The following is a 288,358-nucleotide window of genomic DNA, read 5'->3' on the forward strand; positions in this document are numbered from 1 at the left end:
CCAAGGGATAACGCTGCTGCTTGATTGAAGACCACACTTTGGGCATCAATGGTCTATCGGTTGTTCTCATATTTAGCATTCATTAGAATCACCTGGAGGGCTTCTTAAAGCCTTCTGGTTCAGTATGTCTGGGGCCCACCTGAAATTCTGCATTTCTAGCAGCTTTCCAGGTAATGCCATGTGCTTGCTTGTCCGGGGACCATATGTTGAGAACCACAGCAGTATACCCAATGTGTCTGCTTTCTTCACTCCTGAGTGAAATTGGAGAATATCACACAGCCCTACAGTGGAAACACCACTCGTGGGAGCCCGTGTCAGCTCTCTTTCATCATGGCATGCCATGGCCCTCACCTGTGTCTCTTCCTTCTCCCATTCGGCTCAGCGGCCTGTGCTGATTTCCTCTGCTCTCCTTCAGCCACCACCATACCCTCTGATATTTCTCAGATAAAATAGAAGCCCTTGGGTTCGAACTAACTCAAGTTTCTGTCCGGCCCCCTACTCACAAAAATATCCATATCTACATACATTCCGGAGGCCCCATCTCCTGTAGGGACAAATAAATGTCCCTCTGCATATACAAAGCCACTCCATTTGAGCTCTGGGTCATTATGCCTACTCCCCTGGGAGGTCTTTCTTCTTCACTTATCCCTCTTAGTTCCTATTTCTTCTCTCTTTTATTTAAATAATATCCAAGTCTTTCCATCTTCAAAAATCCCTTCTCTGTCCTACTTCCTTTACTCCTCCCTTTAATAGTCAAATTTCTAGGGAAAAAAAACAAAAATCTGAAATGTACATTCATAACTTCCTTGATTCCCAGACATGTGAAAAATCCAGTGTGTTCCGGTTTTCATCCTCTTGCTAACATCACCAACTTGTTACCAAAATTCTGTGGCAATTTTCAGTCCCCATCCACAATCTCAAGGCACATTCCAGTTACTTTAGCAAACATCCCTGTATGCTAATGATTTCCTATTTCAGGCAGGATCCAAGCAGGAAAACAAAAAAGTCTAAAAATATAAGGAATTTAATCCCTATTGGTGATGGAAGAGCTGAGGAAGCAAGCAGAGGGTGTTGAGACAACCCAGAAATTAGTAAGGACATCAGAAGCTGCTGCCTTTTTAGGGGGGAGGGACAGAAGGAGGGGGGGGGAGTTACCACAGCCAAGCTCCGCTGACCTGTGGAAACTGGAGCCACTGGTCTTTGTGGGAGAACTGGAGTCTTGGAGGAAAGCCCAGTGGGAAGACACCCCTAGAGCAGAGACAGGGAGAAATTTTTTGGCTTCTGCTTAACTCTCCAATCTCCTACCAGTCAGTGCCCCCAGAAGGGAGCCTGGGAGAAACATCTGGCAGAGGTTGGCTGCCTGTGAGAAAGCACAGAGCCGGGTGAGAGATGGATCTGATGACAAATAGGTCAAGGAGCAACACAGCTCCTTCATGACACTCCCTTCCTTCCAGATCTCTCTCTCTTTTTTCAGGGATAGGTTCTTGCTCTGTCACCCAGGCTGGAGTACAGTGGTACAATCATGGCTTGCTGCAACCTTGAACTTCTGGGCTGCTCAAACAATGCTCATGCCTCAACCTTCAGAGTACCTGAAACCACAGGTGTGAGCCTCCATGCCTGGCTAATTTTTCTAATTTTTTTCATAGAGAAGGGGTCTTGCTATGTTGCCCAGGCTGGTCTCAAACTCCTGGGCTCAAGAAATCCTCCTGCCCTGGCATCCCAAAGTGCTGAGATTACAGGTGTGAGCCAATGTAGATCTATCTCTTACATGTGGAAAAACTACCACACAACTCAACCTGGATGTCCATGGGCCTCTGAAATTCAACTTTTCCTAAATGGTGCTATGTCCCCAAGAAGCCTGCTTCCCCTCCCTCAGTGACTATCACCAAGATCAATAGCTAGTCCCATGAGTCCAAACCAGACAGTTGTCCCTGGTTCCTTCTTTTCTCGTACTGCCCACATCCTGTGGTCACCAGGTTTTGTTGATGTCTGCTTTGTAGCTTTTTTTTTCAAATCTGTCCTTGTCTCACTTTACCCTCTGGGGCAGCTTTAGTTCAGACCCTCTTTATTTCTACCTGAACGAAGGCAGATCTCCCTGAAGCTGCCACCATTCCCTTCTGGTCTGTCCCATGCTGCCAGAGTTACCATCCCAACATGCACACTGAAACACATGCCTCACCTGCTCAAAATCCTTCAGAGCTTCCCCAATAAGATCCCAAAGTCCTCCTAGGACAGGCACAAAATAACACTCAACCCCTGACATTGGATTCTCCTTCTAGGAAGGAAAAGACTCTGAAGAAAAGGAAATGGAAGAGACCCAAAGGCACATAGCTTTGCTTCAAGAATATTGTCCCTGACATGCCCAGTGTCCTACAGTGAACCTGGAGTCAAGACCCCCTTTGAGAAAGGCATTTTAAACCGACAGGGACATAGTATCACTAATAGCAGAGTAATATAGAAGTAATGCAGGAAAAAAACCCTGTGAAACAATATGGGTAATGAACTGAAAACCTATTGGAAAAGATTTAGAAAAAAATATTAAAGATCATTATTTTTATATGCAAGATCATCACTAGCTATTTCTTCTCTTTGCTGAGAACCGAGTAAGGGAAAATAGCCACTTAGGATAAACAGAAGAAAACCTTTTGTTTGTATATGGATTATTAGATATTGTTATATGTTAGTGAAGACCCAAGACTATTCTTATGTTTTTCTTTTTGCTCATCTTTCTTAACCCTTTCTCTTTCTTTTCATTCCTTTCCTCCCGTCCTTCTTCATTTTTCGTCTCTTCCCTCCTCTTCAGTTCTGGAAAGGAGCAAAACCCAACAATATTCATAACAGGTTTTGTTTGATAATCCAGCTTAGCCTGGGGGTCTTGGAAGTCGGCTTTGCCTGCCATGTGGCGAGAGGAAGCAAGGCATCAGGTGACAGTGTGGCCGTGACAGGTGAATAGACAGAGCCACCTGCAGCATGGGGATAGCGGTGTTTGTATGTAGGAAGGGGTGGGACATGCAGTTCTACCATAGTTTTATAGGAACAAGAGAAAAAATTGCAAGTAATCTCTGCATCCACCAGGAAAGAAATGGAAGATGATCAAGCCTGCTATGCCCACCCTAGTCCTCCTTTATCCAAGCTTGTTGGGGGCCAGGACAGTCTTCACATCTACAATGGTTTAAGGAAAATTCTATACCTAATAAGTATGGTGAGTACTATGGAACTTTTGCACTCTTTACAAAATTGTACCTCACTCTCATTTTTTTTTTCATATTAACAGCCATAACAACAACAAAAAACTTACAACTAGCTTTTAAGAAACCCCAGGGGCATTTATATCAGCATGTGCTGATGTCTCATTATATTTTATGGCTTTCAAGACTCTCATAATAGGTTGCTGGGGTTAATTCAGGTACTTTTCCCCCTGGAATAGCTTGAGAATAAAATAACAAACACAGAAACTAAAATGGTGTAGATAAAAATAGTATTGGAGGCAAAGGGGATAGATTGGCAGCTTTAGAAGTCTGACTACCCTCAAACCTGAAAACAGCCTAATTGGAAGCCTGATGAAGTAATGAATGAGAATTGTTAATAATAAGTTAAAAATTCAAAACATTCAGTTTTTAAAATTAGGTAGGTATACACATAGTTATGGTAGTTTGGATTTGGATATACAGTAAAGTATCCCAGGTGTGATTTCTGTTTCCTTAATTAGCTCAGTCAGATTCAACTAAAAATGGATCTGGAAAGTAGAAAATGACCCTTGGAAGGTCTGAGCCTGCACGTCCAATATGGTAGACACTAGCCTCAAGTGGCTACTTAAATTTAACTAAAATTAAATACAATTTAAAATTCAGTTCCTCATTTGTAGTCACCACATTTTAAGTGCTCCATAGCTACATGTGGCTGATGGCTACTGCATTGAACAGCATAGATATAGACCATATCCATGACTGCAGAATGTTCTAGAAGATAAGCCATTTGTGTGCTTGTGTTTGTATTCATGTTAAATATATTAAAGGAACTAGGTTTAGTATTTTGGAAAACATTGCTTACTAGAGATATTATTATTGTGCTGATTATTATTATTTAGCCTAGAAATACTTCTATTAGGATAAGAAGATTAACTCATGGTTATTAACTAAAATACAAGATAGAAAGGCATTTGATCAACAACTAAGTAAATGAGAATCAAATCTGAAAACTAAATTTTAATAATTCTCTCCAGCAATAGTGGATCCTTCTAGTATAAGGAAAGTATTACGTGAGATAAGCATGTAAACAAAATAATAGTGGTTGAAATGAAGTCTTGCTGCAAGAAAATTTTAAAAAGGAAAGAGGAATTGAAGGAAAACAATAATGAAGTCTAGCAGAGGTCATTAGTACAAACATTGGGGGAAAACAGTGATAAGAATTTATAAATAAAATCAGTAAAAAAAAGGAAAAGAAAAACTCACAGGTAAATCTAAAGATTTGGTGGGGGGTGGAGAGGGAAGAAACTTAGAAACAAACAACAAAGCTAGGAAAGTATTTACAGAAAATATAGCAATAGGGTTTTTAATGTCAAGAGCTCATACAAGTGGATAAGAAAAACCCTGATTCTATTAGGCTTATGGGCAAAGGATAAGAAAAGAATTTGCAGAAGGGAAAATAAAGCTTGAGCACACGGGGAAATGCTTTTTCTTCATTAACGATCAAAGAAATAAATTAAAATGAGATTTGGTGGAACACTTGTCAAAGCAGCAAAGGGAGAGAATGCTGGAAAGAGTGAGATACAATCAAAGCTACTTCCCACCTTTGTCAGGGTGCAGGTTGGGGCACGGCTCTTTCCTAAAGCCACCTACTGAAATGTATCAAGAAAATGCGCTCACCATTTGACCATGGACTCCACTTCCGGTGCTCATCCTAAGGAAAGAACCCAAAAGGTGTAGAACATTTTCTGCACAAAGGTGGGCAGCACCGTATTCAAATAGCAAGACATGGTGAAATCATGGCACAGCTCGACACAATATTCCGTAGGAAAAATTATGCTATGATGAGTTTTTGCTCTTTATTTTTAAGTTAACAATGTAATAATATTTGAATACATTCTTTCTTTCTAAAAAGCCAAAACATAGAGAAAGGGGAAGACCTCCTTGGCCCACCCTCTCAGGCCCATTCACCTCCTTGGAGGATAGAGGTACCCTACAGACACTTTGTCACCTGTCCAACCGGCCACCTGAGATCACACTATGTAGATGTACGTAGCATATTTTTTAGAGTGTTGTTTTAAACACAAGTGAGATCTTGTTGTAAAAAGTATTTTATGACTTCTTCTTTTCACTTAAAAACGGGGGTCCTTTCCCTTTCAGTACACAGCAACTTTCCTCACTCTTTTGAGTAGGTGCATAGTGGTTCACACGTGGCCAAAGTGTTCTTTTTAAACCATTCTTCTTTGGATGAATATTTATGCTGTTTTCAATATTTTGCTTATAAAATCAGTGCTGCAACAAGCACCTTCTCTGTGCTCCAGGATGGATAGGTAGAAGTAGAATTGCTGACTTCAAATGGCAAGTGCATTTTAGAATTATGATAGCTACTGCAGCAATATATAGACATATGATGGATTCATACAACAGTGTATGCATACTCTTTGTAACACTGAATATTATCAAAGCTTTAAAATTTTTACCAATCTGGTAAATAAATAATATATCTAATTGTTTAAATAATACTGAATTATTTGTATTTTGCTGCATGTTAATCCTTGGTTCCATGTTAAAAATATTCTATAACTATCTTTTCATTTATTTTAAAACCTTTAAATGGTGCCTTTTGTGGTAAAGTTTAAAGGTTTTTTTGTGATCAAATTTATCACACTTTTGCTATGGCTCTGACTTGGTATCAAGTTTAAAATGGCTATCATTCCCTAGGGATTATAAAAATACTCATGCACATTGCTGCTAATATTTTTATGATTTATTTTTGCCCTATTAGCTCCATAACATCTACAGGTTATTATAAAATTAGGTGGAAAAACAATAAGAAACAAAAAAAAATGATGCATAGAAGAGAAATGAAAATAAACATACCAAAACAATTATATATGAAAACAGTTATCTTTGGGAAGAGAGATTGGATGTGGTTTTATTTTTCCTTCTACTTGTTTGTATGTTTCAGATTTTTGATAGCATTGGTTATATTTATAATACATGGTTACCTTTTATGTTGTTTTTCTGCCCAGTACAGTAACCATCCTTTTCCTCTTTAACTACATGGTTTGGTGAAGGCCACCAATCACAGAATTCCACCTGTGGCCTCCGGTGTGTGCTCATGATCCTAACTGGGCCATCTAGAAGTCCTTCTCTGGGATTTCTCTAACTGATAATAGGTGGCAAAGGGTTCCCCTGCCCCTGGCCACAAGGCTGATGAGGGTGTGGCCAGAGCTGCCTGTGGACTTGTTTCCAGTTGACCAGATAATGAAACAAGTGATACGCACCTACACTCAGAGAGAGAGAGAGAGAGAGAGAGAGAGAGAGAGAGAGAGAGAGAGAGAGAGAGAGACAAAAACAGAAAGACAGAGGACCACACATCACTTAAAGCCCCATGTCTAATTTTGCCAACCCCAGGTTCATTTGTGATTGAGTTACATGAGCTGATAAATCTCTCTCCTCCCCTCTTTTTTTCTTTAGTGTGAGTAAAATTTCAGTTACTGGTACCATAAGGGCCCCGTGTAAAAAAAGCTGTAGGAAAAGTAAGAGAGAAAACCTTCAGAGTTATGAAAATATCATTAGTAGGGAATAATGATGCATCTTGGACTGAAAAATCCTCACGTAGTGGAAAGGGAGGTTAATACAAATAATATAACATAGCAACTATTTGGTTTTTAGCCATTAAGCATTTTATTACTACAAAGAACTGGCAAAGTAAGATGGTAGCAAGAAAATGCATAATATTTTTAAATGTCCGATTCCCAACAAAGCAGGGAGGGTGCTGTTTTGGTGACGTTGCTAGGGACAGAGATGGCAGTCCTAAGACACAGACAGCACTTAGAATTGGCTTAGAAGAGATGTCTATAAATAAACATATCAACATACATTTGTTGACATATATATTAGACTCCATTTGTAGATTTTAATAACGGGAATTTGACTTAAAACATACTTCAGGTTGATATATCATGGAACTCAAGAGTTAAAAAAGCATGGATGCAAAGAGAGAGGAACACTCCTACACTGCTGGTGGGACTGCAAACTAGTTCAACCTCTGTGGAAAGCAATATGGAGATACCTCAAAGCGATACAAGTGGGTCTACCATTTGATCCAGCAATTCCACTACTGGGCATCTACCCAAAAGATCAAAAGTCACTTTATGAAAAAGACACCTGCACTTGGATGTTTATAGCAGCACAATTCACAATTGTAAAGCTGTGGAAACAACCCAGTGCCCATCAATTCACGAGTGGATTAATAAAATGTGGTATATGTATACCATGGAATACTACTCAGCTTTAAGAAACAGTGGTGATATAGCACCTCTTGTATACTCCTGGATAGAGCTGCAACCCATTCTACTAAGTGAAGTATCTCAAGAATGGACAAACAAGCACCACATGTACTCACTAGCAAATTGGTATTAACGGATCAACACCTAAGTGGACATATAGGAGTAACATTTATCGTGTGTCGGGCAGGTGGGAGGGGGGAGGAGGGGATGGGTGTATACAAACACAATGAGTGAGATGTGCAACGTTTGGGGGATGGACATGCCTGAAGCTCTTACTTGAGGGGAGTGGGGGGGCATGGACAATAAATGTGACCTTAACACTTGTACCCCCATAATATGCTAAAATAATAAATAAATATATTTTTTAAAAAAGACCTTAAAAAGTGCAACTCATTCATATTATAACTGTGAACTCTGCCAAGATCAGGACACTTAAGTAGTGTAACATGGCTAGTAATCCCAATAATAGGGTTCAATTCAAATCCCTGGGATTCTAGTCCAGTGTTCTTTCTATTGCCTCTCAAATGCCAATAGCAGATGACTAAACTGATCAGGAAAGATCAAAGACAAAAATCACACACACACACACACACACACACAGAGAGAGAAATAGTAAAATATGTGTTGCATTAAAAAATGCTATCATTTTTATACTCAATAAAAAACCCAAGTCTTTGGGAGGTATTATAGAGAACTACTATATTGAAAGTACATTGTGTTATTAAAGAGAGTTCAAGTTAATTGCTCATAGAAGAAACATTTATCTGGGTGGAAGTTTATGCTTGACTTAGCTTTCAGCCTGAAGGTTGTAATAGATGAGCGACTCTCTTCACCTTAAATCTATTTTTCATACGGTGGGATGACAGTCATCATCTGAAGTCATTTTTAAGTTTCCCAGAAGTGTGGAAAAACTAACCTAATCTTACTTTCATAACCTTTTTAAAGGGCAAAATTTTACTTGTGGTTTTGAAAATCATTTTTAAAAGGAGCTGCCACTCTCGACAAATCCAACTATTTAGGTTTCACAAGGACATGAAAGATCTGCCACTGGGGGATAAGAGTTTGTTGTATTTCTGCCCTGGATAGGGTTATGCCTCATGATTTGGGGAGCATAATTATGATTTTTCTGAAATATCTTATTTCAGAAATACTATTTTTCAGAAATATTTTTCTCAAAATTTTAAGAAACTGAATATAATGTCAAATTGGGCCTGGTTTTCTTTTTTTTTTTTTTTTTTTTTTTTTTTTGAGACAGAGTCTTGCTTTGTTGCACAGGCTAGAGTGAGTGCCGTGGCGTCAGCCTAGCTCACAGCAACCTCAAACTCCTGGGCTCAAGCAATCCTTCTGCCTCAGCCTCCCGAGTAGCTGGGACTACAGGCATGCGCCACCACGCCCGGCTAATTTTATATATATATATATTAGTTGGCCAATTAATTTCTTTCTATTTATAGTAGAGACGGGGTCTCGCTCTTGCTCAGGCTGGTTTCGAACTCCTGACCTTGAGCAATCCGCCCGCCTCGGCCTCCCAGAGAGCTAGGATTACAGGCTTGAGCCACCGCGCCCGGCCTGGTTTTCTTTATATAATTTTGCTGATACATGCAAAATAAAAAATGCTCTGGGTAGCTTTGGGGCTCAGGACTCAAGGGCTTAAGAGTTGTTGAGGCTCAGAAGAAACCAGACGCAAGGCAGCCGCTGGGTGGTTATGGAAAGATGCTCACTCCAAAGTCCACTCCTGCTCTTCCTCATCAGGGCTTCTCAAAGCGTCCAGCCAAAGCACGTGGCAGCAGGGCAGAAGGGAGTCTATCCACGGGAAGTAGACGGACTCCACCGACGCAAGTTTTTATTGCAAATTTCACATCATACTCAGTACTATTCTTAAGTTTATTTTAATATAAAGGAATGTGCATTTATTTAGTTTTAATATAAGGAAATGAGCATTCCTTTATATTAAACCTCCAGCACTCTCTAACCCCTCTTCTACTTTTTTTTCCTCTATAGCACTTCTTGACTCAGTTCACTTATTTTCTTTGATGGTTGTCTACTCCCTTCCCCAGTGAGGGTTATTTAGTTCACTGCTGCACACCAGCAGCAAGAACAAGGCCTGGCACTTAGCAGGACTCAATAAATAACACACAGAGTGAATGATGGAGTATTTGAGACGAGGATCTGTTGAATCGGACTGTCCTAGAAGGGGCGCCCCCTTTAGCCCGTGGCTCAGAGGCACACATTCTCATCCTCGGCAGCAAGCACACTCCTAGTTTTGGAAGAAAAAGAAATGCGTGACATTTAGGGAATGTGGGGGAGAGACGCAGCAAGTGACTCCTCCCCGCTTGCTTGGCATCATGAGATATTAATATTTCTTGACTTCTGAGCCCATGCCATGAGTGTAGTGTGTCATGAGCCCACATCATGAGATATTTTGTTGATTCCTGATGAATTAGGGCTTTTGATTTTATTCCCACTAAATGTCCTCTGATTGCACGAGGGTGGTCTTCAGTGGCCTGCTCTTGCTTGGACAACGCGTCCCTCAAAGCCCAGCTTAGGTCAAACTTCGGGGAAATTAGCCTTCATTTAATGATGTGAATACCAAGGCCACACAGAGGGCAGTCTCTCCAGCTCCATGGGGCCAGGCAATGGATGTATGTGGGATCTGCTGAAATGGCCTGAAAGAACAAGCAGATTTCAATGTGCAATATAGCAATTTTGAGAGAAAGTACAATAGTGGACCATCTTCCACTAAGCCACAAATACCAATCACTGATTCGCTTAACTCTGCCTTTCCTCTCAGTTCTCAGGAAAACATGTACTTTCTTTCATCTATAGCAATTTCAGACCCAAAAAGCTTTATCCTTGGTCTGACCATGGCCCCTTGACAAGATGCAGTTGGGCTTTAAAAGCACGTTTTCCTTGTTACTGACATTTCTGAGCTTACTTAAAAGAGAGCTACCTTGTTATTCTCCAAGAGTATCCTAAACTACCTTGTTGATATACCACCACCAACATATTTAGTATAACAAGCCCTTATATAGACCTTACTTTGTACAGGAACCCTTCCAAGCAGATAACATTTATTAACTCATTAACCTACAGAACAACTTAATTGTTAGATGGATACTACTATGATTTCCATTTTACAGATGAAGAAACTCAATCACAGAGAGAGGATGAGTAAGGCCATGTAGTCAGTAAGTTCCATTGCTGGAATTTGGGCCCAGGTGCTCCGGCTCCTGAGACTATGTACCTAACTACTAGCCCACCTGCCTCACACCTCTGTCCTCCTCTACCACCTTCCTGCTACCAGTCTGCCCATCTCTTACTCCTGATCTTGACTCTTCCTGGCCAGAGAAAGACCTGCTGCCTCTCTCTAAAATCATCTCTCAAACCAACCAAGCTAAGTTTCTTTCAATGGGGATGAAATCACCTTAAGGACCCTTCCCCATGCTTTGCAAACACCCACTGCTACTGATTCATTCACTTCTCAGCTGGCCCTAGCTATTCTGTGCTTTAATTAGACACACCCATCTCTTAAAATGCTCAAACTGTTTTCTCTCTCTGAATTCCTGAATGCAATGTTTACAAATAAAAATTCCAACCAGAAAAATGTCATGATCTAAATGGGGTTTTGGGAATGTAAATTAGGCGGTGGTGTCTGAAGGGAAGCAGGGGAGGGTGTGTGGGTGAGAAACTGGCTGTAGAATTGGGTGAGAAGCTGGATGTTTGTAAGTTGAAAGTTTGAAAGTTTCTCTGTTGGAAACTTTCACTTTTGAAGGCATATAATGCTGTAAGAGCTTTGGGAATGAAAAGGAAGGGGTGGATTCAAAAGACATTTCAGAGAGAACAATGGATTGGACTTGTGGGCAACTGCCTCCAGGGATAAGGTAGAGAAGGGAATTAAGATGATGCGGCTGTTTGGGGCCCGAATGGTTATAATGAGAGTGTCATTATCTGAAATAGGTATATCAGGAAGCTAACCTGATTCAGGGAGAACAGAGTACATGTTAGCATCTTCATCGGCATTCCTGTTCAACAGTTGGAAGACACCATAAGTGAGCATTTAATGAGTCCCTTTCAAGAGTCTAACAGGGCACATGATGTTAAATCTCCAACAATAATTAGCTGAGGGTGAGAACGCCTTTTACACTGGCCTCAAGGAGGTGCCTGCCAGAGTATTTGAGGAGTAAGATCCTCCTCAGCCCCTCCCCTACAGGGGTGGAATCTGGGGCATGATTTTGAATGTAAAGAGTGTGGCTTACTACATAGTCCAACCCCAAACAACCTCAAACAACTTTCTTCCTTCACACCTAAAAATCCTCAAAAAGTGGCAAAATCATTAGTTGTACGGCAAACCGGTTATGCGCTTGATTTCCAGGCTTGCTGTTACTTCATATTAATTTTTCAAATAACAAACTCCATCCTGAACCCCCATCCCTATTTGCTTCTTCAAAGGCCTGGGCAATGCCAGTAGATGGGCTACAGATTGGGCGGTGGGAGCAGAAAGCTTCTCGGAATTTAGCCATTGTCACCTGGCACTCGAGGTAGAAATGTGGAAGCAGACGCTGAGAGTTACAGACACAGTGCCAAGGCGGCTCAAGAGGCAGGGAGGGCCTAGGTCGGTGTGTGCGAAGAGGTTGGCAGACAATGTCCTGAAACGGTATTTTGAAAATCCAAAGGACTCTGTTGATTCGAATTAGGAATGGACCCCAAACCCCGGATAGGCGCACCTTCCCCCATGTCACACAAGCTCGGGAGTAGTCTCCGTGCACGTCGGCACGACCTGCAGCAAAGCTCTGCGTTCAAAGTCTAACTTTGGCCGACAACCTTACTTCTAGTAAAGTCTACACCCCTCCTGCAGAGGGAATAAGCCGCTGCGGGCGAGGCGTTTGCCCCGCGTCAGCGCCCAGCGCTCGGAAGCGCCAGGTTTTGGGAGGCCGTGGGTAGGGGAAACAAATCCAGTCCGGGTTTTGACTGAGCGGGGGGCCCGGAGGGCTGGAGGAATGGCTCGCGAAGAGGGGGGCGGCGGCGGAAAACACACAACACAAACAGCTCGCGCCGGAGGACGGCGGCGGTAGGCCCGGAGCGCGCGGGCGCAGCCGGCCGGGAGAGGCGCGCGCGGGCCCGGCGGCCGGCCGCATGGAGCGCAGCGCGGCCCGCGGCTCCCGGGCGGCGGCGGCGGCGGAGGCGGCAGCGCGCCGCTCGCTCACACCCACCCCCGCCCGCGGCCGCCGCGCCGCCCCGCCGTAGCCGCCGGCCGCCGGCGTCCCCGCGGGCCGGTCCAGCGAAGGCGGCGCCCGCGCCTCGGCAGCTGCAAGTCCGGGCGGGCGGCTCCTGCAGCCCCCGGCAGCCCCGCGCCCCGGGCGCCTGCGGCCACAGCGGCCGCCGCGGGAGGAGGAGGAGGAGGAGGAGGAGGAGGTGACAAACTCTCGGCTCCGCGGCCCGCGGCCCCGCGCTCAGGCATGCAGGCGCGGCGTCTAGCCAAGCGCTCCAGCCTGGGCAGCCGCCGGGGGGGCGCCGCGCTGCAGCCGGCCGGGCCCGCGTCCGCGCCCGCCAAGGAAGCCTGCCTGCCCGGGCTCCCGCCCCATGCCCCGGGCCCGGCCCCCGCCCCCGCCCGGGAGAGCTGGAGGCCGCCGCTGCCGCCGCCGCGCGGCGCTGGGACCGGCCCCCCTCGGGCCGCCGGGGCCGCCGCCGCCTCGTCGCCGGTGCTGCTGCTGCTCGGGGAGGAGGACGAGGACGAGGAGGGCGGGAGCAGGCGGCGGCGGGGGCTCGGGCGGGTGGAAGAGAAGCCCCGAGGGGGCGCGGAGGAGGAGGATGACGACGAGGAAGACGAGGACGAGGAGGTGGTCGTCGAGGTGGTGGACGGCGACGACGACGACGAGGATGGCGAGGAACGTTTCGTGCCCCTCGGACCCGGCCGTGCGGTCCCCAAGGGCCCGGCCCGCGGCGCGTTGAAGGTGCGTGCTGGGCGCGGCGGAGCGCGCGGATCCCGCCAGCCCGGGGAGGGAAGTGCCCGGGCCCGGGGCGAGGCGCCTGGCTGAGGCCGGGACTGGCGACCCGGAGAGACCCGGCCGGGAGGGGTGTGTCAGGCGGCGCCGGCGGCCGGGCGCGCGGGGCAAGGCGAGGGAACTGTTGATTGCTTGCGCCTCGGCCCCTGCACCTCTCCGAGCCGGCCGCTCCCCCTTTCCTCCGAGGCCGGGCCGGGTTCGATGCCCGCGGTGGGTGTCGGCAAAGGACGCTTCTCCCCGGCGGGGTGGGGAACTTGGAGATGGGACGAGGTAGGCGCCGGTTTGTGCCTGGTGGGGACTGACGAGGTAGGGGGGAGTGGGATTTTATTCCTCCCTAGGGAAGCAGGACTGTCCTCTTATCCCTATGTTGAGGGCTATGCAAGCTTATTGAAACTAGAAAGCAGCTTTTCTCGTCAATCTCTCGGCCCCTTCTTCCACCCCCAAGAACAATTGTTGATGAGCTTCCGTCACAGGCGCTGGAGAGGGAACCGGTAAAGCCAGCACAGCAGTAGCCTAGCCCTTGGTTTCTACGTGCATTGCACCAGCAGCCTTTGGCATTGCCCCTCGCCCTCCCGCGTTTAAACTCTACGTCGTTCAGCGTGTGAGGTTTTCCTTCCTCAAAAATTGCAATTAAGAAAAAAAAAGGAAATCGGAAAAATAAAGGGAGGGGGAATTTGGCACTTAAAATGGATGTGAGTTTCTGCTGAGAATTCTAGCGAAGTCCCCCTGTGCACTGAAGCACCGAGGAGAGATCTTTCCGTTTGTGTATCTTCAGGAGATAAGGGGTTTATTATTACACAACTGACTGGTTGGGCTTTCAGGCATGCGATTGGACAAAGCAAACCACGTTGAGGTTCATGCACGGTGTATGTTGCTAAGAAGTTTTGAGGGCAGCAAGTGGTAAGCGATGGAGTGAGTGATTTTTGTCCAGTGGTTCTTAAAATCAACCGAATAACTATTTACTGAGTTTTCAGAAGGCATTGGTATTTCAGGAAGAAAAAAAATACATAGACGAGTTTAATAAATAGAAACAAATCTTTAGGGGCTCACACAAAAAAGGTTAGCTCCTCAAAACTTGAAATTGCATTTCCAAGTAAGTGTTAAATCATCAGCAATTAGAATAGCCCAGAGTAGATATGGGTACAAATTTCCTTCCTAGACCACCCTGGAAGTACCAGCTCTGGGAGTGAGAAATTTTCAGCAAATAGACATTTGGGGTGATAGTTTTTGACAGCTGCTTGTTGAAATCCAAACCGTGACCACACTCATTACCATGATCTGCTGAAAAGCCTGCTTTGTATGGCTACAGGACAGAGCTGGGTTTGAAATTAAGTCACATGGTGTTAGTGACATGGAATAACAAAAGTAGTGACTCCTTGGCATTTTTGTCCAGAAATACTGAAAACGTGTCTTGTGGTTTGAATAGTGATTTTGCACAGTTTGTGATAGAAATATTAATAAATAATCTATGCTCTGTGATCGAAGCAAACCCAATGTAGGAAAAAAATCAGATCTATAAAAACCTCAGAATAACTGGGGTGTGATAATTCACATTGTCAAAAAATATTTTTCACATCTCCAAACAAATTTACATTCTTTCAAAATGGGCTTCATTTTATAACACTTTGGTTTGCTCACAACTTTTCTGAAACTTACGCAGTATATTGCGTAGTTTGAGGTATTATTTTAGTATTTTTTTTTTTACTGTTTTAAAGACATTGCATCTGAAGAGATTTTCTAATGGAATATAACAGGATAATTTAAATATAATGCATATAAGACTGTTAACATCTTACATCTATTCATGTATTCATTTATTCAATAAACACTTATTGAGCACCTGTTATGTGCCAGTGCTATAACACAGCAGTGGACACACCTTCCTGGTGCTCACATCTAGTGAGAGGTATCGGAGCAACAAACAAACAAATAAGCAAGCATGACACTTCGGGTTGTGATGCATCCTGTGAACAAAACAATGATGTTTGAAGTCTCAGAGGAAGAAGAGAAAGTTACTATGGGGTAAGACCTCTCTGACAAGGGGACGGTTTGATCTGAGATCTGAAACACGTAGCTTTGGAAGATCTTTCCAGGCAGAGGAAGTAGCAGTTGCAGGTCTTGAGGTGGGAAGGAGAAAAAGGCGAGTGTGGCTGGAACTTGGTAGGTATGAGATTTGTCAAAAAGGCAGACAGGCACCAGCAATATAGAGCCTGGTAGGCCTTTTGCAAGTATAGTGTGAAGTCTTTGGAACATGTTAAGCAGCAAAGGCATGCGTCTTTGTTTTCTTCAAAAGATTGTGCTGTGCGGAGCCCAGAGGACAGCAGTGTGAGCAGGGAGGCCAGCTGGGTGCTGTCCCTGCTGCAGTCCAAGGGAGAGGGGAAGGCAAGTTGGAGTTAGAGGTTGGCAGGAGTGGAGTTAGGAATGAGCATATTCAGAATCTATTGTGAGGATCAGTGTGTAAGAACTGCATGAGGGATTGATTGGGTGACGAGGGATGCAGGAAAGGGAGGAACCCAGGATGAGGCCCTGGGGTCCAGGTTGGTTAGATGTGCCATTCACTGAGACTGGGAAAACCTGGCAAGCAAAAATCAAGTGTTCTGTTTTGTACTTGGGAAGTCTGAGGTGGTGATCAGACATCCAGGTGGAGGTTGCAATTAGACAGGTGGATGTAGCAGCTAAGGAGAGAGGTCAAGCCTGGAGAGAGGAACTTGGGAGCCATCAGCATGTTGACGTCATATGAAGCTCGGGGACTGCAAAGAGAGTGCCCTGGGCCAAGAGACAAGAGCCTTGGGCCACACTTTGGGCTACTTAGGTTTGGGTGTAGGAGGAGAAGCCAGCAAAGAGGGTTGAGAAGTAGCAGCCAGGTAAGCAGAAGGAAGGAAAACTAGAATACATTTTCTAGTTCAGTAAGCCAAGAGAAGAAATACTTCTAAAAAGTAGGGAGTAATGAACTGTGTTGAATGCTACTGGAATATTGGATAAGGAAAGGAGAGAGACTTGTTCATTTGGATTAGATAATATGGAATTTCCTGCTGTCTTTGACACAAGAAGTTTCAATGATGTGCCCAGAGTGGGCTGAGCATCCAGTGGGAGGTGAGGACATAGGGGACACATATGAAACATTCTTTTTGACAAGTGTTTTTGGAAAGGAGAACAGAGGAGGGGGAGTAGCTAGAAGGCATATGGTCCAGGTTTTTCTTTTTAAGATGGGATACAGTAGACTAGTATAGTGACTAGAGCATGATGGGAATTATCTGGAAGAGGACAAGTGTATTAGTTTTCTATTGCCATGTAACAGATTACTACAAACTTTTTGCCTTCTAACAGTTCTCACAGTTTCTGTGGGTTAGGAGTCTAGGCTTCACTTAATTAGGCTTGCTGCTGAGTCTCACAGGCTGCAGTCAAGGTGTTAGGTGGGTTGAGTTCTCATCTGGGGGCTTGACGATGGAGGAATTCACTTCAGGCTTACTCAGTTGTTGGCAGAATTCATTCCTTGCATCTGCAGGACTGTGAGCCCCAGCTTCTTGCTGGCTCTTGCCTGGAGGCTGCCGTTAGCTCATAGAGCCCCTGTCCCCCCACCCCCACTTCCCTCAGTTCTTTGTCATGTGGGGTTCCTCAACGTGGCCTCTTCCTTCATTAAGCCGGCAGGGAGACTCAGGGCCTGCCCACCAGCAAGGCGTGGAGTCTTGCAACATTCAGTAATCACAGAAGGAATCCTCCAGCATCTTCGCCATATTCTGTTGGTTAGAGGTGAGTCACAGGTTCCATCCACACTTAAGGGGAGGGAATTATTCCAGGGCATGTATACCAGGAGGTGAGGATCACTGGGGGTCATGTTAGGGAGGAACCTCCATGCAGAGAGAAGAGGGAAACTGCAGGAGGAAAGTGCTTGAAAGCTAAAGGGAGGGGACTCGGAACTGAAGTAGAGGGTTGGCCTTTTGGACGTGTCTTTCACTGAACTGGAGAGAAGGTGGAGAAAACAAGGCCAGATGTGGGTATGGTTTCTATATTGGATGATGGTCAGCTGATGGTGCTTGTCTGATGGCTTCTGTTTTCCCTATGCAGCAGGAGGGAAGGACATCAGCTGAGGGTGCGGGAGATTTGAAGTGAGAGCCGAAGGCATGAAATAGTGTCGTGAAGAGTAGGAGAGCATGTGTGCTAGGCAATGACAAAGTTGCCAGCAATATCAAGTTCCCACCTAGGTTTGTGGTTTTACATTTACAGTGCAAGCCGTGTGTGTGTGTGTGTGTGTGTGTGTGTGCGCGCGCGCGTGGTATTTTCCCAACTTTATTCCATTGACTCTTTTTTTTTTTTGAGACACAGTCTCACTCTATTGTCTGGGCTAGAGTGCTGCAGCATCAGCCTAGCTCACAGCAACCTCAAACCTCCTGGGCTCAAGCAATCCTTCTGCCTCAGCCTCCCAAGTAGCTGGGACTACAGGCATGCGCCACCATGCCCGGCTAATTTTTTCTATATGTTTTTTAGTTGGCCAATTAATTTCTTTCTATTTTTAGTAGAGACGGGGGTCTCACTCTTGCTCAGGCCGGTCTCTTAACTCCTGACCTTGAGCGATCCTCCCGTCTTGGCCTCTCAGAGTGTTAGGATTACAAGCGCAAGTCCATTGACTTTAAGGTAGAGTGATAATAAAAATAATCCTAGCTAAATTTATTGAGTGCTTTCCATGGCCAGCACAAGTCCAAGTGTGTATTCTCATTTAAACGTCGTTACATATCCATGAGTCAGGCATTATTGTTATCACCCTTATTTTACAGAAAGGATAGCAGCTTACTTAAAGACACAGCTGTTCGGTGGCAGAGCAGGGGTTTGAACGCTGGGCAGTCTAACTCCAGAGCTGTCAGCCTTATGCATTATACTGCATTGCCTCTTGTAGAGAAAGAGGAGAGCTGGATTCAGCAGGGGTGGGGTTCAGCCAGGTGGGTGAGCAGTGCAAAGAGAGAGAGGGGCTTATTGTCGAGGGAGTTGGCAAGCTGTGACTATGATGATAGACCATGGGATGTACGAAAATTGAGGACAGGAGTAGGGCAAGGAATGGTGAAAAAGTCATGGGTCAGTGGGTTAGAGAAAAACAAATTAAATAATAAAATCTACAAAAGAATGGGAATGAAATCCATGACATTTGGGCTCCCGAATAATATTCATACAAATGAATGTTTGTTGAACCCTTAAGAGTCAGGAATCTATATGAAAAGGATCTGATGAGGATTTATTACTTGGGAGTCAGTATGGCTCCCACTCTCCAACTGAGGATACTGACTTAGAGAAGAAATGTCATACTTCAGGATGAATAGTCACAAGTGGGGAGCGTGGGTTTGCGTCCATAGCCTGTGTTTTAATCACTGACCTGGAATCTCCCTATATTTATTTGAAATTTACATGCCCCTTTATTTCCAACTGGATTTGGATTGGCTGAGGAAATAGAGAAGCTACTAAGTATATGAGATTGCTTTGTTATTATAGTGGACAACTGATTTAGGCTTTAAATGCGACAAGAGAAACTTTGTATTACATGGCTTTCAATTTCTGATGAGAGAAACTTTGTATTACATGGTTTTCAATTTCTGATGAAAGAAAGCTTTCCTATTTATTTGCAGTGGTAAGATTCTTGCACGCGGGCATGTGCACACAGAGACTATCTCAACCCCTCTTACCCCCCAACTAATCTCCTGGGCCCTTGTATAAGGTACACTAAGTAACTCAGTAAACAGTATCTTCAACTAGAGTTTAATTAAACAAACAAACAACAACAACAAAAAGGGCACTGTTTCAAACATAAGGAGGATTCAGTAATAAGTTGTAATTCAGTGAAGAGGAAACAGCAGTGGGCTGAGATATCAGGGCCCAGGCTGTGCTCTGCAATCCTAACAGTTCAGGGATATGAACACAAGAACCTGGAGAGGTTGGTAATGTGCTGGTAAAATAAGTATAGGAAAAACCTGGACACAAAAGACTGCTAGAAGTTCTACCAAGATTTCATCTCTTGAAAAACTTGGGAAGAAGGGCTTTTAAATGAGATAATGTATGTCAAAGTTCCCACTTCCAATGCTCAATAAATATTAATTGAATGGAATCTGCTTCTTGTGTGCCAGCTCTTCAGGGGTGGTTAACACATCTATTAGACTATCTTTTGAATATCGGATGACTTTAAGAAGCCTTTGGCAGGGACTGTGCAGCAAACACTGAATTCCAATTTCTAACAAGTATGTGTCTTGCAAATGGTCTGTGTTGGCTCGAGCAAAAGGCATATGCTTAAGATACCAGACAAAGTTGTCATTCATTGAATTGGAGACTGCCAGAGCTGGAAGGGAAACAGAGATTATCTAGTAATCTAATACCCTCATTTGACCACTGAGAGCACTGACACTATGCAAGGTGGAATGCCGTGTCCGGCTCGGGCAGCTAGCAAGTTAGGTGGGGCCAGGATTGGTTTTCTGGTCTGCCAACTGTTGCCCCCCTTTCTGCATTAGTTTCTTATGCTCAGGAATGATCTACAGCTCACACGGTCAGAGTTGTGGATAGAAAAATCGCAATTTTCTGAAATGATCTATCTCTCACTCACTGCTTACTACTATTTTTGGAATGCTTGTTCTTTGTAAAATACATCAGGTAGAGGTGGCCTTACAGGTGGCTGTGGTGTGTGATGGATCTGTGAATCCTGCTTGGGTCAGTCCCCATCCCTGTGAGGTTCCCAGGGTACATGTGGACTCAGAGGATGACAACAAATGGGGAAAGAGCCCCATTTCATTGTAAAGCAAGCTCCCATAATCCCTGGTATGGTGCACATAGTAAACTTGCCTAGGAGGTGTAATTAAAAGTCAACCCTTAACTAGGGCCTCTTTTTCTTCACCAAAATTTTACCACTTGTTGATCATGGAGTGCCCCATAACGCAAGCATTAGAGAAAAGAAAAGAGAGATTGAGAAGTCAGGCCCTGCCCTGAACCTGCTACCCCCTGCCACTTAGTAAGAAGCAGCCAGAGTGAGCCATGGTCCTGTGTGTGTTTGAGCCTTTAAAATTCTGGAGCCCTATTCATTAGGAGATTTGTTCTAATCAGGGTAATATGTCCTCCCACACCAAGGGGTCTTGGAGGGGAAAGGAATGGGTACCGTTTCCTCCTCACTTCAGTGTGTGACACATGAGGCAACCAGTCTTGTCACAATGACTTCACATAATGTTTGCTAAAGTCAAGCAAACCTGACCTTCTAGTTGCCCTGTGCAGTCTCATCTTAAGGTAACTCATGATTTCCATCAGGCTTTCTGAAATATCTGAGAATACTTGGAGACCCTTATAAGCAACCTTCTGGCCTAGCTGAATCTATGCTGTTGAAATATGGATGATTTTCTTTGTGTTTGTTGTTTATGCTTCTCATTTTCTCAGTGAGGAAATGTTTATTGAGGGCCACTGTTTACCAGGTTGCTGGTATGCAGGTGGGAAACAGCAGTAAATATCACTGCTTCCACTTCCAGGTGGCCTACAGGCTCACACATTCCTACCAAGTTGTCTATAGAGAGGTATGGAGTCTCTTTCCCCCTTTATACTTAAAAAGATCAAGATCTGCCCAGAGACCTTACTTGGTTACCACAATTTGGGATGTAATTTTGAAATGTATCTTTAAAACAATTATAGCCAAACAGTCCATAGGTAGAAGATTCTGTGGTTTGGCCAGGAGGTGATTCCTGAATACCTGGTCAAAAGATGAGTTTAGATCACTAAATTTGGGAAATAACCCTAGTTGCTCTTATTTACTGTATGAGATGGAATAGAATATAACCCTGAAATATGCGGTAGTGGAATTAAAGTGATTACATTCTTATACTTCATTGAAGACTCCGTTTTGGAAAATTCAGTGTTATAATTTATGTGTAGGAAACAGGCTTAACTCTAGAGTTTTAAAGGAGGGTCTGTAATTTGGGGGTCAGAACTTTGCAGTAACATACAAGAGGGGTTTGTTCATGTTGTAGAACACCTTGGAGCCTTGAGGAGCACAGAAGTAGCAGGATGCTGCCTGTGCGTTGCTCCAGGAGGGATAAAAACGTAAAGTGCCTTGTCTCTATGCTACACACAATGGTTACCAGTGACACGCTTGCTTTCTTTATGGTCTTGTCATAATAGAAGGTTGAATGAAAGTCAGAGCTCCCTGATGCACACTTACTGAGGATGGCTAGTTGAAATAAGTGAATGTCAAAAATGCTTCTGCATTTTAAATTAAGTTCAATTTTTAACACATAGACTGCCACACTATAAAAAGAAATTTTTTTCCCTGGGGCCATGGTGTTTTATTATAAAAACAGAATAAAAACTTTGAAAACAAAAGGATCCTTTCTAATTTAATGAAAATTTTGGGTTTTTTAAATTGTTCTCTGTACATGAGTTATATGCAATTCACACAGCAGTAGAATCAATTTTTACACTGCATGCTAATTGAGTTGTATATGACTCACAACATACTTATTGAATTTGTTTTGGAGAATTGAGTCTTCATATGTTTCATGAGGCTTTGGACTCAAAACTAGCGTGAGTTAAATACAACTCACATGGCAGTTAATGTGTTAAAAAAATAACTTTGTATCCTGATAAAACCTGCAGATAGGATAATTTGAGTCCATTAATATAACCTCTATTGTGACTGTGTTAGTAAGATCGGAGAGAACAGGCTTGGGTCAAAGCAGGTGATCCTTCTTGCCATACCCTACCCCACAGATGAAATATAGCACAATTCTGGATTCAAATTCTGGCTTTTCCACTTGCTAGCGGTGTGGCCTTATCAAGTTCCTTACTGTCTCTATGCTTCTGTGTTATCATCTATAAAACCAGGATAATATTATTCCATCCTTGTTATTGAATATGGCCCAGGGACCTCCTGAAATTAGACATGGTTGGTAGTTTATTTTGGTTTCAGAAAGGAATCATTCGTAAAATTTTGTGCAAGGATCCCACATCCTACAGTTATTTTGATTGCTGCAACCTCTTCCTTGTTCATGCTACCAAGGTATTTCAGAGAGCTGCTTCCTGAAATGACTTCATTCATCTGAACTCTGTGGTGTTCCATCATAATATGTGGTAAGCTTTAATCTTCCCTTTCAGCTCAGGAAGCTGTGAGTCATTTATCTACCTGTGCAAAAAGGACAGAGACATTTTATCTCTTATGTTCATCAGTCTGTTCAGATCTCTAGCTCTTGTATTGGAGAAAACCTGGCTACTATCCAAAACGGTAGGTAAGAAAGGCTTACCCCACACACTGAATCCGTTTTTCTGTAAGCTGCTGTGGAAATAAAATGATGTCACCCTCCAACTTTAACTTACATGTGGCTGAGAACCTCTGAGGTGGGGGTTTTCCCTTCCCACTCCTGTATGTTGGTATCTTGAACTTCTGTTTGGTGAAGGAGTCACTCTTTGTTCTTTGGGTAGGTGAGAATGGGTAGCCCAAAGTGCGTCTCCAAACTCTTATCTCTACAAGCTTCTGCTGTTAGGGAGATGTCCGGAGGAGGGGAAAAGGACTCAGTGGTTAATCAACTTTGGGAAATTCCACTTATTAATAAAAGTAGAAATATAGATTTTTTGTTATAAAATATTTTAAACACAGAGGAAATTGGAAGAGTAACATAGCACCCATATACCTATAAAGAAGTTACAAACTATATATGCCAAGGGCCATTTTGAGTTTCTAAGAGGGTGAAAATAGGGTGTGACATTTACATGTTTGTTGGATTATAGAGACTTTTTTTTTTCTTCCTAGAGCATCTTTCCTTTGGGAAATACTGGTTTATAATTCCTTTTCTCATTGGGAAAGCCATGGATAAGTGTCTTATAGCTTAAGATAAATTATCTAAAACTACATTATTATTTTTTTTTTTGAGACAGAGTCTCGCTTTGTTGTCAAGGCTAGAGTGAGTGCCATGGCATCAGCCTAGCTCACAGCAACCTCAAACTCCTGAGCTCAAGCAATCCTACTGCCTTGGCCTCCCAAGTAGTTGGGACTACAGGCATGCACCACCATGCCTGGCTAATTTTTTCTATATATATTAGTTGGCCAATTAATTTCTTTCTATTTATAGTAGAGACGGGGTCTTGCTCTTGCTCAGGCTGGTTTCGAACTCCTGACCTGGAGCAATCTGCCCGCCTCGGCCTCCCAGAGTGCTAGGATTACAGGCGTGAGCCACCGTGCCCGGCCTTAAAACTACATTATTAAAGCAATAAATTGTCAGGCACATTTCACAAGTACAGAGAAGGGTTAAAGTGTTGTTAGTGGGTCATATAAGCTTTGAAATATTTTTTCCTCATAAAGTTGATAACTTCTTCAGTATTGACTTTCTAAAAAAAAAAAAAAGAGTACTTCATGTGGTAAATTTTCACTTGAATAGCTGTGAATACCATTCTTGTGTGTGAAGTCTGAAAATTGGTAGAGAACACTACCGTTCTTGATAAATCCGTTGATAAATCCTTGATAAATCTTGATAAATACCGTTCTTGATAGACCCACGATGGGGTCTAGTGGGGAAAATAGGAGGGTGTGAAAAGTGTTAGCATAACAGAATTAAAAAGTGCCAAGAGAGCAGAAAATCACAAGGTGTTTATACCCAGGAAAGTGTATTTAATAATGTTTTCCACATTCTAAAAGAAAAAAGGATTGAAAACATCAGGATAGGCTAAATGAAAAGAACATATAAATTTACCAGGGTACTAGGACTGACACACATTTTATCAACAACATTATCATTATTATAAGTAAAAGGGTTAAGCACTTGTGAACACTGAATACCTCATATAAGGACTCTTAATCAGGCATTCAGTATTTATTTCCATATTCCCAACATATGATGCATTGTAATTTGTTGAGGGCCCTCATAGCTAACCTCATTTGACACTCGATAACCTTGGGAGGTGGATGTTATTATCCCCATTATATAGATATGGAAGATAAACCTCAGAGAACAGGACAGTTTCTGTGGAAAAAAATATATATGAGTAATTTTATACTAAATGACATAGATATTTGTCAAACATTTCAGAAACAGTTGGGACCAACAGATTTTTAAAATAATTGGAATTGGTACCTAAGCAACAATGGAAATTCAAGGAGAGAGGAGACTTTATTTTGGAGTAAATTATAAATTAAAACAATGTAAGATACAATTTTTGTAGTTGTCATAAACACTTTCATTTAGCTTATACATGCTTTGCAAGTCAGCTGCAAGCACTTACTGAAGACTCAACTTCACTTATTTCTATTAATTTGGGTTAGGATGCAAAGTTTGATTTAAAAACAGTTTTTTTTTAAATTCAAGTTTTTGAAAATGCTTTCAATTAGCAGGTTCATATACTTCCAACTGAAAGCGAGTCTAACAAAATATTAGAAAATAGTCGAAATATTAGAAAAAGGATATTAGAATTTTAGAAATGTTTATGTGAAGAGTGTCTATTTGAGCCGGGCACGGTGGCTCACGCCTGTAATCCTAGCTCTCTGGGAGGCCGAGGCGGGTGGATCGTTTGAGCTCAGAAGTTCAAGACCAGCCTGAGCAAGAGCGAGACCCCGTCTCTACTAAAAATAATTTTAAAAAAAAGTTAATTGGCCAACTGAAAATGGAAAAAAAAATAAATAAAGGAATAAAAAAAATTTTAAAAAAAAGAGTGTCTATTTGAAAGAAAAAGAGTTTTGTTTCATCATATATCAGCTGCAGTGAAAATTCTCAGAAAAGGGGAGGTGGGACCACCAAACCTATATAAACACTGGACACTCTGGCATCTTAGGGTGGGGATGGGGGTTGGCAGTTGTGGGGGAGCCACTGGAGGTTTGAAAGGACCTGATGAGGTAGGGTTATGGAGAGAGAGCAGGACTGCTGTTTGCATTTCTTGTTACATGAGTGCTTGGTGGGTGTTTAAGAGGTTCTGAAAAATGCGCTGTTAGCCATCTGTTGGCTGACAGCAATTCTTTTAATTCTTTATTCTCATTCTAAAAGAGATCTGTTAAACAGGTCTTTCTCTCAACTCCTTGTATTGATTTTTTTGCCATTTGAATTTTTCTTGTCATCTAGCACAGAGGTTATTTGGGAAAATTATTTTTGCTTTAAAAATTATAAATGATGTAGTTGTCATTGTAAACTGTGCCTATCTTTATGTGTTAAAATTAAGATACCTCAAAGATCTTGGTTAGGCTCATTTACTAGTCGATGGTTTGATTGTTTAAATTTTTTTTTTTTTGCTATTCAATCTCATGATTTATTGGATATTAGTAAACTTTGTGGATGGTGGTGTGTTACTGAGATGGGAAGGTATGGAGGAAGAAAAGATTCAGGTTGCAAAGGGGACTTGAGTTCTGTCTTAACTTCGTTAAGTTGGAGATGCCCGTTAGACCTCCAAATGGAGATGTTGAGTAGCCTGGAGCTCAGTGGAGAAGATGGAGCTGGAGATGGAAATTCAGAAGTCTTGGACTTGTAGATGATATTTTAACAATGGAATTGAGGGATAATACCTAGGGAGTTAACAGGTGGAGAAGGGAAGGTGACTATTACTGAGCTCTGGGTCATTTCAAATGCAGTGTTCCATCTGTCTTTCTCTCTCTCAACAGCTTTATTGTGTTTAATTCATATACCATATAACTAACTGTCCTTTTAAAAGTGCACAATTCAGTGTTATTTAGTATATTCACAGAGTTGTGTAGCCATCACCACAACCTAGATTTGGAACACTGGTCTCATCTCTAAAAGAAACCCTCTACCCATCAGCAGTCACTGCTGCATACTCATACACGTGCAACCATACTAGTTTTTTACTTTGGTTTTCAGTGTCAGTAAGACTTTATTCACTCATTATATTTTCCCAGGAAAAAAAGAAGGTAGTGGAGAGTTAACATGTGTAGAAACATTAGGGGAAGTGAGGAAAAGGAAGAATCTAGCACAGCAAAATCAACCATCCAATAAAGACACTCCAACGATGGGATCGCCACAGCCTAAGAGGGTTCAGTCTGCTGCAATTCGGGAATAATGGGGAAGAAATCAGAAAAAAAGACACAAACAGGTCCTCATTTTTCTTTCCCACCCTTCCTTCTTGCAAATTCAAGATAAAGCTTTGATTTCTAGCAGTAAATATAGAGTTGAATAACACCCAATCTGCATCCTATTAGATACTGTTGTGGCCACTTTGACATTGGTTTCTTGCATCAGCCGAAGTGTTCCTGGGTGAATTGGATAGATACTCTTCTTTCCTTTCTCAGTCTCCACCTCCAGGTTTCTAAATGGAATACCCTCCCCCTACCACACAGCCCTCATTTCTCTCTACCCTAGGTTTTGAGAGTAGTAACCAGACTTGGTCCATATAAATCTAGCAGTGTAAGCGTTTAATATGAACACAATAAGGAAGGGACTTCAACCAAATGGGTATGGATTGGAAATGAGGGCTACAGAGTTCCTAATTTATTTAGATTTTTATACAAGTCCTTTAGAATTTAGAGTCACCCCCAGAATTCAGTATGTACACGTGTCTTGTTGTTTTTGTTAAGGATAAGGAAGGAGTCAAGTTTTCAGGACAGAAGATCTTGTCTGAAATAGCAGATAAAGAAAGGAGCATAATGAGAAAATGGGTAAAGGCCCTTACGTTGTGAAAAGGGGGCACCCAAGCTTATATTTCAGATCCTTTGCATGGCGCAGAATCTTTTGACAAAAATGCTTTGGTTATTTTTCTTTCAATACAGAAAGTTTGTAAGCAATACCCTAAAACAACATAAGAAAGGCCAATACATTATATTTATGCAAACTAGACCCCATAGCAGTCACCAAACCAGCAACTTGTGAAGTTCTACACAGCTCAGATCCAAAAACTAGAGGGGGCATGATTTTGAGATACCAGACCCACAGTCAGACCCACATCACCCAGTGTGTTCTATTACACTTGCCCTATTTCAACACAGATAGTGGTCAATGAGGTGGATTTGCCCTGATCTTGCACGTTGTCCATAAAATCCTCCTTTCTCCACTAGCTACCCTGACACTGTCATCACCACCACAGCAGAGGACACTGGCCCCGGCACTCACAAAGAGCCTCTTGTCTGGAGTTCCATCTGAGAGCCACACAGAGAAGTAAGAGTTTGGAAAGGTTAAGGATTCTAGTTTTTGCTTCAAACATACATCTCTAGCAGCATGGATGAGTACAGAGGTTTCATTCTTAACATCTTGCTTACCCAACACTATTTTGAGATCTTTCACAAATAAGTATGTGCATATGGAGTGTAGGCTTAGTCTGGTCCAATGAAAGATGGCTCTTGTGTGAAAAGTAACCCAGTGTCCCAGGTTTATAGGTTTGGACTAGGAATCTTTAACTCTATACATATGTATAAAGCCTGACTCTTGTTTCATTCCGATCCTTTCACCAACCCTGACCTCTTTTAACCTCTCTGTGTCACTTTCCTGTTCAGGCTCGTTCCTAATCATCCAGTAGAAGGAGGTAAAGTCACAGTTGTCCTGTGGGGTATTCCTGTTGTGCAAACCTGGAGCAGACCTATTAATTTGCCCGAGACTGCTTATATACCTGAGTACACAGTGTAGGAATGAGGGTCTCTCAGGTTAATGTATTGAAAAATACAAGAGCAAAATATTTATATTAAGAAAAGTAAAGAAAAAATTTAAAGGGCACGACAAACGTCATTCATACATAACTAGTGCTGTTAGCATGCTGGAGGGGGAAGCATCATTAAAGTTAGAGCTATCCTAGGGAGCACATAAAATCATAATAGGCCAGAATGGCATGGAAGTGACCCTAGGGGCAGCAGGTCTGCAGCTGTTACCCCAACACCCTCTTTTCTGCTATCACAACCCATTGCTTAGGATAGTCCCTAGCACCCTGTGCCAATAGTTGGGTCATAGTAGAGACAAGATGGGGAAAAACTCTGTCCTATCCCTGAATTCCATTCACACAAATGGTGACTTTTTGGGTTTATCAATATGGGCTTATGTTTCACCTTTTTACTTTAGGATAGGAAATATATCCCTCTTCAAAAGGGAAACAACTTCCCTTTCCAGGCTACTATTTTGCCCTAGAACCTAAAAGCTATGATCACAGATAAAGAGAAATATCTCACAATCTTAAAAGAGTCAATTTATCAAGAAGACATAAAAATCCTGATTATTTATGCACCTAATAACAGAACTTCAAAACATGAAATAAAAGCCCACAGAACCAACAAGAGAAACAGACAAAGCCACAATTATAGTTGGATATCTTAATTACTCTATTTTTGAAGGAATTGGTAACAAAAAAAGTAAGATTACAGAATATTTGAACAACTTCATCAGCAAACTTACTCTAATTAGCATTTATTGAACACTACACTAACCAATTTCAAAATAAGCATTTTTTTCAGTTGTAGAATGAATATTTACAAAGGTGTACTATGTACTATAATTTAACAAGTCTCAGTAAATTTCAAAGGATTGAAATGATACAGAGCATATCTTTTGACCATATGATGGAATTAAATTAGAAGTCAGTAATAAAAATTTGACTGGAAAATCCCCAAATATTTGAAAATCTATTAATATTCTTCTAAATACGTTGGTTAAAGCAGAAATCACGAGTAATTAGAAAATAGCTTTAACTGATTAAAAATGAAAGTGCATCATGTCAAAGTTTGTGAAAATTAAATCAGTGATTAGAGAGAAATATATAGCTTTAAATCAGTGATCTAATGTTCCATCCAAAGAAGCTAGAAAATGAAGAGAAAGGAAATAAAAAAGATTCTATGGGAAATCAATGAAATAAAAAGCAAATGATGCAGAAATATTTTTTTTAGAAGATTGATAAAATTCATAAACCCCTAACTATAGTTATTTTAAAAAGAGAGAGAAAGCACAAATTGCCAGTATCAGTAATGAAAGAAAGTTCATCACTACAGATCCTATAAGCTTTAAAAGGATAATTAGGACCCATTACTTTATGTCAGTAAAGGACTTTATGCCAATTAATTTGACAATTTGGATGAAATGGGCATTGAAATTCCTTGAAAACATAAGTTAACGTAACTGACCACAAGAAGTAACAGGATATCTGAATAACCCACCATCTATTTAAAAAATGTAATTTATAATTAAGAATCTTTGCACATAGAAAACTCTGTGCCTTGATGACTTCACCAGTGAAACCTATCAAATAGATACCAATCTTACAAAAAGCTTTATCAAAAAAGAGTAAGATGATCTCCTTCCAATAAGTTTTATGAGGCCTATGTAGGCTTGACACTAAAACCATACCATGACATTACAAATAAAGAACATTGTAGACTTCCATGCACATAGACAAAAAATGCTTAAAATAATAGCAGATCAAATTTAGCTAAATAAAATGTATAATACATTATGACCAAAGTTTCTTTTTTCTTTTTCCAGGAATGTAAGATTGATTAAATACTTAAAAATAATCAACTGGTGTAATACACTATATTATGAGATTGAAAGAGAAAGGCCATATGATTATATAAATAGATGCACACAAAAACATTTGACAAAGTTCAACATTCATTCATAATTTAAAAAGAACACTCTCAGAAGAATTCAAATAGGATGAAAATCACTCAAACTGATAAAGTGTGTTTAAGAATCCTATAACTAACATCATACTTAATAGCAAAAGATCATTTCCACCAATATTAGAGCAAGGCACGGATGTCTGCTCTGTCTTATTCAGCATAATGCTAAAGGTTTTAGCCAGTGTGATTAGACAAGAAAAATAAGTGAAAGGCATAAAGATCAGGAAAAAAAAATAAAACTGTTTCTGTTTTCAGATGGCATGATCATATACAGAGAAAAGTCCTAAATAAGGGATCAACAGAACTACTAAAGTGAGATTAAAAATACTATTTATAATAGCATCGAAAACTAAACATTGGGGATAAAATTAATGAAAAGTATACAGAAATGATGTGTGAAATCTGGAAAACATTGATGAGAATAATGAAAGAAGACCTAATGAAAAGAACTGATACACCATGTTCAATTGGAAAATGCAACGTGGTTAAGATGTCAGTTCTCCACGAATTAATGAAGAGTCAGAACAATCCAAATTAAAATCTCAGCAGGATTTTTTTGTAGGAATTGGCAAGCCAATCTAATATATGTATATGAAAATGCAAAATAACTGTAATAATTGAAACAATTTTGAAAAATAAGAACAAAAGGGGAGGACTTAATTTGATTTGGGGACTTATTATACATAAAGTGAGAGTGTTCTAAACACCTTGTGGCTGAGGCTGCAACGCAGACATGCAGATTCCTGCAGTAGAATAGAGAGCCCAAAATAGACCCACACAGAAATGGTTTGACAAAGGTATCAAAGAAATTCCGGTGGAAAAGTCTTTTCCACTTACGATCCTGGAAAGACTATCTGGAGGGGAAAAAAAGAACCTCAGTTACCTCCACCATACACCCTACACGACAATTATTTCAAAATGAGTTATGGACATTAATGTAAAAACTAAAACTTACAAAAAGCTTCTTGAAGAAAACGGAGGAGAATATTTTTTGCAACCTCAGGATAGGCAGAGATTTTTTAGACAGGAACCAGATAACACTAACTACAAAAGAAAAGAAATTGACAAATTAGACTTTATAAAAATTAAAAACATTTGCTCATCAAAAGACACAATTAAGAACATATATTAATAATTAAATAGATTTTCTCTGCTGGCACTTGTATGTGGGCATATCAGAACATTGCATCCGTTTAGTGCTTCCTCTGTACCAGCCACTTTGCTGGGTGCAGAGAATATTCTATTAAATAAGAAAGATGTGGTCCTTCTGAAACATTCGATTTAGTGGGAGAAATAGTCTAACAAATGAGTAATTACAATTTGAAATGACAACTGCAAGGATAGTGAAAGTACAAGATGCATATGATAGTTTTCATTTTGCAAATGTAGAAAGCTGGCAGTGGTTAATCATTTGCTAACTTGCAAAGCCAGTCTAAGCTCCAGTTTGCTGACTCCTGCCTCTATCATTCTTTTTTGTTTCTGTTGTTCTAAGCAAAGGGAGTGGAATTTTAAACTTAAGCTCGGTGGCTAGGTTCAGGTAGTAACTTATATTCTGATTTAGTTTACTATGAAGAGAAATGGTATCGTAGCTATTTAAAGAAATTCCATTTCAATGTTGCTGTCTTACAAGCTTTGTTTGAAAATTAGTTCTTCAGACTATGATACCAATGTCAAGGTTAAGCAAGTGTCTCTAATTATATTCTCTTGCAGTGCAATGCCCAGTGAGTTAGAAAGGAGATCTGGCTCAGACAGTCCCTCTAATCTTTGCTTTGCTGGGCGTTTTTGGTGCTTCCTTTTTAAAAAGTTGGTAAAGTTGACAGGAAGGCACTGGGGAGTAGAAGTAGAGAAAAGTATAGAACTTGGAGCATATTGCTAGGGGGAGAGAAGCTTTACTTTTAAAGGTAAACATAAGAAATGAATGCTTTTGTCCTTTTCTACCCTTGCATTTGTGACAGGACAACATTGATTATGTCTTATGTTCTTACAGTGCTTCACACTCTTTAGTGTCATTTTATATATAGTATCTCATGTATTTCTTACAGTCATTGACATTTCTGATATTCACATTATTGTTATTTCAGTTCAATCATGAGGCCACCATGGCCATAGAGGCTAAATAACTATTAATAATAATTCAAGCTGACTTAAGTGACTTTACATCCTTGCTTTTTCTAATTTTTCCCGTCTTTGTCTCATCTTCCATGTATTTATAGATTTTTCATGTTGATCACTTCCATGATGGCTTGCTCCCATGCTTCTGTCTTCCGTTTACACTGTTAAACAACTGACAGTCCTCTTGTTTCCGAGTGACTTCCAGGCCATCACTGTTGTCTCCCTTTCCCCAGAAGACAACCATTGATTCTCATTTTCTCCATCATTAGTGGCACCAGTACCCAATAAAAATACCTGTTTAGGAGTGGACACTCGATCAATGTTTCGATGGATAAAAAAATGAAAGAACAAGCATGTCATTATATACACAGTCTCTGATGACTTTCCTCTGTCACCTGTCTTCCCTGTATTTCCCTCTGTTACCAAGACCTATTTATTTTTTTCCACCATGTGTTTTTCTTTCCTAATAATTACTCTCTTGATCCCTGTAGTTTCTTCACTGGTTCCTTTTTTGTCTCCGTTGCCTCCTCATTTAAGCCTGTTTTCCACAGAACTGCTAAAATAATCTTGGGTTTTATGTAACTTTTTCTTATTATAGAAGCAATACTTGTAGAACATGTTAGAGTCCTGGTAAGAAAAAAGAAGGAACTAATAATCATTTGGAATTTCACACATTTTTCAGATTCTTGCTGTTTCTATCCTGCCACAAGAGTGATGTCACTTATAGGGAGATCACTCATCTGGTGTACACTATTCTTGGTGATCTGCCTTAAAACAAAGAAAGCAAGCTAGCAATGCTTGAGAAGCCAAAACGAACACAGCCCATATACTTAATTCAAATCAGAAAACATTTATTTAGTGCTATGGTATACAAAACACCATGCTAGGCACCTTGGGACTCAATGATAGGATTATTTTTTAATTTTTAGAAGTTCTCAATCCAGTGGGAAACACAATCTATTTCTTTATTCACTCTTATTTAAGACTCAGTCCCAACAAACGTGGTCATATTTTTTTTTTGACACAGAACAGATTAAAAGTTGGGAATTAGTGTGAAGCAGGTATATCTTTTACTAAGAGTCATTGTGCTAAGAGCAGCAAGCTTGTAACTGATGTTGATGGAGGAAATGGAATATATATTTCAAACACTGCACAAGTGGGCATACAAAATAAGAACTTATAACACTCTGGGTTTATGTAATGTGGTAGCAAGTAGCTTCTGAGGCCATATGACTCTGCTACCGTTTAATAACATTTCCACAATGATGAGTTTGTACCATCAAGAAAAGTTCATTATGCTCAATAGAGAGGCAAGAAATCAACGAGTACATTTTAGAGAAATTCACAACAGAAATTATTAAAATTTATCAGTCAAAATGATATAAACTTCTTTTATTAAAAATTGATGTGGCATGTATGTACTAATATTGATGGAATTACTATGCTATTATTTTTACCATAAATATGACAATATAGGAGCACATCCTTAAATAACTTCATTCATTCCCAATAGTTGTCTTAGGGTTGTTGTCAGGAAAGCCTAATATTGTGTTCCTGCCCCTCCTTTTCAGGTGCAGATCGTAAAGGTCCAGGAAATGGTATTCTGGCCTTAGTGTCCAAAGTAAGTTGATCATTTAACATAGAGTGTGTTTTTCAAGGGGTCTCTACTGGCTGAGGGCACTGGATTCCTTTCTTAGCTATTGCCCCCTGAGCAGTAAGTCCCACCCTTTGTACGGCTACTAACATACAGGATCCTGAATGAGCACAGATTTTCTCTCTCGGGCCTTGTTCTCTCAATGGGAGTCCTGAGAGGCCCATGCCTGGGTGAGCTGGAAAATAAATGAGGTCCCAGCCTTTCTTGTTGGCTCATGCCTTTTTCCCAGTCCAAGAGAATAGATGTGCCCCTGTTTTCCAAAAGCAAAATAGAGTCATGCACCACATAATGACGTTTTGGTCAATGACAGACTGCATGTGTGATGGTGGTCGGATAAGATGATAATACTGTATTTTTACTGTACTTTCTCTATGTTTAGACATGTTTAGAGATGCAAATACCATTGTGTTACAGTTGCCTACGGTATTCAGTACAATAACATGCTGTATAGGTTTGTAGTCTAGGAGCTGTAGGCTATTGCACACAGCCTAGCCATGTAGTAGGCTAGACCATTTAGGTATGTGTGAGCACACCTTATGATGTTCATACGATAACAAAATTGCCTAACGACACATTTTGCAGAACACATCCCGGTTGTTTAGTGACTGTCATAGCCCAGCTGATGGCTGCAACAGTCAGGCATTGAGCCTGCTCAGGTTGTGACCTGCTTCATGCCAGGCACTTTCCCCTGGTCCCCACCTGAAGTGTCTCTGTGAAGTAGGGGAAACAAGCACACACACAGACATTTGCAGTGCAGCCTTGTGAGTCCTGTAGTAATGAGCTCAAAAGGGTTCTGAGAACACAGAAGAGGGAAAGTTAGCTACTTAGGGAAGTCCACAAAGGCTTTAGAGTAAATGATGTTAGGGCTCAGTTTAAAAGCTGAGAGTGATGGCAAAGTGAAGGATGAGGTGATGGCACTCTAGGCAAAAAGCAAAACGAAACAACAAAAAGCATCTGGTGAATGAAGAGACGAAGGAACGGGAAGGAGCCTGGTGGAAGGACAAGACGATGGCTGGGGAGGAGCCAGGTGTTCATGCTAGAACTGCATTAGCCTTTCTGTTTTTGCTACAGATACACCATGCCAGTGTCATGCTGTCATATAAGATGCATTTCAGTTTTATAAAGGAGTTCGTTCTTGGGATAATGAAGTACTTTTTATCTCATGCATGTATTATGAATGATTTTAGAGCGGAAGTTTCTGGTAAATTTAATCCCATACCAAGCATGTGTTATAAAACAAATACTGGGGCTGTAATTTAAAAAAACAAGCCATAATATAAAATGATATAGGAATGAATTTCTATCTAGTACATATAGGAAAAACAAATATAAAGGTACAGACCCAGCAACATTACAATAAATTTGTGTGAAATCCTAAAAAAAGTTATCATTGCATATGAATGCAATAAAATATTTCAGAAACAAACTGATATGAAACATAAAACAAATTTAATGGAATCCCAATGTTATGCACATAGTGCAGTAAAAGCAAGTATTTTATTGGGAGAAACAGAAAAGTTGAATTCAAATAAAAACATATTTCAGTGAACATTTAAGCCATATAAATGTAAAAAACTATCCCCAAGTATAAAAAAACTATCATAAAAGTTTCAGTCTTTATCCTCAGACCTTAAAAATCCATCATCTTCAGAGCCAGGTAAACAGAGCCTGAAAATCCACCATCCTTGCCAGAATCCAAATGATATTCTTTACTACTGGAACTCACTGCAGTGCAAATTGAGTCAGCCCCATGTGTAGAATAGTCCTTTTACAGTGTTTGGTTGTCAGGTTTATACTATTAAGCTGGAACTGAGTGTTACAGCAGTGCCTTTGTCACCTTTGAGCCACAGGTTGTGAAGGTAATAAATTTAAATCTAGAGTCTGCAGGAAATAAATTCTACCTCTGATGGGCTGGATTTGTGGTATGTGGTTTATTTCTATGAAGAAAAGAACCAGTGTTTCCCGGGATGTTTTGTGTTGCTGTGCTTGCCACAGGGAGGGTTGGGGGAGGTAGCATAGTGGTGTCTGGTAGTCATTAGCCGTCCATCTCCTTTGGTGGTCACCTTTCTACCCATTATATAGTATCCTAAGCATAGACTGCATTTGGGGATAAGTCTGTGCAGCCAGATGAGAGGCCACCTTCTTATGGGTATTCTATGTAAATGAAGTTAGTTATTCGCCTTCGATTTGTTTAGATGTTGCGGTAGAATTGTGTGACAACCATAAGTCTATGCCTTTTTTCTCCAAGTTCTTATTATGTTTAAGGTAGAACCATAGAATACTTAAATTTTGTCCTCATTTATTCCCTTAATATTATTCCATGTATCCTCAACTAGATTTTTAGCTGCTTGAAGATATTTTTATTTTTTTTTTAATCCTTATGAGATGGAACAAAATAAGATGGACTGCTTATTGTATTATTTGTTTTATGGATTGTGGTATAGTGGGAAATTTATAGACCCAAGTCTTAGTTTTGATCTAGCTCTTAACTACTAGTGTAATCTTGAGCAAGTTCTTTTACTGCTTGTGCCTTTATTTATTGACCTGTATAGAAAAGGGGGGGGAGTAGTAGATTATATATCATTTTTTTTAATATTTTCTTTTTTTAGCTGTTAAAAAACTTTAAAAAATAATTGTAAAGTCACCTGCAGTTGTAAGAAATAATACAGTGGGATCCCATATATCCTCCACCCAATTTCCTCCAGTGGCAACATCTTGCATAACTATAATATATCATCACCACCAGGAAATTGACATTGGTAAAATCCACTGACCTTATTCAGATTTTATCAGTTTTATGTGTGCATGCACGCAATGTTACCACATGTGTAGAAGCATGTGGCCACCACCACAGTGTATATATGGAACTGTTCCATCATGAGGATTCCTCATGGTGTCTTTTACAGCTACAGCCCCCTCCGGACCACCCCTACATCCCTAACCCTCAGCATAACTAGTCTGTTCTCCATTTCTAGAATTTTGTCATTTTGAGAATATTATATAAATGGAATCATACAGCTTGTAACCTTTTGAGATTGGCTTTTTGTTCATGCAGCATAATTCCTTTGAGATCCATCCAAGTATTAATAGTTTGTTCCTTTCTATTACTGAGTAGTTGTTTAACTATTCACCCTTGAAGGACAATTTGGGTTGTTTCCTGTTTGGAGGTGTTATGAATAAAGCTGCAGTGAACATGCATGTATACATTTTTGTGTAAACTTAAGTTTTCATTTCTCTGGGATAAATGCCTAAGAGTACAATCGATGGGTCTTATGGTAAGTGCATGTTTAGTTGTATAAGAAACTGCCATAGTCTTTTCCATAGTGGCTGTGCCATTTTACATTTGTACCAGCAATATATTTTGAGCTAGTTTTTGTAGAACATGTGAGGTTTAGGTTGAAGTTCATGTTTTTTGCCTATGCATGTCCAATGTGTCGGAACCATTTGTTAAAACACAATCTTTCTTCCATTGAGTTGCCTTCCCACCTTTGACAGAAATCAACTGGACATATTCATATGAATCTATCTCTGGGTCCTCTGTTCTGTTTCATTGATGTATCTCTCCCTTGGCCAGTATCACACCATCTTGAGAACAGAAGCTATAAAATAAACCTTAAAATAGGGTAGAGTGACTTTCCCCATTTTCCTCTTTTTTTTTTTTTTTTTTTAAATCAAAATTGTTTTGGTTGTTCTAGATCCTGTGCCTTTCCACATACATTTTAGAACAGGCATGTCCATAGCTACAGAAACTTTGTTGGGATTTTGGTACAAGTTACACTAAAACTAGAGATCATTTTGGGAGAATTGACATCTTTACTATATTGAGTCTTTTGATCCATTATCACAGTATTTCTCTCCATTTATGTAGGTCTTACTTGATGTCTTTCAGCACTGTTTTGTAACTTTCAGTACACAGATCCTGAATATGTTTTTGTTAGATTTGTATCTAAGGTTTTTTTTTTTTTTTGGAGTGATTGTAAGTGGTATTGTGTTTTAAATTTCAGTTTGCACATGTTTATTGTAAGTATATAGAGATGTGATTGTTTTTTTGCATGTTGATCTTGTATCCTTCAATCTTGCTGAGCTGGGTATCTTTAACAGCTGAAATTCAGAAATGATAGTCACAAATTATTCCTCATCTCCAATGAAGTTGCAATGAGTGGAAATGAGATTAAGTTTTTCTGGAGAGGTTTAGTTCAACCTAAAGAAGAACTTATTAACCAAAAACATGACCACTTCAATAGTTCTGCCAGAATATACCTCCTCCTTTGAGAGCTCTGGCTATGTTAATATTAGCAGCTTGACTTAGATTTTATTTAGCTTTCAATGGAAGACTAATGCTTAGCTTTAGAGAATATATTTCATTCACCATTAAACCCTAAAACTCTCGTGATTCATTTTTAAATGAACTGATAATAGTATCCTCAAAAGAGAAGTAATACGTATGTGTATGTGTGTGTATTAAATCTTTGTATTTAAAAAGCTGGGCTATGTAGTATCTGGACTGTCTTTTAGTTCTTATCCTCTAAGATAAAATGTCAATTATATTTTAAAGTGTCTGCTTACGAAATGAACAGCTGATGCTGTAAACTACATGTAAGATTCGCTCAAGAACAACTGCTAAAAAAAATCAGTAAAGGGTATGCAAGTCATGAGTCAATGAATTGAGTACATCGGTGATGTCAGTCTGGCCCTGGATTCCCTAGGTGGGGATACAAACTTCTGCAAAATGAAAAGAGTGATTTAGTCATGCATGATTCATAAGCAGCATTGCCAGATAGGAATCCAAGATAGTTGTGTGGTCCATTCTTCCAAGTCTTGAATGTTATACACGACACTCAGCAGTATAGAAAATCAAAATACATTCTTTATTTTATTTATTTAGTATTATAAGAAATTAATAATGTCAGGTAGTTTTTGATATAGCAGAGGTTATGGACCTAACCATTACTTTAACAGTTTTTATTTAAATCTTTTGAAATTGAAGTACATACTTCCCTGCCCCTCGAGGGTAATAGACATGATGACCTAGGAGCATCAGATACCAAGCTGTGTTTTAATGTGGGAACTCTTACCTTGCTTCAGCCATTAACACCTGAATAAAATGGACTCAGATTGCTATAATTTTGCAGATATTTTGTGTTCTTTCTCTGTTTTGGGGATATTCAGCTATGCCTCTTTTGCTTCAAAATTCTACTTTATTAGTAAGTCTAAATTAATGGTTCTGAGGATAACTCCTTACTGTTTTATTATTATTTATTATTTTTATTATTTATTATTACTACAAGTGAAGACCACAGTCTTTAAGACTGTTGGTTCCTGTGTCATTGCTAACAGACCTTCTAGATTCTTGCAATGATTACAGAAGTTTGTATCTAGATATGTGGAATATTTCTATCCTTAAAAGAGGAATGCAGAGTACCGGAGTGTGCTAACTCTTTTTGATCTGATTCAAGACAGGCAAGTAGTGGGAGAAAGGTGAATAGCACAAGCCAAAGCAGCGCTACTTTTAATCAAATGCTGAAACTCCCTAAATGTAGCCAAGACTCTTCTAATCAGCAAGGTGAGCTTCCAATGTGAGGAAATCAGAGTGCAAGCGCAGGAAATTGTCTGCATTAGATTTGGCACTAAACAGGGCCTCGCTGACCACTTGGTGTTTTCATAGACCTCTGTGGGGTCGGAATCAGTGCAAAAGTAAGGAAGGGTATGGCCAAAGTGCTGTAAGAGCTGTATCTTGCTAAATTAAATCGTGATTCCATGTTGTCTTTGAGGGTCTTGAGAGGCTAAAAATTCATGGAAGGGAGCAGAAATATATAATAACTAAATAGAATAGAATAGATCCTCTGTAACTTCCATTCAGATTTCTTTGTGGAAAATAGCTCAAGTACCCAGACTTTCTTGAAATCAAAGTCAAGAAATCTTCTAGGTTTCCACATTCAGAAACATTTTTAACAAGTGAATCTACCATTTGATCCAGCAATCCCATTGCTGGGCATCTACCCAAATGATCCAATGACACTCTACAAAAAAGACACCTGCACTCGAATGTTTATAGCAGCACAATTCATAATTGCAAGGCTGTGGAAACAGCCCAAGTGCCCATCAATCCAAGAATGGATTAATAAAATGTGGTATATGTATACCATGGAGTACTATTCAGCTCTAAGAAACAACGGTGATATAGCACATCTTATATATTCCTGGTTAGAGCTGGAACCCATACTACTAAGTGAAGTATCCCAAGAATGGAAAAACAAGCACCAGATATATTCTCCAGCAAACTGGTATTAACTGAGCAGCACCTAAGTGGACACATAGGTACTACAGTAATAGGGTATTGGGCAGGTGGGAGGGGGGAGGAGGGGGTGAGTATATACATACATAATGAGTGAGATGTGCACCATCTGGAGGATGGTCATGATGGAGACTCAGACTTTTGGGGGAAGGGGGCGAAATGGGCATTTATTGAAACCTTAAAATCTGTACCCCCATAATATGCCGAAATTAAAAAACAAACAAACAAAAAACTTATTTTACGTTATTTTTGAAGAACAATCATGAAGACTTTGCTCTTGAGATAAGGGTTTGGATCATCAGCTATCATATATAATCCTGCCTTCAGAAAGTTTTTATCTGGATATGGGTATAAATCTAATGTAAAAAAATTTTTTTTTAAATTAAAAACAATGACAAACATAAAAAAAAAAAGAAACATTTTTAAAACTAAGACTTTTGGTTGTCCCCACGTAAATTTTTAATAGCATGTTTAGTTTGGAGGCAGATTTTGAAAATATAAAAACTCTATGATTGGCCGGGCGTGGTGGCTTGCGCCTATAATCCTAGCACTCTGGGAGGCCGAGGCAGGCGGATTGCTCAAGGTCAGGAGTTCGAAACCAGCCTGAGCGAGACCCCGTCTCTACTAAAAATAGAAAGAAACTAATTGACCAACTAAATTATATATATATACATATATATAATTTATATATATATATATACACACACAAAAAAAATTAGCCAGGCATAGTGGCACATGCCTATAGTCCCAACTACTCGGGAGGCTGAGGTAGGAGGATCTCTTGAGCCCAGGAGATTGAGGTTGCTGTGAGTTAGGCTGATGCCAGGGCACTCACTCTAGCCTGGGAAACAAAGTGAGATTCTGTCTCAAAAAAAAAAAAAACAACTCTATGATTAAGTAATATGAGAAAAATGGCTTTTGACAACTGCCTTCAAATTTTTAAATACGGCCCGGCGCGGTGGATCACACCTGTAATCCTAGCACTCTGGGAGGCCGAGGCAGGTGGATCGCTCAAGGTCAGGAGTTCGAAATCTTTAAATACCTAGTCAGATTCCTGGCTCCAAAGTGGAGTGATAAATCCAACTGCTCTGCCCATGTCGTTGCTGTGGTAGGGAAGTGCTGTAGACTGAATGTTTGTGTCCTTCCAGAGTTCATGTGTTGAAACCTAATCTCCAGCGTGATGGCACTAGGAGGTAGGACCTTTGGAAGCTGATTAGGTCATGAGGGGAGAGAACCCTCATGAATGGGATTTATGCACTTAAAAAAATAGGCCAGAGAGCTGGGTAGCTCTCTTTTCTGCCCTGTGAAGACACAGTGAAAAGATGGCTGTTGTTGAACCAGGGAGTGAACCCTCACCAGATGCCGAATCTGCTGGTGCCTGGATCTTGGACTTCCCAGCCTCCAGAACTGTGAGAAATAAATTTCTGTTGTTTGTAAGCTGCCCAGTCTATGGTATTCTGTTACAGCAGCCTGAGCTGGCAAAGACATTTCCTCAGAGGTACCTTCTCAGACCTCTCTGATTTCCCCCTCTCTTATGTGCTCATAGCCTCTCTATCAGAGCACTTGTTAAAGTGTGGTTTGTGTGATTCTTTTAATTATGCTTCTCTTTCCCACTGCGCTGCAGGCTCCATGAGTATAGAGACCTTCAGTGACACACACACACACACACACACACACACACATATGTATATATCTCTGGTATCCCTTGTGCCTACAATACCTATTAGAAATATTTGTTGAATGCATGACTACTTTTCATGCAAACACTCTTTTCAAAGGTCTACTAAAATATCTTTATTACTTATTATCTCTGGGAGAAAGGAAACTGGTGTATGTGTGGGTTGGAATAAATATTCAAGCTTTAGAATTTTCATCTTCTTTGAAGTCATTTATACAACCTCTTTTATAAGGGGTTCCATGAAAATGATCTTTAAATAAGAAAATTAAGAGGTGTTTTAGTTGAGAATTAATGTATTAACATATACTTTAAAATTGTGTGTTATACAGAGATACAGAAGGTGTTTATATAGTGTCTATCACTTGTCTGCTGTTTCCCTGGAAGAATATACATGTTTCTGGCTGTAAACAACTTATTTGCCTTTTTGAAGCTAGAAGAGTAAATTGTGTGTTCTGCATATTTTGGCTTTCTTTTGTGGAATATCCTTCAGATAGCTAGCACATGAACAAAAGACTTTACCTTTTTAGAAACCAAATGTGTGACCTTTGACATTCATGAGCACATATTAATAACTCACTCTCTGTACGGTCTTGTCATAAGTACTGTTTGGCTGCCAGCCAAGACTCATTTCTTACGCTAGAGCTGTCAAGGCCACATGGTTGTGTTTGTAAGGAGAACGTTAGTGTAAGAAGTCTGTAAAACGATTTCAAAATTTTCACCTTCTACAGATTCTAAATCTTCGAAAGTGCTGGGTGAAATGGCACCACCCTAGAATATACAAATTAATAAAGAAGCTGCTGTTACAAGTAAACTATGCATTAAGTCACTCCATAGGCCAAACGTATGAGAAATATTGGTGGAAAATAATTTTTTTCTGCATTATTTGCAGTGGTACAGAGCCATAGATGCATTTGGCAATAGCCAAGGTACAGTTGTCTTTTGGTTCATGTCTTGAGTTGAAAATGAAAGCAGGATGTTAGCAGGCGAGAAAGTAAAACATCTGCAGAGTCTGTTATCCAGCTTGTGGGCTTGTCCTCTGTCTCTGTGGAGGATACTCAAGTGTAGGATCCCATTGACGTAAGGAAGATTGCTACTGCTGTTGAGCAAGCTCTGAGACATAGTGAAGGCAAAGAATGATGTGCCATTGCCAAGTACTTCCCCTTCCTGCCTCTCGCCCGCCTTCCCCTGCGGGTCCTGTTTCCCATGCTTTCTTGAGTGTGGTTAGAGTGCAGGAAGTAGGAGGATATGCACAGTGGTCAGAGGCATTGGTGGCAGCCACTGGGCTCATTCTAGGCAGAAGCTTTTAATAGCATGAGATGAGTTTCATCCTCTTCCTGGCTTTATCACTGTTTCTATTTTCCTAAGGCCCACTTCCCACACAGGCTCCTGGAGGCCTTACCTGCCCCTCACTGCTCCTGCTGGCCCATGCTGTCCTCTCTGAGCAGAGCCCCATTCTTTCCCCTCTAGTGCCTCCGTTTTCTGTGTGTTTGTGATCCCTTTTGCACACTGAGCACATGTCAAGATTGCTACAATGTTTCACTCTTTATTAACCATCACTCTGGATATTAATCACCCACACAAACTAATTCCCAGTAAGGTATTGTCAGACAGAAGAGGCTACAGTTCATTGCCTTTTCACTGTGTGTCAGTTACTTTACTAGGTGTTTCCATTTGAGCCTTTTAGCTACCTCTCATCCCTATTTTGTAGATGAGGACCAGACCTTGAGCTGCAGAGAGGTTAGAATCTTTCCCCAGATGAACCTAGCAAGTGGCAGGGCTGGAATTTGATTTCAGCTTTCTATGATTCCATAGCAAACACAGATGCCTCTCCTTGGATATTTATAGTTTAACAAGGAATGCTGGGTTAATGATGTAAATATAATTTAATCCTAATGATCAAATTTCTGACATCATTCCTAGCCATTGGGATACATATACCCACTAGGGATCTTTCTGGTGCCTTTAATTCATGCAAAAGAGATAGCTACCTATGTAAATGATGTGTTTAAAAGCTTAATATTTATAACTGAGAACAACAGTTTATTAGCAATGATATTTTTATATGATATATGAAAGTTACAAAGTCTTTCTTATTTGATTCTCTTAATAACATTTGGACTCTTGGGAGTTAAGAGTGGAAGTGAGTAGACTAGCCAGAAGTTATTACAGTAATACAAGTAAAAAATGATGGTAGCAATAGAAATCAAAAGAAGTACATGGCTTGAAAATATGTGTTGGGGATAGCAGACAGAGGAGGCTGCCAAGGGCGGGGGGGAAGAAATCTAGAAACATGGTGCTGTGGCAGATACTATATTGGCTCATTCAATACCTCCACCATATATTATTTTCCTGTGCTGCTATGGCCAGAATTGTGGCTAAAATTCTATGTGTGACTTAGGTTCTGCCAAGGTGATGACACCCTCATGAGGCATGTGGCAAGATGCACAAGTAAGAAAGTCACCAAAGGGGTAGAACATGGGATCATCTGGCAAACAGTAGCAGAGGTTCCTGGGGCTGTGGAGTCACCTGTGGTGGAAGTTCTAGCTCTGAGTCCCTGTTGTCATGGGAATTGAGTGATGGGAGGCAGTGGTGCAGTACTTAACTTAGTGGTGCAGTACTGAGCTTAGACTCAGGATGTGGCTGGTCCTTTCTCCTGGCTATGTGCAGTTGTCTTGATAATCATCCCAGCCTGACTCTCCAGGCATGTAGGAAATTCAGGAACTACCGGTAATCCTCTTTATGCTTAACCAGCTAGGGAATTCTGTTATCTGCAAGTAAGAATTGGGGTTGGTACTGCTATCATAAAGCCAAGGAAAGGTGGTACTTCAAGGAAGTCAATTGTGTTTAGCACTGTTCACAATGGACATCGAAAATGTTTATTGAATTTAGTAATAATATAGTTCATTTGTAACCCCATCAAAAGAGTGTTTGTTGTTGGTGGTGTTTTGGTGGAAGTGGACATCAATTACAATAAGTCAAAGAATAAATTGGAGAGGTAGGGAAGTAAAGAGAGCTCGAGTAGACAACTCTATTGATAATGACAGGGAATAGAGAAAAGGGGCAGTAGTTGAGCAGGATCCAGAGATTTTGTAAGATTGGAATGAAATCATATGTATGAAGCAGATGTTACTAAAGTATCTTATACTTAGTAAGGGCTTAATAACTGGAGCTATCATTATCATTGCTACTACTATTATTATTTTATCCTCTTTATACTTCAAAGTATTGTGAATATGAGATGGCAATCACTTCTGTCTACTGATTTTATAGATCTTTTATTCAGCTCTTACAGACTGGCCCCACTGTCATATTATCTTCCTGTAATTACATTATAAAGCAAACATTTATGAGGCACCCAGTATGCCCTGGGTATAAATATATCAGGTGCCTGGGATACAAATTGAGTAAAACTTGTTCTGTGCTTCTAAATGGCTTCTGGAACATGAGGGGAGAGAGATGGGTAAAGCATAAATAAATGCTTTATCCCAAGTTTTATGTTCTATCAGTCAGGGTTCTAAAAGAGGAGCAGAACCACCAAGAGATGTGTGTGTGTGTGTGTGTGTATGTGCATATTGTATTTATTCCTTTATACACACACACGTATTCATTATGGCTGGCCTAGGAAAGATCCTAGGCCACAGGAAGGATCAAGAGCAGGCTGGAACCTCTCCAGCACACTTTTTAATCTTAAGGTCTTTTCACCATCATTTATCATGGGTTAACCCAGTTCTTCTTTTGAGCCATTTCTCTCTCTCTCTCTTTTTTTTTTTCCCCTGAGACAGACTCTTGCTCTATCATCCAGGCTGGAGTGCAGTGTCATCATCATAGCTCACTGTAACCTCAAACTCCTGGGCTCAAGCCGTCCTCCTGCCTCAGTCTCTCAAGTATCTGGGACTATAGCTGTGTGCCACCACACTCTGCTAATTTTTCTATTTTTTTTTTTTAATAGAGATGAGGTCTTACTTTGTTGCCCAGACTGGTCTCGAATTCCTGGTGTGAAGGGTCCTTCCACCTTGACCTTACAAAGTGCTGGAATACATGTGTGAGCCACCGAGCCTGGCCCATCTCCCTTGTTACAGAAGCCTCAGTGTTGAAGTAGGAGATGTTTCTTCCTCATATTCCCATCTATTGTTTCATACACAAATAAGACCTTTTCTATAAAGGATTACATTTATGATGAGCAGATATGCAAATTTATTCTAATATGTATTGCTTAATTTCTTGAATACACTCTAGCTGCATTTATTAACAGATTTTATTTAGTCATCTGTGCAGCTAGTAAAAATAATTGGCTATCTGTGAATTAAGAGCACAGTCCAATCGAAAATGTGAATTCATTAGTTTTCAACTTTAGTTTTTAATTTCACCTGCTGTTTACTGCCTAAAGGAATGATAAATTGTTTTTTAAATGAAATGTATCTTGAAGGAAGAACCTTCAGCAACCCATATTCTTTTTTACTTAAAATCTGCTTCTAATCTGTTATGAAAATTTAAAGATGTTGTGTTAGACCGTGCCAACCACTGATGAATTCGAAAGGTATAATTCTGGTTCTTAATTGCCAAAGGAATTAAAAGTGCTCGGTTAGTTAGTCCAGTTCTTTTTGTTGCAAGAAGTTGAAGCCAGCTCAGGTTTAAAAAAAAAAAAAAAAAACGTAGAACGGTAAAATGAGGTGGGTGGGGTGGGGATTTCAGTTATGAAGAGGAAGATCAAAGCATTAGAGCCAGAAACAGCCTGCAGCCAGGTGGCCCAGCTAGCTCTGTGAACTCCGACTGGAGCTCTGTGAGGCAGGAGGCAGCTCTGCCTACTGCTGGTCTGTCCCAGGACCCTCCTGCCTTGTCTCAGTTTTTCTCCACGGTGGGCTCACCCCTCCTCCTCCACGTCTTGCTCCTGCCCCATCTCTCCCTCCCCTTCCTCCTCCCACTTTCTTGATGTCCCCTACTTTTTTGTGTGCATGTTGGCCGGGCCTGCTCATCGGAGCTGCCTAGGTCTGTGTGCTTTGTCACTGCCAGCCACCACCACTGATTGACATCAGTTTCTGTGGGTTTCTCAGATCAGATTCCTGAAAAAAAAAAAAAAAAATGATTCATTTGGGCCTGATTCTGCCCAGAGAAATTGTGCGGTATTCTTTTTGATAACTGATTTGGCCTTTGATTTATACGTATCAGAAGTACATTCTCCAACTTACCCAGAAGTTCTGTTCTAATTGCTTTTTTGATATGTGTAGCTTGGTCAGAGAAACCGTGTTTTAAAGTGTGGTTTGATACCCAGATCAGCTGTAAGAAACTATTTAACCCATGAATAAAATGGACTCTAACATACTGCCTCAGTTCCCAGGAATCTCCTCTCTCTCACTGTGCGTGTTTTTGTCTAGGATTCGGCCAGGGAGGATGAAGGAGGGAGCTCAGGGACTCCGCATAGGGGATTTGAGGAGCTTTGGGGAGAGGGAGTGGGTTCCAGTAGGGGGTGTAGAAAAGTTCACAGTCTCCAGAGCAATCCTGTCTGGTTAGTGTGTTGGGGTCAGGTCGTGTTCAAGTGGGAGGAGAGTTTGGGCTCTCTGGGGAGAAACTCCAATGGGGGAAAGTCACAGATAGATATTCTGTCCTGTGCCCAACATTGGCACTGGCAGTTAGCGAGGCTCTGTGTGGCTGTCATTAGCTATCAGTATGGATGCATCTACTGTAGGCCAGCTGCTGCCTGGACTCCTTCAGAAAGAAACTTACAAGAAAAAACTTTGGGGTCTAAATTCCATCTGCATAAAATAGTTACTATACACTGAACATGAGGAAATAAAGGTGCATTTATTATGATGATGGTGATTCTTGACCATGAATGTTAGCACTCATTGGGCGAGTGAGTGGGCCAGGTTTCCTGTGAGCCTTAGACAGAGGAGGAAGTGTTGCAGAGCATACCTGGAGGGCCAGGCTGCTCGGTGGTCTGCCCCTAACATTTCACCCTGGAGGAGAGAAGCTTCACTTCCCAGGATTTTGATATTTATATAACTTTAACCATGACTTGCTTCTGAAATTCTGCTTTATTATCTCTCTATGGGTATATCCTGTATTAACCTGATAATATTTTTAGAAGGAAGGTTCAGAGTCCCAAAATTTAAAAGTGAAACAAACCTTTTCTTCTCCACAGATTTTTATTATGAAGTAGGGGTTGCATTCCTGGAAATAAAGTCCTCCATGAAATAAAGTTGAGTACTTTGATAAGGAAAGGATTAAGATTAACCATTCTGGACGTAATTCTTCACCTATTTCTTCCCCAAATTACAGCACAATTTACTTTTTCCTTCTTGGCAGCTCAGGAAATTGCTTTTAGACTGAAGGATTCTGTGACCCCACACTTTGCAGCTACAGGAACTTGGCATCCATCCTCCTTAGCCTTTTATTAGTAGGTGCTACCATGTACACAGATAATCACCTGAAATTTCATTTGTGTATTTATTAATTCCACAAGAATACCCACTCTGTTTCAGATACTCTTCTTAACTCCTAGGGATACATCAGTAACCAGAGCAAAAATTAGCTTTTATCCTCATAGAGCTAATATTCTGGTGGAGCAGCTTAAACAATAAGCATAATAAAAAATTATACAATTTGCTATAAGTGCTCTAGAACACTGGTATAGAAAAGAATATGGGCATGAATGGGAGGGAACATTGCAATTTCAATAGAGTGGCCAGGGTTGGCTTTACTAAGAAAGAGACATTTGACCAAAACTAAAAAGGGCGAGGAAGAAAGCAATGTGGATGTCTGATGGAAGAACTTTTCAGCAAGATGGGGCAGCCAGGAAAAAGGCCTGCAAGGATGGAAGAGTAGCAGTGAGAGAGGAGGGAGGAAGTAGGAGAGGGAGAAAATCGGAGCGAGGTGGGCCAGATCATAGAGGGCCTTGGAGGCCACTGCAGGGACTTTGTCTTCTATTCTGGGTGGAATGAGGAGCCATTGGAGGGTTCTCAGCCAAGGAGGGGCATGATCTGACCCTGATTTTTAAGGGATAAGACTGGCTACTGTGACTGAGAAGGAACTGGGGTGGGGGGAGATGGGGCATGGGTGAAAACAGTAGGAGGAGACGATTATACAAGTCTAGGCAAGAGACAATTCTGGCTTGACCAAGATGGTAACTGCAGAGGTTGTGAGAAGTGATTGGATACTGGATATATTCTGAAGGTAGAATCCACAGGATTTCCACATGGATTGGATGTGCTTGGTTGAGTTAAACTTTGAATTATATAAAACAAATAGAGTATCTAGTTAACTAATGTGGTAAGTTCAAAATTCTGCATCCTGAATTTAAGTCCAATAAGGTCGACCCGTATTCGTACTGATTTTCCCTCTGTCCTTACATGTGGCTGAAAAAAAATATATAAGCGAACTTAGTCGAGCTTGAATTTAATATTGGACTTTACAGAAATGGATATTCAAGGCTTTTCAAAAAGGATATTTTTTTTAAAATACCAAGTTGTATGTTCTCACTTGCATAATGTTAATAGAAGGCTTGAAGCTTCAGCCAAATTGTCTTCCACTAAAGATTTTTGCAATAACTCTCTATCCTAAATGTGCTGCTGACTAATTTTCCATTAAGCAAGCCAAGTCATGCTTTGTTGAATATTAAATTGTCAAGATATTAAAGTTAAAACTTGCTGTAGTAAAGCCAGCATTAACAACACTGATTGCTGAGATAGTGTAGTTGTGTGCTTTGAATGTATGATGCCAAAACCTAATCCAGGGTTTCAACTCTGTCATGCTGAATTTTACTTGTCCCATCACCACCACCACCAAACCAGTCTGATGTTCATCAGCCAGCTACTCTGTCTTGGTATGGAAAAATAATGTACATTCCTGCTTTAGGAAAAAGCAGTTGACAAACATGCTTGGTTTCAGAGGGCTAAAGAAATGATGTAATCAAGTGGCCAGTAATTGGAAACAATTGTTTTTAAAGTGGTTCTATTACAGCTATTCATTAGGACTGCATGGATTTGTCATTCAACTTATTTTTCTATGTACCTACCATGAAATTTGAAGAATTTGATCTGAAGTAAGGAGTAGAGTTCTGTTGACTATTTTGGGATGTAGTTTTTATCAATTTGCTCCAAGATTCCCGTCTTTCTTTGAGCATGGCTGTTAGCAGTAATATTTTAAATTGAGAGAATCAAGGGTTTCTATTTTTAATATAAACTTTGCTGCTTCTTTTGTAACATATTTTTAAATCTGTCGGTCTGATTCTGTGCTCCACACAGTGGTTGATGTGTCATCAGCCACCAAATACGTAATATGTATTATTATGTGTCATGAAAGCAAGTTATTGAAATAAATCCTAATGTGGGGAAACATAATCTGAAATAGGAAAAATTCTCTCATAAAGTTTGCCATAAAGTGTGACTTTGTGGTTTCCTGGTGAATGGAAGGGCCTTAAAGAGTTGCTTGGCCTAATGAACGACTTGCTAGCCTCCCATTGTTTTGCTGTGACCTGAATTTCACGCCCTTTTTCAGAGTGTCTGTAATACTTCTTACTATCCAGAAAGCCCCAGAAGGCAAATGGACTGTCTTTCTGCAGATTATTCCTGGAAATCCAGTTAATCTCCAGAGCCAACTCCTCAAATCTGATTGGGTTGAGATGAGTAACTGAGGACAGTTTCCAAGAGCTAAGTGTTGACATGGTTTTTGGCATTTTATTACTGTAAACTCATAGGATTAAGGTGGCCTGGAGTGCACTTGAGTGTAGACAGAAGGAAGGATCAATCAAGTAAGTGGGCTGAAGTCAGAAGCAAGCCTTTCTGATGTGCTGTTATCATCTTCCTGTGGAAACCAGATGTTTTTGTATTGAGAGAGTCTGATGAGCCCCAGTCCCTGTCTTAGGAAGTTGCATCCAATTTACAAAGGACACCATTTAGAGAAATTCAAGACTTAAATAGATACTGTTAGCTTCTTGTTAAAAAAAAATAAAAATTGCATTTTCCCCAAGTATATCATATTTATACATACACTGTTTATCTTCTTCTAGGAAAACAAAAGCTGTTCATTGGAATAAAAATTCTGAGTTTTATTTGTCAGTTAACTCAGTAATTGGTAGTATTCTCATATAATTGAGCATGGAAGCTTTGTTCCCTTGTAAGAAATTACGCTGGATAATGTGTGTGTCTGTGATATGCTATATGAAGGGCTTCTATGTTGAGTAGGAAGAAGGAATTCAATGGTAGTTATTGTATTAATAGTACAATATGACTGACAAGTGCTGATAATTAAGGAAGTAATAGTGCCAGTGGATGTATTATTTTAAGTAATTCATTTTTTCCTTTAACATATACATGTATGTATAACTGAATGCTAGTAGAAGAAAAAATACTAGGTATATTAATGTCAGATCCTTGAGAAACTGAACTTAAAAAATTATATGTACTTTTTCATAATAGGATAATTTCATGGGTTTTAAAATACCAAACCACACGTGGATATCATAAAAATTATTAATACAAATAAGATAGAAAGCAAAATTTGCTTATCAAATCTGCCCTTAAAGAAAACCATTGTTAACATTTTAGAATGGCCTTTCAGTATTTTTTCTCTCTTTATATATTCACATCCCTCCTCTCTGAGATCATATAATATATAATACTCTTTGTGATCTCCTTTTTTAAATTTATTAAATGTCTTTTCATGTCAATAAATATAAAAATATGCTATTGTTTTAACCACACATTTTATTTGTACATTTTTAATCCAGACTTTATTGTATGGATACTTAGGTAATTTTTGTTTTCCAATACTATCAGCATTTCTGTGATAAATATCCTTGTGTGCTTTTCTATTTTTTTCCTTAGTTGTAGAATTCCTATAACAAAAGGGTGCACAATTAGATTTTGCTACATTTTTTTCATGTCTGCCTTCTAAAATATGTACACTCTCTCCAGTAGTACTTGAGAGTGCCAATTACCTCATATGTTAAGCAGAGCATTATTCTTCATAATTTTTGTGAATCTCATAAACAAAAAATTATCTCATTATTTTAATTTTCCTGTTTGAAAACCTTTTTTTAAAAAAAGTAAAAATCTCTCATAATCTCACCACTCAAAATTGTGCATGTTTCTATATGTGGATATTTAACTATATATGAAAAGAAATGGAAGAGCCCTCTTGGCCCAACCAGTCTTCTGTTTCCTGAGGGGTTTAGCTTTTTGGCATACTATTTTGTTTCTTACATTCTGTGAAATCCTGCCTAACTCATCAGGCTGTAACTTATATGCATCTTTAACTAGATCATGCTAGTTAGCTAATGTGCTGCCCTTAATAGATCATGGATATAGTCTGATGACCTTCTATTTAGTGACTTCATGGTATGTCCATTATATGAGTGTTCTATAGTTAGTTCACCTATGAAAGAAAATTTAGGTGGTTTGATTCAGCTATTCCACCCTCCAGGGATTTTTTTGTACAAAAATGGTTGCACAAGCACATAAAAGTATATGCATGTGTACACAAGGATGCTTATTATTTTTAACAATGAAAAATTGAAAAATACCTTTAAAAGTATCTTCTATCAAGAAGTTGGTTAAAATATATTGTCTTATGAAATGTTATACTGTTCAAAATAAAGAAGTATAGTAGCTTTACTCATATGAAAAGATGCTCATGATATATTGTGAAGTGAAAAAAATAGCTTGCAGAATAGTATATGTAGGCTAATCACATTCATTTTTACATATTCCAAAACCATATATATGCACAGGAAGGTATTTAATGCATTGTATGTAATTTGAAGTTTTGCAGTGGTAAATGGTTACCACTGCAGTGTAGGCCTGGCTGGGCAGGTCTGGGAGGAGAATGGGAAGGAATAGAAAGCTTTCCCATATATATGTTTTTATTGAAATTTTAACAAGCACATACTTTGTAATAAATAAGCATTTTAAAAATGAAAAGTACATTTAAACTCTATAAAAACACTGAAAAATAAAATGTTTCAGTGAGACTGAGCAGTCTCTGGGATTCCTACTGCTTAATAATTTATAATTTCGTGAAAATACAGTTAAACATAAAGTAGTAAATATTTGTTATAGATACAAAATGTCTCATTCACAATGTGGTAGAGGAGTGAGAAGAGGAAAAAAAGGACGAGAGAGTAAACCAGAAGGTCAGAAGGGAGTTGGCTGGAAGCAGAAGTAGGTACCATTGATCTGGTTCTAGAGGAACGCAGAACTCAAATTCCTCTTCATTCATTGAGCCGTATACATATTTAGGAGCAGCTATGTGGTGTGGGCCATAAGCCTTCTTTTTTCTAGCCAATACATTTCCAGTTCTTTTCACTAAGATCCTTTGTCATCCAGGTGTCCAAGTGCTTGTTGCGATTTGTCAGTCTCCATCTGGAAAGGTGACAACCGAAATCAAATACAGACTGCCTTCTGCTCTCAGTCTCACCGGTGTGGGAATACAGTTGGATTAATTCTTCTTTATGCAGGAGACACCTAAAAAAAAAAAATCCAGACTAATATTGTTCCCAAATCTCTGCCTTGTATTTTCTCCTGGAAAATTATTAGTCAACAGTCTTGCTATTTTCTTCATTATTTGTCATACAGGGTTTCTAGTTTGGTAGTTTTCCTGTTTTAGATGTTTTCCTCCTTCCTCCTCAAATTTTATATTGAAACCTTATTTTCCGGTCAGCAAATTTCCTGACAGGAAAATTCTTCTTGATCTCACAAGATTCATATTGTCTTTTGCCAAGAGTCCATTATTCTGGTGTAGAGAATCAAATCATTATCTTTGATGATTTATGTAGCCAATTATTAGCTTGTAGTGTCTTCCTTTGCCTTCTAAATCTTCAAGTGCTAAAAGAAAAAACAGCAAAAAACAAACAAACAAAAACACCCTACTAAAAATTCCTAAATCTTTCACTTTTCCTGGATGAGTTCCTAAGGTTACAGAGGATAATTCCTAGGCTTTTTTTTCCCCTAGATTATTTATCTGTTCAAAGCTGATGGTGGTAGTGAATCAGGAGTTGTGGCAGTGACCTCAGGTGCCAGGAAGGCAAGCAGTAGCACACTTTTCAATATCAGCTCTACCTCAACACTCAGGTATCTCTCTTGGAGGAAGTTGTCATTTTCTTACCTATGTTGTGTTCTCTTCTTGCTGTTTACAAAGAATCCCATAGCTTCGAGAAGCTCTTTCTTTCTTTGGCAGATCCTCATTTACACCAAGAGGTGAGCAAATTTACTTGTTACTTAGTGCTGTGCATGCCCTTTCTTCTTTCTTTTGTACTTTACCAACTTTGATGCTGCTGATTTCACCCCATCCAATCAGATTGTTTTTGTTCTTTCTAGCTGTCTTCTATCATTGAACCTCCTCCCTGCTATGAGCTGCAGCATAGAGTGACTTCTCAGATTGCCTCAACTTTTCCATTAATAATAAGAATATAAATTCATATTTGTGAGTCACATAATTGATACCAGCTTCAAAGAAAGAAGTTAATTTAGACTAGACCTTGCAAAAGACAAGGAACAGTTTTGTCACCAGGGTTTTGTGCAAACTGGGAAAAAAAAATAAGTAAAAGTGCCCTCTTTGGGCAGATGAAGTACAAAAAGGTCTTGTCTAGGTGGATGAATTAGAAAAATGCTCCTCTTCCAGGGTGAGGAAACCTGGGGTCCTGGCTTGAATGGGGACTGTTCAAGATTGTAGCCCTATCTTTCCAGGGTATAAGGCACAGCCACTCACTTGCTTGCAGCAGCTTGGGTTGCCATATCACCTGTGTTTAAAAAAATAAAAATAAAAAGACCTATAGATTTTGTGGCTCTCTCTTTGCACCACAATTTCTAAATTTTTGGTCTAGGGCTTCTTAGAAATACACCCTCTATACGAGTTAATGCTGGTTTGGTTCTTTCTTTTTTTTTTCTTTTTAACAGTTCTATTGAGGTATAATTTATATACCGTACCATTTATCTCATTCTAAGAATACAATTCAATGACTTTTCATGAACTTATACCTCCTGCAGATATCACTACACTGTAGTTTAGGACATTTTACATCACCCCAAAAAGTTTTCTCATGAACATGAGCAGTCAGTTTCTGCTTCTACTCCCAGCCCTAGAGAATCACTTATCTGCTTTCTGTCTCTGTAGATTTGCCTTTTCTGGAAATCTCCTATAAATGGGATCATATATTCCTTTCTCTTCTTTCTTCTGCTAATCTAATAGGTGTTCCAATCTGTGCTCTTGTGGTAGCTGGGTGTTAGTCCTTTTCCCTTCTGCTGCTGCAAGCCCTTGCTCATCCCTCCCTTCCTACTTCAGTGTTCAGACATGCTCTTCTGCCTCCCATCTTAAAACATTCTCTCATCTGGCATTCCCTCCAGCCCCCCACCCTGGTTTTCTGGGCCATTCTGAGCCCACCTTCTGAAGATTTGACTTCATGTATTCTTTCTACTATCTTCTTTCCTGTGAACTCTCCTTTTTTGCTTTTTTGTTTTTGTCTTTTAAATATAACATTTAATATGAATATAAGAACATTAAAAAGATCGTGTAATGTGTAAATGCAAGCTTTAAAGCATAGTGGTATAATAAATATCTACATCTACCTGATACCCCTTCCACCAGCATTACAAACAGCAGAACCCAGGACTCAAAGTGTCTAATATCTCTTACTCATGTCTACAATTATTTTTGGTCCTTTCTGATCACTTTAATTCTACTTTTAAACAAGGAGTCTTAGCTAAATTGACTTTGAAATCCATTACGTTGCTGAAATTCTCTAGTTACTATTAAGAGATTAATTTTTAGTTTAGAAGGTATTATAGAAGATTTATAGCTTGCATTGTTGAATATTACTATAATTTATTTTATTATGAAACCTTGGCAAAGAGCATGACATGCAATTATAACATCATTTCTAAAGGAAATTTATTCTATTTATATTAATTTGCTTCGGATTTTTTTTTTTTGTACATTTTTGAAGCTGAAAGCTAGACTTCCTGTGATGTTGTTTCCCTCCTTTAAACTTTGGATGGAATTCATTTCACCTGTCCACTTGTCCCCAAGGGGGCCATGGATGTCAATTATTGCTTCAACTTAATGCTGTTACTACTTAAATATTTAATTAATGTAATACATGACACTTAGGGAGAAGCTATTTATAATTGTCAAAATCAGCCTTTGTTTTCTTTTTTTATGCCTGGTGTTTATAGTTTTCCTCTTATAATGCAGATTGAGAATGAGCTGGTAGGGAAGTGAGAAACACTTCCTTCTCACCCTACCTCCAAACATAAAGAGTTGTATAGAATATTAATTAGTGATGGATATTTCAAATATTTGTAGCTACATTTGTCCATTTTCTAAACTACATTTTTATCAAATATTCATTAAATTTTTGGAAGTTTGAAATATTTTCTTATTCCTTTCTCATTGTGTGCAGATGTCATTTAAAACAGTTAATACTTAAAAGCAGACACTAGTTTTTCTTGGATTTATTTTATTTCATTAATACATTCTAAGAGATAATGGGGACTTTTTTTATGAGTTCCAAGCAGACCAAGAGTGGTTGACCATTCTCCTGTGGAGCTGGGTATAAGTCTGACAGGAAAACCATGGGAAGATGATCTTCCCTTCTCCCTGGCAGGACAGGCCCAGGAGAGAATGGAGCTTCGTTGAGCGTTCTGTGTGTTTGTAGGAGAGATGAGGACAGCCAAGTGGATTCCACAGCTCAAGTCATCCCTGGGCTCTGGAAATTTTCGTATGTGTACAGGCCTGTGACTACAGCGCACATGTAACTAAAGTTTTCCTTTAGTCTGAGAATTTCTGGTCATTATAACCTTTCTTTACCAGTCTCTGTGATTATTAAACAAACATACTCTCATTTTATTCTGAAAATGAACTCTTCTTATGGCTTTAGATTCTGTACATCTAGATCTATTTGATCAAAGCTTTGTGCTTTTTCTCCTACCTAAAATTAAAAAGAAACAAGCATATTTTCTGTTTAAATGGGTGAGTGAAGATTTACTGACTCCACAAGTGGACTCCACTCGAGGGGATGGGTTGTCTTAGGAACCTGTGAAATGTCTTATAGCTGTGCATTGTTTTGAAATACACCCCGCTGATAGGTGAGGCTCCAGTTTACTAGATAGTCTGACTCATCTTTGTATGCTGAGAACTTTAACTGATTTACTCCAATCCTCATCTACAATACCAATTACCTTACAAAACCCTTTCTTTAGTCTCCTTTTCCCAATTATCACGAAGTATGAACTAACAGGATTCAATTCACTGAGGTTTATTTTGATACTTGTCTTACACCTCAATCATCATTGCATTTAGTTAAAAATGAGGAGAAAAATTAGTCTGACTTCTTTATCACAGGGCTTTAGAAGGGATTTTATTAGGATCTTAACTGCTGTAGATAAAGGATAAAAAAAACAATTCTTCATAAATGACAGAGTGTGGTTAAGATCAGTATTAATAGTCAAAGATAGAGTTTGATTTTATACATTAGCTCTCTTCTATTAAACGTGATAATCAGCCTGAAGTATTTAACAATCTGTTTAAGTTTTCTTAGTTGTGGAAGAGAAAACAATGATGTTTTTTTTTTTTTTTTTTTTTTTTGAGACAGAGTCTCGCTTTGTTGCACAGGCTAGAGTGAGTGCCGTGGCGTCAGCCTAGCTCACAGCAACCTCAAACTCCTGGGCTCAAGCGATCCTTCTGCCTCAGCCTCCCGAGTAGCTGGGACTACAGGCATGCGCCACCACGCCCGGCTAATTTTATATATATATATTAGTTGGCCAATTAATTTCTTTCTATTTATAGTAGAGACGGGGTCTCGCTCTTGCTCAGGCTGGTTTCGAACTCCTGACCTCGAGCAATCCGCCCGCCTCGGCCTCCCAGAGTGCTAGGATTACAGGCTTGAGCCACCGCGCCCGGCCAACAATGATGTTTTAAAGTTTTAAAAAATTTAGAGCTCTTGTGCTTTAAAATCTTTAGAGTTTTTGTACACCTGAAAGGCATTTCTTGTGTCTCTGATGCTTCATGTTTGCATTATGACAGATGCAGCAATTGTTTATTACTCTGTAACATTAGTTATTTTATTTCTGTGTTGCATTTTTTCCCACTCAAACTATAAAATCTTCCAGATGAACACAGAGGATGGTGTCAGTAGTCTCTCTTCACAGCCATCTGCAATGGTCGTGCAAAGCTGATGTTTTGCGTGAGTAAGAATGTCTGTGTTTCATTCCACAGGTGGGGAGCATTAAGCGGGAAATGACCTTCACGTTTCAATCAGAGGACTTAAAACGTGACTCAAGTAGAAAAATGTCTCAACAACATTTGTTCTCCTTGGCTATGGAGGAAGATGTGAAAACAGCAGACACCAAAAAAGCCAACCGAGTCCTTGACCATGAAAAAGAAAACACTCGCTCTGTCTGTCTCCTTGAACAAAAGCGAAAAGTTGTTTCTTCCAATATTGATGTTCCTCCAGCAAGGTAAGGGGACGTTAGATCTCTTATGTTTCTGCCCCAGGAAGTTGGTGGGGAGCATGCATAATCTCTGCCAGTATATAGACTCTCTTCACCATATAGACTTATGAAAGGTTTTCTGCCAAGAATTTTTTTCTGTTGCTTGTGTGAAATAGAGCAGGTGGCCCTACTCTTCAGAACTGACTTTGAGGCTGCTGTAGTTGGAACTATTGCAGCTCTAGAAAAGAATGTTTGATTAGATTTTGGTAAATGAATAATAAAGAACAAAAGAATAAATGCAACAACAACAAAAAAATGGAATGAAACATGAAATGTAGGACTGAGCATGGCCACTTAAAAGCAAGTATACTCAGGTCTTTTGGTCAGAGGTTGGCAAACTATGGCTGCAGGCCACGTTTGGTTCCTGGCCTGTTTTATGTGGCCTGTGAGATAGGAATGGTTTTACATTTTTCAAGGGTTAAAAGAAAGGAAGAACTGATAACACAGACCATAGGTGGCCTGCAAAGCCTATAATATATAAAAAAGTTTGGTCATTCTGCCAATGACCACAATGACAGTGGAACAGTAGTAGAATAAATACGTTAAACTTGTTACTTACTTTTGTGTTTAACGTCTCACCTAGAAAGTAAGCCTTACCTTGGCAGGGATTTTAGTCCGTTCCGTATGTTGCGTCCCTAGTCCTTTTCTTAATTATGTTCTCAGGACTCAATACATATTTGTAAGATCAAGGAAAGAAAGGAGATGCTTTAGCATGGAAGATTGCTTGTTTTTAATATATGTTGCCAAAAAATCATTTATAATGAAACTTTATAAGCAATTGTCTGAGAATGCCTGCATTTGTTCAAGTGGTTTCTGACTTCTAACAAGGAAAACAGTATTTTTGGTAAAGGAATAAATGTGCCTTTTCCACCTGTTCACTTTTTGTAATTAGAGTTTTATTTCTTTCTATATTAAATCAAAAGTATCTTCTCTAGAAAATTAGGTATTATTGAATCCTGCTATCACATTTGTCAGACTTCCTAAAATTATAGGCCTCTTTGTTTTCTTTAACCTTTAACTGGAAAGTTTTATATATTTATTTACTTCTATTTACTTGGAATTATTTGCTTTTCTATTTTTTTCATATTAAGTACAGATTAAATTGTTTAGGAGTAATTCCTTCTACCATGGCTTATTGTGAAATGTTTTCTAACACCCTCAACCTGGTAGGCACCCTAGTCCATATCTGTTATTTGGTTGACTCATAGGAAAAAATGGCATGTTAACAATTTGAAATGTGAAGAGCTATGCTTTTATTTTCTTCCTAAGCCTATAGGGCAAAAATTAAACTTCCAGTGTCAGTTTAGTGCCAACTTAAAATTCTATAGGACTTACTCTACATAAAATTCTCCTTAGACCATTGTATATGTTAAAACTGGAATTAATCATTTCAAATTGCTTCGATTGTTTTAGATATACCTTTATTCTTTAATTTCACCCGACTTGCAATATTCCTGGGGAAAATAATGGAAAGGGGAGGAAGAAAACTGTTTTCTGCTTTTTCTGACTCTGGTATGTGGAATATTTCCTGCCTTTTCAAATTCACTAAATGTACTTAAAAGTATATGAGTCAAGCCAGTGATATTGTGAGGTTCTTAAACAGTGTGGGGAAATTAATTAGGTTTTAGATTCATTAATGTACAGCAAAATTCCCCAATGAGAAGGTATAATTTAGATGTATTAATTTATTATGGGAAATACTACTTAAAGCTTTAGTGGTTGGGGTGTCAACTAATACACTTGTTTTCATTGCTATAGTAGGAATTTAGTCATCATAAATACAGTATGCCAATAATTGGTGAAATAAATAGCTTTTTAGAAAAATGATGAAAGAATCAGAAATTGCAAAGTATTATGATCAACTCTCAAACTTTTTGTTCTATTTCTATTTACTATTATCAAGTTATTTAATAAATGTCAATTTTCTATCATCATCTAAATAGATAAATATTTTGTTTTAAAGAAACTCCTTTACCTGATATGGTAGGGAGATACAGGATTTTCCTTTTGTTTATTAAGGAGTAATACAATTAATTATATCTATTGGCAGTGTATAAATAATGAGGTTTGAGTAAATCTACAGTATAGTGAAATTTATTGGTATAAGGAAGTCTATGTACAGTCATCTCTCCATATCCATGCGTTCTGCTCTCATGGATTCAAACAACCACAATTGAAAATATTTGGAAGAAAAATTGTATTGAATATGTAGAGACTTTTCTTGTCTTGTGATTATTCCCTAAACAATATAGTATAACAACTATTTATATAGCATTTACATTATATTGGGTATTGTAAGTAATCTAGAGCTGATTTAAAGTATACCAAAGGGTTGGGTGCAATGGCTGAAGCCTGTAATCCTGGCACTTTAGGAGACTGATTTGCGAGGGTTGCTGGAGGCCAGGAGTTCAAGGCCAGCCTGAGCAAGAGTGAGACTCTGTCTCTAAAAAAAAAAAATAAAGCGTACCGAAGGATGTGTGTAGGTTATATGCAAATACTATGCCACTTTACATAAGAGATTTGAGCATCTATGGATTTTGGTGTCCATGGGGCCTCCTGGAACCAATTCCCCATGGATACCAAAGGACAACTGTATATCTTATAAAATATATATTATATATATATTAAATGTGTGTGTATATAGATATATATATATATAACCTGTATATGTATATCTATTCACATGATTATTGCAACTTATTTTCCTATATGCAGACATTATGTTTTGGCTAATTCCTAGGGAAGCAGGATAACTATTTTAGGCCAATTGAGTGCAGAGTTCTTCGACAGGTTTAAAATCAGTTCCCTGTAATGTTTATCACTTTATCTTTTGCTTATTCCCACTATAGCTAAGATTTTTGTTGATCTTTACTTTTTTGTAGTTTGCAAAATGAAATGTGAAGTTTATTTTCTATGGTTTGTGTAATGAAAACAACAGGTATATTTTATTAAAAATATTTGTTTTTTCATGTCCCTAGAGAGGTCTGGGAACCTCTCCCCCACCTTAATCTTCATACGTCACTGTGGTATAGAAATTAGCATCACTTATTTCATCTCTTGCCTGCATTCAACAGAAATTTATTGAGTACCTGCTATGAATTCAGTATTCAGTAAAAAAAAAAAAAAAAAGAAAGAAAAGAAATGAGACAGAGTGCCTACCATCCCTCCAGGAGCTTATAGCAAAATCAGGAAGACAGATACACAAGGAGCTAATTTCAAATAACAGTTCCTAACTTGCTCCTTTCTCGTTAGGACTGGATGAATTTGTAATTTGTAAGGAGAATCTTTTAGTATTAGGAAAGTTATTAATCTGACACATCTATTTAAAAGCCTAATTTTCTCTCACTAGTATCTTTTTCAAGATAAGGATGAATGGAACAGACAAGTGGGAACTCTGAGATCTACGATACAAAATCCCTGCTTATTTGCCTGTTTTCTGAGAACCCATTTGAAAGTTGCTAGTTTCAGGAAAATATAAATTTAAGTCTTTAGTCCAGATGTCTGATTAGGCTGGGGTCATGTGAGAACCAAATGCCACGATAGGATTAAACATGCAAGTGTTTGTTAGGAGAAACCCATGTGAGAAACAGGGCGGGAGAGGCCAGGGCAGGAGGGAGATGCAAGTCAGACTGGGGTGCTAGACTGAGCCCCTGGAGAGGGAAAGGGAGGAGAAGTTGGGTGGAATTGTCCTCGCTGGCCTTGCAAGGCCATCAGGAGTGCTGCCTTTGTTTCCCCGCTGTCCTCTGTCATTGGCTAGAAGCAGCCTGTGGGAACTGTGGCCCTGGCACAAATGCAGCAGTTTCAGAGCCTAGCAGCTGGGCCCTCGGTCAGTCAGCTGCCTACTTTTGGGGAGTCTGTGGGGCACATTGTCATGGCTGCCTTCCTCCCCCCCCCCCCCCCCCAGTATTGTTCTTTACAGGTTAAAAGTACCATATGCTGTGCAGGCTTGAGGGAGGGGCCCATTTTTCTGCCCATTGACAGCCCCAGGCTATCAGTGTAGACCACCTGGAATCTTCATTTTCTAAGAGGGCTGCAGACTTCCTGCGGCAACAGATTGTTGGTTCCAGAATCCCAAGATTAATTTTTTTTTCTTTTTTTTTGAGTCATGAGAGGAAAGAACAGAAACTCTCTCTCCTGAGTTGCCTAGGGTTGCTAGGGAAAAGTCTTAATGTCAGAGAGTCTATTTATCCAGGGGATATTGCTTGATTGATTTCATGTAGAAACACTGTTCTTATTTTGGAGGGTGATTTGGGGTGAGTACATTATAGAGTTGAGGTACTCAAAATATTTCTCAATTACTGAGCATTCTTCAGTAGGAAAAACTAAACAGAAAGAGCAAGAGCGTATGAAAGAGCACATGAGTGAATAATGTTTATCTTTGGAAATAAAGATCTATCATTAGCAGAAAGGAAACATTTTCCTAAGTTTTAGGATCATTGGGGAGCAGTAATTTGGGTTGTGGGTAACAAGTATTAATACTAAAAATGTCAATGCTAGCAGCGAGGACAATAGTCAAAGACTAATCTCTCTCTCTCTCTCTCTCTCTCTCTCTGAATATTTCATCACGTTAATTTAGTAATGCCTGTTTATAAAAGGTAAAACACAGCCCCCTCCAAAAGAGACTGTGAATTAAGAATAAACAGTTACTAATTATAAATATGTAGTTTTAAGTACTTTTTTTTTTTTTTTTTTGAGACAGAGTCTCACTTTGTTGCCCAGGCTAGAGTGAGTGCCGTGGCGTCAGCCTGGCTCACAGCAACCTCAATCTCCTGGGCTCAAGCGATCCTCCTGCCTCAGCCTCCCGAGTAGCTGGGACTACAGGCATGCGCCACCATGCCCGGCTAATTTTTTGTATATATATTTTTAGTTGGTCAATTAATTTATTTCTATTTTTGGTAGAGACAGGGTCTCGCTCAGGCTGGTTTTGAACTCCTGACCTTGAGCAATCTGCCCACCTCGGCCTCCCAAAGTCCTAGGATTACAGGCGTGAGCCACCACGCCCGGCTTAAGTACTTTTGAAGTATTTCCAGAGGAAAAAAATACTAGCTTCATTGAACCCTATGGAGAGCTGAGGAAAATAGGCTTTAAGAGTATAAGGACAGGAATACAAAGAGAGCATGTTTTCAGGGTTTGTAGCATGTATCAGTACTGCATTTGCCAAATAGCATTTCATTCCATAGGTAGACCACGTTTTATTTATCCACTGGTCAGTTGGTGGACATTTCAGGTTGGAAGGAAAGGAGGGGCCAGATCATGTTGAGCTATATTGACTATGTTAAAGATTTTTAAATTATATTTTTAAGTCGACAAGAAGGATTTTTATGGAGGAGAAGGATGTGACTGTATTTGTGTTGGTGAAAGAGCACTTTGGCTGTTACGTATGTGTAGAATGGTTGGAGGAGGACAAGAATGGACACGGGGAGAACAGTCAGGAAGCCACTGTAACAGTGCAGACAAGATAGCAGGGTAGTTTGGCCTAGAGTGACAGTTGAGAGGAAGTGAAGTGGACACATTCAAGGTACAGTTTTTGAAACAGAAGTGAGTCGCCTGGGTTGTAAGCAACAGAAAATGGCTCTGGCTGATTTAACGAAGAGTGGAATTTTTTTGAAGACTCTCAGGTGGCTCGCAGAGTTGCTGAAAGGCTGGGGAAGCGGGTCAGAAAAAGGACAGGAAGGTGGGCAGCTAGAGACATAGTGTATGTTCATTCGCTCTGCAGAACCAGGGCCTGCAACTGGGCTTTTTGGCTTCTAACATGAGAAATGCATGTGCTAGGAGATTCCCCAGACTCAGGAAGCAAATACAGCCATGAAGCATCTGAAAAATTGACAAATGTCTATTTCTGTTAGGTATCTTAATTCTCATTTTACAAATGTGTAAACCGACTCAGAAAGGTTATGTGACTCACCCAGGAACACACATTTAACAGATAACAGACCTGAGACTAGGGTAGGTTTCTGACCCCATGTGAATTTTTGTTCCTTATCTTCACCATTAGTTTTTTTGAGAACATTAACCTGTTGTCAGTTACAACTATGATGCCTTAAAATTCCTTGATAATTCTAATATCACTTGCTATCCAGCCTCTAAAAAACTCAGCAGTTAGGCGAGCCTTATTAGACAACCTAGATCATCAGAGCATGGCATTTGTTATTCTGTTTTTGCCAGACATTGTGATTTTGAAGGTACTGATGCTTATATTGGTTGGATTTCATCCAAACAGCAATTACAATTTGATTATGCAAAGAAGTAACCGTCTTCTAATTATAACTCTAAAGCTAGAGAAGTCTATTAGCAAACCAGTTATAACATGGACAAAGGAAAAATTTGGACAAAAATATTCCTAGACCTAACAGCAGTTTATTAGAATACTACAGATTGTTAGTTTGCAGTTGGAAGAAAAAAACCATATGGTGCTGTTTGTTTTGCAGGGTTTTAAAATATAATGATGTCATATTTATCACTTGCTGGATAGAATGAAATCATCTTCTAATAGCATGCCAGTCTGGGAATTGTGTAGCTTAGAAGAACTTCAGAAACTCACTGACCTTTGAGTTCAAAGTTAGGAAATGACCTGAGCTACAAGCAGTATCCTATGTGTATGATGAACTGGTTTGTGTATGATGAACTGTGAACTAATTTGACTACCGTTTCAAGTGATGTCTACATTTTCCCCTGTCTTTTATATACTTTATACCATTTATTTGTAGGAGGGTCTCTTATGTCAAATGTGTAGTTAAATGAGCTAAGGCAAAATTGTTATCTTTTATTTCTGAATCTTTAGAATAGCAGTTCCTGGAACAACTGTTTAATGTATAAATGCATTAAAATTTTTTTGGGTCATAAACTCTGTAATATTTCTTTTTACAAACACAGAGCACTGAAATTTTAGAACATTTCTGTTTAAAAATATATTAGAAGGGGAATATAAATGTACCCAGCCATGTTGGAGAAATACTACTACTACATAATTTGTGGGCTCCCCTTGAAAACTGAAGCAACCCACAGAAAGTAGTGATAAAGAGCTCCTTTTCCAAGATAGCCTTTATCCACTTCCATCCCTTCCCATCATTTTAGTAATTCAGGTCAGCAAGTAGCTGTTGTTCCTGGTTTCTGGCTACAGTCTTTCTCCTTCACATTAGCCAAAATGATCTTTCTAAAACTCAAGTGTGATCATGTGGATAGAGGGATAGAGACAGAAAATGGTAGGAACTAATAAAATTGACATTAAGACTTAATGACACACATTGTGCCATCGGTACACAATCAAGTCCCATCCTGCTGGGGAAAGTCAACAAGTAAATCAAGATTAGGCAGAGAAAAAAATATTCTTTACAATATCTTCAGTTGCCTGTGAGACCAGAACCCACCATGAAAGACTTGAGATCTGAAACCGATACCCCCATAATATCCTAAAATAAAAATAAAATAAATATAAGTGATTGGGAAAAAAAGAAAAGAAAAAGACAGTTCTGTCTCCCTTCTTACTCTGGGGCAAAATTTCATTAAATGGAGTGGTGGGGGTTTTGTTTGTTGTTTTAAAAATAGCCCTCTCTTCCTGCCAAGTGCCTACAGATGGATTTCCATAATTTAAACGTACATATGCTGCCACTTGACTCTCCTAATAGTCCATAAGAATGTGAAGGAGATTAATAAGGTAAGACAGAGACCCTTTCTAAATCAGCAGTTCTCTTTCACTAAGACTAATAACATTGATTGATGTTATCTTAATTTTCCTAATTAGGACTTAGGAAAGCTTGTGTTTTATGACACAGAGTTGGCTTATTGTAGTATGTGCGTGCATATGTGTGTTTGAAAGAGAACACTCTGCTTTTACACTCTGCTTTTCTGCTGGTGTTGGGTTACAAAGAAGAGAACTTGATGCTCTTCTTCATTTGGGTTGACTTTATGACATTTACAATTCATCAGTTTCCAATAATTGTGTACTACAGCCCTATATTATACCCACATATTGATGCCTAATTAGAACATGTCACCTGTTTAGAATTGCATTATGAATTTGGAATTTTGGTCGTTAACATGAATTTTTAAAATAATTAATTATGTCACTGTGCTACTGAAGGATATGCTCTCTGGATCAACTGGATAGTTTTGAAATAAAATGCTGAGATTGTGAAGTTCAGGGAATTTGCAAGCATCACTCCTGAAGAGTTTTTGGATAATTCGTAGATGTCCTTCTGTAAATCATTGCAGGCAGCAAAATGGAGAAAATTTAACAACTGAAACTTCAGGTGTACCAGTAGCACTATTGTGCTAGGTGGACCATTGGCTTTATTGCACAGGTTGGGTATATGGTAATGTTCCAAAATGCTTACGAGTGCCATTATTCCACTTTTGTGGTACCCATGCCATAGGTTGCCTCTGCAGAATTGGTTTATCTTTAGGTGGGTTTTGTTTTGTTTTGTTTTTGAGACAGTATCTTGCTCTTGTGACCAGGAATCACAGAGTGCAGTGGCATCATCATAGCCCACTGCAACCTCAAATTCCTGGGCTCAAGAGACTCTCCTGTCTTAGCGTGCCAAGTAGCTAGGACTACAGGTGTGTGCCAGTCATTTGCTACTAATTTTTTAAAAATATTTTGTAGACATGAGGTTCTCACTGTTGCCCAAGCTGGTCTTGAAGTCCTGGCCTCAAGTGAACCTCCCACCTCAGCCTCCCAAAGTGCTAGGATTACAGGTATGAGCTACTGTCCCCAGCCCTACATTTAGATTTGATGCAACATCTTTTTTTCTCCTTATACCTGTTCGAAATGTAAACAATCAAGTAGTAGAAATAGTTGGATTTTCACTATCTTCTCCTCCTCATCTTCCTTTGCCAACGTTGGTGGCACTCTGCTTTTATTACAGAAAGACAAATAATAATTAAACAAGATGTTGGTCATTTATTTATTTAAAAAGAATTGAATTTGAGCATTGCTGTCCAGTAGAAACTTAATGTGAGCAACATCTGTAATTTAAATGCCCTGACTTGTAGAAACAAGCAAAGTGCCCATCAATACATGAGTGGATTAATAAAATGTGATATATGTATACCATGGAGTACTTATTCAGCTATAAGAAACAGCGGTGATATGGCACCTCTTGTATTTTCCTGGATAGAGCTGGAGCCCATTGTATTAAGTGAAGTATCCCAAGAATGGAAAAACAAGCACCACATGTACTCACCAGCAAATTGGTATTAACCGATCAACACCTAAAGTGGACATATAGGAATAACATTTATCGGGTGTCGCGAGGGTGGGGAGGAAGGGATGGGGGTATATATATACATAATGAGTGTGATGCGCACCAACTGGGGGATGGACACACTTGAAGCTCTGACTCGAGGGGGCGGGGCATGGACAGTATTCGTAACCTTAACATTTTTACTCCCATAATATGCTGGAAAAAATAAATAAATAAATGCCCTAACTTCACCTCTACACAATCTATGCATGTAACAAAATTCCCTTATACCCCACAAATTTATACAAATAAAAAAATAATTAAAATAAGCATTTTAATGACTACATTAAAAACAGGAAAAAGACACAGTTGAAAATAATTTTAATACAACATGTTACTTAACCCAATATATCCTAAATATTATTTAAACATATCATATAAAAAGTCAGTAATGAGATATTTTACATTCTTTTTTGCATCCTAAATCTTAAAAATTTGGTCTATATTTCCTCTTACGCCATATCTCAATTTGGACTAGGCACATTTCTTTTTTATTTCTTTATTTCAGAGTATTACAGGGGTACAGATGTTTTGGTTACATGAATTGCTTTTATACAGTTTAAGTCAAAGTTATAAGTGTGCCCATCACCCAGATAGTGTACATTGTACCTGTTAGGTATGACTTCCCCCATCCCCTCCCCTCTCTTCCCACCTGTTTGATTGCCATTGAGTTTTACTTCCATATGTGTGCATGAGTGCTGATTGATTAGTTCCAATATAATAGTGAGTACATGTGCTGTTTGTTTTTTTCATTGTTGGGATACTTTACTTAGGAGAATGGTCTCTATTTCCATCCAGGTTGTTGCAAAAGGTATTAATTCATCATTTTTTTTAATGGCTGAAGGTACTCCATGGTATATATAACACATTTTATTAATCTACGCATGCATTTATGGACACTTGGGTTGACTCCACATCTTTGTGATTGTGAATTGCACCACAGTAAACATTCGAGTGCAAGTGTCTATTTGATAAAATGTCTCTTTTTCCTTTGGGTAAATACTCAGTAGTGGGATTGCTGAATCAAATGGTAGGTCTACTTTAGTTCTTTGAGGAACCTCCACACTGTTTTCCATAGAGGTTATACTAGTTTGCTGGACTCGGTGCATTTCAAGTGATCTGTAGCCATATGTGGCTAGTGACAACTGTATTGGATAGTGCAGCTTTCCTCAGTTAATTTTGCATTTCAGTCCAACTTATTTCTAAGGCAGTAGTCTCTCTCTCTCTCTCCTCACCTCCCTCCCTCCCCCCTTCCTCTTCCTCCTCTTCCTCCTCCTCTCCCCTCCCCCCATGAGGAAAATCCCTCACTCACACTGTGAGGGGTGAACAGTGGCTTTCTGTGGCCCTGTTTTTTAAGGGTTGCAGGGGGAGGAAAGAGCATCCCCAGGAAGGAGGGAGATATTTCAGTCAACTGTGGTCCGGGGAATATTTAGTTGGAATAGTTGGAACTAAACAGATTGAGTTGGAAATCTGCAGCATGATTCCTGTATGTCCCCTAAAGGGGCAATGACTCCCAGCTGTGCATAACTGATGTTTTATACAATTATAATTGTTATGAAGATGTTTAAATTTGATATAAATCAAAGGAAGGTTAAATGAGTATCAACACAGTTCTGGTTCTTTAAAAACATAAAAGCCTCTTCATTTTCAGAGTTTGAGAGAGCCTCTTTAGTTATTACCAAATACTCTGACATTCCCTACTGTAGCTGCCATTACAGTGGTTAAAACTTGCCAAGTAAGCATACTGTAGGGTTAGACCAGGGTTACTACACTGAATGCATTTGCTTATGCTTTTTTCTTAAATTGTAAGAAAATAATTAATATGTACTACTTGTAAACTAGGAAATGCAACATATATATCAAATATTTTTTTAAAACTCCTAAGTACAAAGGATTTATTTTGTTACTGTCTTAGACTGTTACTAATACATCTCTTAAATATTCACTTATTTTTTTTACCTCCTATAAATATAGTTCTAGGTGGAGAAATGATAAGGGATAAAGCTGGAGAGTTTGGCTTAAGTTTGAATACTTTTAGCATTTGATTTTTATCTGTTAGGTCATGGAGAGTTCTTCAGGGGTTACCATTAGATTGGCATTGCAGAAAAGTCACCTGGTACCCTGTGGGTTTGAAGAGATAGGGAGGAATTACACACAAGTTTTGACATTAAAAGCAGAAAGGTTAGGAAGTAGATGAGGAAATGGGAGAGAGGCAACTGTGGAATCATTAACCAGGACAAAAGCATCAGGGAAGAAGAGGGTTATGTTCAGGAGAGTGGCAGTTGCAGACTCCACAGAACTTGGTGGGAATGAAGTGGGTGGAGACCTTAGTAAGGATGAAGGGAATGCTCAGGATGGTTGCAGAAATTCTGGCTTGGGCATCTGGATGGAGCAAATGGTTGATGATGCTAATCAAAAGAAGTAATTAAAAAACAAGTAGATCTGAGTGGAGGGAAATCAGAAGTTAAGTTTTAGTTATGTTGAATTTAAGATACCTTTAACAGTAAAGTTATAACAGTAAAGTTATAAGCCTACATACTTTGAGAAAACAAATGGACGTTAAATGTATTTATAAAGAACAGTATATATAGATCAATGTAAATAGTCAATTCATAGTCGTAATGTAAATAATGCACTAGAAGTGCTTGCTATTTTAAGGTATTTTGTTTTAAAGTAAATAATCACCTTGGCATCTTGGCTGGCTTTTTTTCTTTGTAATTTGAAGGAAAATAAGTAATTAAAAATTTTTTTTGTTTGTATAAATTTAAGGGGTACAAGTGCACTTATATTACATGGATGTATTATGTAGTGGTAAAGTCTGGGCTTTTAATGTAATCATCACCCAGATAATGTACATTGTACCCATTAAATAATTTCTTATCCCTCACCCCCCTGCCACCCTCCCACCCTTCTCAGTCTCCAATATCTATTATTCCACTACAATGACATAATAAGAAGAATTGAGACAGGGAGGTTGGAAGGGAGATGAGGGATAAAAATGTACCTAACGTGTACACTGTACACTAAAAGTCCTGACTTCAGCATTGTACAATTCATCCATGTAACAGAAACCACTTGTATTCCCTAAATCTGTTTAAATTTAATAAAAAAAGAAGAAGAATTGAGAAAATAAACCAATACAGTTAGTTAACAGTATTAATTTAAATCTATTATACAATCTTAAAATGGAAATAAGATGGCATTTATTTTCAATAAATCAACTTTAATTTGATATTTTAGTCCTCCCATGGACAGGGAGGTTAAAAATGTGATGTTTGATATTTTTGGAACTCATCTTCCCCCATTATTATATTAAAAAACCCTGGGGTCTTTGTTCCAAAGCATAAAGGAAGTACCTTTAGGAATTACGTCAACAATCATAGTTAGTTTTCCAAACTAGTTACCACTGCGGTACTGGTAACACCGTCGTATGTTCTCACTGGTAAGTTGGAGCTAAATGGTGGGCACACATAGACACAAAGAGATGTAAAGCACATTGGAAACTAAGGCAGGGGGTGGAGGGATAAAATCTTACCTATCGGGTACAACGAACACTATTCCACTGATAAGCACACCAGAAGCCCTAACTTAAGCATCAAAAAAGGTATCCATGTAACAAAGCATTTGTACCCCCTTAATATTTTGAAATTAAAAAAAAAAAATTCAGATGGGATAGTAGGATGGTGGACTAGGAAGGGAGAACATTCCACTTGGGTACTGCCAGCCTTCACCAAGATTTCTCTGCCATAGGACTGGCATATACTGGCTCTTCTTGAGGTGAGCTTTCCTTGTACAGCTTAATTCCTACATGATGAAAAGAGTTTGATTGCTCTCCCTCACTCAGGATTTGTTTTAAATGGATTTGGCAAACATTCACTTCTTCAATGAAGCTCACAAACTTAGCTTTCTTAAATCAAACCCCCAAAATAGTATTCATCCTGTAATAGATTTGCCTAGTTTTGTTGCCCCTTTCTAAGAATAACATCTTATAAGGTCATCTGCTATTTTCTACATCCACTTTGCTATCACATATTTTTTTTTTTTTAAAGTGAAGTGTGGCTTTTATCTACAGAATGTGAGATTTCGTCAAATCACCGTAGGAACATATATTTTTGGTCCTCGAGATTGATTATACCAGAATAACTCTAATCTTTAATGTTACTTGGATATGATCAGATTTTACTGAGTTCTTCAAAGTCTGCTGAATAAAACACAAAACTGAATCTAGAATACTGGTAATTGTGAGCTGTTTTTGGAGGAAATGTTCTTTCTAACCACAGTTGATAAATACATTCACTGTGTGGTTTTCAAAAATCACCTCAATTCTTTGCAGAGGCAGTGTAATTCTGCACATACTAAGCAGGTAGTGTTATTAATCATACCAGACTATCGTGTTGAAAGTGCCAGACGGCTGAGCCACATTTTTAAAGGAGGGGCCACAGGGGCATAGCATTTAGCCTCTATTGTGCCTCTGAACCAGAATAGAAAGCATCACCCCCTGTTAAAGCTATACTTAAGAATTGTGTTCTCCCACATGTTTATTTTTCACTACTAAATTTCCCTTTTGACTCATTCCTAACAGTGCAGTCGTATTTTCAACATATCCACAGACAATGTTACAACTTGAAAATTGACATTTGGAATTGAAGGGAAACATTGCCTCAGACCTGAAAAGAGATGCATTTTGTGATTTGCCATCAGTGTGTTAAGCCTCCAATCCTTCTTCACATTCAGTTAATAACTGTCCCTTTCTTTGGAGGCAATTTAAACAAAATAAAGCAAAATCTACAACTTCAAAAAAAAAAAACTTTCTTTCTACCTTCAGTTGCAGATTATTTTAGGAGGAATATAATTTCAAAAAATAAAAGAGTTGTTTTTTTTTTTTTTGAGACAGAGTCTCACTTTGTTACTCAGGCTAGAGTGAGTGCCGTGGCGTCAGCCTAGCTCACAGCAACCTCAAACTCCTTGGCTCAAGCGATTCTGCTGCCTCAGCCTCCCGAGTAGCTGGGACTACAGGCATGCACCACCATGCCCGGCTAATTTTTTCTATATATATTAGTTGGCCAATTAATTTCTTTCTGTTTATAGTAGAGATGGGGTCTCACTCTTGCTCAGGCTGGTTTCGAACTCCTGACCTTGAGCAATCCGCCCGCCTCGGCCTCCCAGAGAGCTAGGATTACAGGCGTGAGCCACGGCGCCCGGCCAATAAAAGAGTTTTTGAAGAGCACTTCTATGTACTGGAGATAAAATAGCTTAGAAAATCGAACTGGTAGTTAGGAGGGAGGAATTTGGGGTTCTCATTGATCTTAAGGCAGGGGTTCCCAACCTATGGCAAATTGTATGATTATTTCATTATATATTACAATGTAATAATGATAGAAATAAAGGGCACAATAAATGTGATGTGCTTGAATTGCACTGAAACCATCCTCCCTCCCCCATCCCGTGGAAAAATTGTCTTCCTTGAAAACGGTCCCTGGTGCCAAAAAAGTTGGGGACTGCTGTCTTAAGGAAATCCTTTGACCTCTCCCATGTGTGCACAGGGCCAGGCACCTTGTGTACCTCTGCCCCATGGGGACCATGCTGTCTGGCCGTGTGCCTCTGTGCCTCTACAGCTGGCTATAGCGTTTCCTTTCTCCCAGCACTGTTTATCTAAAGCTAGTGGAACAACCTGTTCTTTCCTTAGATAAAATCAGGCTGAATAGAGAAAACCAACAAGCTTTAGGACTTCACTGCCTCCCTCAAAATTAGAAAGACCCTAACGATCTGCTAAGGTTAAAGAGAAGTAAAAGCCAATTTTGTGATTTGTCAACTATTGAACTTATGTTTATAAAGTCAGTTTGATTATTGCATCACTCACCTATTAAATTGTCAATATTTTTTGTAAATATTGGAATAGATATAAAAGGATAGGTCATTTCCTCTCATCAATGGATCAGACAATGGTATACTATATATATATTTATATTTTTCATGCTTCAGCTATTTTTTCCTATGCAAACAAACAAAATACATTAAGCAGAGCTGATACATTCATAAGCTAAGTTAGTGCATGCATTGCCCACGTTTTCCACTCTAAATGTTGATTTGTTGTCTGTTGCCTAACTTTTTTTTTTTGGAGGGTCAATTAGAAATGTTTATTGGATGTCCACTTAGAAGTAATAGTGGTGCTATCTCAAGGCCTCTCCTATATAGAATTCAGTCAGCTTTCTTTCTCATTATTTAAAAAACATACTGGATAGGTGTTCTAAAGAATCTGATGAAAAAGATTCTTAGCTGTTGCAATTGGCTGTGAGGGCTCCTGCCTCATTCATCATATGATGGCTAACTCCACTTAGCTGAGGCCAGCAGCTGCCACTGGACCTGCTTGAACCTGGAACCCTGAGACACCTTTTAGACAAGGGACCAGCCAGTAAGGAAAGGTTTCCATATCTTTGCAATCATGTGCCTGATGTTTCAGGGCTCAGCGTTGCATATATTGAGTCACTCCTGTTTCCATCCTTGTAAAAAGAGGAAGACGTTATTATATTTGAATTATGGTGCTTGCATTTCCTGTGGAATCGTGCCCAGCTGAGGGGACTGAGTCTAACCTTGGCTTCCTTTGATCTCCACAGTGAAACGACACCAGTTTGCACGTTTGCTCCAGCATACATAGCAAAACCAGAGTTTCTGCTTCAGTCCAACATTGTGTAACTATGTGCAAAAATGAGAAGCTATTTCTTTGTCTATAGACAGTATTAGCCTGAGGACAGTATAGCCTGAATAGCAGTTGTCACATCTAGAAGTGACCCAGTGATAAAGGCCCCTGTCCATGAAGAAGAGTGCCTTGTTTGGTGTCAGCCTTACACGTTATCAGTCCCAGTTAGAATCAGGAAGGATGCCCTGTATTTTGCAAGGCTGTGTCAGTGGCATGGGACAGTTCCCTCCCTTGGTTAGGAGGGTTTCTCTCCACCATATTGAAACTACCATTTGGTCCTATTTGGCTTCAGAGGAACCACCCTTAATGGGAAAAATAAACTACTTCCAAAAATTAAAATTAAAAAATGAGTTTTTCTGAGCCTGTAACTGGAACTTTGATGTCCAAATATGTTTGTTGCTTCCTCTTTATTTCCCAGACGCTGAGAAATTATATGAACTCTAATTGTCCACATAAAGAAAAAACACACACTGTTTCATCTTCTGCCTACCTGGGCTAGAAGTGCAATGGGATATTTAGTCTGGGTGGTAGCTGTAAAATGTGTTTGGCGTCCAGTATATGTGCTGTGGGCAGTGTTGAGTGTGTTGATCATTATGTTATGCAAGGTCAGGTTTTAGCTCTCATATAGCGAAAAAAATGTTGAACTTCTTGAAAATCATTTGCTCCATTCCCCTTATTTGAAAGATGGGAAAATGGTTTTTTAAAAAAAAAAGTTAAGAGTTTGAGTAATGGACTTAAACACTTTCTGAAGGCTGATTTTTCAAATTTTACTACATTTTCATTTGCGAGGCAGCATTTAAAATTCATCGTGCACGACTTCATGTGCTGATGCGCTAATAGACTTCCTTCTTGTTGGAGAGCAAGAGACGCTACTTTCTGCCCCATCCTATGAAACACACCACCTGCTTCACCAAGCTGGAATGTGGTGTTTTTCCACTGAGGAGTACACTTGTTTTTGCAGTCAGATCACGGCAATGCTGTTTGAAGACAACACTGATGATGGCAAAGGATCAAAGGTGGGAGGGGATAGCAGGTGGCAGCTTAGGGAGTGATCAGTGCAAGCGGTGTGGCGCATTGCTGTCTGCAGATGAGCAGGGGCTGAGGGAGAATCCCGAGGTGAAGGAGAACAATGAAAAAATCAAAGTCAGGCATTTTTAATGTAAATCTGACCATGCTAGGAAAACATAGGCCACTGTTACTAGAAGCAGAATGAAGATCAATCTTTTGGAAAATGTGATGCTTAATTTGATGGGTGGAACACTAAACAACTTATCATTGTTTCTTATTCTTATACCTCTGTACACTAGAAACAAATGAACATTTTTTTTTAATTGAGAAAGAAAAAAAAGGTAATAATCCTATGGTGAAAAAGATGATATCTAGTTTTTATGTTCATTCTTTGACTCTTGGGGACCTTCTCGATTTCTCTTAGGTGAGTGAAATTGCTCCCAAGTTACATTTCCTGTTATCTAAGGAGAGATGTTAGATTAAAGCTGGGTCCCACGTAATTCCAGAAATGAGAAGGTTGTCGATGTCTGTAATGACTTGTCACCAAAGACCCTGCAATTGAGTTGGAGTGGATTCCAGGTTGTGGGCTTGGGAATGCAATGCAGTATCTTATCAGAGAATAGGAATTTCCTTGGTCCAGTTTGTTCTCCGTGCTCCCCAGAGCTACTGCATCACCAGCCAGAAGTGCTAGGGAAAAGTAACTGCGTAAAAGACAATGATAATTCTGTTAAGCGACAAGGTAGGTCATTGAGACTTTCACAGTAGGCAACTAACTAGTCTGTTGATGAAGGGTAAGGTTTTTTTGTGTTTTTTTTGTTGTTGTTGTTGTTTTGAGACAGAGTCTCACTTTGTTGCCCAGGCTAGAGTGAGTGCCATGGCGTCAGCCTAGCTCACAGCAACCTCAAACTCCTGGGCTCAAGCAATCCTCCTGCCTCAGCCTCCTGAGTAGCTGGGACTACAGGCATGTGCCACCATGCCTAGCTAATTTTTTCTACGTATATTAGTTGGCCAATTAATTTCTTTCTATTTATAGTAGAGACAGGGTCTCGCTCTTGCTCAGGCTGGTTTCGAACTCCTGACCTTGAACAATCGGCCCGCCTCGGCCTCCCAGAGAGCTAGGATTACAGGTGTGAGCCACCATGCTGGGCCATGAAGGGTAAGGTTTTATAGATATGGTTTTTGCCTACTTCTGGGGTAAGATATGTAATTTTTACAGTTTAATAATGTTACTTGTGGTTACATCCCAGTAGCATTTTAAAAGAATCGTAAACTCTAGTAGTCTCCGTGGTAGTGACTGCAGTGGTGATTACAAGTAAGGAAATAATAGAAAAATCAAGTAGTATAGTCAGTGCCCACCACGATGATGACATTTTCAGTCTGATGGACAGTTTTGTATTTTTTAGTGTTAGAATATCTTTTCTTTTATGAAATCATGATAGGTAATAGGTCATTGTTAGTATTTAAATTGTAGGTGACATAAAACCTTAGCAATCTCATGTTGGTTGCTAAGGTTTTTGTTTTGTTTTGTTTTTTGAGTATTTTGAAATCTTGAAATCCCAAAGTCTGGAAACTAGAGGAAAAGACTATACTCTAAAAGTCAAAAAACATGGATTCTTCCACTCCACTCATTGTGTATACTTGGCAAACAAAAACCTCCATTTTGTCATCTGTTTTTACAGATAAGTTTTGGGCACTTGTACCAGTCAATCTCTTAAATTCCCTTTCATATGGACAATCAAGAAACCTTAGGGTTCATCATTAAGTATTACCTTGTCTCAAGAGGAATCAGCATTTGCTTTAGGTCTAAAAATTAAAAGATAACGCTAAAAAATTTATGATTTAATTCTTCGTCATAATGCAATATTATAATTACTCCTTAAAAACTTTTTATATGTATTATTGTATGGCATCCTACAATTTGGAATGTTAACAGTAATTTCCAGGTGCTATTGTCTGAATGTTTGTCCTCTCCAAAACTCATGTTGAAACTTAATCCCCAATATGGCAGTGTTGAGGTGAAGCCTTTAAGAAGTGATTGGGTTTTAAGGGCTCTGCCCTCATGAATGGATTAATCCATTCATGGGTCAATGCATTAATGGGTTATTGGATTAATGGGTTATCATGGGAGTAGGACTGGTGGCTTTATAAGAAGAGGAAGAGAGACCTAAGCTGGCATGCTCAGCCCCATCACTGTGTGATGGCCTCAATGGCCTCAGGACTCTACAGAGAATCCTCACAGCAAGAAGTCCCTCACCAGATACAGCCCCTTGACCTTGGACTTCTTAGCCTCCATAACTATAGGAAATTAAATTCTTTTTCTTTTTAAATTGCCCCATGTGTATTCTTTTGTAAGCAACAGAAAACAGACTACGAAAATTGGTACTGAGACTGAGATGTTGCTAATAACTACTACCTGAAAATGTGGAAGCTGCTTTAGAACTTATTAATGAGCAGAGCATGGAAGAAGTTTGAGAATAGGCTAGAAAAAGCCTAGATTCTGATGAGGGCTTAGAATACAAGACTAGGGAAAGTTTGGAACTCCTTAGAGAGATTGGTTTGGTGGTTGTGACCAGAATGATGATCGAAATATGGACAATAAAGGCCATTCTGATGAGGCTTCAGATAGAACTGGGAGACAAGGTATTGGAAACTTGAGTGCAGGCCATCCTTATTATAAACTGGCAAAGAACTTGGCTGTGTTGTGTCCATGCCCTGGGGCTCTGTGAAATGCGGAACTTAAGATCAATGAATTAGGATATCTGGTGGAGGAACTATCTAAGCAGCAAAGCATTGAGGCTGCAGCAGGGCTACTTCTAATCACTTACATTAAGCTGTGAAGTGTGGGGGGAGAATAACTTAAAGATGGAGTTTATAATCAAAAGGGAAGCAAAGTGGAAAGATTTGGAAAACTCTCAGCCTGGGCATGTAAAGAGTGAAAAGGTGTGTTCAGGAGCAGAAACCAAGGGTGTGGCCCAGTGACTTTAGCTAAGGAGATTAGTACCGAGAGAAGGGAAGATCTAGAGAATGGCAGAAGGACCTGCGGCATTTCAGAGATCTTCAAGGCTGCTCCTCCGGGGCCTAGGAAGGCAGAATGATTTCTGGGGCCAGACCCAGGGTGTCCTCCACGGGCTTGCTGTCTGGGCCCCTCATGTCTCTGCTCCCTGGATTCCAGCCCAGCGCCCCTCAGCTGTCCTAGGTGTGGCTCAAGCCAGCACTCTGAAAGGCACAAGCTGTAAACCTTGTAGGCGTCCACATGGTGTTAATTCTGCAGGCCCACAGAAGTTGTAAGAGCTGTGGAGGCATGGCAGCTTCCACCTAGATTTCAAAGCATGCATGGAACAGCTTGTGGGCCCAGGCAGAGACTTGTTGCAGGGACAGAGCTACCACAGAGAGCCCCCACTAGGGCAATGCCAAGCAGATACATGGGGTTGAACTTGCCCTAGAGTTCCCTTCCCACCAGGGCAATGCGCAGTGGAGTTATAGGAGCAGGACCACCACCAAGGCCCCAGAACTGTAGAGCTACCAGTGTGCAATGCCAGCCTGGGAGAGCTGAAGCATGAGTTGAACCCAGGGAAGCTGTGGGGGCAGGACTGCGCAAGGCCTTGGGCGCCCGACCCCTGTGCCAGCGTGCACAGGATGCTGGACACAGAGTCAAGGGGATTATCCTCCAGCTTTAAAATTCAGCATCTGCCCTTTTGGGTTTCAGACTTGCTTGGGGCCTGTTACTTCTTCTTCTTCCTTTTTTTTTTTGGCCTATTTCTCCCTTTTTGAATGGGATTGTCTACCTTGTGCCTGTCCCACCGTTGTATCTTAGAAGTAGATATGTTGTTTTTGATTTCACAGATGAGACTTAGGACTTTTCGAATTGATCCTGGGATGAATTAAGACTTTAGGGCTATAGGAATGGAATGAATGTACTTATATGTAAGAAGGACATGAGATTGGGGTGGGGGAGTCATGGGCGGAATGCTATGATTTGAATGTTATGTCCCTTCCAAAACTAATCCCCAATGTGGCAGTACTGAAAGGTGGGCCTTTAAGAGGCGCTTGAGTCATGAGGCCTCTGCCCTCATGAATGGATTAATCCACTCATTGATTAATGGGTTAATGGATTGATGGGTTATGGGAGTGGGATGGGTGGCTTTGTAAGAAGAGGAAGAGAAACCTGAACTAGCACACTGAGCCCCCTCAGCATGTGATGCCCTGCACCCCCTTGGGACTCTGCAGAGAGTCCCCCCAGCAAGAAGGCCCTCACCAGATGCGGCTCCTTGACCTTGGATTTCTCAGCCTCCATAACCACAAGAAATAAATTCCTTTTCTTTAGAAATTACTCAGTTTCACATATTCTGTTATAAACAATGGGAAATGGACTAAGACATCAGGTTTTATTCAGTTTCTAGATAAGGGTCAATTTTTCGAAGAAGCAAATAGTTATGTTTCTCCATTTGAAGGACACAGATTTTGTAGTAATGAAAATCAATTATTTTCAATGAGTGACTAGTACCACCACCACCACCACCACCACCAAGCCCCATCCTACCCACACGAGGCATCTGGAAATGTCTAAGGGCCGATTTTAGTTGTACAGAATAGTCCTGCACAATGCATACTTCTCCTGCCCCAAATGCTAGTGCACCCTCATTGAGAACCATTGGTTGATTTCATATTTTCATAAACAGTTGAATATAAGTTCATTATCACATTAATTGCATAAATGCTATTTATCAGTATCAGAGAACACTGAAAATAAAGTGTAGTTTGACCTCACATGAGGCTTACTGTGAATCAGAACACTGTTCAGATGCAGTCTTTTGAGGCATTTTATTTCATTTTTTTTTGGCTTAACATAATGTAAAAGTGTATTTTCGATGTTCCAGTCAGTCCTGGATATATTTGGCTGATAGTTTGAAGAAATAAAATCTTCCTGCAGGCTTTGGTTATTAAAATAGAACCAACCACCCACTCATTTTATTACATTCTGTGGAATGTTTTTGAATGACAGTCTAAGTATTTTAATTGGTCTCCAGCTGATTTATAACCCCTTGTTTTATGTTTCACATTTTATATCTCAAAATTACAAGTTACAGTGCCGTTTTTTATTCCATGCCATTAAAACAGGGTGAACAGCATTTTTCAAAAAGGAAAAGGCAGATTCCATTCAGAAACCCAAGGGTCATTCATTTGCATTGTCTCTTCATGTTTAGGTGCTGGTTCTTCTCGGCTGTCCCGCTGAGTCTCTCTGCTGGGATTCATTTAAGCTCTAAGTGTGTATGCGGGGTGGGCTGGGCTGGGCTGGGGAGATTCCCCCACAGCTGGATCCTTACAGCATCTGAGAAATAAAATCCATCACTCATCTCCTGGGTTCAACACAGGCTTGCTCAGTTTAGTATTTACCCTGTATTCTTCTGTTTCCAAGAGAGGGAGACTTCACATACCGTACGTTTATGCTGTTGCTTTTCGCTCCGAGTTTCATAAACTTACATGAAAAATTCCTGAGAATGCCACTCATGAGCCCATAGAGACTAGACAGGACAAATAATCCTAGAGTTTCTCTCCAAACCTAAGCCCCAAGTTTAGTTGCAGTTTCATCATTGTGCACGCTTCCCATCAATGGCTCACTCATTCAGAATGGCCAATTTCACATCCACTTGTGGGTTTGTTCCCAGGCACAGCTTTGTGTGTGTCCAAACAGAAACAGAATCTGTAATTAACTGTGCATTTGTTTGCAAAGACCTTGGCAGTTTTACTGGGTTTGATCTCCTTCCTCTAGAAGCTTTAGTTTCATGTCGCATAGCTTTCTTCCTGGGAGTAAGTTAGACATGTTGGGAAATTAAAATAACTTCTTTCGTTTCTTTCAGTGTGATATCTTGCTGCTCAAAAGAGTTGATTTGTCTTCTGAAGAGTGTTTTTATGTTGGGTGGTTGTCTTTTATATGGGCTGTTTTCCTGGAAAGATTTTTGAAATGTTGAGCTACAAGATGAACAGCAGTTTCTCTGATGATTAAGTTGATCTAATTGTTCTTTTTACATAGTTTTCATTAAAATCAAACTGTGAATGATTACTATATAAGTTTATTTCTTCATAAAGCCAACAGAATTAAAGAAGTAAGGTTCTGCCCTAAAGCTACTTATATTCTTAAGAAACATATTAACCAGACAAAAAGTCAAAACTTTCCAGAACAATTTTAAGATTTCTTGAAATAATACATTTTTCTTCCTCCATAGTATATATACGTCTAGTTTATTTATAGTTTCATTGCCTAGACCCTCTCATTTTTGTAACTTTGTTACCTCTCTGATTTGTCCAATTAATGTTAATTTGTTATTATTTATGTCAAGTATACATTTTAGATGTCTGTGCAATGATTCCTTCTCATATGCAACTCTTATTATGATGTCTTTGCCACATTATTTGAAATTCTTCCATTTCCTTATTTATATTGGACACTATTCAGTGTATTCAGCAAGTGAGAAAAAAATCACTTACCCTCTTCCACTAACGAAGAGGTGACGTTGCATTGTCTTAGATAACCAGTTGCTTTCTTCCTGCCAAATCAAATCAAATAACTCTTCTCAGTTTTCATTCTGGCACATAGGAAGCAGTCAATAAAAAAAAAATGAATGAAACCTCCTTAATTTATGCATTTTGTACTGTTGATGATCCCCTTTTTTGTTTATTGTTCTGTTCTGCTTACTCATGCATTTAATTGTGTTTTTTATTATAATGCAGTACACAATCATTTTAAACAATTTGTAAATATAAATAAGCAGAAGAAAGAAAAAACATAAACCAGTCATTCAGCAATAACTACTATTAATAGCTTGTTGTTTATTATTCTTGGCCGGGCACGGTTTCTTACGCCTGTAATCCTAGCACTCTGGGAGGCCAAGGGGGGGGGAGGATTGCTTGAGGTCAGGAGTTCGAGACCAGCCTGTGCAGGAGTGAGACCCCGTCTCTACTAAAAATAGAAAAAAAATTAGTCAACTAACTTATAAAAATTTCAAAATATATATATATTTATTATTCTCCTCATTCTTTTGTATTATGCTTTATATAAAAAGCATATTTATTCCATATGATAGGCTTACATGCCACATAATGTTTTGAAATCTTTAGTATATATCATAATTATTATACTGCAAATATATTCATGAATATTTATCTGTATTCACCTGGAGCATAATTTTATTTTGTTTTAATTTTTTTTCCTGCTCAGATTTTCAACTTCATGGAGCATAATTTTAATGGATGAATGATATTACATCAAATGTGTATACCATTTTTTTATTCAACAAATACCCCAGTGGATGTGTTGGTTGTTTCTCTTTATTTATTATTACAAATACATATGGAATTAATTATCTATTGCTACATAACCACGTAGCAAATTACTCTAAAACCTATTGGATTAAAACAACACACATCATCAGTTTTTGTGGGTCAGGAATCTGGGCATGGCTTAACTGGGTCCTCTGCTTCAGGATCTCTCATAAGTCTGCAATTAAAGTGTTGGCCAGGGCTGGGATCTCATCCGAAGGTTCAACCAGACATGAATCCACTTCTGAGTTCATGTGATTGTGGCAGAGTTCGCTTCCTAAAGGGCTATTAGACTGGAGGGTCACAGGTCATAGGTGGCTGTTGGCTGGAGATGGTTCTCAGACCCTTGCCATGTGGGCCTCCCCAGCGCTCCAGCTTGCTTTAGCAAAGCCAGCAAGGAGAATCCTTCTTTATTCCTGACTGATGTGTTGAAAGGATCTCATGTATTTACTATACTAGGAAGAGAGTCCACTAGCAAGATAAAAATCACAATCTTTTGTAGCCTAATCAAAGCAGTGACATCCTATACTATCACCTGTGCCACAGTCTCTGTTACAAGCAAGTCACTTGGCCAGCCCATACTGAAGGGGAGGGAACTGCATGAGGTGTGACTATCAGGAGGTGGGGTCACTAGGGTCATCTTAGAGTCCCACATTGACCCTCTTATTGCTAAGCCTTGTGTACATCCTTACGTATTTCCAGATGCTAAACCTGAGAGGAAATATTCCCAATTAAAGGGTACGCATACTTTGGGGTATTTTGATGTCTGTTGCCAGATTACTTTCCAGAATTTGTTCAAGTTTGCATTCCCTCCAGCAGTTACACTCCCACCAGTCAGAGAACCTGATCAGTTCTTCTCTTTCCCTGTTTAAAATCTTCATCTATGTAACAGGTGAAAATCAGACCACCTTGACTCTTTCCTTTGCTTTCCATGGTGCTGAACCTCCTGGTAGTTCTACCTACTGACGCTTTCCTTTCTGTCTCTTTTCCTTACCCTTCATTCTACCCCCACATCAGATGTACTCCAGGGTTCTGCCTTTAGCCTTTTATTTATCTTTCTCTGATCGGCAACTTTCTCTGATCGGCCCATCTGTGGGCCAGTAGTGAGCTCACCTGCTCTCAAGCCTCAGGCAGCACCATTGTGAGCTGACTCCCAAGATTCAAGTCCAACCTGGCCTTTCCCTGGGCCCTACGCCCATAGTTCAAGCCACCCACATACAGGGCTGCATGGATGTCCTAGGAACACCTCCAAATGAACATGTCTGGTGGAACTCATCACTGCCTTGCTCCTTCCTCCCCCACAAGACTGACCTCCCCTTCTGGCTGTTCCTTGCTCCCTTGCTGACAATGCGGCCACCGCTGCCTTCAGCCCAAATAGCTGTAGACACAGGGAGACTAGTCAGCAGGAGCCTCAGCCGCTTCTCCCCTGCACAGTGTAAGGAAGTGTTTCAGTGTATGTAGGTAGGAGTCACTTTTGGAACAGAGGAGCTCAGTGAGTCATGTTCCTCAACAAATCAGAGTCTGCGGGTAGGACCGTGGTTCCCACAGGCTGCGTGCGATTCAGCCATCATCTGCCCACTAAGAATGCCCCTATGTGAGCCACCAAAGTTCCAGGTATCTTCTGCAACTGGGACAGCCCACTTGTAGGATAATTTGTGGCTCTGGGCTCTGCGTGTCTCACCTGCTTTGATTAGAGATGGAAATCTCTTTCCCCTTTTTCTGGGAAGATACTGCTGTTTGATTCTGCCTGCAGATCTCCAGGGGCAGGGACTGCTCCAGCCATTGGTACACCATGATTCCACCTCACCTTTGCACACACTCTTCTCTCTCAAGCACAGAGTGTGCACAGGAGGTCCTTGTTTATCCTCCTGAGAAGTGCGAATAGGTTTGCACACAGAAAATATTCTTTTGCATCCCATACTCTCATTTTTATTCCATTTTACCTGAGTATGTTAGGCAGAACAAGTCCTTTCATATTCTTGATGAGCTGTAGATATTTCATGTATTAACTTACTAGCCCAGTGCCACATCCCCTTGTCATGCTTTGCTACAGTGCTCCCTTTCCCTGTCCCCAACCAAGCACTGCATCTTAAAATACTGTGTGGGCTCTGTTCCTCTGTGCACCCTTCCTGCCCCCGAGACTTGGGCATCGTGCTGCGCATTTTCTCTTTCCCTTTTCAGAAGGGTGAAATCTCAAGCTGAATTTTTTAATAAACTCTTTCTTAGTGTCCTGCAGTGCCTTCAATATTTTCTCTTCTCATTTTGCTCCACCTATTTTCCTTTTCTTGGTGTTCCAGCACATCATTCAACAATCTTAGTTTTGTGACCTCAGGATCCCCACCCCTCAGATGGCCCACTATGCCTAGTGTGGCTCCACTCAAGTTTTTATCTCATTATTGCACCCTGGGACTTCTACCACCTTTTAGCTGGTCTTCCTGCTGCTGTCTCCCTGCACCTGGTACTCCTCCCTGGGGCTCCTGCCACGATGGCCTTCCCCTAATGTCATGGTCACCTGGTCACTTTCTTGCCTGTGGTTTCCCATTTCCTGCCATTATTTTTAAAAAGTCTGCAGACTGGTCCCATCTTATATATGGATTCATGTAGGTGATTTTTATTTCTTGCATGATTCCAACATACCGTCTCCATTCTTCATCACTGTCCTTGGCCCTCAGTCATTCCTTCCTCATCCCTTTCATATTTTCCCTTTTCAAATACTCATCTTCCTTCTCCCCAGTGATTCATGTCCTGCCCATCCCCAGGCTCTAGCTCAAGACCCACCCCCTGTCACTCCAGCCCAAGGAGTCTCAACCCTAACTGCACATTAAAAATACCTAAGGTATTTTTAAAATAGTATTGTAGCTGGCACTGACCTTCCAACAATTGACTCTGGGGTAGGACTTAAGCATCTTTGTGTTTTTCAAAGTACCCTCCAGGTGGTACCAGTGCACATGGAAGACTGAGGACAACAGCATCCTTACGCTGGAAATGCACTGGTATTGACAACCAGTTCCACACACTTCCACACCGATCTTTTCCCACCTCGTTTACCTTTGTTCCCTTACCAGATTCTGAAGTGCATGCTATCAGTAAATATCTGTCAGCATATAGGAAATATCTGTCAGATGAAATGAAGTATCTGTTTATTGACAAGTCATTTCATTTTAACATACAAGTATCCATGAAGACGTACCCTTCATCTATTTCTTCTTGACATCTTTTCTTGAGTCTAATAACCTTTATCCTCCATCAGAGACGGAAGCACAAACTTGAGATAGTGGCAGAAACTTTAAACATACTTAATTCATTTTACTGTTTGTTTTTGAAGCTGCATCAAACATTATTTTTGGTTATTATTTATGATCTTTGTGTAGCGTTCTTGGGATTTACCATCTTTAACAGTCAATTTAATGTAGCCCATTATAATACTTAATTTAAGGTATGTTTGTCTTTGCTGAAGTATAAGTTTAAAGATGGTAACTAAAATTAGACTTGATCAATGGCTAGTTCTTATCACCAGAGCTTAATAATAATGCTGTGACACTCTCAGAAGGGCATGTCAATGTCCATGCGGTGTGAATCCTCAGAATATTATGCCAGTTTTTAATCATTTCTTCACTTTAAAACTATCATCAAAAATGCCTTTTTCCTGTTTTGCAGAATTATTCCAGTTTCTTCCTAATGAATGCTTTTGGAGTATGTTTACTTACGGTTTCCCTTGGTTTTAGCATTGTCATTGTATAGGAAATCAACTAATTGAAATTAATGTTACGTGTAATATTCTTTATATTTTAACATTTTATAATTCTTTATTATGTGTTATCCCCCAAACAATGACAATTTTAAATTTAAAATATTTTTAATAAAAACAGTATATTACTTTCAGGAGCACATATTTATTTAAATGTAGTCCATAGTGTTTCAAAGTAGAGACCCTTAGGAGATCTGCTTTAAGAAATAGGTAAGAATGGGTAGTGTTTAGCATATGGTTGTTTGTAAGTAAGGAATTTGAAATTCTTAAGGGTGCTTGACACTGTTTTTATCAGAGCTGATTTGGCATTATGTAGAGGAAACCTGACTAAAGAGTGGCTTAAAGAAGTTATTCTCCCCTGCTTTAGGTAATAAGTTTTAAAGAAACAGATTCATAATTTATACAGTTGCTTGAGATTTCTGACTTCACCCTCTACCTTCCTTCATAGATGACATCCTCACTGACTTAAGATCTTTTCTATAGCTTCCAACATCTCTTCTTTCTTTCTAGGCAAAGAGTAAAAGGTGAAAAGTTAAGTTTTCTCTTTTAAACAGCTTTCCCTGAATTCACACCCTATGCCTCACAATTATGTCTCTTTGGATAGCATTGTCACTTGGCCACTTTTACAGCATGAGAAATGTAATTTTTTAGCTGGGAACGTTGCCATCCCAAATAATATAATAGAAATATATTCTATTAGTAAGAAAGAAATGGAGAGTGGTTATAGAGCCAGTAGCTGGTTGTGTCTGCCATTCTACTACACTGAGCATTTCAATTTTTCTTGCCATTCTAGTTCATTGATTACTTTTTCTTCATAATTTGTTGTTAGAAGTTATGAACTTTCTAGTCTTAAAAGAACTATTAACCCAAGACCAACAATTGCTAGATTTTTATAAATTATAAATGTGTTTGGTTCAAATGAGTGAAGTCTTACTTTATGGGTTTTGCTTTTTTTTCTGAGACAGAGTCTCACTTTGTTACCCAGGCTAGAGTGAGTGCCATGGTGTCAGCCTAGCTCACAGCAACCTCAAACTTCTGGGCTCAAGCAATCCTTCTGCCTCAGCCTCCTAAGTAGCTGGGACTACAGGCATGTGCCACCATGCCCAGCTAATTTTTTTCTCTATATATTAGTTGGCCAATTAATTTCTTTCTATTTATAGTAGAGATGGGGTCTCACTCTTGCTCAGGCTGTTTTCGAACTCCTGACCTCGAGCAATCCGCCCCCACCCGCCTCAGCCTCCCAGAGAGCTAGGATTACAGGTGTGAGCCACCACGCCCGGCCAGGGTTTTGCTTTTTTGTGTTTCTAAAAGTATTCAACTACTTTAATTGTTCCAACACTTTTTTTGAATCATATCACTGCATATTGCATAAAATTCTGATTATCATGCATGGAATTTTATTAATAAAAATAAAATGTGTCATAATTCACGCTGCCTGGTGCTTTGATTTTGAAATTTGCAAATATATTTGAAATCCTACTAATACGAGAAAATAGGAACCTCTTTTTTTTTTTGAGACAGAGTCTACCTTTGTTGCCCAGGCTAGAGTGAGTGCCATGGCGTCAGCCTAGCTCACAGCAACCTCAAACTCCTGGGCTCAAGCAATCCTGCTGCCTCAGCCTCCCAAGTAGCTGGGACTATAGGAATGTGCCACCGTGCCCAGCTAATTTTTTTCTATATATATTAGTTGGCCAATTAATTTCTACTTATAGTAGAGACGAGGTCTCGCTCTTGCTCAAGCTGGTTTCGAACTCCTGACATCCAGCAATCTGCCCACCTCAGCCTCCCAGAGTGCTAGGATTACAGGCGTGAGCCACTGCGCCTAGCCAAAATAGGAACCTCTGGAATCATTGTGACTACAATATGTCAAAGAAACTGTTTCCTTCTCTTATAATACTGGACAAATTTTTATTATTACAGTTATATAATAGTTGTATATATTTATAGTATACATATGATGTTTTGGTATAGGCATATAGTGTGTAATGATCAAATCAGGGTAATTGAAGTATGTATCTATCACTTCAAACAGTTATCACTTCTTGGTTATTCTGATTCTGCAAAGTAGGCAATTTTACATGGAAAAATTTTCATAATTAGGATTTTATACAAGATAATTTTTTTAAAGAAATCAATTCCTTTATAATTTGTTTTTTTTCTTACAATATACTGATTGTGTTTGTATGGCATTTTTAATTACAAACTCCATTGTGAACTGACAACCTAACTTAATTCTGTACTACAGATCCCAGAAATAGGAGGAAGGGAGGGTGGAACTGAGCTGTGGTCATTGTCACTAGAAAATATACAGGGAAGAGGTAAACATGAAGCAAGAAAAATTTGCCTTGCTGTTAAAAAAAAGGAAAACTTTTAATAGAAAATTACAGGAATCAGCGTTGAGTCAGTTGAAATACATTTTGTTTTTCATTTACATTCCCGATGATTTCCTTCTGCATAGTTTATAAGACTGTAGGTGCATGTTTAAAATGCAGTTACCCTCCAACTGATGCCATGGTTGTATTTATTGAAAGCTTAGCTTAGGAAGCTCTTTCATCTCCTAACTATTGTGGAGTTTTGTGCAATAGTTTTCCTGGGTAAGAACATCTGGGTTGCTAGTGACATATTGGGGACGCAATTAGACCTTTATTACTTATTTAAGGCGAGTAAGTGTGTGCACACACACGTGCCGGTACAAATGTGCATGTACCACACACGTGTGCTCTCATATGAACAGTTTTTGAGGAAAAGGAGAAGTAAAGAGAAAGAATCTGGCAGCATTTCTAAAAAAGGTGTTCTAAATTGCCTGATTTCCTTGGATGCTATCCCAGAAGCTATCCCATCAGATGAACCAGCGCGCACAGTACAGCAGATGTAAAATAGTGCTCAAAATCTTTTCTCTGCATGAGGTTATTGCAATGGTTCAAATATTTGCCATAATCTTAGCAATTAAAGTGTATACTATCCACCTCTACTTCAGTCACACTTATTCAATAAAAACAAGCCTCTTCTGTTCTTTAGTATATTTTACTACCATATTTAACAATGAATAGGGACTTACTAAAAATGTGTTCTTTTTTATAATAATAATCAGGAATCTTATTTATTCATTTCTTGATAATCCTGATATTTGGGGCTATCAGCACATGGGTTTAGTATATCAGACCATTTCTTAAAAAGCAGGTCTTATTACAAGTTAAGACTTTTTGCTTTAGGAGTCTTGGCTATCAGTGAGTTCTGTCTATGACCCAATATAGGAATTTCCATCACAACATCCAGGACAAGCTGATGGTGATCCAGTCTTTGAGCAAATTTGTTTATTATACAGAGTTTAATGACTTTTCAAGACCAGCTGATTCCTTTTGAAGATAAAATTCTGATTTTTACATATTTTTCCTCATATTAACTTCACATTATCTTCCATATAACTGGCTGATTATGGTTCTACCCGGATTATATTACTTTCTAATGAGATGGTTACTCAAATAATTGAATGCAATTATGATGTCCTTTCTGAATATCTTCTTCTTAAGACTAAACATAGTATGGGAGTGTAGCAGAAAAATTTTCAAGTAAAAACCAGTAGGCCCAGGCAGACACAGAAGCTACATCTGTTTAGGATTGACCAGATAGCTGACTGTAACTCAGCACTTAGGAAGCTCACATGAAAAGGGACTTTAACTGCAGATGCCATATTTATAGATCTGTGTATGTATACGGATTAGCATATGTACATATTCAGCCAAGATGGCCTAAAAGCAACAGCACCCCAGAAACAAGAAGAACACCTACCACCCATTTGTTTTTTGGTTTTTTCTTTTTAAATGGGGTCTTGCTACGTTGCCCAGGCTGGACCCAAACTCCTAGCTTCGAGCAGTCCTCCTCCCTCAGCCTCCCAAGTAGCTGGGACTACAGGTACATGCTACTGCACCCGGCTTAGACCTTGGTTTTTAATAAGATTCTCTAATAAAAGGAATCAGGTCATGGAAAAATGATTGACTGCTAAGACTGAGACAGGAAATACACAAGATGAGAGTAGAGAATTTTGTCATGCCAGAAAGTGAGGAAGTAAAAAACAAGCAAACTTATCGATGGCTATATCAAAGGAGCACAAGCCCTAACAGAAGGAGCACTCAGTGGCCAACACTAGGATAATTTAAGCAACAAAATGAAGTAATATTGGATTATAACCCAAACTATAAAATGAATGTTCATGAGTCCATACAGATATATAATAAATGATTTGATAAATGAATTAAAGAGGAGAAAATGGATTAATCTCCTGTGCAGAATTCCAAATAATTTATATAAATACTCCCACTTCAAGTAAGTAGAACATAATTCTCCACTCTTTCAGTATAGGCTGCTCATAGTGACCTTCCAAAGAGTACAATATGGAAAGGAGGAAAAAGGTAACACTACAGGAAAGAAACGTAACAAATACTACTTCACCTAACAAATACTACTTCACCCAGGTTATCAAGGTCAACATCAACAGTGATAATTCGTGTTACTAGTATGTACCCTTGATACAATGACACTTCTGTCATCTTCTTCCTCCAAACCTATAACTACAGTATAATCAAGGGCATAACATCAGACAAATCCCAGTTCAGGAATATTCTATAAAATACTTGACTAGTACTCCTCAAAACTGCAAGGTCATCAAAAACAAGGAAAATCTGAGAAACTGTCACAGCCAGGAGGAGCCTAAGGAGACATAAAGACTGAATATAATATGGTATCCTGGATGGGGTGCTAGAACAGAGAAAGAACATTAGGCAAACCAAGGAAATCTGAATGAATTATGGAGTTTAGTTAATATATCAGCATTGGTTCACTAATTATGACCAATGTACCATACTAATGTAAGATGTTAATAATAGAGGAAGCTGGATGAAGGGGTATATGCAAACTCTGTACTATTTTCTCAGTTTTTCTGTCAGTTAAAAATTTTTCTAAAAAATAAAGTTAAAAACCAGGTCAGAACAAAGAACAGAACTGGGGATGGTGTAACAAGGTGTTCTTTTGCCAAGCTGAGATCATGAAGTTCTCAGATAGTCCACAGCTCAACGTTGGTTAATTTTATTTTTCATCTCTTCTGGCAATAAATATTATTTCTATGAATTAAAAAATAAAATTAAAAAAATTTTTTAAAAGGTACCTAGGAGAAAGCCTAGATGACCTTGGATATGGCGATGACTTTTAAGAAACACCAAAGGCAAGATCCATGAAAGAAACAGTTAATAAGCTGTACTACATTAAAATTAAAAGCTTCTGCTCTGTGAAAGACAATATTAAGAGAATGAGAAGACACGCCACAGATTGGCAGAAAATATTTGCAAGGACTGTTATCCAAAATATACAAACAACTCTTAAAAGCTCAACAATAAGAAAACAACCTGATTGAAAAAATGGACGAATGACCTGAATCCAGATACCTCACTAAAGAAGATCCACAGGTGGCAGATAAGTGTATGAAAAGAAGTTCAACATCACATGTCATTAGGAAATTGCAAATTGAAACAATGGGATACTACTGCACACTTATTAACATGGCCAAAATGGAGAACACTGGCAATGCCAAATGCTGACAAGGATATGGAGCAACAGGAACTCTCATTCATTGCAGGTGGGAATGCAAAATGGAACAGCCACTGTGGTAGACAGTTTGGCAGTTTCTTAAAAAAACGAAACATATTCTTACTATACAATCCAGTAATCACACTCCTTGGTGTTTACTCAATTGTACTGAAAACAAACCTGTATGAAGATCTTTGTAGCCGCTTTATTAATAGCTGCCAAAACTTGGAAACAATGAAGGCGTCCTTCAGTAGCTGAATGGATAGGTAAGCAGTGGTACATCCAGAAATGGAATGTGATTCAGAGCCAAAAGGAAATGTGCTATCAAGCCACGAAAAGACATGGAGGAAACTGAAATTCACATTACTAAGTGAAAGAAGCCAATCTGAAAAGGCTGCATACTGTATGATTGCAGCTATGTGACATTCTGGAAAAGGCGAAACTGTGGAGACAGTAAAATATCAGTGGTTTCCCAGAGTTAATGGAGAGAGCATGGTGACTAGGCAGAGAGCACAGAGGATTTCTAGGGTAGTGAAACTGCTCTATATAAACTATATAGAGTAGTTTATATAGAGTATATTTATTTATACTCTATATAGAGAGTATATCTATTTATATAGAGCATATTTATATAGAGTAGTTTTATATAGAGTATAAACTACTATATATAAAACTATACTGTAATGGCAGATACGTGTCATTATACACGTCAAAATCCATAGACTATAGGACACCAGTCCTACAGGAGGGAGCCCCAAGGTAAACTACGGGACTTTGGGTGATGACGATGTCTCAGTACAGGTTCATCAGTTGTAACAGATGTACCACTCTGGTGCAAGGCGTCCACGGTGAGAGAGGTTGAACATGTCAGGGGCTGGAGACAAGTGGGAACCCTCTGTATTTTCCTCTCACTTTTGCTGTGAACTTAAAACTGTTCTAAAGAATAAAGTTTATTCATTTAAAAAATACCAATGAGAAATATTATATTACATCCTCTCCCCCAGGAGGCAAGCTGCATGGAAGTCACATTATCCAAAGGTTAGCCGGGTTGCTGGGAGAAATGGAGAAATGGAGTCAGAACAAGAACTGACGTTGTAATGATTTAAATGTGTGGTGGCTCTGAACTCCAGTAGTTGAATGTTCTTGTCTTTCTCAGACGACAGGCCTTCTCTGCTGGGCAGTGCAGGATGGGCAGGGCATGTGTTTGCTCTGTCACTCCACTTTTGTTGCTGCTCCTTTTAGACATAAACACCTCTGCTGACGTACCCATCATGTTCAATCTGGTTATCTTCAGGACTGGTTTCCAGGAGTCCAAATGTATAGACTTTGTCCATTTATAGCTTTGACCTATTATGCTTTGATTTTGTAGCCTAACTTTCAACACGTGACATTTCTCTCTTTTCCAGGTATTTCCAAGTACAGTTGACCTTTAAACAAAACAGATTTGAACTGTGTGGGTCCACCTATATGCGTGTTTTTCCCAAAAAATACAGTCATTCCTCCATATCCACGGGTTCAATATCTGCAAGCAAACACGGATTGAAAATACAGTGTTCTCGGGATACAAACCCAATACAGACAGGGTCTTTTCACATCACTGCAGGACTTAGGTATGTACAGATTCTGGTATCCACGGGGAGTCCTGGAGCCAGCCCCCTGCAGATACCATGCAGTGATGCCAGTACTTCCTCAAAACAAAGCTGACAAATCCTGCTCCCTCAAATATGCTTAATGAAACTGTTTCTCTGGGTTCTTTTTTACCCTAGTCCTCCTCCCATTCTGGTTACACTCCCATGACTAAATATCTTCCCTACTATCTTATTCTAACATTCCTTTTAAAAACTAGTGCCCAGAACTGCTGAAGTACTCTGCATGTCATCTGATTATTTCAGAGTACAGCGGACTCTTGTATTCATCTGGACATTGTAATTGCATTAATGCAGCCAAAATTATATTAAGTACTTTAGCAGCCCCATCTCCCTAGCTCTTATTGAGACTATAGTTAAAAAACATCCCTGAGGCCTTTATCTTGTGAACTGCTGCATCACGCAGCTGCTAGTAAAGCCTTCTCTCCTCCAACTTGTGCTTTTATAATTGAATCTCTTTAAATGTAAATGCAGACAATTACATTTGTCCTAGTTAAATTTCATCTTGTTATTTTGAGCCCAGAATTCCAGCTTGTTGAGATCTTATTGAATCTTGGTTCTGTCGTGGATTTCTGTTATGCGTGCTTGCTTGTGTCTACAACCCAGGTAGAGGAGGCCTGCAAATAAATATATCCCAGCTGGGCTAACGAAAAGTGAGAGGTACAGAGAGGAGACAGCAGTGATGATTGTTCAAGGATGGGGAAGGCAACTGCCCATTCCCGAAGTAGCAATTTCCTAACATCTTTGGTAGCTGTTCACAGTCTGACATTGTCAGGTATATCAAAAGTCATTTGTTACTAATTACATTTAACAAACCGAAATTCATTCTATAAATTAGAGTGAATTTGAGACTATCTCTATCATCCCTCCTACTCCCTTGCATTCTCCAGACATTCTTCAGTGGGAAAAAAAGGAGCAGAACTACACTAGTGGAAACCAGGCTTTCTCATCTAGGTTGCAGTCCCTAAGCTGGGTTTGCCATCCCTGCGCCAGCACAGTGGCCCTCAGCTTAAGTCTGTGGCATGCCTGCAGGACCACATTCTCGTGAGTGGCACCCTTCCATAAGTGTGGTGACACATTGTGGGCTGCTGTTTTAGGAGAGACTGCCGGCATGCTGGGGATTATCCTAGTGCATCAGATGTTCCTCTACTGCTTTCTCTCCTGCTGGTTCATGACATGCCACTGGCTTGAAAAAAATCTCAGCTCTAACATTTAAAGCAGCAATTTGCAAACTGCTGCATGTTAAAGCTGGGGTTGGCAAACTCTGGCCCGTGGACCAAATCTGGCTCACCACCTGTTTTTGTACATCGTTGAATGATTGGAGGGGGGGAAATAAAAAGAGGAATAATATTTCATGATATGAATATTATATGAAATTCAAATTTCATGTGCATAAATAAAATTTTATTGTACATACCCGTGTTCATTTATGTATTGTCAATGGCTGCTTTTATGCTACAGTAGCAGAGTTGAGTAGTTGTGACAGAGACTGTACACCCACAAGCCTAAAATATTTACTACCTGGCCCTGTACAGAAAAGTTTGCGGACTCCTATGTTAAAGGATTGCCTGTAGAGATCTGCATCACACTCTCCTGTGATGTTTCTGAGACTTTGGATTCCTGAGCCTCACCCCAGACCAAATGAATCAGACCAAGAATGTGCATGTTAAGCAAGCTCTTGAAGTACATACCTCCACACACACTGAAACAAAACTAATGATAATGAGCTAAGGATACAGGAAAGGAAAAGATCCTGCCTTGCTTTTTCTGCCCAACCTATTCTCTTGTAATCCTGTTTGCCATAATTTTTGTTGTGCACTATATAAATTATATTGATGGGTGTCTTTCCAATCAGTTCTCTTCCAAACGTTTCTACTTTGTGGAAAGAAGGCTGTATTCGTTCCTTAGAGCTGCTGTAACAGATTACGAAATGTTGGTTGACTTGAACCAGCAAAAATTTATTCTCTCACAGTTCTGGAGGCCAAAAGTCCAAAATCCATCAAGGCTCGCTCTGAGGGGTGTAGGGAGAGAGGAACCATTCTTCGCCTCTTTCAGCTTCTGGTGGCTGTTAGCATTCTCGACCTGTAACTGCATCACTCTGATCTCTGCCCTGCTGATCCCATTGCCTCATTCTCGTCTCTTCTGTTTGTCTCAACTCTCCCTCTGCCTTTTTCTTATAAGGACATTTGTCATTGGATTTAGGGCTCACATGGATAATCCAAAATGATCCCCTCTCAAGATCCTTAATTACATCTAGAAAACTACAAAGACCTCTTTTCCAAATAAGGTCACATTCACAAGTTTTTGGGGGTTAGAAAAGGGATATATTCAGGGAGGGGGGGCACCATTCAACTCGCTGCAGATGCCGTTGTTCTCCTTTTGCCCCAACAGCCAATCAGGTTCCAAGTCTTGAAGATTCCATCCCTTCTCCATTGTGACTTGTACCATTCTAATATCTTTCTGCGATAGGAATCCCTTCCTTTGAAATCTCTGATGGTTTCTCCCTCTTTAAAAAGTTTAGAACATGCTTCTGAGCCTGGAATTTGGGACTCTCTGCAGGGATGTTGCCCGTATATTATTCATTTCCTTCTCCCTCTTCTTCTCTCCAGCCACAATGTATTACTTGTCACTGAGCACCCTGCTCCTGCCTTGTCCCTGAAGCCACTCACACAGTTCCCTGCTCCTTGAAGGCTGATGGTTTCTCCCTCCTCATCACCGCTACCCCTGCCTTTGCACCACCCAAGGCCCAAGCATCTCTCAAAGCCCATCTGAGATCCTACCTCCCTGTGAGAGCTTTGCTGCTCCTTCCCACTGGGTATGAATCTCTGCACCTTGTATGATGTGTACCTTGTTCTTCCTCGTGTCATAATATCTGTACTCACATTGCACAGTGGTTAGGAGTAGGGGCTCTGAATCGTGCTGCCCAGGTCAACTTTAGGCACTAACCAGCCGTGTCTTAGTGGGCAGGTTATTCAGCCTCTCCTCGCTATGGCTGTCCATCAAAAAAGGGAATGATGATAAGTACTTCCTGATATTGTTGTGGGGATCAAACAAGATAATGCGTGTAAAGTACCTGGACTCTATGAAGCATGCAATCATTATTTGTTATTATTGTCTTTGTTTCCTGACAACTAACACAAAGACTTCTATAAGTAGGTGCAATTATAAATAAATACTTACAGAATTTAAATCATTAAATTCAAACCTGAGACCAGAAGCTGACGGCCTGGTGTTTTTCTGTTCAGACCCTGTGTTTATCAACTCTAGTAGGTCTGACGTGTCTCCAGTAAAAACAGGCTTAAATAAACCAAATTTCTCTTCTTTTGCTAGATGTATTATTAGAAATCCTGTTGTAACGTTCTTTTTGGTACTGTTTCTTTTCATCAAATGGGTAGTTGGTGGCTAAATATGATTTTCATTTTTTAGTGATTCCTATCCTACAGCCAGACCAGCTTGTAGCCAAATACTAAATCAGCCTGAAGTAAACATTGAGTAGAGACTTTCATTTTTGTGATGTCCATTGATAGGAGCAAGTGCCTGGGAAAAGAAAGGAGCCATGGCCTGTGACACCTGCCAGAAGCTAACAATTTATAGATTTCTTTTCAGGCTGTAGCCACACTCATAAAGAAGAGTGCCCTTGTGACAAATCCCACTAAAAATAGCCCTAGAAGTGTGCACTTGCTTCATGATTTATGATCTAACAAACTCTGCTGTGGGACTGCAGGGTTCCAGGCAGAGAACACGTGTGGCTCTCTGTGGCTCCAGGGGGTGGCCAGTGCTGGCAGATCCTGGAAACGGAGACGCTTAGAAGGTGGAAAGTCTTTAAGGCTCTAAGCTCAGTTGGTGAACATGGTTTTAAAGAGGACTTAAAATGTATATAATATTTTTCAAAACACTAGGTCCAGGTGTCATGGTAGACATAGTGAAGGAATGTGGGTGAAGCTCTGGATTAGAACCAGATTTTCAGCAAACTTCAGAGGAGCTGCTGTCATTATACAACTCAGCAATACAGTCGGATTTCAATGCCAGATTAATTTGCCCCAATGCAGAAACTATATGTAGTTTTAGAAAGTGGAGGCCTGATTAATCTGATGCTGGGTTCTGGTGTTGGGCTTTCTGGTCTCCCTCACAGGATTTTGCTTTTTTGGAAGTTCCATGAGAGTTTACCTAGCCATCTTATGTACAGACAGCTTTTAGGTGGTGTTGAACTTCCTCTAGATGTACATAAAATCCCCAGTTAACAAATGGATTTTGCTTAGGTGTCATTTATTCTGGAACTCCATTGTGCATTTTCCCCATGGAAGCAAAGTTATTAAGTTAACTTCAAAGGGCAATTTAAAAATCCCAAAGCCAATTTAATCCATAATGTAGCTAAAGTATAATACATTGTCAATAAAAATATTTTTTAAAAGATACTATTTTCCAGCCTTTTCCCCATCCCTGCTATCCACATGGAGCCTCTTGCCACCCAACAGGCAGTTTACCCTTTAAAGAACCAGGGAAGAATTGCCAAGTAGATAATTTTCATCTTTCTTGCCAAGTCTCCCCTTGTATGTGGGTTTGGAAAGTCTGTTGGTTGAAAGCTGAAGCCGTCTGGATTGTAGGGACACTGTCAGGTGTAGCTTCCTTTAGTAGGGGCCAAGTCTGTGCCCACAAGGTTTATCATTCAACTAACATAGGGCCTCTGGTGCCTGAAAGTGTAATAATTATATAATGATTTTAGAAACAAAAATAATACATATATAGCAGTTACTATACACCAAATGCTTAATATATGTTAATTTATGTAACCTTTATAACTCTGAGATTTGTTATCGCCATTTTCTGCATGACGAAACTAAACCATAGAGAGTCCAAGAGAGGTACTAAGATCAAACAGCTAACGAAAAGAGACCTGGGATTCCAACCCAGGCAGTCCAGCCCCAGCATAAGTGGGTATGACCCAGCCACACATTCTTCCCTGTGCAACATTAGATGTGCATTCCTAGTTACCCCTGTACCCTGTGTAAAGCACTGTGTTCTCACATTGAGGACGTGAGCCACATGCACTGGCATTCCCAGGGAGCGCCCCACTGCTTGCCATTGCATTCCCTGGCACTGCCACTGGCACTTGCATTGCCCTGGTTCTCGTTGGGATTTGACTGGTGGTTGTCGACCCTTCCCCAGAGCTGCTGATTTTGCCCTGGGTTTCCCAATCCTCAGCTTCTCCCATTTGTCTTCCCTTATCTGTTCTCCCTTCCTTGCCTGCTTCATAACAGGAAGGTGTACCCCAACTCTTCTAATCACTAAACCCCAAACCAGCTCAATACCACTCATTAAAACAAAGTAAAGCAAAACAAAACAAAAAAAAAAACCTAATAAGATGCAACTTTCTTATTCTTAGTGCTAATAATGAAAAAAAAAAACAAGTTTAATCAGAGAAATATGAAAGATGAGAATGTAGTTGGAGACTTGTGAGATTCTACAGGAAACAAATTCTAAAGTTGTTTTAAGGACTTCCAAAGTCCAAGGAACTGAATACTGCATCTATAGTAAGTCTCATTTTACTTCATTTCTTATATTACTAGTATAGTCTTATAGTTACCTGTCTTGCTCTTTAACTTATAGATGTAGTGCAGTAAACTAAGCTGATTTTTCCAAGATATCTAGGAAAGAGAACTTGCATGAAGACATCCGTGCCCTGAGTAACAGCAGTTTGCCTGTGGTGACTTCGAGTGAGTTGTGATCAATGAAAAGGGGAAATGCTGCTTGTACATGGTGTTTCTGAGGGAGAAAAATGATGATGTAGGGAAGAGAGGAAAGGTGACTTGTGTGGATTATGGGACAACAGGGTGACTAGAGAAGCAGGAATGGGGTGGATGAGTCCGGGCATAGAAATGGCATGTGTAGGTGGCCAACCTTCTGTTTTGTAAGTAATTCTGTAGCTTGACTATACATCAAGCGTTGTCTTCAAGTGCATATTTCTGAGTACAGACACAAAATAATTTTGAAAATTTTTATGTTTTCTTAGTGCATGTATTATTTTTGTTTAAAAAGTTTTTTAAATTGAAAATGTGCTAGATTTTAGCTGTCATATATATATTTGCATATATGAAGTGCAACGCAAATTAAACAAAAATAAAAGAATTTGTTCCATCAAATGAGAATTATAAATTAAAATCTCATGTAATTAAGTAATTATACCTGCTGATTTTCAGCAGGGAAAATTCAGAATTACTTTTGGAATTCTTTTTAGCAGCATCTTATCCCAGTGTCTTTACAATAATAGAGCAGAGTGGTCACTGTTATCTTCATATTTAATATTGTTTTATAACATTTTAGTCACATCAGTAAGATAATATGTATAAATGTTGAGAAAAAGATAAAATTATATTCAGCTACTTTGATTATATACCTAGAAAAATTAACAAAATAATAAGAAATTAATAGAAGGAATTCTAGTAAAGTGACTGTAGATAAAATCAATTTAAAAAAAGCAGTTGCCATCTACTTAGAGGATGACTCTAGTTTGTAACCAGTAAGAAAATATAATTTTAAAAATTGTCAATAGTGAAATAATATAACTAGGAATACTCTTTAGAAGTATATGGCCCATATGAAGATTTTTAAATTTTTGAGATATAAATGAAGATGACTAAAAGAAATATTTATTATTTTCCTCAAAATAATGTAAAGATGTCCATTCTTAATACATTGATTTTGAGGTTCGATGTAGGGTTTTTTTTAATATTTAAAAATTTTATTTATATCATAAGAGTACAGATCAAAATTCTGGTAGAATTTTGTAAGTTGAGGTGCATGTGACAAGAAGAGATGAGACTGGGGTATAAAGGGATTTCCAAACTTATTAATAATAATATACAAATGAGGAAACTATTAAACAGATGCAAATTTAAAAGCATTGCGTAAAACAGCTGGCGTGGACTTTTAAAAACTGTCATGCCACAAAAGACAGAGATGGAGAGGGATGGAGAGGAAGGGAGGGAGGGAGGAAGGTCAAAGAATCTATACTGAAAGATTTTAAAGAGATATAACAATTAAATGTAATGGATGATTCTTAATCAGTTATTTTTTTTTTAAGCTTTGAAGTTAATTGTGGGAGCATTGTGAAAATTTGCATCTTGATGATATGAAATATTGGATTGTGATAAAGGAGAATACCTTTGGCATGTCTGTAGTCCCAGCTACTTGGAGGCTGAGGCAGGAGGATCGCTTGAGCCCAGGAGTTTGAGGTTGCTGTGAGCTAGGCTGACGCCACGGCACTCACTCTAGCCTGGGCAACAAAGCGAGACTCTGTCTCAAAAAAAAAAATAAATAAATAAATAAATAAATAAAGGAGAATATCTTTGTTCTTAAGAGCTATCAAAATATTTACTGATGAGGTGTTATGATGCTTGTGGGTTAATTTCAAGTAGTTCAAGGAAAATAAGTGTATGTACATGTGTCATGTGTTTACAAATGTAGAGAAAAATAAAATGTAATAAAATATTAATTGGTGAATCAAGGTGAAGGGCATACAGTTGTTCATTGTATTATTCTTTAAACTTTTCTGTAGATTTAAAGTTATTCAAAAATAAAATATGGGTAACAAAAGAATAACAAGAAGAAGAGAGAATATTAAGGAAAACTCTTTAAAAAAATCGTAATAGGGCTATCAGCCCTGCCAGATCCAGTATTCATTGGACAAGCAGATATTGACTGCATACTATGTTGTATATTGCTACAATTATTTTTTTATTTTTATTTTTTATGGAGATGGGTGTCTTTCCCAGGCTGGTTGAGCTCTCGGCCTCAAGCAATCCTGCTTCAGCCTCCCAGAGTGCTGAAATTACAGGTATGAGCCACTGGGCTCAGCCTATATTTGCTACAGTTATTAAAATAGTAATGGCACAGGGATAAATAAGGATTAGTGGACTGAAATAAACAGCCAAAAGATCTGGCATAACTAACAGTTTCTCACAGGATAAATCAATAGGGAAGGGCAAGATTATTTATGAAATCATATTGGGATACATGCTTAGCAATTTTCAAAGAAAAATCAACTTAATCCTTCCTCTCAAAACAAGCACTGAACTAAATTATATTAGATAAGTTTAAAAAATAAATAAATATAAAAAGAAAAAGAAATACAGAATTATAGTAAATGAGATTCTAAGCCTAGAATGAACTGAACAAATCACAAAAGAATCATAAATTTAACTAAATAAAAATAATAACCTTATTACATTAACAGATACTAAGAGTGATCTGGAAAACAATTTGCAGGTTAATAATTTTATTATTATAAAGAATTCATTCAAATTTATTTCTAAAAATCCCCAAATCCCAGGGATGAATGGCAACAGCCAATATCAGACAATTCACCAAAGAATTAAAGCTAGTAATGAACTGATAATTAAATCATTACAAATGAAACAATGACTATTTCAACTCTAAAATCACCTTAAAACAAAAAAACAGGCCAGGCGTGGTGGCTTACACCTGTAATCCTAGCATTCTGGGAGGTTGAAGCGGGAAGATTGCTCAAGGTTAGGAGTTCGAAACCAGCCTGAGCAAGAGCGAGACCCCGTCTCTACTAAAAATAGAAACAAATTAATTAACCAACTACAAATATATAGAGAAAAAATTAGCCAGGCATGGTGGCGCATGCCTGTAGTCCCAGCTACTCGGGAGGCTGAGGCAGCAGGATTGCTTGAGCCCAGGAGTTTGAGGTTGCTGTGAGCTAAGCTGATGCCAAGGCACTCTAGCCTGGGCAACACAGTGAGACTCTGTCTCAAAAAAAAGCAACAAAAAAAGAGTGGCTTGCTGGAGAGGGTGCAGACAAGCTCCTATTCTCATACTTTGTTGGTGGCATTGCAAAGGTATACCACTCTGGAGGGAAAGAGTTTGGCAGTACTTAATGATGAGTCACAGAAATCATTATACCATTGATTTACTAATTCTACCTTAGGGGCTCTAGCTTAAGTAAATAATCTAAAGTGATAGGGTAAAAACTGTGTACAAAAAAGTTGTCACTCATTTATAAAAGTGAAACCTTGGAAGTGAGCTAAATATTAGCAATAATGGATGATTTAGAGAATTATGGTATGATGTCTAAAGGACTATTATACAGCTGTTAAAAATGATGGTTACAGAGATCACATGGGAAAGTTATTTTGAAATGTGAAGTTTAAAAAGTTGAAAAATTATGTGCATGATATAAATGGTGTCAATTTTAGTGCTAACTTTATGAGCTACTCTTAATCACTAGGAAAAATATTCCTTCATCTTACCAAAGTTATTACATTTTGCAGTGGTTTTTTTTCCTTCCAAGGAAGAAAAATAATGCAATGCAGTCTCCCATCTAGGGCGGTGTTTACGTATTAAAGCAAATGCAAATTTCACTCTAGAATTGTCCAGAAAGATAAGTATTCAAACAACTATTTATTGTTGTTCTTGCTGTATAGTTTTTTCATTTTTTCCACCTTATCATTTTTGTTATACCCTGAGTAAATCACAAAGCAAACTAAAGAAGATATTTTCAACAAATGATTTTTTTGGGACATTCAACTTAAGTGATGGTTACTGTTCTAAAATTTTTACGTACCTTAGGTTTGGACCCATCTGAGTACAGTCTGTACAGGTCTATAGGTCTACTCTATACACACTGAAAAATAACATGCTAGAAATGTCTGTCTTTCTTAGATGCATTATTAGTAAATTCTCTGCAGCTGATATAAGCTAAATTGTGTTTTTATAAGCAAGGTATTTGATATATCATAATTATAGCAAGAATATCAACTGCTTTGTTGAGATCCAGCGATTGTTTTTTTAATCCCTGAGGTGTCAAAGCAGTTAATAAAAATAGCTGAGTGGGATATTTCTACTTTCAGAAGGTTGAATAGACACACTTTTCCCTATTTCTTCTTTTAAGTAAAATTGAAAACTTTAGACATTATGTATAAACCAAACGTAACAATGAATGGTGGAGAGAAGAAGACAGGCTGGCTAGTCACCTTGGAACCTGAACAGTGACAGAATAGGGAGTTCCTTGGTTTCATTTTGTTTCATATGTCCCAGACTTGGAGTGAGGAAGCTGGCAAACTGGAAATGCCAATGGCATAGACAAAACAACCTCAAACAAAGCCTGCTCTCCCTTACCCAAAAGACCAGGAAAGGGGCATCCTAGCAAGACAAAACTTTTAGACTGTAACTGCTCTACTCCAGCTGAGCACTACAGAAAAAAATGTGGGGCCAGCTCCACCCATGCCAGCAAAGACCACGTGGGGAGCCCAGACCTTCACCCCTGTGAAACTGTAAGGAGGCACCCCAGCACTCCTACTGGGGTGGTTTCGGATAAGGACAAGGTAGGAGCTTAGATTTTCATCTCTCCCGTGCAGTAATGACTTCCTGTCCCCATGGTGTCAGTGGAGACAATGTGGGAGTAGCAGTAACCAGGAGCTCTGCTCCTCAGCTGTTGACAGACCCAGGTAGGAACCTAGACTCTACTCCCGCCTTACAGAAAGAAGGCAGTGCACCCCTCCTTCCTTTGCCAGAGGCATGTCAAAGAAAGCCAGTTAAAAAAAGAAGATTTAAATGACATTCAGAGTCTCATTACATAATACAAAAATGTCCAGGTTTCAATTCAAAATCACTCATAATATAAAAAGCCAGGAAGAGTTCAGACTGAATGAAAGAAAGGCAGTCAGTACAGACCAACACCAAAATGACAGAGATGTTAGAATTATCTGACAGAGATTTTTCAGCAGTCATGATAAAAATGCTTCAGTGAACAATTAGGGACATGCTTGAAACAAGTGAGAAAATAGAAAGGCTCAGCAAAGAAATAGTCTCTGCTGAGAAACCATGGAGGTGAAAAAAATAGCAAAATATTTTTCATGTGCTGAAAGAAAAGAACTGTCAATCCAGCATCCGTACCTGGAGAAAATATCCTTCAATAATGAATTGCAAATCAAGACATTCTCAGATGAAGGAAAACTAAGAGAGTTTGTCACCAGCAGACCTACCCTAAAATAACGGCTAAAAGAAGTGCTCTTACAAGATAAAGGGAGGAACCCTGGAATGGCAAAAAGAAAAAAAAAAAAAACATGGTAAGCAAAAACATGTAAATACAATAGTCTTTCCTTCTCCTCTTAAGTTTGCTAAATTATGTTTGATGGTTGAAGCAAAAAATATAATGTCTGTTTTAAATGTACATAGAGGAAATACTTTAAACAAGTAAATACGGGGGAGAGGAAGAGGACATAAGGAAGGTTAGATTTCTGTATTTCACGTGAACTGGTAAAGTGATGACCCCAGTAAACTACGACAAGTTATGTACATATAATGTAATATCTAGAGAAGCCACTAAAAATGCTATAGAAGAGATAATATTCAGAAACACTATAGATAAATAAAAAGAGGGTTCTCAAACTGTTTAACCCACAGGAAGACAGGAAAAAGAAAACAAAAAATAATGAAACAGACTGTACTTTGGACAGTGTTTAATAAACCTCAAACGATTTAAAAGAATTAAGATCAGGTAGGTCGAATATGGTCACCAGCAAGATGGATGACACCAGCTACCAGAGCATCCCAGTAAGGAGGAGAAGTTGTAGATTAAAGAGAAAAAACAAACAGACGGACAGACATAGATTGGATGCAGGTCTGAAGGAAGGGTGCGAGAGCCCTCAGGAGTATCCCCAGGGAGGAGTTGCCCTGCAGAACAATAAGGAGCAAGGTATTGGCAAAGATCAACCCAGAGAGGCTTGGAGTCCAGCGAGAAGGGAAGGTGGGGCAGTTTTTTTCTCTCTCCCTCGCATCTCTGAGTCAGTGAGTCCCCAAGCTGCTGGAGAGACTTTCTACCCACACGAGCCCAGAGGCTGCTGCCGCCAGTGAGCCAGGAACTTGTTGTGGCCAGGAAGGCTCCCGGCCCCCTGGGGCATTTCTTGCCCCCACAGACCTGAGCTGGGATGGTAGGCGCCATATTGCTTCTCTACATACCATGCACCTTTGTCCTCCCCAGGGGGCTTCAACCCCTCAGGTTTCAAATGTGATTTCCACACAGACATTTCCCACCTTGGGCCCAGACTGTAGGAGCCCAAGGGGCCAGTGGGTCCCAGGTGGTCTGCGTGACCCAGAGCCTGGACATTCTGGGTAGACTGCCTCCTAGAGAGAGGGTCGGAAATGACCGGAGTGCTAGCTTTCCTCCATTCAGACTCTTTTCCTCCCCCCCCCCACTCCCATGGCTGCCATGAGAGACAATCTAGCCACCTTACCGAGGCTTCCACAGAGAGTGGGGCTCAGGCCTTTCCTCTTGGGGCCTGCAGCAGACTGAGGGGTGCTCAGACTGTGAGCTCCCTGCTCGCTGGCCCTCCCTGGTGCTGCTTGCCTGTGGCAAGAGTAGGGCACACCCTGAGGCAGAAGGACTTCGATCCTGGTTGGGCACCCCATGGGTGACTCAGGACCAGCTCGCTTCTCCTTGACAAGGTCAGGGATTGATCTTCTTGGTCTCAGGAGGCAAGGGAGCCCATATGGGCAGATCTGGAGGGAGACTGCCATGTGGGTCCTAGCTGCAGCATGCTCGAGGGGAACCCCTTCACCCATGGGAAGGCTGTACTCTTGGCTCAAGCAGGAATCCTGGGTGGAAAACCTCCTGGCCTACAGCACCTTTATAGGGGAGGGAGCTCACCTGGTTTGAGTTCCTGTCGGCAGACACTGAAAAAAAATACTGTGGAGCAGAATGGGGGCGGGGAACAAGGCCCTCTGCAGACTGCCAGTTTGGGAATCTCAAATGGACCTGCCTCCACAAGCAGACTTTCTGGTTGGGATGGGCCACTTCAGCCCCTCCCTGGCAGCTCTGCCCAGAAGCTGGGAGCAGCCCTTTGACCTCTGCCAAAATAGCTACTTTGCCAGCTTTTGTGTAGCCTGAGAATAGACTCACCCAACCCAGCCACACCCCCACCCACCCACCTTTGCTGTGGCAGAGAATAAGGACTCACCTGGAAGTTCCAGGGCCCCACCCACCCCCTGGGCCATTCAAATGTATTTCCTGAGGGCCTAGAGCTGGTCATAGAACCCAGAAACAACCTTGCAGCTTGTTCCTTCTAGCATGTGCCTCCTACTGACAGGGAGGTCAGTTTGTATGCCCTTTACAGCCTTTACTGACTCAGTTTTACAGAATGTCCAAGGAGTGACCATTTAGGAGAGCACCTGCCCCTCCCCACAGAATAACTGCACTACTGGATAAGGGCAGAGAGAACCTAGCCCAGGGCCTTAGCATGCAAACATTTAGCCCCTCCCCCATGAACAGCCTTCCTGGTTTGGAGACCTTGTCCTGACCCTCCTGCCAGTGGCTGTCTTGAATGGCTAGAAAAGTAGCTTCTGAGCTCTGCTGAGGCTTTGCAAAGCCTTTCAGGCTCATACAACCTAGCCATGTACTGCCTTGCTCCTCCCCCGACTTCAGTGCTGGTAGAGATCAAGAAACCCCTGGGAGCTACAGGGTCCCTCCTAAAGCTTGGGGCATTCAAGTATTCCACTTGGGGGACCAGAGTCTACCACTGTCACAAAAGAACATCTTGGCAGCTGGCTCTGTCACACAAACGTCAGCAGGGAGAACAGTGATACAGCTCATCATAGCGTCTTCCAACTCACGCAAACAGAGCGTGGCTGATTCACACAAGTACCACCCACCATCTCCCAGAGTGAGCTGGGGGAACTAACTCACTACACTCTGTTGGGAAGAGGTGAAGACAGTGGATCAGAGGTAACCCAAGAGGTACACCCAACCTGCTAGAACACCCCATAGGCAACTCATGCAATACTCATTAAAATTCTAACGTCATTTTTTGCAGATCTAGAGAAAGTAATTCTATGATAGAACCAGAAAAGACTCCAAATAGCCCAAGCAACATTAAGCAAAAAGAACAAATTGGAGGCATCACTTGACCAGACAAGCTATATTCAAGCCTATAGTAGCCAAAACAGCATGGTACGGGCATAAGAACAGAGACCTAGATCAATGGGTCAGAACGTAGAACCTGGATATAAAATCATCTTCATACTGCCATCTGATCTTTGACAAAGCAGGCAAAAGCATACAATGGGGAAAGGAATTTCTATTCATTAAATGGTACTGGAAAAATTGGATGGTGACATGTAGAAGAATGAAATGGAAGCCACACTTCTCACCACTCACAAAAATGAATTCATGATGGATAACAGACTTAAACCTAAGGTATGAAACTATAAGAATTCTAGAAGACGCTAGAATTCTAGGCAAAGAATTTATGAAGAAGACCCCAAAGGCAATCACAGCAACAACAAAAATAAATAAATGGGATCTGTTTATATTAAAAAGCTTCTGCATACCCAAGGAAACAACCAATAGAACAAATAGCAACCTACAGAATGGGAGAAAAAGGGCTAATAACCAGAATCTACAAGAAACTCAAGCAAATCAGGAAGAAAACATTCAAAGCCCATTAAAAATTGGGCAAATGACATAGGCAAAAGCTTTTGAAAAGAAGATAAACTAATGGCCAATAAACACATGAAAAAATGCTCAACATCTCTAATCATCAGGGAAATGCAAATCAAAACCACAATGAGCTATCACCTAGATACAGTGAGAATGGGTCTTATAAAAAAGTGCCAAAACAGTAGATGTTGCCATGGATGCAGAGAGAAAGGAACACTTATATGCTGTTGGTGGGACTACAAACTAGTTCAAGCCATGTGGAAAGCAGTATGGAGATACTTCAAAGAACTAAAAGTAGACCTACCATTTTGATCCAGCAATCCCACTACTGGTTATTTACCCAAAGGAAAAAAAGACCATTTTATGAAAAAGACACTTGCCCTCGAATGTTTATAAGCAGCACAATTCACAATTACAAAGATGTGGTAACAACCCAAGTACTCATCAATACATGAGTGGATTAATAAAATGTACTATATGTGTACCATGGAGTGTTACTCAACCATTAAAAAAAAATAGTAAACTAATACCTTTTGTAACAATCTGGATGGAACCACCATCCTCCTAAATGAAGTATTGCAAGAATGGGAAAAACAAACAGCATGTGTATTCACTATTAAATTGGAACTAAATGATCAATATCCAAGTGTATATATGGCAGTAAAATTCAATGGAAATCAAGCAGGTGAGAGGGGGGAGGTGGGGGTGGGTTAATTTATACCTAATGGGTTCAATACACACTATCTGAGTGATGGACATACTTATAACTTTGACTTAAATTGTATAAAAGTAATTCATTTAACCAAAATGTTTGCATCCTTGTAATATTCTGAAATTAAACAAAAATCATATAGAGTATGTTTTTTGACCACAATAAAATTAAACTAGAAATGAATAATAGAAAGATAAAAAGAAAATGCCAAATGCTTAGAAATTAAATGACACACCTCTGTATAACCCATGAATCAAAGAGCAAGTCTCAAGGGAAATTTTAAAATGCATTATACAAAATGAAAATTAAAATATAGCACATCAAAATTTGTAGAACACAGCCTATGCAGTCCTGAGAGGGAAGTGTATTGCATTAAATGCATATATTAGAAAAGAGAAAAAGTCTCAAGTCAATAATTAAAGCTCCCACCTCAAAATCCAATAAGAAAAGAGCAAAATAAACCCAAAGCAAACGGAAAGAAAGAATAAGGAACATAAATAAATGAAATCAAAAACAGAAAAACCATGAAGAAAATTAATAAAACAGGGGGATGGACACACTTGAAGCTCTGACTCGAGGGGGGAGGGGAGCATGGGCAATATTCGTAACCTTAACACTTGTACCCCCATAATTCGCTAAAATAAAAAGAAAATTTAAAAAAAAATTAATAAAACAAAGATCTAGTTTTTTGAAGGGTCAATACAATTGACAAACCAATTCTATACATCTCTTCCAGGAAATAAATAGAGATAAGAGTTATCAGTTCACTTTATAAGGCTAGTATTATCCTAATACCAAAACCAGGCAAAGACAATACAAAAAAGGAAAAGTATACATATTCCTCACGGATATATATGCAAAATTTCTTAACAACATATTAGCAAATATAATTTAACGATATATAAAACTAATGGTACACTGTGACCAAGTGGGGTTTATTCCAGGAATAAAGGCTGATTCAGTATTTTAAAATCAATCAGTATAATCCATCACATTAACAGGCTAAAGAAGAAAAATCACATGATTATGTTAATATCAATCAGTGCAGAAAAAGAATTTGACAAAATTCAATACCCATTCACAATAAAACACTGATAAAAATAGAAATAAAGGAAACTTCCTAAATCTGATGAAGAGCCACTAACATTATACCACTGGGGACAGCTGAATTCTTTCCTTATAAGATTGGCAACAAAGCAAAGATGTCTGCTCTCAATACTCTTATTCAACATATTGCTGGAAGTTCTAGCCCGTGCAATAAGTCAAGAAAATGAGCTAAAGGCACACAGATTGGGGGGAAAAAAAACCTGTCTTGATTTGCAGATGATGTAATTGTCTATGTAGTATATTCCAAGGAATCTACCAAAAAAAAAAAAAAAAATCTCCTAGAGCTAGTAAAGTTAAACAAGGTCACAGGATATAGGATAAACATACAAAAATCAATTGTATTTATATATACTAGCAATGAACACTGGAATGTAAAATATATCATTTACAATTACTTGAAGTGAATAAAGATATACTCAGTTGTAAATCTAACAAAACATTTACGTGACTTATATGCTAAAAACTACAAAACTGATGAAAGAAATCAAAGAAGATCTAAACTAGGGGTCCTCAAACTTTTTAAACAGGGAGCCAGTTCACTGTCCCTCAGACCATTGGAGGGCTAGACTATAGTTTAAAAAAAACTATGAACAAATTCCTATGCACACTGCACATATCTTATTTTGAAGTAAAAAAACAAATGGGCAAAAACACGCACATGTGGCCCGTAGGCCGTAGTTTGAGAACGCCTGATCTAAATAAATGGATGGACATACCATGTTTATGGATTGGAAGACTCAACATAGTAATAATAGTCAATTCTCCTGAACTGATATAGAGGCTTAATGCAATTCCTATCAAAATCCCAGCAAGATATTTTGTAGATATAGACAATGTTATTCTAAAATTTATAGAAAGGCAAAGGAAGTAGAATAGTTAAAACAATTTTGAAAAAGAAGAATAAAGTGGGAGGAATAAATTTCAAGACTTATATAGCTACAGTAATCCAGACTGTGTGCTATTTGTAGAGAGATAGACACATAGATAAATGGAACAGAATAAAGAATCCAGAAACAGACATACAAATAAGTTTAGCTGGTTTTTGACAAAGGTGTAAGAGAAATTCAATGCAAGAAAGGGAACCTTTCACAACAAATGGCGGTGGAGTAATTGGACATCCATAGACAAAATTAACTTGAAATGGATCATGGACTTAAAATATAAAATGTATTATTATAAAACTAAAAGAAAAAAATAGGAGAAAATCTTTGGGCTGGGCAAAGCAGTCTTAGAATTGACACCAAAGCCACAGTTCATTAAAACAAAAATTGTAAATTGCACTTCATTAAAATTAAAAACTTTTACTTCGCAAAACACCCTGTTAAGACATAAAGACAAACTACAGAATGGGAGAAAATATTTGCAAACTATATATCCAGCAAAAAACTAGTATCTCGGATATATAAAGTTTCTCAAAACTCAATAGTAAAAAAGTAATCCATTTAAGAAATGGATAAAAGACATGAACAGACAGTTCCTGAAGGAGGATATACAGCAAATAACCACATAGAAAGCAAATATGCACACAAAAAAGGTGTTCAGCATTGCTAGCCATCAGGGAAATGCAAATTAAAACCACAATGAGATATCACTACTTATCTGTTAAAATGGCTAAAATAAAAAATTGTGACCATGCCAAATGCTGGCAAGGATGCTACTCTAGAAAACAGTTTCTTAAAAACCTAAACATGCAACTACCACATGGCCCAGAAATTGCATTCCTGGTATTTACCTTAGAGAAAGGAAGACATATGTTCACACAAATACCTGTACATGGATGTGTATTACAGTTTTATTTGTAATAGCCAAACACTGGAAACTGGCCAGATGTCCTTTAGTGGATGAATGGTTAAACAAACTGTGGTACATCCGTACCGTGTGACGCCATTCAGCAGTGAAAAAGGAAGTGCTAGTGAATTATGCCGAGTAAAAACAATACGAATCCCCAAATGTCACATACCGTATGATTCAATTTGTATAATGCTTTTGAGATGACAAAACAGTGGAGATGGAGAACAGATTAGTAGTTGCCAGGAGATAAGGAGGGGTGGAGATGGGAGGTAAGTGGCTGTGGCTGTAATAATAGGACATCACAAGGGGTCCTTGTGATAGAAATGTTCTCTCTTGACTGGAGCAATGTCCATTTCCTGGTTGTAATGTTGTACTATCATTTTTACAAGATGTTACTATGGGGAGAAACTGGGTGAATGATACATGGGATCTCCCTGTATTATTTCTTACAACTTAGTGTGAATCTACAGTTATCTCAAAATAAAAAGTTTAATTTAAAAATAGCCGAGAAAGTGGGCCTCTGCAGAAGCACCAAATCACAAGTTTCAGCAATAAGTCTTAATTCTTTCCAGCAAGAGCTAGTGCAGTTTTCCTAGGTTCTACTTCATTGTCTAATTAATAGAGTTCTTTAGAGTCATCACAGACCATCTAACTCAGCTGGGAAAGATAATCCTATACTGGGATTTTTGCCTGTCCACACGTTTTAGTAAACAAAACTATATGTTGTTCTGTGGCACAGACTGCTGTATAGTCTCAGAGCCCTAAGATCTTACTCTAGGTGTTAGCTAGCACTTGTTAGATTTCACTTAATCTTTGATACATGGTTGGATGAATGGATGAAGCCAGTAGTGTTCAGGTAAATGCTTCACAAGCTAGCTCTCCAGAAGAAAAATGAAATCTTCATTTGTAACACTGGCTGATTTCTCTGGTGTAAATGTTCCCATATGACCGATTTCAAGTTACTAATGTGACATGGAGCTGGGGAGAGATGTTAACAGTAGTCCTTCATGAGCCAGCATGAGCTGACTGCAGCATACCGCTGGATGGAGCTGGGTTAGGTAGAGTGTGGTGCTAAGTGCCTTTATTTTCTGACTCCAGACTTGTATAGTCCAGTTAAAATTGTAAAGAAAAGCTGGGCCTCAAGTTAGTGCCTCGTGCCTTCTCATTAAAGGCGTTACATTGATGTGAGAGAGCCAATGAGACTCAGTAGTTGTCTCAAAGAAAACCCATGGCCTCCACCCAGAAAAGAAAAATTTAAAGAATATGACTTATTGTTGGTCGGTACAAACCTTTTTGTGTTCATGTGGAGTGCAGAGAAACACGTCAGTTACAGTGATTCACTGGGGTCCAACTCATGGTGGAAGCAGGCTGATTTTTCCTGATTAGCCTTTTCATTTCTTCTTGAGGGTGATCTACATATAGGAGATATGTCCTTTTAAGTACATATCTTAAAGGACATACCATATAAAGCTTTATTTTTTAAGGAATCTGCAAGGAAAAATCTCCTGTTGGTTTTGTGCCGTAGTCTTGTCTCTTGGTATTAAAGCATCACTTCTAACATCTGAGTAATCACACTTACCCACTTCTTGTTTTCAATCTTGTTAAATGTTTCTGAAAACCATCTCATCGACAATATTTTCTCCTCACTTTATCCTGCAGCTGCTACATAATCTATTCTCAAAGCTTGTGTTGCAACACGCATGCCCTTGGGCCACAATCTCTACTTGCTTTGACATGGTTTATTTATTCCAAAGATACCTGTGCATTTGGGTTGCTATGGAGATTTCAAGTGAGCTAAACTGTCCAAGAAAACCTCATGGAAGCCAGTTTAGTTTCTTCTAAATCTCAAGATGATTAGAAGATCCGGGTATTCTTAAAATGTATACTGTAGAGGGGGGAGGGGGGCATGGGCAGTATATGTAACCTTAACACTTGTACCCCCATAATACGCTAAAAAAAAAAAAAATGTGTACTGTAAACAAAGGAACTCCTAGGAAAAGTAGTTTGACCCTGGTTCTAGAGGGTTTCAAGGAGAGGGCAATTTTAAAAGCAGCAAAAAACACTAAATAGAGGGAAGTGAGAGCATTTCTCTGTAATGGTGCTTATAAGAGAACAACTGGGGGTATTAACATATTAAGGACTATTTCTTTGGGGTGTTGGATTTAGTTTTAGTTAATTGTTAATGAATTGAAGTATAATGTTAATAAATATTAATATTAATTAATAATAAAAACTTACTAATAAGTTGACAAAAACTATCCAGAGAATTACATAATTCAAGGTCATTGCTTCTACCAATTTCAGACATGAAGTATGAGTGATTGTTTTCTTTCTGCTTTTCTGTATTTTCATATTCTTTAATATTCATTATTAAGTTTATGATTAAAAGTTATACATGAGTATAAAAATGAGACAGTGTTACTGATTATATAGTAAATTTTAACTATTCTTGTGTGTTTAGCAAATATTACACAGTCTAGAAGGGAAATGGTTAAACTAAACCAGAGTATAGATGAGTAAACCCAGAGTTCCTTTTATTTTAGATAATTTTAACATTGGTGCCTGTGTGTTTCTTAGTATGGTTAGAATTGGAAATGAACAATAAATACTTTTATGGGTGACATCAGATAAACTGTTCTTAATTATTATAAGTTATTTAATTAGCCAGGCTAATTATACATCTTTGAAAGATGACAGATTTGTGAGAGATCTTTAAAACAAATGCCAAATTCTTTAAAGAGAGCCTTTACAAATTCCTGGAACCTTGAAGTAATGCTATATAATAGACAGCACTCACTGGAATGGGTGTAGAAAGTCAAACTTCAGGAAATTTTGGCATGGACTTTTATCTTGGAAAGTGGCTTAACCTCTGTGTTGGGGTAGTTTCCTGGTTTGTAAATGGGAGTCACACTGGATAACCCTAATGTCCCTCTAACTTTAACATTCTGTGATACAGCAGTCAGCTGGGTGTGGTCTAATTAGTAATACAACAGTCGTTTTTAAACAGTTTTTAAAGAAATACGAAGGACTCAAATATTTCAAAATATCAGTAACGTGGATCAAGAAATTGTCGTATTAACTAAGTCTCTTTTGATTGGCGGTAATGGAAGCTAAATTTATGCTTGCTTGGATCCCAAAGGGAGTTTACAGTAAGGCTTCTGTGACCCCGAGAAAGGGCAGGGGTGTGTGCAGCCTGACTTTGGAACTACAGCGGCAGTGACTGGAAGGAATCAGACTCTCGCTGCCTGTCTCTACTGTTTTCTGAGTATCTGTATCATTGTCTCCTGAAGAATGGCTTCCTGCACACAGCAGGGAACGTAGCCATTGGAAGTTCATGCTTGACTGTCACTGCTTCAGAACTGAATTGAGTTTCCATTACTCTCTCCTGTCCCACGTTAAAATCCTGGAAAGGATGCTTGTTGGCCCAGCTCCGATGACGTGCCCAACCCTGGATCAGTCACTATGAGCAGGGGAATGGGTCATATCAGATAAAGACCCATGAGAATACTATGATTGGTATTAGGGGAAGTAGCGTATTCTAGAAGAAAAAGATACATTTTCCAAAAGAAGGAAAATAGTAGTCATTGGACAAGGAAAGAGTAAAGTCGATTAACCTATTTTTAAAAACTATTATGAAATTATTTAACATTTGTTATATATGCAATAAAATACACTACTGAATTTTCACTTGGTAAATGTGATCATAATTTTACTAATACCTGCTAGAATCTACCTGGTCCTGGGTGCTCAATAAATTGTAGCTGTTATTTTTATGATCTAACAAAGAGATAAGTGCCAGTCATAACCCCAAAAGACACAATCCCAAATGTCAAAATCTCAAAAGGTCAAAAAATCCCCCAAATCACAATCCCAGTGGATTAGAAATCCCAAATGTTGAAATCCTGAAGTCCTTTCTGAGGAAAGGACTAGTGTATTTTTGGTTGTATGCAGGATAGTTGTGTCGTGTTGGTTGCATCATGTTAGGTGGAATTAGTACCTTGTTATTGTCTTTATTAGGAAATCAATTATAGTTTAAGGAGATGCACATGGGTGCCAAGTTGACAAGGGATAGACTTGTGGACTTAATTTTACGTTTCAATTTACTGGATTAGGAAATACCTGGACTCCTGGTAAAGCATTGTCTGGAGTGTGTCTGTGAGGGTGTTTCCAGAGGAGATCAGTGAGTGAGTCTGAGTGGACTAGGTGGGGGAGGTCTTCCCTCACTGTTGGTGGGCACCCTCCGATCTGCTGGGGGCCCAGAGAGAACAAATACAGAAGGCAAACTGGTTTCTCTGTGAGAGCTAGGACAGACTTTTCTTCTGCTTTCTAAGACATCAGAACTCCAGGCTCACCAGCCTTTGGACTCTAGGACTTATACTAGCAGCCCCCTAGGTTCTGAGGCTTTTAGCTTCAGACTGAGAATTACCCTATTGGCTTTCCCAGTTCTGAGACCCTTGGACTTGGACTGAGCCGTGCTTCTAGCATCCCAGGGTCTCCAGTTTGCAGACAGCCTGTTGTGGGACTTCTCAGCCACTATAATCCTGTGACCCAATTGCCCTAATAAATCCCCTCTCATATATCCATATACTTATCCTATTGCTTCTGTCTCCTTGGAGAACCCTGACTAATACATATTTGGTATTGGAGAAGCCAAATATCATTACTTCTTACTGTATTTCTTACAACACAATGGAAGAAATCTGTTGTTCTTTTGCAAAAATTGTTCTTTTGCAAAAAGGCTGTGATAAGTGTCCAAGGCTACTTAATGGTGAAAGATAAAAGTTTAAAAGCTAATTATTATTGGTACTGGAAAAGCAGAAAACCACTTAGTTACAATGGCCAAGCAATAACCAGACTTTCAGATGGACAGCATATACTTAGAAAATTTGTAGACCACAACTACTATCCAAATACAAGTACAGTGAGTGTTTAAAAGATCATGGAAGAAGTGAAACTGCAGGTGGAAAATGCCAAAATCTCCCTTGCTAAATTGTTCAGTCATGTATGACGTCTGCCCTTTTACACTTAGCAGCAATTTTCTATACTATGTATTTCTTCTTTGCATAATTTCCAACACTGGAGGTATAAATTGCATAGAGACTTTTACAGAGTTCTTGTTTCTTTTATGCATTTTTTTTTTTTTTGCAAATTTGACTCCACAACAGTGCATCATCACAACATTGACCTGTGTAAGCATTGTGTATGTGTATAAAAACATTGAAAGTTCCTCAGCAAATGAAATGATGTCCTTTAGCACACCTGCATTTGTGAAAGATAAAATTTCTTGAGATCTCGGCTCTTTGGGCAACTGCATATGTGGTGGTGACCCATTGTGGTTTTTGATCAATCTCATCATCAAAAGATTTAGGTTGTCCATCACAGTATTTCAGATGACCACAGTTATAAAGCTGGGTGCACGCAATTACCAACTGTAGTGTTATGTGTTTATACATTTTGCTATTTGACCTATTTCTTTATGCTTTGTCTGCATTTAACTGTTATACTGCATGACTGTTGTTAGTATACCTGAGTGTTTATGCTTGCAAAAGTACATACATCATTATTGCCTATTGTGTAATGTGGCCTATGAAGTGTTCTTTCATATTTTTTATATGTTTCTCAAATCTCTTTTAAAAAGGTGAACAAATATCTTTTAAAGAATTTTTAATAATTATTTTTCCTAGAATTATATTTTTAGGATTTTGATCTTTCAGGATTGTGGTTTTCAAGATTTTAGACTTTAATGATTTTGCTCTTTTGGGATTTCAACATTTGGGATTATAGTGTTCAGGATTGTATCTTTTGGGATTATGGCCCAAACCCCCAAGAGATTAAATTCACAATTAGAATTTTTAGTATCAGTTATTTCAGAGCACCACAAAGTACATGACACAAAGAAATTTACCTTTTGACCAATTTTCCTAGTCCTTTCATGATGCTGTAACAAAATACCTGAGACTGAGAACAGAAATTTATTTCTCACAGTTCTGGAGACTAGGAAGTCCAAGATCAAGGTGCCAGCATTCGGTGTCTGGTGAGGGCTGCTCTCTGCTTCCAAGGTGGTGCCTTGTCCTCACATGGTGGAAATGTGGAAGGGTTTCAAAAGGGCCTATCTATCTAGTTCCCTCCAGTCCTTTTATAAGGTTACTAATCCCATCCAGGAGGGCTCAGCCTCATTCATCACCCCATAAAGGCCCTACCTTCTCAATACTGTTAATATTACTTTGGGTCTTAGGTTCCAACATATGAATTTGGAAGGAACCCATACATTCAAACCATAGCACCAAATGTGTTATCTACTACTGCGTAACAAATTACCACAGTGTTAGCAGCTTAAAACAACACATACTTATTATCTCACAGTTTCCGTGGGTTAGGAATCTGGGCACAGTTTAGCCAGGTCAGCTTCTCAGGGTTTTAGTCCTGAGGCTGAATTTAAAGTGTCAGCCAGGGCTGGGGTATCACCTGGAAGCTTACCTTAGGAGAGGGACCCTCTCCTAAGCTCACTGATGTGGTTGTTGGCAGGATTCACTTCCCTTTGGGTTGTTGGTTTGAGGGCCTTGATTCTTAGCTGCTGCTGGCCAGAGGCAGCCCTCAATTTCTTGCCATGTGGGCCTCCCCAACCCGGCGACTTGCTTCATCAAAGCCAGCAAGATAGTCTGCTAGCAAGATGGAACCACAGTCTTATGTAGCCTAATCATGGAAGTAGCATCCCTTCACCTTTGTCATCCTCTGTTGGCTACAGCCAAGTCACAGGTCATGCCATGCTCCTGGGAGGATGTCACACAAGAGTATGGAGAGTAGGAGGTGATGTCATTGGGGACCATCTTAGAGTCCGTCTGCCATCCCAAAATGTTGATTTGAATACTATGCACCCAGTCTAATGCCGGTGTGTAGGAGTGAGATATTTTGTATTGGAAAAAAAAAATAGCCTTTTGAGGGGAAAAAAACATGTCCTGAAAAGAAAGCTCAAGCTTAAATATGGTGTTACTCTAGGGTCCATCAAAAGACTGTGAAGCTGAACATTCTAGTTAACTGCTCAGATACCTATAGTTCCTCATTAGTCACATTAAATCTGCCTTGCCTATCTTTGTATTCCAGGCTTTCCTAGGGTGGTGACTAATGCATTAATAAATTCTAAGTGCTGAATGGATGAATGTTTTTTAAATCTATTGTTTCTATGTGGTAGGAAGCAGTATAGTGTAACAGTTTTGAGCATGAACTTTGGAATCAGAAAAACCCAGGATTGTATGCTTGCTCTGCCATCTACTTGCTGTGTGATCTTGGGCAAGTTATTCAAATTCTCTAAGCCTTAGTTTCTTCATCTGTAAAGTGAGGAAAATACTACCATATTTTATTGCATCTGTGGCAGCATGGATTTTAAGATACAGCATTATTTTTTCTGTAATTCATAAAGAAAAATGGCTACCAATTAAACTGTGATATAACTTTTTTTTTTTTTTTTTTTTTTGAGACAGAGTCTCGCTTTGTTGTCCAGGCTAGAGTGAGTGCCGTGGCGTCAGCCTAGCTCACAGCAACCTCAAACTCCTGGGCTCAAGCAATCCTTCTGCCTCAGCCTCCCGAGTAGCTGGGACTACAGGCATGCGCCACTATGCCCGGCTAATTTTTTATATATATATCAGTTGGCCAATTAATTTCTTTCTATTTATAGTAGAGACGGTGTCTCGCTCTTGCTCAGGCTGGTTTTGAACTCCTGACCTTGAGCAATCCACCCGCCTCGGCCTCCCAAGAGCTAGGATTACAGGCGTGAGCCACAGCGCCCCGCCTGTGATATAACTTTATTGATTATAAGATGGACTCTGATTTCAAAAATGTTAAAATGTGTGCTTCAGATTTGATGAAATATGGTGATGCCTACCTTATATGGTTTTTATAAAGTTTAAATGAGATAGCACTTGTAAAACACTTAGCATACATTACCTTTCATACAGTAAGAGACTAGTAAATATTAGCTATTTTATTATTAGCTATTATGGTCATCTTCTTGCAAACCCCTAAAATGAATCATTGTATTTTGCTGCCTTTTCTCCTATTTGACACTGAGTTGCAGAGCAGATCTGCAAAGCCGTTGTTGGGTTTTGCAAATAATGAGTGGGATAGCAAAATGGCTGCCTCAGACTGGATGATGTGTAATGACCTGTGGTTCTATCCCAAATGCTTAATAAGTGTGACACTTGACAAAGGCCTTTTGGTGGAAAGTATGCTTCCCACACTTCATCTATTAAATGAAGGTAGAATAAAGGCCAAAATTATGCTTAGTAATTCAACAGGTTGAGAGCCGGCTTTTAATGCAGCTCTGCTCTGCTTGCCTGTCCCTGTGATAACTGATAATTTGGTGACTAGCTGAGCAATTGCTCCACAATGAACTGAAGGAAGGCCTTTATGTGTGAGGCTGGCAATACTTCAAATGACAATGAAGATATATTTGAAACGACGTGATATTGATGCCAGTTGCTCTAAAGGCATAGCTATAATATAGCACCGTAGTAGGCCAAAGTCTGTACAAAGAGAGTATCTGTCAAATTGGCTGCAGGTATGAGAAACAAAGCCTTTGAAATCAAAAGAATTCTAAAACAAACAAACAAAAGAGACAAAGCCAAATGCATTACTTAATGACTGGGATACATTCTGAGAAATGTGTCATTAGCCGATTTTGTCGCTGGGTGAACATTAGCGTGTGCTTACACAAACTTAGTATTGCTTAATACTACATACCTAGGTTACATGGGGTAGCGTATGCCTCCTTTATGGCATGTCGCTGTACTGAATACTGTCAGCAACTGTAACAAAATGTGAGTATTTGTGTATCTAAACATATCTAAACATAGAAAAGGTACAGTAAAAATGCAGTATTAAAAAGATACAAAATGGTACACCTGTACAAGGCACTTACCATGAATGGAGCTAGCAGGACCGGAAGCTGCTCTGGGTGAGTCAGTGAGTGAGCGGTGAGTGAATGTGAAGGCCTCAGACTTTACTGTGTTCTACTGTAGACTTTATAAACACTGTGCCCTTAGGCTACACTAAATTTACAAAAACATATTCTTTCCTTCTTTAATAATAGATTAACCTTAGCTTACTATATCCTTTTACTTTATTAACTTTTAAATCTTTTTAACTTTTTGACTCTTTTGTAATAACACTTAGATTAAAACACAAACACATCATACAGCTGTACAAAAATGTTTTCTGTATATCCTTATTCTATAAGCTTTTTTTCTATTGTAAGTTTTTCTTATTTTTCACTTTTTAAACTTTTTTTTTTGTTAAAAACTAAGACACAAACACACACACATTAACCTAGACTTACAGAGGATCATGATCGTCGGTATCACTGTCTTCAACCCTCACATCTTGTCCAGCTGGAAGGTCTTCCTTCAAGGGGCAGTCACACACGTGGAGCTGTCATCTCGTATCATGACCTGGAATACCTCCTGAAGGACCTGCCTGAAGCTGTATTACAGTTAACTTTTTAAAATATAACTTGAAAGAGTATATTCTAGGCCGGGTGCGGTGGCTCATGCCTGTAATCCTAGCACTCTGGGAGGCCGAGGCGGGGCGGATTACTTGAGGTCAGGAGTTCGAAAACAGCCTGAGCAAGAGTGAGACCCCGTCTCTACTATAAATAGAAAGAAATTAATTGGCCAAGTAACATATATATAGAAAAAATTAGCCGGGCATGGTGGCCCATGCCTGTAGTCCCAGCTATTCGAGAGGCTGAGAAAGCAGGATCGCTTGAGCCCAGGAGTTTGAGGTTGCTGTGAGCTGTGCTGATGCCACGGTACTCACTCTAGCCTGGGCAACAAAGTGAGACTCTGTCTCAAAAAAAAAAAAACAAAAAAGCATATTCCAAAATAACAATAAAAAGAATAACATAGCCAATACTAGGTAGTAGGAATCCTTCAACTCCATTATAATCTTATAAGACCACTGTCATATACCTATTACTATTTCTGGTGCATAATAAGCAGTAAATGTATGATAAATAACAATATCATCGTAGTAGTGGAAACTCATATGTTTAGATATCTGGGTGCCAACAGACTTTGGTTATTTCTTTGGTTGTTCCTAGGTGAGTTACAAGCCCTTGAATATTACTCTCTTGGTATCCAAGAGACTTGGGTTTCTGATGGAGCCCTTCTTTGAGGGGCCCTGATGATAACATAGAATATATTAATAGCTCTTCAGCCACATTTTGCTACAACATGGGGTACTGATGTTTATGCCTTTCTTTTTGTCCTGAAATAGTTGATACCCTAGGACTGAGTTTTGGAAAATGGTAAATCCTAATCATGTGAAGCCATGATTCTCAAGCCTAGATCCTCATTGAAGTCAGCAGGGGAGACAGGGAAGTGGTTCAGATGCCTGGATTTGGCCTGGAACCGAGTAATCTGGATCTTTGGGATTGGGCTTGCATGGACACTCAGTGTTGAGAACCACAGGTCTAGAGACACTGGGAAAACACTGTGTTTCTCAGCAGCCAAACAGACAGCAGCCTGTCTGTTTTCCTTAGCTGGACCTCTTCTGTTCTGTTCTTTCTTAGGTGTTTTATTTGCTTGGGTTTTGGTAGAGTTGCTAGGCCATGTCCTGGAAATTGAGTGGATGCAAATCATAAACTGTGGTGGGAAAGGAACACTATAAAAGGAGCAGCTTGACTGAGTGCTTTCTTGGTACCAGAACCTGTGATGGACTTTTACATGATTATCTATAACTGATTATTGTTAATTTTTTATTAATTTACTGTATTGGTCAGATTAGGCTAGGTTTGCTGTGGTGACAAGCAGCCTCAAAATCTCAGTGGACTTAAACAACAAAGGTATATTTCTGGCTTATGTTTCATGTCCATCTAGGATTCAGGTAAATGTGAAGAGGAAGAAAAGGCAAAGAACTGAGCACCAGCAAAAGAGAAGTGACATGTCACTTCCGCTCACATTCCACCGACCCAAGCAGACCATGTGGTCATGCCTACCTTCATCCCCTAGGCCTAGAAAGAGGAGGACTTGTGAACAGTTTTCATGGCTTGAATACTAGCAATGGGTTTTTGTTGTTGTTGTTTGGCAGGAAGTCAATTTATTTTTGCATTTATTCATCTGTTTATGAAATCCCAAACTGGAATAGGTATTATATAGAGCTACTCTGGAACTTTCACAAGTGTTCATATTTCATGTCAAGTGAAACTGATTTATATACACACATATCATTTAGGTTTTTTTTTCGTTTGTTTTGGAGACAGGAGACAGGGTCTCATTGTGTTGCCCGGGTTCGAGTGCAGTGGTGTCAGCATATCTCACTGCAACCTCAAACTCCTAGGCTTAAGCAGTCCTCCTGCCTCAACCTGCTGAGTAGCTGGGACTACAGGTGTGTGCCACCACGCCTGGCTAGTTTTCCTGTTTTTTGTAGAGACAGGGTCTTGCTCTTGTTCAAGCTGGTCTCAAACTCGTGACCTCAAATGATCCTCCTGCCTCAGCCTCCCAGGGTGCTGGGATTACAGACATGAGCCACTGTACTTGGACTCATTAAATATTCCTAAGAGACTTGTAGAGGGCTTTTTAAGAAAGTTTAATACTTTTAATTTTTTGTTACAATTTTAGCTTGGGAAAATAGCAACAGGCTACAGATATTTTTGTTTTTTCCTTTTCTGTATTTGCTAAACTACTTAGAGGTGACTGCATGTACCAATGCGGAGGAAATACTTATCCAGACCGCTAAATGGCCATCCTGCTTGATGTTGCTTTTACAGAAGATACTGGCTCCTGCAGGTGTTCTCCATTGCTAAGCAGTCAGGACCATGACAGGATACTGAAATAAAAGAAATGTTAAAATTAGTTCAGAAAATACAATTGTCAGAAAAAAACACTGGAAGAAAAATGTCAGGAAAGGCCCGTTAGGTTTGGGAGGGGACAGGAGGGCCATTTGTTTTGCTCATTTCTGGTAACAGGGTGGCATTGCGCACATTTTGGAGCCAATGTGAGTGAGATGAGCAGCTGCTTGCTCAGGGTGTATGTATTAAGGTCTCTGCCCTTGTCACTTCTCCTCTTGGTAAAGAGCCTTAATGTTCCCAAATGCTAGAGAGTGTCCCTCACAGAGTCCACATCTGAGGGTTGGAGAGGCCTGGCAGTTCAGCACTGCCTGTTCTTTTTCCATCCACTCTGCAACTGGCTTCGGGCTTTAACTTTTCTCAGGGGTTACCGCATGTCTGTGGAAGTCAGCAGGCCCCAGCATGGACCATAGATATTCCTTTAAAAGTTTCAAAACATTCTGTCCTTTTCAGAGAAATTTGCTTCATTGTTTCCTTCTTCACAACATGTCCCCTTAGAGACCGGGACACGTTTTTCTCATTAAAATTGGTGGGGGGGGAGGGAAAGCATTTTTCAGAGCCACATCCAGTGTTTACTGCTTTTGAAGAGTGAGTGATGTTTGACAGCAAAGCGCATCAATGGGGAAGGCCACATTTAACTTTTGTTGTTTGGGCTCAACACTGGAACCAAACCAGTTTTTCTTGTCCTTTTTTTTTTTTTTTCTGTCTGAGTGGCAGAAAGCCCAGAAATATAAGTTTGCATTGCCAAGAGATGGCTCTAAATATAGTGCTGGGTGGGCAGGAAGATTGTTTCCTCATGAATGCAACTGGTGTGTGCTGCGTACTCCCTGCCACTCTCCCGCGGGTGGAGTTGGGCCGTGCTGCCCGCGGGCCTCAGGCACGCTTTGCCACCGCAGCCGTTTGGGAACCGGAGCCGGGGCAGGTTTGCTGTAGGCTCACATCTCCAGCCAAGATGTGCAGATCAGTCACTGCCTAGCTGGCTGTTTTTATTCTTTAGGATTTCGGAGTGTAATTAAACGCGTAACAATGCCCGGCTTTTTAGAAGACTGGATAGAAAGCATTGTGTATGGCTTGTTTAAACACACATTGTTTATAAAAGGTGTTAAAAAAAAGTTTCTCTGCCTTGTGTTTGCTTGGAAATAACAGGAGGATTTTGCTGACTACTGTCTACCAGCCAGCTTTGAAACTTGAATACTTTTCACCTGACCAGGGCAGCTTTTTGTTCTTTCCTACCTGTTTACTCTTGATGCAATTGAAAGGAATTAGAGCTGGTGGGGTTATTAGACTAGCTACAAAACACTAACTTTAAAAGATTGTCTGTTCTGTTTTCCCCAAAAGCAGAGCAGCCCAGCACCATAAAGAGCTTAGCTCGAAAACTCCTACTGTTCTGTTGCCCTCAAATTAAATAAAATATACTTTGAAACCTCAGCTTACTAATCAGATTGCCCCAAAGGGATGGAGAGAGCTGGTTTGATCATTGTTTTGGTCCAGTTCCTTGATAAAGGTTTACTTTATCTCATTTTGATTTTTTTTTCCTTTTTATCTTTTTTTCCTTGGCAGTGGATATAAAATGACAGCTTTGCAGATTAACATTGATTTGGTTTTTAGGGTAAAAGCCTATTATGCCTAAGGAAATACTGCAAAGTAGCCAGTGCATTTATATAATGAAATCATCTGTGTTGAATGTATTAACATTTAGCAATTAAACTCAGCATGTAGTTGGTTCTAAAACCCAGTGCTTCTTAACAAGAGACCATTAACTCAATAACAAGCACTGGGAGGCCCTGGTCTTAGGAGAATCCTGGCTGACAGCAAGCCATACTGCTCACACCACTCGAGGGAGAGCAAAACAGTGATCTCATGGTGACCAACTTCATAAATAGTGATTTATGACGCTCAAAGAGACAAGACTTTAGCATCAAGCAACTTCCAGAATCTTCACATGTACTTTTAGATTCCATTCACTGGGAAAATGCAAAAAAGGAGACAGTTAACTCAGAATTCATGAATGTTTTTATATGAATATTTAGTTTACTCATTATACTATCTTCTGTGTATGTTTGGAAAATAGTTACAAATATGTGGTGGGCAAATTGCAGCTCCTGAAACAGGGCTTGCCTCATAATTAGCAGTCAGTAAATAGTTTCAACTGAAAATTAAACATTGTTCAGTCAATGGACAATTGTTAGCGTCCAAGCAGACTGATAAAAACTTCAGGCCCACAGGTTGGAAATCAAGATGTAGTCTATTTCTGTGCCTCATCACAGGTCTCTTGTCACACTGTAAACAAAGACCAGGAAAGAATCAGCAGGCCGACCCAACGAATTATTCTTTGGTCAGGGCAGGGAGCCCCAGCAGTGAGAAGCATCTTAGCTTTGTAGTGTGATCATTAGTGTGATTACGGGCTGAAAGTTTAAAAACTTCCTCAGCCTTGCCACTTTTCCAGTGTGTCCAGATATTAAGATTTTAGTGGTTAAAAAGGAGCAAAACTGTTCTCATTAGCATTGTTTTGTTAAAACAAAGTAATCTCTATGCTACAAGAATAAACATTTTCAACCACCTGGGATTTATTAGAGCTATCGGTTAGTAAACATTTTTTGTTTTTTCCCTACATTGATTTTTATGCAAAAAGGTTTGTTTTGGAACGGTCACCCCAAAGTGTCCTCAGAGATTCCTAAACTCCGTGGAGCTGTGCTGTCCTGTGCAGTCTCCACGTAGGGCTGTGGAGAACTTGAGATGTGGCTCGTTGGAATTGAGATGTGCTGCAAGTTTAAAATACATGCTGGATTGTTAAGACTTATATGGAGGAAAGGATGTAAAATATCTCATTAATAATTTTTTACGTTGATGTCATGTTGAAATGATAACATTTTGCATGCATTATACTCAGTAAGATGCATTATTAAAATTAATTTCTCTTTTCCTTTTTATTTTTTTTATGTGGCTACTAGAAAATTCAAAATTACATATGTGGCTTGCATTATATTTCTACTGGGCACTGCTGCCTTAGAGTCTGAGGGAATCCCCCACTGTGAGTCAGTGGGAGTGGGAAATAGCACCCAGGCCCAAGTGCCACCCAAGTCAGCAATCATTGCCACTTGTAGGAGTAGACTGGATTCATCCGACTACCTTGAGGTGTCATTTCTGGTGCCAGCCGTGTTTGTTGCAGTTGCCTGGGGTGATGTGTTGAGAAGGAACATGAGACATGCCTTGGCTGAGTGGGAAAGAATGCCCTTAACTCCTGGCTCGATCTCACTTGCCCACCCAGGAGCAGTTTTTGATTGGCCTGGTGAGGACTGTTGAGTAGGAGCTTCCAGGAAACAAGATGAAGTCCAAGCCAAAGTTAGGGTGATTCTGTTATTAGAAACGCCTTAAAGGAGTATACACAGTGCAGGTGAGGGAAGATCTGCACGCCTGGAACCATCCAGGCTGGCTAAGTTCAGCCTGCTAAACTACCTCTGGTAAATAGGGAAGCAGGGCCCACCCCTGGTTCAGTTACTGACACCACAGCGGTAGGTCACAGGTGCTCACCTGTTACCACACTCCACAGGGACAGTTTTCCTCAGAAGATATTCACCGAATATTAACTACACTTTTATTAAATGCTGACTATGGGCCAGGGACTAAGTTTCTTTCTGTGCATTAAAAGAGTAAATACGAAAACAAGATAACGGTCCCTGACCTCAAAGGGATCGTCATCTACTAGGAGGTAAAGGAAACTTGTCATTTGAAGGCAGTTATTATAAAATCATCTCGTCTTGAGGAAATAGGTGAGGGCATTCTGTTGGGGGCAAACGGGCTGAACTCAGACCTCCCTCATTAGTAGACGACCCTAGTTATCAGATCGCTTTAGACCTTCAGTTTCTGTTTGTTCACTGCTGAATCCGCAGCACCAGCAATAATGATTGGGACAGTTAGGTGCTGAATAAATATTTGTTAAGTGCACCACGGTTTGGGTGGTATTTCTGCAGTCCCCCTTCCTCACTGGAAAAAAGATCTGACTGTGTCTCCCAGAGGATACCTAGAAGCTGGAGAAATCCTGGAACTACCCAACTTCCTCCCTCTCTCCCTTCTTCCTTTCTTTCCTTTCTTCACTTCCTTTCAAAATTTGGTGCCTTGTCTGACCCTAAGCCAAGTCCCCTCACCAGTCTTTCTCTTTCCAGAACTTTCTCCAATTCTTCTCCTTGGGTTTTTCCCACCCAAGAACAAGTTGCTTTCTCTCTTGCTACTTCCGATGGTCATTGCCCATTCCTCTACCATTTCCACTGATCTAAAACATGGATTTTATGCAGTGATTAAAAAACTGTTGCTAATGCATTGGTTTGGGCCCAAGGGGTTCTTATGAGATCCTTCCAGGGCATAGTTAGAACTCTGAGGTCAAAAGGTTGGTTGCCTACGGTGTGAGGGCATTGGTGCCCGGCTGAGAGGTTGATGGCCTTAACCCAGATGCCTTGGGCACCCAGGCAGCTGCCTCTTATTGTTGGTCAGCTTGTCCCTTCAAGGAACAGAGAAATCCCTCATTCTTTCTTCACCAGACACATTCTACCCATTCACATGAACGGGCTCTTGAGCATACCGGGACAGGGAAAGGGCTCCATATTAGATACACCAATGACTTCGTCCTGGGCATGTACTTGACACTATTTTTGGAAGGGGCATCTCTATATCACAACCGCTCTCTTCTGACAACCTAGGGAATATCTCTGACATCTGACTGTAATGCAGATGTTTCTGAAGATGGAGTGTAACATTCGCATAAACCCTTGCCATTAATAGTATTGCTCTATTTAACAATTATCACAACTTCCCAAGAGGAGAATGAAGTGCTTTAAACGTTTTTTTCAAAATCTACTTAAATGGTTCAAGGTTCATGTGGTTGGAGTGGCTGTCATCATAATTGCTGATGCAATCAGGAAGGCCTTCAGTCGGCCTGAGTGCACACCATGCAACGAGGATGTGCTGAATGTAGTCTGCATTTCTCTAATGACATCCTTCATCCAAGTTTATTTTAATGCCACCGTATTTGTACAGAGTAATTTTCTAAGCCCTTGTCCCCAGTCCCACTTCCTACTTTTATTTTTTTTTTAAGACATTTGTGTAGCGTATAAAATAAAACAGCAAATGCAGATCAAAAGTCTTCTAGCAGAGCTGGTGTTTCCTGTACTGCTTTATAGTTCTGGCTGTTTATGATATAAACTACATTCAAGCAAATAAACAGAGCTTTTCAATTAAATTTAAAAAAAAATTATTAAGTGCTTGGTGGGTTCCAGAATAACAAGAACTTGGCTGTTTTGAAGGCCTGTTTCATGCACTGAGGCCAGCGTGGCCTACCACAGAGCCACACCACAGACTGTGAATTTAGCAAATCCCAGAAACTTGACTGGAAGTCAGAATTGGTCCCATATGATTAAAAACAATTTATTCAATTACCCAGTTTCTTCAGGCAGAAAGCTAGAAGTGCTGAGACCAAGGAAACAAATGTGGAAAGTCCAGATTAAGCACATGTGTTAGGAAGACAACAAACATACTGTCCAAGACAGTATAAACTGGATTCAGAACTATGCAATGCTTTTCCAGTTTAATACTATGGCCCTTAACATGGAAATAGTGCTGCTTTATATTATGAAGGACTTTATGGACTGATTGATTAGTGCTTTCACAACTATATTCTCATCTCACCTTACTAATAATATGAGCTTGTGAGGACCTTTTGCCTGGTTTGCTCTGCAGATTGCACTTAGAGTGCCCTTCCTCTAGGAAGCCTTCTCTAATACACTCCTGTGACCAATCTCCTTGCCACCCATGGCTGGGTTTGGTGCTGCCCATGGCACTGGGTCCTTACCCCCTCACAGCACCTTCAGCCTGCTTACATGTCTGCGGCTCACTTTGGACTTGTAAAGGACTGGTGGATACAGGTTTTATATTAGTTCTTGTGCTCCCAGACTGAAGAGCCACTACCTAGCACGTCAAAGGTGCTGAATGGAATTGAATTTTGATGGCAGCAACTGAGGTTCAGAAAAGTTAAACATCTTGCCCAAGGCACTAGAATGTAAACCCCTGAGAGTAAAGACTTGGACCGTCACATCCAGTACAATATCCTGAACATCTAGAAGAGTGGTTGGCACAGAGTAGGTCTCAAAAAGGTCGAACATATGAATACGGTGGATGAGTAATAGAGCCAGGACAGAAACCCAGGTCTGCACTGTTGAAATCCTGTACTCTTTTCGTTATGTCCAAAAATGTGAAAGGAGATTGAACATATCATTTAGTGAGCTCCTCCCACACTCACAACTCTGTGTCAGCCTCTTTCACATTCCTGATCATATTTAATCTTCACAACACTCCTGGAAACATTCTTGTATGAGGTTACACTTCTCTAGAGTAGTAGACTATTTGTTCAATTTTATGAGAAATTGTCAGTTTTCCAAAGTGATTGTACTGCTTTACAATCCTCACAACAGTCCTGAGAAAGTCTGAGTTGGGAGAAAGTTAATTAAATTAAATCTATTTTCCCTTGACAGAATTATATTTAATAAGCTGAAAGTATTTGAGATGATTTTGATGTTTTTCTTATCTTTCCAAAGGGCCTGCTTGTTCCTGTTTTGTACACTCTGTCTTTAGAATCTGCTTGGTTCTGAGCTCGTGTTCCACTTCATTTTAAAATACAGTATTTTTGTAACTGTAATCTGATATGTGGAATTTTGCCATGTTCGTGTACATCGACTGGTATTTTAGGATATGAAAGCACTTCCAAAATTATAGAAAGAGGAATTGCAAAGTAATTTTTTAATGGACACACTTAAAGTATAATAATCCCTCCTATTATGATATGTATGCTTTCCAGAAACATTGATTGTAAATTTTATAGAATATTCTGTTTTTCACATGTTTAAGTCACATCCCTTATTTACAGCTTTGGGTGAGTTAGGTGGGAGACTACTAAGATACTGGACATTATTAACACATTGTGTTATTTCTCCAGGAAGATGTCATTTCACTTGCTGGAACATAGGTGCATAATTGCCACAGTCCTACCAATCAAAACTAAGGAATTTCCTCCTACACTTGGGAATTCCTTGAATTGAAACTTCTTTTTATCTTGACTACCTTTAAAGATAGTAGATAAGAACATTGCAGAAGTAGGGGCAACCATCAAAAATATAATGTAGTACTTCTTTAAAATTCCATAGGAGCTCAAAAAGAAGTAAAAATTTAGTTCCTAAATTATGAATTTTTAAACTTGACATTTTTATATCAAGTATACTGAGAGGATGATACCTATACTTATAGCAAAACTAAGGAAAGAACAGATGCAATGCTACAAGACATTGTAGGAATAGAAGGGATGGGTATCATCTTAAGCGAAACAGAACATTTTTCATTCTAAACTTACACATTCAAAAAGTTGATCATTTAAATTGTAAATGTTTTTCTAAATTACTAACCATAGACTTTAAGTAAAGTTTCGAAGCATACAAGTGTTGTTTCTGTTTGTTTTGTATTATTTTCATTTTTTTGTAGTAATTTACTGCTACAAAAGAATAAGTGAAAGTTAGGAGCTTTGAGAATCAATAAAAAAATAGAGATACAACTGTTTATCTTTTAGTTTAAGTAAACCATGTAAGTAGCTACTTGAATATTTAATTTTGGTTAGTTCATGTGTGTCTTCTCATTACCTCTGGCTTCCCCAGTGGTAAAAGGGATGGTCCATTAGTTAAGCACATTATTTTGAGCAAAGATCACCCTTTTCCTGGCTCCGTGCAGTGTATTAGTGCCAGTTGAGTACATTTGTGAATTGTGATAAAAATGTCATGTGCTAAATTGCAGCCGCATTAGATCATGACAGATTTAGCAGGGATGACAAGAAGATTTCTTGAATGAATATTTGAAATTTTTCGTGATTCGAAAATCCCTGAGCCCTTTGCTCTCATAAATGATTACACTCTGCAACAAGGGAGACTGTATTTAATGATGTGATTAGTAGTTTGTGACATATTTTGCATTGTGTTCTCTTGTGATTGAGTTACTTACTCTCAAATACTACTCAAATACTACTTGGGGAGATGCATTAACTCTTTCAGGGCTGTAGGATTTAATTCAGTGAAGCACTTCTCTCAATGCAACTTAAAAATGCTTTAGAATAGGGCTGTCCAAAAAAATATATTGTGAGGAACATATGTAATTTTAAGTTTTCCAGAAGCCACATTTAAAGAAGTGAAAAGAAACAGGTGATATTAAATTTAATAATATAAAATCAACCCAATATGCCTAAAATGTTATTTCAACATGTAATCAGTATTTTAAAAATAAAATAATATTAATGATATCATTTAAATTTTTTATTCAAATAATCTTTGAAATCTAGTGTTTACACTTAGTAACATTTCAAGTCTAGAAAAATCTCCCTATTTTTTTTGTTTGTTTTTTGGTTTTTTTGGAGACAGAGTCTTGCTCTGTCACCCTGACTGGAGTGCAATGGCATCAGCCTAGCTCATAGCAACCTCAAGCTCCTAGGCCCAAGTGATCCTCCTGCCTCAGCCTCCAGAGTAGCTGGGACTACAGGTGCATGCCACAACACCTGGCTAATTTTTTCTATTTTTAGTAGAGATGGAGTCTCATTCTTGCTGAGGCTTGTCTTGAACTCCTGAGCTCAAGTGATCCTCCTGCCTTGGCCTCCCAGAGTGCTAGGATTACAAGCCTGAGCCCTGGCCAGATCTCCCTGTCTTGCAGCCTGGAAGCCACTTATTGGGTTTTGTCATGTAAATTTTTGAGGTTTTTTTTTTTTTTTCTATCTGACTTAATTTAAGGTCACATTTCACTCATTTCTCTGTCTTTAAGTCTTAAGATCATTGGAAAGAGAAGTTTTGATAATTATAATAGCCAGCACTATTGATCCATCCTCCGTGTTAAGCTCATTACACCCATTCATTATGTCATTTATTTCACATAGTGAGCCTATGAAGTTAGACATCTATATCTCTATGTTGTTATACATGAGAAAATCGAGACCCAGAGAGATCCATCTACCTATTTAAAGTCACATAGGTAGTCTGGGCATGGTGGCTAATTCCTGTAATCCTAGCACTCTGGGAGGTCAAGGTGAGGTGGGAGGATTGCTTCAGTTCAGGAGTTTGAGACCAGCCTAAGCAAGAGTGAGATCCTATCTCTACTAAAAATAGAAAAATTAGCTGGGCATGGTGCTGTACTCCTCTAGTCCCAGCTACTCAGGAGGCTAAGGCAGGAGGATTGCTTGAACCCAGGAGCTTGAGGCTGTAGTTAGCTACGAAGATGCCACTGTAGTTTACCTAGGGCAACACAGTGAAACTGTCTGAAAAAATAAAAAATAAAGTCACATAGGTAGTAGAAGGCAGAGTCAGGATTTGAATCCAAGTTTGCCATACCAACCCCCAGCTCGCTGTGCTGGGAAAGGGACTCCAGGCATGTGGGCTGGGCCACCAGGAGCCCTCCCAGATCAGCCAGAGGGTGTGTAGCAGGCAGAGGGTGTGCAGCAGGCAGCCAGGAGAGCCACCAGGGCAGCTCTGAAACCCACCTGCTTTTCTGAACATCACAGGCATGTGCTTCTCTTTCCTTAGACACCATTTTAGTTCACATTTATTAGGTGGGGCATGTGAAGACGCTTACCCCACTAACATGAGAGAGACACATCCTTAAGCACGTTTATAAATTTGCCTGAGTCCCTATGCCCCACATTGTTTGATGGGGACTCGTTTTCTTTTTCCTAGAGTCTGAGTAGGGATCCGGAACAGGAAATCTTGTAACTATGAACACAGGCAAGAAGGAAACCAGAGGTGGCTTCCGAGCATACTTTCTTGCTAGAAGGCTGAGAAGGAAGATCTTTTTCAGTATAGTTGCTCTCGTGAACTACCGTCTTCTCATGGAAGGCTTTGCTAAGCCTCCCTGAGTTTGTTAGCATGCTAAGCACAACAGGAGCTAGCCCTGTCCTTTGGGCTGCTTCCATTTGTCCATCTACACAGCAAATAGAAGGGGGTGGAAGGATGGGAAGACAGAGTTGAAGTTTTGCTGCTTGACTCTCCATGAGTTCACTTTTATATCCCAGGAAGACAGAGTGTTCCAGTTAAACCAAGTGTGGGACATCCACTTGAGCCATCTGAGCATCTGCTGTATGAGAAAAGATTGCCTGGGATCTAGGCTTCCAAATGCCCAAGATTTGGAGAAAATGACTTATTATGCATGACCCAGAACTATGATTCTTAATCTTTGGGAAGAAAACAACCCATTACTTTAGAAATCCCAAAATTACACTTATTGCCCAGACAGATTTTAGGGCTGAGGATTTGCTAAATAACCAAAATTGGTATCTGTTCTTTTATCATAATTGTTCATCCAAGTATGAGCGGGGAAAGATTAAACTAACATTTCCTGCTTGTCCTACAGTTCTAGCCTGCAGGTTCCATTCAGTCATTCTGGTGTGAGTCCTGTCATATCTCAGATCTCAGCCCTGGGTCTGAGCATTAAATAATCAACCATTTTAAGTTTTGACATCCCACAATAGACATTCAGGACAATGTAGGAAACTTGTGAGAAAGAAGAGTTATTTTCTTTTCAGCCAATAAGTATTTGTTAAGTACCTGTGTACTAGGTGCTCAGGGGAGACAAAAATATGTCGCTATGTTATTGCTTCAAAGTCTGATTGGGGAAGTCAGTACTCATCCGGGGAACAAGATTCAACAAGGTATAATCAAACAAGCTCTGTATTGCCCTTTCTAACAAGTTCTTGGGGACTTTGTAAGATATTAAAATAATGTTTGAATGGTATTAACAGGTTCTTATTAATGCAAAGGTTAAGGGGTTCAGTAAGAATAACGTAGACTCTGGAGTCAAACCAGCCGCACATCAAATGCCAGGTCTCACTAGCTGTGTTTCACTCTGGGCATATCCCTGAACTGTTTTGAACTATGGATTTCTTGTCTATAAAGCAATACAATGATAATCTCTATAGGATTGTTGTAAAAATTAAATGACAGTGTGGTTTTAAAATATGTCTGTGCAGGAGATAGGATCAAGATGACTGAATAGACACAGGTAGTATGTGCCTCCTGTACAGAAAGGAACCAGAATAGTAAGCAGACTTACACGTTTCAAACAGATCTTCTGGGAGAGAATACTAGGATTCACCAGGGAAGTGAGGAGAAGCACTGAAAGTGGGTAAGAAGAGGGTTAGGGCAGGGAAACAGAAGAGAGAAACCCCCAGAGCTCCACACTCCAAGATGAGCTTTTATAATCTTGGCTACAAGAGAATCCCCCAATCCATGCAGGTCTCAGGCCTAACATAGGGAACTGCTTGGAGATTGCACAGAGACATGGTTCCAGGAGGGAGCCCATGCAGAATCCCACAGGCATCCAAGCCTAGAGCAACTTGAGCTGGGCGCCATTCTGTAGCCTAGATACTGCGGAATGGTGGGCACACCTGCTGCCACTGTGCAGCTCCGAGGAGGGATAGAGGAGCCCAGGCACTCCCAGAGGAAGGTGCCCACTGCCCTGGTGTGGGCAGCTATTGAGACTGAGACATGAGTGAACAGCATTCCCCAGCTTCCTGCCCAGGCTGCTTACTTGGATGGGGCCCCAGCTTTTCTGGTCACAGGCCCAAGGCACCATTTTGAGAATTTGACACTAGGCTGCATCCTACCTTAGGCTGCACCCACTGCCTGGCAAGAGAGGGGCAGGAAAGCCAGACTTTCCCACACACGTGATAGGACAATACCCACTATCCTGCAGTGGGCTGCTGTGAGACTGAGTCTCGAGTGAACTGCACTCCCCACAGTGTCCTGCCAACTCAGCCTGACTAAGAAAGGCCCCATGCTGTCTGGTCACAGATCCAAGGTGCCATTTTAGGAGTTTAAAGCCAGTGCCCTGCCCTCAAGTTGAGTTCAGGTTTATGCAGCTGTAGCCCCACCAGCTAAGGAAGGACAAGGTAGCCCAAGCTCTCCTACTCATATCTAGGACAATTCTCAGCACTCTGCTACCGGCTTCTGTGAGACTGAGATGCAAGCAGACTGCACTCCCCAGTTCCTTGCCCATGCTACCTACCTAAAAGGAGCCCTGCCTTTTTTGATTGAAAGCCCACAGCTGGCACCATTTTGAGAGTTTAATGCTGGGCTGTACCCTGCACTCAGGCTGAGGTCCAGATGATATAGCAGCAGCTGCCACCTGGCCAGGAAGGAACAAGAGAGACCAAGCTCTCCTAAGCACACTTAGGGCAATACCTACTACCCTGTTACATGCAGCTATGGGACTGGAGACTAGCCTGCCTAATGTATTGTAGCTACTAGTAACACCAACACAAACCACTTGGGTCCTAGTGGGTGGATCCATCACTACTGTCACCTCCCACATCACACCAGCTGTTCAGGGGTCTAAGAACCTGCCCACACACCTGGCCCTCTGCTCCAACTACTAGCTTCTCAGCAAGCCACCTGAAGGCCCAAGAATTGGCCACCCAGGACACACTAACACCACTGCCATTGTAAGCTGCTCTGGGTTGGCCCAGAGCAGTCATGCAAAATAAGCCCACTGCTGCCACTACTGGGGCCCAAAGACTGGCTCAGCTGGTGTCCAAGTCTCCAGCAAAACTTCACCACAGCCTCAACTGATAACTGGTCCCTAAGCCACCAAGGAAATCACAGATATCACTCACCCTGTATACTGCCTAAGGAATCATACTAAGATCACACTACCACAGGTGCCCAAAGTCAAAGCCAAAGTGTCCTACTCAACTGGCAACACATATACATCATCAGGAAAAAAGTCACACCTTCAAATGCAATTTCAAAAAATCAGAACAAGTGACTGCTATATCACATATACAGATATCAATGTAAGGACACAGGAAACACAAATAAACAAGGAAATATGACACCACCAAAGGACCACAACAATTATCTAGCAACAGATCCCAATCAAAAAGAATTCCTCATAATGCCAGATAAAGAATTAAAAATATTGATTCTAAATAAGCCTAATGAGATGCAAGAGAATCTGAAAACCAATACAAGGGAATCAAAAATCAATTTATGATATGAATGAGAAATTTACCAAGGAGATAGATATCTTTAAAAAATAAAACCAAACAGAAATTCTATAGCTAAAAAAGGAAATATAAATGCATTGAAGGAAATATAAAACACATTCAAAATCTTCAAGAATAGACTAGACTAAGCAGAAGAAAGAATCTCAGAACTTAAGACAGATCTTTGGAAATAATCCAGTTAGAAAGAATAAAGAGAAAAGAATGAGCAAAGCCTTCAAGACATGGAGTCTACATAAAGAGACTGAATTTACAAATTATTGGTTTTCCTGAGGGGGTAGAGAAATCAAAAAGTTTAGAAAACCTATTCAAGGAAATAATCAAAGAAAACTTCCTAGGGCTAGCAAAAGAATTAGACCTTCAGATATAGAAGGCCCAATGATCCCCAGGCAAATATATCGCAAAAAGGACTGCACCATGGCATATTAGAATCAGAATGACTAAAGTCGAAGTGAAAGAAAGAATTTTAAAACTAGAAAGAGAAAGGCAGCTAGTTGCCTATAAAGGAAACCCTATCAGACTAACAGCGGACCTCTCAGCAGAAACCTGACAGGCCAAAAGAGAATAGGATGGCATTTTCAAATGCTGAAAGAAAAAAGAAATCATCCCATATCATCTACCATTTAGGAAAAGAATGAAAGAAAAAAAAGGAAGAAAAAGAAAAAACTGTCAGACAAGAATTTTATATCCTGCCAGAATAAGCTTCATAAATGAAGGAGAAATAAAGTCTTTCTCAGACAAGCAAATGCTGAGAGAATTCGTCACCATAGATTGGCCTTACAGGAAATTCTCAAAGGTGTCTTAAACATGGAAATGAAAGATCAATATTCATCATCATGGAAACACACAAAAATATAAGACTCAAAGGTCTACCAAAACACTCACACAGAGGAGAAAGAGAAATGAATTAAATGGCAACATGACAGAAGTTCAACAAACCATAAAGACAAAAAGAGAAAAAGAACAAAACAAAGAATTTATAAAGCAGCTAGAAAATTAATAATATGACAAGAACAAAACCTCACACATCAATATTAACCTTGAACATAAATGGATTAAATGTTGTATTTAAAAGATATAGATTAGCAGAATAGGCTGGGCATGGTGGCTTACACCTATAATCCCAGCACTCTGGAAGGCCGAAGCGGGAAGATTGCTCGAGGTCAGGAGTTTGAGACCAGCCTGAGCAAGAGCGAGACCCCATTTCTACTAAAAATAGAAAGAAATTAATTGACCAACTAAAAATATATAGAAAAAATTAGCCGGGCATAATGGTGCATGCCTGTAGTCCCAGCTACTCGGGAAGCTAAGGTAGGAGGATTGCTTGAGCCCAGGAGTTTGAGGTTGATGTGAGCTAGGCTAACACCATGGCACTCTAGCCTGGGCAACAGAGTGAGACTTTGTCTCGAAAAAAAAGAAAAGAAAAGAAAAAAGATATAGATTAGCAGAATAAAGAAGCATGATTGAAATATATGCTGCTTACAAGAAACTCGACTTACCCATAAAGACACATATAGACTGAAAGTAAAAGGGTGGAAAAAGATATTCCATGCAAACAGAAACCAAAGTCAAGCAGGAATAGCTATACTTACATCAGATAAAACAAACTTTAAATCAAAACACAGTAAAAAATGACAAAGAAGGTCTTATATAATGGCCACTGGTTTTCCACAGACCTAGAGTCTGTGACTTTTTCCAAAGACTAAATGTGAGGAGCAATGGCCTGCTTGTCTAGTGATCTATAGTTGCAGGATTTTGCTTGACATTCTATGTAGAAACTATTTGCTTCTGTCAATAGGAGTTTTTCACATTTTGCTGTGACCAGCTGACTTTTCATAAATGAGTGAGTTGGCAGTTCTTCACAACTTCATATAAAGAATGCTGGTTCCTATTGTGTCAGAATGGTTTTGGAGAAGGTATGCTATATAGACCCTTAGTAAAACATATGCACATGGTCTTTGTTTTCTGAGGTGACTGTAATTCTAGATTAGCTAGTAAAACAGTATAAGAACTTCTACTTTTTTGTAATGGTCAGAATTTAGACCAACCTTCCCACTGAGAATAATGAAAGCTGGACAAAATACACTAAGAGGAATTGCTTGGAGATGTGAGAGATCTAACAAGGCAGCATTACAAGAAAGATATGAAAAATGAAGTAGAAATAGAGAGATGAACCTACCATGTGGGGCCACTTTTTCACTCAGATGTCCACTGATCCTGAAAGAGGTTGCTGGGAAGTGGAGAGACATAGCAGGGCTTTTGAGTGTACTGTAGAACAGGGTAATAAAACTTGCAGTCCAGAACCTGCCAAAGTTGGGGGTGAAGCTAATAAATACCCTATACTTTGGATTTAGACACAAAAGAATGACAAAATGATGAAAGAATGTCATCAAAGTCTCAAATTATTTCTATAAATTTTCATATACAATGTCTACTACTCAACTAGTAACAACTAGGATCATGAGGAGATAAGATAGTGTGAATGAAAAAAAAAACCAAGAAAAATAACAGATAATGAAAACATGGAGCCCCCCATAATGAATTTAGTACATAGACTTTTAAAAAAAAATGTTTAATATATTCAATGAGATTTTAAAAAGACACTGGACATTTTAGAAGAGAACTGGAAACTATCAAAATGAACCAAGTGAAAAATTCAAGAACTGAAATTAAAAATTTAATGGGTGGGTGGGTGGGTGAGTTAGTTCTTTCTTGCCACATAAGAAATCACCCCAAGGCTTAGTTACTTAAAGCAGCAATAATCATTTAATCTTTCCCATAGTTTCTGTGAGTCAGAAATTCGGGAATATAATTCAGCTGGTTCTTGCTTGAGGTCTCTTGTGAGGTTGCCATGAGATCTTGTCTGGGGAGTAGTCATCTAAAGACTTAAGTAGGACTGGAGCCATCTGAAGGTGGCCCACTCATATGGATGGCAAGTTGGTTCCGTTCAGTGTGGACTTCTTCAGGGGACTGCATGAGTGTCCTCATGATGGATGATTTTCCTCAGAACTAGAAATCCAAGCAAGCAAAGCAGAAGCTGCAAGGCCTTTGGTGACCAAACCTTGAAAGTTGACACAATGTCACTTTTGTCATATTCTGTTGGTCACACAGATAGCCCTGAGCCACTGTGAGAGACTAGCAAGAGAATGAATACTAGATGGTGATATCATTGTAGGGTCCCCTTGCTGGCTGGCTACTATGATGGCTTTAACCAGATTAGATATAGCAGAAGACAGAATTAATAAACAGGGAAAGGGAATCAATAAACAGAATAGAACACAAAGAAACAAAAGGATAGAAAATTCAGAAGAGGGGATATGGTAATGTAATTGGATTTTCAGAGAAGAGAACAGAGATATGAAGGCAGAGACAGTACTTTTATTTGAAGAGAATATGACTGTAAATCTTCCAAAAGCAATGAAAGATATCAAGGCACAAATTCAAGAAGTCCTATGAATCCAACCGGGATAAAAGATAGTACAAAACCAGAGTCTTTCCCACACTATATGCACATACAATTAGTCTTAGATATTTTTAGCCTCTGTTTTTAGCCTCACTTTACTATTGGTTTGAACAAAGCTGTTCATTTTTATTTTGGAAAAATCTGGATGTGATGTGAGATTTTTGCAAGGTCTGTATTTCATTCTTGTTTCTAGTCTTTGGTAACTAACCTTTGGATCGATGTGAAGCAGCATATAAAAGGAAAAAGAATATCATAACAGAATAAAACCCCAGTGAACTTGTTATCTAGCTATCTAGCATTCAACTGTTACTAACGGGTGCTTTCATACATATAGAATACAGTGATAATTGAAATTCATAAAGATGATTTTAAAGTATTAAAATCCCATCAATATCTTTATTTAGTGTCATGATGTATTTATGGTTTTTTTAAAAAATATATCATTATGTAATCCAGATCTTTAAAAATGAATCATGTGTGTATAGCATTGGTAATTGTATTTGAATAGCCTCACATGCACCATTCTTTGGTCCTGCTATGTCAAGTAGGAGTTACCTTGATATATACAAGTAGGAGTTACCTTGATATATACCTGGCTCTTTTGTTTAGAAAAATGGCCAGTTTTGCTTTTACTAGTTGTTTTTAAATGGCAAGTATTTTAAATAATAGGGTTTACCAATAGAAATTCTAGTTAACATCAAACTCCCTAAAATGTTGGTGTGGATTGTGAAATAGTAAACGCTGTCCATTTAGAGATGGAACCTAGTTCTTATTCATGACAGGTAGGACCAGACAGCTGTTCTCAAATGTTGATTTGGTGGCAAGTCATAAGGATGTAGCTACCTTTAATCAGATTGGGTTTAATCCATTATCTCCTAGACTGGCTTCTTTCATTCTCAAATGAACTTGTTTTTCTTCAAATATAAGATTGAAATAAGTGACTTAAGTTCGTTCCAGTTATCAAATTACATGGTTCTATTTGTTTCCTAAAAGTTAATCAGAACTTGAGCATATGAAATATTCACGTCACAACCTTCATTTCCCAATTAGTAACGAATTCAACTCTTGTTATTCAAGTGGTTTCGTTTTCTCCCTGGTATAAACCACCAGCTTTACTGTACCAGAGCAAAGTTTAGAAATAATGTTGTTTGCAAAGATGCAGCTTTAAAAAGTGAGCAGGAGATGCTTCCATGGTTGGAGGGGGAAAAAAATCTAATCTGTTTTTTAGAAATTAAAATACAATGTTTGTTGGTAATTGTTATGCTTTCTCGCCTGGAACCACAACTACCGAATGCACAACTATTTGTGAAGAATTGCTAAACCAATACAGCATGATTTCGGATGTGGTTGTGGAGTGTACAAACAGTATTTTCTGGACACATATGTGTTTCTTCCTTTAACTGTAAGAGAAGAAATGATTTCACAGGAATTATTTTTTTTTATTTCAGCGTATTATGGGGGTACAGATGTTAAGGTTACGTACATTGTTCTTGCCTCCCCTCCCCACTCAAGTCAGAGCTTCAAGCATTTCCATCCTCCAGATGGTGCACATCTCACTCATTATGTATGTATATACCCATCCCCTCCTCTCCCCTCCCACCTGCCCGGCACCCAATAAATGTGTTTTTTTTAACATTTTGGTTACATTTTATATCTTTGCCTCTCCCTAGCAAGGGTTAGAGGTATTCCCTTCCCCTCCACAATGCTCACCACCTCCCTCAAGTGTGGGACTCCCCCCGTAACCCCTGAATCCCTGGTGAACTCCACCACCCTTTGAGCACCACAGTGTTAGTCAGTCAGTACCAATTTGATGGCGAGTACATGTGGAGCCCATTATGTTTTTAAAATCTACTTCCTTGTCATGTAACTGAAGTTTAAAGTTTCTTTCTTAGTGCTGCTATAGCATCTCCCCAGGTGTGTTCTGTTTCTGGCATGCCACGGCACAGATTTTGGTGTTATTAATATCAAGCTGCCTAATTTAACAGGAGTTAGAACTGGGCATGCAATTTTATGGACAGATAGCCCCCCACACATAAGAAGCCACCATCCAGGTGATTCTTTGCGGTAAGGCTGATCAGAAATTTGATCCTAGCTCAGGGGAGCTCCAGTAGTAATCAAAGTCTATTTTCCCTGGGCGAGATTTCATTATACCTAATCAACCCAGCTTTAATGAAATCTCACCCATGGAGAATAGATTCTGTCTTCAATTGGAGTCCCCCAGAGGCAGCACTGCATTTCTGGTCAGCACTACACCTGAGCTGAAATGCCCAGTTACCTGCCAACTAGGCTGCACTTCCCCAGACTGCAACCAGTGTTGGAACCAAAATGCTGGAGAGAGAGTGGATTGGGAGTGAAATGGGTGCTGGTGGAAAGTCTTCAAAAAAAAAAAAAAAATTCACAGGAAAAGAATTGGCTCCCACTTAATCCAGTGAACCAGGATTACTCTCTGTGACCCAAGAAGAGGACAAGGTTTCAGCTGCAGTGGAAGGAATTCTAGGTTCCTATTCTTAGTCCTCATACCCTACCCTTTATTGAGTTCCTACTGTACACCAGGCACTGGGTTCAGGACTGTACAGTATCTTATTGGACCCTCACAATGACACTATGAGGAATACATTATTACCCCATTTTAAAGCTGAGAAAACTGAGGCTCAAATCATTTGAGTATATTGTCCAAGGTTACCGAGATTTGGGAGTATAGCTTGTACCCAAATCCAAATCCTTCTGACCTTAGAGCCCCCGCCCAACTGCACATTTTGTCACATTTCCACCTTTCTAGTAGTTTTCATCTCACCTTCTCTGTCCACTCTTTCTTTTCCTCTGCCTGTCCTTCATTCATCCTCTTCCCAGTTTTTTTTTTTCATTCTTTCTTTCCCCTCCCTTTATTTACTTTTCTTTTCCCCCAAACCCTCAATCAAATAGTTAAACAGAAGTTATTTGAGGAGTTGGGAGAAGGAATGACAAAACCTGCAGGTGTTTACATTTGTTCCCTCATGTTCCTTTAAATATTTTCACAAAGTTGGTTTCTCTTCATGCAAAGAAAAAAGAAGGAATCAACATTTCATGACTGCCTCCTATTGCTGGACTTTGTGATGGCTGCTCGATTCATATTTTCTCATTTACTTTGTTCCTCACGACATTCCTTTCAAGTGTCATTCCCATTTCACAGATGAGGAAGCTGGGACCCAGGAGGATTAATAACCTGTCCAAGGTTACAAAGCAAGTGCAGGAGCCATAATTCAAATTCACATCTAGTGACTTCAAAATCCTTGCATGTTTTACTGTAGCATGCTGCTTCAGAAATAAACAGACTTGGCTGCAAGCCCCACTTTTCCCAATTACTCTCTGCCTTTAAACAAGTTATTTCACTACTTTGGTTTTTATCATGTATAAATTAGAGTTAATGATAACTACACATGGAACAGTCATTATAGCAAAATGCCTAACTCGTGGTTGACTTTTTTTTTTTTTGAGACAGAGTCTCGCTCTGTCACCCCAGGTAGAGTGACAGTATGACTGAACCAGTACTGGCGTCATCATAGCTCGCTGCACCCTCAATCAAACTCCTGGGCTCAAGTAATCCTCTTGCCTCAGCCTCCCGAGTACCATGCCCGGCTAATTTTTCTATTTTTAGTAGAGATGGGGGTCTTGCCCTTGCTCAGTCTGGTCTTGACCTCCTGAGCTGAAGCGATCCTCCCACCTCAGCATCTCAGAGTGCTAGGATGACAGGTATGAGCCACCCTGCCTGGCCTCGTGGTTGACTCTTAATAAATATTACTCTTCCCCACCTCTTTTACAAAATGGGATGTCTAATGAGGTCTGAGAAATACCAGGCATAAAAATATCCCCAGCTTCAATCATCTGTGATTTCTTGGTTGGTACAGTCCTCTCTTCTATTTTTTATTTTGAGTTGTTGTTAACACTGCAATACATCCATCAGAGCTGTGCTATGGCCTATAGAGCAACATAGCAGAGCAATCTACAGTGTGGCTTGCTGACCTTGGGCAAATTGCTTACCTCTCTGGGCCTCAGTTTCCTCATCTGTGAAGTATGTGTATGTGTGGGGATGGCAGTACCTACTTTGTAGGGTTGTAATAGGGATTAAATTAGATAATGTATATAAAACACTTAGCATAACTTCTAGCATAAAATACAAGCTAAAATAAATTATAATTATTACCATTATTTAATATTATTGCTATGGTTATTTTTTTTTATAGTCTTAGGCTAAAAAAACTTCGAAGAAAAGAAACACGGAGCCTATAGATCATGCCATTGTAATTGGACCCTGGTTTTGAAGAATGCTGGTTACCTTCATCGTTTGAAATAATCAGTGACTTATTTACTGATAAGCTCTGTTTTCCTTTTGCTCAGGAGCTGATACTAACACAGGCAGTGAGCTATGGTTCCCACGACACCCTTGAATAAAATGCCATTTCCTCAGGAACAGCTAGAAATACCGATGCTAATTTTTCCCGTGCTCAGGAAAAGCAAGAGCGCTCCTGCTGCAGTGGGCTGGAAGGAGCTCTCCAGAAATATTATGTCATCCTAATTTGCACTGCCAAGGGATGAGCTCATCGGGGCGGAGTCTCACAGGGCTGCAGCTGTGCCAGTTCCTCACTTGTACGATGTGCATCCTCCAAGCTTGCCTCTCCCTCACTACCCCCTCCATCCACCCCCTGCCTGCCTGCGCCAAACAAGAGGCACTGCATGATGAATTATTTAAAACCCAAAGCGAACTCTTGCAAAATATACCCAGGCATCAGAAGGCACGGAAAAAGCAAACCGTGCATTTTGGTTATTTTGCATTATTTTTTAAAACTAGAGAACAAAAACAAAAAACAGTTACAGAGCTGCTATTGTCAGAAGAGACTCTTCTTTTGGTTCTCTTTGCTTCTCCTCCTTTGTCTGAGAGCAGTATCTTTCTCCTGTTCTACTTAAAACAACAGCTTGATCAATGACTGAACCGGTACTGGGTCTGAGCCGATCGCAAGCCTGGCCCTGAGCCACATGGCTATAGCAAAGGAGAATGTCAGCAATTTTCCACATTCTTTTCATTATAATAAGGATTGTGGATATCTTTATTTATGCACTTGCTGTTCTTCCTGGCAGTACAGGTTGTGGTTGGAGTCAGCCAAACTGAGTCTGGATCCCAACATAGATATTGTGTCACCTCTCCAAGCCTCAGTTTCTCCATCTGTAAAATGGGGGTGATAACAGAACATCAATCAAAAGATTGTTACAAACATTAAATGAATATTTCATAATCATTAAGCATAGTACCTGGTCTACAGAATGTACTCAGTAAATGAGTGATCATTAATAAGATACACATGTTCAGCTGCTTCATTAGCCATTATAGGAGATGGGAGAGAGAGAAAGAGAGTGAGAGTGTGTGTGTGTTTGTATGAACATGAATTGGAAGGAGGATGTAAAGGCATTATATGATGTACTTTCAAGGAAATTGTTTACTCATGAAAAAGTCTTTTTTTTTTTTACTTTTTATTATGGAAATTTTTAAGCATACACTGAAATAGGATCATATACTGAGTCCCCAGAGACCATCATCGCACTTCAGCAATTATCAACATTTTGGCAGTTTTGTTTCGTCGACTCCCCACCCTTTTTTCAAAGTAGAGTATTTTAAGAACAAATCCCAGACATTATATCATTGTACCCATAATACTTGAATATGTACCTCCAATAGAAAAGGATTTTATTTTTAACTTGACCACAGTTATTCTGAAACTCCACAACATTAAAATAGTTGCTTATTGTCATCTAATGTCCACTCCATATTTAAATTTCCCCAATTGCTCAAAAATGTCTTTTCATACCTTTTTAAAATAAAAATCACAGAAAATATTCCTCAATGCTTAAATAGTTTTAACAAGAGATTTCTTTTTTTTTTTTTTTTTTTGAGACAGAGTCTCGCCTTGTTGCACAGGCTAGAGTGAGTGCCGTGGCGTCAGCCTAGCTCACAGCAACCTCAAACTCCTGAGCTCAAGCAATCCTCCTGCCTCAGCCTCCCGAGTAGCTGGGACTACAGGCATGCGCCACCACGCCCGGCTAATTAACAAGAGATTTCTAAATATGTCATGTGAATTCTTGCTGTTTCAGAGCTGAATTTCAAACTGATTTAAAAACACATATCTTGATATTTATGCAGTAAAAATAAAGCCAAAATTGCTAATTTTTTAAATCACTTAATCTGAATAATTTATACTAAACTAAGAGGTTCTGTACTGGTTAGGGTAACTAACAAGTATATGTTAATTTTATAATTATTAATTTTATATCTATGTTTCAGGTGGCCAATATTTTGATATGCTGTGTTTCTAAATGTATGACTGAAAATGCTATTTAAATGGACACTTAATGTATAAACAAGATTATAATTTATTGGCTCTTTCCTTGCCATAGATACTCATCTAAGATTTTAAGTGTGTAAATCACTACATACATTGGAAATTGGTTTGGGAAAATATTTAATGTTCAGTATTGCCAATAGCTGTTTTTGTTTAAATGTAAAAATTTAATTTAACTTCTGAAAATACATCTCTCTCTGTTTAAGGACAAGCTCTGTATGGTTCCAGATGTGTTTAGAATTCATATAATCAGTGTTAACAGTAAGCCCCCACGGAGATATGAGTTAGGTCCATAAAAATGTATATGTACACTCTATTTTTCATAAAGAATATTATCTATGTTTCATTGCTGAGTATAAGCTTACAGGATGATATCATATTCTTCTTTGACAAATCAAGGTCATTCACAAGGCTCTGAAAGCCAGGCATGGTGGCTTGTGTCTATAATCCCAGCTACTGGGGAGGCTGGGATGGGAGGATCACTTGAGGCAGGAGTTCAAGGCTGCAGTGAGCTATGATCATGCCACTGCACTCCACCCTGGTGGCAGAGTGAGACCCCATCTCAAAAGAAAGAAAGAAAAAATGAAAATAAAATAAAAATAATTTTTAAAAGCCTCTATGGTCAGACCCCAATTACTTTCCTAACAAGTATTTCCTATAACTTCCTCTTTTCCCCATCCCTCATAGACCTGAGACTCCAACCCTGTTAGACAACTTGGCTTTCTCTCTGTGTTTTCTTGTCCCTGTCATTATTGTTCTCAAGCTATTCCATACACATGAGGTGGGGTTGCTGAATTTAATAAAAATATAGGAGGCCCAGTGAAATTTGAATTTCATATAAACAATTTTTATAAATTTTTAGTTTATGTCCCAAATATTGTATGGGATATATTTATAAAAAATTTTATTCATTGTCTATCTGAAATTCAGATTTAACTGGGAGTCCTGGGTTTTTTTATCTGGCATTTCTAACCTAAGGAAACCCTTCAGTAGCTGGCTTTTGTTCTAGAAATCCTTCCCCAGTGCCCTCCTTCCACCCTACCACCAAGCACAGCACTTTGCCGGAACCTTTAATACAATACATAAGCACCCCAACATTTTATGGTGGTATGTGTGTGTCTCGATACCAGTTTGTGACACAAACAGTGTGTCTTATTGCTTGAGTCCTAGGATTTAGCATTTGCACTTGGGTAAAGGGGTAGGAGGTGTTGCTCTAAAAGTAGACAGAGAGCAGATCGTGAAGGGCTTTATATTAATAAATCACACTTGGAAATCTGCATTTAAATTATAAACAATGAAGAGCCAGTGGGAAATTTTCAGACCTGGAATGGCATGATTTCATTTAACTTCTGAAGAGACTGCGTGGATGGCATTGTGGAGAGTGAAATAAATGAGCAGTAGGGCAGGGAGACCAGTTAAGAGGTTATTGTTCTGGGAGGAAGGACTTCACAGAGAGGAGATAGCCTGAATTAGGCAGTGGTGGTGAAAAATCAGAATGGGAGAAAGATTTTAGGGTTATTTCTGAAGTAAAATCAATAGAACTTGGATCGATTGGGTGTAAGGAGTAAAAAGGAATGAAGCCTGACAACTCCTAGGTTTCCGGATTCTACAACCGTTTAATGAAGATTCCATTAATGGTAGGCAGGAATACAGTTTTACAAGGTCTGGACAGGAGAGGTATTTGGGGGAATCATCCCTGAGTCTTGAGAGTTAAAGCCATGATAGTGGATGAAGCTAGCCAGAGAGAGTGTATAAAATTAAAATAGAGGGGGGTCTGGGAAATGCCAGTTTGCAGATATGTATTTGTCATAAGTGAATTAAAGAAAAGGCATGTGGTTGAATGAGCATCAGGTTGGAAAAGGAATAGTGAGTCATTAATATGACCTTGCTATTCTATAGTCAGAATATTTGTATAAATAAGAAGAGTCATTGGTTTTATTTGGTTTATTATTGACACCATCTTTGACTCCTTGAAGGAATATCACTTAACCTCTTTCTGACTACCTCCTACATGTTTCATCAGGATTTGTTAGACTAATTGAGTATGGCAGATAAAGTACTTTGAGTTGTGTGAAAGGAAAAAAAGTCTTGAAAATTCCAACATCATCAGATAATTATTGATGATGACATAAAAAAGGAATCCCTTCCAAGAATCCTCAAAGTAGCACCATAAATATAATACAGTTCCACCTAAAAGGCTTGCAGTGGTTTTGGAAGTATAAACGCTGATGAGAGTTGGTGTGGAAGGCACCACCAAATAGCATTTCCCTCATCGATAACCTAAATAACAATGATAAAGGTCTTTTGAAATGTTAGAATAGGAGAACATCTATTAACCAGTGCTTCCCATTCTGATGCTTAAGAACACAGCTGACAGGCTACTTTCTAGATTGGTGGTCAGCAAAACTTTTTGCTCTTGGATCCTCTACAAGAATTTTGAAAACTATGTATCCTCACACATTTTAAAGTTGACATTTTACATTTTACACTATAGGTCTAAATAGTTGCAAAGGATGTAACATTGATATTTTTACTAAAAAAAAAATGTAGCATCACTTTTAAGGGGTCCAGTGGAATCTAAATACCAGAGAGATTTATTTCCCCATCATCCATTTTTTAAAATACACAATAAGCTCTTTTTTAACTGGCAGAAATTTTACTTGTTTCTCTTCGTTTTAAGTCATTTTCCATCCTACTTTCTCCACAGAACTCTATTCTAATGTAATAATGCTTGAAAGGTTTCTTCAGTCATCCTACCATACTTCTCTAAGACATACTTAAAAATTTACATTGAAATATTTTGCATTTCCTTTAACCATATGATCCTGACTGCTTAACATTATTTTTCTAGTATGAGTTGCAGTTACCAGTAGTGGACATTTGATCAACACAACATATGTATTCATTAAAAGTTTAATAAGTGAATATAAAAAATAAAATTTTCTTAAAATCACATCTCCCAACAAGATTGAGGAGCTTTTAAAAATTCATTTATCGGCCGGACGTGGTGGCTCACGCCTATAATCCTAGCACTCTGGGAGGCTGAGGAGGGTAGATGGGTCCAGGCTGAGGCAGGTGGATTGCTCGAGGTCAGGAGTTCAAAACCAGCCTGAGCAAGAGTGAGAACCCGTCTCTACTAAAAATAGAAAGAAATTAATTGGCCAACTAAAAATATATATGGAAAAAATTAGCCGGGCATGGTGGCGCATGCCTGTAGTCCCAGCTACTCGGGAGGTTGAGGCAGGAGGATCGCTTGAGCCCAGGAGTTGGAAGTTGCTGTGAGCTAGGCTGACGCCATGGCACTCACTCTAGCCTGGCCACAAAGTGAAACTCTGTCTCAAAAAAAAAAAAAATTCATTTATCTATGGATGAATAGTATATGTTACTAGAATGAGACACTATTCAACATTCATTTTATTCCTGTTTTTCTTTTTAATGGAAATTAAATTAATTATCTGATGTCGGAATTTTCACGACTTTTTTTCCTTTCACACATTCAAAGTACTTTATCTGCCATATTCAATTAGTCTTACAAATCCTGATGAAACGTGTAGGAGGTAGTCAGAAAGAGGTTAAGTGATATTCCTTCAGGGAGTCAAAGACGGTGTCAATAATAAACCAAATAAAACCAATGACTCTTCCTATTTATGCAAATATTCTGGATGTGGAATTGCAAGCAGAAAACTTGTACACATAGTCAAACAGATGGCAATGGAAGGAGTTTTGTTATATCAGTGTCACTCAATTATCTAAACTGGTTGCACAGAGATACATGCCAAATATCACATAGTACTATATCATCAAGTACTATTTCCAATGATCTAACTTGATTAGGTTCTCTTTTAATTTTTTTTTTTTTTTTTTTTTTTTTGAGACAGAGTCTCACTTTGTTGCCCAGGCTAGAGTGAGTGCCATGGCGTCAGCCTAGCTCACAGCAACCTCAATCTCCGGGGCTCAGCGATCCTACTGCCTCAGCCTCCCGAGGAGCTGGGACTACAGGCATGCGCCACCATGCCCGGCTAATTTTTTGTATATATTTTTAGTTGGTCAATTAATTTATTTCTATTTTTGGTAGAGATGGGGTCTCGCTCAGGCTGGTTTCGAACTCCTGACCTTGAGCAATCCACCCGCCTCGGCCTCCCAAAGTGCTAGGATTACAGGCATGAGCCACCACGCCTGGCCTAATTTTCTTGAAACTAAAGAATTGGAAACAACTTGAATTGCAAAAGAATTAATTTTATCGAATGCTTGGAATCATTCACTTTTTACAACATTAACAATGATTTTTCTAATTCAGTCTTTAATTGCTACCCTGGAGGTGTTACCATCTTGGGATAATTCACAGAAAGATAGATGAAAGGTGGTCTATTTTTTTTGTTAAAGTGGGAGAGAGTGGTTTGGGGATTCTATTCCCAATAGCAAATATATTCTCAGATCAGTAGTAGGGGAGAGAACACTGTAGAAAGTGTACATGCAAGTTGAGTGTAAGAAACAAATTATTTCTATAAAAACTAAGTTGATTGCTTTGAAAATGGCCAGTTGCTTTTAAAATTGATGACAGCTATATGCCGCAAACACTACAGAAGACGAAAAATCTTTAAAATGTTAAGGATTTTGCACTTCTTTTGCTTGGAAAAATGACTTCGAATGCTTATTTTATTTTAAATCACTACTAACTATTTTATATAATTTATGATTTATGCAATGATAATTAACATTTATTGAGGAGTGAGCATGTGCCAGGACCTGTCCTAATCAATTTGTTTGTATACATTTGTTAATCCTCATGACAGCCCCATGAGGTAAATATCTTTTCATCTCCATTTTACAGATGAGGAATTTAAGATTCAGAAAATGTAACTAGCTTAAAATCACATAGCTAATGAGAGACACAACCAGGAAGTCTTGCTTCGGAGCCTATGTTCTTAGTAAGTCTCTACTCTCAGACCTTAGCCTAGATTATATGTATATTTTGAGCAAAAAATAAAATGTGTAAAGTCCACATATATAGCATTTTTATGATTTTCTTCTTTAATAAAATCATTTGATTAACTGACCCAATAAATGTGTTAAGAAGTTTCCAATGGACTATAAATGTTAAATAATAATAATAAGTTTTAGAAACTATAAGCCAGGAATGGTGTGGGGCATCTTTTAGTCTCCAAAAACTGTTTAGTCAGTTTGATTACAAAAGCATAATAAATCATTTTACATATAGCACAAGTGGATATTAAAAAGTTTTAAGCAACTCCAAACAGATGTTTAACCAATTAAAATTTTTAGCCAAATGTTATAAATTTCTCTCATTTCATTATGCCTTTGAAAAATAGTTCTGAGACTACCTTTAGGCACACCACGGAGTAAAGTTAACAATATAAATATCAATACATTTGAATTAAACAGGCAATTAAACGCCTATGCAACTTCTAACACAAAACATCTGTGACTACTTATATCCTCTCCTGCTCAACTTCCACTCCTTCAACAGTTCCCTGCTTTCATTTAGCATGTCTAAGATATTCAGACTATGAGCATCTGCATATTTTCTTCCTTTTCATATAAAGGAATCTCAAGCCTCCTTTCCCATTTCCTTAAAGTTACCGCATCATTCCAAAGTAAATTTGGCTTTATGAAGATTTAACATTTAAATTGTAAATCTCTGCTCAAACATCTCCTGCAGGCCAGACCTGTGTTGTTAGACTCTGGAGGCAGCGAAATGAGCATAGAAGAAAGTGCTTCCTTCCTCACAGATCCTGTAATCTGGAAGAAGGTGTGAGCAATGGAACCACAGTCACAGGTGTGATAAGTAATGCAAGAAGGGTGGTGGCCACACCATGCGAATGGGGCCCTGGGGGTTGTGCTGCTCCATGGACCTAGTTGATGAGCCATTGAGAAAACCAGCCTTTGTGCTTCAAGTCCCTGACCTCTGCCTGGCCCAGGCATGGCAGACTGCCTGCTCGCTGAATGACGTCACTAACTCCCTCATTGACTGGCTGCGTGACCGAGATTGACAAGACTAACCAATGGGGTGTTGCTGATTAACCTTTTGAAAGGCTGTGGCTGGCTAGACAGCTTTGGTCCCAGCTTTTGAGCTTTCTCTTCTAGATGAGAAAGTGAGGGCTGTGGAAAGATAGTTCTTCCTACTTTACCCTGGAGGGGAATGAGAGCAGACTTGTGTTGGTTTCCTGTATCGCCCATCCCCATGGCTTTGGCAGCTCTTGCTGCTGTCAAGAGAACTGACTATACAAAGGCGGCAGCAGAACAGCCCCTTTCCTTATCCAGATGCTTAGCCGCCTCCATGCTGAGTTATTGAAATAGAACATTCTGGACTAATACAGAAAGTGGTTCACATAGGAAGTTCCTGTGACTACAAAACAAAGACTGCTTCATAAACTAGTCTTGAAAATTCACCTCATACTTTAGCATGATCTATGTACCAACATTTATGAAAAGAAAGTTCAGAAGTTCTCTTATAACTTGTGTGACCTTGGCTATGAAACTTTGCAGAGTGGTAGGAAAAAGGAAAGAAAGTAAAAATGGCTTGGTGGCTGGGGCTGAAAGCCCTAGGGCTGACTTCTAAGGGAGGTGGGGCACAGAAATATAAATCTCTTTGTACCTGGAGCTTGTCAACTTCAGACTTAATGCGGACTGAGGCTGATGTCCCAGGAGTCAATATCTGGGTGCTGGTGGAACGCTGTGGGCATCAGCAGCAGGAGGTGGCGTGTCCTGGGAAATGCATGGATTTTAGAGGCAGACAGACAGGCTTGAATTTAAATCCTGCCTTTGCCATTTAGTAGCCATGTGACCTTGAACAAATTAACATCTTTAAAGCTCTTCACTTTCTCCTGGTGTTATTGTGGGGATGAGATGAGACAACGTGTGTGGAATATTAGACCGGTGACTGCACCCCATCAATCTTAGTTCCTTCCATTACAACTAAGCTAAATGATGTCCTGAGGTCACACAGTTGGTTATGCGGAGACCAGCCCAGAGCTGGAAGGCAGACTCAGCTCTCAGTCTGGAGTGTGCTCATTTCTCATGTGCTTAGTAACCTGCTTCTGCTAGTTACAGCCATGACCTGCTTTCTCCCAGCTCTCAGCGCCTAACACATTTCTAAAAACAGAATGACAAAACATCCATGCGAAACATCCGTGAATTAGCTGAAATCCTTGAGGCAAAGGAAGAAAATGCCCCCCAAAGAAGGTTTATGGGAGCAAGAAGCCCTTCTGAACACACATGAAAGAGCCCAAATCTGCTATTTGCAATATGAGTGGTAGGTCCTCTGTCCTAGCTCCTTAAAGCTTTGTGATAATTGACCTATGTCACATTGTGAAAAGAGTAACCCTGCCATTATTGGCCTAGAAACTAACAGTTATGTGTGTACTAATCAGTAGTTATAGTTACTTTTATCTTTTCTGGAAGCATTTAGTGGAAGCTTGTCACACTGTCCTGGTACCACCATGTATAACACACTGGGTGGTCTTTGATGATAATCAAGATGTCACTAACTAGTGACTTCCTCTGTTGATTTGAAGCCTCAGTAAATTTTTTGTTATTCAATTGAAACCAAGAAAAATGTGTAGAGTGCTCACTCTGTGCGAGGAACGGACTAAGTCACTAAAGAGCACAAAGATGAAGACAGTGTGGCTATCAGAAGTTTACAGTTGGGGAAGAGGAACAGACATGTGTACTGTACATGGAAAACCAAAATACAAAACTGTATAAAAGTTCTATCAGTTAGCTGTCGGCCCCATAATGCTGAGAAGCAAAGCACCCCAGACTCACTGGATTGAAACGAGACTGGTATTTTCTCACTAATTCATATGCAGGTGGGCTGGGGATGAGTTGGTCTCGACTAGACTTGGCAGGGCTGGGCTTCAAACTGCAGGCTGGGTTCAGGCTTCTTCCACGTGACTGTCAGACACTTGGGTTGGCAAGCATGCTCTCGTAATGATGGCAGAAGTGTGAGAGGGGCAGACGGAAACCTGCGAGGCCCCGTGAAGCCCGGATTCAGACCTGTACACCATCACTGAGTCTGCCCAGTTTCATCAGGTAGAGCAAGTCTCTGGCCAAGCCCAACAACAATGTGGTGGGGAAGAATGCTCTACCTCTAGTAGGAGAAACTGCAGTGTCAGCTGACAAGGCCGTGGGGACACAAAGGAGTTAGGTACCTCAGAAGATGATGCAGACTATCACAGTGAGATGCTAAAAGTTCAAAGTATTAGGGGCATAATGTAGAGATTAGGTCATTTTGATGGGAAAATCTATCTTTCTTTCTGGAGAACATCACATTTGAGATAATCTTGAAGAGTGAGTAGGATTTCAGTAAGCTAAGCTGGGGTTTGGGGTGTTCTAGATACAGTCAGTACCATAAAGAAAATCATAAACAGTACTGACTTTAATAAAGTGATGACAACCCTAGGGAGTGGCTGAAGCCCCAGAATGAGGGATCACTGGAAGGTGGAAATGAAGACTGGGAAGACACAGGGTAGCAGTTCTTAAACATTTTGAGTTCATTTGACAATTTGTTAAATGCTCTGAAACTTTATCTAGAAAAATGCACATATGCACATTTAAACATTTGTATGCAAGTTCAGCCCTGCAAATACATGAGAGGGAAGGAGACAATTCTAGACTGGAATCAGCTCATGAACGGCCTTGCATGGCATGCATGCCAAGAGGTTTAGCCATTATTCAGCAGGTACTGTGAAGTCATCAAAGATTTTTGGTTTAGAGATGAAGAAATGTCATGATGAGATCCAGATCTAAATTTGAGCAAGATCACATAGGAGGCAGTATGAAGAATTGAATAAAGAAAGGAAGAAGGAAAAAAAACTACAGGTAGATAGACCAGCTAGCCAACCAGTAATAATCCTTACAAGAGGACAATACCCAGGAAAGGGTATGTAAAAATCAGGGAATGGATTGGAAAGAACTTGCAGAAACAGAATCAAAAGAACCTGGAGTTCAGGTTGGCAAAGAGGAAGAGGGAGGCGGCGGAGGTTTTTGTATACGTTCTCTCTCAAATCTCACGATGCCCTAAGAAGCGGATGTTACTATTCCCATTAACAGTTGAGAAAATTGAGCTACCAAGTAGGTAGCAAAACAAAACTTATGCCCAGTTTTACAGGCTGGTAACGTCTCTGTCCCACCTCGTCCTCCTGCTGAAGTATAATCTTCAGGAATGCAGCTCGCTGCCTGCTCAGTGCCTGACACGAACTTGCGCATAGTAGGAGCCAGTGAATATTTACGGAAGAAATAGTTAAAAGAGTAAGTGGCTCTGTGCACGTGGCCAGTATTGTGATGGAGCATCGGAGAGCTGGACGTCGTCTCACAGTGTTAAGTAACGGTCCTGCTGATAATGCAGTGACCGAGGAGTGATGGGTGGATGACAGTTGGACTTAAGACATTTCACACATACATTTTCTGCTTAAACTTTTTCCCTGCCAGGGTTTTACATTAGCTAAAAGTGTCAGGGAAGCTTTAAATACTGAAGTTATTTAAAGAGTACGGAGTGCCTTTGCAACTTAAAAATGGAAGTGTGATAAAGTTTAAGCAGTGTTTTAATTGGCCTTTCTTAGTTTTCCCTGAGGCGGAGAAACCAAACCAGCAGAGGAAGCTGACAGTGAATAGCAGCGAGTAACAAATCTTGCTGATCGGCACTTAGGTATCGTTCCCGACAGCACATGCCTTCCATGTAGAATTTAATATAAAGCTCCTTCAGTAGATTACAACTGATGCATATTGTAATCCCAGCTCGAATAGATTCTTGAGTCCTTGTTTTCAGATTTTAGGACCAGACATGCAATCCTGAGGATACGAAACAGAGACCAGTGCCAAAACTGTAACTATTTTGCTTAAAATCACTAAGTTATGAACAAAAACAGTTTAAATGACTCAAAATGTATTAGTAGACGTTTTCTGAACATGCAATTAGACATCTGTCCAAAAACTCCTGCCTGTGGATCAGGTCCTGTCATAATTCACTTCCTGTGCACAGTTAACAGTCTTTAAGAATGAACGTCAGCTTGAATACTTGGGCTCCAGATGCTAGAAGGCTAAGAGAAGATGTCTCTGGGTGATCCAAGGATAGAGGGTCTCAGAGAAGCTACGATTCCTTTTGTGAAGTAATGTGATTTCCTTTGACTCTAGCGAGGGAAATCCGTGCTTTAGAAAGCAGGCTGGGCCGAAGGAGATTGATCCTACCTTTAAGTGTTGGAGAGAATCTGAGTTTCTTGACCCGTGAACTCCAAGGCCTTTGAAGTTAAACTCCCATAGTTCCGATATGTCATGTCACTTGGTTTAATGGTCCTCTCCCTACTGTTTATAATGAAGGATGAAAGCAATTGGGGTCCTCAAACTATGGCCCGTGGGCCACATGCAGCCCGCCGAGGACATTTATCCGGCAAGCCCGGTGTTTTTGCCACTGCTGCCTGTCCTGCTTAGCAGCCGACTCTTCCCGAGCCCACAGTGCGCATGTGTGGAATGTGCGCCGCACTCTCCAAGGGCCCTCCCACGGTCTGAGGGACAGTGAACTGGCCCCCTGTTTAAAATGTTTGAGGACCCCTGCTTAGATGATGTCAAGAGAGCCCCTCTGCAGGTGGTGATAGAACAGGAGTCTCCAGGCTCTTGTCATGAGAGGTTCTTCACCTGTTCACCTCTGAATCAGACTCAGTAGTTCTTAACTCCGCTGCTTCTTAGTGTCTCCTGGGAAGTTTTCAAAATATCAGTGCTCCAGTCCTACCCCAGACATTCTGATTTGATTAGTCTGGGGTGGAGCTGAGCATCTGTATTATTTTTTAAAGTTTTCTAAGGAAGTCTAATAGGAAGTTTTGAAGATTGCAGGATCAGACCAATCTTGCAAGCAAGACTTTGGATGGTAGAATGCGGGATCCTCTGGCTTCACCCCCTTCCTTGGGCCTCATGTTCCCACATAGCCTCACACCCCCAAAACAGAAATCAAAAGACACAACACAGAGTGTATGCCACTCTAATCCACATAGCAGGATCACTGCCATAAATGGTTTTTCACCAGGGGTTATTGTCCCAAAGCACTGTGCTCTCTGGAACCTGTTCTGAGGCTTGCAGAGCCCCCCCTTCTGGATCTCTGTGTCCTTCTCATAAGAAACAGAATAAAATGCTCACTTGGAGGAGCAGTGAAAACATCCATCTCAGGTAGTCTTATTGAAAACAAAGGATGAGGACAATTTAATTCACACCTTGTGTGGGCTTAATAAATGAATAGTGATCCTAGAAATGCATCCTGTATTTCTACCCATGAGAATAGGGGAGTGCATTATTCTTTTGCAACATTATCTCATTCTCTGTCCCATCTGATAGACATGAGTACCTGAATGCAAAGTATACTTATTTGGCCTGTATTTTAATGAGTAATTTAGTTTGATGAGTCAGAGTTTTGGTTTTCACTGCCAAAAAATATAATCAGTGTGCATCTACAATTCTTTTTCATCTTAGAAATCACTATTGTTTCCATGGAATCAGTTGAATTGATGAATATTAAATCTGACTTCTGCTTCTGTGCATGGAGGCAAAGTGGCAGAAAAAAAAAAGATTAATGGTGATAGAGAGATTTTGTGTTATACTGAGAGATCACAGTCCTGGCCCTACCCGCCTCCTGCTGGTACTCCACCCCCACCCCATATGACCTAAAATAGGACCAGTGTGTTACCTACAATTGCATTTATGAGATGATATATCAATGAAATGGAAACCAATAGGCACTAAAAGAAATTCAATTTTGGAGCCCTCTTTTCTTGAAAAAATTTATCCATAGAAATATGTGAAACCAGGAAGGAAAAGATCAAAGGCACACAAAAGAGGTAGCCAGAGAAGATCATTAGATTCTCCAGTAATGTCATGGAATGATTCACACATGCCTAGAAGCACCAGGAGCTTCCTGGTGGTCATTAATACCACCCTAGGACCTTGGTGTAGTAGCTAATGGTTCATTGATCAAGAAATTAAAAACAAAATCAAACAAAAAACCCAGAAAGTTTAATGTTTGGATGAACTTTTTAAAAAATTCTCATGGACAAAAGAATCTGTAGAAAAGGCAAAAGTTTAGAATAGTGCAGAATTTTTCATTGATTCATTCATTTGTTCAACCAGTATTTATTAGATGCTATATGTCAGCCACTGTTCTCAGCCTTAGGGATACAACTGCTTTTCATCCCTATTGATAGACCTTCAAGATGTGATGGAGGTTCACACACAGTTTTTTTCTCTGGTCTGTTTCATGTCCATTAGCCTCAGCAAGAATTCCCCCTAAATCAAGTACTATTTTCATTTGGCTCTACAAACTTTCTGCAAGACGGCAGGGGTTTTTGTTTTTTGTAGGTTTTGTTTGTTTGTTTTTTTGAGACAGGGTCGCACTTTTTCATCCAGACCAGAGTGCAGTGGCATCATCATAGCTCACTGCAACCTCAGACTCCTGGGCCCAAGTAATCCTCTGCCTCAGCCTCCCAACTAGCTAGGACTACATATGCATGGCACCACACCCAGCTAATTTTTGTATTTTTTTAAGAGACAGGGTATCACTATTGCTCAGAACTCCTGTCCTCAAGCAGTCGTCCCGCCTTGACCTCCCAAAGAGCTAGGATTATAAGCACGAGCCACCACACCTGACCTCTAAGATGGTAGTTCTTATAGAGAGGAGGGAGATGCATATAATGCTGCAGCTGCCGGTGAAAGAATTTGGACCAACACACAAAACACCTGGTATTATTTATCCAGGAAAAAGTGACAGCAGTGTTATCAGGCCCTCTGTAATATAACAAATTTAAATAGTCATTTTAGGATTGCAGTGTTTTCCTTTAGAACCCAAAGCAAGTCTGTTGGGTGAGGCTCGTGGAGTATCCCCGAGGAGTATCCTTCTGAGTGGTACTGAAGAGGGTGCCCTCCTTGATGTCAGCATCAGACAGAAGGAAGGCCCTTCTCAGGATGCAGCACTCACTGAAATGAATCTTCAACAATGACACATGACCAGCTTCTAAGATGACAGTGAAGACACATTGCTGCTAAAAGAAATGTATAGGTTAAAGGGATTTCCCCTAAATGACCTATGAGTGAAGAGGCTCACTATTTGAAATTATCTTGCTCATTAGTTTGCTTCTATATTATGTCTCTTCTCCATGCCTCTTCTATAAGAGCAGGTGCCTTTTCTTATTCACCAATATCTAGTTCACTTGCCTGATATGAAGTTAATTAATATTTCATGACTAACTAATATGATTAACTGAAGATAGAGGTGATACAAACCTGGAAAGGACATTGGATTTCACATCCTAAAGCTTTCAACTTAGTGAAATGGCCAGCTAAACTGAAAATGTGATATTTAAGAGCAATAAAGATGAAATATATTATTTGGGCCCCAGTTAACATCTGCACAAGGGCAGGATGGGGGAGAGTTGGTTAAAAACAACACCTATGAAACACTTAGGAGGATTTAGGTGAAAATAAACTCAGTATGAGTCAACAGTATGAAAAGCAAATGTCAACATCATTATTAGAAGTAGTCCCCCATTGCAGTCAATTGATTTTCAACAAGGCTGCCAAGACAATTCAAGCATTATCCTTTTAGCAAATTGTGCTAAGACAATTAGACATCCACATGCAAAAGAATGAAGTTGAATCCCTACCTCAACCATGTGTAAAAATTAACTCAAATGGATCAAAGACCTAAATGTAAGAGGTAAAATTATGAAACTCTTAGAAGAGAACATAGGAGTAAATTTCATGACAATGGATTTAACAATGGTTTTTTAAATATAACACCAAAAATATAAATGCAAAAGAAAGAATAGATAAATTGGACTTCATCAAAATTAAAAACAACAGTACTGCAAAGAACACTACCAAGAAAGTAGAAAGATAGCCCACAGGATGGGAGAAAATGTTTGCAAATCATATATCTTATAAGGGTCTAGTATCCAGAACATAGAAAAACCCTCAAAGCTCAATATTAAAAAGACAAATAATACAATTTAAAAATGGGCAAGGAAGGGTAGATAGGGAGAGATTTGTTAAAGAATACAAAATTACAGCTAGAAAGGAGGAATAAGTTCTAGTGTTTTATAACACTGTAGCATGACTATAGTTAACAATAATATATCGTATAGTTTCAGATAGCTAGAAAAAGGATATTGAATGCACCCAACACAAAGAAATTATAAGCGATTTCATAATTATACATTATGTATCCAAACATTACTATGTACCCTGTAAATATGTATAACTATCATATGGCAATTAAAAAAAGAGAAAAAAATTAAAATGGAAAAAAGAAGACAAGAGACTCAGGCATTTATACAAAGAAGATATACAAATGGAAAATAAGCACATGTAAAGATGCTTTACATGCTGATCATTAGTCAGCAGGGCAGTGCAAATCCAAATGACTTCAAACCCACTGCAGTGGCTGTCATCAAATAGATGGACAATAACAAGTGTTAGCGAGACCACCAGTAAATCTGTAAAATTGTACAGTCACTGTGGAAGATAGTTTTGCAGTTCCTCAAAAGGTTAAACATAGAGTTACCACATGACCCAGCAATTCTACTCCTAAGTATAAACCTCAGAGAATTGAAAACACATGTCCACAGAAAAACGTGCCTATGAATACTCATAAAAGCTTTATTCATTATATCCAAAAAAGTAGAAATAACTCAAATGTCCACCAGCTGATGAATGGATTAAAAAATGATATATCCACACAATGGAATATTATTTAGCAATATGAGAAAGGAATTATTGATGCATGCTACAACAGAGATGAATGTTGAAAACATTATGCTAAGTGAAAGAAGGCAGTCACAAAATATCACATATTGTGTGAGTTCTTTTATGTGAAATATCCAGAATAGGCAACTCTGTTGAGACAGAAAGTAGATTAGCGGTTGCCAGAGGTGGGGCAATGGATAATGACTGCTAATGGGTACAAGGTTTCCTTCTGGAGTGATGAAATGTTCTGGAAGTGGTAATGATTGCACAGCTCTGTAAATATACTAAAAACTCCTGAATCGTATAATTCATAAGCATGCGTTCTGTGGTATATAAATTATATCTAAACAAAGCTGTTATTTAAAAAATTCTGAGCCCCCCAGAACAAGGTACCCCTTCACACAGCACAGGTCACATCATGCCTGAAACATTGAATTCGGCCCTGGGTATAGGACAGAAGAAACGAGAGCTTATTTCACCAATGGAAAGCAGCTTGGATAATTAGGACATTCAGACTGTTCCAGGCAAAATGTTGGAGACATATGGGGTGTTTTAGCTTATTTAAAAAAGAAAAAGTCTTCCAGTGAGCATTCTAGTCCTTCAGATTGGAGTAACGTTTTTGTGGAAGAGGGATCGGAATTGCTCTCTGTCGTCCTGGGGCACCGTACTACATAAGAAAAGGCTGGTGTGGCCTCAACTCTCTAAACATTGAACTGTCTGAAAAAAAGAAGAGGCTCCCTCCAGGGAAGACGGGTTCCTCACTGTGACAGCAAAGCTCAGTGTTCATCTAGAGAGGATACAGTGGAAGGCATCAGTGGCTTCAGGTGACAGGTCAGCCTAGCTGACCCCAAGATAGTTTTCCTATCAGTGGATTCTATCATTTAATCCCAGGAAACTCTCCTGGGTTGTAACTGATCAGTCAGATCTCATATGCCTAGTAAACTTTGTGATACTTTTTTTTTCCTTCATTCGTTACCTTGCACTTTCCCACATTAAAACACACCAATATTTTTGTCCATTTGATGTGCTCTTAAAATATCTTCTGAAATCTGTCCTCATTAGCTAAGAAGTCAGGGCCATCAGCAGATTGAAAAATTTTACTGTACCCTCCTCCAGATTATTTATAAAATGGTCCTAAGCTGCAGTTCTACAGGAACTCAATTGCTGATTTGTCTCTATCCAGATAAGTACTTATTCATTTCCACCCTTCCCCCCAACTCCATCTCTAAACCAGTTCTCTATTTATCAATATTGCCTTCATAATTCAATATTTCATGCTAATCCTTTTTTTTTTTTTTTTTTTTTTTGAGACAGAGTCTCGCTTTGTTGCCCAGGCTAGAGTGAGTGCCGTGGCGTCAGCCTAGCTTACAGCAACCTCAAACTCCCGGGCTCAAGCAATCCTCCTGCCTCAGCCTCCCGAGTAACTGGGAGTACAGGCATGAGCCACCATGCCTGGCTCATCTTTTCTATATATATATATTGGTTGGCCAATTAATTTCTATTTATAGTAGAGACGGGGTCTCGCTCTTGCTCAGGCTGGTTTTGAACTCCTGACCTCGAGCAATCCGCCTGCCTCAGAGTATTAAGATTACAGGCGTGAGCCACTGTGCGCAGCCCTAATTCTTTTTTTAAAAAAAAGAGGCTATAAGATCAAGCTTATCTTAGTCTATTTTGTGTTGCTATAACAGAATACTACAGACTGGGTAATTTAGAAACAGTAGAGGTTTCTTTGGCTCACAGTTCTAGAGGCTGGGATGTCCAAGATCAACGGACCACATCTGGTGAGGGCCTTCTTGCTGCATCATAACATGTCGGGAGGCATCCCGTGGTGAGAGAGTGCACAAGGGAGGAAGGGAACAGGGCCAAACTCAACCTTTTTATCAGGAACCCACTCCCACAGGAACAGCACTCATCCATTCATGAGGGCAAAGCCCTCTTGGCCTAATCACCTCTCAAAGCTTCCACCTCTCCACACTGTTGCATTGAGGATTAAGTTTCCAACACATGAACTTTGAGAACACATTCAAACCACAGAAGAACATTGTTAAAGGCACTTTAAGCACTGAGGAGATCACCATCAGTGTACTTCTTGCCACAGTTTGAATTGGCTTGGGTGCTGTTTGTGGTCTACCCTGTTGGATTCTATAGTTGAGCATCAGTAGGGAAGATGGGATGCTGTGGGCCATTACTTTGCTGCTTCCTCTCATCCACATGCTCATTTATCTCCTCAGAGAATGATAATAGATGACTGAGGCATAATTTGTTCTTGCAAAAGTCATGTAGTTCACTTGGTGTTCTGTGGTCCCACAATTTTAATTTTACCAACATAAAAGGTCAAAAATCTGAGCTTCAGTAGTTGGTAGTTTCTACTATTCCCTAGAAACCCTCCTTATGAAACAATTATACTGGTGTTCTGCCCTTTAGTACAGGATCATTTAAAGATAGGTTATATATTTTGAGCTTCACAGGTCCTCCCTTAAGTTTCTTTAAAATAGTGAGTCTTTAACCTGCTTGATGTTATGGATCAGTTTCAGGGAATCTGTCAACCCACTGAAATCATATATGCAATATTGTGTTGCATGTGCATGTACGTTTTCCTTTCCTGATACAGAGTTTACATCTAACCTGCCATTCATGGTAGGTTTTCTTGGTAAAAATGTTGTTAACCTTAATATCCGTGATACTGCTACTGTTTGCCACTATTCACTTCTGTTGCCACTGCTGCTACTGTCAGAATCATCACTGCCAACAGCACTATTGTCAGTGTCCATCTTCCCTGTTGCTGCTTAGCGACAGTCTCTGACATCTGTCACTGGCAGGCTAGAACATGCATAGCTCTCAAACCAATTATGACTGGAAGTACCCAAAGAACCACCATTGGGTGGTATCAGGAAAAGTTGTGTTAGCAAAGGGCTGAGACTTGGGTGCCTGCCTTGTAATAGTACCACAGTATACCCCAAGCTCACTCAGGTCAGCCCTCTCCCTCCCGGCTGTTATGTTGGCCCAGCTTGTACAGGGGGTGTCACTAGTCTCCAGCTTTTGGTATTCCAGCCTTCCAGGGGAACTAGCACCCTATGCTAAGCTGCCCCTCACATGTCTGGCACCCTATCCACTTGCCTAATTATTGCCAAACTTCTTCCCTGTCACACTGCATAAAAATACTATATTAGTTTGTTCAGGCTACTATAACAAAATACCATAGACTGGGTGACTTAAACAATAGACATTTATTTCTCACACTGCTGGAGGTTGAGAAGTCCAAGATCAAGGTGTATAGCATACCAAGGTGCTTGCTGATTTGGTTTTTGGTAGGGGTCCTCTTCCTGGTTTTCAGGCAGGTTTTCAGGCCTTTTGTTGTGTCCTCACATGGTAGAGAGAGGAAGCTCTAGTATCTCTTCCTCTTCTTCTAAGAGCACTAACCCCATCATGGTGGCTTTACTCTTATGACCTCAAATAGACCTAATTACCTCTTAAAACTTCACCTCCAACTACCATCACATTGGGGTAGGGCTTCCACCTGTGAATTTTGGGGGAACGCAATCATTCAGTCATAACAAACACATACTGTGGTGCCCAGCTTTCTAGATGGGAATGCAAGCCCCTCTACTTACTTCACCTCTCTGTGGCTCAGTTCCCTCATCCCTGAAAATTAGAATAATAATAGTGTTGACCTTATAGACCTATGAGGATTAACTGAGTTAGTGAACATACAGGCTGAGCAGTGGTTGACACATACTAAATGCTGCAAAATGTTAACTATTATGATTGATTTAAGGGGATTGATTATACCTTGGGTTTGACCTTGTAGGACCATAACTCAAACGAGTTAATATGGGTAACTCTTGGGCAAATATTGGAGTGGTCCTTGAATAATTCTGGAGATGGGAAATCATCCCGGATGTTTTATTTAACCTGATCATCTTATTCCTCTTGACCGTGACAGCAAATGGAGCTCAGGCCTGGTCAGGAAAAGCACATAGGCAGACAGCTGGTCCTCAGGGATGCTGGTTAAGATGTATAGCCTGGGGATTTTTCAGCTTTGTTTGAAAGATGCGAGACCCCAGTAGTAAAATTGCGTAATCACTAGAAAGAAATAGCACTTGTCGAGGGGATGGAAGTGCACCGCTGAGATCTCCTTTCAATAGAAGCTGCTCCTGCAGAGAGCACAGTTGGTGGATGGTCTCCTGCTGCCATTTCTTCAGGCCATGGCAGACACCGAGGCCATCCTTCCCCAGGGTGGCTCCCCTCTGAGGACCCAGCACAGCAGGGTGACTAGAGCCAGGCTGTTCTACCCAACATGGGACTCCTCCAACAGGCAAGCTTTGCTCAGGATACTCCATCAGCTTGAGTGAGACTTGCTTAGAACTGCTCTGAAGTCCTTCCCACCCAATCCTTCCCTTCTCACAGGTGTCAGACCTGCGTGGTGGTCTACAGGCTCTCCCTGCCTTCTTAGATCCCCCCCCCAATCCTTCATAGGCATCTTCCCCAGTAAGTTCTTACAGAACTGATCCCATCTCGGTGTCTGCTGCTTAGAGGAGTCAAACTGACGTCCTGTTGCTACTTCTGAACTTTTAGAAGTTTTGCCTACCTACAAAAGAAAGCAGGTGCTGATTTTTCTCTATACTAGATAAACCTTTATAGAACTAGCATACCAAGGGAGAATAGAAATGTTAATGGAGTCAGTAATGTGTCACATTGAAAATATTTTCTTCTCTATATTTTTATAATTATTTTTAATTGGCTCATTTTCCCATCAAATTTCAAATAAATCCAGATTCTGTAATCCGTATGCTTGCTAATTCCTTATCATAATCTCATGGGGTCATTTGAAGTATACAGAAAGGCAATTTTATCAGCTTTCCTAAAAAAAAAAGGAAAGAAGACAGATGAGTAACCACTGAGCTGTTGCCTAATAGAGGCCTATTTGCATTTGAAACATTTAGAACTTCATAATAGTGTAGAATTGAAAGATACATTGAATTGGTAATTCCAACATAGTTTAATCAACATGCTATTACAGTAAGTGCTCCTGTAAGCTGCTGCTACCCTAGTATGACAACCTAAATGAGTGAAAAATTATCAGCAGAGGTAGAAATTATTATTTATACCTGATAGCTACACAATCATTTTTAGCAATGCTTTTTACATTAAATATTAATTCCAGCATCCTAGGCACATAAGCCGTGTATATTGTTTTCAGAAGAAATGTGAAATAGTAGCTGCAATGCTTTGCTTTCCCTGGACTGTGGACTTCACTTGGCTTTTGCCTAAGCTCTGCTTGGCATTACTAACCTGTATTCATCCACCTCTTCTTACAGGAAACTGGATATGCCCTGGCCGGTAGCCACCCAGCCGTGTTACTGATCTGCTGTTTTGCCCAGCAGTAACCTCTGCATTGTGTTTCTGACTATATCAGATTCTTCTGCTTATTCCTTTGGGGAAGTCATGTTCCTTGAGCACAGAGCATACACGGCTAAATGTGCAATTATCCAGCTTTGGGGTGTTTAGTAAATAGGTTTGATTTCATAGTGCTTAGATGGTGCTATAATGAACAAATTTAAAGATTGATAGAATTACCATTTTCTAAGGACGAGATGCGTATGTTGAAAGTCCGACTGGATCAGTCATCAAATAATAGCTGTATGAATTGATGGAAACATATACCGGTAAGACAGTTAAAATATAAATGAAAGAACACAGGAAATAGAGACAGTGTATGTACGAGAATCCTCCAGAGGGTAATGTAGATGCTTCCACTCATTTCCCTGAATTTTTACATTCCAAGTGCTTTATGTAGAGCATTGACAAGTTGTGGGGCAAGGAATTCTGCCTAAAGCAATAGTTTGCACATGGTAGGTATTACTGAATTGAGGCCTGCTTGAATTATATTAATAGATTATGTACAATAAAAGCCAGCTCCAGAAATAAAATTACCCACAGTACGTATTCCAGCAAAGAGAACCATTGTCTGGCTCACTGATTAAAACAACAGATTTAAAGTGAATATAAAGTGGTTCACTCCAGGCCTGTGAAACTAAAGATAAATAGCATTTGAATTAGTGCAAATATCAGATTGAACCGTATGAAATTGCCATTTTTATAGAGAAAAAGACTAGTGAATACTGGCAATTTCATATGGTTGAACCAAATATAAAACAGGTATCAGTGTGGGGATTAGAAGTCGGGTATGAGTTGAATTGAAATGGAATCGTTCAAAACATCTTAAACATGTCATAAGGATCCTATTTAAAGAAACTCCACAGAGAATACTTTGGAAAGCAAAACACTCCTTTTTAAATGAGTTTAAATAATTTAATCAATTTTTGTTGTTGTTGTTGTTGTTGACTTGGACTTTCAGGTACTGTGTTCTCATTAATATGGACTCACCCATATATAAAAGAAATTCTTTTTATTGTAACATGATTTTAAATGGAATAAGAAAAAATTAGGCCGGGCGCAGTGGCTCGTGCTTGTAATCCTAGCACTCTGGGAGGCCGAGGCGGGAGGATTGCTCAAGGTCAGGAGTTGGAAAACAGCCTGAGGAAGAGTGAGACCCCGTCTCTACTAAAAATAGAAAGAAATTAATTGGACAACTAAAAATATATAGAAAAAATTAGCTGGGTATGGTGGCACATGCCTGTAGTCCCAGCTACTCGGGAGGCTGAGGCAGGAGGATCACTTGAGCCCAGGAGTTTGAGGTTGCTGTGAGCTAAGTTGATGCCACGGCACTCTACCTGGGCAACAGAGTAAGACTCTGTCTCAAAAAAAAAACAAAAAAAAAAAAGAAAAGAAAAGAAAAAATTAAATGTGTAATCTGAAATGAATTGCATTTAGTTCACATACATATTTCAATTATAGAAAAATACATGTGTGTCTCAGATTAAAAACGAGGTTGTAGAGATGGTCATGAAAACAGCGTTGGTGTGTGGTATGAAGACCCCATTGGGCCACTGAGTAGGGCAGTCCTGGTTAACTGGCCAAATGCCCTGCAAAGTGACTAAAGCCTCTGCGTTTGTAAATGGGGCTGTAACATCAACACTCGGTTGCAATTTAAAATAGTGTGTTTCAAGTGTCTGGCATCATGAATGCTCAACAAATATTAGCTATTAGCAAAAAGAAGGTATAATTTTTTAAAATTACATTTTTAAGCCAAATCTGGAACTTAAGCTGCTTAAAAAGGGATTGATTCGGTCTCTTGCCTGTCTGTCCCCCTCTTCACGGCGTAAGACAGTGGAGGCATCAGTCCTGCTCAAGTATAACCAGCAGTGGCTGAAATCTGTAGGCAGGTCAGGTCCTAGACAGGCTAAAAGTGAAATCAACTTAAATTAAAAGTTATGATAAAAATCCCTGAAATCTCAGCCTAGCATGTGAGCGAATTAGCTCACGTGACTGGAATCTTAACATTTCTCTGTCCAACTGGAGTGGCCGCTCCTGAAGGTCAAGGCCTTTGTCGCATAGCACACACCCCAGTGCCTCTGCAAGACACAGGCGGTGATGATGGCTCTGAAGCTGCTTTATTGGAGAGAGAGGGAGCTCCCCTTCCCAATCCTGGGACGCCTGTTAGGGGTGGCTCTGTAGGGAATGATGTGAGTCTTCTTTCTCTCTTTGAAAAAGCAAAAGGTGGAAAGGCTACAACTGTCACTCCTAGCTCACATTTCAGTAAATTGCCAACATACTGAAATTATGTTACCATTTCAGGTAAGAGAAGCAGCAGAAATAAGAAATATGGTCCTTTTAACCCTAGGGTTTCTGGAGGGTTTGTGTGTAAGAGAGAGAGAGAGAGAGAGAGAGAGAGACGGGGTCTTGTTCTGTCACCCAAGCTGTAGTTCAGTGGCACAATCATTGCTCACTGCAGCCTCAAACTCCTGGACTCAAGTGATCCTTTTGCCTCAGCCTCCAAAGCAGCTGGGACTACAGGCTTGAGCCACCATGCCTGGCCTAAACCTGGTTTAAAAAAAAGAAAATCTAGAGGGAAAAAAAATCACCTTATCTTTCTTGCATTGGCAAACCAGAAAACACTGAATTTCTTTTCGCCCAACTGCCTTCATAAAATAACTTGCCAGCATAAAATGCTGCTGGAAGTTCTTTTCATTATTAGGGCTTAAATGGATTTGAGGCCTCCAAGCAATGACGTAATTAACCTCACCAATAAGTCTGTAATGACCCGACTTGGACACAAATGTGAGAGTGAGAGATGTAATTTTGATTAGTTTTCTTCTTGAGGATAACCATGACATTTATCAGGCGGACTGTTAACCTACAGACTCCCCGGATGACACGGGGCACTTCAACCCCATTAGCCTGGGCCCCTCTGCCCCTGCATGTGCGGCAGGCCCTGCCCAGAGAGGCACTCCTGAGGGCACGGGGACTGACCGACTGGCCGACAGCCCGGACAGACAACAGCCCAGCCAAAGGCAGCTCGGCCAGAAGCTTCCTGAAACAATCAGCAGCCCTTTGCAGAGAGTTTGACAGCTGTGCTTTGGCCACTACCTAGTAGCAGGTACATGCTTAATGCAATAGGGAGAAAGAGCTGAGAAGAAAGAGGTTGGCCACCTCCGGGGAAGAGACAGGGTCTGGGCACACAGTCACCTCCTGCTCCCTTCATCTCCTCCTGCGTGCACAGAGCAACACGGTCCACACAGAAAGACTGACCCACACAGACAAAGAGACACAAACACACACACATGTGCATGCGCATGTAGAAACAGACACACACAGGACACCACCCCACATAGACACAGACACGGGCATGTACACACACACACACAGACATACAAAACACATACTATCAAAAGAAATTCAGGCCGGGCGCGGTGGCTCACGCCTGTAAACCTAGCACTCTGGGAGGCCGAGGCAGGTGGATTCCTTGAGCTCAGGAGTTCGAGACCAGCCTGAGCAAAAACAAGACCCAGGTCTTTAATTTAAAAAAGAGAAAGAAAGAAATTCAGGAATTTGCTATGTTCCCTTTGCTTTTTTTTTTTCTTCATAACATGGTACCTAAATGGCAGCCCAGAAGGGCACTCTGAGAACAAGGAAATAAGCAAACCCAGTTTTTCCCACTGTATTCCCACACCATGCTCCTAACTGATAATCAGCTGCATGGGAGTTCTTCCCTAGCACTCAAGTAAGCGGCCATTTCTTCAGTGGATGCCAGCTGGGTATCTTCTAATTCAATTCTGTCACTGTCTACCTGGAGATGGCAACAGATCCCACGGTTTGACGTCTCAGTCCCACAAGACTGCCCCCTACTTCCGAAGCCAATCGCAAGTCCCAGGTTGTTTTGCCTGTGCTTCTGACCGACCAACTATAAATTGGGGATGCTCCACAACTCCCTCCTCAGGTTAAATTAATTTGCTACAGTGACTTCTTACAGAATTCAGGGAAAGGCTTATATTTACCAGTTTGTTATAAAGGATATTATAGAGCAGGCGTCCTCAAACTACGGCCTGCGGGCCACATGCGGGTGTTTTTGCCCGTTTGTTTTTTTACTTCAAAATAAGATATGTGCAGTGTGCATAGGAATTTGTTCATAGTTTTTTTTTTTAAACTGTAGTCTGGCCCTCCAACGGTCTGAGGGACAGTGAACTGGCCCCCTGTTTAAAAAGTTTGAGGACCCCTAGAGAATACAGATAAAGAGATGCATAGGGTGAGGTATGGGTGAAGGGGTGTGGAGTGTCCATGCCTCCTCCAGGAACCTCCCCATGTTCAGCTAACCAGAAGCTCTTCAAATGCTCAAAGCCTCAACCCTGTTGTCCTGCCTTGGTCTTTCTGGTGACCGGCCCCATCCTGAAGCTACTAATACTACTAGGGCAGCCAGCCACCAGTCTGCTCATTAGCATACAAAAAGATACTTATCACTTTGGAGATTCCAAGGATTTTAGGAGTTGTATGCCAGGACACAGGGATACAGACCAAATATGTACTTCACGGTATCACTGGAGCTCACATGTGCACAGAGGGCTTTGTGTTGGTTTAAGCCTGGCCACGTGACTCCCAGGAGAACACGTTGGCTGCAATCAAAAGCGCCAAACCTACAAAGCAAAAAGGCTATCGAGGGATGTTCGAGATGCCTCCCTGAGCTGTGCTTTGCAGCCTGCTCACATCAAGAAGTCCAACTAATCACACGGAATTGTTTTCAGGGGATTTGAAACTTATTATTTAATAATGTTATTGCTGACATTCTAGAGTTCACTGATGGGTCTGTGAGCCTTTGTGAATATAGAAGAATTATCACAGACACTGGAACAAAATCAATTTTTCCCAGATAGGCCAACAATTTTTAGAGCCAGTAAAATATATATATATATATATTCATATGAACAATTTATCTAACAGCTGAATTTCTGAGCAATTGTTTTCCATAGGAGGGTCCAAATAAATCACTAGGTCTAATAAGGTGACAGAGAGCGAGTAAATGACAACTACAGAAGCTTTTCAGATATGCTTTCTGTTTTCCCCTGCCACCACCCCTCCTCGACTGTCACCATCCTCACTTAATGCTAATTTGTTCCCAAATCCTTCATTAAGAACTTATCTTGAGCAAGGATTTGTGCTAGACGTTGGGGATGTTGGGAACAGAGAAATGCAAGATGAGCCCTATCTCTGCAGCAGGCAGGAGACGCGAGCACAAGCAACCCCACAACGTGACATGGGGCGAGGGCCTGGGCACGGCTGGGCCGGCGGAGCCTTCCAGGAGTGGGACTGAGCTGAGTGCTGAGGATAAGAAGAAATGGGTCAAGGGGAAAAGAGGAGGAAGCCTGCTCCAAGCAGAGGGCATAGCTTGTGCAAGGGTGTGCAGGGGAGAAAGTGAGTCGTCTTATGAAGAATTGTCATGAATTGCAGGAAAATGGGCAGAAACATGGGGAGATTCAGATCAAAGAAAGCCAAGAGTTTCCTGCACAGGAGTTTGAATCTCATGCTGAAGGCAGAGAGGGACCTTCCAAGAGTGAATTTCTCTATGCCCCATTGCTGTCAACAAGCTGTCACCCCTCCCTGCTGCTTGGAGGCCTCTTCCACTTCTCCCTTCCTCGACTCTGCTGCCACCCTGGTCATTTGCCCTTTGTTGAAGGCATGAGCCACCTGGCCACAGTCTTCCTCTACTCAGTTCTGCCATCGACCTCCATGACATCAGCCTCACCATTCCTGACCTGGTGGCCTTCACCTCTCCTCTGCCTGCTGTTCCCACACCGGAATTGGGACCCTGCCATCCCCAGGGTCTCTGCACGGGAGCACTCCACCTCCAGGACCCCTCTCCTGCCCATAACCTCTGGCCTCCCGGCACGTCCTCTCTTTTGCTTCCATGACACCTGGTTTTGACCTCAATACAATCTCTGGTTTCTCTCCAGAGAAACCTCTCCAGATCTCTGGTTTTGCTCCCTGGTCTTCCCCCTCCAGCCTTCACTTGCTGCCCAACCCAGCCAAGAGCCTGTGGCCATCTCTGCAGACATGGTTTTACCAAGACCTTCCACCCACTGCGCTCTTATCCACTGAATGCATCTCGAGAAAGCTGGTGCAGTCCTAGTCCAGCAGCCTGCTCATGTGCTCCTGCCCTGGCCTCTGGCATGGCCATCATTCCCCTCTCCTGCATCACGAAAGAATCACGGTTTCCGACTTCAGATGAGGCTTCATTACTGCTTGACAGATTTTGGTGTCCTGCTCCATTTTCTCTACCATTACCCATAACAGCGATTCCACACCTTCAGCACTGTAGAGCCCCTTCTCCCGCTCCCTGCAGACAAACTTGCCTACTTCTGAGGAGAGAGCTCCAGAAGGAAGCGTCAACTTCTGGAGCCCCCACCAACACGCATGCCTGAACCCAGCCCACGTTTGTTCTCTTCACTCCCGTTATAGGCGTGACCACCTCCTTTGGTCTAAAGCTAATTCCATCTCAGCCCAGGACCCCCTTCTATGCTCCAGTAGAGACCTTGTCCACGTCTCATCCCTTCTCTCCTGTGTCTTCAATGTCTCCATGTTTGCTGGCTCTTTCCTGTCAGCATTTAAATATGCTAGAGTTCCTTTCATCTGAAAAACCAAACACTCGAGCTTCTTCTAGGAACCACATTCCTATTCCCTTCATGGCCAAGCTTCTTTAAAGAGTCCTTTGCAATCACTGCCTCCAGTTCCTCACCTCCTAGTTTCCATTCACCTCTCAACCCCAGCAATCCGCTTCCACTCCTGCTAAAGTCTCTGCCTACTTCCTTGCTGCTAATATCAAGGGAATTAAATTACATCCCGTCTATACTGTCTGGCTTGATCTCTGTGTATTCCTTGATGCTGTTCGTTTGTCCCTCCTTGAAATTCTCTCCCCTCTTGTATCTGTAGTCACTCTTCTCCTCTCCTTGTTTCTTTTCTACCTCTCTGTCCATTCCCCCTTGGTGCCCCTGAGTGTCGGCGGGGAATAAACATCAGCACGTTAGTGGACTGAGAGAAAAAGGCTGGTGGGAACAGGAGAGAGGCTGTCGGAGCGAGGTCTTGTGGGAGGAGGATGGAGGTGACACAGGGGAGGCAGTGGCTTCAAACAGGAACAGCATCGCCGTAACGTACCTGTGAGACCGAGCAAGGAGGAGCGAAAGGGAAAGCGTGACGAGGACCACGCGTGGAGGCCTCACTTTTCTCTGTAATCTAGGAGGAGAGGGCATCTGCTGCCAGAGCTGGCAGGGAGAGGTGAAGACATGGGATCATCCTGGGTGGAAAGGGCAGGCGAAGGGCCTGTTGAGGCGAAGCACAGGGAGGACGTACGTGTGCTGAGCATGGCGCCGGTCAGCACTGGCTCTCAGTGTTTTCCATCAGCCCGTGACTGCCCGAGAGTGGGAGAGTAAAAGAGCAGCCAGGGAGGACGCAGCCAGGGTTTGGTGCTTCTGGGCCGGTGAAGCAAAAGGCTAGCAAGGCCGGGGACTCGGGGGATGCCAGGAAGGGAGCATCCAGATGAGTCCCCGGTGAGCCCAGACGGGAGGGAAGAAGTAGACGGCAGGTCTGCCAACAAAATGTGGCCATCGGTCAGAAGTACTGGGAGGAAAGGGAGGGATCTAGAGCCCGGCTGTCCCCGGGAGCGGGAGGAGCAGGTGCAGTGCCAATGAGCGAGTGTGAGCTGGAAGGAAAGGAGGAGAGTGGGGAATTGGGGTGGAGCAGTAGCATGTCATGGCCAAAATCTAGGTGCGTTCTTGGTTTTAGTGTGTATTATGGAAGTTTCACACAAAAAATAATCTAATAAATCCTCAGTGCCATCACCTAAGTTCAACAGTTATCAACATTTTATCTATCTTACTCCATCTAATCATCCCCAACTCACACTTTTGCGGGTGGGCTTGTGGGAGTATATTAAAGCGGGTGGGCTGTAGTATATTAAAGCAAATCCCAGTTTTCATGTTATTTCCCCTAAAAAATATTTCAGTAAATAAATTTGGTTCTTAACCTGAGAATAGTTCACTGAAATAAGAGTTTAGGTAAAGGATGATGATGATAATAGTAACTATTGAGTGTTTAGTATACACCAGATATTTTACACATATTATCTTAATTCTTCCAAAACCCTCTGGCGTCTGTATTATTATCATTCACATAATACAGATGAGGAATCTGAAGTTTTGCAAAGCAACAAGGTTTTCCTGAAAGCACTCAGCTAATAAATGGTCTATTTGACTACAACATCTTTCCTCCCAAGCTCAGCACTCTGCTAAGTGTTGCTGGGATTAAGGTGGCAGAAATTATGAAGTTGCTTTCAATACATCTAGAATCATAATTCCAGGGAAGGTAAAAAATAAAGGCTGTAATTTAGGTGCCAAAATATTTTATGAATATTAGGAGAGAGAGGTGCTGATGGGAAGGTTGGTCGATACCTGAAATAGAAACGAGGAGAGAACAAGATAAGTGCATGGCCTGACCCTCAAATGACCAGGAGTTTTTGGGTGAGAGTAAAGAGGGCTGGTGTCCTAAGGGAGGGAGGTAAAAGGCCAACATCTGCCTGATCTCAGTGGGGGTGGCAGGTTGAGTAACTCCAAGGGAAAGGAGGCCTGACCCTCAGGAAGAACCCCCATATGAGAAAAGGAGAGAAGGCAAGGTCCTGTGGGCAGAGTGACAGAATGGAAAGTGAAGTCAGGGAGGGTCCCGGAGAAGAGAACAGCAAGTAGGAGAAAGAGGGACAGGATTTAGTGCTTTCTTTTCAGGCAAAGTTTAACGGAAATCGAAACAATGACCTAGCTCCATGCTACTCAAGGTATGGTCCATCAGCCAATGCCCATTTGCAAGCTCTGTTACAGTCCACAGTGAGCCAGGTGCAGAAATTAAGAGGAAGTGGTTTAGAAATTTGCTACAACTTCCATAGGCCATTGTTTTGTTTTGTTTTTCGTATTTTATAAAATATCAATCAGTGACAGATTAAAATTTTTTTTAAAATGATCCTTCACCACAGGTAGTTTCAGATGTACTGGCCTGTATTGCCTTACGTGTTATGATGTATTTGCTCTAATTTTTCCATCTTGTTTGATCGAGGCCACTAAATGCTTTATTGCAATAGGTAGTTTCCTAATCTTCCCTATAGTCTTTTTTTTTCTTTTTCCATCAGTTTTGATGGATACCCATTTCCCTATAGCCTTAAAAGAAATTGCTGCTAAAATTAAATTAGAGGAGTTAACATTTACCACTTTTGCTACAGGATTCCTTTAGAATGCAAATGAAGTTTTTGTGCTTAATCATATTTAATGGTTACTGAATCCAGTTTTCCAAACTCTTAGCAAAAAGCTTTCCCAGAATTCCAAGATTGGGGATGGTACTGTAGCCTTTCCAGTGGAAGAGATTTTATTTTCAGATATTATTCCTTATCTTAAGATTGTCAGAAGTTTTTTAAAAGCAACTGAACTCGGTCTAGACAGCAGATTTCAGTAGTTGCTAAGGAACTGGATTAGTGCTAATCTAAGGAATGTATTATTCATTTTTATTTCCATTTGTTGCTACAGCACTTTAATTGCAGATTAATGTCTTTTATGGCTTTCCAAAGTGTGAAACATCTCTCCCTTAGCTGTGGGGCTAGCCAGGGGAAACCATGTTCATGTGCATCATCCAGGCAGTGTTCAGGCACGAAGCGGCTCAAAAGAAGAAAAAAGGCTTCTTGCGGCACAGACAATAGCTGGTCTTGTAAGCACAGGCACGGCTGAGCGCTCAGGGCCAGACCAGCCGCACCTACCCATGCACGAGACCCGGCCGGGCCGTGTCTGCTGCCGCCGCTGCTGCTGCTACTTGCGCACTGTGCCGATTGCCGCTTCATGTCGCAGATGATGTCATCCTGCAACCTGCTGCCACAGTCACCAGGCAATCAATTTCTCAGATAAAAGATGGGTTGTCAAACCCAAGAAACTCATTTTCCACACAGCAGCCAGAGTGAGCTTCTTGAAAAGCTAATCTGATAGCATCACCCCAACCTTACCCAACCTCTCCCAACCCCACTCCGCTTGAAACACTTCAGTGCTTCCCGGGGCCTTCAAGATAAGGATACAACCTTACAGAACTTGGGAGGCCCCTCCCCGAGCTGCCCCCTCCCAGGCTCCCTGCCGGCCATGCTCAGTCAGTCTTCCCATTCCTTTCGAAGGAGCCTTTGCCTAGAAGCTTTTCCCAACTGCAGAACCTCAGTTAGGCAACGCCCATGCTCATTCCAATGTCAACCCCCTTCTCCCATTAGCGGGGAGTGCCTGGGTAGGTCCTCATCAAATCCATACTATTCCTGCCTGGCATGTTACACGTTTGTAAGTTTTATATTTATGTGTGTGTGTTATATTTATGTGTTTGATTAGGCTCTGGTTCTCCACTAGAGCTCAAGAGGGCAGAGACTGTTAATTTTCATTGAGACTGTAATCGTTTTATCTAGCACACGCCTAGCACAACATGCTCCAAGAGTAAGTATTGACAGCACAAACTCTTCAACATAAAATCCACACAGGCACTCTAGGCTTTGGCCATGTGTGGACAGTGTGGCCAAGACGTATTGTGTAATGAGCTATGTCTTTGCAAAGCACCAACTGGAAGCTCTAGTGAGGGCCTGGCAGCTGCTCCTCCAGGTGCCAGGTGCCACCTCTTAAAGAGTAACTCTTAGGACGTTTTTAACAGTTTTATTCTTTATGAAAAATAACACACACACACATACACCCAAAAAGGAGAAAAGCAACATCTGCTAGTACTGGTGCTGAACAAGAACAGCAAGTGGAGTAGTCTGATGCCTTCCTCTTTCTTGAGGAATACATGCTATGGGTATACTCATGAATTGGAAGGTAAATAATAGCTGACATCCATGGAACTCTGACTATGGACAAGGCTTGTACCAGTGCTCACATACATTTTCTCTCAACAAACCTATTTTTATCCTCCCTTTCAGATGAGGAAATCTACCCAAGGTCACACAAGCTGTAATGCAGAGAGAGGATCTGAGGCCACATTATCAAACTCATTTCGGAGCCTGAACTCTTAATCATTATCTTTATTGGGTCCCCTGGAGAGGTCCAGAGCACACCCTTAGCAGAAACCGAGGAGCGTCTGCACTCACACACAGACTGGACAGTATCTCTGCATAGAGAGACAGTCGTCCCTCTTCATCTAATGCTTTGAGTTTGAATTGAGACATTACACAACTGAAAATAGCTGAATAGCCTGCCTTTTGTTTCTTCCCTTTCCATTATATTTTCCATTTTGACACGTTTCTTAAATACAGATTGATCATCTGTCTCCCAGGTTCACAAATGTTCAGATGGTTTCTCTTTGCTTACAAGAATATAACCACCCAGCCTAGCCTCACGATCTAGCCCAGGCTCTGTCACCACTTGATCTCTACCACATCCTTCACACGGGACCCCTAAGCGATCTCTTGCAAACCCAGGACTTGTCTGCTTCCCTTCCCTGATTTGATTCTCCCATCTTGAAATCCCAGTCATCCACGGAAGCCAGGTCAGCTTAAGGAACAAATGACAACAAATATTACTATTACAGGTTGAGCATCCCTAATCCAAAAATCTGAAATCCAAAATGCCCCTAACTCCAAAACTTTTTGAGTACCAACATGACACCACAGGTGGACAGTTCCACACTTAACCTCATGTGACAGGTCACAGTCAAAACAAAGGCACATAACACACAGTTTATTCAGTGTTCCCAAGGGAAAAATAAAATTACCTTCAAGCTATATGTATAAGGTGTATATGAAACGTAAATGAATTTCATGTTTAGACTTGGGTCCCATCCCCAAGATATCTCATTATGGATATGCAAATATTCCAAAATCAAAAAAAAGAAAAAAAAATCTTAAATCCAGAACACTTCTGGTTGTAAGCATTTCAGATTAGGGATACTCAAACTGTATTTTAAAATTAATTCCAAATATTAAGTTCCATAATGCTCAAGTAAGGCTGGAGGAAAGATTAATTGAAAAAGTCTCAACCTGTAATAAACATGTGATTAGTAAGATTTTCAATAGTAGATTCAAATTCAGTTTCAAATTAGGAGAGAATATTTAATATCACCTCTAGTGGCTTGTGTTTTTCTCAGCAACTCTAAATCTACCAGAAGGCCTTTGCAGCAGTTTTCTCAAAGTGTAACAAATTCTACTTTGTATATCATCTCGTGTTTAATTATAAGGATTTGAATTTGCAGCACCAATTAATCAGTAATTAGATAGTACTGTACCAAAAGAAATTAGACAGAGATGAAAACAAAAACACAACTCAGCACAAGGCCATATCATCTGGTAACATTTCATGTAGCATGATTAAAATATTCCCTGAGAAATATAGGTTAACTGAGTCATTAGCCACGTATTCCTTTGACTTTGTTGTTGTTGTTAATGACTTTAATGCCAATGGGAAACTTAAAGGAAATCCAAGTGCAAAAACACTCTGATTATACTAATGTTTATTCCTCTTTTCATTCTTCATTGGAAATCTCTTTATGATGCTCAACAATTATTTTGAAATGTAGCGGTAGATTTTGGGAATGCAAAATAAATGCATATTTTATAACGATACATTCTCTATTGATTGTCATATGAAAAAGCCACGTAAATCAGTATTTGAATTAATCATCAGTTAGACCTCAAAAACAAAATGTTCACCTTAGGTGTGGAAAATCAAAAAAGATACAAAGCAGATTGAGAGAGGGGAAAAAAGGTCCCTGAAACCAAGATGTGGTGGAGGAAAAAGGCATGACTGTATAGCCAGTCATTTCAGGAATCAGAGGAAGGGTGAGGGGACCTTCTTGCTACAAAGCCATGTCATTTCCCTGTACCAGGTGCATGGGCCACTTTTCCTGGTTCTTAAACCTTTGGTTAGTAAGATAAAAAAAAGAGGACTGACAGTTTGAAAGAGAAGTGAGCAGCTCCTATAATTCGGTCTTGGAAGAGATGAGGGCAGTGGCCTGCTCAGGTGTGCCCTGCTCTGGGTGATCCTGGCAGCTGGGCTCTGGGGAGGGCGGACAGGAGGCAGAGCTCCAGGGTCTGTTAGCAGGATATAGAGCAAGCCTTTGTCCCTAAAGGCCCCCATCCTATCTCTTCCCCTGACACTGAACCAGCAAAACACTCAAAATTACCTGAAGGTGCTTTATACTCTTTCCCTGGTGCTATTTCAAGAGGCCTTGCTTCTGTAAGAAACTGGCATCATCTTTACTTCCAACTGCAGGGTTCTTGTAAATATGAATATTGTAAAATCTTTAAATGATATGCCATATGAATGAGCATGTTTTTTTTCTCTACGTGTATGAAAGGGTCTTTAAAAACTTGTGTAGAGTGAACTTCATTGTACACTCTCAAGCTTGCTCTATAGACATATTTTAATTGTCAACCTCTGAAACAAGTAATTTGTCTCTTGATGGAGAAATTTGCTGAGAAAGAGCATAAGGTGCTTTGAGAAGAATTACAGAAGAATATTTCATAGATTTCCATCTCTTAGTACCATGGACTGAAGAGTAAGCTAGGCTTCATAATTTAGTGTCATGGTGGCCATCAGAGGACCAAACTGTAACAATTTTTGTAACTTCGTGATGAAATTAATTGAGCAGCCCGCTCCAAATTGGGAACCATTTTATTTTTCTGCAGTTTAAGAATTCCTTTTCCCACTGTGTTGTGAAGCTATGCTGTAAAGTTTCCATCTCTAAGAGTTCATTGCTTTTACAAATTATACTGCACACCTGTGAATGAAAGCCACATTGTCAAAGTGACAATTCATTTGTGGATATGGCTTATTAATCCTCTGTTGTGCTTCTTCAACTGTTCTCTAATTTGAAAATGTTCATCTCTCAGGAGGTGGTACAATTTATTTGATGTCAATGTACCACATAAATTTTTCATCTCAATTTTAACTTTATTGAAATAAGCTTAAAACAAGCTGACTCCAGTCACCATGATCATTATCTTATGAACTTTTATTCAGGGCCAGCTGGCCAAAATTAATGAACCAGAGCAAGCTTTTCATCTCAATGAATGATTACCCATGTCTCGTCACTGTAACAACATGGTACCTATTCCTGTAGTAGGGTGTAGTTTCAAAAAACACTGGAGTTTAAACACCCCTAATTGCATGTCTCCTCCAGTCTCACCCATCTCAGTCAATGGCTCTGTTCGTGCTCCAGCAACACCTGGAGCCACCCTGGATCACCCCCTCTTGCTCTCCTCCCACACCCAGTGCATCAGCCAGTCCTGCCGGGTCGCCTGCCACTGGCCCCACCCCAGCCCGAGCTGCTCCCCTGGACTCCTAGCAGTCATGTCCTAACTGGCCTCCCGGCTTTTATTCTGCCTTCCCTAAAATCCATTCTCCATATAGCAGCTCAGGTTATGATATTATAAATATTAATCCTATGACTTCACTAGGCCTGCTCAAGTGACTGTTAAAGCCATCCAGTGACTTCCCATTGCACTTAGAATAAAATCAAAACGTTTTATAGCCCAGGACCTTGTATGAATAGCCCTGCACGGCTCTCCCCTTCTTACACTCTTGGGTCATCCTTCAAACACCCACGCCTTCCCTGCCCCCGCCTTCCCACAAGCATCTGCCTCTGCTTGGAGTGCACCTCCCTGCCCCTCAGGACTGACTCTCACACCCAACCTCAGAGAAACATTTCCTGACCACCCAAAATGCAGCCCCTGCATTGACTGCAAAGACAGTCAATACCATGTCAACCTGTTTTTGATCTTCATAGCACTTGGCACCATCAAAAATGATTTTGTTCCATCTGGCTTATTAGTTTACTGATGATGGTGTCTCTTCCCACCAGCTGCTAAACTCCATGAAGGCAAGAATCTTGTCTGCTGTTCACCATGTATCACTTGTACCCAGAACAGGGTCTGGCCCCTTAGCACACTCTTAATGAGTACTGGTTAGGTGAATGGTGGATGGGGGAATCCTTGTCTTCCTAATGCTGTATGAGTTTGACTGCATCACTTAACCTCTTGGACTTCAGCTTCCTCCTCTATAAAATAAAGCTAACAGAGCATTGTATGTTCATGGGATAAGTTAAAGGAGCAAACATGCATGGCAGCATGTGGTACTTTGCTTGGCCTACAGCATGGGCGTAGTTAACACAGTCACCAGTTTCTTTCCCTGTTTTACAGGAAATCTTCCGAGGAACTGGACATGGACAAGGTGACAGCCGCAATGGTACTGACCAGCTTGTCAACCAGCCCTTTGGTTCGAAGCCCTCCTGTGCGGCCGAACGGTAAGCCTGGGACGTGGGGGGTTTGGGGAAGGGCTCCTTGACACCAAGAGCAGGGCCTCTCTTTGAGAAGTTCCATTCCTGTTAAACAGAACAAACAACTAACCCCCACCCATTAGCAGGAAGCAAGGGGGAAAATGGAAGAAATGGACACCCCAGAGCTGTCAGCCTCCTCATCTTCCCAGAGAGCCCACTGCAGCTCATTCATGCATCCATCCATTCAGCTCATGTTTTTTGAGTTCTGTTACTTGTTTTCTTCTTTTCCAGAACACATATTTGCAATGCTTGTATTCCTTCTTCCCAGGTAAAAGGATATAGATGTAATGAAATTATTTTCCTTAGCATTATTTCTGTTTGGGAAGGTGGATGGATCAAAGAACTCTCAGAAGATATAATATTTTTAAAAGCATTATCCTAGACTCCTTAATCAAATAGAATTATTTAGTCCATTCATTCAATATATATTTACTAGGTACCAGCTAGATGATTTGAAGATATCATTGAAAAACAGTGTCCATACACCTAGATAGTGTACAATCTCTGTAGGAAAAAAAGACTATCAGTTTTAGCCATAGTAATGGCTAGCATTTATTGAACATTTACTATATGCCAAGTATTATGCATGCTTTATCTCCTATAATTCCCACAACTCCGTGACATGTTATTATCCCTGTTTTACAGATGAGTGAAACTTAGGCTCATAGAGATTAATTGGCTCATAAATGGCAGAACTGAAATTCTACTCCATATCTTTCTGATTCCAGATCTGTTCTCTTGATGCTGATATAACATGGCCTCATATAATCCAGTATGATAAGTCAGGAGAGTGGGCAGTGGGAGATTAAGTTAGAGAGACTGGCAGAAGATCAGGAGGGGTTGTTTGTCTGGCTAGGAGTTTGGACTTTATTCTGAGGCTGTGGGAGAACTATTAAAATAACACCAACCCTGGAAAGTTACAATCAAGTCTACCAACAACAACAAAAGACAAAGCATAGATGGTCACAATGGGGGTGAATAGGACATAATTGAGAAATGTGAAGAAGGTAGAATCAAAAGGACTTGGTGATGGACAGAGAGGATGAAGAAGGTGTGTCAAGGGTGACTTCTAGTGCTTCGGCAAGGGGACACCATTACCTGAGACAGGAACCTAAGGCACAGGGCAGGTGTTTCGGGCAAGATGTGGGGTTGCTGAAGAGCACAATAGGGCCAGTTGGAACCACGTTAAGTAGGCAGTTCCTGAGGCTCGTTCAAGGGGCAACCTCTAGTGGAGACTTGGGTGCAGCCCGGAAGGAGATCTGGGCTGACAGTACAGAATGGAAAGGCAACATTTGGAAGCCATGAGAGTAAATGTGATCACCCTGAGAGAGTTGTGTAGAAGCCCAGCGTGAAGACAAGATGGCCAAGAGGGAAGCACTGAAGCTCGACATCACCTAAGAGACTGATAGAGAAAAAGACCCCCTGGGGTCTGACCTGAGGGGTGACCAGAGAGGTAGAAGAAAACTAACAGTGTTGTTTCATGGAAGCCAAGGGCAAAGCATGTTTCAAGGAGAGACGTCTGCTGCTTCAGAAGGTCACGCATGAAAAGGACTGAATTTTGTATCAAAAAAGAGGGCCACTGGTGGCCTTGGCAAGAGCACTCACAAAGGACTCCCCATGGAAGGAAACCAGATTGCAGCTCACCGGAATGTAATGCACTGAGACCACTGAACGAGACTTCCCAGCAATGGAAACCTCCTCTCAAAAACCGGCATGGTCAATTATGAGATTGAGCCACAGTTCACACACAATTTGGTTGTGTAAGCATGAGATGTTAAGGTACATTTGTTGAACATCCAGTGAGTCCTCACCAAAACTTACTCCTCCCTCGTTATAAGTGGTAAGAATGACCAAGATGCTGGGAATTCCAACGGTTGTCAGGAATCAGTAGTACTCAGCAACATGATTCACCAACAAACTGGGGTGACGCCACCTCTTCACATAGCACCAGACGAGGAGCTATTGATGAGCCTGACCACTCCTGTTCGATGACCTATCCTGAGGGCTTCTTGGCAAACAGATGTTCTGATTAACCTTCCTTAGCTTGGCAATGCTGCTAACGTAGGCTTACCGTGAAAGCAAAACTGAAAGCACTCCCAAAACATATTCTAGGAAAAAGGAATTGCAGAAATTCCATGGGATCCTTGAAGGAGCCACACAAAAAAAGTATATTTTAAATTAATCATTGTTTTTAGCATTGAATTATTTTTTAAATTGAGAACATTTTTAGTGTTCCTTTGTATTTAAAGGTTAGAATTAAAATAAACCTTTCAGTTCTTCAATGCAGACTTTTGTTGGCACACTAATAAAGTAATTCGGTATTCATTTATGGTTTAAAAAATAACTGCTCAACTCATAACCCCAAATTGTCTGCTCTCTCTCATTTAGTCTCTAACAGGAAGCAAATTCTTAGATAGGGAAAACAATTTATGATAATGAAGGCTTTTTTTTTAGGAATAAAGATTTTGTCTAGAATTATTGTATATCAGTGAATTTGGGGGAACTGTTGTTAATCCTTTTCTGTACCTGAGAAGGATCATTCTGTCAGGATGTGGATCTGCAAAGAGGGTGAGAGTCTTAGCAGTACCTGTCTGCATTCTTGGCAAATACTTGTTTAATACAAGGAGACTCTGTCCCCTAAGAATATTATGAATTGGTCCTGACTTTTTGCTGAAAAATTTATTTCTACATCACTTCAGTCCCTCTGATTAAATAGTGTTTCTAAAGGAAATGTCATTCACAAGTCAGTAAGCAAATTAACTTTTGGCATTGACATGAAACCGTGTAACCACAATGTAATAATAGTTGGTTCTCAAAATAAATTCAGTTCCTCGTACTTACCATGATTATATATCTAGCACCATGAACTTTATTTTATTTTACAAGTGCATTCTGCAGTATATTTATAAATCACCTGGGCCTGCCAAGTAAGTTTTTCACACAGGTAATATCACCTAAGGCCTTACATTAGGCTCCTCTTCAAGTCCTGTTGTATTGGATGGAGTTTTCTTGTCTGTAATAGACAACTCTGGCTGAGGAGTACATCAGTCTCTCCAGACTGCAGGGAGCAAGATGATAATTTGGTTTTGTTGACGCTGGCAAGGCAGGAGCCTGCATAAATGACCATTTGATTCTAAAAGAACTTTGCTGTAATGAGATGGGTAACTTAGTTCTATTTCAACTTAAAACTTCACTCCTCTCACTTACCTTTTTGCTTGACATAGTTGAGGAATACGGTGGAAATCTATAATTAGGTGAAGATAGTTAAGAAATTTCTCCGTGAATGCTAGTCTACCATTTGTCTTCATTACTAATTATACAGACGTTAACAGTATTTTTTTAATGAGGTATTTTGGGAATTTTTTCCCCTCCTTATAGTTAGACTATAGTTTTAATATATTCAAAATGCACATAAATATGGAGGAGAAATTATCCAAGAAGAAAGTAGAATTTACACAAATGCTAATTAAGATTGCACGTCTTGAAAGGTAAAGCAAATCCTCAGTGATTAAAAGAATACCCAGAAGACATCCTAACTGGGCAAAAATCTCTCTACATGAGCAAACATTTCATAATGTTTTTCATCACAAGTGGAAAGGTAAAATCTAACACCAGTCTTATCGGTAATTATTGCCAGTAAATTCTTATCCTATCCCAACTTTGCCAGAGAGACAGGAGGATGTTCACAGCCAAGGGCCTGCATGCACTGAGGGAAGAGGGCCAGCTAGCAGGCCAGCTTAGGCCTTGGGCCCACCAGGTACACTTACTAGTCACCTGGCAAGTCACTTCCTGCTGCCTCAGGGGCCTCATCTCTAAAATGGGCATAATAATCCTTACTCTGAGAGATAGATGTTGTGAGCATACTTGAGATCATGCAAATGAGCTTTGTAAGCTATGAAACACTCACAAAACCTAAGGCACGATTATTTGTTATAATAAGCAGAAAATGGGGAAATGGCTTTAGATAACTATCCAGAAATTATTTCTCTTAGATTCTTAAATTGTAAACTAAACTCCTATAAATGTATTCTAAGGGCTAGGCGTAGTGGCTCATATCTGTAATCCTAGCACTCTGGGAGGCGGAGGCGGGTGGATTGCTCAAGGTCAGGAGTTCAAAACCAGCCAGAGCGAGACCCCATCTCTACTAAGAATAGAAAGTAATTGGCCAACTAAAAAATATATAGAGAAAACATTAGCCAGGCATGGTGCTGCATGCCTGTAGTCCCAGCTACTTGGGAGGCTGAGGCAGGAGGATCATTTGAGCCCAGGAGTTTGAGGTTGCTGGGAGCCAGGCTGATACCATGGCACTCTAGCCTGGGGAACAGAATCAGACTCTGTCTCTAAAAAAAAAAAAAAAAAAAAATGTATTCTAAGAATTACAGTCCTATAAGAAATGCCTTTAAGAAAAAAAAAAAAAAAAAGGTTGAAATTAGAGGGGTAGGAGCTGAGAGGAAACTCCATGACCAATTTGGGAGAACACTGCAAATGATATTGCTCTCTTAGAAATACTGTAGTCACCAAACCCAGAGCTCCTCAAACTTAGTGAACAAGAAAATCTCTTTTTTCCCCCCTTTGTTTCATATAATCCCCACTCTCATTCCAAGGAGCCAGTAGTGTTGCACGATATAACACACATCAGAAAACTCTTGGAAAAACCTATTATCATGTGGTTAAAATAACTAAATGTTTATAAACCGTGATGTGACTTTTGGGAAGGGGAGGGGTGTGTGTGTGTGTGTATAAATAGAATAAATGCTTCCATACCCAGCTGCTGCAGATTATTGAGCGGGCTGCGGGTGGTTTCGCCTGGAATAGAATCAAGGTTCCGTTTCCCCCTTGTGTCTGTGCACGCAGAGGGCCTCAGCGGATCCTGGAAGGAGGCGGGCTGCGTGCCTTCCAGCAGCAGCAGCAGCGGCTACTGGAGCTGGAGCGCCCCCAGCGACCAGTCCAACCCGTCCACGCCGTCGCCGCCGCTCTCGGCCGACAGCTTCAAGCCCTTCCGCAGCCCCGCGCAGCCGGACGACGGCATCGACGAGTCGGAGGCCAGCAACCTGCTCTTCGACGAGCCCATTCCCAGGAAAAGAAAGGTTGGTGTGCAGGCCGCCCCGTTTTCCGCGCCGAGTTGGGTGCAGGCGGTTCCCGTCCCCTCTGGAGGGCCCGTGTGAGCTTAGGACGGGCTCCTGCGACCCACGCCCCCTTCCCGGGAACAGGAGCAGCCCACGCCCCCACTTGGATGGTCTTTGAAATTTCAAAATAAATTGTCATCATTAAAGACAATTGAAAAGGACTAACATAACCTGATAGAAGGGTTCGAAATGAAACAAAAAAAAAGAAAAAAATATATTTTAAAAAAAAGTAAAAAAAAAATTATATAAAAAAGAAAACAAAAAAATAAAAATAATAAAAATAAAAGGACTAACATATTCATACATTTCCTCAAAGTACACACATGCCCCTTCCTCTGGTTACACATTGCTAACCCAAGACTCAACCAGTGTTTGGAAGTTAGAAAATTGGACTGTAGGCTTGGTTTGGTGTTAACTCAGTCTCTTTGTGGGACTTATTATGAATATATGTGAAATGTAATTAATATCTTTTTCTCTTTTCTGCTTTAATCAGCCCTGAAGGGTTATTGGGAAGAATATTTCATATCTCATTTTTATACAACCATATGTAAAATATGCATGAAAGCTGACATATATGTCCATACTTGCATATAGAAAATTACGTATTTACTAAATAAAAAGGACAGCTAATTAATTGATTTAATAAATTGATTGCACTTTTATTTAATCCTCCCAGCAGTCCTAGGTAAGTGTTGTATTTCCATCTTGATATAAGCAAATTGAGAACCAGGGAGAGTGTGCATTTACCTGGCTCCTGTCGGGCCTGTTAGAAAGGGTTGGAGCCATCATTCAAACCCAGATCTGCCTGAAGCTAAAGCTCATATTCTTTTCATTCTCCTCAGGTGTATTTAAATTATTATGTTCACTGACACTTTTTCAAAAACATTTTTATTTTATACAGTAAAGCAATACTGCCACTAAATCTAGAAGACATTTTGGCATTATTTTAAAAAATCACCATGCAAATATGAAACGTATTTTATAGATTTGTTTTTAAATGTTCTATTAGTGGTAGCCTCATTATTAATGACCATTCACAAACAAACATCCAATGCAAAGCCGTGAGGACTGCAATGCAACCTTTTTCCTCCCCCAGTTCACTTTAAAGAGGAAAACAAAGAGATGGCATTGATCCAACACCTTCTCTCCCTGCCTCTCTCAGCATCACTCAGCAGGTGTGACAGTGGAGGTGGGACAGGCATTGTCCTCCTGGGTGTGTCCATGGGAATAAGCGCCAACATTTTTTGCCCAGAGAAGAGGACATTAATGTTGCCCTTGCCCTTCCCAGAGGCAGTGACCTGAAGGTTGCTGTTTCACACCAGTTCATCATGCAGGGGGGCTGGGGTTATTCTGGCATCCCGTGGGTCCCCAGGGATGCTGCCCAATCAGCGAGAGAGGCCGGCACTTGTATCGGTGGGTACCTGCAGGCGGAACAGCACTGTGGACCTGAAGTCTTGTCCTGTTGCTTCAGGCTGCATAGACTTTCTCTCTGGAGTTACCTGAGTGTGTAGTCCTGATTCTCACCAAGCATGGCCCAGTGTTGTGGCAGGGACTCACATCACAGGCAAGGTGCATTGCTGAAAGCCTATCACAGCTTTGCATTTCTAATGTAGCGGCTGAGCCAAAAATCACACTCTTGCATTACGATTAGGTTGCGTTAGTCAGCCTCATTAAAGGTCCACAGACTTTAACTAAATTAGGGGATAGGCTAGTCACCAACCAGAAAAAAAAAAAAGTGGCATTTTTTTGAAGGGCACAGGTCTACTCCACAAGAGCTGGATAGTAGGAATGAATCAATCAATAAGGACTGTGTTTATCCTTCCTTCTTTATGACTTCTTCCTTTATTCAGGCTCTGGACTTCCCAAGGGCGATACCAGTAGGATGAAGCTCATGGCTACTAATGCATGATTTATACACAGACCAAGTTGTTGCCTTGGCCTTTTGAACTTAAAGTTACTTTGAATACTGAAAATAACAAGAAAGTGAGACTGTTGCTAATCAGTTTTTATTTATTATTAATAAGGAAACCAATATTTACTGAGCATCAGGCAAAATGCTTATTGCCCTAAGAATAAGGTATAGCTCCCTTCCTCAAGGTGTGGCGAGTGGGCTGGGTGGAGACTGATAGGTACAGAGGCGATAATAATTGTGAGTGACAAGTGCTGTGTCCATGATGTGGTAGAACACAGTAACCAAAATACAGTTAATTTAGAGTTCTTCAAAAATCGTATTTCAAAAGATTTCTAAGAGTTAATTTGCTTAAACCAGACACTATGTTCCAGTTGGTAGAACTTTCTGAGTTCATTATTTTCCTCTCCATTCCCTTAAAGTCATAATATTCATTTGAAACCATGAGTGATTGCCATGGTCACATGTTCTGGGGATTGTTAGAGAACCTTCTAGATCAATGTTTTCCAAACTTTAAGTCTTAATCCACTAGTGGGTTGTGAATGAATTTAATGAGTTGCGAACAGCACTCTTTAATTAATAGGACAGAATGAAGTGCATTGTACCTGATAAGGGTAAGTACTGTTCCTTGATGTTTTTGTTTCAATTGTATATTTATGAGTGAGTGTGTAGTATGAAAAACCATATTTCTTACTGTGGCTCATTGTCAAAAAAGTTTGGACGCTTCTATTCTGTGTCATAGAGATATAATAAGACATATGGCAAATTAAGATGCCCTGATTGGAAATCAAAAACTCCCATGTTCTTGACTGAACTCTGCTGTCCTGAGAACCTAAGAAAATCATTTCACCTCTCTGATCATCAGCTTCTCCATCTGTAAAAGAGGCAAACAGGTATCATTACACGTCTCTCAGCACAATCATGAAGATTAAATGTGATCATAAGTACTGGAATGTGGCAACATTTTAATAGATAGTTTAGGACCTCAGCCAAGGAGGCGGGGCCTTGCCTATATCTGATTATGAAGCAATTATCCTGATCTTCCTCCTCATTGTGGAAGCAATCATATCTCTTCTCCCACCTCCCCACAACACACACAGAGCCCACTCCCACCTCTTAAGGAGACCCAGGCTCCACTTATGCAAAGATGAGAATGTGAGGTGCATTGCATAGGGGAGACATTATCTCTTATTGTCAGTGGTGAGGAAGGAAGATTCGCTGATAATCACTACATTTGCATATTTAGTTACAGTTTACCAAATGCTTTTATTTATTATATTTATTTTTTTATTTTTTTGAGACAGAGTCTCACTTTGTTGCCCAGGCTAGAGTGAGTGCCGTGGCGTCAGCCTAGCTCACAGCAACCTCAAACTCATGGGCTTAAGCAATCTTCCTGCCTCAGCCTCCCAAGTAGCTGGGACTACAGGCACGAGCCAACATGCCCGGCTAATTTTTTCTATATATATTAGTTGGCCAATTAATTTCTTTCTATTTATAGTAGAGACGGGGGTCTCGCTCTTGTTCAGGCTGGTTTCGAACTCCTGACCTCGAGCTATCCGCCCGCCTCGGCCTCCCAGAGTGCTAGGATTACAGGCGTACCAAATGCTTTTAAATGCAGCCTTTCATTTAATCATCACCAGAATCCATATTCCTATCCCCATTGTGCAGAAGAGGGTCATTGAGGTTATGTGAATTGTCCGAGGTTGTGTAACTTGTGATGTGGCAGAGATAAGGTTAGCTGAAGGAGCAAAGAGGAAACTCTCTACAGGCAAGTTAATTCAAGGGATCCGCATTTCTCTGCACACAGAGGAGAGTAACAGGGAGGGAAACTAATCAGGCACAGCTACAGCCAACACTCCATGGCAGGTGGGAGCAGGGTGCAGACGGTTCAGAAAGAAATTGAGAGCTGAGACAGGAACTCCAGGCTGCCTGCTGGAGGACTCACTTCCTACGTGAAGCATCCATCGCTCTTAAGAGAACCTGCAGCCAGAGCAGGTGAGAATTGTGAGAAGCGAAATGAAAGCCTTCTCTCTCAACTTTGGAGGTTGGCTGGACAACTTTGTCAAGCCCAGTTCTAGCAGGATTTTGCCTCTGGGATTTCAAGCTGGACTGACAGAACTTCCAAGCTCAGAATAAACCCCAGTTGTGTGAGCCAGGACGCTGACTTTGGGGAGGTGCAGTTCCCATCATGACCACAAGGTGATGCAGTGACCCTAAATACAGCCACTCTATGAGTGTCACTGGGAGAAATGAATTTTATGGAAGGCCAAGAGTTAACCATCAATTCCACAAGACAACTAGAAAAATCAAGAAATGCTGATAAGTTATTATTGATGTGCTCTTTTCCATGCCAGATTCCTGATTCTATCAGATTCTGGATTCTGTGCATTCTGAAATTGGCGTGATGGCTCCAGTACTTATGTGACCTTAAGCAAGGCACTTGGCCTCTCTCAGAGGTAAGATGTGGACAATGGTGGCACCATATTGATGTGGCTGTTATGAAGAATATTTGGGAGGACATGTGAAGAGCAATAAATGTTAGCTGCTCATACTTTTTTTTTTTTTTGACCCATTTGGCAACTGCCTGAATGGGAAATCTGAGAAGCATGGGTGTGGAGAGAAGGGGGTGCTTGCCCCCACCCTCCACCCTGACCCACATTGACTGCCAATGCCACAGTGGCTCAGGACGACTCTGGACCCCCCAGCTACCCTGTGCTCATGTTGGGGGTGCATTGAGAGGCCCCCGTAAAATGCACTGGGTGAGCGCAGTGTGGCAGTAGCAGAAATTGGGGGCATACAAGGAAGCCTGACTCAGGACTCCACTTCTCAGAACATCAGCAGCAAAACCTCAAAGGCAGTCACTAAATTCCAGCCTTCATCCTTTTCATTTACTTCACAAGCGTTTTGGCCACGAACAGTTTCACCTGTATACTGGGGAGAACCTCAAGTCAGAGAAGAAGGCGCCGAGTTGACATAAGGTGCTTCAAGAATAGTCGTACAGTAGTAAACAATGAATTAATCATTTGCTCCACTCTGCATTTTCCATCTTTCAGAACCGAAAAGCAATGAATCACTTTAAATTGTGAATGACTGCTCCGAAAAGAAAACAAACTCGTAAAGCCCGCACGAATAAGCATGTTGCCAGTCTCTCCGCTGACTTAATTCCTAGCCCGCTAATTTTGAGCAGAATGCCTCCTGCAAGAGCTGCGTCTCCAGAAATAGACCCATCTGTTAGAACTGCTAACAGGGGAGGGCGGTGCTCAGAACAGCAGCTTGGGTCAGCTGCACTGATTTCATGGTGACGACGCAGCACCGTCAGCCAAGCAAGGGAGCTGATTGGCCTCAGAGGGGACTGAGGGTAAAGAAGAGAAAAATCAAGGCAACTTAGCAACAGGATCTTAGAATAACCGGCCATGCAATATGTAGGTACCGGGACATTGGTGTTCGAAGGAGTTCAGAATCTTCTTGCCCAGTCTCGACCTTTCCAAGTTAGAGAACTACTTAGTCATGTCTAGAAATGTGCATATGTCCCCAAATTTGAGATGCACTTTGAGAATTCACTGATTGAGAAAACACAGACCGACTAGGGATTTCTATTAATTCAGGAATCCTTTTGTTATTGCTACAGAAATTATTTTAAATCAACTTTATTTAGGTATAATTTTTCACACAATAAAATGAACCCATTTCAAGTGTACAGTTCCATGAATTTTGACTAATGTCTCTACCTGAATAATCACCACTCTAATCAAGGTCAGCAGTCCTCGGTCCCCTCTGCAGTCAAAGGTCCTCCCTACCCCAAATGATAACCACTGATCTGACTTCCATCACTATAGATTAATGTTGCCTGTTGTAGAACTTCAAGTAAATGGAATCATACAGTGTGTATTTTTGGTGTACGAAATACCAAGTGTTGGCAACAGGAACTCTCATTCATTGCTGGTGGAAATGTAAATCGGTACAACCACTTTGTAAAACAGTTTGGCAGTTTCTTACAAAGTTAAATATATGCTTACCATATGACCCAGAAATTCCACTCTTAGGTATATATTTACCTAAGAGATAAGAAAACACATGTCCACAAAAAGACTTGCAGACAAATGTTTATAACAGCTTTATTCATTATCCCCCAATCTGGAAGCAACCCAAATGTCCATCAGCAGGTAGCTGGATAAGCAAATGTGGTCTGTTCATACAATGGGCTACTGTACCACAATAAAAGGGAACAAACCACTGACACACGAAACAATCAATGAATCTGAAAAACATTATGCTGAGGGGGAAAAAAGCCAGACACAAGAGAGTATGTTCTCTGTTATCCCATTTATAAAAATATTTTTTGTTATTTTTCTGTTTACTCTTCACCACAGAATTGATACACAGTTCATATGGGTGAGAGAATTTTAACCTATGTTTGGTACACATCTGAATTCACCCGTTACTTAGCCCCACACATCTTGAAGATCCAAAACCTCTAATCTTGTTCAGTCCTCTCATTTTACAAATAAAGACATAAAGCCCAACGAGATAACATATGTAAGGCTGCTTTGTCAGTTAAGGAAAGACCTGGAACCCCTACCAGCTTCTAGGCAGTTCCTCATTGTTAAATACACCAGTTCATGTATTAATCTCTTGGTGCCGCCAAGGGTCTGAATAGACCTCTTGATCCTGAAGGAGCCATTGGAGCCTCTGCCAGGGGATGTGAGTTCCCATGGGCCAGGCTGGGGACGTACGTGTAATGCAGCTAACTAGACCGGGCACAGTGGCTCACGCCTGTAATCCTAGCACTCTGGGAGGCCGAGGAGGGAGGATTGCTCGAGGTCAGGAGTTCAAAACCAGCCTGAGCAAGAGCAAGACCCTGTCTCTACTATAAATAGAAAGAAATTAATTGGCCAACTAATCTATATAGAAAAAAAAATTAGCTGGGCATGGTGGTGCATGCCTGTAGTCCCAGCTACTCAGGAGGCCGAGGCAGCAGGATTGCCTAAGCCCAGGAGATTGAGGTTGCTGTGAGCTAGGCTGATGCCACGGCACTCACTCTAGCCTGGGCAACAAAGCGAGACTCTGTCAAAAGAAAGAAAAGAGAGAGAGAGAGAGGGGAGAGGGGAGGAGAGGGGGGGAGAGAGAGAGAGAGGAGAGGGGAGGAGAGGGGGGGAGAGAGAGAGAGAGAGAGGGAAGGAAGGAAGGAAGGAAGGAAGGAAGGAAGGAAGGAAGGAAGGAAGGAAGGAAGGAAGGAAGGAAGGAAGGAAGGAGAGAAGGAGAGAGAGAGAGAGAGAGAAAGAGAGAGAGAGAGAGAAAGAAAGAAAGAAAGAAAGAAAGAAAGAAAGAAAGAAAGAAAGAAAGAAAGAAAGAAAGAAAGAAGAAATGCAGCTAACTCATCTGCATAGAGTGATTGGACTCTCTTTGTCCTTCAAGGATCTTGTCCTCTCTGGAGAGACTTGGATGTATAAGCATCCACCATACACGTATACATGTATACATCCACTCCATACACGTGTGCATACACATACCCCAACTGCTATACCAAAAAAAAAAAAAAAAACCTGAAGATCTTATGCTTTAGAACATGATATTAACCCCAGGCTGCTATATGGTAAGGTGATGTTCATGTACCTACCTTCTGGAATATAGCTTTAATTGGACTCATATGGCATAGGCATATTATGTCATTCAGAATCCAGCCGTGTTTCCGCTCTTAGAACTGAAGGTAACCTTCAGCAGTCATCTTGTCCGTCCTTAGTATCCGTCTGGGAGCTGTCAGGAAGACAGAAGCTACTCCATAGATTCCAAGCATGAAACCCTTTGAAAAGGATAGAGGCTTGCCGTCAGAAGGGCACACAGAGAGAAGATCAGGGAAGCCTTGGCCAGAGATCCCAGCCTGTAGCCCCAGAGCAGTTGCTCCCAGAGACAGCCGGAAGCTGCTGCATAAGTGAAGAATCTCTGCCAAGCACTGTAGCCCACGGTACGAAGTTGGGTGACTCTAAAGAGCTTGGCTGGGACCTGCCAGGCATCTGACATTGGGCACGTGTGAGACCCCCTGAGTCTGCCTGGAACTGCTTGCTACTGCCCAGAGCTTCAGCTCCTGGGGTGGTTGTGCATGTTAAAAAAAAATAAAAAAAGGTAAATGTGTGGAAGTTCCTAGCACAGGGCCAGGCACAGAGTGGCTCCCAGTCAACAGTGGCCTCTTTCTATGCTTCCTCTGACCCCTCTGCTTTACATGAAGAAGACCATTCACTCTGTTAGACTTGAAGTCTTTGCTGACATTGGCTTTGGTGTTCAGAAGTGCTTTCCATCAGGGGTGAATTTTCAGCTGTTGTTCCATGTGCTCTCGGACATTCCGGCTTTGTGAACATCTGTTAGAGCCGTGAGGAGAAGCCAGGGTTGAAGCACAGATGGGCCCGTTCAGACTTGGCTGCTGCTATTCTGCCAGCAGCTTTGCTTGGTTTGGCTTCCTTGGGCGAGCTTGGACCCATGTGGCAATCTGGGCGTTGTTTATTGAGCTATTTTTTCATGTTCTCCTCCTCCCATGGCTTGCTTTCCTTTAGTGTGACAGCAAGTAGTCTGTCTGTAGACAAAGGATTTGTTTCAACTGGATGTCGTTAGGGGACTTTGAAAAGTTAAACTAAACTACCATTTCAAGGGCGGGTCTCATGCTTTGATGCAAGAACATCCTTGGCCTATGTAGAGAGAAGCTGCTTGATTTCATTAAAGTTGAGATAACCCTGCTGGTATACTTTTATTCCCAAAGTTAGTCAAGCAATATTAGTCAAGTCAATATTTTTTAAAGAAATAATTTTTTAAAGTTAAAAATAATTTTTAAATTTGGAAATTAACCTAAATGCCACTCTGCAATATTTCCACCATGTAGCAATATATTTTTCTTTGCATTCATTATTTCTCCCCAAAAAAGACTATTATGTTACTCATATTCTTTTATAACCTGCTTTCCCCCTGTATCAGTCAAGGTCCTGGCAGGGAGCAGGTGGCACACTCCAATGGAGTGCTCCAGAAGAGTATAATGAAGAGACCCTCTGCAGCCACCATCTGGGTAGGGGTGAACAGTAGGGGTGGTGCAGTACCCCCGGGGCTAACAACGGGGAAGGCCGTTACCACTCCTAACCTGAAGAGGTAAATAAAGAGAGGGCTTTCTGGAACCCAGAATGTTACTGGGACTCTGGAAATATAGCCATGGGGGAGGTTACCCATCAGAAATGGTGGCTTTTAGAGGAGAAATGTAGCCACTGCTCACTTCATGCCTAGCAGAAAGCAGGTCAGGAGGAATCAATACCCTCCCTGCTTTCCCAGCTCTTCTCCCTCCCAGCCTCCTGTCGGTACCTCCCTTTGGCCAAATCCAACCATAAATCCGTGGGCAAGGGGACACGTGGGTACAGTGCATGCAGGTCAACTCCTGGGGTGCTGAGCCTGGCGCAGAAAGGGGCGGTGTGGACCTATAGGGTCAGATAGAGGTATCAGCTCTTCCCTTTATAGATGGGAACTTTTTATATCAAAGAAGCTTTTCTTACAATTCCATTTTTAAGGTTGCTTAATATTTAGTTCCATGAAATTAATTGAACCAATCCCCTATTGTCAGGTTATTTCTAATTGGTCCTTAGTCTAATAGGATCGGTGTGAATAATACCTTTATACATATATCTTTGCAGGCTTTTTGCATTATTTTCTTTGGATAGATTCCTAAAAGTTGAATTGTCCAAGTTATAGGCATTTCGGAAGCTTTTAATCTGTATTGCCCCCAAATTTAGTAATGAAAGTTATCTCTGCATGAGTAAATTATGAGGGCAGAGCTCTGACCGGTTGGTATTAAATAGGATATATTAAGTGTGAGATGTATTATTCAAAAGGAATCTCAAAAGGAAGAGGTAGAGTAGAAAGCAGAGCTGCCCCTATATGAAAGATCTGGGGGAGTATTGCCTCCCAAAAACAGTTTATGGTCTGCCCACTATATGCAATTATGTTTCTGAGTCGCCATTTGCAACTTCTTTGCAAATCAACAGGAACTTTCTCTAGCTGCACCTCTAGAATGTAGTGTTGCCTTCTCATCGCTTATGCTAATGATCCAAGTCATCAAAAATTGGACAGTAGTTTCTCCAGTAGCAGATTTTCCATTCTCTTCTGGTGAATTTAGACCTTCTTCCAGTAGCTACCAGTACAGGCTGTGAAAGGTTGGGAGAGAAATGTACTATATGGAGTGAAGGAAAAACTATCTATAATTCAGTCCTTGCCGTGTAGGGCATCACCGCGGACCTTCCCCGGGAAGTTAATTTACAGCCAGGTAAGATAAGCAAGTGTTAATCATGCTGGGAAGTATAAATTCTGTAGAACAGTAATCTTTTGTGACAAACGTTCTTTGAACAGAGCATCATTTACTAAGCGAATTTCACAAAATGCTTAAATAAAGTGAGATGTCTCAAATATGGCTTATCTCTTTGGGCCCCAAAACACAACTTTCCTGAGGTTCAGCATAACAAATGCTTAGTGATCCAGACGCTGTTTAGTCACCAGGAAAGCACACTGGGCAAGAAGTCAGGATTCCTGTTCTTAAAATGCATACCATGCTGTAACAAAAACTACTTAGTCCATCCCCAATTTGTCTCTTGAAAACCCAGCAAAAGAGAAGAAGAGGGCCAGGCACGGTGGCTCACACCTGTAATCCTAGCACTCTGGGAGGCCGAGGCGGGTGGATTGCTCGAGGTCAGGAGTTTGAAACCACCCTGAGCAAGAGCGAGACCCCATCTCTACTATAAATAGAAAGAAGTTAATTGGCCAATTGATATATATAGAAAAAATGAGCCAGGCATGGTGGCACATGCCTGTAGTCCCAGCTACTTGGGAGGCTGAGGCAGGAGGATCCCTTGAGCCTAGGAGTTTGAGGTTGCTGTGAGCTAGGCTGACGCCACAGCACTCTAGCCTGGGCAACACAGTGAGACTCTGTCTCAAAAAAATAAAGAGAGAAGAAGAAGAAGAAAAAAAAAAAAAGGCAAAGTTCATCATATTTCTTCATATCCATTACCAAATTTTCTTTGGGTAACAGATTTCTTCTGGAGCCCTTAGCAGGGGCTCAAGGAAGATTATGTGTGATTGAGGAGGATATAAACAATTGCAATTGGTAATTATTCTAACTCCAAAAGACTTAGAGGGCATTGGTCAGCTTCACCACATTTGGGGGTTTGATACTTTTATATCATCTACTTGAACTAATGAATGAGAACTAATGAAAGGAGTTAAACCAGTGACATTTATTTTTCTATAATTAGAACCAAGCTTTACTACTTATCAGGCTAAAAAAACAAAAACAAATCTTTGATGTACTGTTACAAGGATGAGGAACAGTAATCATATAAATAATATTTGTTGTGGCACAAAAATACCACTGTGATTGTCATTTCCTAAAACAATCAGCAATTTGAGGCCTTAAAAAATTTCTGATGTAGAAGGAATTTAGCTTTATATTTTGTGTAAAAAATATTAATTATGAAAGCCTACATCTGGCTGACAGGTAAGCACCATCAAATGACATTGGATAAGTCTCATGACCTTTTGAGACCATCATGACCTCATGAGACCATCATGAATATGGAAATAGCATCCTATGCTTTGCCCATTCCTTCCGCACTCTCTAAGGCACCTGTTTCATCTTTCTCAAGTCTCCTCCAAACTCACACACAGCCTCCCCTCCTTGTCCTCAGCTTTGACCTCACTTCCTACCTCACTGGAAAATTAGAAGCATTCAGACAGACGCCTTTTTCTCCTCCTGCACCAAATCAGCAAGCTGACGGCATCTGCAGCCACCATCTGGTTTCCCTCCTTTTCTAGTGGGGAGCCGTCCTGCCTGGTCCAAGGCCGCCCCTCCACCTGTGCCGTGGGCATGAGCGCTGCTCCCCTCCCCTCCCGCCTCCCAAAGAACCTGCAGTTCCCATCTGCATCTCTACTGCACCTTCGGCTCCTCCCTGTCTACAGTCCTTCCCAACAGCATAAAAACTTAGTTTAGTATCTCTCATCTTTATCAACCCTCCCTTGGCTGCTCACAGATCAGCAAAACTTCTTGAAAACGTTGGCACTTACTCTGTCCGTTTCCTTACATCCCACTCCCTCTTCAGTCCATGCCAGTCCGACTTCTGTTCCCACCACTCTGGGCCACCAGCAGCCTCCGTATACTGAACCCAAGGGGCACGTCCCAGTTATCAATGCGATTGGTCACATCTTGCTTCCTGAAACACTTATTATCTTCTGTTTGTGCTTTTAATCCCACGTGTCCTGATCACTCTGACTGCTGCTCCTCATTCTCCAACATAAAATATTAGATGCTGCAGTGTCCTGGGCCTTCTAACCATCTCTAGCTACCTTTTTCCCTTGATGGTTTCATCTGAAGCCCATTATGTCTTAAATGCTCCTTCAGCTCCTAACTCCCAATTTATATCTCTAGCCTGACTTTCCCTGATTCCACGCTCATGTGTCCAGTGTCCTGTTTGCTACCTCCTTTTGACCTATGATAGGTATCTCAAAATTAACATATCCAAAATAGGGGGCTAGAGGGGACAAGGGCAATATACATAACCTTAACATTTGTACTCCCATTATATGCTGAAATTTAAAAAAATATCCCAAATAAAGCAATATGGAGATACCTTAAAGTGATACAAGTGAATCTACCATTTGATCCAGCAATCCCATTGCTAGGCATCTACCCAAAAGATCCAATGACACTCTACAAAAAAGATACCTGCACTCGAATGTTTATAGCAGCACAATTCATAATTGCAAGGCTGTGGAAACAGCCCAGGTGCCCATCAATCCAAGAATGGATTAATAAAATGTGGTATATGTATACCATGGAGTACTATTCAGCTCTAAGAAACAACGGTGATTAGCACATCTTATATTTTCCTGGTTAGAGCTGGAACCCATACTACTAAGTGAAGTATCCCAAGAATGGAAAAACAAGCACCACATATGCTCACCAGCAAACTGGTATTAACTGAGCAGCACCTAAGTGGACACATAGGTACTACAGTAATAGGGTATTGGGCAAGGGGGAGGGGGGGCGGGTATATACATACATAATGAGTGAGATGTGCACCATCTGGGGGATGGTCATGCTGGAAACTCAGACTTGTGGGGGGAGGGGGAGATAGAGCATTTATTGAAACCTTAAAATCTGTACCCCCATAATATGCCGAAAAAAAAAAAGAAAAGAAACAATAAATAAGGTCAAATACAGTAGAAAAAAATATATATCCAAACTAGAACCACAATTCACCCAGTCATTCAAAGCTAAAACATAGAGGTCTTTTTTAATACCAACCCTTTTATCATTCTTCATATTCAACCCAGCAGCAAGTACTGTTGGATCTGCCTCCAATATATATCTGACATGTGTCTACTGTTCTTCATCTTTGCTGCCCAAAACTTCTAAGCCACCATCTCCTCTAACCTGCAGTAGCATCCACACTGGTGACCTTATTTGCCCTCTTCCCCAAACCGAGTAATATGTTTTAAAAACCCAAATTGTATAGTGTCACTCCCCTCCTTCAGTAACTCCTCTTTTATTTTAGGATAAAATCCAAATTCTTTACCTACAAATCCCACAGGGTCTGCCTCTGCCTTTCTACCTTGTCTCAAAAAGATTGCTCCCTCCCTCATTGCACACTGAACACACAGTCCATCTTTCTTGCTCTTTCTCATCTTCAGGCCTTTGCACTTAACTCTTCACTCTATCTGCAGTACTCTAGCTCTGAGCTTGGCTGACTCCTTTTCTAACCTTCAGGTCCCAGCTGAAAAGTCACCTTCTAGAGGCCTCATGCCATATCTGAAATGGTCATCGTTATAATCTATATCTTTCCCCAAGGAGAATTTCAGTTTCTTGAGAGCAGCCACTTTTCTTTTTTGTTGTCTATCCCTGGCACCTAGTATTCCTTGCTAAATATATATTTAGTTTAATGAATGAAAGAATGTCATCAGCAAAAGGGTTAGGAATGAACCAAAGAGCGTTGTGATCTATTGTGACTTCATTTACAGACATATGCTTGGACTCTCAGGTACCTGTAATTTTAGTTTGAGTCATTAATTCCCTTAAGTGGAAGATATTTGCTATACTGTAGTTCCATTATTTGGAAAATGGGCAGAAAGCATTGATAGTGTAAGGATTTGTTCATTAGTATTTTCCATGGTTTGATAGGGTTGGTTTGTCCCCACCCAGTCTCAGGTTGAAATTTGATCTCCAGTGTGGTGGCATAGGAGGATCCACCCTCCCTGGGAATGAGTGAGCTATTGCTCTCATGGGTCTAGATCGGTTCTCATGGGGTGAGGGAATGGATTAGTTCCCAGGAGAGTGGGTTGTCATAAAGTTAGGATGCCCCCTTATGTTTCTTCCCTCTTCACGCATCCCTCCTTCCCCTTTGACCTCCTCCACCATGATTTGCCTCACCTAGAAGCCCTCACCAGAAACCAAGCAGATGGGGGCACCATGCTTCTTGTACACTTATGCAGCCTGCAGAACCAGGAGCTAAACAAACCTCTTTCCTTTACAAATTACTCAGCCTCTGATATTCCTTCATAGCAACGCATAATGGCCTAAGGAAACAGTGTTAAGTTATATGTTTTAAATAAAATAATGCTTTGAATTGAAAACATCAAACAGGATTCCTTTTTATGAACCTTGGAGGTTTGGGGTGGGATTTAAATCACCCTTTCTGGCTCATCTTACATCCCTTGTGTTTAGATTAATGGTCCCAGGAGATCAGGGAGCCTGAAACTTGTGAACTCACCTCCTTAGAATAAACTCAGACTCACCAGGATCATGTATTATAAAGTCTCTTAATTACATCTTTGTTTCTCAGATTCTTCACATCCCTTTAAGAGCTTCAGCTATAACTCCTTGTAGCTCCGGCTCCTGCAGCTCAGCACCACACATTGCAGGGCAGCATCGCCGAGCAGAGTGTGGTGCCAGGCGCTGCAGGAGGAACAGAGAGATTGCTGTCCTGTGAATGCCAGGGCCCGGGCAGAGCCTCTGGGACACAGCAGGCCACCGGGCTCGGGAAGCTCACAGGAACGGTGGGCTTTTTCCGTTGTCATTTATCTGCTCTAGCAGACTGCAGCAACGTGCTGCCAGGCTCTGTCCTCTGCATGCCATGCTAAAAGCGACCGTCCACCAACACGCACATGCTCCTTAATTCTGGACGCTCCCCAAGTGCCTCTTTCAATTGGGAAACCTAGAGAAAGTCTTCAGCAAGAATGGCTATCTAGATAAGTCCTCTGGATACTGATACCAACAGTAATAGCCAGTTAAGTCGCCTTCTAAATGTGTAAACGATCGCTTTGGAGAACCAGGAGTATGACAGTGGGAACTGCAAGTACTCGATGGCAGAAATCCTAGTAAACACGTAAACCCAGCTACAGCAGTTCCATCAGTTCAGGGGAGCGTTGCTGCTGCTATATGCCTGTCGGTCAGGGTAGGCTTACTGTCAGAACAACCCATTTCCAAACCTCAGCAGCTTAAATGCAATAAAGGTTTATTTATTTCTCATGTCACAATCCCGTCGGGTCGGTGGGGATGGGGAAGGAGGTGGGGTGTCTCTGCTCCAAACAGCTCTCCAGGGACCCAGGCTCGTCCTCCTGGTGTGGAGGTTCTTACCCTGGAGTCCGCAGGTCCCAAAGGGATGCACAAAATTCAGGGGGTCTGTGAACTTGGATGGGGAGAAAAAGTATATCCTTATTGTCACCAACCTTTTAACTGTAATTTAATGTTTCCTGCGATTATGACTGAAGGCATCAATCTGTAATAATAATAGCACCACCTATTACTTTAATGCCAATAGAAATCATAGATATTTTCATATCCCATAATTTTAGTAGCTATCATGAAATATCATTTATGCTTAACACTAGTTCGAAATTATGGTAGTAAACCCACTTCAAAATCTTGTTATTTAGTCTGTTAAAGAGTACATATTGCCATATCACAAAATATTATTGTTTTTATAACCGTATTTCAATACACTTTTCTTTGTAATTTATATATTTTAAACATTAAAAACACTATTCTGAGCAAGGGTCCACAGGTTTCAGCAGACTTCCAAAAGGTCTCATGGCAAACAAAAGATTAAGAACCCTGGATCTAGTGGTTTTTCTGCCCCCTCAATCCTTGGGTGGCCTGTTTTTTGAGTCAGAGTCTCACTCTGTTGCCCGGGCTATAGTGCCGTGGCGTCAGCCTACCTCACAGCAACCTCAAAGTCCTGGGCTCAAGCAATCCTACTGCCTCAGCCTTCCGAGTAGTTGGGACTACAGGCATTTGCCACCAGGATGCCCAGCTAATGTTATAAATATATTAGTTGTCCAGGTAATTTCTTTCTACTTTTTCAGTAGAGATGGAGTCTTGCTCTTGCTCAGGTGGTCTCAAACTCCTGAGCTCAAACGATCCTCCCACCTCGGCTTCCCAGAGTGCTAGGATTACAGGCGTAAGCTACCACACCCAGCCCTTGGGTGCCCTTTGCATCTAGTCTACAGAATGGGCTGGGGGGTGACATTGGGAAGTAGTTTAGGTTGAGGCTTAGGAGGAATGTCACTTCTGCCCACATTCCATGGGCCATAATTCAATCACATGAGCCCACTCGACTGCAAAAAAGGCTGGGAAATTAGGTCTAGCTGTGTGCCCAGGAGAAAATGGATATGGGGCTTAGTGAGTACATGGAAGGGACTATCACCAAGCCCAAGGGAACAGTCAGCAGGGAGACAGCATCCCAATGACAAGGACCTCTCTGGAGAAAACTCATTCCCTATACAATTCACTGCAGGAAGCATAATCATCATGATTCCGTAATGGCTGCTATTGGCTGAATGATTACTCCTGTCCACATTCAGCTAACTATTCATTTCCATGACCTCATTTAATCCTCACAATAAACCTATGAGACAGGTACTATTATTGTTCCTACTTTATAAATAAGAGCACTAAGGACTTGATAAATAAGTCCTAAATCAGTGCTGTCAAGCATAGTGCTGGACTGTTTTGGAAAATACTAGAATCCTCGTTGAAGCAGGTAGAATTACGTACTAGTGGAGAAAATGGTTTCTAGAGCCAGACTCCCTGGATTCCTATTCCAGTGTTGCCAGCAGCCAGTTCATTGACTGGTCGCTTTTTACTGAAGCTCTCTGTACACCTGTAAAATGGAGATTAATAATAGCACCTATCTCTTAGGATTAAATTACATAAACACCTAAAACAGTACCTGGCATCTAGTGAACACTCCCAGTGGATGTTAGCCACTGTGTTTACAGTCTGAAGGGCATGAATGTGATCTGGAATATTCCAGCAGAGCTCACTTCTCATGAAGGATGTGGGAAAATATCTGAGGTCACCAAGACACTCTTGGGGAAGGGGGGAGGGGGGGTTCCTAGAACAGTGGGCTGAGTTATACTCAAGAGATGGGAAGCTGTTACTTTTCTAATGAAGGAAAAAGTATGTTGTGATGACAGAAAGAAAAGATCGAGAGAAAATAGTTTTCATGCTAATGTAACTTACTCTCCCCTTTATAGAACTCCATGAAGGTGATGTTCAAATGCCTCTGGAAAAACTGTGGGAAGGTGCTGAGCACTGCGGCAGGTATCCAGAAACACATCCGGACCATCCATCTGGGGTGAGACGTCCCTCCCTTCAGAGCTGCTTGTCGTCTCTGTCAGTTCAGTCTGGGGCCACCTGCACTCAGAAGTTGCACACCACACTGTGCCTTGGAAGTTCTGGATGCTGGGATGGGTTGGTCTTGCTAATTTCTAGAAAGATGGCCACTGCAGCTAACATAGGCCACCGCGGCACAGCGTGAAGAACAAGGGTTTAACACCTTAAAGCCTCCCAAGTTTACTTACTGAGTCATTGCTCTGAGCCCAGTTCCCTCTGAAAATGAGTGATAATGTCAGCTCTGCAGAGTGATGGGTGAAGGCCAAAGACAAAAGTGAGAGGTAGTTGTAAAGTATAAAACACTAGGGTAGGGGTTCCTCACTTGGAATCTGTGGTTGGACTCCAAGGGGGTCCTTGAACCCCCTGAAATGATCTGTAAAATGAAATGTGCATTTCTTTTTCCCATGGAGAATATACAGGACTTTGAGCCTCAAAGGCATGTATAGCCTAAATAGGGTTGAAGAATCATACCAATCGATTCTGCTGGTGCTGCTGCTGCTATTCTTACAAATCCTGATGATCTGGTTCGATCCCTTTATTTTGCTTAAATAAGCCCTTTATTTGTGAAAATCTACACTTTTCCTCGTATGATATAACGACCTTTCTAAAGGAAAGATAAAAAGAATCTTCAGGAGCCACAGTGGTTAGGGGTCACCCCATGGGGGCAGTGATGGTCCAGCAGTCTTGAGCTGTCACCCAGGGAGCTGGGACTTAGAAGGGACCTTGAGAGGCCATAAGCCATCACCAGTGTTCATAGGCAAACACAAATGCATGACCAAGCACCAGCATGCTTGGACACAGAAGAGTCCTTTCAACAAGATAAGTGTAGAGAAGTAAAACGAAATAGTCACTTTACCCAGCAAGGGAGAAATTTAGGAGATGCATCGTCCATAACAAGTGGTATAGACAGAAGGTAAAAACAGGTTCTAAGGTAATGTTGCTAATCTGTGACGATTGCTTTATCAGTAACTGGAGAGAAACAGGATCTACCTCTCTAACCCTTCAGGCTGATATTTGGGGATACACCAGAGCCTTCCAGAGCACCCAGAAGGTCACCAAGGACTGGAATGTGGCCCAGCAAGGCAGGGCTTCTGCTCACCTAGCCAGAGGGTCCACCTTCATGTCTAAGAAATGCCACGTTGAAATACCTGCAGGCAGAACGCCCTCATTCCTGTTCCTCAAACCTTCGGGGAAGGAAAGCCTGTAGTGTCTCCCCTCAAATCTCGTTGTCCAGACAATTCACAATGTGAACCACTCAGTTATTTAAAGATTTCGAAAGATCTTCCCAAAGCTATGGCCAAGAGGTAGAGTATTTGTTTTAAAGTATGCCTGCCCAGAAAATGGAATCCTATTCAGCCCCACTCAGAAGCACATGCTGTGTATGTGCATTGATAGACTGTAAGTGGCACCACGTGATTTTCCTCTGAGCTCCCGGGGTGCTCACACAGTGGGTGGAGTTCAAAATGCAGCCACTTTATTTGCTTCCCTAAGACCCCCTTCTTACTGATGTGCTTCTAGAATTGCCTTGGTGAATTTTGGTTCACAGCCCTGCCAGCCACCACGCAGGAACAGGCCTGGGTTGGCAGGACTGCACAGGCAGTCTATGTTTATGAAGCCTGGGGCCCGAGCTCTGTCATGGACTGGAAGAGAGAATGTGCCTCTGCCTCAGTGCTTGAGCTCAGTTGCAAGACTCTAGGATGATGGGACATTTTTAATGACTATTGGCTGTTGTGGGGGAGGTGAGGAAGGAAGCACGTCAAGGCCCAAAGAAGAGACGTCCTTGCATCTGATGTAGCTTCAGTGCACACCTTGCCAGTATAAAAAGTACATTGTTTTCCTCTTAAATCTCACTCCATTCTCGTATACCAGGGGCTGGTCCTGATTTCTCCCCATGTAGGACACACAGTCTCCTCCAGGCCTGTGTGTCTATTAGTAGCACTTGGCAGCCAGCAGCAACTCAGCCAGCCTTTAACTGGAAAGGAAGTGGAGACAGGAATAGAACAGACGCTCATTCTTCATCCCACTCTCTGGGGTCTTTAATGGTATGCTGGTCTGAAAGCCAAGCCCGCCAGACCTGATATGGTACAGAGACACCTCCCAGATGCCTCAGCCTGAGAGCCCTGAGAGCTCAGGGGAAATGGAACTAGCCAAGGACAAGCCAGAAAGGCCTGGGGAGAGGCAGGGGGTGGATTTTTATTTTAGGTTCTACATAGGGATCATTAATCAGGAAAGGTTTGTTCTGAGTCCATGATCTGCTGCTACCACTGGATGCATCTATGACCAGGTCGTTAGATGTGCACCTCTTCTCTAGAAATTAGCAGATCTAATAAATGTTTTCTGAGGTCACGGATAGTTATTTTACTCGAAACTTTCTGTGCAAAAGTACAATGTTGCATGTCCCAGGAGGAAGAACTTTGAAAGCACCCAAAGACACTTTTCCTGATGATGGTAAAAATTAAGACCTTCCGACATTGTCCTTGTTTTTATTTAATAAGCACTTATGTAGTGCTTATTATGTGTCAGGTATATTTCTAAGCACTTTATATTTATTCGCTTCATCCTCACAACAATCACTTTACAAATAAAGAAACTGAGGCACAGAAGCTATGCAGAGGCTACCAAAATTACACACACACACACACACACACACACACACACACACACACACACACACACACACACACACACACACAGCTAGAAAGTGTCGGAGTCAGGATTTGAACCTAGGAAGTCCAAGCCCAGAATCCATGCTCTTAATCACCATGCTGCAACCTCAGCTTCTTTCGTTCATTCATTCATTCCTTCGTTCAACATTTAGTAGGTATCTACTCTATCCAAGTACTGTGATATGTGACACAAAGATGAACATGTGACATCCCTGGAGAATCACCATCACTGTGAGGCAATAAAGGGATTAAAAGAATTACAAAAAGATGGCAGTTAATTAACTAAAGGATGAACACACTTCAAAGAGAACGCAGAGAAGTAGCTGTTAGGAGTTAAACCTTAACTCCTATCCCTCAGAATACATCCAGAACGTGATTTCTCATCACTTCTGAGGTGGTGGCCCTCGCCCGGCCCCCGTCACTGCTCATCTGGATTGTTGCAGACAACAGCTCCTCCGTGGCTTCTTGCTCCTGCTCTTGCCCTCCTGCCCTCTGTTTTCTACACAATATCCATAGTGATTTGGATATTTCTTTTCAAAGTAAGTTAGATTTCTCAAAATTCCCAGTGGCTCCCAGCACATTCAGATTATAAGCTAAGCCGTTGCCGTGGGCTACAAAGCCCTACGTGATGTGGCCTCTGTGTGGTCCTTGCTCTTCTCATCACTCCCTTGTGTCCTGAGCTCCAGCCTCTGGCCTCTCCGCCTCCTTGGGAAACACCAGGCCTGCCCACCTGGGGGCTCCATGTCGCTCTTCCCTGATACGATCTTCCCAAGGGTTCCAGCATGGTCTCTCCCGCGCTTCATTTAGGCAGGTCTCTGCTCAGATGTCACCTCCTCAAGGGGCTTCCCCTGAATAGTGCCCTCCCCCCCAATCACTTCCCTGATCAAGGTCACTCTTTTACTGCTCAATTTTTCTTTCTGGGACTTATCAACACCCGATATATTAAATATCTATTTCTTTATGGGTTCCTAGTCTGCCTCCCCCACTAGACTAAAAGTTCCATCAGGGCAGGGTCTATGCTTTGTTCACTGTGATATCAAGAGACCCTAGAACGGTGCCTGGACATAATAGAGTCTCGATAATTTGTTGTTGAATTGTTGATTGAATGAATGAATGAATAAGTGAATCGCTTTAAGAGGTCATGAAGGCTTCTCTGGAAGTTGACAGTTGAGTGTCATATAGGATAAGCATGAGTTTTCCAGGCAGATGAGAGAGAGGAAAAGCATTCTAGACAGAGGTAAATAGCGTGTGCGAGATTTCAAGACAAAAAAAAAAAACCAGATTGGCTTAGTATGATTGTTTTGCTGTCTCTGTGCTAGGCGTGTTGGGGACTCTGACTACAGCGATGGAGAAGAGGACTTTTACTACACTGAGATCAAGCTCAACACAGACTCAGTGGCCGAAGGACTGAGCAGCCTGGCCCCGGTCTCACCTTCCCAGTCCCTGGCTTCACCTCCTACTTTCCCCATCCCAGACTCAAGCCGAACAGAAACTCCTTGTGCCAAAACCGAGACTAAACTGATGACGCCCTTGAGCCGCTCAGCTCCCACCACCCTCTACCTCGTGCACACCGACCATGCTTACCAGGTGACTTGCAGGGGACGTGAGCGTAATCACTTTGACCTTGACCAAAAGCAGTAGCCATCTGGCCTGTGAGTAAAAGATAACTCGGTAGAAAAACAGTACCACACCCTGCAACCTAGCGGCTTCGTTTCTCTTTCTTTTTCTCCTTTTAAAACCAAGGTCTCGCACAGTTGGGTTCCCTGTAGGTTACTCTCAGACTCCTCAGTGCTGACTGCAGATCCAGTCCCTTAGAGGTAGGTATGAGGATTAAAATCCTTAACATTGGGAAGGCCCCAGAAAGGTGCCTGGCACATTACATGTGTGTGTTAAATAAAAAATAGAAGAAATGAACAGGTGAGCATGGGAAAGCTTGGGGACAGTGACATAATCACTGTACCCCAAGTGTGGGACGTCATGCCTTGCCTTCTAAATGGGTAATTAAACCTCTCAGATTGGAGCAGTAGTTTTCAGTGTTTCCCAGATCCATAGCATTGGCATCACCTGTGAGCTTGTTAGAAATGTAAATTCTTGGGGCCCCTGCAACCTACTGGATCAGAAGCTGGGGATGGAGTCCAGCATTCTGTGTGGTGACAAGCCCTCCAGGGGATTCTGAGTCATGCTAAAGTCCAAGGAGACCATAGGGACAAATCCTGCAAATTCAGGACATGGTTAAAACTCCTTTTTTTCCCCTCAATACATTCAAATTTTAAGAAAACATTTTTTCCATAATTCTTAACTATCTTATATAACTTTCAAAAATCTCCTTTACATAATTATAAAGGGTGTTCTCCCACCCTTGTTTTATAAAAAAAAAAAAAACCCTTCCATATAACTGAATAGTATCCAATTAAATTGAAACACAAAATTATTGTAATCATTCATATTGTTACTTTTTAATCCATTTTTCCATCATTAATAACTCCACTATGAATATCTCTGTGCCTTCAGCTTTTATTTTTTTTCTTTAAATTTTCAAAAAAATAATTATTGAGTTAGACGATATGATATGATTAAGCAATGTATGGCTTTTGCTATGTATTGCCAAAATACTTTCCAGTGGTGCCAATTACAAAACCAGTGTCACTAGAAAATATATTGTAATTAGAAAAACTAAACCTATAGCAAGAATTCAGCCACTGATGTAGCAAACTTAAACTCAAGAACAGTGAAATAAAGCTAATGAGTAGTTGGTACAATAAATGTTATTATAACTAATTCATTTGTATTTTTCAGCATTGCACTTTGGTCAGAGATCACAGGCTTGAACCAACTTAATTCGGTCATTTTGCTCATCTATATATTGAGAGAGTTGGAACACACATTAGGTGATCTAGCAGGTTCTTCCCATTTGGGAAGGACCCTTGATGATATTGGGACTTTTCTGTTGATAGATATTGTAAATGTTCAGCATTGAAAATATTAAAAATGCAGCAAAGAATGAAAATTCATCCCTAATTCCAGAGAGCCCCTTGGTTGATATTTTTTGTATGTCCTTCAAGATTTTGTTCTCTGTCTATATATATAGCTATTTTAAAAGGGATCTATTGTGGTACTGTTTTTACCATGCTTTGTGTTTTCTACTTAGTATATCATGAACATTTTCCCATGCCAATGAGTCTTCTTCAGTAAAGCATTTTAATTGATACATAATATTTGTGCATATTTATGGGGTACATGTAATATTTTGTTACATGCAGAGAGTGTGTACTGATCAAGTCAGTACTTAGGACATTTAAAGTGTTAGGGACATTTCAAGCCCGTCCTTCTAGCTATTTTGAAATAGAAAATATGTTGTTAACTTTAGTCACCCTATTCTGTTGAACATTAGATCTTATTCCTTTTAACTGTATGTTTGTACCTATTAACAAACCTCACTCATCCCCCCCATGCCCACATCTTTCTCCACCTCTAGTAACTTGTCAATCTACTCTCTACCTGCATGAGATCAATTCTTTCAGATTCCACATGTGAGTCAGAACATATGTTTGTCTTTCTGTGCCTGGCTTATTTCACTTAACATAATGACCTCTGGTTCCATCCATGTTGCTGCAAATGACAGGATTTCATTCCATTTTATGACCAAATAGTACTCCATTGTGTACATATACCACATTTTCTTTTCTTTTTTTTTTGAGACATAGTCTCACTTTGTTGCCCGGGCTAGAGTGAGTGCTGTGGCGTCAGCCTAGCTCACAGCAACCTCAAACTCCTGGGCTCAAGCAATCCTTCTGCCTCAGCCTCCCAAGTAGCTGGGATTACAGGCATGCACCACCATGCCAGGCTAATTTTTTCTATATATATTAGTTGGCCAATTAATTTCTTTCTATTTATAGTAGAGACGGGGTCTCGCTCAGGCTGGTTTTGAACTCCTGACCTTAAGCAATCCGCCCACCTCGGCCTCCCAGAGAGCTAGGATTACAGGCATGAGTCACCGCGCCCGGCCAATATACCACATTTTCTTTATTCATTCGTCCATTGACAAACCTTTAGATTGATTCCATATCTTTGCTATTATGAATAGTGCTGCAATAAACTTGGGGGTTTAGGTATCCCTTTGATATACTGACTCCCTTTCCTTTGGATAAATATCCAGTATTGCTGGATATCCAGGATTGCTGGATTGTATGGTAGTTTTATTTTTAGTTTTTTGAGAAATCTCCATACTGTTTTCCATAATGGCTGTACTAATTTACGTTCCTACCAACAGTGTATATAAATGTTCTCTTTTCTCTGCATCCTCACCAGCATCTGTTATTTTTCTATCTTTTTAATAGTAACCATTCTAACTGGGGTAAGATGGTATCTCACTGTGGTTTTGATTTGCATTTCCCTGATGATTAGTGATATTGAACATTTTTTCATGTACCTATTGGCCATTTCTATGTATTCTTTTGAGAAACATCTATTCAGATCTTTGCCCAATTTTTCGTGGGATTATTTGGTTTTCTGCTGTTGAGTTGTTTGAGTTTCTTATATTAATAAGTATGAAATGGCTGATGTCCTTAAAGTACTAAGTTTGACAATTGATCTCTCTGACATTTCACTTTGACACTTCTTGTTTTATTTTTATTGCGAAGGTGCATCTTCAGTCATTCAAATACACAGTTTGGCTTGTGATTATCAAAAATTTGTGTTATTTTTGAATATGCGTTCCATCGTGGAACTAAAGCTGCACAGACAACTCGAATCAATGAAGTGTTGCTGAAGGATGTGGCTAATGAACGCACAGCACGCCAATGGTTTGAGAAGTTCCATTCTGGTGATTTTAATCTTGAAAATGAGCCACGTGGGTAACCTGAGACCAAGGTGCATAATGACGAGCTGAAAGCTATAGTGGAAGCGAATCCATCTCAAACTATGCGTGAATTAGCAGCAAGGTTTGACATTATTATTCCAACAACATTGGACTATTTGAAACAACTTGGCAAGGTAAAGATGCTGGGAGATGGGGGCCACGTGAATTAAACGAGCAGCAGAAGAGAAATCAGCTCAAAGCTTGCCTCTCTTTGCTGTCATGACACAAAGGTGAACCATTTCTACACTGGATTGTTACATGTGATGAAAATGGATTCTTTTTGGCAATCGCAAGCACTTGGCACAATAGTTAGATGAAAATAAAGTGCTGAAACACAGTCCAAAATGGAATCTTCCATCAAACAAAAGCTACGATGTCTGGTTGGTGGTCCAGCACTGATATTATCCACTACAGCTTTGTGAAACCTGGCCAGTCCATTACAGCAGATGTCTACTGCAACAATTGGATGAAATGATGAGGATGCTTTTGATTAAGCAGCCAAGATTGGCCAATAGAAACAGACCAATCCTCTGGTAAGACAACACTGGACCACATGTCACACAAACAATGCTGCTTGAACTACAGAGGTTGGACTTAGAAACTCTCTGTCATCCACCATATTCACCAGACCTTGCACCAACTGACTCCCACTTCTTCCAGGCTTTGGACCGCTTCTTGCAAGGAAAAATACTCAATTCTCAACAAGCTGTGGAAAACTCCTGTTGTGATTTCATCGCCATTCACTCTCCAGGCTTCTTCACTGCTGGCATAAAAATCTACCATTAAGATGGCAAAACTGTGTCGATAGTTTAGGCGCATACTTTGATTAATTGTACTGCTTCTTGTTTGAGATATAATAAAAACTTTTGATTCAAAATCAGACATTTCATATTTAATGACTTAATATGACCTCTTTCCCTATTACTGGGCATTTGTGTTGTTTCCAGTTATTTTAATAGTATATGGTTGTGCAATGAACATCCTTGTGTCCATTTCCTTAGAATGAATTCCTGGAAGTGGAATATCAATACACAGAATGAGAATTTTGACACATATTGCCAAATTAGCCTCCCAAAATGATGTACTAATTTACACACCCACCATCACAGTATAAAACTGTATATTTCCCAATATGATAGGAATTGTATCTCACAGGGATAATAAAATAGGTATATTTATATGTTAATGACATTTCTTTTCCAATATTAGCAATCAAAAACTACTTTTATACTTTGGATAGGTAGCTTATATATATATATATATATATATATATATATATATATATATATATATATATGAAGTTTATTTCTAGCTATTCTCTTTGACCCTGTCTAATCTCCTCCTGTTATACAATTTGTCTAAGTTATTAATACATTTGAAACCACTTCTGAGGCCCTCCTTTGGTAATGAGGGCTTAAGGCTCCAAGGGAAAATGTTCCTTCACAACAGCTTTCTCTGTTTTTTATTTAACAGGCCACACCCCCTGTGACCATTCCAGGATCGGCCAAGTTCACCCCCAATGGCAGCAGCTTCAGCATTTCCTGGCAGTCTCCTCCAGTCACTTTCACAGGCATTCCAGTAAGTAGAAAAACAAAAAAGCCAGAAATCTGGTCAAAGCCTATTTAGAATAAATTTAGAGAACAAATTAAAGAAACATGCAAGAAAAAGAGAAAAGTTAGAATGCCAGAAATGCTATATTTTTTAAGTGATATTTGTAAACTCATCAGCATGGTATCTTATAGCTCAGCTTCTCTGCAAAAAGGTGTTTTGACTGGTATTTTAGAAAACTGGAAGAGAGTTTCAACTGTTGATAAACGACTCAGAAATGTTGAGATTTTTTGTGTGTGTAGGTAGTATATTTATTTCCAAAAGACTATAAAATTAATAGCTAAACTCAGACTTTGTATAGAAAAGATGGTATTTATCATTATAAGTAACTTTATAAGATTTATTACTTTGAAATTATTATTTTGTAGGTATGTCATTTTGAAGGCTCAAAAAAAAAATAAATCGAAATCATTCTTTTCTTTCAAAGTCTGCATAATCCATGCTGATGGATAATTTGAAAATAAATGAGTTCTGAAATATGCAATCAGATTTAAGTAGTACATAAGAAGTGATTTGACATATTAAATGGTTGCTGTCTGATAAATCACCATGAATTAACTTGATTCCTAACCATTCATTTAGAAGTATATTGGGTCTTTTTTAGCTTATCATAGAGTAGCCATAGACCTGCCTACTGTTGATGCTTACAGAGGTGTGTCACTCCTGATATGGTTCAGAAAGTGTCATATGATAACAGATCTTAACCTTATTTTCTCTTCTCCTCCCCACTCCCTAAAGACCTCACAAAAGCTTCTTATTGTCAACCACTGGCAACTCCCAGAGGTTTCTAGCAAAGTCTAAAGCCTTCTGTGGAGCTGATAAAAATGAAAATGGCTGAATGAATTATGCGGTGCTCTATCAATGAATATTTATTAAACTTCATAGAGGAATAGCCAACAATAAAAAGCATCCTGCTGGCAGCAATTTGGGAAATGGTGGCTTCCAGAAAATAGTCCTGAAACAAGATTTTTAAACAATACCATGAATCTGGAGTAATTATTAAAGTTTCCTGTTTCACTGAATACTAGTAACTACTGCTGGGCTCTGCAAGAGTTATCTTGTTAGTAGACATTAGAAGAGAGCAGTTTAGATATGTCAGTATTAGTTTTGCTTCCAGCAAGAACATTGATCCACTGACGTGGGTGTTAGAGGTTAACAGTCTGTCCTTTTGGGGACTTTTATCTTTGATAGGAAAAGACCTAGAGTGGCTCTCAATATTACATTTGAGAAAACCCTTTGGTGTTCACCCAGAATGGCAGCTGCAATTCCAGGATTATGGAGACCTGCTTTTCTGCATCCTGTTAACTCCTGCCTTTGACTTGGGAAGAATTTTCAAGAGCATGCACCACATTGTTCATGGCTATAAGGACAAGCATAGCCTATAGACAGAGTAGCCCAGTTCAACTCTCTTTTCAAATTACCTCTGTGACCAACCAAACCAGATTATTTTTTTCCCTTTGCTTTTTTAATTCAACCATCTCCTTCTGAAGTATAGAAAAATCATTCTGAATAGTTTTTACTATTAATAGCTACATGTCCTCCACAGTTCCTAAATGTCTTACACAGTAGGATACCCCAGGATGCCTTCTATTGTTTGTTTTTCAACAATGAAAGTTTAAAATTCTGCAATGTACACTCTGTTTATCTCTCCCCTCATCTCAATACCCTTGATTCTTTCAGAGTCCCTGATTTCACTCTCTCTCTCTGTTTACCTAGGGTATTCTTGACAAGAGCTTTGACAGAAAGTATACAGGGTGGTTGGGTTCACTGGCTATTCCTATGCCAGCTTCTAATTTATTCTTTCACCAGAAAATTTCCAGTCTTTCTGGTGATGTAATCTGTTTCAGCAAAGACTTCAGACTGTTAAGTTAGTCAAGCTTGCCATTCCGATGTGAAGGTAAGATAAGGGTGGCGGTGGTATTTTCAAAGGCTTTTGTTCTACTCCAGGAAAACAAGAATATTACAACTAGGAATGTTCTTTATGTTGCTAAACTCTCTATCAGTGCTTTAAAAAAAAGTAAGTGGGTGCTTGTCCTCTTCCTTCTCCTGGTGGGCTGGCTCCTGACGGTCCACACCACACAGAGAAAAGACTGTCACAGGCCCACTGTCCGGGTGCCAGCAACTGTCCCTGAATTCTCCAAGCGTGCCGGTCAGCCCCTAGAAAACGAGGAGCCAGGTGGAACCTGAGAACATGTGAATTCCTACCTTCTAAACTGGCATAATAGGGTTTTCAGATAGAAGGACTAAAAAAAGTTTTAAATTATAATGAATTAGTATTAATGATGGCTTCAGCTGTATCCAAACTGAAGGATTTATCAGTTTTCATATTTTTTTAAGAAAAAATCACCTTTCTCTTTGTACTCCAAAACAAATGCACCGAGGTTGTCAACCCTGATTAGGATTTACTTTTCTCCCGAGTCTTTGAAAAATTCCTTTCTGAGGAATCTCAAGGGTTGCAGGATTTTATTTACTCATTTGCCTATGGTAGGTTTCCTGAACATGGTGGGCTTTAATAAGTTCCCAGGGTAAGACCTCTTCCCGGAGGTGTGTAGCCAGGAAGGCTGAACTGCATATTTACAAATGTAACTGGAAGTTCAGTCTTTTCTAGCCTAAGGCTGTGGGGAGAGGGGTGAGATGGAGACCCTCATTAATTACAACTTTCTTTGACCAGTTTTTCCCTAAGGACCTACCTTTTCTTCTAATTATCTCCATTTCTTTCTCTGTCTTTTCATGGCAGAAAACTGAGAGCTCTTGGCTTCTTTATTAATCAGCTCAGGCTGCCATAACAAAATACCATAGACTTGGTGGCTTAAACAGCAGAAATTTATCTTTTCACAGTTCTGGAAGCTAGAAGTCCAAGATCAAGGTGTCATCCAATTCAGTTCCTGATGAAGGCTCTCTTCCTGGCTTGGAGATGGCCTAACCTCTGTGTATGCACAATTGAGAGCGAGCGAGTGTGCGCGTATGGGTGGGTGTACCAGCCCTCTGGTGTTTCTTCTTATAACGCTAATCCTGTTGGCTCAGAGCCCCACCATTATGACCACATTTGATTTTTTTTTTTGGAGACAGAATCTCACTCTGTTGCCCGGGCTAGAGTGCCGTGGCGTCAGCCTAGCTCACAGCAACCTCAAACTCCTGGGCTCAAGCAATCCTTCTGCCTCAGCCTCCCGAGTAGCTGGGACTACAGGCATGTACCACCATGCCCGGCTAACTTTTTGTATATCTTTTTAGTTGGCCAATTAATTTCTTTATATTTTTAGTAGACACGGGGTCTCGCTCTTGCTCAGGCTGGTTTCGAACTCCTGACCTTGAGCAATCTGCCCGCCTCGGCCTCCCAGAGTGCTAGGATTGCAGGCAAGAGCCACCACTCCCAGCCATGACCACATTTAATCTTAATTACTTCCTTAAATCTCCAAATGCAGCCACACTGGGGGATTAGAACTTCAACATATGAATTTTGGGAGGATGCAAACATTCATTAGGTAGCAGCCCCCAACAAGCAAGTAGCAGCTAATCAGCCTGCAGCCCAAGGGCAGTTCCAGGCTTCAGGCTGTGGGGAAAGGTCTCCAAACCTGAGAGAGCAGTGCTTAATTGTTAGATGCTTAGCTGGTTGGGTTTTTTGTTGTTTTGTTTTTGTTTTTATTTTTTTATAATGCTTTGTGGGAGGATTCAGAATAGCATAAGAGGTTAAAACCAAACCAAAGATCTTTTTTTTCCTCTTGAGAGATAGAAAATCACAAAGAAGATATTTCTGCAACATATTTGCAGAAGCGTACAACACCTGTATTACTCCACTGATGTGAGACTTAGTTACAAATCCTGGCTCTTGCATTTATGAATTATGACCTCTAGCCAGTCATGTGGCCTTTGTAAAGTAATGTCCTCTACTCTAATACCACCTTGTAGAATTGTGTTATTCAGACAGTGCCTGGTATAGGCTAATATTATGGGGCACTTACGGTGATTGCTACCTTTGACATGTCCCATTCCTGTAAAACAGGGGTCAGAGAAAGGGGAGACTCCCTATTTAGCATTGATTCATATAACACAAATATTCTCAACACATGGAGAGATTAGCCCCAATTTTTACAGACTATAATAGTTTAGAGTTCTTTAAAGTCTTCTGAGGTCATACCTAATAAGTAGACAAATTATGGACACATAGCCCAAAAATTTTATTTATTTAGAAATAATCATGTAATATTTTCCAAGTATATTCTATACTTTATAAAACATGCTATAAAATAGAAATGGTTAGGAAATAAAACAAAGATTAAAATACAAAGACCACTAAGAGAGCCAAAATAATGCTTTTTAGACCTTTATTTTAGAGCTATATTATTTCCCTTAATTATGTGGCAGGATGGAAGAGTGGAAAGGACAGGGTTTTGACATCATTCAGAAGTAAGTTCCAAGGCTAGCTGGTATCAGACAGCCATGTTCAAGTCCTGGGTCTGCCATTTACTAGCTGTGTGGCCTGAACCATGCACTTAACTTCTCCATTTCCTCAACTATAAAATGGAAACAATAGATAGGATAGGGCCGTTGTGAAGATTAAATTAGCTAACATACAGAAGGTTCTCAGCTCATGTAGCAGGCTCACAGTAAATTGCTGCTAGGGCTACTTTTACCTCTGGGATGCTGTGCAGGCCACTTCCCTGCTCAAAGCCTAAGGTTCTTTATCTACAAGATGCAGCTATAGGTCACTTATTTTGCAAGCTTGATGTGAGGATGAAAAGAGGTAATAAGTAACTTAGGTGCCCATCTTTCACATTTGCAAGCACTGAATAAATAGTTCCCCACCCTTGTCCCCAACTAAAATAAGAAGCTAAAAAATGATTATCTTGCTATCTAAAGTCTCAAGGAAAACTCACAAATCATATTGAGCCTCCCACAGAGCAAAGCCACACACCCAAGTATGAAATGGGTCCTCTGTCTCTTGCTGTGCTGTACCCTGTGGAAACCCACATCTGTTGTGGGATGGGGAGAGGCTACACACATAAGTGCATACCCAGACTCCAGAGTTAAGAGAGCCATTAGCAGGAACAAAGGCTCTGGAAGGGGTCATTCCTGCTGTAGGACTACGCTGTGGTTTGAATGTCTCCCCCAAAGCTCATGTATTAGAAACTTAATCCCCAATGCAACTATGTTGAAAGGTGGGACCTTTAAGAAAGGTCATAAAGGCAGGACTCTCATGGATTAATATTATTGCAAAGGTATATATGTTAAAAAACAAGTTCAGCCCTCTCTCAAGCACTATGGGATGGTGCGGCAAGAAGGACCTTGCCAGAAGCAGCCCCCTGACCTTGGACTTCCCAGCCTCCAGAACTGTAAGAAACACATTTCTGTTTATTATAAATTAGCAGCCTCAGGTATTCTTTTATGTCAGGACAAAATGGACTAGGACAGGCCATATTTCTCAAACCAACCCATATTTCTCAAACTCTGCTCATGGAATTTTCAAAAACCTGTTCTTCACGCCCCCAACCCACCAAACCCAGTGCTTCTCCAGTTTTCCCATCTCGGTACGTGGCACCACCATCTCCCCAGCCACTCTGTAAGAACCTAGGATTCCTCTTTGACTCCTCCATCATTCATCTAAAGATGCATCTGCAGTTTTCTTCATCTCACATCCCATCCATCTGCAAGTCCTCAGCTGTGCCTCTAAAGACAGGAATCCAGCCCCTTCCCACGACTACCGCCACACCTGGTCTAAACCACTGGTATGTTTGTGCCTGGAATCCTGCAAAAGCCTCTTAACTAGTCTGCAGGGCTTCTTTCCAGGCTGCCCACTATCCATTCCCCAAGGAGCCAAAGAGATCTTTTTAAAGCACTAATCAGATGTCTCGTTTTTTAAAAACTCTCCAGTGGCTGCCATTGCACTTAGAATAACATTCAAATCCCTTACGCAGTTCAGAGGCATGAGCTGATTCTGCCATTTTCTCTCCTCCCAGAGCACCCTCTGGCCCCATGGGGGTTCTGTGTGCTTGGAGGCCTTTGTCCCTTGCTTTCTCCTTCTCTGGAATTCCCTGGAGATAAAAGATAATCTCCTTAAGAGGCCTTCTCTCAGCTCCCTAAATAAATAAATGTCCTCTCCTTTGATTACACTTTAGCCTATTATCCTATTTTATTTCATTCAGGTACTTATCACTAAAATGATCTTGTCTGTGTTTGTGTTTACTGTCTGTCTCCCCACTAGAATGTAAGCTCTTTGAGGACAGAGACTTTATTTTGTTCATGGCTGTATCCTCAGAATCTAGAACAATGCCTGGTCCATAGTAAGTACTTAAAAATATTTATTGAATGAAGAACATCCAGTAAGGTCATATCACCTCATGTACAAGGATTATGGCAACTTTTTACAGTCTAGAACCTTCCACATTATCCCCAGCTGATGGAAGTAGTGTCACTGTTTTGTCACCTGAACTCCAGTTCTTTAAATGATGCTGTATTCTTAGGATTGTATGAGGTCTACAGTAGTTTTTAAATTTTTATTTTTATTGCTCTGATAATTTAAAACAATTCATAGGCACATATTCTAAATCAGGGGTCCTCAAACTTTTTAAACAGGGGGCCAATTCACTGTCCCCCAGACCATTGGGGGGGGCCGTTGGAGAGTGCAGCACACATTCCACACATGCGCACTGTGGGCCTGGGACGAGTTGGCTGCTAAGCAGGATAGGCAGTGGTGGCAAAAACACCCAGTGGGCTGGATAAATGTCCTCGGCGGGCCATTATTTGAGGATGCCAGTTCTAGATCATCTGCAGTGGCCATGGGCATCTGAGGTATTCACCCCCTCTAGTATGCATCCCATACAAAACCAAGTCCATATGGGATGGGGGTGAGGGGGCTTCTGCTCTTGGAAGGACCTACATATCTATATACATAAAATGAATGCACTGAACTCCAAAGATTTTTTGTTTGTTTTTGAGACAGAGTCTCACTCTGTTGCCCTGGGTAGAGTGCCATGGCGTCAGCCTAGCTCACAGCAACCTCAAACTCCTGGGCTCAAGCGAGCCTCCTGCCTCAGCCTCCCAAAAGCTTTTATTTTTTAAAATTCTGTATATCAGTCACATCTGCTGGTCCTTGTTCCACCCAACTTTGGCAGAAAGACTAGTGGTACAGAATAATTCAGACTCAAGGCAAAAGTTTAAAATGTTAGGTTTTTACCCACCTGTATAATTTTTTTAAGTGTCTTAGTTCTTTCTGTGCTATGGCAGAATGCTGTAGGCTAGATAGTTTATAATGAACTGAAATGTGTTGGCTAGCAGTCTGGAGGCTGGGAAGTCCAATATCAAAATGCCAGCATCTGGCGAGGGCCTTCTTGCTACATCTTCACATGGTGGAAAGTGAGAGGGTGAGAGAGGGCCAGCCTCACCCTTTTACAGCGACACCGATCCCACCCATGAGAATGGAGCCCTCTGGCCTTTTCATCCCTTTAAGGTCCCACCTCTTAATACTGGTGCAATGGCAATGAAATTTCAACATGAGTTTTAGAAGGGACATTCAAACTACAGCATTTAAATTAATGTCCAGGAAAATAACACTGATGTGCATTCCTTTACATGGAAAGAAAATAGAAAGTACTAGTTCCTGTTAGAGAAAAACCAGTGCTCTATGTATGTCTCAGGAATGCTCCGTGACTATTAACTAGCAATGATACCCTGTTTCCCCAAAAATAAGACAGGGTCTTATATTTATTTTTCCTCAAGAAGACACCCTAGGGCTTATTTTTAGGGGATGTGTTACTTTTTTTAAGTATGGTACAACAGTCTACATTTATTCAAATATAGTTAAGCCGTCTTCTTCTGGAACATCATCATAGGTCTCCAAACCCTGAATTTCATCCTGAATTTCTTGCGACTCTATTTCCTTTAGAACCATTGGCCCCAATCTCTCATGTCAAGCAATTAAAGCTCTCATGGGGCAGATGAGGAGGGCTGTTTGTCTTCTTTACCAATCCGCAACGACAAAATGCATGGGTTGTGGGGCTACTCTGCGTAGCCACGCCCATCACTAGGTCTTATTTTCAGGGTAGGGCTTATATTACGCAAATGCTTACAGATCCTGCTAGGGCTTATTTTATGGGTAGGTCTTATTTTCAGGGAAACATGGTATTTCTATGACCATGCTGGCTTCTAGGTGACTAAGTTTTTAAATTTATTAAATACCTGCTTTCCCACATATGGCCATACTATGTAATTAATTGAAACATCATTTTTCTCCTGTTATGAAAAATTCTTTTGCAGCTTTTGAGAATTCCGGGAGCTGAGAAGATACTTAGTTTTATGGGAGCAGGTGATGCAAAGGGGCAGAGTGTGTAATCCAGGGGGGATCCAGGACAGAGGCCCTCCTGTTCTTACGCCTTGAGAGGCAGAGTGTGGCAGGGTTAGACACACGCCCTGCATCAGGGAGAGCTGCGGTACAGCCCTGGCTCTGCCATCGCGTGCGCTGTGACCTTGGGCAAGTTACTAACCTTCCTCAGCCTTGGTTTCCCTGTCTATAAAATGGGGAGCAATGATAGTACTTATCGTATAGGGTCGTAGTGAAAATTAAAGCTGTTGTCAGCGTGCCTGGCTCAGAGTGAGTGCCCGGTCAGTATTCCACGGACGGCAGACGTTGATTGGCTCAGGCGCTCTGCCTCTTGCATTTGTTCTTATTTGGACCCCAGAGTCTGCTGTTGGGATGACTTACACACACATTTATTGATTTAGTAGTTGTGATGGATCTAATAGAGCACACAGAAGGCTTAGGCACCATGTTGTGTCGCTGTCACTGATGAGCTCTGTAATCTCAGATAAATCTCTTCACCTCTCTAGGTAGTTTACATCTTCTAAAAAGGGAATCATGAGACTTGCCCTGCTTGACAGCGTTCATGAGGATTAAATGAAATTTAAAAATGCTTTTAAGGTTTAAAATATTATGCAAGTGAAAATATGGTCTTATGGACAACTTGGAATGCATAGACATGAATAACAAAGATTTTTAACATAGTGGTTGGTGATGGATCTTTTCTGTTTGGGAATGCATCCAAATTCTGCCATGAGCAATTCCCCCCCCCCCATTCATTCTACATATGATCTCTGTGAAGAAAGCATTTCATCTCTACTTCTAACGGCCGACGACCACTGCCCGCATGGCAGAGGCTAAATCAATGCATGGGTGGAGAACCCGCCCCGTCAACTTTGTCTTCCATGTATTTATTTACCAGGTGTCACCAACACATCATCATCCAGTGGGCACAGGAGAGCAGAGACAGCACGGCCACACGATCCTGTCCTCCCCACCCAGGGGCACCGTCAGCCTAAGGTGGGACTCCTCAAAACGCCACACACCTCATCTCAAGGGAATTAGCTGTAAGAACAGAACAACAAACAGAAGCCAAAGAGATGATCGTCCGTAAAATGTATCCACAATCTCGGAAACACCCTCTCTTTTTTTCCCCCATGGCTTTTCCATTCATTAACTACTAATGAAGATTTTTTGGGTTTTTTTTTTTTGCGGGGGAGGGGGCAGTAATGGTTTTCAGTAAGTTTTCTTGCAGAATATGTAATAGTGATTATTGGGTCTAGTTAGAGTCATGCCGTATCAGCCTCTGTATTTAAAGGAGCTACAAGATACAGTTTTTGATACAGATCAAGCAGGGTCTCCCTAGGGGAACACGGTAGTCCCCTTTTATCTGTGGTTTCTCTTTCTGTAGTTTCAGTTACCCACAGTCAACCACAGTTCAAAAATATTAAAGGAAAATTCCAGAAATAAACAATTTGTAGTTTTGAATTGCATGCCATTCTGAGTAGCATGACAAGATCTCAGGCACCATCCTGCCCAGGGCATGAACCCTCCCTTTGTCCAGCCTGTCCCCACGGTCTGTGCCTCCCGCTCGTTAGTCACTTACTTAGTAGCCAGCTGGGTTGTCAGATCAGCTGCTACAGTGTCACAGTGCTTGTGTTTCAGTCACTCTTACTTTACTTATTCATGGCCCCAAAGAGCAAGAGCGGTGATGCTGGCAATGCAGGCATGCCAAAGAGGAGTTGTTAAAGAGCTTCCCTTAGGTGGAAGGGTGAAAGTTTTTGACTGAATACGTTAGGAAAGAAAAAAAAAAATGACATGCTGAACTTACTGTAGATCTTAGCAAGAATGAGTCTTCTTCCATGAAATTATGAAGACGGAAAAAGAAATTCATGTGGGTGTTTACATATAGGGTTCAGGACTATCCAAGGTTTCAAGCATCCACTGGAGGTCTTGGAATGTGTCTCTTGTGGGTAAGTGGAGACTACTGTACTAGAAATTTGAGAAGGGAGCACCTGGAAGTATATATTTAAAAACTTGAAAGAGCAATGGTGTTCTCTGTTGGCATTTCTTATGTTTACTTATTTCATTCACTTTTTAAAAGATGGCCAGATGGACATGTCCGCAAATGGACAAATAGAAGCTTAAGGGCTGTAGTACCTAATAGTAACAGCTAAGTATAGGGGCCATGGACACATCCAGCATATGTTGAAGTCTGAACCTAGAGAGAACCCTCCTATATTCTCTCCCTCTCTCCCCCTCCCTCGCTCTGTTTTGAGCTCTCCATAGAATGCCCCTTGAATTCTTCCCACTGAACTAATCTTCCTCGTCTGTCTCACAGGAAGCCCAGGGGAGAGGGCAAAAAATGCCGGAAGGTGTACGGGATGGAGAATCGAGACATGTGGTGCACCTCCTGCCGCTGGAAGAAGGCCTGCCAGAGGTTCATCGACTGAGAGATGCCCAGGCCTGAGCACTCCTGCCCTGGCCCTTCCGGTGTAGGTGTTGGAAAGAGCTTTTCCTTCCAAATAAAACACACTTGAAGCCCAGGAAAAGCACTTCCAGAAACCTTGGTGGAGTGACAGCAACAACAAAAGTCACCACCCTTACTGCTCTTCCTGAGAACCCAACCCAGAGCAGCTATTACTATTTTTTTTCCCTTCAAAAGAAAAGTCAACTTTTTTGCTGTATGTCTAGGTCTTAAAACTGTGGACTTTTGAAACAATTGAACCAACAAAGCCCGTTTTACCTAGAAAGGCATATTTTGATAAGCTTTCTGAATTATGCCGTTTCTGAGATTTTTTTGACAAACACACACACAAAAAATAAGCTACACATTATTCAGTAGCAATTGTACAAAGAACAATACCTGCTTTTGTTGTGAATAATCTTTTCCCTGTTTTCCATTTGACTTCTTGGAGCAGTACACATCATGATGTGTTGCAAGAAAGTGCAGCACGCTGGGTATCTTTTTCTATGTCTTTCTGTTTGTTTTGTTTTTAAGAATGGCTCCAAACTGAACCATGGTAGAGCTGTTAGCTTGGTGGGCCCCAGATGGCACAAACTCAAAAAGCAATTGGCCGTGGAAATCACCAGCAGACATCAGCCCCAAGCTAAGTTCAGGAAATCCAGCTGTCACTGTTGGGAAACATCTAGGAGTCTTCCTTGGATTTATAAGAAGCTCTTCCCCACGAGGCAGCACAGCTAATACTCTACCTGCCACAACTCAGTCAAGAACTGGCCCCCGTAGCCATCTGGGTAAGCCTTGATGCTTCTTTCAGGGATGGGATGCAAACAGCAGCTCGGATCTATTTGTTACCGCGTGTCTGTCAAGACTGTAGCCAGGTTAATGGGTCATTAGTCCTTCCCTCCAAACTCCACCACTGGCTGACTTCAGAAAAAGGTAGAGAACTCCAAACTCTCCCAGCAGGTTTGCTTTAGACAAAGAACACAGCAGACATGTCCCCATCTGTTCAGAAAGTCACGTTAGGTCCACAGACCACTTCCATTCTGAGTGCACTTTTATAGGTTTTATGCTTTAGCATGTATGGGAGATGGGTTAACGAACAATATAAACATTATATGGGTAAATGGGAGGTCCAAACCTTTATTTTTCTTATAAAAATATGGGAGCTATTCAGTAAGAATTTACTCAAAAGGGAACATACAGAACACCAAAAGGAAAATGCATGTGGGTATAGGAATCTCTCAGTTTAGCAGGGTCAGGGCCAGCGCTGTGTTCCACCGACTGGCCTTTCTAGCTTGGTGTGTTTGCTTGCTGTTGTTGGTTTTGGTGGTGCTGACGTAGGGAGAGGGGAGTAGTTGCCAAGCCCTATAAATAAGCTCATTTTCTATCTCCCCTACTGTCGACTGCCCTGCTGAAGAGTTCTTTCTCCTATACCTATGCAAAGAAGCAAGAGCACCTTAGAGGAGGTACTGTGTAGGGAACAAGGGACGTGGGATCAGCCATAGGAATGTTCAATGAAATTGCACAGAGGGAAGTTTAATATATGTTTTGAGCTTGTACATATGCTTTTTAAAAAAAGAGTAAGTAGAAAGAAGTCATCTAGTAATAACAGATATCCTTTTTATATATATAAGCAAGGGAAACTATCAGGAGGTTCTGCAGTGCAACATCCACAATCTGTGCGTTCAGATATTTTGGCAATTTATTTTTTAAACGGTCATATAACTTTTTAAAAAAATTATTCCTTGGAAGAGATTCTGGGTTTTTTGTTTTTCCTTTTTTCTTTAAAAACACTTATTTCTATTTCAAGAGAACAGATCTAATTTCACATCTTGATTACCAATCAATACTAGGCACAGCACCAGCTATATTGTATGTTTAGTACTTTTACAAGGTCAGCATTACAAGGGCATTTTTTTAAAATGCAAAACTACGTTTGCTTCCTCTGCCCTAGCATGTCCTTCCCCCTCCTGGTGTCCTGTCACTTCACCTGCAGCACCACTGCAGATGATACGATGCTCTGGCCTGGTCCAGGAGGCCCTGAACGACGGGCAGATTGCCCAGTGGGCATGGAAAGGCCAAGGCTGGTCAACTGTTTGAGCAAATTCACTGTGTAAATGAAAGTCAGGGGACAACCCTGGACCAGAGGTTTTTCTCTTTGACAAAATCCAGATTGATCAAGGCTCTGGCCCTTGATCCTTGGATTGAGTCACTAATCAAAAAAGATTGAAGTGGTGAGGGGTCAAATCCACCCCTCCCAGAACTCTGGAACACAAGAAGGGAAAGATCTTTACTGTGGAGTAGTCCTGGAGCAAGGCCCTATGGCTCTCAGCCCCAAAGACGCAGCCCATGAGCAGTTTGAGCTCTGGCTTACCTGAGGCCAACTCGCTCCTTACCGAGTTGTCAGCCAGTGCACAGGTGCAAGCAGAACCGTAGAGGTGAATGCAGCTTCCCTGGGATTTCTTCTCCTTTCTAAAGCCTTCTCCACACACACTTCTCTGAATCTCCTGCCCGAGTCAGGGCTCCTTTCTGCTGGCTAACCCAGGGCTCTGTGTACTTTCTTCTCCGGCCTCGGGTACGGACAGACCCTCAGTACCTTCCTGGACACACAGACATACATTTCCTGTACCAAGGCATGTACTAACTAGGAGACCACCAAGTGACACCTGATTGGCCTTGAAGAAAAGGGATTATGCTTCGTCCAAGCCACCAAGAAAGCTATGAATTTCAATCTACAGCGGCTGGTTGTAAAAGTTAAAATTTTTTGTTGATGTAGAGTTATTTTGTTATATCTTGCAACTAAATGAAGTGCCAAATTAAGCCAGACTTTCATTTTATGCCATCCCTGTGGAACCAAGTTGCTTAGTGTGTGTGATCACTTGGCAGGAGGAGGGGGAAGGGTGGGAAGCGGGCTGGAGCCGTGTCCATCCCGGGGAGCCCAGAGGCCTGTCTGTGTGAAGGGAGTGGCGATACAATGGATTCCCGTCCCCAGGTATTTCTAAATAAGGCATGTGGTAGCCTTTTGCTTTTTTGCTCCCTTGACACCCCTTCCTTCAAAAAAAGGTTTCTCATCTCTCTCCAAAGCAGCATTTCACGGTGACTGGCAGGGCATTCTCCAGATACCCACAACCATAGTATTCATCAGGCAGTAGTTTTAAGACTTAGTCCTTCCCAGGTGCCATGTGCTCAATGTGTGGGAGGCAGTGTGACAAGATGGAGAAAACACCTGGGTAGCAAAGGGGTCAGGGGGGAGATACGAGAGGCCTGTGGACACCTGGTCCCACTCATCTTCTTGGTGCTAATCAGCCAGTGGTAACTGTCCCCGAGCACCTCCCCGGGAACTGCCCCGTTCTCCCGCTGGAAGCAGCTGCCTGGAGCGAGGAGAGGGCCCGGAGCCACTTCCCTGAAGGCGTCGAGAGTGCAGGGCTGTCTCTAGCAGGCAGCCTCATCCCGAGCGGACGTGGACTTCCCTCCACCTCATTTGGAGGAGAGTTTCTCCCGTGGCTGGCAAGAGCCAGCGTCAGGAAGAGAGCAGTGGGTTTCTCACCAGGAAGGTGCACGCTCGGCTGCAAAGTGCCTGTCGGCAGCTCCATGTACCAACGAGGTGCCCTTTATTAGACGATTCCTTGCCCGGCCACAACCACATTGCAGGTGACAATTTTCAGTAGAGAATGACCCGTGTTGCAGTTCTTGGGCTTCCCCAAAGAGATAGTCACATGTATGTTACAAAAGATTTCAGAAACTGAAATGTCCTCCATAAAATTGCAAGATCACTCAACTTTTAAATCTGCTGTCTCTGGTGTCAAACTAAGCCACATTTTTGGAAGTGGCCCTGGGGTTATGCGTTAGCCAGCACTGCTGAATTCCTATCCCACTTCATCAGACCCCATTGGAAAACGGAAGTGCACCATTCACTAGAGAAGGCTCAGAGAAAGGTGGCAAGAACTGTACATAGAGGAGAGAATACCTTGAGAATAGTAGCAAAATACTGTAAATTATATTCATTTCCTCAGGGAAAAATAAAGGGCATGTGAAAAATAGGTCTGGAGAATCCTAAGACCAGGAAGAATTTTGTTATCTGTAAAGTCGTTGCTAGTCAGAACAAGTTTTTTCAAGTGGTATCATTTCAAGACAAATTTCAGTGAACTGGACAGTACCGACTTTTCGAGGTGGAGGGGAATGGCCCATGAACAGGAGCTGTTTTCTTGGTAGCTGACCTGTAGTCCAAGACGGACGTTGGAACCACAGGCCAACGCCTGGGGGATATTCATAGACTCTCGTAAGGCTTTTTCTGAATGTAATTGTGAATACAAAGCCTTGCTGTTCCTTTCTATAATCACCCAATTGGGTGACTGTTTATTAGCTATAAGCAGAGTTCTGTAGGTGAAAGCAAGCCGTTAAAGATGTGCATTTTGCTTTAATAGCATGTTAAGGAATAAACTTCCATGGACTTTTGTGGAGAAGGTGCTGCTTTTTCTCACGAGACCCCGTAGAATTTCTATCGACCACATCATCTGTAGCATTGACCTGTGTGAACTCGGGGGGAGAATTTGTGCATACAAATGAGTGGAAACAGAGCAGGATTCATGAATATGCATGAGAATGTGGATCATTCTGGAGAATGCACTGGGCACGCGGGTCAACTGGAAATTTCATTTCTCTAAGGAAGTAGCCCTGCGAGCAGCACACAGACTCTCCTATTCCTCAAACTTGTGGGGATGCCTCTGCATCGAAACTGGTTCATTGTGTCTTTTTCCCATTGTAACTACCAAACCTGAAATCAGTGAATGAAATGAGATTAGCACTTTTAGGTACCAATTGTATCACTGAGGAATGCACACCAATAGAACAAGAAAGTATAAAATGTATTATAAGACCAACTGGTTTGCTTAGTATGACTTAACTTTGAAAAAGTCCATATTCAATGATATATATGCTTTAAAAGGTGTATCCATCATAGGACTAGCAATCAAAATGGGAATCTTACTTCTGGTCCTGTTTTGTAAATAGTTCCTTCTTTTGAAGACAATCTCATGTTTTATAACTTTTGTTGTGGGTCTGAGAATCACAATGGTGATATGTTTATGGCAAAATGTAATCTTAAAGACAATAATAATGATGACTTAATTTTCCAAATAAAACAAGAAATATACTGCTTAGGCTTCTACAGTTCTAAGAGACATGACACTTTTATAATACGCATTAATACTCAACTTCTCAAGTTAACACAACTGGAAATATTTTACAAGATGCCGTGTTTTGTAATCACAAAGAACATGAACATTTTGTGGGAAATGACCTTGGTTTTATACATTGTAGCTTATTTTTTAAAATATAGTATTTTACCAGACAGGAAATGTTAATATTATAAGCAATTCCTGCTCACCAAACAAAGGGCTATGCCTCTTTTAAGCAAGTGTTTTGATGCATATCTTTTCAATTAACCCTCTGCAAGCAAAGGTAGAAATGCGGATCAGATGGAATGGTTATTACAAGAGAATCAAGATAGCAACAGCTACTCCTTTTATCATTACCAGTCTATTAATTTACCATTAATTACCATTATTTAATTTTCAAAGAATTATGGGAAAGGCACTTGAAGAATCAGCATATATATTTTAAATCTAAAAAAATGTTAACAGATATGCTTATAGGCTCTGGGAGAAATATTCTTATAAATTCTTTCGGGTAAAATGATAAATTCCATGTCGAAAACACAAGTTTACCACTTGACCTACCAGAACCACAAACCTACATTTAACTAGCAAGTATCATTTGGTAGAAATTTCTAAAATCATAGTATGAAGGTTCAAAGATAGAATTCTTCGGTGATCAGTAGCACTTACATTATTAATTTTGTCCTCAGCACTAACTAAATAACTTTAATTTCCTTATCAGAATAAGTGCTTGATTTTTCACTGTGAAAAACTGACAGGCACACAAGGTTGTGATCGCAAAGTGACTGGGTTCCCAAGTCAGGAAACAAGGAGGGGAGCTGTGGCGAGTCTATTATAACCGCTCAATTCTGAACTTTGCCAAAACCATTTCATAATGATGTACAGTTTTATTCAAGCCCACTCACTATTAAAACAAGAAAGCATTGTTTTAAGATTGATAATCCAAAAACTATCCTAATTAGCCAAGTACACAGATAACATCAAAAGAAAAGCTGAGACAGAATAGCCATACACCTACTGGGCAACTCTTGTGAGGTGGTCAGAAGGTCACTCTGACCTTGGTTTCAAATAGGCTTTGGAACCTGCACACATGAGGACCAGAGATGCACAGAGTTAGGGAAAACCGTGTACAGCCTTGGCTCCCAGTCTTTGAGATGAGTCAACCAGCAAATCTCTATCTTCATTCCCTTGGAATATTTCCATTTTAGTATTGAAGTCCCCAAGAAATGTTTATTTCTGTATAGTTGTGAATCAAATGAGTCTCCCTTCATCTTTAAATAGAAGCTTCCTAATAGTATAAAGCAGAGTTTGCCAATTTAGATGCCTTAGAAGGGCAAAGCAAGTTCTGTAATGATCCATGTAGTAGATCAGACAAAAAGGGACACTAGGAATGTGAGATCCTATTGAAACAGAGAACACTTGCCCCCTTTGAAGGAATACTCAGCTCTAGACAATCAGAACCATGAAGAAATCAGGCCCGGGGCTGCCAGATCTTCTGACTTGGAAATATATTAACTGACACTTGAAGTGTTGACAACTAACTCAAGTTTTTGGCCAACACTGTACAGACCAAAGAGAACCTGCATGTGGGTGAGTGCAGCCTGTGGCCACCAGTTTCACCTGTTGGAGAAAACAGATCCCACATTCCATGGGTATAAGGCCAAGTACATCCATCAGCCCCACAAACCCACATGTTGCCACTATCTAAACAACTAAAATAAAAGAAGGGAAAGAGGTCATTTCTCCCTAGAAATCATTCTCCTGGAAGACTCGGATATAGAAATGCAATGTCTTTAGCCTTGCCTCGGATCAAAATATAGTGAGTTACCCAGCTCTGGCACTCTGCCTCCTTCTGGCGTGCCCAGGCCGTGCCCCGAAGCATTGAATAACTGTAATCCTGATTTTCATACTGTTTTCACTGCCGTGACCACTGTGATGAGGGGCTGGCAAAGAGCAGCCTCGTGCCTTCAGAGAAGGCAGGCAGGAGCCCCTGATGTTTTAAGATAGCACACACCTCCTTGTGCCAAAGCCCTTTGCCAACCTCTCCACACCCTCCCCTCCCCATCGCCCCTCGTGAGTCTTCATGCCAGGGTAAAATTACCATTGTTGCACCTCTGATATGGCAAAGTCCTTGCTTCAGAACTGGTAGGCACTTAGGTATCTTGGAGTGTCCACTAACTTCCAAAGGGTGTTTTCCCCCGTACAAAAGCTTAACATCTTTGAGGGCAAAAGCAAAATGGAAATAAACGTGTCATGAAAAATATTAGAAGTTGCTTCCCTGGCTTGGATGGACCAACTCATTTTGAACTGTATCTTACATCCTGATGGCATCAGGATAATCACTAACCCTTTCCCAGATGTAATAAAGAATGTCTCTTTCAGACACGTTATTCCGTTTGATCTTCAAGAATCCAGTGTAGAACAGGGATAGTTAGAATCACCATTATCCACCTCCAAGGCCAACCCAGAGTAATCTTGAACCTGAGAGGCAGCCTCAATTTTGCTTGTGAGGAGGAGGGAAAGGGCTCAGTGAAGGGCTGGCTCAGACCTTCCAGAATGACTCGAGACCTAACAAGACCTAGGGACCCACCATGTCTCAACCCGTCCTTTCAGTCCAGGACTTTCAGCATAGAAGTAAACAGCCCACTCATTCATGTGGCCAAGTACAAACCTAAATGTATCCCTTTACTAATCCCCAGTGCCTAAATTCTAACCAACTAAGTGGTTAATTATCAGATTTTCCTTGCTAATGCGATGTTCTGAGTAAAAGTTTTGACTCCTTGGGAAAACTGCTTCGCTGCTAGTATACAACATTTGCCATCTATGGAAACTTCAATTGATGCCAGAAAATATAAAACCAGCTCAAAATTTACAGATCTGTAATGATCAAATCAAAATGTAATGTAAACCCAAAGTTGGAAATGCCTGGTAATATAGTTTAGTCATGTTTAAATATGAATGCAATTTACATAAGATTGGCAATGTAATGTGAATGATTAAAAGGCAGTCCAATATATGAGTGGATTTCATCTTATCCTTCACCCATTAGTTTATCATCTCGAGTTTAGAGTAAAGCCGCTCACAGGCAGCTTAGCCATGGAGCTGGAAGGAGTCTGAGAAATCCAGTTTGGCCTGACACCTACTTCATTAGCATTCATTTTGATTAATGATACTTTTGTCGCGTTTCTGAAGTAACACAGTGCTGGAGGACGAACCTCCAGTTTAGCACCTTCCTCCTCTGAGGGAAAAGCAGCTCCTTTTGCAATGGATGTCACCATCCTGTGACTGTGGCAAGACTTAAAAAGACCCAAGCTTTAGGGGACAAGAAGAAAACTATCATTCCAAAAGCAGATAACTATAGATTTTGAAAAAAAAAAAAAAGGTGGAGAAAGTAGTTAAATGATAGTCCTTGTTTCTTAAAAATGTTCTTTCTCGTGTTGGGCACCATCCACATAATTATTAACTACCACCTTCTAAAGAGAAGATCCCCTTTATATTATGAAAATATGAAAGATAAATTCTTAAGTCTAATTAACTATGAGGTTCTCTTATAAGGGCCAGTTCCCTAAATTTTTAATTCAGAAAATTAGGGTAGAAAGCGACAACTCCTGAAAAAAGGTAAAAGAGTTGTCATTAAAGCAGAAAATGTTCTTTAAAGAAAAAAAAAAAAAAAAAAAAGGAAAGGTGCTCATCTGTTTTCTCCTGATTAATCCCTAACTAAAGAGGAAAACCAGCACTCTGGAGAAAAAAATTGAGCTCTAAGAGAGACCATTCTGGTTCCTAGTCTTGTTTTGTCCACATGGCCCCTAAGAATTTGCTAGAGGAACATTACTCTCCCCTCCTTGCCCTCATGTTCCCAAGCCAGAGGCCAGGCTGTAGTGTGTGTTCGCTTCCAAAGCCCGTGATGGGACCTTCTTGCTTCTGTGCTGATTTCTCTCTCTCAAATTAAGGTCCAAGGGGATAGATAAATGTTACTGTGGTTGGTACATTAGGCTCAATGTGGCCACCACCTTCCTTGGTGGCGGGGGAGGGAATTCTGTCTGTCTGAACAGTTTGAGGCCATCAGGAGGAGAGCAGCTTGGTCACTGGACAACCAGCCTCACTGAGCACAGGAGATTTGTTCAGACTCACGATAAAGAGTAGCCAGGCAGAGACCCAACCCTTGCACTGTGCCTCAAAGCCGCATGCAAGCCACCTCCCCACCAGGCCCCCCACACACACGCCAGGCTGAGAGAGATCAGAACCAGCAGGTGGAGCGGGCACACGTTCAAGGAGCCAAGAGGGCAGGGCGAGAGGGCTCCACTTCGAATTACTCCAGGCTCTGACCTCTGCCTGCAATTACAGAACATGAAAACAGGAATTGGCCTTTAGTATGTGAAAAGGAAGTAGCTCCTGCAGGGCATGATTGTTTTAATTTTATATTTATGGAGAAAGAAAATGACTCCAAGCCGCTCACGTTAAGCACTTGTCTCTCACTCCAGTGCCAGCCCCTTCCCACGTTCTGGGCACAGATGTACCGGGCCGAGAGGACAGAGCCAGAACTCTTAGGGCCAGTGGCTGCCGGAGTTTGAATTGCCCCTTAAACTACCCCACCCACCCACCCACGAAAGGGTGGAGGAGCAATGCATAACCTTGCAGATTACAAACCCTTGTTTTGCTTTTTAAACCTTTCCTTCCATACTCTGCGTATTGGAAATCAGTGGCTGTGATTTGACCAACCCCTGTGACAACGGCAAAGCCTCTCCTTTCCACAGTATCCCAACTGTTTGGGGAACCTCCTTGACCACTGGTAGAAAGCTTTAGAATAGACTTAGATTTTTAGGGAAGAATTCAAAAATCCCCAAAATTTACTAGTCCCATGACTTCAATAATAACTAAAAATTCCCTGGGTATAAATTAACCCAGGAATGTGGATCATATATGTAAAAAAAGAAAAATGCCATTAATCAATATTTTCCTACAACATACCCTAAAATTCTTATTTTTGTAATTAATGGTTGGATAACAGTCAGCCATTTAAACATACACTCTCTGGAATAACCAGACATTAGAATAGTTTCCAAAGTGTTTTGTGTATCAAAATCCTATATACTTAGAAGAACTCAGGATAAGAAAAAATCGCTAGGTCCCAAAGGGTTCACGACTATCATCAAATGCAACTGCTGAGTGGCCAACAGTCATTTTTTTTTTTTTTCAAACGAGAAGACTGGAGAGAGAGAACAATAGTAATTACAAAACCTCGGTTGTCCTTAGCCCATGATAAGGTTTAAGAAAACTCTGCTTTTAAACATTAAGCCATCTTTCAAATTGTTTTCTACACCAAATCTAAAAATATGAAAATGAAATTATTAAGTATTTTAAATGGGGTGGTTAGTGGAAATGCAATCAGTAGAAAGGTTGCTTTTTAGTGCCTGCTAAATAGAGGCAGGGAGATAGACCAGCGGGAAGACAGCAGTCCTTCCTTTGTGATGTGAAAATGACAGGCATGCACATGTCATTGGGCACTAATTCAGAAGCTAGATGGCAGTGCTATCCAATGTTTAGAGATCTTTTGAAATACAATCTTACCACCCTTCGGAGGTAAGTACTTGCTTACAAAAGTCTTTAATATTGGTGAATGAATGTATAAAATTATAAACTATGCATTTTCAAAGAGTAACATGTATTTTGTAACTAATCCAAGTAAATTTTTTTCATAGCTACTTATCACAACTGCAAATTATCCAAAATAAACTTGAACACATATGCTCATGGGTATGTGGGATGCCCCCCTCTCTCTTCTCCTAGTTGATGTTTTTAAAGGTGGTGTATTGAAACTTTATTCTGAAACTTCAGGCTCTAAAAACGTTCCACCACTACGGTGAATGATATATATTTTACTTCTTAAGCATAAATGGGAAATGTTGGCTGTTACAAAATGTGCCCAGTTCTTTATAGGCGGATGTTCTAGTAATGTTGGATTAACAAGAAAACAAAAGTGCATAAAATGAACGAGGATCGCATTGGATAAATTGGCATAGGTTTTGTCTGTTGTGTTTAATTCTCAATCCAAGAAAAAAAATATTCTTCAAAGAGTTTGGGTTCTAGAGCTTCAAAGAACAAATGAACATACTGTCCAGAAAAGCAAATCACTGATCTTTTTTCAAAATTACATAGAGAGACAATGACTTATATTTTAGAAAGTCTATATAGAATATACACAGATTTCTTCAGCCCTCTTGTTGATTTCATATTTTCATAAAACCTTTTCTCCTAATAATTTGTCTTTGCTCTTTAATCATTGCTTTATACTGTGTTACTCAGCATGAAAAAATATTCTTTCATCTGACAACGTGGAAATAAAGAACTCCATATTTCTCTGCCATCCCGGTTCTCTGCTATGTCCATTGAGAAAGTTTATCAACTGTATGTAAAATATGAAAAAAACACTTCTAAACCTGATACTTAAGGTTATACTGGATTGTTTGCTACCTAATACGAAGTTATTGTGGGAGGGCAACGTGTCTTTTTATATGATTTTTAGCCAAATCCAGATGTTCTGATACTACATTTCTGAATACCTATCTGACTGTAAATACAGCCTGTGGAGGTTCAGGTTGATAATAAACCTTTTCCATGACTGTTCCTCAGCCATGCTCCTTGCCAACTTTTGGCACATTGTACATAGATTTGTTGAATGTTTAAATGATGTTGTTTTTCTAAATGCTGTTCTCTAAAACAATCTTTTGAATGTTTTTTGCTTTTCATTGTTTTGGACTTTGTGTGTTAGTTTTTAAAAAAAAAAAAATGTTTCCTAAATATTTAACACCAGGAAAAAATATTTTAAAATAAACTGGTGCTAATTGAAACAGGCAAGAAAAATTGTGGATTGAAGACGTACAATAGAAAATGTTCACACCAGTTAAACTGCACTTTCCCGAGGGGACAGCTGGCATCTACCTGAAATAGGCATCAGGACGGCCACCAAATGTTTACAGTTTCTGTGGCTCGTTTAAGTGTGAAATGTAGAAGCGGCTCTGTCCCACCCCCCACCCCCAGAGTTGAGGATTTGCTACACTGGTCCTCTGGAAGCATTTTAAGTAGAAGAAAAGGCTTGTAGTAGGAACCACTTTAGTAATAGTCTTCTGGTCTTTGGACGTTTATGTTCTGTAATGCTTAGCTGTGACAATGACTTTGGTGTTGCCAATCTAGTCTGACATCATTGTTGACCTGTACTTACTCTGTGTATGGTTCTACCTTGGGTTGCACTGGCTGGAACCGAGCCAGAACACTGGACTTTCAGTAAGACAGACCATTCTGACTTCTACAGTGTCCACACACATGAATTTAAATGCACTTGTAACTGGTTGATTACCATGAAGTAAGTCTAACTTCCACTTAATAAAAGTTTTTGTGTATCTGCTTCTATTTGGGGGCCATTTATTTAAGTAGAGAATAACCAATTCATACCAGGAAATGCTCACTGGGGTTAGAGGGTTTGGGGCTTTACCTAGAGTTTGTAAAAACCAAGGTAATTGAAAACCAAGGAAACATCTTCCCCATATCAACTATTCACCATCAAGGCCATACTTAGAGATCTGTAGAAGGCATGCATCTCTTCTAGTGTTACGCCCTGCTGATGGTGACTTAAACCCATCTGCTTGGCAGTGACTGCCCAGATACATCAGCTATGCACTGTGTCCTGCTGATCCTGTCGTCCCAAGCAAGCAGACACAATGTGGCAAACAGAGAAAAAACAAGATCCTTTCTGGTGCTAAGCCAGCCTGCAGACACTGCCCCAGGCCAGTCTGTGTCCCCTAGAACTTGATACGTTCGCCTACAGAAGCCAAACATGCCTATGTGTTCAGCAAGGTAGCAGGCTTTGGAATTAGACGTGGGCACAAATCTGAGTTTTGCTTCTTACTAGATGGATAACTGGACAAGTGGTATAACCTTTGTAAGTCTCACACTTACAATGGGAATGACAATAAAGAGAAAATTGATTAGCTTGACTTGGACAAGCTCTTCACTCCTAATGCACTCAGTCTCAGCTGGAGATTGGGAGGACTGTGATTCACGGCCTACCACCTGGGTCAGAAAAGTTCCTACGTGCAGGGGTCCTCAGACTACAGCCCTCGGGCCACATGCGGCCCACCAAGGACATTTATCCGGCCCACCGGGTGTTTTTGCCGCTGCCTGTCCTGCTTAGCAGCCGACTCGTCCCGAGCCCACAGTGCGCATGCGTGGAATGTGCGCCGCACTCTCCAACGGCCCTCCAACCGTCTGAGGGACAGTGAAATGGCCCCCTGTTTAAAAAGTTTGAGGACCCCTAGTCTAGGGTTATTGTGAGGATTACCTGAAATTATATATGTCTTGGTGCAGAGAAGTGTTCCACAAATGGAAGCCAAAATACGCAACCATCCAGATCCCTCGCATTTCTAGGACAACTGCCTTCAAATACCAGAATGTCCTCATTTCGATTTCTTAAGATCCTTTCTAAATTGAAAATATCCTGCCCTTATTAAATAGCATACACACAACATCTGATAGTTTTCTTGGTGACTCCTGGCCATGATTATTTGCATTAATTAGTAGAATAAACCATGTGACTGAGTTTTATAGTCCAACCTGCTCAAGAACTAGAGGGCCTTGCAGTCAGATACCCACTGCTTTGTTTGCTGTGAAACAGAGTCTCACTCTGTCACCCCGGCTAGAGTGCAGTGGCATCATCATAGCTCACAGCAACCTCGAACTCCCGGGCTCAAGCGATCCTCCTGCCTCAGCCTCCTGAGTGGCTGGAAGTACAAGCACGCCACCAAACCCAGCTAATTTTTCTTTCCTTTCTTTTTTTTTTTTTGTAAAGACAGGGTCTCACTCTTGCTCAGGCTGGTCTCTAACTCCTGGCCTCAAAGTGATCCTCCTGCCTGGGCCTCCCAGAGTGCTGGGGTTACAGGCATGAGCCGCCGCACCTAGCCTCACCCACTGCTTTCTTTCACACATCTCCAGCCCAGCCCAGCTCCCAGGCCCTGAACCTCTAAGATTTCCTGGTATTCAGCACAGAGGACATTGAGCTCTCTGACCTTCCCGAGAGGTGATAGGGCAGGAGATAGGACGAAGCTTGCTGAGCTCCTTCAGTGTGCAGGGGAATGTACCAGATGCTTTCATCTGATTCTCTTATTTAATCCTCTGTGTGGGAACTGTTACCTCCATTTTACCCAGGAGGAGACACCTTCCTGAAGGTTAAGTAACTGGCCCCAGGCTGTTAGGTAGGGATCAAATCTGCAGGTGGTGGGTGTAGACCAGAGGGTGATTCCCAGTTATGGAGGAGCAGGGGGACCACTCAGGGGCAGGACTGCAGGAAAATGCAGAACACCTGATAATTATTTGCTAATAGCCCACACCTCCTGCGAGCCCCACCCCTCCAGGCCGATACAAGGAAACCACCTAGGAGTCCTCAAAGTCCATCTTTCTCCCCTCCTGGAGACTGACCCATTCCTCTCTGGAATGCATTTTCACTTGGGTAGTTCCTTCTTTCACATCGTGGTTTCTTTTCTGTAATAAACCGTTTGTGTGGGATTGTTTTGTATTTGTGATCACTCTGTAATCGGCTCAACTCGGTAGCCGCACTCCCTCTTTTTTCTTTTTTTTTTTTTGTTTTTTTTTTTTTGAGACAGAGTCTCACTTTGTTGTCCAGGCTAGAGTGAGTGCCGTGGTGTCAGCATAGCTCACAGCAACCTCAAACTCCTGGGCTCAAGCGATCCTGCTGCCTCAGCCTCCCAAGTAGCTGGGACTACAGGCATGTGCCACCATGCCCAGCTAATTTTTTTTTCTATATATATTAGTTGGCCAATTAATTTCTATTTATAGTAGAGACCGGGTCTCGCTCTTGCTCAGGCTGGTTTCGAACTCCTGACCTTGAGCAAACCTCCCGCCTCGGCCTCCCAGAGTGCTAGGATTACAGGCAGGAGCCACCGCGCCCGGCCTGCACTCACTCTTGATGCTGGGAATCGAGGGCCAGGGAACAGAGATAGACCTACGAAGGCCACACAGCCCAGGTGGATTTGGGCACCCTCTAACCCCTGAGCCCACCCAGTGTTCAGTCTGTGTTTTGGGGGGCCATGAGCATTTGCATTCCCATGAGTTCTCCAAGGCAGAGCTAACCTATTTTCTGCATATCGGCTTTCCTCTACTTCCAGATCAAGTGTGGGCTGCCATCCACCCCATTCCTGCCTTCCATCGCCACCCTGTCCTCCTTCCTCCTCTCTCCTGCTGTTCACGCATCTCTCTGTCTCCAATTTCCCCCACACCCAAAGCCACCGCAGCCGAGGCCGGGGCTGTACTCACAGCCACAGACAAGCCACAAGTTCTCCTTGTGCTGCCCCACAGCGTGTCTGCCAGTCCCACGGCCCCGTTGCATGACAGCCTCGCCCCCCTCCATAAGCACAGCAGCCTCAGGGCTCCCAAAGGTTTGTTTCCGGACAAGTGCGCCCACGTCTGTGCCGTGAGGAGAGGCGGGGGTAGCAACTCCACGCACAGTGCTCACGTTGCACACGTGCCTCTGCCCGGGGCTCCAGAGCCCTCGGGGTGGGGCGGCAGGATCTGGGCGGTAGATGTTGTCCTCCAGAGTTGTGTGGAAATCATATATTTGCAAAACAAGTTTTTACTAAGTGCTTACCATCTAAAGGGATGCTGCAGCAAACCGCTGATGAAGCGATGAATTCTTTTCATGTAAAAATGAGAGGTCTCTTCCTCTCAAAAAACATCCTCCAAGAAATTATACTTCCTGAAAGCACGGATCATGTCCTACCTGTTGTATCCCCGCCTAGCGTGGCACACTACCAGACATGTAAGAGGTGACCAATAAATTTTTAAACGAATGAACAAAAAATTGTTCAGATAGCAGTTTTTCAGGCTTTAGATATGCTCTCTGCTTCCAACCCACCATTGCTGGAACAAAGCAAAGAAGAAAGAGGTAAACACTTTAACGACAGCCAAAGACATTTATTTGCACTAAGCAGCATTTTCAAAGCTTCTTTAGAATATGTACATTCTCAAGATTGCCGACTTCAAGGGACTATATTGAGTATCTAATAATTAGCAAATACAGGGCAAAATATACAGTAACATACTGTTTGGTGTAGAAATACCTTGCACACAGCAAGAATTCAACAAATAAATGGACAAAAATGAATGCTTCTAAATTAAATAAATTCAACAGAGGTCTGCGATATTAAAAGCACACAGTAAATGAAATGAGACCACTAGGATTTGTGTCAACAACACAGGAGAGGGAATCTAATCTGGTGTTGAGATATAATGAACACTATTTTATGAGGGGGATATCGGCATTATGGTGCTTGTTTATTTGTTTGTATCTGAGTAATATATGCACATAATAAAATAAAAAACCAGGGTAGTAAAAAGCTTACAGTGAGAGCAGATCCCTGCTGCACTGTCCTTTCCACCCCTTCATCACACTCTTAGAAGCAGCTACTTTCAACAAGTTTAACTGTTTCTTCTGATACTTGATCGCTTTTTGAAAATTTTTGTTATATGCAAGTATTGCCTGGAAAACAGAAAAAACAGCACTGGCCAAGGCATCTACAGTACCAAGAGCTAAGGAGACAGGGTGCAGCATGAGGCTGCGGAGCACTGCATGGGAACTGGCATGGGGAGCTGTCACCCATTATAAGGGGTGTCCCCTGCATGCGGTTGAGAGCACATGTTCTAAGCAACATGTACAACCCCCATCCACTCCCACCGTCCCCCCCACCCCCAGCCCACCCCCATCAAGACTCTGGCCTGCGGGCTGATCCAGGAGCCTCTCACCAGTTTGTTGACTATGAATCACTTCCCCAAAGCAGGGTAAGCCCTGAGTAACCTGCAAACAATCAAGTGTCCTCACAACTATCCAGATCCCTCAGATTTCTAGGATGAGTGCCTTCAAATACCAGAATGTTCTCATTGCAATTTCTTAAGAAGATCCTTTCTAACATGAAAATATCCTGCCTTATTAAATATCCTGCCAAATTAAACCTGCAAACTAGCCTTGTAACCTGCAAACCCCAGCCCCAAAGCCTTCAGCCAGTCAGCTAGCTAGCAGGTCTCTCACCATCTCTCTTTTTTTTAAAGCATGAACATTTATATTTAATTTACATTTTGACAATTTGCACAGAAATAACAATGTAAACCAGTATGTAAATATAAGATAGTTTGTTTTTCTAACAAAGTAAAAAGCCAGTAACTTTGGTCAGTTTTAACTTTGAGTAGAGGAAAAAAAATAAATAAATAAAACCACTGTTGATTGTGGGTTCAACATTCACATGTAAGAGGCCAAAAAGGGAAAGACAGATTCACCATCTCTTTTTTTTTTTTTTTTTTTTTTTTGAGACAGAGTCTCGCTTTGTTGCCCAGGCTAGAGTGAGTGCCATGGCGTCAGCCTAGCTCATAGCAACCTCAAACTCCTGGCTCAAGCAATCCTCCTGCCTCAGCCTCCCGAGTAGCTGGGACTACAGGCATTCGCCACCATGCCCGGCTAATTTTTTGTATATATATTAGTTGGCCAATTAATTTCTTTCTATTTTATAGTAGAGACGGGGTCTCGCTCTTGCTCAGGCTGGTTTCGAACTCCTGACTTCGAGCAATCCGCCCGCCTCGGCCTCCCAGAGAGCTAGGATTACAGGCGTGAGCCACCTCGCCCAGCCTCACCATCTCTTTTAATATCTCCTCCACAGCAAGCCCTGGTTTTCAGCGCATTCCTCACTTTAGCTGGTTTCACTGTAATGCCCACATCATCAGAGGAAAACATTTCAAGTCAGATGCTGCAGACTGGCTCAATGCAAAGGTTGCTCACTGCTCACCTTGTGGCTGCAGCCAGAGGTGCCTGGAATCAGCTGCACGCAGATGTCCTGTGTGGTTGGTGGAAGTAATCATCCCACTGGAACTAAATTATGCAAACTCAAGTGGGGGGTTTATGGAAAGGACACAGAGTTATCTTTGTGAGACCCAGGTCAGACAATGTTGCCAGGCCCTGTGGAGGCACCAGGAGTGAGGAAGCCTTTGGGGAAAAGGGAACCACACTCCACACACCTGCAGTCCTCTGTGGGCCACAGGATCAGGACTCTTCTCTATGGGTCACTTTCCTTCTTACTCTACATAGCTACTTTTTGCTTCTCTAGCACGTGGTGAAAAATGGGCACCACTGGCCTAGATGACCTCCCAGCTCATGCAGTCGAGAGGGGACTAGAATCTTGGAGCAGCCATTCCAAACTCAGGAGAGAATCTGGTAGGCCTAACACAGGCAAGATATCTTCCCCTGCTCCAGCCACCTGAGCTGGGGCAGAAGGGTGGGGCCAGAGGTCACAGGGGAGGTTAGCTAATAAAAAGGTGTGAGGTTGGGAAGGAAATGATTGTAGAGGAAGTAATTAGCATCCTAGTACAGCATACAAAAGTCTATTTTTCTTGCTAATGAATACAATCATATTTATTTCTAATAAATGCAATCATAACCAATACTATTACTACCAGGAAAAATCTTAAAGATCATCTAATTTAACTCCCTTAGTTCCTGGATGAGATTCATGATCCAGGAATGTCATTGACACTTTAGTATTGTTTGAGGCCAGTTTGATTTCATAAGTTTTTACTGTTTAGTTATTTCCTGAAAGACAAAGGTGTCTGCTGTCTCAAACACAGAGCACAGAAGGTAGGAGAACTGGAGCCACACCACCTGAATTCAAATCCCAGCTCCGCTTCACCATTTACTAGCTGTGTGACATCATGCAAAGGTAACTTAACCTCTCTGTGCCTCAGTTTCCTGCTCCATAAAATGTAGGTTAAACTATGACCCATCTCATGAGAAATTGTTGTGTTCTAAATGAGTTAATATGTGCAAAGTTTTTAGTATGGTCCCTGGCACATACTGAGGGCCATAAAAGTACCGTCTGCGTCACATTGTCGTGTAAATCAGCAGTCCCCAACTTTTTTGACACCAGGGACCAGTTTCTCGCAAGACAATTTTTCCAGGCACACTGGTGCCACCTCAGCTCCAACTTCAGATCATCAGGCGTTGCATTCTCACCCAGAGTGCGCAACCTGGAACCCTCGCACATGCGCAGTTTACAGTAACAACGGTTCCTGTCCCTAGGAGGGTCTGACGTCATGCTGACCTATGGGGGGCGGGGCTCGGGCGGCGATGCGAGCGATGGGGAGCCGCTGTGGGTGCAGGTGGGGCTTTGTTCACTTGCCTCCTGCTGTGGGCCCTGGTTCCTGGTCTGTGGCCCAGGGGTTGGGGACCGCAGATGTAAGTAACTTGAGACAAATACATTAGCCAAGAAAAGCATTTTGAACCATTAGAGCAGAAGCCATAAGTTAAATTGCAGTAAGCTATAATAAGTACATATTTATTTCTAAGATTATTTTCTAGTTTTTCTAATTTAGAATTCTGTACTACGGAAGTACAGAAAAGTAGAAAGAAAATAAAATCACTGATAATTACAACACTCAAAAATAAACACTGGTAGATTGATGCATTTTTCCCAAACTACTTCCATGCACATTTATTTGCATAGCTGTGATCACACTGTGTATATAATTGAGCGTGTTGCCTTTCGTCACTTAACATTATAGCATATGCATTTTCCCGTATCAGTAAATATTTTCAAATGCCTCCACTTTAATGGCTGTGTCATAGTACAGCATGTAGCTATACACAGATTTCCTTAAATCTTCTCCTATTTGGAAAAAGTATGTTGTTTCCAATTTTCTACTCCTTTAAGCTCTTCCTCTGGATTGCCAAATTACTATCCAACTTAGGCTCTGTTTACTCTCCCAGCAGCAAAGTGCATGAGTGTCTTTCTGTATGCTCACCTGCAATGAGTATTATTAAATATTTTTTAAATTTTTCCTAGATTGATAGATATTCAAAGCCATGTCATTCTTATTTTAATTTACATTTAATACAAGCTAATCATGTTAAACATTCTTCTATGTCAGTCATTTACAATTTCTACTTTTAATATAGCAATTCACATGCTTGGCATATTTATCTTTTGGAATCTCACCCCTTCAGTAGGAGTTCCTTCTACTGTTAGGATTTAAACTGCTATCTTATTTGCTATAACTGTTTTCCCCGTGTATGTGCATTTTAAATTCAGGTATGAGACATCTTTGCTTGCAAATCTTTAAATCTTTTTGTCATTAAACCTGTCGATGTTTTCCTTTAAAATTTCACATCTCACTCACTGATCAGACAGGCCTCTCACATTTAGGTATCAGAAAATATTCCCTTATATTTTCTTTCAGCTTTTATTTATGCTAATTTTTTTCTATTACCTAGAATATTTTGGCATAAGGTACAAAATAAGACATACCCTTTTTTCCAAACAGCTGATAGTGTCACCACATCATTTGTGCCTAACCCAGCCATTCCTCCAGATTTGCATGACCGACAGTGACTGGATTGTGATCGGGTTAGGATCTTCTCAAGGTTCTTTTATTCCTGATTTAACTCAGTCAACCCAATTTCCCTTCTCCTTTTTCTTTGGCCATTTACACATGGGCAGGCATGGAGTTGGTGAGATGGACAGTATCCAGTCCCCACAAGTCATATGCGATAGTCTACTGAGGGGAAATTCATTCCATCTGGTCTTTGGACTCCCATTGCTACCACCCATTGTCCACTCTCGAAGTCCACACCCATTCTGTGGCCTCCAGTAGGGACAGTCCATGCCACATCTCCTGACAGCGCCCCATGTCACTTCCTCCAGGATCCTTCTGGTCTCTTCTCTCAAGCCTCCCAAGGCACTGACATGCCACACGACCTCCTTCACCCGGCCTCTCTGGCACCATGATGGCCTCTCCCTAAGCACATTCTGAAAAGTGGGGCACAGAAATCCCCCTAAACATGTTAGGCGTTTGCTCCTGGGCTCTTCTTTCTGCCTCTCTAGCATTCTCCTGCCTTCCCCTCCCCCAGCTAGACTCTACCTTACAGTGCCGTGTGCTCCTCCCAGACGTCACCTTTGACACCACCTTCTCCTTCACTTTTTGTAGCAAAGTCACCACCGATTCCCATGGATTTTACCTCCTAAATTCTCTTTAATTTTTTTTTTTTTTTTTTTGAGACAGAGTCTCACTCTGTTGCCTGGGCTAGAGTGCCATGGCGTCAGCCTAGCTCACAGCAACCTCAAACTCCTGGGCTCAAGCAATCCTCCTGCCTCAGTCTCCCAAGTAAATGGGACTACAGGCATGGGCCACCATGCCTGGCTAATTTTTTCTATATATATTTAGTTGTCCAATTAACTTCTTTCTATTTTTAGTAGAGATGGGGACTCACTGTTGCTCAGGCTGGTCTCAAACTCCTGAGCTCAAATGATCCACCCACCAGAGTGCTAGGATTACAGGCATGAGCCACTGCACCTGGCCCTAAATTCTCATAACTAGACTCCATTTCCTGTTTCCACTGCTTCCACCCAGGTGGAAGCCACCATTCCCTATTGCCTGTACTTCCCTCCCTGGCACCCAAAGGGTGTCCCTCAGTTGCTTTTGCACATTCTCAACACACTCTTCATGTAGAAGCCACTGAGCTTTTACAAACACAAGCCTGATCATGTAGCTCCCCTACTTTATGTACTTGAGCAAATGCCCTTTGCTTTTAGGATCAAGGCCCAAATCCTGCCCCTCACACTCACGCCCATTTCACACCTTGCCCTCACTCTTCCCTGGGCCAGGAAAGCTCCCCTGCTTTTCCACTGTCCTTTCCCTGCCCTCAGCTCCATCCAAAGCCCTTCATCTGGCTACCTCCACCTCCTCACTTCCTCAGCGAAGCTTTTCTTGTCCCCTGCTCTTTGCCAGAGGAGGTCAGGTGTGTGTCTGCCACTGCCCATGAGCTCTGTGAGACAGGGACTATTCTGATTTTGCTCAGAGTCTCTGGCACTTAGCGTACAACGGCAGGTGAACAATGGATGATACAGGGGAAGGATGCAGGAGATCAAGGCAGGAAACATAAACTAAGTCTTAGGGACATGAAATGTGTGCCCCTATTCAATATTGATCATCTTCCTTGCTTACATACTCTCCCAAACCATGCATCTCAGTCTGGGAAACTTAGCTTGTGCCTGATCAAAATGTCCAGTTGGGAATTGGGCCTGTTTCTTTCCTTGCATATAATCCACCTACTCTACCAAAGGCAGGAAGGAAGAGTGCACTCCAAGCAAACCTGCAGGGGGAGAAAGAGGGCAATAGGGCCTAGAATGACACACACATTGAGATGAACTTTAAGGCTGGGTGCAGTAGTTTGGGTCTGTAGTCCTAGCACTCTGGGAGGTGGAGGCAGGAGGATTGCTTGAGGTCAAGAATTAGAGACCAGCCTGAGCAAGAGTGAGATCCTGTCTCTACAAAAAATAGAAAAATTAGCTGGGTATGGTGGCTCCCACCTGTAATCCCAGCTACTGGGGAGGCTGAGGCAGGAGGACTCTTAAGCCCAGGAGTTTGTGGTTGCAGTGAGCTATGATGATGCGGCTGCACTCTAGCCTGGGAGACAAAGTGAGACTCTGTCTCAAAAAAAAAAAAGATCTTGAAATTTTGTTAAGTGAATAAACGGAATAAAACTGCAAGGCCACTTCAGTCATGGGGTCTGATCTTCGCTGCAAAAAATTTTTAAATGGATTACAAAAAGAGCAAGTACAAGGAGCATCCTCTCTCCCCCTACCTTTTTTTTTTTTTTTTTTTTTTTGAGCTGGTAGCAATGGAAGGATGATGGTTTTCTGAGAAAACTACAGCAGTAAATGTCTCAGAGTAGAAGCTTAGAAGTCCTAGAATTTTTACAATGTGATGTTCAATTGGAAAAACTAGATTATAAATATACACGCCCTGGCGTTGCTTAGACAAAATGAATAATCTCTTCCCCAAGGGAAATGTTTACCAACTTCTGCAGCGTGAAGGTATGCTCACACACCTCACTATACAAAGTTGTTGTTATGTAAGCTGCAACACCTTAACATGAAATTATTTACTTTTAATAATAGCAAAGTTATTTTTTGACTGCAAAAAGACCATAAATCTGGCCTGTTTTGCTTCAGTTCATTTGTTTGGACGGCCACCTGGCAGATTATTCAACACAGCGCAGACAGACCATTCCTCGGCACAAGTCAAATATGTTCTATTTAAGTTGATGTTGTGCCTAAGGCTGAGCCGTAATTCTTTTTTCATTTTCTTCTCTTTGCTTTTTATAGCCAAATAAACAAGGGCTCTGACTTAGAACTTCTTGTACTTCTTTATCCACCGTATGATGAAAAAGTAATAAAGCTGCTTCCACGTGCCGCATTCGAAAACCAGTGTCATTAATTTTAGAGAAACAAGAACTGACTGTAGCTACTTCCGCCTTCTAGGAGGGAGGGATAATTCTTCTGCAGGTAGACAGGTCTTTGGTTTTCAGGAAAACACCTCAGAGAGCTCTGACAGTTCTTTAGTGTAAAGAAAAGAAGCCCTTTGGGCACAGCCTGAATAACCAATTTTTCTGTGTAATGAACAAATGGAATCTGGCCAGTCAGAGGGAGAGGGGGAGAGAGACAGACAGACAGACAAGGAGGTTGAGGAACCTAGGACTAGGAAAGCAAGCAAGGAGATTAGAGGAGAGCGCAGTGCCGTCCCATAGAACTTTCTGCGATGATGGAAATGTCCCACACCGATGCTGTCCAATACAGCAACCACTAGCCACATGTGGCTACTGAACACTTGAATTGTGGTTGCCATGCCTGGGTAAATAAATTTTTTACTTTAATTGAAATGGCCACACGAGGCCGAGGCCGGGAGCAGTGGCTCACGCCTATAATCCTAGCACACTGGGAGACCAAGGCGGGAGGATTGCTCAAGGTCAGGAGTTCGAGACCAGCCTCAGCAAGATCGAGATCTCGGCTCTACTAAAAACAGAAATAAATTAATTGGCCAACTAAAAATATATATAGAACAAATTAGCCGGGCATGGTGGGTGGCACATGCCTGTAGTCCCAGCTACTCGGGAGGCTGAGGCAGGAGGATTGCTTGAGCCCAGGAGTTTGAGGTTGCTGTGAGCTAGGCTGATACCACGGCACTCTAGCCCAGGCAACAGAATGAGACTCTGTCTAAAACAAATAAAATGGTCACATGTGGCTAGTGGCTACTGTATTGGACCATGCAGGATAATGACTTTTCACATCAATCCTCCCCATACCCTCCCCCAAAACTGAGTCATAAACGACAGGGAGAGGCCTGGAGAAGCCAGAGAGCTCCTGAGTATCTCCCAGGGTAGGGATGCTGAGGAACTTTCAAGAAGGTCAGGGTTTTGTTTTTTTTTCCCCTGTTTTTATTTAAGATGGGATCTCACTATGTTGCTCAGGCTGGTCTCCAACATCTGGGCTCATGTGATCCTCCTGCCTCAGCCTCCCGAGTAGCTGGGATTATAGACGCATACCGCTGTGCACAGCTAAGGTCAAAGTTATGTTGTCGTCTGCTCTGTGTTTCCCCTCCGCTGTCCAGTCCTTCAATATATGTCTTCTATACTAAGGTGACCCTTCATCTCAGCTTGCTGGGACTGCCACTTGTGCCTGGTGTCCTGATATAATAACTAATAGTCCCTGCTTTACTCTCAAAAGTGTCCCCCTTGGACGATATATCATATTGACTCCCCATACTTAAGCCCACATCTACCCTAAACGCACCTGTCTCTGTGGCGCTGTGGGGTTTTAGGGACGGAAGAGTAAGGAGAAGGCCAACGTTCCCTGCCACCTAGCCACAGCTGCCTCACACAGGAGGTGGGGGAAGAGCAGAGGTGAGACCGAATTGTCTTTCCCCAAGTGAATTAGAAGAAGGGGGTACAGTGATGTGTAGAGAGCCCATTACAAAAAGGGGACAAGAAATGACACTCTTCTGGAATTTTCCAGCCTCGCCAAGCAAAATTGGACAGATTAAATGCTTTTCCGATCTCCTGTACTTGGTAAAATCCAGTATTAGTATGCACAACACCTCACTGCAGTTAAACCTGCAACAACGCTTGTAAAATTCTTCAAGGCATAAAGTTCAAAATAAAATTATCCAAGATTCCCACAGATAGAATAAAACTGAGCTAGCTGTGTACGGTAAAGTAAAATAAAAAAGTCCTACAGCCTGAGTTTTAACTAAAATATACTAGACGCTGATTTCTAACTTTAGAGCCAGCATTCTGTCTGTTCATGTGTGCTTTGAAAGTCCTACACGAGAGGAACGTTTTGCGATTCCTCACTAAGCATAATTGTAAACAAGAACTAGACATTTTTACTACACTACCCTAAATGCACCGTACACATAAAACGTCTGAAAAGTAATTCACTTTAATTTTTTTCCGGGTATATGCAAGATACGGTTTTGTCCTTTTTATGGCCCCAGCACATAAATGCCTAGAAGGCATTTCCCAGGCCACCTAGCCATCTCTGGGGTGGTGGCAGCAGGAAGCAGGGCGATGGGGTCACTAAGAGGGTGAGTTCTGGGGTAGACTTCCAGTTTTGAACCCTGGTTCTGCCAACTTAGTTTTCTTAGCTGTAAAATGGGGAAAATCTTAGTGGTTACCTCATAAGGCAATAATGAGGATTCAATCAAATAATCCAAATAATGGACTGCATACTGTTACTGGATAGTAACATGTGGTAAGTGCTAGGCCGGGCGCGGTGGCTCACACCTGTCATCCTAGCACTCTGGGAGGCTGAGGCAGGAGGATCACTCAAGGTCAGGAGTTCGAAACCAGCCTGAGCAAGAGTGAGACTCCATCTCTACTAAAAATAGAAACAAATTAATTGGCCAACTAAAAATATATATAGAACATATTAGCTGGGCATGGTGGTGAATGCCTATACTCTCAGCTACTCGGGAGGCTGAGGCAGGAGGATCGCTTGAGCCCAGGAGTTTGAGGTTGCTGTGAGCTAGGCTGACGCCACAGCACTCTAGCCCAGGCAACAGAGTGAGACTCTGTCTCAAAAATAAAAAGAACCATTTCTACTGTAATAGTCCCAGAACCATAAGTTCCAGGTCCCAATTAGAGGAGTGTGCTGTTACGAGTCAGTGCATTCAGGAAGTGCAAAGCTGTGCCTTCTCACCACGCAGTTACATCCATGCCTGGTCCTCCCAGTCCCCATGCAGCTTACAATTCCAGGTCACTCCTACCATGGCGGTGTCGCCCGGCAACATGGTCAGCATGCACTTCTCTCAGGTCTCCAAGCAAACAGGGCTAGAAAGTATAACCCAAAATCTCTTCTCCCCCTAATGGAAGAGGAGAAAATGCTTTCCTTAAACTTTTATTCACAAATCCCCATTCCTGACCCCTCTGAGCTCCCCAAATCTTATTAGAAATCACCAGTGAGAGGTCCCTGATGCAACATAAACTCAGTGTACAAGACCCACGTAATTCCCTCCTCTCCCCACCTGGACACCTTACGTTCCCCGATTTGAGTAACACGATCCTCATCCATCCGATCATCCCTCACACAGAATCCTTCCACGGTTTCCCATTCCGGGTTCCTGAGCACGGCACTCCGGGCTCTCCAGAATCTGACCCTGGTCCACCTCCAGCCTCTCCCACACAACCCCACCCTTTAAACGGGCTGCTAAAAGCTACTCAGGCTGGCTTCGAACTCCTGACCTCAAGCGATCCTCCCGCCTCGGCCTCCCAGAGTGCTGGGATTACAGGCGTGAGCCACCGCGCCCTGCCAGGTTATATTTAAATGATCAAATTTTCCTCCCTCTCCCTACCAAGTCACTAATTATCTTCGTCATCGTTTTCATTACCGTTGTCATCAACAGTGGCATCATCGTTAGCACTTACATTTTTTTTAATTTTTATTATTTTATTTTTTTGAGACAGAGTCTCAAAAACAGAGTCTCAATAACTGCTACATAATTGATATAAACATTTGTTGTTACTTTCCATATCTCAAGGACTGCACTAGTTGCCAGGATACAAATACTTGTCACTATACCCTTGCCCTCAAGGAATTCACGTTCTATTGGAGAACAGAATCCGACCCTGGTCCACCTCCAGCCTCTCCCACACACGCCCCGTCCTTTAGACACAGGGTATCTGCCGTCACCCTTGGAAAATACCTATAGCTTCTGTTCCACCATGGCAAATGGCCCACCAAGGCCTTCAAACTCTTGAAAAACCATCTCCAGTGTCACCTCTGGGAAACCAGAAATTCATCCCCAGGATTATTAACAACTGACGGCTCCCTGTCTCCTCCTGCTGCCCGTTGGAGGCCTCCACCGCAGCCCTGCCCACGTGGCCGTGGGTGGTCCTCATCACCCACAGGGCTGCTGGCAGGAAGCAACCATGCCTTACCCATGGTGTTTCCCCAGAGCCCGGAGCACGACTCTGCGCAGGGTGTACTCTCTCGTGGCTTGAGTGCAAACGGGAGCATGGAAGCTGTGCCTCAAGGCACTGGTGGAATTTCTGAGGACAAAGAAAAAGAAACAGGCCCAGCGGCAAGAAAGTGGGGGCACGTTTTGGAAGCAGTCTAGTTTGCTGACACATGGATTTCTGGAGGGACACGGACATTCCAGATTCACTGTGATAGGATCCCAAACTAAGACACTTAGCTATAAAAGCTAAACAAAGGATACGGTGTAAATAGTAGTAAGATTTTTGAATGTGATTTTGACTATCCTAATATACAATCTTTAAAATGAAGGACAGGCCGGGCACGGTGGCTCACGCCTGTAATCCTAACACTCTGGGAGGCCGAGGCGGGAGGTTTGCTCGAGGTCAGGAGTTCGAAACCAGCCTGAGCAAGAGCGAGACCCCGTCTCTACTATAAATAGAAATTAATTGCCCAACTAATATATATAGAAAAAATTAGCCAGGCCGGGCGTGGTGGCTCACGCCTGTAATCCTAGCACTCTGGGAGGCCGAGGCGGGCGGATTGCTCGAGGTCAGGAGTTCGAAACCAGCCTGAGCAAGAGCGAGACCCTGTCTCTACTATAAAATAGAAAGAAATTAATTGGCCAACTAATATATGTAGAAAAAATTAGCCGGGCATGGTGGCGCATGCCTGTAGTCCCAGCTATTCGGGAGGATGAGGCAGAAGGATTGCTTGACCCCAGGAGTTTCAGGTTGCTGTGAGCTAGGCTGACGCCATGGCACTCACTCTAGCCTGGGCAACAAAGTGAGACTCTGTCTCAAAAAAAAAAAAAAAAAAAAAAAACACAAAAATTAGCCGGGCATGGTGGCGCATGCCTGTAGTCCCAGCTACTCAGGAGGTTGAGGCAGGAGGATCACTTGAGCCCAGGAGTTTGAGGTTGCTGTGAGCTAGGCTGATGCCATGGCACTCACTCTAGCCTGGGCAACAAAGTGAGACTTTGTCTCAAAATAAATAAAATAAAGTAAAATAAAATGAAGGACAAGCCTCAGGGCTGTATAGTATGGAACCATTAGACCTATGTGAATGTCATCTTTGGTTTCTGGGGATCCCTTCATGCCCCATTATCACAGGGCATCCAGTCATTAACAACAAGGTTAGGAAGATTTGCCAATCCAAAGGCTGAATGACAAATGAGAGGAGCTGGGACATCCCACACACCAAAATAACGCAAGCATTTGCAGTCACGTTCAAGCATCAGAGGCTAAGAAAAATACTAGAAAAGACCCAATGTACTCTTTCCAGTTCTCATTTTTTTGGAAATGAACAAATTCTCCAATGCAATTATAACCCTTCCATCTTCCTTGTCTCACCTTGCCAGAAACAGATTGACAAGCCAGCTAATTGATCCCAGAATGGTTTTTAAACACCTGGTATGTTTTTTGTTGTTGTTTTTTGAGACAGTCTCTCCCTTTGTTGCCCAGGCTAGAGTGAGTGCCGTGGCCATCAGCCTAGCTCACAGCAACCTCAAACTCCTGGGCTCAAGCAATCCTGCTGCCTCAGCCTCCTGAGTAGCTGGGACTACAGGCATGCGCCACCATGCCCGGCTAACTTTTTCTATATATATTACTTGGCCAATTAATTTCTTTCTGTTTATAGTAGAGATGGGGGTCTCGCTCTTGTTCAGGCAGGTTTCGAACTCCTGACCTCGAGCAATCTGCCTGCTTCGGTCTCCCAGAGTGCTAGGATTACAGGTGTGAGCCACCGTGCCCAGCCAACATCTAGTATGTTAACAGTACTCATTCTGACACTATGAGGCAAAGGGGAAAAGAAAAAATAATAATTCTTTGCATGGGGAAATATGTCTCACTGAAATAAAAAAGTTAAGAAATAAGATTGAGAGATTTCTAGGATGCACTATTGTCCACCCCCCCCCAAAAAAAAAAAACAAGATGTAGGGTAATGTCTATATAGCTTTCTCCCATTTGTATTGAATATATATATGTCTATAGAGACATGTTTTTGCATGGAAATTTTCTGAATAATATACAAAAATCATTGCTGATATTTTTACCTCTGGAGAATGGGTCTTGAATATAGGGTTGGAAAGACATTTTTAATTATATACATCTTCTAATGTTTATCATGTGCATGTGTTCAATTTTTTTTTAATTGTAAATACAACAAACAAAAGGAACACCACCAGGTAGGAAATAATTGCACGGCAAGTGAATAGAAGAGAAACCAACATTTATTGACAGCCTTGCATGAGCCAGGCATAACCTCCCTACCATCTCCCAGTCACCACGGCCCCACGGGTGTGGCTCTGATGTTTCTGGCTCCTAGAAGCCAGCCTGCAACCTCTCCTCCTGCTGTCCTGCCACCTCCGGCAAAGCCACAGTTGGCTCCGGCTCTGAGCTTTTTCTAGCATATGGAATGCGGCCAAATCTGGATGGTTTCCCAGGGAGGGTAAATAATGTGTTGGAGATTGAGTTAAAACAACCAAACTCCTTTTTAGCAAGCCAATGGGATCAATCCAGGGCTTGTAAAGTACTACCTAAATCGTTTTTAGTTCCTTTGATTGCTTCTTTCATCTCGAAAACTATGAAACAAACACACCCTTTTCCAACTTAGTATATGCTGCTTTGAGAACCATTTACCCCATGTGGAAAGCAAGCATGCATAGCTTCCTCACTTCAGTTCTGCTGATGGAAGTACTTTCTACTAACATTACTGTTAATAAAACATAAAACTTATATGATTTCAATGAATTACAAGGTATGTTTTTATCAAACCCTTATCAAATACTGCCCTCTGGTGGACGATTCAGTAAAACCGTCTGCTAAAAATAGACGAAAATGAAAAAGTTGTCACACCAAGGCTAGAAAATAAAGTCTTAAGATGCATTTCAAAAGGGAACAAAATTAATGTATGCATATCTTGAGATTAAATATTTGCCATGCAATCATTTCAATTGCATCTTTTATAAAATGTTGACACTGTCATCATTTTCTTAAATATTTTAAATATTTACCTTGCTGGGAGAGTTTTACCCTAACAGACAAATATAGTCTATTTTCCTTGGCAGATGTGAGTTAACTTCACAAATACCCCAATAATTTTTTTTTAATTAAAACGTATACTACTTTATAAAAGTTACTTCTAGAACCATCTGGATATGCGCAAATAATTTTAAAATCACTTATCAGTCACCCTGTTCTGAGTTTTAATACCGTTAAATCAGAGCTTAAAAGAGGAGCAACTTTTACGACGTAAGGGCATTTCAGCAAGAAGGCAGTAGGGGACCTGGCTTTGGTGTCCTTCTGGATGTACCGGCAGCCACTTGGAAACACTATTTTGCTTTTCTGCCTCATTGCCTGGAAGTCATTCATCACTCAGTTTAATAAAACTGGAGGACCCAATACACACACCTACACACACCCACACACACCCACGTTTTCTGAGCTTTAAACATCATCCTTTTCCAGCCAGGTCATGCCTTGTACTTAGAGAATCCTTCTCTCCCACAACCCCAAGAAGGCAGGGTGCTTTGCCTCGCTTGCGACAGATGGGGACAGAGAAACCAGGAGAGGGGAGCCTGGGGCAGAACCCCACATCTGAGCCCAACTCTGCAGACCCGAGCCTCACCCCCTACTCCCAGACGGCTTTGACTTCTGAGCCATGCAAAGACAGTAAGAAGAACACACTTAAAACTTCAAAGAGTGCGTTTTTCTGAGCAGGCCCTGCGCCACCTACCTTTCTGAGCTGCGGAGCTCAGATGACCTGGACGGCGCAGGGGAGGCCATGCGACAGAGACCGTCCCCGCCGCGGGCGGGCGCTGCAGGAACCGCGCTCACCTCGCCCCGGGGCGTTTCTCCCCGCAGGGGGCGCGGTCAAGGCGAGGACGCAGCCCGGGCTCTGCCGGTGCCCCAAGGTGACCTTTGCAACCTCATGCAGGCGTCGTGCTGCCAATCTCCGCGCACTGTCCCGGTCCTCCTTACAGTCCACATTTAAAATGACAAAAGCATAAGTAAATACCGCTGCAAGACACCCTTTGTTTGAAAATGGTGATTTTAACATCCAAGAGGGAAAGGACAAATACCCTGGAGAGAATTAAAATTTCCATAGCATAGAGCTTCTGGAGTGATCTCCGGGGACCTCCCTGGGCCACTCTCCTGCGCACCCCCCAATGGAACTCTCCCTCGGTTTCCAGCTAAGTACCTGTTATTATCGCCTCTATTATAAAACACTCTCTCTCTTAACTTACAATTATCACCCCTTTCATCTGTGCTCAGGGTTCTCCCTTTGATCCGGAGTTGCCTGTGGCTTTCCCCCCTGCCATCGCTTCAGCTGATGTTGCTGCCACACTTTTTCAGAACTCTTCCAAATACTCCACCTGTTCCCTCTCCTGCTCACTTCGTCTTGCTGGGAGAAACTCATCCAGGGTGGAAATGCTGCATTTAAACCACGTTAATTGTTTTAAACACTGCCGGCTGTGACTAGATGGTGTGGCCTTTTCAAAAACTGAACGGATAGAGCAATGCCTCACCTAGGTTTTGCTTAAACCAGAAAGAGGCCAGGATGGTGAAAGAGAGAGGAGAAAGGGGGAGAGAACCTGTCTCTTCAGGCCAAAGAGGAATAAAAACAGGAAAACCTAGCTCCCTTCCTGCATGACTTGTGGACCAGCTACATAACTTGGAGGGCCTGACAGAAAAATGAAAATGAGGGCCCTTAGTTCAAAAATTATTAAGTATTTTAAGTGATAGCAGAGCATTAAACTAAGCCCTTCAGAGTATTATTCAACTGCACTACACTAGCCCCTCATCTGTGAGGTCAGCTCTGCTTCCCACCATGAATCAAAACCGTGCTCGCTACTGTTTCGGGTTTTTTTTTTTTTTTTTTTCAAACATGAGCAGTCCCTGCAAGAGTGACCAACTTGTCCTGGTTTGCCCGGGACTATCACAGGTGTAGCAGTGAAAAACCCACACCCTGGTATTCTTCTTAGTCCCAGGCAAATTGGGACAGTCAGTCACACACCACCCTCGGCTGTGCAGACCGGTTGTAGTGACAAAGCTGTCCTCTGACTTTCTACTGGTCTTAACTTCATCTCAAAACCAGCAGTGATTTCAGGCCAACCCATCTCATGGCTGGGTGTAAAGCCATTCAAAATGCCCACAGATTTAGTCCCGTATTTTTTACATTTCCAGGGAGAAGAAAGTCAAAACTGTGTTCATGAGGCAGCACCTACTAGAATTTCTTACAACTCAACATTAGAGAGAAAACTGCATTTCAGGGTTTGGTAGTTACACATTTTACAGGCTTTTAATTTAAAGGTGTGATAATAGGCCTGCCGGTGGCTGACACCTGTAATCCTAGCACTCTGGGAGGCCGAGGTGGGAGGATTGCTCAAGGTCAGGAGTTCAAAACCAGCCTGAGCAAGAGCAAGACCGAATCTCTACTAAAAATAGAAAGAAACTAATTGCCAACTAAAAATATATAGAAGAAATTAGCCAGGCATGGTGGTGCATGCCTGTAGTCCCAGCTGCTCGAGACGCTAAGGCAGGAAGATCGCTTGAGCCCAGGAGTTTGAGGTTGCTGTGAGCTAGGCTGACTCCACAGCACTCTAGCCCAGGCACCAGAGTCAGACTCTGTCTAAAAAAATAAAAATAAAGGTGTGATAACAATTTAACGATTGTGAGGTATTATCTCTTGTAAAACAATCACATACTGTATAATGCCTACCTGTGAAACAAATGATTTTTTACCTCTTTAAAAGTAATGCATAGGCTTGGCACGGTGGCTCACACCTGTAATCCTAGCACTCTGGGAGGGCGAGGTGGGCGGATTGCTCCAGGTCAGGAGTTCAAAACCAGCCTGAGCAAGAGCAAGACCCCGTCTCTACTAAAAATAGAAAGAAATTAATTGACCAACTAAAAATATATATACAAAAAATTAGCAGGGTATGGTGGCACCTGCCTATAGTCCCAACTACTCAGGAGGCTGAAGCAGAAGGATCGCTTGAGCCCAGGAGTTTGAGGTTGCTGTGAGCTAGGCTGACACCATGGCACTCACTCTAGCTGGGCAACAAAGCGAGACTCTGTCTCAAAAAAAATAAAAATAAAAAAATAAAAGTAACACAAAACACACCCATATACAAACGAACAAACTGTTGTTTTGTTTGGGGGAGGGGGACATAAGTTACAAATTGAACTCCGCATGCTCATTTATTGTTAAATGTGAATTGAGCACTCACCGAGCGCTTTGCTGGGCCGGAGACATCTAGATGAATACAGAGCTGCCTGCTCCCTGGAGCTGTTTATAGGCTCATGTTCAGATGTTCTTGATAATGTACTAATACCAAGGTTAGGTCATTTACTCCCTTAACAGCTACTCAGCTGGGCCTGGGTCTGCCTGTTGCTCTTTCAGAATTTCTCCTCGCACAGCTAAAAAGTAACGCAACCCATTTACCTTCCTCCGTGCCTGGCTCTGCTGGCCTCCTCCGGGAAGCCACAACGCACTGCCCCGGTCCCATCAGAGCCTGGACATCCCCTGAAACCCTGCAGTGCGCTCATCTTGTCTCCTCAAGGACTTACCTTCCATAGTCAAACTACTTCTAAATATTCCCCCTCTCTCCAAGTTCGCCTTCCAGCTAAGGTGATCGTTGCCAAAGTGTGCTTTCCGAACCATCGGTCTCAGCATCACCTGAGACTTGTTAGAACTACAGATCTGTGGGCCTCCCCTATGTGTACTGAATCAGAAACTCTCTGGGTGGGGCCCAGCAATCTGGGATCACAGCCCTCTGCGTGGTCCTGATGCTAAAGTTTGGGCCCCACTGATCTATGGCCGAAACTCCTCGGAGTCCCCCACCCCACCCTCCTGCATCCAGAGGCAAGCGGGATGGATGACCAGGCCCCTAATCAGAACTCTCTGGAGCAGGCTGGAGGCTGCTGTCCTTAGCGCTCTCCCGATCCTATTTTTATTAATGACTGGGATGTGGGCACAGATGGCACGCTGATCTCATTAACAGACGACAGAGAGCTGGACAGGGTAGAGGAGATGTTGAATGATGACATCAGGACCCAAAGACACAAAGTGATGGTCCAAATCTATCAAGATGAAACTTAATAGGGCATATTAGTTAGAATTAGATTGAGCTTTGAGTGACAGAAAACCCAGAATAGCACTGGCTTATTAAGATAGAAATTTATTTCTCATTCACATAAAAGATCTCTGGAAGTATCAGGCCAGGGTCAACGTGATGGCTCTGCTCCCTGGGGCGCTAAATGACTCGAGCTCCCCATCTGGCTCAGCGCCCCAGCATCCCTGAGGGATGGCCTCATCCTCAAGTCGAGGATGGAGACATCCATGTTTCAGAGAGCAAAACAGAGGAAGGATGTCGAAAGAGGCCCGTTCTTGCTGTCATTTGAGGATTCTGAGCGCTAGCTACCACCCCATGCTTCTGCTTGCATCCAATTGGCACGGCTGCGGTGGAGGCTAAGAATTGCCTTTGTTTTCCTAAGCAGCTCATCTAAAAATGCTATTACATTGACAAATATTGTGCTACAATGAGCAGTCTCTGCCAACCAAAGCAAAAACAAAGCCCCTCATATAAGCCTTACAATGCAACACCCCTTCAATGTTTTGGTGTTTGAAGAAGGAGGTAGTGAGTAATCGCTACGCAAGCAGCCGTCGCCCGTCTCCCTTACAAAAGCAGAAAACCCAAGCTGTACTGGCTCAAGTAAAAAGAGACGGTGTGGGATACATAACTGACATTTCCAGAAACAGTGCTAGCTTCCGGAATGTCTCCAATGATGTCATCAAGATTCGACTCACTTCCTAGCTCAGCTCCGCAGCCTTCTCCGTTGGGGTTTCTCCCTGCGCTGCGCGTGGTGGCAGAATGTCTGCTGGCAGGACGGGGGCCCCGTCTCCTGGACCTGCCTGCAGTTAGAACTGGGAGAGAGTCAAGTTCACGCTGCCCGACCCTCACCTCCACTTGCCTCTCAGGTTAGCTTCCTCCAGCAAGGTCGTTCTCAAACTGGCTGCTCATGTTAAACTTCCTGATGCCCAGGACCCCTCCCCAAATCCAGTTTTATTGTTTCACTGTAGGGCAGTGGCGTGCTAAACATCTCCCAGGTGATTCTCATGAGCACCCAGGTGGGGAACACCTGCCCTAGTATGAGGGGGGAAAGTGGGAGTCATGTGTCCCCTCCATCGGGTCCGGCTTCACCGTGGGCCCCTTCACTGCACTGCTGGTCACCACCTGCCCCCACCCCCAACCTGCGTTTTCATCATGGGATCCAGATGCTGTTTACGGGACCTGAGGGAGAGGAAGCCAGGGAGGTACCCTTGCCCGCCCTGTCTCCCCAAGATCCCTACACTTGGCTGTCAAGGTTGGCTTGATTTTACTGAAGGACTCAGAAATTTTATTTTTTTTATTTTTTTTATTTTTGAGACAGAGTCCTACTTTGTTGCCCAGGCTAGAGTGAGTGCCGTGGTGTCAGCCTAGCTCACAGCAACCTCAATCTCCTGGGCTCAAGCAATCCTCATGCCTCAACCTCCCAAGTAGCTGGGACTACAGGCATGCACCACCATGCCCGGCTAATTTTTTCTATATATATTAGTTGGCCAATTAATTTCTATTTATAGTATTGACGGGGTCTCGCTCTTGCTTAGGCTGGCTTCGAACTCCTGACCTTGAGCGATCCGCCCGCCTCGGCCTCCCAGAGTGCTAGGGTAACAGGCGTGAGCCACCATGCCTGGCCAGGACTCAGAAATTTTAAAAGGGAAACACCAATAAGGAAAAAATGTTAAGTTTTTTAGGAATCATCTGCTCACAGACTATAATTGAAACTAAAACTTGAAGAATGTCAATAATTAAAAGCTCCATAGCAAGGATTAGCCAATCAAAGAAATGTGAAAGATTATTCAGAGAGGTCACAGGAAGCCCACAAGAGCAAGAACTCCTGGAAACCAGGAAAACAGGCTGGAAATTGCCAGAGACTAACCAGCTTGTTCGTTCCACTCTTTTGTCTAGCGACACTCACCTCTTGTTATCTTCTCTGGTGACTTCTTTCAGTAAAATACAGCAACGAGTACAATGCTCCAAATTTCAAAAGAAGTTCAAGTTACTATTTTTTGATACGTTATGAGTCAATATTGATATTTCTCTACCATAAAACAAACGGCTCGTGGAAGGCTGGAAGTCTGTGAACTTCTCAAAAGATAGGGCTCCTCAACTTCCACAATATTAAGTCAAAGGTCTGTGGTTCCCAAACTGTGTGCTGCGGTTCCCTGGGTCAACACAGTGAATCAGATGGGCACTGCAGGAGGTTTTAAATTTGGGGGTGAAACAAAGTGACATCTCTCAGGCACCGTACAAACTCTACCATTAAGTTATTTGGGCTCTAATAACCTGAAATGTTATATATATATATATTTTTTTTTCTAATCCTGGAACCCATGAATAAATTACCAAGTGAATATAATGGTGGACTGAGAGTTTGGGAAGCCCTCTGAAATAGGTAAATGACGGACCCCAGCGGACCAATAGCTCTCTCTCTCCCTACTATGTGCCATCATTGCTGCTGTCAGCCTAAAATATGAAACCCCCGGAACACATATCTTTTCCCCTTTTATAGCTGTGAGGGAATTGTGCCTGTTCAGAAATTATAAACAACTTATGGGTTAGGTGAAATTAGAATTTATGATAGAAATAATCTAAATAGCATATTAAGTTATTTCATTTCAAATCCATGACACATCTGAAGACATTGAATTTATATTCAGAACATTTTCAGGTTTTATATCCTTTGCTTTTGGCCAAGTACTTCAGGGTGGGCGTTTTAAAATCGAATAAGCAAATAAAACCATGAGGTTAAAATCATAGCCTATATCCTATTTATATCAATTAAATGTGTTTAATTTTACAGCCACAGAGTAAATTTCTAATTCTGGCTTTCTATCTGGATGTGTCAGGATAGTCTTGGCTACGTTTCAGTAATTCCCCAAAAGGCAAACTCTAAAATATCAGTGGCTTAACTCAAAAAAGCTTTATTTCTCAATTATATAAAACCTAATGTGTTTTGGATGTCTTTATTCCACTGGGTAGCTATGTCAGCTGAAATGCCCGGCCTCCAAGGTCCTGAGTCAGGAAAAGAAAGAGATGCAGGAATCATTACATTACCAGCTTTCTTTCTGAGATAGAGCCACTTAGAGTGCCGTGGCATCAGCCTAGCTCACAGCAACCTCAAACTTCTGGGCTCAAGTGATCCTTCTGCCTCAGCCTCCCAGGTAGCTGGGACTACAGGCATGCGCCACCATGCCCAGCTAATTTTTCTATTTTTTGTAGAGATGGGATCTCACTCTTGCTCAGGCTGGTGTCAAACTCCTGAGCTCAAGCAGTCCTCCTGCCTTGGCCTCCTAGAGTGGTAGGATTACAGACGTGAGCCACCCATTACCAGCTCTTAATTGCCCCAGCCCACAAGTAACAAAGGTTATTCCCACTCACAGTCCATTGGCCAGAACTTGTCACAAGCTACAACCTCCCTGAAAGGCATGCTGGGAAACGTAGGGGAGCCCATGGGGATTTGGTAAGCACTGCCTTACCACAAAGTAATTTGGTTATGTGACATCAAGTGAGGTTATGAATCTAATAATTCACTCACTCATTCACCAAAACATATTTATTGAAGACCGACAATGTGTTGGGTGTTGTGCTTATATTCTAGTGGGGAATGATAGACAATGAATGAGATAGAAATTAAACAAACAAGGCCCAGCGCGGTGGCTCACACCTGTAATCCTAGCACTCTGGGAGGTGGAGGCGGGAAGATCGCTCAAGGTCAGGAGTTCGAAACTAGCCTGAGCAAGAGCGAGACCCCTGACTCTACTAAAAATAGAAAGAAATTAATTGGCCAACTAAAAACATATAGAAAAACTTAGCCGGGCATGATGGTGCATGCCTGTAGTCCCAGCTACTCAGGAGGCTGAGGCAGTAGGATCGCTTGAGCCCAGGAGTTTGAGGTTGCTGTGAGCTAGGCTGACGCCATGGCACTCTAGCCTGGGCAACAGAGTAAGGCTCTGTCTCAAAAAAAAAAAAAAAAAGAAAGAAAGAAAAGGAAATTAAGCAAACAAGAAGATAATCACAGACTGTGATGTATACCTACTTAAGTCACTGAACATGGCCTCTCCGCTATAGTGATGTTTGTCTAGTTTTGGATTCTAGGTAGATACTAAAGAGTCAACAATAAGACTATTTTTCATTAACCTTACCTCCTCCTCTTCCATGATTGGACACCAATATTGGGGTTCCATCAAATTTTATTAACATGCAAAGTTTTTCAAAATATGTTAAATTAAAATATAAAAATTCAAGTTAAAATGGTATGTACACTATAATCCTACCCTGAGAAGTGGAGACAGTGAGACAATACGGAAGTCCATGCATTACTGTGCTAACAGAGCAGTTTCTGGATGTTGAGATTATACATGATTTTCCTTTCTTTATTTCATTTATAGCAACTCATATATTTTCCAACTTGCCTATAAGAAACATTGGTTATTAATATAATAATGAAAAATGAAACCCTCTATATGGGTTAAAAGGCTAAATAATTCATAGCTTATATAAATTATCCCAGGAGAACAAAGGTGTAACTTTTTTGAGTTTGCTGTTGGGAGAGGCAAGAAGGCAGCCAAATTTGGAACATGTGGAGGTGTTCTCAGAGTTACAGCTGTTTTTCCCTTCTGGGATGGGGAAGGTGGGCTTTCTTGGAAGAGAGAAAAAAGAGAGAGAGAGATAATGGTACCATGCTCTATAAAGAGGGAATGTGGCTGTTCTTCTGGAATAAATCTGAGAGGCTTTTCTACTCTAAATTTTGCATGCTGTTTAAAATCATCTGCCCTAGGGAGGGAGTGTGCCAGTCACCTGGATGACAGTGCAGTGCAGGGTGAGACCTAGAGATGTTGCAAATCAGCATCCTCTGTAAGTTCCAGGAGAATGGGGGAGTCCACTGTCTTTGGCCCAAGCGACAAGCATCAGAAAACACTTGTCGAGATTTCTGAGCCCAGAGTCACTAGTGAGGTAAATGCACATGGCGAGATGGCAATGTTGCCTGGAGATTCTTCTGGGCATTAGAACAATAATATTAATAACATAATAATAATGCACAGTTGTGGAGGTCTTCATAGAATGCCAGGAAATGTGCTACGTGCATTATCTGTGATATCTCATTCATATTGTGTATAGATTCATTCATATCCATGTTATATAATGTATTGTATTTTTTTTTTTTTTTTTGAGACAGAGTTGCACTCTGTTGCCCAGGCTAGAGTGCCATGGCGTCAGCCTAGCTCACAGCAACCTCAAACTCCTGGGCTCAAGCAATCCTTCTGCTTCAGCTTCTGAGTAGCTGGGACTATAGGCACATACTACCATGCCTGGCTAATTTTTTCTGTTTTTAGTTGTTTTGGCTAATTTCTTTCTATTTTTAGTAGAGACAGCGTCTCGCTCTTGCTCAGGCTGGTCTCGAACTCCTGAGCTCAAGTAATCCACCCACCTTGGCCTCCCAGAGTGCTAGGATTACAGGCGTGAGCCCCCCTGTAATGTATGTTATTGTTTTAATACCTTGACCTATTCTGTGGTGGCATAGTCTCAAGGAGGGTCGTATGAGGAAGAAGGACACTTTGAGGCTCAAGCAGGTGACGATTTCTAGGTACAAAGGGGAACGGCCCAGGAAGCATGGCAGAGAGCCCATGCAGCAAGTGATGCAGAGGTTGTATTAATAATAGATATATAAAGTGATTTACTATTTCTGGATGGGAAAAGTTCTGGATGGGAAAGGATCCTTCTTCTCACTCCACTGAATGCTAAAGAATTAGAATCAGGCCAGGCGCGGTGGCTCACGCCTGTAATCCTAGCACACTGGGAGGCCAAGGCAGTCGGATTGCTTGAGGTCGGGAGTTCCAAACCAGCTTGAGCAAGAGCGAGACCCTGTCTCTCCTATAAATAGAAAGAAATTAATTGGCCAACTAATTTATATAGAAAAAATTAGCCGGGCATGGTGGCGCATGCCTGTAGTCCCAGCTACTTGGGAGGCTGAGGCAGCAAGATTGCTTGAGCCCAGGAGTTTGAGGTTGCTGTGAGCTAGGCTGACGCCACGGCACTCACTCTAGCCTGGGCAACAAAGTGAGACTGTCTCAAAAAAAAAAAAAAAAAAAGAATTAAAATCAGAGAAGAAGGCAACTGGGGAATGATCCAGAACATGGCAAGTTATCCTTCCTCTATTTTGCCTCTATTCCCATAAGCACGTGTTCCGTTCCCATCCCATCTTTGGGCCACAATTCTGGAATAATGGAAACATCTGCTTTAAGCCAAAAGTGAAGTCCAAGCCATATCTTGAATGGCTGTTTCTCAAGCCATGGGCAATAAAATATATTTGAAAGAAAAGCCAAAAAGCCGCCCAGAATCAAACACATTAATAGGCAAAAAAGAAAAAATAATCATCACACTAAATGAGAAACCTAAAACCCAAAACAGCTTCATGTCAGTTCAGGTTTTGTGAGTATTTTGTAAAGTACCACCCACGCCTAATAACCCGTGTGCTTCACCCACACTTTGAGATTTTCTTTTTCAAGAAAAAATTTTTATAAGATTTTTTTTTTTAATTTTCAGAGTTTGAGGATTTGGGAACCGTAATTAAGGAACTGTAATGGGGATTTATAGTTAAAACTTTTACAATGTACATGGTGTACTTTTTCAGTAAAAATATAATGATTTATTAACAAAGTTTGTAAAACTAAAGAACAGATAAAACTCTAGTTTCTGCCCATCTGATAGCCAGAGCTCCTAATTATCTTTTATGGAGGTTATAAACTAACAAAAGCATCAATCCTTTAATTTGAATTTCTTTCTTCCACTTGTTTTCTAGACAACAGCCGGTTCACCTGTTTTTCCTTCCTGTTTCTGCTGAAATGCCTGCGGTTCACAGGAGTGTGCAGACACCCCGCCCAGGCCTGCCTTCTGCCTGGCGCTCGGTCCTCACTTGTGACATTATTTGAGCTACACTCACAGTTGCTCCCTCCCCTTTGTTCCTGAGCTGCAACAGATGTTTTACGGATTTTTTGGATAGCTTTATATATCTAAACACTGAGCTTCACCTTTAGACCTGCAACATTTCGCCTGGTGCCCCGTTCCTTGTTTGCCTTAAGTCCCATTGACAGCCATGTTCCGAGTCTGAGGCTGCCCTTGAAATGTTTCCACCCCACTCTCACTCCTTTGTCATCAGTAATGCCTTTCCCTCCAAAGATTTGATTTCATTATTCTGTTACTTCTCACGTGGTCTCTCAAATTCAGTCAAGACCCATTCATGGAATCACCAAGTCTGAAGTTGTAGGGACTGGATATGTTGCAGTAAGAGCCTCAGCCAGAGGTGGGGACCCTGCAGCCTTAAGGCCACATGTGGCCTTCTAGGTCCTTAAGTGCGGCCTTTTGATTGAACCCAAATTTTATATAACAAATCCTTTTATTTTTATTAAAACATTTCTGTTCATCTTTTATATTTGTATTTTATTTTTAAAACGAACATAGGCCGGGCGTGGTGGCTCACGCCTATAATCCTAGCACTCTGGGAGGCCAACGCTGGTGGATAGCTAAAGGTCAGGAGTTCAAAACCAGCCTGAGCAAGAGTGAGATCCCGTCTCTACTAAAAATAGAAAGAAATTAATTGGCCAACTGAAAATATATAGAAAAAATTAGCTGGGCATGGTGGTGCATGCCTGGTAGTCCCAGCCACTTGGGAGGCTGAGGCAGGGGGATTGCTTGAGCCCAGGAGTTTGAGGTTGCTGTGAGCTAGGCTGACGCCACGGCACTCTAGCCAGGGCAACAAGAGTCAGACCCTGTCTCAAAAAAAAAAAAAAAGAATAAAATAAGTTTCAATTAAATAATCCTCCCAGATTGATTAGCACAATTAGAGCATTAGCAAGCCATAAGGGCTAAATTGATGGCTGCTATGCTTATGGTTTAGTTCAAAGTTTCCCCACCTGACTGGCGCCATTGCCACACAAGGCTGGTTGGCGAGAGTTTATGGGATCGAGTACGCCAGTCTGTTATCAGGTTTTGACAATAGTGCACTGTGTTTCTGTTTGAAGTGGAATTTGTGAATAGTTGCACAGCTCGACAGTATTTTTTAATTCTGTCTGCTTGACAGCCCATCATGTCAAAAAAGACCAAGAGAGCACTGAAGGAAGAAAACAGATTTTTTATGAGAATTGGGAATTGCAATATTATTTTGTTTTTGCTAAAGATAAAATGATTTGCTTGCTTTGTGATACTGCAATATCAACATTAAATAAATTCAATGCTCATCAGCATTATAACACTGATAAGGACCACACATATTTTAAATTAGAAACAGAGGCGTGAAAGTTTGTATTGCAGATATTAAAAGATGAAAAGCAAAAGCAAAGACAATTATTTCAAGCAGTAATAAGACCTGGAAACAATGCTATTGAAGCAACTTATAAAGTAGCTTATATACTTGGGGGGGAAAGGGAAGCAGTAATGTAGAAATTGTGAAAGAATGCATTGTCAAAGTTGTAGAATGCGTTAGACCCCAATAGCGTTTCAAAGTACAATTGCCTGTTTCAAGGAGAACCATAACTGATGGGCAGCATGAATTAGCCTTCAACTTAACAGAACAACTTCATGCAATACTTCATAAGGAAAATATATATTATTCAATCACTTTGGATGAATCAACTGATACTACAGACTTGGTGCAGGTTTTATTCTTCATTTGGGTCATAACAGAAGATTTTCTTTGCTACAAAGAGTTACTCGCCTTGGGGACTCTTGCAAACAGAACATGGGGAATAGGTATCTTCAACAACTTTCAAGATAAATGTTGTGAAGTTGGACTGAATTTGGTAAGTTTAGTGAGTGCATATACAGAAGGCACACCTTCCATGACAGGAAAACATGAAGGATTTTTTGCATAGATTAAAAAGGATTAGTAGATTCAGATGCTCTCATTTCTTTTCATTGTATCTTGCATCAACAAAATCTCTGTGCTAATGCTACTACTATTTTTAGTGACACTTTGCAACAAGTTATAAATATTGTTGACTATATTCCTGCAAATATGGGTATATACAACCAAATGAGTAAGATGTGCAACATTTGGGGGATGGACACGCTTGAAGCTCTTACTCAAGGGGGGAGGGGGGCATGGGCAATATATGTAAACTTAACACTTATACTCCCATAATATGTTAAAATAAATAAATAAATATATATATATTTCATGCAAATGCATCATGGCATCATCAGTTTTTTAACATGCTAAAGTTGCAGGATGAGGTTTTCAGTGTGGATTTGCCATATCATTCTAAAGTATGTTGGCTATTGCAGGGACAGGTTTTAGCCAAAATTTTATCTCTGAAAGGATAATTACATTTCATGAAGAACAGAATCAGCAATGGGAAGTATTGAGAGAAGATTTCTATAGGAATGCAGCATTTCTGTGTGATACTATGTCAAATCAAAACGACTTGAATATTTCTTTGCAAAGTAAAACTAAGTCTATATATGATACATGGCAAAAAAAAAAAAAAAATCCAAGCATTTCAAACAAAGCTGTGTTTTTTCAAAACACTCCTTCAAAAGGAAACATTTTCCCCAGTTAGCAAAGGTGACTGATGAGCAGGATGATATATGCAAATCATTTGAAGAATACACAGCTGTTACAGACCTATTAATTGGAGAATACAATGAAAGGTTCACTGACTTTGAGAATCATGACGTCACACTCAAATTAGCATTTCAGCCTTGCCTAGTTTATATCACCAAGGCACCTAAGGAATCGTAGATGGAATTGATTGAACTCTCAGTGGATGACATTTTAAAGTCATTGTTTGATGCTAAGAAAGATCCAATTGAAATATGGAAAAATGCAGTAGAATACCTACACCTTTGGCAATATGCCCCAAAAATGCTTTCTTGCTTTTCAACCACTTATTGGTGCAAATCTACATGCTCCTACCTAACCCAAATCAAGATGCCCTTAAGGTGACAAATGACTGATACCCATGTAGAGAATCAATTGAAACTGGGGACCTCCATGCTGCAACCAAATATTCCAATGTTTTCCAATAAAAAGTAGACACAACAAAGTTACTAAAAGATTAACTGTAAAATTCACAAATAGTTTTCATTTTTTGAAATTATTATGTACATAGTAGTTAGATTTTTACCAAATAACGTGCACTTTTAGGTATATCTAATTGAAGTTTCTTGAATGCAGCCTTATTTGATTATAGCTAAACGAATGTGACCTTCTAACATTAAAAGGCTCCTCACTCTTGGCCTCAACCTTGCCCTGTGTGTGCCACCTGTCACTCTGTGGGCTTGAGAAAGCCACAGAAGCCCTGTAAGATCTGCTGTGGGGAGGTTTGTCCAGCACTTCTTCTCAATGCCTTCCCGTGCTCGGCTGAACAACCGTCCCTGAACTTGTCTACTCAGGCACGTGGGGTTTCATAGAGAGGATCTCACCAACAATTTTCCATCATATCTCAATGGGGAGAGAGGTTCAATGTGCCGATTGAAACAAGTTTAGGGACTTAAGGCACAGCAGCAAGCAAGAGAACACTTTTCTGGAAGTCCATGCTCTTCTGGACAAAACCAAAGGAGAAGTACTGCATGAGCAACCTGCTAAGGCCTTCGCCTCCTCAAGAACAAAATGGTCTCCAGTAGACCATTTACATCAAAAATTATGTAATGCTTAAGACTTTTAGTTCTTTTGTGGTCTTTCTGGCTGCACACTAGTCTAGCATGGCCTTCAATGGTTCCAAATGGCCCTGTGGGTTACCTGCCTTTACAATGATCCTTTAAGACAAAGGCCCTGGTCGACGCTGTGGATCACGCCCGTAATCCTAGAACTCCAGGAGGCTGAGGCAGGAGGATTGCTTAAAGTCAGGAGTTCGAGACCAGCCTGAACAAGAGTGAAAGCCCATCTCTACTAAAAATAGAAAAAATTAGCCGGGCATGGTGTCGTGCACCTATACTCCCAGCTACTGGGGAGGCTGAGGCAGAGGATTGCTTGAGCCCAGGAGTTTGAAGTTGTTGTGAGCTAGGCTGATGCCACGACACTCTAGCCCGGGCGACAGAGTGAGACTCTGTCTCAAAGCAAACAAACATAAAAAGCAGTGGGTGTCTGACTGCAAGATCCTCTAGTTCTTGAGCAGACTGAACTATAAAATGCATTCACATGGCTTATTCTATTAATGCAAATAATACTGTACTCTAGCCATGGCAACAAAGCCAGACTCTGTCTCAAAAAGAAAAAAGAAAGAAAGAAAAGAAAAAGACAAAAGCCCAGGAAAAAGACTTCTAAAACCACTGCTGGTGTGTTCTCCCTTAAAAGAAACCTCCTGCTGTCCACACTGAGAGACTTCCCAGAAAGCAGTGTCAGAGCCTGAGAAGGATGAAAAGGGCACCCAGGGGTGGGGGTAGCCAGGGCAGCTGTCAGAGGGGGTTGGGAGCCCAAGCAGGGTGGGAGGGTATACACCTGGGGGGTGGAGGGCCGGAGCACTGGCGGGATGAGGAGTTGTCTTTGTGGGGGAGGAGGCAGCAGAGGTGATGGGAGATTGGCTCCATATAGGAAGATGGGGGCAAATGAGTAAATTAAGGATAACCGAGCCAGCATGGACCCTGTGATATCACTGTGACCTTGTGGTTTTTGATAGATAGGTAGATGATAGAGAGATGGAGATTTAGACACAGAAACAAATATATATGTCGTGTGTGTGTGTATTCTCTAGCTCTATTGAAGGGAGTCATGAGCACATGATGATGAACACAGCTCAACAGCAGTGAGCACATCTAGCACCCAGATCTTGTTCTTAAATACCATTCTCTTCAAAAATAACCCAGGGTTTCTTACACAAATGGCTGATTCCAAGGCTGGAGCTGGAGAAGTATGGAATCATCTGGAATATCTTATTGATCCAGAAATCAAGTAAATGCTCAAAGAATGATGGGCCATGTTGAAAGGACACAGGAACCAGCTTGAAGGAGCCCTAAGTGCCCAAATCTTTTTTTTTTTTTTTTTTTTTTTGAGGCAGAGTCTCACTCTGTTGCCCAGGCTAGAGTGTCGTGGCATCAGCCTAGCTCACAGCAACCTCAAACTCTTGGGCTCAGGCGATTCTTCTGCCTCAGTCTCCCGAGTAGCTATGACTACAGGCATGCGCCACCATGCCTGGCTAATTTTTTCTATATATTTTTAGTTGGCCAATTTCTTTCTTTCTTTTTTTTTTTTTAGTAGAGACGGGATCTCGCTCTTGCTCAGACTGGTTTCAAACTCCTGACCTTGAGCGATCCGCCCCCACCCCTGGCCTCCCAGAGTGCTAGGATTACAGGCATGAGCCACCACACCCGGCCTAAGTGCCCAAATCTTAGGCAATTTGACTATCAAAATAAATAATGACAATGTATTCTAACTCATTGAATGAAATACGAAATCATTAGTCCATATTGATATACATACATTCAAAATTTGATGAGGAACAGGCTATTTACATAGTTTCAAAGTATCGCCCCACAAAATACTTACTATCTAAATAGTGATGCACTAACTACACATGGTGAAAGGGTAACTTTACAGTGGGTTAGCTTGGCAGACATCACTTCAAATCAGGTGACCAAGGAAGCAGCATAGTAAATAACACACATCAAAATTGGGCGCTACCTCGTGGGATGCAATGAGAAAAATACAGTATCACTTCTGTAATAATAAAATAACTGCCCATACTCTTCAAACATATCAAAGGCATGGAAGTCAAGGAAAGACTGTGGAAGTTTCAGATGGAAGAAGAGAAAAAAGATGACAACTAACTGCAATGCTTGATTTCAAACTGGACTTTTCTTACCATAAGGGACAATTGGCAAAACTTGAATGGGTGTGAGGATTAGATGGTAGAAATGTGTCAATATAAGTTTCCTGCCTTGGATGGGTGTGCTATGGTTATTCGGGAGAATGGCCTTGTTTGTATTATAGAAAATGAATGTTGAAGTCCTCAGCAGCAATGAGCATTAGGTTGGCAATTTGCCCTCAGTTGGTTAAGGCAAAAAAGAGGAGTCCTTTTTTTTTTTGTAGTTGCAACTTTTCAGTCCATTGCTTCAAAATAAATTTTTTTTTTTTTTTTTTTTTTTTTTTTTTTTTTTTTGAGACAGAGTCTCGCTTGTTGCCCAGGCTAGAGTGAGTGCCGTGGCGTCAGCCTAGCTCACAGCAACCTCAAACTCCTGGGCTCAAGCAATCCTGCTGCCTCAGCCTCCCGAGTAGCTGGTACTACAGGCATGCGCCACCATGCCCGGCTAATTTTATATATATATATACATTAGTTGGCCAATTAGTTTCTTTCTATTTATAGTAGAGACGGGGTCTTGCTCTTGCTCAGGCTGGTTTCGAACTCCTGACCTCGAGCAATCCGCCCGCCTCAGCCTCCCAGAGTGCTAGGATTACAGGCGTGAGCCACCGCACCCGGCTACAAAATAAATTTTGTATTAAAAAGAAAGAAGCCACCATCACTGAGGTAAGCTGAGGATGTCTCTATTGCTCAAAATCTAAAGTATGAAACAATCAAGATTGAGACTGGTTGCTACTCCCCAAATTTTTAATAATATTGTGCCTTCATCTCTTAACTATGATTCCATATCTCTTCTTGTATCCTTCCGTGAGTGACAATCTGTATCTAGTTTAGGACTGTAAAAAACAAACAAAAAAATGATTGACAAAATTAGGGTGGGCCAAATACATTGATTTTTTTTTTTTTTTGCCCTTTCTTGAATATCTTTGCTGTCATTTATTTTCCATTCAGAATTGAAGCTATGCAGCCATAAACATAATCATCCTCTTTGACCTGATAATTCCACTCCTGGGAATTTTGTCCCAGAAAATAACCCGGCAGAAGAAGACAAAAACAAATGCAAAAGATCTTCATGATAATATTACTCATGTAATTCCATGCTTTTGCCTATATTAGAGGATAGCCCTACAAGAAAGAAAACAATCCTATTACTGGCCCATCACAAAGGCAAATGGACCCCGAAGATGGTGAACATATTTTTTCATTTCCTATCTAGACATTGTAAAGGGAAACTGTTGTTTTTGCCTGGCCAACATCCGTTCCTCTTTCTTCTGGTAGCAACACCTTGAGTTTGCTTTGAGCAATTACCCCTCTGCCACTGTACACAGACTTGATACAACTATGAAGGAAGCCTGATCTCCCCTGGCCAAGTCCAGCTATACCAGTGACCGAAACTAATTTATCCTGAGAGCCCAATGCTGGAGACAGCCCTTTAGTTCCTCCTCCCTGGATTTCTGGAGCTTCTCTGTGCCTGCCCTCTCTAAGTCTAGTTCATAATTTATCTTTGAATCTTATGACCTACTCATCTCTTTCCAGTGCTTAAGTTACCTATAGTTGGGTTCTATTGTTGGAAACCATAAACCCCTTACTGTCCATCTTGAGTCTTCCATGGATGGGTTTCCAAGAATTTCTTCTATGTTCTCCCTGATTCTTTGTCTTTTTAAAAAAATTTCCTCTCCTTTTCCTCCAGAGTAACATGGTCCTTCTTGCATTGCCCATAAAGTTATTAGTATCTCCAATCTGGGAGAGGCAACATCAGGGCTTTACCATTCTTCATGGGGGAAGCACTGGCTTTGAGATTCTTGTTTTGTTTTGTTTTGTTTTTGAGACAGAGTCTCACTCTGTTGCCCAGGCTATAGTGCAGTGGCATCAGCCTAGCTCACAGCAACCTCAAACTCCTGGGCTCAAGCAATCCTGCTACCTCAGCCTCCCGAGTAGCTGGGACTACAGGCATGCGCCACCATGCCCGGCTCATTTTTTCTATATATTTTTAGTTGGCCAATTAATTTCTTTCTATTTTTAGTAGAGACAGGGTCTCACTCTTGCTCAGGCTGGTTTTGAACTCCTGACTTTGAGCAATCCTCCCTCCTCAGACTCCCAGAGTGCTAGGATTACAGGCGTGAGCCACCGTGCCCAGCCGGGCTTTGAGATTCTTTAGGGGAGAACATCCATTGGAAAAACAAACCTTTCCCATGACATACCTAATTTCTACTGGAAAAAAAAAAAAAAACAACCAGGCGCTATGGCTTACACCTGTAATCCTAACACTCTGGGAGGCCAAGGCGGGAGGATTGCTTGAGGTCAGGTGTTTGAGACCGGCCTCAGCAAGAGCAAGACTCTGTCTCTACTAAAAATAGAAAGAAATTAGCCACACAACTAAAAATAGACAAAGCTACCCAGGAGTGGTGGCACAGGCCTGTAGTGCCAGCTACTGGGAAGGCTGAGGCAGGAGGATAGCTTGAGCCCAAGAGTTGCTATGAGCTAAGCTGATTAGGTTGATGCCATGGCACTCTAGCCCAGGCAATAGAGTGAGACTCTGTTCCCCTACCCTCTTTCTCTTCTTAATATCAACAACCTCTCATAGCAATATTTTGAACCATCATGGGGTTTTAGGGAGCTTTTTTTATTTTTCAAGACAGAGTCTTGGTCTGTCACTAGGGGTAAAGTGTAGTGGCACCATCATAGCTCACAGCAACCTCAAACTCCTGGACTCAAGTGTTCCTTCTGCCTCAGTCTCCCCAGTAGCTGGGATTACAGACATGCACCATGACGCCAAGCTAATTTTTCTATTTTTAGTAGAGACAGGGTCTCACTCTTGCTCAGGCTGTTCTTAAACTCCTGAGCTCAGCAATCCTCCCACCTCAGCCTCCCAGAGTGCTAGGGTTGCAGGCAGGAGCCACCCTGCCAGCCTTGAAGAATTCTTAAACTAACAGTTCTTTCCACTCTATCTATAAAACATCTTCTCTCACAAAAGGTGAAGAGAGAAAGAAAAGATAAATTTAAAGGTATAAGAAAATCTCATCTTTCCACATTTATAAGAGAGCAAATTATCTCAGATATTCTGTTGTAAAAAACAACAAAAAAAGGAATATAAGAGAGCAAATTAGAAACTATTTAGGTGTCCAAGAGACTGGTACAAGAATACCTACTTACTCAGCAAAGCCATTAAAAATAATTATGCCATATATACCAGATAATTATTATACCATAGCCAAATAGAGCCCCAATATATACCAAATAGAACATCTTGCTATCATAGCAAGAGTTTCCCAAGGAGAGGAAATAAATATGAGGTAGAACACAAAAAGTCTGCCATACACAAAAATGGGTGCCTTGAGTGGCATGCTACAAAAAACTAAAAACCTCTTTACAGAAAGGCAAGAAACTCTTCCCCAGAGAAGGGGACTTCCACTGGACTACCAAAATCCATGAACAAGCAAATTCTTAGAAAAAACCCTAGTAGCTTTTCTTTTTATTTGCTGAGTTCAACTCTGTCCTCGCTTTTTCTAGGTACAAATCCGTAAGAAGGTAGCTGACCTGGGCTTGAGTCCTCACAGAACCCTCTTCCTGCCTGTCACGACCAGTCTAGGGCTGGGCACGTGACTCAACTAGTGACATTTTTCTGCTGAGGCTGATAGGAAATCCTGTTCCTTCTTTGACCTTGAGCTGTACTCAGGGGACCTCAGCTTGGTCAGCAGTCACCCCACCTTAGGGAGAAGCCTGGGAGAAAGATAAGCGATAAGCCGACCCTGGAATGTAGGAGCCGGCCCGAGTGCCTGGAGCTGCCCTCAGCCTTGCAGTCAGTCTTCCATTCCGTGGGATCTTCCAACAATGCCTCCTTTTTCCTTAAACTGGATGAGTTGAGTTTCTGTCATAGCTGAGAGTCCTGCCTGATACCATCATCCACCTAAACAAATGGTGGCCAAATGCATCTCTAGAACTGCTGTCATTTCCACAGTGTTTTGCATGATTTTTGGTAGCCAGTAAGCCTGGCCTTGGTGGTGTTCTAAAGTGATCTGCAGGCATAGCAACCAAGACAAGCCCAAGCAAAAGTCCAAGGAGCAATCAGGAGCCACAGTTAGACGTTGTCTTATAAAGTAATCCTCTTTTCTTTCCTTTGGCCATGCAAAACTACACTGTCTTCAGGCTTGCCTAAACAAATGACCTTCACACTATCATACAGAAATCATTTATCATGTTTAAAAAATACTGCGCTAGAGGAAAAGGCCTGAAAACTAATAGGTGTCACTATCCACGACAACTGTCCCATTGCTTTTACCTAGTTTGAATTTGCCATTTTGTACAGCAGAGGCCACAACTAAACGGCCCTGATAGCCACGGAAGCCAGGGCAGACAAAGCAGTGAAGAAGTTAGGCTGGCAATTTGGAAAGAGAATAAAAGGGACTTTTGACTGCACCAAGCTTTGAAATGTGGGTCCAGGCCAAGTTTACTTAAACCCAGTGGGTCATGTGTAAAATAAATAAAGATTCACCATGTGTTTTAATTTGCAATTATCAGCAATTATTTACTTAATTCAAATTTGCTGTTAACAGTTATAACAGAGACCAAGCAATTGTGACAACCATCTGGAACACCAGGGTTTATACGAAGATTTTATATTGTCTGAACGCAAGATTTATTGCCAAGTGAGAGAAGGCGGGGAGGGAGAGAAAACAAGAAAAACCCCAAAGAGTTCAGTTACAAATGATTAACACTAGACATACTTTATGAATTATCACTAGCTCCGATAATAGCTATATTGTATGACTTTCTAAAACTTTCAAAAATATATTTCATAAACATATATGTATGTGTGTGTGTGAAGAGGGAGAGTGTTAATTTTATGTGTCAACTTGGCTCAACTGTGGTATTCAGTCATTTGGTCAAACAATCAGTTTGAATATTTCTGTGAAGAGATTTTTTTTTAGAAGTTATTAACTTTTATTTACTTTTTTTTTTTTTGAGACAGAGTCTCACTGTGTTTCCTGGGCTAGAGTGCCATGGCGTCAGCCTAGCTCACAGCAACCTCAAACTCCTGGGCTCAAGCAATCCTACTGCCTCAGCCTCCCAAGTGGCTGGGACTACGGGCATGCGCCACCATGCCCAGCTAATTTTTTCTATATATATTAGTTGGCCAATTAATTTCTTTCTATTTATAGTAGAGACAGGGTCTTGCTCTTGCTCAGGCTGGTCTCGAACTCCTGACCTTGAGGGATCCTCCCGCCTCAGCCTCACCAGAGAGCTAGGATTACAGGCGTGAGCCACTGCGCCCGGCCAGAAGTTATTAACTTTTAAATCAGTAGATCTGAACGAAGCAGGGTAGCCTCCATAATGTGGGGGTCTTCAGCTAATCAGTCTAAGGCCTTAGGAGTAAAGACTGAGGTCCCTCAAGGAGGAAGAGACTCTGCCTTCAGACTCCAGCTGGGACATCAACTCTCACTGGAATCTCCAGCCTCTGCCCAGCCCTGAATGTTTTGGACTTACTGCCCCACGGTCGTGTGAGCCAAGTCCTTAAAATACCTCCCCTCACTCCCTGCTTAGCTTTGTATATCCCACTGGTTCTGTTTCCGTGGAGAACCCTGATTAATCCAATAGATGAATATGTGTGTGTGTGTGTGTGTGTGTGTGTGTGTATGCCCCAAATGTATACTTCAAAGTCAGGCTCAGAGTAAAATAATTAGACAGACTCTACACTGAATTAGGAAACATTATGGAAAGTACTAGTAACACAGGATCGGGGTTAGAACTTGACATCTAATTTCATTTGAATCCTTTACTTTGGCTTAATGAATAACACAATGCAGGGATTTATTTTAGTAGTATAGTTCCAAGTGATTTGATTCACAGTTTCTCTATAATTAAAGCCATTATTATTAAAAGTTATTATTCTATTCTTAAAAGGAGGCATATTGATTTTGGATTTTGCTTCTCGTTAAAGGATCTTACTTTTTTATTTTGACAGCAAAGTGGTATTTATTTTGGATTATAAGCAGGGCTTCTCAAACTTCAGAAGCCTCAAACTTGAGGCACTTATGACTCAGGATCTTTTTAAAATGTAGGTTCTAACTCCTTCCACCTGGGGCCTAAGAGTCTGCATTTTTGACAAACTCCCAGATGATGCCATCGCTGTTAGTCTGGGGCCCACACTTTGAGAAGCAGAGAACAGGAGCAGAGATTCTCAAGGTGGAGCAGGCATCGGAATCCCCTGCAGGGCTTGTTAAATAACAGACTGCTGGGTGGCACCCCCACAGTGTCTGATTGAGTGGGTTTGGGGTGCAGCCCAAGAATCTGCACTGCTGACAAGCTCCCCAGGTGGTACGGATGCTGCCGGCCTGAGGACAGCACTGTGAGACACAGAGAGCTAGAGTGATGTTTCCCTAATGGTGAGAATCTCCCAGAGCACTTTTTAAACTACAAATTCGCATGCCCCTCTCTTAAAGGGTTTGAGTCAGTAGATTTAGTGAGAACCCAGAAATCTGTGTTCTTTGAAAGGTAAAATGCTGAGCCAAAGAGTTGTCTCAATCCTGATGTTCTTCCAAACGCTGTGTCCATACAGAAGTGTGAACCCAAATGGACCAACCTGGGTCCCACCTCTGGAAGGGGGGCACATATTTACATATTTTTAACATTGCCGGTAATTCTGACCTATCACTGAGCTGAGAACCACCCAACTGGAGCCGTGGGCCCAACTGTGGCTGCACAACAGAGATTTCTTTTAAACTACTCAGTCCCTTCAGTTTCACCACCCCAGATTCTCATTGAATTCACATGGGGTGGGATCCTGGTTTGTTTGGATTTTTATTTTTTTTTTTTTTTTTGAGACAGAGTCTCACTTTGTTCCCCAGGCTAGAGTGCCCTGGCACTCAGCCTAGCTCACAGCAACCTCAAACTCCTGGGCTCAAACAATCCTCCTGCCTCAGTCTCCCGAGTAGCTGGGACTACAGGCATGTGCCACCATGCCTGGCTAATTTTTTTTTCTATAGATTTTTAGTTGTCCAATTAATTTCTTTCTATTTTTAGTAGAGACGGGGCCTCGATCTTGCTCAGGCTGGTTTTGAACTCCTGACCTCCAGCAATCCTCTCGTCTCGGCCTCCCAGAGAGCTAGGATTATAGGCGTGAGCTACCACAGCCAGCCTTGTTTGGATTTTTTTTAAACACTCTGAGTAGTTTCTAAGGTTCAGTGAAGGTTGAGAACATGGAATTGGAGTTTCAGGCCCCACTCAGTTTCAGGACAAATTGAAAACTACAAGGGCGCCTTCTCCCCTGAGACCTGGAGTAGAGTGAGCAACGGAGCCCACTCCACACACCCGGGACACACCTGGTCTTCTGAGGGCAGGACTCTTCTCTTGCGAGAAGCATGCTTGCACCCCGTGCGAGCACAGCATCCTCAAAGTGAGTGGAAAAAGTAACCTCCTCCATTTTAAAATCAGGTCTAAACCCATGCATTTATCATTTCGTTAAAAATATTTATTATGCTTCTATTATAAGCCAAGCATTAAACTAGAAGTTGTGAATATAATTAAGTCCCTGTTTTTCAAAAGCTTACGATCTAGTAAAAGATTCAAGCAAATAAATATTCCTTTGATTTACATCAACATTCCTATTTCCCGGGATTTAGGTGATGGGAGGGGGCGCTCTAAGCTCCCCCTCAGCATCAGAGAGATGCCACACAAGGTGTGAGACACACACTGTCTTCTCCCAGGTGCAACCCACCACACTAGGAAGGAACAGTGTCATTTTGTAGCCCCAATGACCAGATGTGTCCTTTGAGTGCTGTCTCATTGGATATATATATTAAAAAACAGAACTGGAAGTTTCTGTTCATTTAACACAGACAATTCTATTTTCTGCCACTCTCCATAACCTGAAATGCCCAACAAGGAGGAACTGTTGCTATATCCTAGAACACAAATAAGCTACCCTGGTGATGAGTCCAGAAAAAACCCCACAACTCACAAGGGGTCTGACACCCTCTGAGCCAAAGTCTCCCTGGCACTGCTGCGCTCCTGGCCACCTTCTTGTCATACATACAAGTCAGGAACCACCAGTCTGAACTCATGAGCAACTGTTCCTCATGGTGAGAGCATCTTGGGTTCCTGATATAAGAAGTCATCAATCAGCCAGCTGTTTTTGTCATTTCTGGTTAAAAGCACATAAAATATTTCCCAGTGCTTCTCGTCATCCCTCTTAATAGAAATGTTTCTACTGATTACCCACAGCCATGTTGTCAAACGAGCCACAGTCGGCTCTTAACATCTGGAGGGGAGGATACTGGCGAGCAGAGTTTTAATTTACTTAAGAGTTTTCTTTAATGAATCTCATTTGGCAGGAGGAAGTCATGACCAGGCATCATAACACCATCTAATCTGCCAGGAGCTTTTTCAAGTTGCTGTTTTTCCCTTTCCTCAATCAATCCTTATTACTCCTTTCAACATCCCCAAAGGGTCAAGACCCTGTAGCTAGAAAAATAATAAATTACATGGCTAGCTTTTCTTTCACTGAAAAATGTTTCACATTGCTTATCTTAATTTACCATTTTTCCTCCTCTAAATTGTACAGTTTGTGCCTGGCTAGAGGATCTCACTTAGTTGTAATGTTTAATACACACAGTCTTCAGGCTTTGCTGCAAAGAGAATTAATTTTGTAGGAAAATCGACAAGATGAATAAGTCTCCACTGCGGCCAGGTTCCAACGAGCAAAGCTTAAATCTGTTAGATGGGTCTCTTGGCTTCTCCAGCTCATTTCTGAGTTGAGTGAATTTTTTTTTTTTTTTATTTGTAGGAAATTGTTTATCATGAAATGAGAGTTCCTCGGGTATAAGAATAAACTTGGTGGTGTGACTGTGAGTACTGCTCAGCTGCTTGCCTGCTATAAACCCTGGACAAGTTACCTAAACTCTGTAAGCCTCAGTTCCTCATCCATAAAATAGGGCCAAAATAGCAATGACATCATGGACTTATAGCGAGCATTAAATGGCAGTGCCTGGACATTGGGCTGAGCGTCCTGTTTGGCCCTAGAGTAAACATTCAGTAAATGGTTGCTGCTAATATTTTATTGTTATTCTTTTTGGAACTAATAAGGAAGGGTTTGGATTAGGTAATATATAAACAATTATTTACTTTCCTTTTGATTAATAATTTTTATCCTGAATTGTCAAATCCTAGATATCTGCATATAGATATGCTTTTTTCAGCAGCTAGATTTTTGATGAATTTGTAGGGTGCTTCATAGAGACACAGCTTGCTTTGCCAATGTAAGAAAGAAACTGGCCAGGTGAGGTGGCTCACACCTGTAATCCTAGCTCTCTGGGAGGCCGAGGCGGGCGGATTGCTCAAGGTCAGGAGTTCAAAACCAGCCTAAGCAAGAAGGAGACCCTGTCTCTACTGTAAATAGAAAGAAATTAATTGGCCAACTAATATATATAGAAAAAATTAGCCGGGCATGGTGGTGCATGCCTGTAGTCCCAGCTACTCGGGAGGCTGAGGCAGCAGGATTGCTTGAGCCCAGGAGTTTGAGGTTGCTGTGAGCTAGGCTGACGCCACGGCACTCACTCTAGCCTGGGAAACAAAGGGAGACTCTGTCTCAAATAAAAAAATAAATAAATAATATAAAAAAAAGAAAGAAAGAAGCTTATTATTCAGAAAAATGTGGCAATTCATGAATTAGTAGCACTTCATCATACTTTACATCAAAGTGGAAAAAAATTCTTTAATCCTTTGTGTAAAAGCAAAATAACAGTGTTGAAGTGTTAAAAGATTGTAGAAAATGTCCTCATTTAATTATTTAACAATGCTCCTCCCCCATGAAGGAAGGTCGGATGGCCAGGAAGCATGAAGTTCAAAGTTTGAATTCCATTTCTGCTACCAACTAGTGACCTTGAGCAAGATTCAGTGTCCTCTTCAGTAAATTGAGGATAATAATATTTCATTGGACTCCACCATTTTGGGGTGAGAAATTGTGTGTTAATTCATTTGAAAGAGCTTCATAAATGTTTAAGTTATTATATTTGAAGGAAATGTGATATTGACAAAAATAATCTGCCATTGACTGTTGAAAGAATAAATTCTATTTTCCACGTTGAGATTATCCCCAATCTTACATGATATTTCAAGAGGAAGATGGATGGCCCTGTTGTGCACAAAACTGTGACGCCAGGGTTGCTATTGATCCATGCAGATGGAGAAGAATTAATGGATTCTCAAAGCTGAGGTCACAACTGTAGGTGTCACCAGGAAATTCCCTGCTGCTGCCTAAAGACAGCAACAAAGATGACAAAATAGAAGAGAAAGAGCTGAAGAGTCAATCCTCTAAGGTGCCTGCAGGGGTTAGATAGCCTAAGATGAATGTAAGCTATAAATAACATACCCTAGGTAGTTCAACTGAATTTGTGAATTTGTAACAGCATGTTAACATGAAAGCTCCTCCCAACCCAATTTAAGTTTGATTATAATAAAAGATACTCTCTATTTTGTGTGTGTGTGCATGATTTAGAACTAAACAGACATATGTGCTTCCGTAGCAGTGTCTCTTATTATTTCTTTCTTTCCAACACTCTCCACCAGATAAGATCAACTTTGGGATAGTTTGTTGGCTTCTTAAATTCATTTCATAAATAAAACAAATGTAGGCCGGGCGTGGTGGGTCACGCCTTTAATCCCAGCACTCTGGGAAGCTGAGGCGGGAGGATCGCTCAAGGTCAGGAGTTGGAAACCAGCTTGAGTTTGAGCAAGAGTGAGACCCTGTCTCTACTAAAAATAGAAAGAAATTAATCGGCCAACTAACAATATGTGTAGAAAAAATTAGCCAGGCATGGTGGCACATGCCTGTAGTCCCGGCTACTTGGGAGGCTGAGGCAGGAGGATTGCTTGAGCCCAGGTGTTTGAGGTTGCTGTGAGCTAGGCTGATGCCACGGCACTTACTCTAGCCTGGGCAACAAAGTGAGACTCTGTCTCAAAAAAAAAACACGACAAATGTAGTTTGGCAAACCACTTCCCAAACTCTCTCCCAAAAATAAAATTATTTCATAAAAAAGAAAATTGGTCCCATCATGAAGTCTAGAAATTATAGTAGCTTTTTATAATAATTAATTAAACATTTTTGTTTTCTTCCTTATGAAATGAATACTTAGTTTGACTGCTAAAGAAGATACACACTGATCCATACCACCAGAAGAAAGCAGTCTCGGGGAAGATGACAGAGCAGAAAGCAGATGCCAATCAGAAAGACCTACGGGTGTGCACCCTGACGGGTTTGCAGGCGTGCTGCCAGCCCCGGTGACCCCGGGCAGCTGAATGACAGTCTCACTCACTGTCCCCACACCTCCCAAGCCTATGCATACACGTAAGGTCACATTAATATCAATTCCAGACTAGGCACAGTGGCTCATGCCTATAATCCTTGCACTCTGGGAGGCCAAGGCAGGCGGATCGCTCAAGGTCAGGAGTTCAAAACCAGCCTGAGCAAGAGTGAGATCCCATCTCTACTTAAAATAGAAAGAAATTAATTGGACAACTAAAAATATATAGATCCAACTACTTTGGCTTCCTGAAAAAAAAAAAAAAAAGAAACAAAAATATATAGAAAACATTAGCCGGGCATGGTGGCGCATGCCTGTAATCCCAGCTACTCGGGAGGCTGAGGCAGAAGGATTGCTTGAGCCCAGGAGTTTGAGGTTGCTGTGAGCTAGGCTGACGCCACGGCACTCTAGCCCAGGCAACAGAGTGAGACTCTGTCTCAAAAAAATAAATAAATAAATAAATTCCAAATGACAGTGGCTTCTACCACCACTGTCGGGACCTCAGCCACTCCTCTCCCAAATCTGCCCCCCCCTCCCCCGTCATTTCTGGGAGTCTCCATAGTGGTGTCTCAGGCATGTCCTATAACAAATCTACCCATGTCTTCCTGCTTCTGCTGTCACTGCTGGACACCCAGTGGGACTTCAAACTAGACTGAAGGCCTAGATGGAGAGCAGGCACATGCCATCTCCTCCCCTGGTCCTTGTCCCTTCCACCCCCGTCTTCCCTCAACAAAAGAAGAAAACAAACAAAAACTCTCTCCTCCTTAAGTTAGAAAAAAAAAAAGGCTAACCACTTCTCAGCCTTTGGGCTGAGATCAAGTGTAGTATCTGTTCTTACCAGTTTAATATCTGAAACGTCCTCTATGCCAGGATAATATACACTAAATGGATTTCTGGAGCAGGGAGATGGACTAGGCGCTTGCTCCGTCCACTCCATCAATTACATCCACCGGTATTGCAGTACCTCCAGGAATGGTGTAGCCCCCCCAACCCCCTACACATACAAAAAGGCTCTAGAACATTGAACATATCAGTCAAAACAGGCCAAGTTATGTGGCAGTAACACATGAAACTGCCGGTGGGGAGGCACGGTGAAGGTTCACTTCTTGTGTCTCCTATGTGTCATGTGGGTTGTCAGGGCCCTCTGTTCCTCTGAGTCACCCAGGAAGCCAAGCTGACAGCGGCTCCATCTCAACACGCTCCCATGGCTTCTGTGGTCTGGCTCCTAAAGGCTGCTCAGATGTGAGACAAATCACTTCTAGACTCATTTCATCAGCCCAAGAAAGTCCCATGGACATGCCTAGCTTCAAGGGGACAAAAAAAGTGTAATCCTACTGCATGCTCAGAAGGAAGAGAACCAGACCATTTGTGAACAGCACTGATGACCACCAAATCAACCCACTCTCATTGACGTTCACCCCTGTTAAGTTTGCATACGGCCCAACTCTGAACCCACAGTGTGAGTTCAGCCAGAACCCTTGCTATACTGATGAGATGGTAAAATCACTTAATTTGGAAATTATTGTAGGCCCTACATAACCTTGTGGGACCAGGAGACTCGCACATAACTGGGAAGAGAAATGCTCCCATATTCAAAAATGCGTTTTCAACACCAAAAGAATACAGATATCTTAGAATTTGATCCAGAAAAAAATTTATGTATTTTTGACTCACACCTGTAATCCTAGCACTGTGGGAGGCTGAGGCGGGAGGATCACTTGAAGTCAGGAGTCACGAACAGCCTGAGCAAGAGGGAGACCTCATCTCTTCTACTAATAGAAAAAATTAGCTTGGTGTTGTGGTGTGCACCTGTAGTCCCAGCTACTTGGGAGGCTGAGGCAGGAGGATCGCTTGAGCCCAGGAGTTTGAGGTTGCTGTGAGCTAGGCTGATGCCAAGGCACTCTAGCCCAGGCAACAGAGAGAGACTCTGTCTCAGAAAAAACAAAATTATGTATTTTTTACTTTCTGTTGTGTGTAGTGAAGCAGCCACACCTACATTTAGGAGTTACCAAAGTTACTGAGGCCCTGTGATAGCACCATGGCACGGTCTTTAATTATATCGCCTCTCACCCTCACCACTGCTCCATAAGAAATATATCCTCATTTCGCTGTGAGGATTGGGGAGATGAATAATTTGCTTATGTTAGCCGTCAGCTTCACTTCTTCAAGTTGACCTTACTGGCACATTTTGTCCTTCAATGGGCCTCATTGTTTTTCTTCTTTTCTTTCTCCTTTGGTTCCCCTGTTTTGTTTTTGTTGTTGTTCGTTTGTTGTCCAGACAATAAATTTTCCAGCCAATTCCAAGGCTCTCTCCTGATTGGCTTTTTTTCCCCAGGCCTCAAGTATCTCTTCTTTGGCTCCACTCACCTTCATGCTAATACTATACAGGTGGCCATCTCCTCGACACCACCTAGGGACCCAGGAGCTGTCCTGCCCAAGACCCACCAGGCTCCCTTCTGTCAGCAGACCCAGGTGTGAATGGAGTTTCCATCCCTTACAGAGTGCGCAGCCTGGAGATTGTATACCCGTTAGCCCAGGGGTCCTCAAACTTATTAAACAGGGGGCCAGTTCACTGTCCCTCAGACCATTGGAGAGTGCGGACTGTGGGCCCCGGACAAGTCGGCTGCTAAGCAGGACAGGCAGCAGGGGCAAAAACACCCAGAGGACAGGATAAATGTCCTAGGTGGGAGGCATGTGGCCCATGGGCCCGTAGTTTGAGGACTCCTGCTTTAGCCTGACACAGGAATCATAGAGTGCTTGCTGTAGGAAGAATGCCTTGCCTTGGCCTGCAGGGAGAGCTACTACTGTCAGGATGAGAAGAGAGAATGAATACAAAATGACTTCTGCTAGCCGGAAGGCATGACACAACTACCAATGTTCCTTTACTTTCCTTGCCTCCCCATGTCCCTAGGCACCTCTCTGAACTCTCAGAGCACCCTTTCCCCAATCATACCCCTTATCCAACTGTGCTGAAATTGCCCCTTGACTTGCAGGTCTTCCCCCAAGACTATGAGGGCTTTAGGGCCAAGGGCTCTGTCTCCTTACACTCGCTGCACCTGCTAGACCCTCAAGGAATGTTCGCTGAATGAATGAACCAAAGACCCTCTAAATCTCTGAACTCCCAGCCCAAAAGACGAAAGTTAAACTAATTAAACCAGTTTTAGGGTCTCACTAAAAATAAGACAAACATGTTCATATAAAGGTCATTTGTAGATGAAACCTTCCCGAGAAATACTTATAACATTTTAAATTTATAACTTGCAATATTCACTATTTATGGGTATTTTATTCAGTAGCCTATAGAGAGAGACAGAGAGAAAGAGAACTATAAATCAGGATGTCAACAGGCCTCTAATTTTCCAGGCTCCTCTCTTACCCAACTTAATATATCCACCTGAAATCCAGCTTGCAGGTGTAAAAGCTGCCTGTCTGAGGAGTTAGTCACTTGGCACACTGAAACTTCAGATAATCCAGTGTTCAAGACTTGGGTTTCTTGTGGGAGTCCCAAAATTAGCCTGCTGCTAAGTATGGACATATGCAAAACTCCCCTTTATGTAACGGAGCATTAACGCCTACTGTATCTCCTACCTCATCATCTGTCAGAGTCAAAAAATGGCAGCACAAATTCAAAACCCAAGGGAATAAAAAAATATATTGCACAGGAATTCCTCTTGAAAGCGTGACCTGAAGAAAGCTCCTTTGGATAAGGCAAAGTGGGGTAGAAAGGGGAGAGAAATTACTGAAATGAATTTCTGTGGACCCAAAAGCCCAGCAAAAGTCATTTGGGTGGGCACTACTTATATCCCGCACCTATTAGAACAGTTTAAATCCAAAGATTTTTTTCAGATTCATATTCTGAAAGCTTAAGTTTATTTTAGTACTATTTCCACATAGGAAGAAGCAATATATTCTCTGCCAAAATATATGTAAAATTCTCCATCTCCCTACTTTTAACTTTCTGCCCATTTAACAAACTATGGTAAACCATTTTGAAATCTAAACTTTTTTTAAAAAAAAAGTTTAAGAAACAACATTTATACTAAACAGCCAGCACTTTCTCCAAACTTGGACAATGATCTTTAAATCAGAACATTTTTAACACCAATTGAGGATAAACTAACAAACTTATATTCTATCTCAGAAAATTTTGGTTTTGTGCATCAGCCAAAATAATTAATGTGATCCTCCTAGTTGGTTCATTCCCTATTAAACATCTATAATGTGCCACTGTTCTGGGCATTGAGGATACAGCAACAAACAAAGCAGACAAAAGTCCCTGCTCATTTTGAGCTTACATTCTAGCAAGAAGAGAAACAAACATAAATAATTAATATATATACGTTAGATGGAGACAAGTGCTGTGTTGATTGCATTAATGGCCCCAGTTTGTCACCATCCTTCCATCCATCTGCCTTTTTGTTTGTTTGTTTTTGTTTTGAGACAAAGTCTCACTCTGTTGCCCGGGCTAGAGTGTCATGGCGTCAACCTAGCTCACAGCAACCTCAAACTCCTTGGCTCCAGCAATCCTTCTGCCTCAGTCTCCCAAGTAGCTGGGACTACAGGCATGCGCCACCATGCCCAGCTAATTTTTTCCATATATTTTTAGTTAGCCAATGAATTTCTTTCTATTTTTAGTAGAGACGGGGTCTTGCTCTTGCTCAGGCTGGTCTCGAACTCCTGACCTTGAGCAATCCACCCGCCTCAGCCTCCAAGAGAGCTAGGATTACAGGCATGAGCCACCTATGCCCGGCCTATCCATCCCCTTTGTCATGTTTTCTATAGTGAGTGGGGCTTTTTCGCTTCCCTTTGACTTGAGGCTGGCCATGTGACCTGCTTTGGCCAACAGAATGAGGTAGAAGTGAAACGGTCCCAGTTATACATTCTAGAGAAACAAGAGGCCGTCATGATTCCAATGCCTTTCTTACTGTCTTGCCATTGCCAAGAAAAGAACATGCCCCGGGTGCTCTGCTAGTTCAGGGAGAAGGATAAGAGGAGTATAGGAGCAGCTAAGCTTCCTCAGCCAAACTCAATCCAAAGCAGAGCTTTGGAAGACTCTTAGATGCTCATACGAGCCAACATCACCAGAGCCACTCACTGTGCACATTCTAGATCTGCTGACCTCCCGTAGACCCAGACGCATGAGCTAAAATAATTAATGGTCATTGTTCTGAGGTTGAGTTTGGGGGCTATTTGTTATATCTCAACAGCTAACTAATCTAGGTGCTAAAGAATAGTCAAAGTAAAGCAGTAAGGGGGACAGACAGTAAGTGCTATGTGGTAGTAGTGGTGCTGGCGTCA

At 41.1% G+C, this 288,358-nt stretch overlaps 1 protein-coding gene and 1 non-coding gene across 2 annotated transcripts; both read left to right on the forward strand.

Moving 5' to 3' along the window:
• Positions 1-12,899: 12,899 nt before the first annotated feature.
• Positions 12,900-236,916, forward strand: ZNF704 (zinc finger protein 704). The gene is made up of 9 exons (XM_012739991.3): positions 12,900-13,428; positions 57,956-58,197; positions 181,587-181,690; positions 186,578-186,810; positions 204,308-204,408; positions 208,432-208,699; positions 213,444-213,548; positions 222,791-222,888; positions 224,210-236,916. The coding sequence occupies exons 1-9, from the start codon at positions 12,934-12,936 to the stop codon at positions 224,319-224,321; spliced, it is 1,758 nt and encodes a 585-aa protein (XP_012595445.2). The 5' UTR covers positions 12,900-12,933; the 3' UTR covers positions 224,322-236,916.
• Positions 236,917-283,849: 46,933 nt separating this feature from the next.
• LOC142871980 (U2 spliceosomal RNA) lies at positions 283,850-284,046 on the forward strand. Its single transcript, XR_012920242.1, has one exon. It is a non-coding gene; the product is annotated as a U2 spliceosomal RNA (small nuclear RNA).
• The last annotated feature ends 4,312 nt before the right edge of the window (positions 284,047-288,358 follow it).

The sequence above is a fragment of the Microcebus murinus genome, chromosome 7, assembly GCF_040939455.1.
Source record: "Microcebus murinus isolate Inina chromosome 7, M.murinus_Inina_mat1.0, whole genome shotgun sequence".
In the NCBI taxonomy this organism is placed as follows: domain Eukaryota; kingdom Metazoa; phylum Chordata; class Mammalia; order Primates; family Cheirogaleidae; genus Microcebus; species Microcebus murinus.

Excerpts from the sequence above, each read along its gene's own strand:
- ZNF704 (XM_012739991.3), top strand. The coding sequence starts at position 12,934 with ATGCAGGCGCGGCGTCTAGCCAAGCGCTCCAGCCTGGGCAGCCGCCGG. Across the intron at positions 58,198-181,586 it reads ATTGATGTTCCTCCAGCAAG|GAAATCTTCCGAGGAACTGG; the intron begins GTAAGGGGACGT and ends CCTGTTTTACAG. Across the intron at positions 208,700-213,443 it reads ACACCGACCATGCTTACCAG|GCCACACCCCCTGTGACCAT; the intron begins GTGACTTGCAGG and ends TTTATTTAACAG.